This window comes from Leuresthes tenuis, unplaced genomic scaffold, assembly GCF_036924035.1.
Source record: "Leuresthes tenuis unplaced genomic scaffold, fLeuTen1.0.hap1 SCAF_11, whole genome shotgun sequence".
NCBI classification, from domain to species: domain Eukaryota; kingdom Metazoa; phylum Chordata; class Actinopteri; order Atheriniformes; family Atherinopsidae; genus Leuresthes; species Leuresthes tenuis.
The window spans coordinates 8,564,294-8,786,148 of NW_027325365.1; the positions used below are offsets into that span (position 1 = coordinate 8,564,294).

The 221,855-nt window shown below is 38.7% G+C and overlaps 9 protein-coding genes across 15 annotated transcripts; 4 read left to right on the top strand and 5 right to left on the bottom strand.

The window, feature by feature from the left end:
• Positions 1-915: 915 nt before the first annotated feature.
• On the bottom strand, positions 916-15,312 carry klhl3 (kelch-like family member 3). 3 transcript variants are annotated; one of them, XM_072395273.1, is made up of 15 exons: positions 15,235-15,312; positions 13,026-13,184; positions 12,696-12,802; positions 12,492-12,613; positions 9,057-9,219; positions 8,784-8,893; positions 5,928-6,044; positions 5,570-5,719; positions 5,341-5,458; positions 4,990-5,187; positions 4,156-4,257; positions 3,944-4,072; positions 3,235-3,375; positions 2,525-2,668; positions 916-2,404 (listed from the first exon to the last, which is right to left on the bottom strand). In XM_072395273.1, the coding sequence occupies exons 1-15, from the start codon at positions 15,282-15,284 to the stop codon at positions 2,376-2,378; spliced, it is 1,839 nt and encodes a 612-aa protein (XP_072251374.1). In that variant the 5' UTR covers positions 15,285-15,312; the 3' UTR covers positions 916-2,375. The 3 variants fall into 3 exon arrangements, with proteins under 3 accessions (XP_072251374.1, XP_072251372.1, XP_072251373.1); XM_072395271.1 differs by having other exon boundaries at positions 916-2,668; XM_072395272.1 differs by having other exon boundaries at positions 916-2,668; positions 13,026-13,160; positions 15,235-15,307.
• Positions 15,313-16,919: 1,607 nt separating this feature from the next.
• On the bottom strand, positions 16,920-21,517 carry LOC140317810 (heterogeneous nuclear ribonucleoprotein A0-like). The gene is made up of 2 exons (XM_072395318.1): positions 21,428-21,517; positions 16,920-18,688 (listed from the first exon to the last, which is right to left on the bottom strand). Exon 2 carries the CDS (start codon positions 18,478-18,480, stop codon positions 17,575-17,577), a length of 906 nt encoding a protein of 301 aa, XP_072251419.1. The 5' UTR covers positions 18,481-18,688; positions 21,428-21,517; the 3' UTR covers positions 16,920-17,574.
• Positions 20,094-24,119, bottom strand: LOC140317809 (heterogeneous nuclear ribonucleoprotein A0-like). Of its 2 annotated transcripts, XM_072395317.1 has the most exons (4): positions 22,955-24,119; positions 21,848-21,998; positions 21,428-21,530; positions 20,094-20,205 (listed from the first exon to the last, which is right to left on the bottom strand). In XM_072395317.1, the coding sequence occupies exon 1, from the start codon at positions 24,039-24,041 to the stop codon at positions 23,133-23,135; it is 909 nt and encodes a 302-aa protein (XP_072251418.1). In that variant the 5' UTR covers positions 24,042-24,119; the 3' UTR covers positions 20,094-20,205; positions 21,428-21,530; positions 21,848-21,998; positions 22,955-23,132. The 2 variants fall into 2 exon arrangements, with proteins under 2 accessions (XP_072251418.1, XP_072251417.1); XM_072395316.1 differs by lacking the exon at positions 21,848-21,998.
• A 1,007-nt stretch (positions 24,120-25,126) lies between these two features.
• On the bottom strand, positions 25,127-36,570 carry maea (macrophage erythroblast attacher, E3 ubiquitin ligase). The gene is made up of 9 exons (XM_072395320.1): positions 36,467-36,570; positions 32,250-32,432; positions 29,902-30,105; positions 29,596-29,718; positions 28,690-28,766; positions 28,438-28,546; positions 27,305-27,438; positions 26,997-27,192; positions 25,127-26,870 (listed from the first exon to the last, which is right to left on the bottom strand). Exons 1-9 carry the CDS (start codon positions 36,533-36,535, stop codon positions 26,775-26,777), a joined length of 1,191 nt encoding a protein of 396 aa, XP_072251421.1. The 5' UTR covers positions 36,536-36,570; the 3' UTR covers positions 25,127-26,774.
• Positions 35,616-69,790, top strand: LOC140317808 (C-terminal-binding protein 1). Of its 2 annotated transcripts, none has more exons than XM_072395315.1 (11): positions 35,616-35,760; positions 60,219-60,373; positions 62,298-62,442; positions 64,185-64,288; positions 64,704-64,806; positions 65,248-65,372; positions 66,139-66,228; positions 66,704-66,834; positions 66,954-67,081; positions 67,379-67,493; positions 68,927-69,790. In XM_072395315.1, the coding sequence occupies exons 2-11, from the start codon at positions 60,236-60,238 to the stop codon at positions 69,120-69,122; spliced, it is 1,275 nt and encodes a 424-aa protein (XP_072251416.1). In that variant the 5' UTR covers positions 35,616-35,760; positions 60,219-60,235; the 3' UTR covers positions 69,123-69,790. The 2 variants fall into 2 exon arrangements, with proteins under 2 accessions (XP_072251416.1, XP_072251415.1); XM_072395314.1 differs by lacking the exon at positions 35,616-35,760 and adding an exon at positions 50,152-50,384.
• On the bottom strand, positions 64,092-200,350 carry fgfrl1a (fibroblast growth factor receptor like 1a). Of its 3 annotated transcripts, XR_011917793.1 has the most exons (9): positions 199,807-200,350; positions 198,719-198,817; positions 172,503-172,775; positions 140,863-140,940; positions 136,053-136,346; positions 133,154-133,326; positions 132,887-133,067; positions 131,097-132,589; positions 64,092-64,111 (listed from the first exon to the last, which is right to left on the bottom strand). XR_011917793.1 is itself a non-coding variant. In XM_072395312.1 (8 exons), the coding sequence occupies exons 2-8, from the start codon at positions 198,777-198,779 to the stop codon at positions 132,162-132,164; spliced, it is 1,488 nt and encodes a 495-aa protein (XP_072251413.1). In that variant the 5' UTR covers positions 198,780-198,817; positions 199,807-200,350; the 3' UTR covers positions 128,385-132,161. The 3 variants fall into 3 exon arrangements, 2 of the variants coding, with proteins under 2 accessions (XP_072251413.1, XP_072251414.1); XM_072395312.1 differs by lacking the exon at positions 64,092-64,111 and having other exon boundaries at positions 128,385-132,589; XM_072395313.1 differs by lacking the exons at positions 64,092-64,111; positions 172,503-172,775 and having other exon boundaries at positions 128,385-132,589.
• Positions 97,080-104,046, top strand: spon2b (spondin 2b, extracellular matrix protein). The gene is made up of 6 exons (XM_072395274.1): positions 97,080-97,261; positions 98,679-98,944; positions 99,375-99,598; positions 100,983-101,174; positions 101,466-101,652; positions 103,779-104,046. The coding sequence occupies exons 2-6, from the start codon at positions 98,710-98,712 to the stop codon at positions 103,955-103,957; spliced, it is 1,017 nt and encodes a 338-aa protein (XP_072251375.1). The 5' UTR covers positions 97,080-97,261; positions 98,679-98,709; the 3' UTR covers positions 103,958-104,046.
• LOC140318506 (transmembrane emp24 domain-containing protein 11) lies at positions 106,331-109,000 on the top strand. Its single transcript, XM_072396337.1, has 5 exons — positions 106,331-106,615; positions 107,495-107,589; positions 108,017-108,142; positions 108,221-108,367; positions 108,630-109,000. Exons 1-5 carry the CDS (start codon positions 106,486-106,488, stop codon positions 108,777-108,779), a joined length of 648 nt encoding a protein of 215 aa, XP_072252438.1. The 5' UTR covers positions 106,331-106,485; the 3' UTR covers positions 108,780-109,000.
• On the top strand, positions 111,081-118,989 carry rnf212 (ring finger protein 212). Its single transcript, XM_072395319.1, has 12 exons — positions 111,081-111,189; positions 111,768-111,829; positions 111,948-112,022; positions 112,243-112,299; positions 113,477-113,535; positions 113,635-113,694; positions 114,754-114,818; positions 115,263-115,323; positions 116,295-116,337; positions 116,492-116,546; positions 118,024-118,093; positions 118,648-118,989. The coding sequence occupies exons 1-12, from the start codon at positions 111,081-111,083 to the stop codon at positions 118,775-118,777; spliced, it is 846 nt and encodes a 281-aa protein (XP_072251420.1). The 3' UTR covers positions 118,778-118,989.
• Positions 200,351-221,855: the final 21,505 nt, after the last annotated feature.

Here is a 221,855-nt window from a genome sequence, read left to right on the forward strand (position 1 = left end):
CCAGTGAATGAAATGCGTCCACATCTATGCATGTGCTTGAGATAAACTTTTATTTGCTTCAAATTGCATAGATTTCCCTTCCCGTTTTAATCGCACATTGTGCCATCTACGCTCCACGTAGCTTCCTCAAAACCCGCTAAAAATCACTCGTTACATTTCAGAAGCAACACAGCACTGTGTTATCCTTAATCATCGAGTTTCAGGGCCTCTTTTCCACCAGATGCAGTGCAGGTACCTTTTATAGGACCAAAGAAACCATCTGAAGAAGCTCAATTCCATCTGTCAGCGCTCCGAAACCCAGAACCCATATACATGTATGTATTTGAGTTATGACCACAAGCAGTTCTTTAAAGAGGACGACTGCGCCAGCACAAGTGGAACGGATTGATATCCGATTCTGTTACGATAGGTATGCCCTTTTAGCTGGTTAGTAATGGGTCTTTTATCAACTGACCCATTCTGTCACAGACCAAAACAATTGACTAATGAGGTGCCCACTATCTCCTTGTGGCAGTTCTGTTACTGCGTGTCTTCTGGGTCAAAGCCCGGGGAAAGAACTGAGCACCTAGTCCAGTAAGACTGGACTAAGTCTTACTGGACTAAGTCTTACTGGACTAAGAAGGACTCGTATCGCACCAGTGCCACTGTGATGGAAAAGAAGCCAACAACGTAGAAGACGTTTCAGACGCCTTGTAGAGATAAAACTGTGGAACATGTGACAATGGATTACAGGATTAGGTTTTTAAAGAATTTAAATGAGGTCTGGAGTAACTCTGTCAGAATGTTTCACCCACTGTTAAAAAGCAGTAAAGACTCCTGTGATAACCGTTCTCCACACGAAGGTCATCAACAGTATGTCGAGCAAGTTTCAAGTTAGAGATCGTGACAACTCAAACAAACAGACGACTAAGTTCATCATTTTTTAGTAGAAAGTTTAGTCAAAAATCCTCTATAAACAGCCTCTATGATTCTCTTTTCTTAAAGCTATGGCACCACTATACACGCTCCTCCATATGGAAGCGAGGAGGCCACAGCTGTGACATTATTAGGCTGAGAATCCCACTTTATACAAATAAATGCTATGCAATCAGTTGAGTCAAAACAATAAATAAAAAATCTCAACCATGCATCTTTGACATGATGGTTTTACAGCTGAATTTCTACAGTGCTTTATGACACACTCTCAGTTAAACGTCTCGGTTCAGTTACTCAGCAATAAAAATAAAAAAAAACATCTTTACTGGCACGTTTTTTCTGTCCTTACAATTTCTGATTAAATTATTGGCCTTTAAGGGTGGGGGTTTGATCAGTGATGGAGACAGATGAGCGGCCGTCTGACTGACAGCAGGTCAGAGATCCAGTTTGTTGGTCAGACAGACGCTCCAGCGGCCAATCGGTGAATCCTGCTGGTCTGTAGCGGTCAGTGCAAAAGATCAGAGCATCAGTAGTGTTTCCACAACAAAGAAGTCCCAAGAAGTGGTTCTAAACTTATTCGAAAACAGTCTAAAAAATATTAAATATGATACTTAATTTGCATACAAGACGTTTTGTACATTCTTTCTATCAACTCTCCAGGTCCCACTGATGCGAATCTCTGGCCACACGACAACTCTGTCCCACGTCTGGAGCACGACGGACACAGAAATCAAACAGCCCGATTCCTCTCTCCAAAATCAAACTGAGCCGCTTTCATTCTCATTTCAGAAAGAAGTCAGTTTTCTTTTTTAAAATGCTGCCAGTGCGCACTGAAAAAAAAAGCTCCAGCAACAGCGAGTACAAGGCCGGCACTGTTGATTATTGCAGCAACATCCTCAGCCAGTCATCATTTGTGGGGTCAGTTGATTGAGTCCATGTTTGTGTTGGCTGGTGTTTTTAAAGTGTTCAGTTGCTAAGTTTTGATACTGTCCATCACATAAACATGACCATTAATGCACCATCGTGCACCAAAACCATCCCCCTCCATTTGGTCCATCTCCTTTTACATCAGTTCTATCTTGGCAAAAACTGTCAAACATCCACATCTGAGTCACATCATGACAGCTGATACAGCTGCTCGTTATGTGCTTGGCATTGGAACATTTCTACAAGAAGCTCTTATAAGCCCACGGTCCAGCGGCCGCTGCTTCTTACGCAGTGCAGCGTCCTCCAGAGTCACAGAAACAGTTTGAAGACAGCTCCAAAGTCAACTAACAGACCAAAAATCAAGATGGATAGATTCATCTGTGATTGATTGTTAGCGGAGGACTGAGGGCGTCTCGTCTGTTTTGGACTGCTTATTTCAGTCGTTACTCCTCCGTTGGTTTGCTTCAGAAGTCTGTTTGAGTATCTGTGAAACTGGCTGCTGATGAGGAGCCGGTGCTGACGGAGGCCTCGGGTCATAGCGGCTTGTCGATCACTGCAACTCCTGTGGTGTGGAGAACATGACGGCCCGAAAGGAACAAACGGGTACAATTAGTCCATTATTATTCTGATTTCTCTGCGAGACACAGAAACGATGCCTGAAGCGAGCTCAGATGAGACCTACCAGCATAGCTGCGTCCGTTGCTCATGTTGGTGGGAATAAGGCTCCACTTGTCTGTGGCCGGGTTGTAATACTCTACAGAGGAAAGGTTACAGGACCCGTCGTCTCCTCCGATCACGTACAGCAGCCCATTGATGGCACAGACACCTGGAAGATTCAAACAGCCTGCCTTGTTGATTCAAATTCACAGAAAAATAAAATGGTGAAAGAAGGCAACAAAACAAAAGTCGAGTGTACATCATTTGATTTCTTTTTAAACATGCATTTTATTTCATGGACTGGGATTTCTCCTGAAAATATGGTCTTCTTTCTTTCAGTTTTCCTGCCTTCCAGTTAATAATCAATAAAGATCTACCAGATGCTGAAAACTTTCAATGCATTTGATTGCATCAGTACAATTTCTAAAGTTTGCCCGTTTGAGAATATGGCATCCTGCTGTGCCTCATATGCATCTTTCTCCTTTTTAACTACAACTAATCTCCTCTGAGGTTTTTCTTCCTGTATACATCGATTCTTCAGCTCAGAATGTGAAGTTTCCTATTCAAACAGGAAGGTTCTGTTTCCACAAAATGAAGCTGCTCACTGAATGTTAATTAGTAGTCAAACAATCCATTTAAAGCCCTGCGAACCCACGTTATTTTAAATCTAAATTATAACTGAACCTGACGGAGCTGGCTGATGGATGCTGAGTGTGTGTGTGGTCGCTGTCTGACCTGCGTTTCGTCGACACATGTTCATGTCGCAGACCAATCTCCACGTGTTGCTCTGTGGGTCGTACACCTCAACGCTCTTCCTCACCAGCGGACCGTCGTGTCCTCCCGCCGCGTACAGCAGACCGCCCAACACGCCCACGCCTGTGTGAAAAACATCCAAGACTCATTTTCTACCCAACACTTATTTACAATATCAATAAATCTGACCATTTTTCAGGACCGGTCGATTCATCACTTTGTCCATAAAAATGTACAAAAAGCCTCAGAAGAACAACTAAAACTGCCTTTTAAGAGAAAAAACTAAACGTTTACAGCTTAAGCTGCAAATTTTGACCTAAAAAAACTGAGCGAATATTAAAATAAACCGTTAAAGCCTCAAACAACTCTTGTTCCCTTAAAAAGATCATTTCTGTTTTATCTATTTTTAAACACTGGAAGTTTCTTTTTGTTGCTAAGATAAACACAGCCCATAATGACATGACCTATCTCATGTTTTCTTGTGGAACTGTTGCATCAGTTGTCCACAGGGAGGCGCTGTTAGTTCATATGAGACTGTGCCTCATTTAAAATTAGGAAGCGTTATTTAGCATTTAAGGCTGGGATGATTGTGCTGGTATATAGTGTGAGTGTAATTTGGGGAAAGTCGCTTGTTTGGATAAAAGCTGCTCGTGTAGATTTGTAGAGGAGGCAGAACGTAGTGTGCATGTACCTGCTCCACTTCTCCTTGTGCTCATGTCAGCTACGTAGCACCACTGATCCGACACTGGGTCGTACTCCTCCACCGTACTGAGACACTGACGTGACGCTCCATCATAACCGCCCACTGCATACAACTTACCTGCACACGAACACATTACTGCCGACTCATGTTTTCATTCAAATTGCACACAGAAAACTCGGTCAAGTAGTTGTTTTTCTCACCATCAACCACTCCTACACCAACACTGCTTCTCCGTGTGTTCATGGAGGCTACATACAGCCACTCGTTGTTTTTATGATTGTACACCTCCACGGTGGATAAACCTGAAACAGAGTCACAAAGAAAGAAAAACAGACAAATGAGAAAGACTGAAAGTTAGAGCAGAAAAGCAAGCAAACTGTGTTTGAGATGGTAGGTTTTTTTTTTACATCAAAGCTGATATGAAGAGGCTTTGTGCCTGCTGTGTTTCTTGTGTTCAGTGCAGCAGACAGTTGGGCTGTTATATGCAAATGTACCTTTCCAACATGGTAATGAGGGAGAGGGTGAGCAGAAGGATAATGATGCAATGTTTCATGGGAAAAACCGCATTGAAAACAGCAAAGATGTGACCCACATTAAGGCAATTTGGGATGCTGGAAACTCATCTTGTGTCTGACTTTGTATTGTGTGATTACAGTTAAATGCTTAAAATGTTGCAGGAGAGAAAAAAAAAGGGCAGTGAATCTGAGAAACGTTTTCAAATTAAACATCAGCTTTAATTGTGGTTATGCTACTACGTCACCCTGGAAATAAAAGCAGTTTGTACTTTTGGTCATTTAAAGACTGCCTTGGTTACTACTGATGCAACGTTTTTTTTTTCGTTTTTTTTCCCCAATGCTAGCTCTCTTTTACAACCCGTGGATTAAGCTACAAACTGGAGACTAATAAAAAACATCCTCCATGATTAAAAACTCTTTTCAGCCTAACTGAGCATTTCCATGTATGACCCAAACTGCAGAGATTGCACTTATTATTTCTCTTATGATCAGGATGAAAGGATTATGAAAAATGTGTACCTATGCTTCCATTGAAGCCTCCCACAGCGTACAGCAAATCCCCCAACACTGCAGCCCCCAGCGTGCTGCGTCTCTCCTGCATGCTCGCCACAGCACTCCACTGATCCCGTGCGCCGTCGTACACATCCACCGTCCGTTCCCGCAACGAACTGTTGAACCCTCCAACCGCGTACACTCGGCCCGCCATGGAAACCACACCTGGGAGCAAGAAACAGAATTTATATTGAAATGGATTTGGAGACAACCAACATTGTTGTGCCACACTGTAAAGTCAATACATGACGTCTCACTGTGTGCAGGAGCTTCTTGTTTTCATGTGCTATTAAACACACATTTTGAAAGCAAACTAACCTGCCCGGCAGCGTCGTGAAGGCAGGTCGGCTACTTGATACCAGCGATCCTCCTGGAAGTCGTAACACTCCACACTGCGGATAGCTTTAGGAGCCTGGCCACCCACCACAATCATCACCTGTTGACAGAGTCCAGGAAATGAACAGCAGCCCAGCAGAAAGTGCTCACATCAATCTTGTATCAAGAGCAACAGCTTGTGACTTGTCGAGCGACGAGTTCGTTTGCGTACCTTCGGGATGCTGACAGGAGTTCGTGGCCGTGTTCGGTCGGTCTTGATGAGGTGCCGCTGGTCAGCAGGCAGCAGGTGATACTTCATTGCTTCTATGAGAAAATCTTTGCAGGTGTTGTTGTTCTTTATCAAAGCCTCTTCTTCAACTATCTGCAAAGTTCAATAAAATTTCACCTTTATTTCTTAACAACGTAAGGATACAAACCTGAACACAGAGCAGTTTCATGTACTTGAGTTATTAGACCCATGAAGGTTTCTACTTTAGTTGAAATCATTTCAGAAAAAGCTAATGCTAATATTTCTATAGCTAAGGCTAAAGATGAATATTCAACAGAGAACAAATTCATTTGTGTATCACCTGAACCAGGTAATCCCTGGACAGAAGTGGAAGTCTGACATGCTCCATAAGTTTGGGCATGTACTCCAGACGAGCTGGTTCATCACTTTTAATCCAAGCGATCATTGCCTCAAACACCTAGGAGAGGGATGAAGAGCAGAGTCAGACAGAAGCTGAAGACTCAAAGGAAAGAAGGATGCAAAGAAACAAAAAGCAAATACAAAGACAAAAAGAAAGGAAGAAGTGGCTCGAGACACCTCTGGTGAGAGGTGCAACATTTCAGCCTTAGAGATTGCTCCTTTTAGAGTAAAATGCCAACACCAAATGCTCCCAGCAGCAAATCAACATAACAAAGGTGGCAGACCTCTGCTCTACCCTGAAGCTCGTCAGCAATCTACTGTTCTACGCTCGCTGATTTACACACACACCCAGCCGATGATCTCTTCACAGCCTGCAGAGCAACTCCAGTGGTGCTAACAAGGGTCTAACTACACCTCCTGCTGTGCACAAAGGACAACAGCTGCTTGTTTTTGCTTCAAAACTAAAACTGGAAGCACTCTAATTTGTTCCAGAAAAACTTTCACTTTAGATAAACTCGGGCCTCAAAAATAAATTTGAATAGATCTATTATTATAAAGACAGAGAAGCATCATTTCAGTCATATATGTAACATGATGCACCTAGGAGAGGTGCATCATGTTACATGTTTCTCATTCTCCACCTGTACACTGAGGATGAACCACATGTAGACTAATACAGCCATCCATCCATTCCTTCCAATCCAACCCCTTCCCTTTGCTGCCCAGAGGTTAGATAACCCCTGCCAGCACACGGAGATCATTATATTATTGACAATTATTGACACAACGTGAATGCTAAAACATACACCATCAAAGTTATGGAACCAAGAGTGTCCATAGAAGGTGTACACATGAAGAAAAGATCATATAAAAGAGTAAACAAGTGAATGATACAAACATAGGATGAAGAATTTGCCACCAACAATCATAATGTAACACAGATTAGCATTGACCTAAAGAGGTTTTTGGGATAATCTAATCAAACAAAACAAAACACCAGATGTCAAGTAAACAGAGCAGTTCACCAACAGACAGAATATGTGGTGATTTCCAACAAAAAGCTACCAACCTTTCAGTGGCATCATTAGTAATCATCTTACAGTGTAGCTTGATAAAAGTACTGCCTCCAGTTTGCTGCTCAGGCTCATGAAATCACTCACTGTGGTTGGTGTTGAACAAGTGTAGCCTTATTTCACGAGTTGGCTGCACTTTACCACCGCAAAAATACGTCCTTATCAAGTCGCGGCTGTACCAATCAGTCAGCTCAGTGCAGCATCAGCGTGTGCTTATACACATACATGTGTGAGAAGCCTTTAACAGACAGTAAATCAAAGCAGGTTCAATCATCCAAAACACGAGTCGGTGTTAGTAATGACATATCCAGCAGAGGTGCAAGCACAGTTGAGTTGAGCAACGGTTACAGCTCGATTTGACCATTTTACTGAACCACCGTACACATGAACAAGAGCTGAATCTAGTTTCTGCCTGACGTTTGTCAGACGCCACAACACAGTGGACTGTACGAAAACATTAAAGACATTCAGCCGTTTTTAATTATATCGGAGATCACAGCTGAATTCCCTGCACAGATGTTGCCTTAAGCGATCTGAATGATGACTTTGTCAGATGCTGTGGTAACGAAATTAACCTTTTTTTTTGGGCATTCTGTAAATACTTTAAGTGACCATGAGTCGTCTTAATAGGCTGTTTTAACTGACATTTTCTAACAGGTTCAAACGTCTGACAAATGAAAAAGAAAAATGTGTGAATGAGAGCAGCTTTACTGGGAATTCAGCTGAATAAATAAACATTTGCACTTGATCTTTGTTGCATATATGCAACGGTTTCAATCCCCAACCGCAATATCTTGATGTATTAGAGCAGTTTTGAGAAGGTAGATTTTTTACGACTCCAGGTAGACTAACATGTTAACATAGATTTTAAAAGGTTGGTTGTGGTCCAATTAACACAATAATTTAAACATAAAATAGTCCCGATTCAGTTTAATATTTTCAACATTTAGTCAATCCACCGTTGGACTTTTAAATTTAACCAAAATAAAATCATTTTAACCACAAATCTGTGTTGAATGGGCAACATCAGCAGATTAGTATGGAACTTTTCATGGCTATGTAAACTCAGGTTTAGAGGCATGAAGGTAATGTTGACAACAAATGTAGCAATGTGAGTATCTTAACCATGTGTTAAAGCTCAAGATAAAAGTTTAGTTATTTTCCCACTATTACAAAAGCACAAAACTTAAAACAGCAAATGCACTCAATTTAACTCACTCAACAATAAACTGGCAGATAATCTAATGGGAGCTCATTATGTCCTCAGGCTATTTACTAGTTCAGGTAGACACAGAAAGTTTTCAAATGTCAAAAACACTGCAGTCACCTTGAATGCTGCTGCTCTGACAGCTAGATGACACGCAGCTGCTTCATCAGACGCATCATGCTGACAGGCTAACCACAGACAGATAACCTCTGTAAAATGTCTGCCGCCAGGTTCAATTAATCCAACACAATCGGTGTGATAAGGACACTGAGGGGCTTAAGTGCAAACATGCAATGGGACTTCTGAAATGTTCCAGAGGTGTTCTGGAGTGGTGGCATTTGAGAATGCAAATATCCACAAAATTGCTATATTTACACAAACTTAGTAGATTCCCACAAAACCTGAAATGCCCTATTCTTCTTTCAAGGTAGTCTGATTTTGTGATAAATGCAGTCATCACATATCTTGTGAGTCACACGCTGTCATACGATCTGCCTTGATTCAAATGTTCCTTTACCTTTTCCTCAGTGGAGACGGTGAGCTTGTCACTGGAGATGAGGCTGCACACCTGCTGCAGAGAAAGGCCCAGAAACTCCTCCCCTTGTACCACCTCTGTGAAATGCTGCTCTGAGAGGCACGAACAGACAGGGTTACACACACACACACACACAACACAAACTACATGTTATAGCTAATGAGCCCAAAGTCACACAAATACCAAAAACAAAGGTTTCTCTGTTCTCATTCCACGCAGGAACATGGCTGATGGTGTGAACAGAACAACGCTTACCAGCGTATGCGTGGGCCTGGTTGAGGAGCTGTGTGCATGTGTGCAGGTCAGCAAACGCTCTGATGCCCAGACAGTTGGTGGGGTGAAGCTGAGACTGCAGGAATTCACAACAAACCTGACGAACATCATTCAGCTGAAGGAGACTGGCTGCTGGCAGCAGAACCTGAAAATAAAGAGAAAAAGACATGTGAAAAACCAGAAAAGATATTTAAAATAAGAGCTTGTACAGCTAGCAAACTAATCTTATGAATCTGTCTCATAAGCATTTAGTGTTCAGTTTATTCATTAATTTCATCAAATGTAATGACATTCCCTCTGATAGATGGCATTGAGCTGTCACAATGACTACATTAAAATCTAATTCAAATAAATTAAGCCAACAGTTGTCATTTTGCATAACTGTCATCATATTATTTTACCATATAAAACAGCAGCTGGATTAAACGAACAGAATGATGTTCTCATGTTTTATCCAGTCTCCTCCCTCTGTATCTCCACTTAACTTCAACTTCATATGACGCTGCATTCGCTGTACCTCGGTAATCGGAAATTACATCACTTGGTCTTGCTTTGCTCTTAATATCAAATCTTACCATCAGTTATGCTTATTTCACTGAAGAAATCCTTTCTTATTGAGACAAGAGAATCTGACTTCTAATTATCCCAAATCAGAAGGGGAATTTCCAATTTCCCATTTGTCTCTGAATGCACCATCGGTACCAAAGTTTTGAGCCATTACAAAAAACAAACATTGGTTAAATACTGGCCATACAAGCAGAAGATAAACTTCAGAGGAATGGAGCGACAGCGAAGTCCAGAGTTTATGGAGCCGATATGAGATGGAGAAGTTATAAATATTGTGATTAACCATGCAGCAGTCGCTATGTTCGCTTCAGTCAGTTTAACACATGACTTGTGAGAAGACAGTGGGATAAGGAACTTATCAGCTGTTCACGGTCCAAATGAGGCAAGTGTAAGTATGTCAGCATGAAATTATTAGTGAAGTGTTTTTCAGGCTGTTCACTATTCGCTCTCTCTTACCATAAGAACATGCTTCAAGGGATATCAAACGCTACAGATCTGAAAGTAGGCAGACTGAGGAAGAGAGGGGCGAAGTGGAGTCAAGTGGGTCACATCATGTCCTTACTACGATACACTCGAACAGAAGTCTAAATTAATGGATGAAAAGGGAGCTGCTGTACTGTTGAGGTGTTATTATGATCAAAGCACGTCACAGACATTTCATTTTAGACTCAGACTGTCATTCTGCTCGAATGAAACACGGATTTTACAACCGCAGGGTCGTCTGATGAAATCACCATTCGAGTAACTTAAAACACGTGAATTCAGCTATACTTGCATGTACGACGGGGCCGAGCAGAGAAAGTTAGAAGTGGCGGAACAAATGTTTTCTCATCCTTCAGTCAATAACTCGATTCCTTTCTTGTGCACGTATGCTGGGACAAGGTAGTTTTGATGTTCAACATAAAAAGCTGCAGCACTGTTGTGAGAACATTTCAGTTTTAATCCAAAAAGAGAAACTAACAACTTGTAGATTTCCCACTGGATCTGATGCAAAAAAGGTGGCTTTTAAAAGTATACCACTGACTTAAAAAAAGATGTCAACAGATTCAATTTGTAAAACTTGTAAGAAGCTTCAAGTTATTCTCATTTCACCATTTCTGCCAAGGCTAACAGACCATTAGAAACATTCAATTCATATATCCTCATGTTAAATGTCAATCAAAGGTTCTTCATTAGGTGTATCACTCAACAACAAAAGCCATAAATATAATAGAAAAAGATAATCATAAATTACAAACACTGAAGATTTTGCCCAAAAAACCCTCAAAACATCAGAAATTTGCAGCCGCATGCATTGATCGACAAATAAATCATAATAAGCAATACGAAAGGTGCTGTACAGATGGAGTTAAATATTTTATCGACTGAAGATTTGCAAGATTAAACCTTTGTCTGACAACACGTGTCTTTTTTGTTGGTTTGACTCACACAGGTGGGTGGACAGCATGATGCTAACAGACAGCGTCTCTTTGAAACATCTCTGCACATTAGCTTGTCTGGGTCAGTCAGTCAGTCTCTGCTAGCCTCTACACCTCTCTGTCGAACCACACACTCACTAATCCTCTGCATGAGCATCGTTTCTGTCTGGTCTGTTTCCTGTGTACAGCTGCTCTGAAGAGGCAGCACTAAACCCTCTGAAACTATCACACTGCTGCTGTGACACACACACACACGGAGAGGACATAATTCAAAAGAACACTCAGTTCAAAGTAAGAAGTCTTTAACTGAATATCAGCAACTTGTCAAAATGCACACTAGTTACACAATCACAAGAGAGCCAATCAGACAGGCATGCCGCGAACAGTGGGAGGATTTCCTGTCTCTCTCCATGCACACTTCCTGTGCTAATAATCAGAGGAAGTATCCCGGCTGTAGCTGGATCGAGCTGAGCTTTGAGCAGAGCCATGCATTGCTCAGAACCATTACCTGCTCTTACATCCCTTTAAGTAAATATCTGCTCCACTAGCAGCTTCACTGTGACCTGAATCTAGGGGGGGGGGGGGGGGGGGGGTGTCTAAACTGAAAGTGATCAGGCTTTAAAGACCTCATTTAATCTCTAATACAGCAATTTCCCCCAACGTAGTTAAACCTTTCGAGCGTTTATCTCAAACTTTAGTGAAGCAGAAGTCTCTCTTTAAGTGGCGGTAAACACATCAAAGAACTGATAAGCACTGTCACAAATTAGATATTCAAGGTCATCTATTCATCTATTCTTACTGTAAATGTCTCTGTAAATGACAATACTAGATGGTAGAAGAAAAACATGTTCTGAATTGTGGCTTAGGAAAGCTGGGTTTATCCACTGCACACAGAAGTCTGCTGGCCAATTTACTTGCATGAATCTGGGAACTTTTTGAAAGCCGCTTGTTATTTTCTGACTCTGGCATGTTTTGCTTCAACTGCTGAGCAAAAACAAAGGTCCACACAAAAGAGAAAGGTCAAGGCAGCCATTTCAAGTTTCCCCCCTCAACAACAAGGAAGTTTTGACTAATGCAGTGGTATTTTTCTTGGGAGCAGCAGCTTTCTCAATTATCAAAACAGTAAATAAGAAATAAGGAATGTAAGAAAAGATGAACAGAAAGAGCGTTGATCCCCCGGCAGCTACATGTTTTACTTCTTCGCTGTTATTCCTCTAACATGGGAGAGGAAGAACTCAAAAGGACTATATGAATGGGAAACACACTGTAACTGGAAACAAGATCAAAGCCACCAGAAAAATAAAAGATGAGATGAGTATATAAATACAGGGCAAGTAAATAAAGGAAGACACTGATTTGCCCCGTCACTAACTATGTAATCCTTAATAATCATAATCATAATATAAACGCTAAACTACAGACACAGCCTCACCTGGACATTGTCTTCTGTAACCTCTATCTCAGCTGTGTAAATGTAGTCGACCAGTTTTCTCAGAGTCTGACCATCCACTTCTCTGATCTCCACCTGCTGGGCTTTGCTCTCACTCATGTCACCTGCACACAGACAATTTCAGCTCAGCATAAAGGTAAAGGTGCACCTCGGACACAATCGAATACGCATTCGCCACCAGTGTACCTGTGAACATGGCACAGAAGTAGGGGCTACAGGACGCCAAGACCACCCTGTGAGCTGGCACCTCCACGCTGCCCGCCACCAACTGGACGTCACACAGCATTTTTTTACTGAATGGCGAGTGGGAGAGAGAAATAGATCGGATTATTTGTAGGACTTCACGTGCACTTGGTTTAAACGGCTTCAAGACTCAGGACTGGAAAAACAAAAAAAAAAAAAAGTGGGACAATACTTTATTAGAAGTTCTGCTTGTACGTGAAAAATGCAACAAGCAAACAAAGGCAAAAGATAAGGGACGACTTTGAAGTAAAGAATGGACAATACGGAACACACCTCCTCAGGTCGTTCATCAGCTGGAAGGCTTTTCTCATGTGCGTCTGGTTGAAGGTGTGCATCCCCCCATTCACCGTGTCCTCCTCCGAGTCGGTGGTGCAGGTTGGGCGCAGCGAGGCTGGTGTGGCCACCAGACTGGTGAGACACGAGAGGCAGTGTCTGGATCATTGGAGATAGACCCAATCAGTTTGATACGTTCAAAGCACTGAAGACTTAGATAAAAACATCCCCTTTGATTAAATGTTTTCCCTTCACTGTTGAGTCTGTTTGCAAAATGTTCAATCTCTTTAGTAACATTACTTCATGGTTCAGTGTTAGCCGATATTAGACATTTCTATTTTCCTTTAAAAGTGATCAGTTCTTCCCTTGCTTTGCACCTCAATAACTTTACTTTTATTTATGCGGGAGCATCAACCTGCCCAAGGAACAGAAAAAAAAAAAGCCTTTGGCTACAATCTTGTATATTTACATTTTTAATGTTACAATGTTCACTAACTTTGTAATATGCACATCTAGCACAGTCGCAAAGAAGGTGGATCAACTGAAACGGTTCCTATTTTTGATGAATAACCTACAAGATTTCCATCTGATGCTCACATTAGTGGAAAAAAAAAGGAGCCTCAGTTATATAGAAAGGTTTCTGCTTCAAAAAGGATGCTGTTAACCAAACAGCAGTATCTTGCCGTTGTTGTAACAACATGATTAATCATTTAAAACGGCACCACAAACCGTTCTTTGACATTTACAAGCCAGATCTGAGTATTGTAAGTCCCCTGATATGCAAGCTTGTTGATTTTACCATTAAAAATAACATTTAAAAGATATTGTCTGAGTTAAATTTATTACAAATATATCTATCTATAATTTCTTTGGGTGTGTTTTATTCTCTTCGCCCCCAAAAGTCATCCAGACGCACTTATTTCTATTTCCACAGGGATGTATCAAACTTGGCATAAATCTCGATCCATCATTTGTAACCTGACTGTTTCTTATTAATTGATTGACTGGTGGTGGCTTTTATTTTCACCCTTAGTTATTGTCTTTTAGATCAGTTGAAACTATTTCATTGATCTATTTTGTTGCTGTATCCATTTACTATTCTACAACATCATGATTTTCACATTATGTTTCATAAATACCATTCATCTTTTCATATATCTGGTTTTAGTTCTTTAATTGGCTCTGAATGGAAAACATTTTGGGTCAACTAATGTCTTAAATGTGCTATATGAACAAAGAAGAGCACAACTTGACTATATAACGTTATCAGACACTTCTTAAACATCTGCAAGTAGTACTTTTGGGAGTTTTGGTCTTTTATTAGGACTTAATTAAACTTCATCTTACTACTTACTGGTTTTAAAAAACCTTCTAAAAAAGATGAATATTTTTCTGATAAAATACACCTGGCATTTTACCAAAACATATCGAAGTCTGACTTTGGAGAATAGTCTTGACAAATAAAAGCTTTAAATTCTAATGTTTGCACATTGTGACCTGCTCCAAGCTGAGAGCACAACTTATTCTGTGTTTATAAATGGTCGTCTCCATCCTTGATGTGATGTACCGTCTATGGTGCCTCTCTTAACGACACTTTTACCACAGAAAACTCTAAATCAATTTTAAGGAATACTGACACTTATCAAATGATGTCCATTCAGTACACAACAGCACAACTATTTGAACTCATCGGTCTATGGTCTTAGCTCCTGTCGCTCACAGATAGCTTGTCAATTTGGGTCCAAAATCCTTAAATCAAACTGAAATCGTCTGTTTCCAATTTTCTGCCAGATTGGCTAGCCTCTAGCATCGCTAATCATTCAACTTCATAGCTAACATCAGCTCACGATAGCAGCCGTCAAGTGCCATAAACCGTCGCCCCAGTTATACAATTAACGATTTTTACGTTACCAGCTCACATTTATTTCACTGTGTGTTTGCAATGACCAGGTGACATTCACCCACCGTCAACGTGTTAACTTTGGTTAACTTAACTGCATCACCTGAGCTGCCAGCGACGGTGGCTAACTAACCGAAGCTAACTAGTCAACACGGCTAGCTTGAGTTCGTGTGCTAGGAACGAGCTTTTGAACTGTCTGTGCTGGATTTGTGGCCAGTGGGTCATGTGAGCTAAAATGTTATCCAGCAGATGTAGAAGCAGCGTGAATCAAAGCTTTGCAAAATAATCCCTTCAGTTGAGCCAACTCACCCCAACGACACACCGTCCATCCTAACGGAGTCAGACACCACAGCAGGCATGAGAGCGCCGTCCGTGCATCCACGCAGCACAGATGATGTATTTGCAAGATGGATCACTCCTTCTGAAAAAAAAAGAAAGGGAAAAAACCCGCGCCGACATGTGCGGTCTTTGTACATTAGGTACAAATAAACGTGCTATTTTGATGGGATGTGTTTGCGTTTTAGAGGCCTAAAATGTTTAAGAATCAACTTTATACAAAACAGAATACATTCCTAACACTAACAAACCAACCCAAACAAGGTTAATAAAAGGTATAACTTATTTATCTTATTTTCCGCTCCCCTTTCTATGTGCCTACTGAAATATTGAACATAACTAATTTCTCCCCTCGTAAATTAACAGCTCATTCACTTTTTAATATACAAGACTGACACCTAATTGTTATTCATAATTCAGCTAACTGACTGGTTATATTTAAGATGAATTAGTCAATAGGTACGGAATCCCCGTAAATGTTGAGAATACTGTCCTGAATCCCAAAACTCAAAATCTAAACAAAGCAAAACCAGATAGTTGTTCAATTTCTAACATAAAAAGAAAGTTGTACGAGTATAATATCTGGGACATTTCTAGTACATTAACATATGTAAGAGGTGAATGATCTTTCCTCACTTTAAATGCATGTTTACATCAGCTAAATATGCAACAAGACCCCCAACTTACGTCTCTTTTAGTGATGCGCGTTTCACCTCCCGGCGGCAGCGGATGGTCAGCTCTCCACTGCAGCTGCGCACGGACACAGCTGGCCTAAAAACCTTTTTTTGCACCACTAAAGCGCATTTATTCTCCAGTCCCACATATCTGTAACACCGTGTTTTACCTAAAACTCAGTTTTTATGCATATTTTAAATATAATCTTTTAATGAGCATATCTTAATTGCTAAATTTCAGGTATTTTGAAAACGCTTTGTTTAATAATAGAGCAGCGCTTAAAGTAGTACGAGGCAGATAATGAAAATACCTCCGTATCTGCTACTTACACTGGACGTTTTAGCGCGCAGGAATAGATCAGAGTGAGACCTCTTCTTATTTTCCTTTTAAAATCCCCTCTCCGTACGCCTTCTTCTCCCAGAAAAACTTAATTTTTGAGGAATCATCATTTCAGTATAGTAGCAGATAGTTTCAGCAAAAACACTCATAACACGCTCTTATAGATTAAAAAAAACTCACATCCGGGATATCAAATTAAACCTTGTTTTTGACCAGCAAACATCAATTTGCAACTGGCCATCTCCATGTGGGTCTATGGAAGAAGGTAAACAAAACCGGATCTTCCAAATTTTAGGAAATACTACAAAATAAGTCGTTTATATACACCTTTGGAAAGCGCTGTGCTGCACATTTCAGCTTGCAAGTATAGGGGGGGGGGGGGGGGGGTAAATATTAACTATCCCGCCCAAAACCTGAGGTCTACAGACCAAATGCTGCATGCAGTGATGCATTCATCTTGCTTCATCTCCACAACAAGACTACCAGTATAAAATGGCCGATGGAATGAATAACCGGGCTTTTCCAGGAAACACTACCTCCTTGTGGAGACTTTATGAAGTCAACACGAGTTTCAGATGGCATAAAAAGACAAATGATAAAAACAAAAAGCCCCACTAGATTTGAATTAACACGGCGAGATTAGATGGATGTTCAAAACATTAAAAACTTTAATAAAAGCAGAATAAAACATAGGGGTGAACTGAACACATCGATTTCAAAACAGTTTTTTTTAATCTAAACAAAAAGAAAGCCTGTAATGGGACGGCAAGGTGGAAGAAAAAAAAATATATAAGCCATTTACAATGAAAAAAAGACCGTGACATTTCTTGAAAATACTTTATCACGTTTTAAGATCAAGAAACTCAAGCAATCGAGTCCCGCGCTGCCCGACACTGCCCCCAACCTCACTTAAAAACCCTGAGTTCATGATGCAAAAATAACAGACACATCTGACAGGTTTGCAAGACAAACAAACTCAATTTTTCGAGTTGCGAAGCAGTGACTGACATAGTTTACGGCTTTACAAATGGTTCAGAACAAGTCCTTCTCAAACATAACAAAATACAGTTCAATAATTCACAATTTTTAGTAGTAAAGTCCATAATGTGTGGAACAAGAGGGGGTCCGGGTGGGGGAGGCGGATCCAGGTCAGTCTCATTCATTGTGTGGGTGATGGGCACAGCTCATTTCAATAAAACTCAACAAAGACCGTTCCACCCCACCTGGGTTTGTGTGATGTGTGTGTAAATTCAAGTTCGTTTCAAATTTCCCCATATTTCTCATAATTATCAGGGGCCACTAATAGCCACCGCTAAACCCACCACCTCGGCCGTAGCTCCCGCCTCCACCTCCACCTCCTCTGTAAGGAGCTCCGCTCCTGTAGGAATAGTTGCCCCCCTTCATCGCTCCATAATTTGACTGCTGCTGTCCGTAGCCATCCCCAAAGTCACCGTTACTGTAGCCGCCCCCCATTTGGCTGTCATATTCGTCGTATCCTCCGTAACTCCCATAGCCTCCACCGCCGTTGTAGCCCCCACCGTAACCGTAGCCACCTCCATAATTGCTGCCGTAGCCACCGCTGTAGCCTCCTCCGTAGCCACCACCTCCTCTCCCGCCGCCATAGTTCTGCATCCCTCTTCCCCGACCTCTTCCTCCGCGGCCGCCTGTGGACATCTCCTGCTTAGTGAGAGCTTTCTTCACCTCAACCTTGTTCCCGTTGATGGTGTGGTATTTGGTCAGCGCCGCTTTGGTGGCAGAGTCGGTGTCCTCAAAGAAGACAAAGCCGAAGCCTCTCTTCCTGCCGGTCTGCTTGTCGGAGATGATCTCGGCCTTCTCCACTGCGCCGAACTGCGAGAAGTACTCGGTCAGGTTCTCAGCCTCGATGTGGTCTTTCACGCCTCCGACAAAAATTTTCTTGACGTTTGCGAGGATGTCTGGGTTGTTTGCATCTTCTCGCGCTATGGCCCTTTTCAGTTCCACGTTGTTGCCTTCGACGACATGTGGCTTAGCCGCCATTGCTGCGTCGGCCTCCTCCGGCGTCGAGTAGGTGATGAAGCCGAAGCAGCGGGACCGTCCGAGTTGCTGGTTCATAACCACAACACAGTCGGTGAGCACCCCATACTGCTCGAAATATTTACGGAGGCCTTCGTCTGTGGTCTCCACGTTCAGTCCTCCTACAAAAAGCTTGCAGAGTTTCGCCGCCATGATTGACTTTCTTCAGAGGAGGATGGTAGAAAGAAGCTGTCCTTCTCCTTCTTCATTGAACAACGTCAGGGAGGGCCGTTTAACTGCCCTGCCTCCATAAGACGTGGCGGTCTCTGATTGGCCACCTTGAAAAAAATCACCACCCCCGTTAAAAGCGCGAGCCATTCGTTTTGAAGCTGCTTTCAAGCGCGTCGAAAATCTTCCATCCCTGGGAAAAAAAAAAAGAAAGGGTGGATCTCTACCTTTGCGGTCATTAGTTCGGCTGTATTATTTCTGTACAAATACGTTAGGCTCCATTTCGGTTACACCTTGACTCCCACATCACAGGCACAGCACAATCACATGTATAACTACTGTTTACACAAAACACCTCTTCAAACACAACAGCAACATTGCTCCAGTTTCCTTCAAGATTTTTTAATTAAAGAGATGGACTAATTTGGAATAGTAATTTTAGAAACATAAGATCTTGGTTAATAATAGTTCTAATTTTGCTCACCGACAATGCAAAATATTCTAAGTACTTCAATCTTCACACAACTTTTGATATTTCAATACTTAAAGGAATGAAAATATATAAAGTGGTACTACCATACCACAAACTACAAATTGAGCTTTACAGTTTTGTTTCTTTCCCGATCAGTGTTGACACAGTTGCTTCTGATTAGCTTTTACAGCAGGTCAGTATTTGGCACCACTGCATAACAAACCCCTTCAGATACTGTTGTGAGCTGATATCAGCACTCCTAATTTAAGGTGCTTTCAAAGCTGCGAATTATAGCCATTTTACAACACAAATTTAGAATTATCTTGATCAGATCCTTGTAAACTGCCTACATTTTTATAGTTGGGTGAACTGAAATAGTCTTTTCAAGGTAATTGGAAACTGTCTCGGCTCCCTCCCCTCACGGACTCTTCAACAAAAGACAGCACGCACATGTGTTGCGAGATGTTTGCGCCTTGGGCTAATACTTGTTGAAAAAATTCCAACTAGTTGGTGTTTAAAGTGTTGTTAGCACTACCTTGTAATGAGGTATCTGATCGTACTCTTTCAATTTTAACAAATTCAAAAATCTGCTCAATTTCACACGTGCCTCATGTGAAGCTTTCACTCAATAATCCTCCTATGAAATTGTCCAGAGGCAGTTTGTTAATTAGTCACCTACTTATTTTATCTGTTAAGGAAAAAAAATAAATACAGAATTCAAGTTGTGACAAGTCTATTCTTTTCCAGATCTGTGGTTCCTGAGTGATGGCAAAACATCACTCCGTTTAAAGTTAAAAAGAATAGTATTGCCACTATAGGTCGGCAACCTGTGCCGAGATGAGCGGCCATTTTCCAGGAAAAGATGGAACACTACACCTGAAATGGAATTCTGCAGAAGTTTGAATTCACTGCATTTCTTTGAATAATTGAGACTCCAGAGGGAACATCCAAAATATGAAGTGAAATTGTAGGATTTATAAGATTCCCCACTTGGCTGAAGGAAGTGAGTACATCTATCAGCTCTAGAGCTCTGACTTCACCACCCCTCGATCAAAGTGAACCCTTTGTCACAGGCACCTGTGTAGAAATAAACCAAACTATCCCCAGTGTAATAATATAACAAGTCTTTTGGTATATAAAAATATGTAGATTTATTGTGCATTCAGAACAAAGCATAATCAATATAACAGGAGTTTCTTTTCCTATGGGTGATCAGATATCCGTCAAGCATCATTAACCTATAAAAAGGTAAGAGAACAAAAGTAAAATTTCCACTCATGTTAAGAAAATAAATAAATTCACTTCAACAGCAGTTTTGTCAGATAAATTGAGCCAAACTGAGTCCAATATGATTGAAGCACCTAGTGTTACAGATTTTAAATGGAACTGGTTTGGATTTTCACTTTTACTCAAAATCTCAGCTATTAAATTTATCCTCAAGTCCACTTTAGCACAGGTGTCAACAACAAATTGGATGTTTAGCTGAACTTATTAACAGAAAAAAAAAAACATTTTACTTTGTACTTCAAATCACAAGATAAAAGCACTGGTTATTTGAAAATTTAGTCAATGACCGCCAAAATTGGAATAAAGTAAAACTTTTCATGAACATTTTGCCATTTTACCTTTAAATACTCATCTGTACCACTTGTTTTAGGTGTTGTAAATGGCTTATACAACTACTTTACCAAAATCCTCTTATGTCTTAATCTTGACAGTAACAAAGACACATTCTATAAAGATTTGTTTTTAGTGAGAAATAATTTCTCTAGATGAGTCTAGCAAGCACATTTGGTTACAGCTGCTCTATGATATTCCAGCATCTGGATAATTTTGACCATATTCTAATAAGGGATGGATATTTGAGGAAAATTAAAAAGGCATAGGAAAGAGCTTGTCAATTCTTTTTCTTCTTGAGTCCATGTCTCGAACACGTGAAGACAAATGTTGATTGATGGCAAAACAAATCCAAGACTAACCAGAATTACCGAGACAATACGTTTAAGTTAAGTCTGTTTATTAATCTAAAAGCTCCTCTCTCTCCTTTTATTGAACCTGTGGACCATAAGTAGAAAAAGGTTAATTGCATTTTACTATGAAAATGCAAATTTCTCCATCCATATAAGGTTCAGGGGTGCCCAATCTAAAAGAAAATATCAAAGTTATACATTACCCAGTAAATCAAGAACGAAGCCCACCTTACTTAAAACTTGGTGAAGCTTTTGACGTCAAGCATATAGGCTGCATAATGACATCTACATACTTAGGCATTTATTCAATAATGCTACAGAGAAGGTCTCAGTGTCCTGAGTGAAAAGGACTCGGTCCAATTATTAACAGTCAGTGCTGGTTATTGCGTGAAAAGGAACATTATAGCATTGGTGCACTTGTCAAATTTTCCCCCAGAACAAACCATTCGCTTAACCACAGTAGGGAATCCGTTGTGAAAACAGACTTCACCTGAGAGGGAGAAGGCACGACCAATCTCTGGTGCCCAGTCAGCATGGTGACACACCCCAACGCTTTCAGGGTGATGTCCTGGTGCCCAGGTTACCATTGCAACCTGGAGGAAATGGGAGAAAAACAAGCATGAGAAACTGAGGACTGAGAGGGATTGTTCTAGGAGACGCCACTTCTACTTGTTCCACCATTTCATTTAATTGTGGAGCAAAAAGGCATCCCCTTCCACCCACTTACAGTTCATCATAGACCAAATGAAGTAACTCCCCCACCCCCGTTCCCATTTTATTATAAGATTAGCTATATAAATATTCGTATTGAGCTGTTTGATATAAGATTAAATAATGGCACACTTGTGCACCACCAAGATATTCCATACATGTTGACCAACACAGAGTGAAGACAGGTTGATTTACATACCTAGTTGGCTGGATGTGGATATCCTAAAGAGATATTTCAGACTCCTATCACAATCGACCCCAGGTAATCAACAGGGTCCTGATGTAGCCTACAAACAAACTGCTACGGCTATTTTGGCTGGGATAGCCTACTGGAATACAAGTAAGAACACCTAAATATAGGAATAATCAAAGATAAATATCAGAGCCCTCATGTCCACAAATGGTTGTATTCAGAAATGTAATAAAAATAAAAAGTCATGAGCAATATCTAAAAAAATAAAATAAAAAAACCACATGTTTAAAAATCAAAAAAGGTCACACCCTACAAAGCCTACATGCTTTGGCTGTGGGTAGACTAGAACCAATCTGTAACCATTTCACCCACCTGAGCATATGGGAATAAACTGTGGAAATGATGCCATGTAACTAAAGAGCAACAAGATGATGTCCTATAAACCTGTGGATAAACTTGAGGAAGCCTGGTTAAATAAGTAAGATAACTAAGCTAAGTGGTATAATGTTTTATTTAAAATGAACATACATAAGCATACCAAAGTGTTTCAACAATGTTTTGTTCTCCAGACATGAAAGTATACAATATACATTAGATATTGCTACAAGTAATGGAAATTGAACAATATTTAGACTGAAGCTATTTACTATACGTGAGGAATTGAAATACAGTATGGGGGAAGGAAACAAGGAAACTAGACTCTGCGGTATCACGTTTCGCCTTTGCTGAATGTCCAAAGTAAATTGTACAAATTTATGAGCAGTGTAACATATCTATGAAAAACATAACATGCTTTCTCAACCTCGTACATTGAAAAGTCACACTAAATGTGCTCCAGAAAACAAAATCGAACCCATCTGCTTAAAAATTCAAATATTAAAATAATCAGAACTTATCAGCAAAACAATCCTACATCGAAAGTTTCAAAAACAACGAATGAACGCAAATAAAAAATAATTCAACTCTAAACGACAACTGCACACCGGCGGCGTGGGTACATAATAAAAAAGGGATCACTGTACGTTTAAATCTTCATTTTTTTTGTGTGTCCTAGATGAACGGCAACAACCGCTGCTCGTTATTATCAGGTGTTCTGGGAAGTGACCTTCCTACCTGTTTGGGCTTTTGAGGTCTTCGTTTTGATTAGGGGGGGTCTCTGTGTCCGTATCTCTGCCATGGTTGGATTTCACGGCAGACGCCTCGTTACTGACTTAGTTTTGCGTCCAAATCCTGGCTGGGAGTAGTTTGTGGCAGGTAGTGGGGGTTGTCGCTTTCCATTGTGCAGTCTCATTTAGTAGCCGCCGCCACCACCGTAGCCCCCCCTGGGGTAGCCGCCACCGCCACCACCGCCGCCCCTGGTGTAGGGAGCAGCGCTCCTCTGGCCACCGAAAGGCCCTTTCATGGGACCATAACCTGAAGAATGCTGACCATAGCCGCTGCCAAAGTCACTGTAGCCATTACCGCCACCATAACCACTGCCCTGGTCGCCATAGCCACCCCCATAGGGTCCGCCATATCCTCCGTAGCCACCACAATTGTAGCCTCCGCCATTTCCGTAGCTTCCGTAGTTTCCGCCATAATCCCTGCTGCCGTAGCCATTTTGATTTCCCCTCATGCCTCTGCCTGGTCTGCCCCGCGGCGCCATTCCGGTTCTGTTGGCTGCCTGCATCTCTTGCTTGGTCAGGGCTTTCTTCACCTCAACTTTGTGTCCGTTGACGGTGTGAAACTTCACCACGACCGCCTTGTCGGCCGCGTCGTGATCGGTGAAGTACACAAAGCCGAACCCCCTTTTCTTTCCAGTCTCCTTCTCCGAGATGACTTCGGCCTTCTCGACTTGGCCATACTGGGAAAAGTAGTCGGAAAGATGTTCTTCTTCGATGTCGTCTTTTAAACCGCCAACGAATATCTTCTTTACTTTAGCAAGAGCCTCTGGCTTGTTGGCATCCTCCCTCGCCACGGCGCGCTTCACCTCGACCGCGTTGCCGTCGACGGTGTGCGGCCTAGCTGCCATGGCTGCGTCGGCCTCCTCCGGTGAGGAGTAGGTCACAAAGCCGAAACAGCGAGACCGCTGAAGCTGCTTGTTGACGACAACGACACAGTCAGTGAGGGTGCCGTACTGCTCGAAATGTTTGCGCAGGCCATCGTCGTCGGTGTCCACATTCAGTCCACCGACGAAAAGTTTGCAGAGCTGGTCACTCATTTTCAAAAAAAAAATGGCGAGCTTACGAACGTTGTCTAACTTCGACAAAGCACTGTCCTCAAGATGGCGGAGGAGCAAGAACGCAGCAGTATTTATACGAGACGCGCTGACGACAGACTAGCTTGACGACGATCGTTAACGCCTTTTCCGGCTTACAGCTCTTTCTTAGCGGGAGGTGCAGGCAATCGCTATCATCGTTGGAGATAAAAACAAAAAATTACACCCTAAAATAACTGCAAAGCTTTTGTTATTACATGTGTTTTTAAATAAATAAAAATAGCAGTTTTTAGTTGCAATGTGTAACCCATTTTAAAATATGTTTTTAATAGGGTGATTATCAAATGGTGCCATTCTGAATAAATTAAAGTCTACAGCAGTTCCCTGACTTTCATATTTCAAGTTCAGTATAATTTACCCTCAAGTCATTTAGGCTAGTTCTTGTATTCTTCGTTTCCTCTCTGCCATTAAATCTCTTTCACAGTTAAATTATCAACCATACAGTACATGGCTGAAACAAGTATAGGTTCCGCCACCCAGAATGCTGATCTCCTTAGAAGATTACACAATTCCTTGTCGGTAAACCTGTTAATCGAAGTAAACTACAATATATTGTTTTGTATTTGTAACAAAAACTCACTGCTTGACACAAAGATAAATCACCAAATGAATCCATGAGGTGGCCAGCTTTAGTTTCTATATGAACTTGGTGGCTGATCTATTGCCTATGGAGTAAATGTTGTGAGAAAAGGTTTAACGGGTCTTGTCTTTTGCATGGAGACATTAAAAGTTCTGCCCATTCAAACATAGCTGTTTTTTTTTTCTTTTTAATCTTCTGATTCTTCTCTGCCATGAAATCTACTTTACATGAAAATAAACAACCAACCACACACTACACCCCTGAACAAATTAACCCACTCAGTCTCTGCCCTACACAGATTATGTTAATTTAGTTTCAGGTGACCAACATTTCCATGTGAATACAGTATGACTCGTTCACTTCATCACACCCACCAGAGTTTGTGATAATGCTGATGATTTGGGACCACGTGAGCAAAGCAGACACCGCAAATAAAGAAAGACTAAAATCAAAGTTTCACTGAAATTTTTATGAGGCATATTGCTCAAGAAACAATCCCCATTTCTATTCTACCTACACAAACACACGACAGTCTGTGTCTTCACAGATACAGTTTCAAATCACTTTTGGACAGAAATGAGTTTGCTTTTGGTGTCAATAAACAACAGATGGAAGAAATGACCACAGAATTGATCAGAATGAACTTGCATCAAATCTGCATTTTTTTTTATTTTGGGTTGCTTTGTACGGAATTATGTGTTAATATCTAAATGATTTGTGCATTTATTGACACTTAAGTAACAACTCTTGCTCCATTAATCCACATTACAGTACTTTTTAAAGTCATAAAGGATTGTTTTCAGATGACCCAAAAACTGTTCCCTCTTGACTCTTAAAAGGAAAGGCAAAGCCGTCACATCAACAGCGTTGTGTTGGTTGTTATCCGTGTCTCAAACAAAGGCATCTGCATGGAACTACATGAAATACTGATGAAGAGAGTTTACTTTAATGCTACATAAGCCTTGTAGTATTGGAGCAAAGAGGAGCTACAGCATAAAGTGCGAAAACCAACAAAAAAAAAGAAATCTCAGCCTCTGTCTTAATTATGTTGTTCTTTGTTTAGAGATAATTCCTGATAAATATCAAGTATTAACTGTTTGTTCATATGAGGACAAAAAGGGTAGGAAAAAAAAACTCAGATGGTAGTTTTCTCTGAAAACTGAGTTCATTTCACCTTATTTGAAGCTACCCAGTAATTTATATTCCCAGCTATGGTACCCAAACCTCTTAAAAAAAACTACAAACTACACTGAACAATCTGTTTATCTGAGGATACTGCAGCTTATGCCAAGTCCCGTCCATCCTACACACCAAATTATAATCAATTTTGCTGCCATTACTTGTCCCTAAAAAGAAATCCCTTATTTCATACAAACAGATGATCAATTCTGACCAAATATTTGGAATTTCTGTAAAAAGGGGATGAAATTAAAAAACTTTGGCAGTTTTAAAAAAAAAAAAAAGCATGTCACTACAAAAAAACCACCAAACAAACAACAAACCCAAGAGCTGCCAAAATAGGATGGCTAAAGACAGATGATGTCAACCGCATGTATCAAATGAGATGCGACCAAGCAACCATGTTTGTTTCGCGCAGAAGCCCCAGATACCATGTCTTGGTCTGGTTAATGCAGTGATGCCATGTTATATGTAAAAAAGGAAAAACACTTGTAATAAAAAAAAAAAAAAGTCAAAGTAACCTCATCAAGATTTTTATTAGTTGTAGTAAAATCACACATCTACCTAGCAGGTTTTCATCCCATCAGTCCTTTTATCTAGACTAACTATAAGAGTGAAGGCCTTTAAGATACTGAAAATGTTGATAGTCCATGTGCTTGAATGAATCAGATCAAAGAACTTCTAGCCACATCTAAAACAGTCTGAAAGAAGAAAAGCCCAGTTTCTGTGAGATAAAAATGGGAGGGTGCACTTGGTCATCTAGTTGAATGGGGAGTGTTGAAGGGCCTCTCAGGTCTCTCAGAGGGGGGGGGTACTGGATCACAGCTCCACTGGTGCTCTGAGCTGGCCTGGTCACAGATGATTGGACGATGGGCCATATTTGATCTTGTTAATACTAAGAAAGGCCATCCGACTGATCACATGATGTAGACCTTCTCCGCCTGAGAGAAGTCGAAAACTTCTTTGGTTCTGGGACACACCACTTTGTCGTCTTGGCGAATGGAAAGAAGAGACTATTGGGCAGAAAATCAGCAGAACAAACATGAGTTTTATATGATTTTGTCTAACCTCCATACTGCACTTCAAATATTGACAGAGACAGCTTTTCTCTATGGCTGACCCTCTCCCAGTGTACTTACATTATAGCCGTAGACATATCCATTCGGCAGCATCATGGGAGGGTTGTTTTCATTCATGACCTCCCCAGAGATCTTACAGACTAGTCTGGAATTGGCACAATGGGCCATAGGTAGTGGCTGAGCCAATTTGTTAAGAGATTTACTGCACACTGGGCAGTCTGGGTTTTTGGAGGTTCCATCCTCCTTGTAGCATTGACTAAGATGGGCGTTAAGGACCACAATTAATGTCTTTTTGTAAAACATCTTCTGTAAAATAATCCATATTTTGGAAGTTTAAAAACTGATCTGCTAGTAGGAACAAAGGATACGGTGTCTTGATGGCAGATAGGCCAGCCTGTAGGGTGATGGTGAAGACGGAGTTGTTTCCCAGCTGGTGCAGTCTGTAGTTGTCATATCGAAACTGCTGGATCAGCATCTTCCAACGGGCTGGATCCAAAAGATCCTGATGCAACAGAAAGAACGCAAGACAAAGGGGAGAACTTTACATTCTGACAAATCAAGTCAGTTCACCACAGGGGAGTTCCCAACATCCAGAGCAACGATTCATACTGAGGTATGAAAAAAAGTGCTTGAGCACATTTAAGATAGAATATGACATGTGTTTAACATGTTGATACACTTTTGTGTGTGAGCCACAACAAGCTCTGCAAGATAAAAGGCACATTTAATGTAGTTACAATAAAGATCACAATGTTGGCCTTGAGTATCAATTAAAAGAAATTTAAAATTGAACAATTCTACGAGGTGCTTCTTTTGTAAAACAAAAAAACTGATTAATAGCTTCCTGCTTCCCAAATACAACTGGGGTTTAAGGAAAGAGTCTTTAAAAGTGTCATGCAGATTAACTCTTATTCAAGTTACAACTACAGCTTTTAATTAGCAGTAACGGATGGTGGGAACTTAACTTATTAGGCCTGATTGTATTAACATGTAGCTTAATATTTTCAATCGAGTCACTGAGGAGAAAAACAGGTCAGTCTTCTATGAAGATGGACTAGTAGGATTTTAGTACTACATATGAAAAAAATGATTAATCTTCCATCTGAGCAGAAAAAATAAAATAAAATAAATATTCGTACGTAGAAAGAAACACTGATGGTACAATCCTACAGGTCAGAGATGACTTAAAGAGGGAAATGAGTTTATCTCAATTTTAAGGCAACACAGGCCCTCTGGTGGCCCATCTGCTGCTACAACACATTGTCTCTCCGCTTAATCATCGTTACTTGTTTGCATCAAACAAATATAATACTGATAATCATAACACAGAAATGTTACTCATAACCACGATGAACACAGAATGTAAATGCAGTTCCTTTAAATAACGTGGTATTTCAGAGAGGTCCGTTAACAGCTCTGCCTAAAATGTTACTGAAAATCCCATGTGTTCAACAGAAGTCTCACACAGTAACATTTAATCAGTACAAGCAGCGGGTGTTACCTTATATGGTGAGATGTGTGTATCTGATGGGAAGGCCAGCATGCCCATCACCTGCCGGACCTCATCCAACTGTCCTCCTTCTGCTTGGCTGAAGTGCTTCCTTGCATGTCTGGTACACACAGGGACCCAAAAACTCAGTGACAGACAGTCTGAAATAAGAAGCTGAAATATATTGACCACAATAATGGTGAAAAGAAAAAGTGGTGAAGTAAGTGTAAGGTGTGTGTGTGTGCTGTGGTTCTTGTCAAGTACCGGACTGCATCCATGCGCTTGTTTTGTCTGATGAGCTCTATGAACTCCTGGATTCTCAAACTGAACTCAAGACAGCTCTGACAAAGAAAGAGACAAAAGTTGCCGTTAAGTTTCAACAACTGAACAAGCTGCTGGGTTCATCTTTTCCTCTTCATGGAGTGGAAAAAGAGCAGATAGGGAACAGATTCATTTCATGCAAATCCTGCCGTTCTGGTGAGTTCTAAACTTTTGAGGAAAAAAAACCCAAACATTTATCTGATCACTATACCACTTTACGTGGAGTCGTTCAGTCTCACGTCCCTGTAGGGCATGGGTCCAAGTGTCTTTGCTCACAAAAATTAACCCACAAATTACACTCCTTGTGTCAGTAAAAGTGTATTTCAGTACATGTGGCTTGTAGTAGAAAAAGCTTTGAATTTCACAGAAGAGAAAAGAGCCATTAAACTGCAGCCCATTTAGTGTGGCTGGTAGAAATAAAAAAAATAGTTTTTCTAAGCATTATTCTGAACTCTACTGTTTGCATTCTTGTTTAAAAGCATAATCCCAAGATCTGTGTGTCTATTTGTTTCCACTCAGTTTTAATCCTTCTGGGGCTGAATATGCAAGTACAGATTGTTAAAAGAGTAGAAATATATAATGAAGGCTTTCTGAAGGGCTCATGTATCTCATTTCTTCACTGTAGCGTTTTAGCTGTATATGATAATAACTCCAAACAGTATTAAAATGCTTCATGACACATCATCTGGAACAGGATGACTTAAGTAGTTAAAAAGCAAACAACGTCCCCAACAGGGATTTGAGGTAAAATCCCTGATAAAAATGTTTTTAAGTGACGGGCATCAGGCCTACTCTTTAGGAAACACAAATGAATGATTTCTAAAACCCAATTGAATTCATATGAACTACCTTCATCTTGCGGAGGCGAGACTTGTTGTCATGGCACCAGGCCAAGCAAGTGGCTGTCTCCTGTCTCTCCAGAGACTCCTCCACCTCCTTTGCTGTGAGAAACATCTCAATGTTCACAAGATCCTAAGAACACAACATAAGTGACACAGACAAATAGGGAATAAGAAGAAAAGAACTAAGCTTTTGCTAAAAGTGAACCAAAAGTCACAGAAGCACAAACACACTTGTTTTATTTGAACTCTGAGAATACTTAATTACTCATAATGACTTTATGAAGATATTGGACATTCACATGGAAATAGTTACCTCTATACCGCTCTGTCTGGCCAGTTTGACCGCTGTGTTGTAGTAGCCACAGCGCAGCAGATGCTCCACCATCATGCGGTCCATGCGTTTCTTCTTCCACAAGTTGACTGAAGCCGGCTGGTCGCTGCTGTGCTCCTTTAGGTGCTCGATGCGCCGCTTACACAGCTTGGCGCTCTCATCTTCTGCTTGAATTGACTCTGCAGCCTGCAGGAAACAGAAACAGAAGTTACAAAAATGCAGCCTGTAAAAATACATTCAGTGGATCTTGTACTGCTACATTTCCTGCATGAGACTTTAGACAAAGATAACTATGCAGAAATCACCTAAGATAACAGTTTTATGACACGCAGAGTGTACTAGAGTTGGTATTAGAACTGGAGCAAATTTTGAACACAAAAGCCAACCAATGTGAAACCCTGAAAACAATTCCAGCCTGACTTTAGTAAAGATCTTAATAATCACTGACTTTCTGTGGAACAGAAAGAGGACTATTCTGTATTGGTGTATAGTGGAAAGTCAATATATACTGCTTTCATTATTCTACAAAAAAAAAAAAAAGAGGAAGTTTAAGCCAAGTCTTGCCTTGATCCTAATGAGGAATGCAAGATTGCCATCAAATAAAACGCACAAGCTTTGAGCACTCACGAGGACACAATTGGAATAATAAGAGTGAAATATTATGTCTTATGCCTTATTCTAGGAGCTGTTAACATCTCACCTGGCTCTGCTGCCGAAACAATCGGCAACTCAGCCGTTGTCAGGCTGCAAACACATCCCAGTGTATTCATGTGTTCATTTCCTCCTCTGACACAATTTCAACTTTCCAACAGTTTGTAAACTGTTCCACCAAAGAAAATAAAAAGTTGGATTCATTCTATGCAAATGTAAGAAATGCACACAGGTCCTCTGCCTGTCCTCCAACTGAAATATTAGACCACAATCTGGTTCTCCTCACCTCCAACTGTACACACATTGTTCAGCAGCAACCAGTGACCATACGGACTTCAAGAGAAGTAATATCAGGAAGCTGAACTGCACTCCAGTTTTGTGGAGGTGCTGAGAAGCTGAATTGTGGGTGGGGCTCATTAGCATATAAATAGATCTCAGCTCGCTGCATAGTAGGAGAGTCATACAATAGCGAATACCTAAAATCATACACTTTTAAGAAAAAAAAACAAAAAACAATGTTTTGTTCAGGGATCAGGAACAGCTGTAAAGGGATTTATACACTGAAATGATAATAGATATACTATAATAATGAGGTCCAGCTGGATAACATGTTCTGACAGAGTGGAAAAGTGAACAAGTTGTGTTTTGATTGCATGCTTTGTGTCATTTTTGAAACAGTTGCTAAAACAACTTGCCAGACAAACAAGCCACAGAGCCCCCCGGTTTTACCATGATAAAGGACCTGCGGTCACACTGAGGCGCTTCTGTTACACAGTGGCTTTAAAGCCACAACCGAAGCGAGATCCTCTTTGAAGATACAGCTGATGATGTATGTCGGTCTATAACTTTTCTGACATTTTAGCTGATGATTAATCTCCTCACCAGTAACTGTGATTACCTATTAAATTGTCCTTTTTTGATTTCATGCCACTGTTTGGTAGTAAATACTGGGCTCTCGTGTCTCATTTGGCTCAAAACCAAAATGGGTGCACAATGATGCTGTTGTAGAGTTTGCTGCTGTAACTAAATACATGATTATAAAGTAAACAGATGATCAAATAAAATGCTGTCGGTCACATATCAACCTGTTAGACACCTCGAGAGAAACAACTAGAGACATTAAACCAGAGGAGAAAAAGGATGGGTAAAAAGTGCCAAACAATGACTCAAGACTGAATGAGGTAGGGATTTTACTTTTTATATATCATAATCAGCTTATGAATAAATCAAAAGTCCTTGTTCTTTAAAGAGCTGTGCAGTGCGATGACATATGAAGCTAGGCCAGAAAATACCCTCAAATTCAAGTATAGCATCTGCATTTCTGCATCAGAAATGCTAAAATATCACTTTGACAACAACGTCACTGTGTGAGTAATTCTGAGTACAAAACAAGCAACCGCAGTCGAGGGGAACAGAGCTGAATATGTATCCACTCCACTCCCAAATAAAGAGTGGTGCTTGAGCTCCATTTTCATTAAAAACAAAATAAAGACTACATTTAAAAAAGAAAATAAACAAACAGGTGCTTTTTCATTCAATTGTCCATTTGAGGGGATAAAAATACAGTTTCAAATTTCAATCTATAATTTTACATAAAGAAGGATGTTCCTGATAATGTGGATGGGCCCCAACAATGAGCTTAAAATGGCTGCATGTGTTTGCACATTTGTGTGCCTCACCTTCCTCTTCAGGGCGCTGAGTTTCTCCACCACTCCGTCCAGCAGTGACACCACAGAGTCGACCACTGGGAAGCTGCTCAGCGTCTTCTCCAGCTCTGCAACCACCATGGTGACGTGACTCGTCTCCCGGTCGATATTCTTCTGAGCTGCTCTGAAACGCTTGTTCAGTGTCTCGTATGGCACCTGTAAAGACAATTTCACACAATATGAGCCCCCGTGACAGAAGGAGAAAGTATGTGTGTAGTTTGATACATCTGTAATATCATTACAGCTTAACAATGTGGAGACCAGTTTGTCCTGATAAATTAGTTTAGAAAGTGGAGCCGTAATGAGTCATTCATATATTCTCTTTAAAGCTTGCTAATGATTTATACAGAATTGAAGCATTACTACCTTTATTTACACACTTATAACATATCAGCCTTAATCTACACAATCCCCATTCAAATCATTTCTAATATTTTTCTCTTTCAATTTCAGCGCAGTAATCGCTCACAATAGTTTAGCGCTGGAGTCAGTACTCTTCTGAGGTTACAAAGCATAATTCATGATAAGCAGCATTCATAATCACAGTATTTCTACAGAATATATATATATATATATGTATTATTTTATCTGTATTATTCATATTATAAGATTTTAAGCTTACAAGATCAAAGACCGTTATCCAAAAAAACTGACCAAACACAGAGCTTCTCCCTCTAGTCGGGCCAGAGGATTAGTTTGGACATAACTGAACCAGCTCCATGTGACCTTTAAGTTAAGACCAATAGTAAAGCAAGCTTTGATCCACTGAGAGGATTCTTCACTCTCAACTTAGCGCGCCAAGTTAATTTCACAGATCGCTAAGACTGAAGAGCAACATTATGTAAATCTGCCTCCATGACTGAATAAATAAATCTCACTGGGGTTCGGGGCATCCATCCTTAAACTGAACAGCACATTGGGACCATATGTCTCATATTTATCTGTGATCCATAAAATATGTGTATGGCTACTGTAAAAGAGGAAAAGAGGTAAAGGAATCAGCTTTACTACAGCTTCTCTGGGATATTCTTTTTATTTTCATGGCTACATTTAGATTATGATTTGCTACTGACATATTTTGATTGGTAAGAAAATATTGATTTAGTTTTTGTATGAATATTTCTCATAAAAAGAGGTATGTGAAGGGCACACCTTGTGGGTTTAAACTGTACCAAGACATCGTGTTTGATGAACCACTGAGTGCACACTGTACCCTACATGTACACATAACATTTCATCTTTGGACTTGTGGCTTCATGCAGCATGACCAGTACCCAACTGTTCTACTTACTGGTGGAGATTTAGCTTTTCCTTCTCTACCAAAGCCAAACATCTCAATGATTTCAGAGCAGGACGCAATCAATGAATACATATACATGGATACCAAAGCTCTGTACACACAAACACAAAGTATTTTGATGACTGCAGATTTTTCTATCATCCACACGCAAAGATGTTTTGGGCACTGAAATCGAACATTATTGAGAACATTTTCACTGACTACTATTGTAATGTGGACCCAGATATGCACCGCTTCACCCTTTGCTTCCTCTGCAGCAGTAAACTAAACTAGCCAACCTCAACAATGTGCAGTTAAAAGTCGACTATATTAAGGAACAGAGGCGTCAGGATGCATTATGGAGTACACAAAACAACGCTAATATGATGCAGAACCCAACAGTTTAGGTGAACACAAATGTTCACACCATCTCCATCCAGCCTCTTGGTAAAATCATCAGCACATCAGCAACTGAGACAATATGAAAGTGTAGTAGGAAATATCCCAGAGGATTTACTGCTTGTGTAAAAGTTAGCAAGAGTATGAGCTGGTAAGAGCTACTGCTTTATTTCCTCTCTGTTGGTCTGCATGTTGCCACAAATACATGCAGCACTGACATAGACACAACAAGGAGCCTCATCCGCTGTATTCTTAAAGAATACACAGCGATGTCCAGTTTAACTTCTGCATCATGTCTCGCCTTAAGTGATCTACAGACAATGACATCTTTGTACACTCACTCTCAAATTTCTAGCCGTAAAGCGCATCTCCAGCTGAAAGTTACCCGCTGGGAAACATATGAACAACGAATGCAGAGCAAGTCTGGACCAAAATATCCACACTTTCACATGAAGAACAGCTTCTCTCTGAATAAAGCGGTTATTCAGTCAGCGATGCTGGTTAACATGCACTCTTATTGGGACACTTTTCATTAACTATTTCACACTCATTCTGTTGATTGTTAACAGAAAACAGAAACAGCCTTTTAAAACAAAAATTATCACTATGCAATGACATAATGTTGGCAAGTATACAATTAAAAAATTGTGCCCAAACCTACAAAAACGTATACAGCATGTATAGCAAAGGGCATTTTAAGATGAGTTCAAAACTCCTAATTTCTTTAAAACATGACTGGCTGCTATATTTGGTGGATCATCCTTTCACCTTTATCTAAATGAGAGGAACCATGACCACACTTCAAATCTTTCTGAAGGCACTAGACTGGCATTGTAGGAGTATTGCCTTTTATGATTTGTTGAGAAGGGAATCAGCTTGCTAACAAAAGAGATGTTGAGAGGCCCAATCCAAATGGTCACCCTTATTCATTAACAATAATTAGATAATAACAATCATCACATAGCTCTGGTAATTAATAGCAAGTCTGAACAGTTTAAAAAAAGCAGTTTAAGGGGCCAACATTTAGGTTAATACTTAAGAAACCAAAGGCCAAAACAGATTATTAGTCATTTTCAGAAAGCCTAGCCCTTTCTGGATGTAAATATATAGTTACTAACGTTACTTTCCTTTAAGAATGCACTGATCTCACAACCACAAGGACATAATATCCACTGTATATTGTATTTTCTTGGTAAGGCGGATTTCTCAGTGTCTGTGTCAGACATCTCTGGGACATTATTATTCTGCTCAACATACCCTTGCATGTAATCACCACAGCTCTCTACATATGTAGACTCCCATTTGATGCCAATTACAACCATCACTCCCATCTTAAAATGGTGCCCATCATTTTACTGCAGCAGACACATCCCCAGACCACGACCATGCGTTTCTCCACAGACATATCTGAACACAGCCAATAAACGTTTCTTTAAATTAATCACGGTAACATTACGCCATGAGCTGCAACCCAAAAGCTGTCAATACATTAGTACTCACAATCGTGATTAAAACGACGGCGCTGTCTTGCTGAACATGAGGCAGCCCGGACTTGTTTGAGCTCGTCTTTTAGCAGTGGTGTCGCAGTAACGTTATGTGGAATGGAGGAGCTGTACGTGTGTGCGGCAGCACACTATGATTTCTCTCACTGGCCATTTTGAAGTGCAGGGAGGCAGCAGCAATGTGATGACACTGCGCTAACTCACAGGGCTGCTTCCCAGCCTCACAGCGCCGGCATCCTGTCTCTCGCCACTGCGATATAACCTCCAATCAACTACAATTTACAGACTCGACCCTCCGGATCGGGTAGGCTATTCAAGTTTTTCACATACGAAGGTGGCTAACACTAATTTAACCCCAGCACAGCGAGCTAACGTTAGCAGGCCAATCACGTCTGCATGTCATTTCTTTGACGTCCTGCCTGGTTTCAGAACGGATGAGCAACCATGTTGTTTAGGCTCTGTCTGGGACGTTATTCACCATACAGTTAACACCATCATTTAAAAGAATCGTTCTCCCTTTTTGAAACAAAGTAAATTAGCATAGCTGCTAAATCCGTTCACACCAATCTGTGTACGGACAGATAATTAGAGACCGTTAAGATGATGTAGCGTTAGGAGAGGTATTCATCAATAACCGACATGCTGCAGTTAACTCTGTAAGGTCCATCTTGTCAAAAACAGGGTAAAACTTAAGGTAACAGCAGTGGGGAATTTGAAGAACTCAAAGCAAAACAAACAAATTAAACCGGGGGACAGAGAGCTAACTAACCACCAGCTATTGTCATGTATCAAACTTCTAGATATTTTCTTTACAAATTCCGGTAGTTACTGGACGCTAGCTAACCGGCTAGGCTAACTGAGCTAACGTTAGCCTCCCTGTCAAGCTCGCTGTCCTCGCCATCTAATGAACAACACATTCATATTCTTCAAACAGCAAGCTAAACATCGTGCATTCTGTAAACATCCCAATCATTAGACTATCAATATATATCGGTCTCTTTATCATTTACCTTGAGGGTGGGATATTCTTGGACTTTGAGAGCCATGGACAGTTGAGATGCTGTCTCCTGCACCGCCATCTTGGTTTTGTGGTTTTCTTGTGGTTGTTTGTGTTTTTTTTCTATCGACTCAGAATGGCCTCGGTGCTCACTACCGCCATCTGGTGACATGGTGTCAGTACTGACCTTTGAGAGCGTGGGCTGCTTTGTTTCTAATATAAATTCATTTGACCATCAAACTGATTACACGATCAATCTAGTGTGGATAAGAAAACAAGTCCCGGTCTGTGGCTCTTTGCTGCATGTCACCCCTCTTTAAGTACTTTCCTGTCCTCTCTCCACTGTAAATAAAGACCACTAGAGCCAACAAAACCTTTCGAAAATAAAGACTTTAAATATAAATATAATATGTTAAATATAAACCAGTTTTCAAAAGAGGAAGGAGAAAAATAACAGAAGAAATAGTCCATAGTTGAGACACTGCATATAACTGTATTGGAGCTTTGAAATTCTATTGCTCTATTTTCAAATATCTGCTCATTTTGGCTTTAATGCCAGCAAATTGCATCACCTTTCATTTTAAAATAACATGCTATAAGCTTTTGGGAGCTGAGGAAATCAACTGCTGTATTGCTTGATATAGGATTTCACAGTTTCCATATCATGAGACCTTCTTTGTTGCATTTTGCAATTCACAATGCGGCAAATGCTTTTAGTGTATGACGGGTCCCGACTGCAGGCAGTTTCGCATCAGGACCCTTATAGTACGAAGTCATGCTGTTGTAATATGTGCAGAATGTGCTTTGGTACTCTCTTGTTGACCTAAGAAAGATCTTCTCTGAATAAGATCTTATCTATATGGCAATATGTAGCTCCAAAACCTGTATTCAGAATTCTAATAAGGCCTTTGGGCTTTGCCTACTATGAAATATTATATAATAATCATATGTAAAATATATTATGAAATCTCCATAGTCATTATAATTTTACATTGAGAAAATTAAACGTTTTGCTAACACTGACGTTTACAGAGAGATGAGCTCCTCCCCATTTTTACTTCTCAAAGACTTAGCGTTTCTCTGGGATGCTCTTTTTTTGTCCAGTCCTCTTACTAACACATATTTGATTAACTTAATTAGTTATGAGGTGTTTCAATGAGTGTGTTGTCAGGCATTAAAGTCCAAATAAGTAGTTGCTTTACAAAAAAAAATACAGGGTACAGAAAATGGATAGATGGTATCCAAACGTTTTTTTTTCCCCACACAAATCAAAAGTAGCTGTCGTTCCAAAATCTGTGAACATCAACGGCAAAAAGTTAAACCAGAAGCATCAAAATTTACTTTGAGATATTTCTGTAATCAAATAACTGATTGCATCAAACAAACAGTGACCTAATCTGCCCGTACATTAAACTGTGTTGTTTCTCCTCAGTTAGATGCATTTGATCATCCGTATCATGCAGAGGTGAGTTTCAGCCCAGTTTGACTTATTCTATTTACATACAGTAGAAAGGAAATCAGACCAGACCAGAGAAGACAAGATTTCAACCACAAATAATCGACAGAGCAGATAACAGCGGCTTGTGATGCTAAAACGTGTTATTCTACTGGTTATCTGACCAAACAACTGAGTCAATGTTTCAAAACAGAAAGGACATTTTCAAGAAAAACATTATAAATCAGATTACACTTTTAATCCAAGGGAACTTCTGCCATTCAAACATTAAATCTTCAGTCAAAATCAATCAAATTATTTATATCAGAATCAGCCGTTACATTCATATTCCTCAGTAGTGTCCATTCATTTAGAATTCAATCTGAGATTTCAGGGACATCCACCTATGATAAAAGCTATGTAGAAAATAAATTATTTTTAATTGAATAAAAACTGATAACCTTTAAATGCATCATGTTTTTATGTAATAACAGCCAACAATACAGAAGTAGTGCAGTCTTCAATTTAATTAAATTCAATTCAGTTTATTTAGCGCCAAATTACAACAAATTTAATCTCAAGGCACTTAAATAATATAGTCCAATTCAAGCCAATTGGAATTCAATTCATTGTAATCATAATCCAATGAAATCCAATTAATTACTTTCAATATAGAGTCAATTCAAAAACAATATCCTAGCTAAGGAAACCAACAGATTGCACTGAAACTTGTCTTCAGTCCAATCTCCCTTCCTGAGCGTGCTTGTGGCGACTGTGGAAAGGAACGACTTTCTTTTAACAGGAAGAAACCTCTGGCAGAACCAGACTCAGGAAGGGTGGCCATCCGCCTCGACCAGCTGGGGTTTGAGAAGACCAAAAAGAGGGGGAAAAAACACCATAACACCATTCAAAGGATACCTGTTGGAACAGGGAAACACAAGTTAATAACCACAAAAATGTCACATGTACATAATATCATTTTAGAAATTAAACAGGGGGAAAAAGAGAGCAAAGTGAGGAAAGGTGTGACAGATGAGGTCCCCCAGCAGTCTAAGCCTATAGCAGCATAACTATGGGATGTTTCAGGATCACCTGAGCCATCCCTAACTATAAGCTTTATCAAAAAGGAAAGCTTTAAGCCTAATCTTTAAAGTGGAAAGGGTGTCTGCTTCCTGGACATTTACTGGCAGCTTATTCCACAAGAGAGGGGCCTGATAACTGAAGGTTCTGCCTCCCATTCTACTTTTAGAAACTCTGGGAACCACAAGTAAACCTGCAGTTTGGGAGCGAAGTGTTCTGTTGGGGAAATATCTTACAATGAGATCTTTAAGATATGATGGAGCTCGGTCATTAAGAGCTTTATATGTGAGGAGAAGAATCTTAAATTCTGTTCTGAATTTAACAGGGAGCCAATGAAGAGAAGCTAAAACTGGTGAAACATGATCTGTTTAATTTCTCAAATGATATTATGTACATGTGACATTATTGTGGTTATTAACTTGTGTTTCCCTGTTCCAACAGGTATCCTTTGAATGGTGTTATGGTGTTTTTCCCCCCTCTTTCCCCTCTTTTCTGTCTTCTCAAACCCCAGCTGGTCGAGGCGGATGGCCACCCTTCCTGAGTCTGGTTCTGCCAGAGGTTTCTTCCTGTTAAAAGGGAGTCGTTCCTTTCCACAGTCGCCACATGCATGCTCAGGACGGGAGATTGGACTGAAGACAAGTTTCGGTGCAATCTGTTGGTTTCCTTAGCTACGATATTATTTTTTCAATTGGCTTTATATGAATTAATTGGATTATGATTACAATGAATTGAATTCCAATTGGCTTGAATTGGACTATATTATTTAAAGTGCCTTGAGATGACAATTGTTGTAATTTGGTGCTATATAAATAAAACTGAATTGAATTGAATCTCTCCTGTTAGTTCTGATCAGAACTCTGGCTATGATGGCCGCATTTATCTTCCTCTAAGCTGCTGTCAACATACTGCCATTGGCCACCGTCCAGTACCAGGTTGTGTTGATTGGCTGGAAACAACTGTGGTCACATACAACTGGCCCATTATCTGCTATACGCCACTCCCCCCTCACACACACCCACACTCACACAGCTTTGGAACAGTGGGCCTAGACAGGAAAGTGATGCAAGGTTTGCCATATTTTTTTTGCTCCATATCGAGTACTTCCTGTATGTAATCTGTGTGTGTGGCTATGTTTACGCCTTGCCTCTACAGTGTGTTAAATATCTGATGAGATTGCTCATTGCAAAGCCAAATAAGGGGAAAATAGCTGTGTGTGTTTATAGTAGTTAATTTATTTAAGTGTGTGCAGTGTTTGCTGTCAGTTCATGAAATTTCTAGAAACTATTATAAATGTTTCTCTAAAAGGATTTTGACCAGAGACATTTTGAATTTTGGTGCAAATAAACTAGAAAGAAGTCATTTGAACTTAATTCTGATCATCATTTGTCAAAAAAAAAGGACTTTATGAAAGATGAGGAAAAATATCCAACCATGATCAGGAAATTAGGGCCATAAAGCTGAACAGAGGCTCTTTTTGTGTCTCAAAACATATTTCATCATAGCATACGTGACAAATTGGAAAATCTTAACTCCACCTTTGCAGCTCTTTTTTCATTTGAAGACTTTGCCAACAGTGCATTTACAAGGTTTCAGAGCACATGGTTTCTGTTTTTTCCTATTTAGAACTGGATTTAAAAGTTTCTCATTAGAAATAGCAGACAGATGCAATCAAAGTTGAACTACTCTGAGACGTTACTTTCAGTATTCAATCTTTGCAACTCTCTTATATTAGAGATTAACTGGTAAGCAGATTTACTGAATAATTAAAAGAAAAAATGGACAATTAAAAAAACTGGAGAGCACAAAATAATTTATACTCATGCAAACTCTTTTTCCTATCGAATTTCAACTGCTGGCTTGCTGGTCTGATGCCTGCTGCATGTTACATAAGCATGTGACAAAAGTGACAGTTTTTACCTCCTTTTTTAAAAAATGTATCCATCATCGCACCAATCGAGCGGTTCTTCTGATTGCAAACGCATTTTTTCTGCTAAAACAATCTCAGTCTTCAGACCAAACAGTTTTAGAGGCTTGCTGAGGAAACTGGATGTTTGCTATATGTTTACATTATTTATTTGCTTTTATAATGTAAGTTTTTGGTGCTGCATTAACTCGCTGAACAAATCACTGTCTGTCATGCAAGGTTCCCTTCATGCTGCAGGATAAACTCCTCTGTGGTTGGAGGTCAAAATAACAAAATAACACTGCAAATGAAGACGGGGATTACTTCATCAAATAATAACAAGAACTATGAAAAAGTCACATTGAAGTTGAAATGCTTCCTTACCACCAGTATTGTCATCAGTTCTCTTTACAGATTCTGGCTGGACCACACCAAAATGTTAAGATTATTCTGTTAACCATTTGCAAAATCTTATTGTACTCCTCTTTTGTTGTGATCTCATTTACTTTGACAACGTCTCCTGGCCCATAGAACTGATTGCTGACCAAAAGCTTCTTTCTTTGTCTAAGGCCAGTTGTGTAAGCTTTTATATGTCCATCTTGGTGAAGTGCCTGATGCAGTGTCTGCTGGAGTATTTGTCTTAAGACGCTGATACCAGATTTGCTCCAACTCACCACAACGGCTTTGTTGGTGTTCCTTGGACCTTGGAATGTTACTTGAAAAAGGGACAACATGAAAATTCTGGAAGAAAACATCAAGTTGTCTAATGAAAAACTTGCTCTTGAGCAGCACTGGACCTTCCAACAAGAGAATGATCCAATAAATCCAGCAAAAGCAGTCAATCTTTATTTGTTTATTAATCTGGAGCCACTGATATACAAGATATTTTCTTCCAGACATAAAGATATATAGGCCATACAAAATCAATTACACAAACATTTCACCTCCGGTTAATCTCTGAATCAGCAACGAGGACAGTCTGTAAGACCCTCAAAGATAAGAAAAGAGGAGACTGTCTGTAGGCTGGTAGGACTGATGAAATATGAATGCACCTAATGAACATTTAAAGAATTAACAGGGAAAAATAACATTATTTTGGTAGCAAGAGTCCAGATTCATGGCATTGAAACTTTTTTAACCTCAAAGACCTGGAGATTGTTACAGATAAGAAAAGTCATCCTAAATCTTGGTGATTTGGCAAAGGTATGAACAATTTTGTCCTATATATTCTTGATGGTAGCGTCCTAGAGCCCTATTATACATTTAAAAAACAAAACAGATAAGCATAAAGATAGCAGGCATCCTTCAAACTATGTGGTTCATGGTTAGCATCCAAACTTAAAATCCAGAGGAACATCCTAACTGAATTTATTACTTTTAATTTGATGAGCTCAACTGGCCAACATAACCTCATTCCAGCATTTGAAATGTCAGGAATTGCTACCTTATTTGTCTGATAGTAAACTGAATCTTTGAGTTTTGTAATGTTGGTCAGAAAAGTGAAAACAACACTTTGTGGGTTAGACAGGAATTCCAAAATTCCTAAATTCAGATCTGGATCCAAAAATTTGACCACTTTTAAGATTTCTAAGTGTGATTAGATTGATTCAAAGCCTTTTACAGTACAGTCACCAGAGCAGGACCAATCAAAATAAAAATCACAACATGGAGGCAACTTACCCAAAAAGCCTCCCATTAATCAACTTATTAATATTAATAATCTGTCTTTGTCACTGATAAGGGTCCTGACAAAACTTTTAGCTCAATAAAACTGTTTCTTTAATATATTCTCATAGATTAAAAAGCCTACAAAAATTCCTGGAGGGTGTCTGGACAAATCTGAACAAGGGTGAGCTTAGACATCAGATTGTGGTCTGATTGTGTTTTCTAAGAGGTCACAACCATCTACAAGCATCTGGCTACAAAAAAATGTAGATGGGTGTAGATAATATATTTTGGTGTGTGTGTAACTCAGTCACACTAACACTTAGAGTGAGTTTAGAGTGCAGCTTTTAAAGAGACCATAATCAACCTTTATTCCAATGCGGTTGCCGAATATTTACTTTGAGTATGCCATGAACAGGCATTTTAAGCAAATCTTTGCTGAATGGAAAATTGTTAAGCCAGCATCCATCATCCTAAGACTGTATCTTATTTTTTTGAAGAGTCAGACAGCAAACAAGGGCCATAACAAAACCAGTTTGTGGTTATGTGGTATATTCATCACACCTGTCACCATGAACAGTTCTGCATGCTTTACTTCTTATCCTTTTCCTCTTACCTTATTCACCCTTATCCCTCCGCTCAGCTCTTCTGTTCTCCTCATCTACCCCTCCATCGGCTATCTGCTCATCTCTCCTGTTGGTGCCACCTATTCTACCTCCTTTCCCTCTTTTATCCTCCCTGCCTTCCACACGCTTCACGCCTGCAGGAAACATCTCCGCCTACAGGAGATAAGACAGTGACGTTCTTTCTTCTCTGTAATGGCACCAGCAATGTTCTGCAGTTTACTGTCAGCATCCACAAATTCAATATCTGCCTGCATGTTTGTGTTTGCTGCCTTTGTGATGGCTGTGTTTGTAGCACCAGCATATTTTGTTGTGTGTGTGTTGCCAACACGTCAGCAGCATTATTTCACATCATGTGTATCTGCATTTGATTGTGTACCACAATACATTTGTTTTGCCTGCAACTGCTTGTGGGAACGTGATTGTATTGTGCTTGAACTGCTGTGCATGTGCAGGCGTGTATCCTTGTAATTACTTGTGTGTGCGCGTGTTGGTGATAGCTCCAGGTCTAGTTGGCTGTCAGTCTTGATAAGTCCAGCGGTTGGGAGGCGTTGGTCAGGGCTGCTGCTTGTCTGGCCTCCGCGAGGTGGATCTGCTGAGAAGGAGTAGAGCCATTAGACACGCTGCAGTGACTACAGAGAGAAGATTTAGAGTGTGGGAGGGGGTGGATGGAGATGTATGATGAGAAAGCCTGAGATGGATAAAGAGAGTGAAAGAGATGCGGGAATGAGGAGAGGGGGTGAGGTTGGGTGGGGTTGATGGAGTGTGAACAAGACTGAGGGAGAAATGGGGAGGGAGAGCAGACAGAGAGCAAGATGGTAAGGTAAAAGAGTTGCAGGTAAAGACAGAAGGGAGGAGGCAAAGGGGAGGTGACAATTGATGAGGGGTGAGGTAGAGAATATGTGAATATGTGATGAAGAAGAGCAAGAAACGGTGTGTCGGGAGTGATAAGCAGAGGACAGGGTGTAACTACTCAATATTCACCCTCACTCCAAAGGCTTGTAATTATCAGTGAACACAAGAAAGACTGAAGTGTGAAATGAAATAAACACATCTCTCCTTCAGAACTCTTTTCCTGTGGTGTTAAAACAGTCCAGATGCTGCGTCTCTAAACTGCCTTCTCTCTCTTCCCTCATTTAGAACCAAACATGCTTCACATTTCCTCTATCTCCCGGGAACATTTGGCTCTTGGGCATGAGCTAGTTCGAGTGGAGTTGCCTATGTCAAGAAAAATGTGTCTGTATCGTCCCACAAATCTGACACCAGGTTGTCAGTTTGAATTTGGTCAAAGAACCAAAGCACCTGTAACACATTACTTTTAGTATTTGCAGCTTGAATGGTCATAAATAATGCTTTAGGATGCTAGTTTCTGGGTATTATTATCCGCATATCATGTGATGACAGGTTTAGTATAACAGAGATATTTATCAGTTAAGAGCCTAAGCAGTGTAGCTACTAAACAGGCAAAGATAGCTATGTCATTATTTTCTATTTGATGTAACATGGTTACTGAAGCAAGATATTAAACCTGCTTTAGTGCTTCTTCTTCACACTTCCAAGGAGTTTATATACACTGAAAATTTCAATATATCATCCCATATAAATCTCCAAATCCTATAGCAAATTACTAAAGTAGCTATTGGGAGCTAGCCATAATTTATTCTTTAGTACACAGGGTTGTTCTATCTTTAAATAGAATATTTTTGGACTAGCTATAGTGCAGGGGTGAAAAAGAAAATCTACAAAATATAAAAGTATGGAGAGGTTCAAGTCTGTTCAAGCTTTACAGTACAAAATAAATCAAAGCAACAGTTATTAGTCATTTGTCAGTGTAAAAAAGTGACTGTGTAGAATTAATGCTCTGGGCAGGAATGACCCCCTGGATTTTTTTTTTTTTTGCTATAGCAGAGCTGAAGAAGCCTCTGACTGAACACACTGTGTTTGGTCACTGTTTTATGTAGAGGGTGAGTTGTGTTGCCCATCATGTTGAGCTGCAACTCTTGGTTGCAAGATGGTGCAGTAGTTAGGGCTGTCACCTCATAGCAAGAAGGATCTCTGCTGGAGTCTTTCTGAGTTTGCATGTTCTCTCTTGGTATTCCAGCTTCCACCCACCACCCCAAAACACGCATGTTAGGTGATTCTAAATTAACCCTGGGAGTGAGTGTGAAAGTGCCTGGTTGCCTTGTGATAAACTGGCGATTTGGCCATTTGCACCCCCCTCCCCCCAAAAAATGCAATTCAATTGTTCTTTAGTCTTTCAGAAAAGAATGAGACTGTCATGATTTCTCCATCTGCTGTGAACACTGTTAGGCAAAGACATGCCTTTCTACACATCTCTGTGTCTGAATGGTCTAGGTGCACCCATTATTATTTATAGTTACGGAAAAAACAATCGTATTTAAGTGGCACTAAATTCAGGATAAAGCAACAGTGCTCATGTAAGTGTGTCTTAAGGGAATGCCTTTACGTGGAAACAGCTGGAAAAACATGCCAGCACATCCCTCTCAGATAGAAAATGTTGTGAACTTACCTTACAGAGCTACAACTATTCCCAGACAGTATCACGCATGCTTACTTTGTTACATGACCCAAACGTTCATTTAAACCTGCCATTTTTTGTATCCAAGTTGCAGTTTCCAACAGAGAAGGATATTTGAATAACATGCAGATAGAGGAAATTAAAGAGAATTCTGCTTGAAAAAAGCGGTCACATGGGAGTCATATGACATACAGTATATATATGATATTTAATAGAGGTGGCTGTAACTCAAGAGGTAGAGTGGTCATTCTGAAATCAGATGGAGGTGCAGGTTGACTCACATACCAACACACATATATGTAAGGAGGCATTAGGCCAATATTACTCTTGCTTTTTAACAACAAGCTCATATAGGCAACTTGTACCGAGTTGTGTGTAATTCTTACTTTATTCTTAATTTCCAAGGACATGCAAAAACGACACCCTGGTCTATATCTATTGGGTATAAACCCTTATACTCCAAACCAACATCAAGCACTAAACAGTAAAAGGTCCCTGCTGTGTCTCCTCGTGCTGCCAGTGTTTGGGCAAAATAAATACCACCTGAAGACCACATCCAACTGCCAGCTGGGTTGTAAAATCCACACCTGAGCAAGAGGCCATATTTCTGAAGTGCAAAAGGGTGCGGTCTATGTACATTAATCCGCAGAAAAAACTGTTATACTGTGTAGATTGAAAACAAACAAAGCAGTGTTTGGCTTCTGAGCTGGTCGCTAAAAATGACGCTTATCAGTTGACACTCAGTTGTGTCACCGTGGAGTGCCATGTTGCTGTGAAAAGTGTTGCTTGTTTTGCAGAGGCAAAGATGACAATGAGAGAAGCCTGTGTTTGACATATTGAGCCGGTTGTTTGCTTTCTGTCATCACTTCTGCTGTCCTTCTTGTGCATTTGTTTAAAACACTGAAAAGTAAATCTGAAAAATCTCTCTTTCTAAAACCATTTTACCATGTTAAAATTCAGTCAATTCAACATGTTGCCCTTCACTGATGCTCCCTATAGCCCAATATTTTCCTGGTGTAAGGACATTTATGATAGAACTAACAGCAGGAGAGAAGAGGCTGAAAAGGGCCAGTTGAATAAACAGAAGCAAAGAACTACAATTCCTTGTATAGTCTTGTTCCACAGTCTAAATAAGGCAAAAAAGCAGGGAACACAGTGCTTATTTTCTTTACGAGATGAAGAGTTATCTTGTGGCTAAAAGTTGCCTTTGTTACATAGTTTAAGGGTAACCCTGCAGAGAGGTGGCAGATGTATCATAAAGGTCCACTATGAGCCTGTCTGTGGTGTTGGAAACAACAGTTTCTCTAACCCTCTGCCTCTTTTTGGAGTTGAACAACTCGCCCACTGGCTGTTGGTGACATTTACCAATAGTGAGGATGTGATGTAACTATCATTACTGTTAAACTAGGTTAGGCCCTGGCAGTTGGGAGGGTGTCCAAGCACGCTTATATCACTTTGATTATCATGTGGGCATGTGTGTATGGTGAAGCTGTAACATCATCACTGTAGAAACAAAGAGCCTGGTTAGGTACTATATAGTAGATGCTAATCAGACCAAAGCAATGAGGTGAAAAGTTTGATTGAATAATGTGATTACATACTGGAACACAAGAGAAAAAAAGCATCTAAATAAAAACAAAATCCATTGCCTGGATGAAAACATACACATCAAAAGTACAATTACATGACAACACAGTCATAAAGACTGTTCTGCTAGCAGATCACAGAGGAAATGATCCTGTTTATAAATGTTTGTGCTTTAGTGTTCATGTGCTACATTTATCTGTAAATATTTCTATGAAAGATCAGATGAGAATAAAAGCAACAATGAACTCTCAAATCAAAATGAGAAAGTAATATCTTCTTTCAATGTCAAAATGGTGAGAAGTCACCACAAGCTTAGTTAATTCGACCTTTATGAAATGAAATGAGTTGTAATGCAAAAAAGAAAAAAACACTTATAATTAATTTAGGATAAAACTGATCCAGCTCTGAACATTCCTAAAATCTTACATTCATACAAAGACAAATGACTGGATAAACAAATGAAGAAAAGCTATTATAAAAGCAAGAAACCTTTCATGAATTTGATGCCATTTATTTGTTTTATGAAGGCAAAATAACACGTGAGTTCCTACACAGCCTCTGCTTTTTTTTTAAGTTGGTCTTTTACATACACTCCTATAAACAAACATTTATATATCTACCACCCAAAATTATATGTTGAATATTTGAACCCCGAATTTTCTTCTGTTAAACCGTGAAAACTATCCGATGAAACCTGTCCAGAACTACGATAATTGATGCTCAATATAGATTCGCTTCCTCTTCAGTTTGATGCCAAAAGGCATTAGAAATAGTTGCAAAGCTGAAACTAATCAGAGGCAGATTTAACCCCTGTTGATTGATGCTAGTGTAAAAAAAAAAAAACAGAAAAAAACATCACCATGCAATATAATTACCTGTCAGATTATTCATAATTGTATTACATCTCAATAATTCAATCATTAACTAAGTTTAAAGGTATTTATAATGCAAAATTAATTCTGTCGTGATTCACATCAAACATACAGACCCAATATGAGTCTGAAAGGTGTATCTTGATTTCATGTGACTGAAGAATATCCCCCCAGCTTTTCACCCTCGTTCACAAAGTTTAGTCTTAAATATTTGCTCTTTGCAGAAATTTAACACCCATGGCAGGTCTGAAGTTTTTTTCAAAGCAACACCGTGCAAACGGCTCACTTCGCACTCCGAACTAATGAGTTGGAGGCTGCTGCAACTACTGCAAATGTCTGACTGATTTTAAGTTGGTCTCCAGCAGGTTTATCATGTTGGTGACATGACACTATGGTGTCACAGACAAACATGGGTAACACGGGTGCACAGACAAAATATAGCATTTCAATACACTGGCCTACATTAGAGAGGAAAATTACTTATATATCATAGAATCTGCTCTGAATGTGGCACAGCACTAAGCTACCAGCTGAAATTCAATTAAGTAGCCTTGTATCTTGTTAAACAGGATCTAGTAAAAACTGACTAACAGCTTTCGTGCAACTTTTTTTAAAGAAACATTTGACTTATTCTTAAACTGTGCTCAGCTAAAGGCAACTGAGTGACAACATGAAAGAATGACTGTGCCAGGTTTTCCACCTGGTTACCAATCTTCTGTGTCCTCTCCCATCTTTGTCAAGGCAAACAATTTACTTCACAACATAATGGACAACTCTACACACACTCTACACAACACACCAATTAAACAATGCAGTCTCTTCAAAGGCATCTCCACCACAATAACCATACATAATGACGTCCTACAATGACCTGTTCTAATATATAATTAAACAATCAGATTTTTCCTCTGGGGGTTAATAAAGTATTATTTAATTGACTTTTTGTAATTCCTTTGGGCACTCACTCAGAATCTGGAGCCGTGACGCATTTCATGAGACATTTCAAAACCATATAGTTAAACTAATTGGCAATCAAATGTGCAGTCAATTCTTCTTTTTGAGGCACAAGTGGCCTTTATTTGACAGCAGGTGGGCAGGAAAGCGAGTAGAGAGAGTGAGGGCAAGACATGCAGCAAAGGCCAGCTGCTTTGAGGAAATATAGCCTCTGTACATGCTACAAGGCACTCCAATTCTAATTCTAACTAACGTGTTAAATGTTTACTTTTACTGTGTTGAGTTTCTACATAGGAGCTTGTTTTCAATATAGTCTTTCAAAAATCTCTGTTTTTGCTCATGAGAGGAAGTATTCAACCTTCTTTTAAGCTAGAAATATGAATTCACACTGTCACTAATTCAAATAAATTAAATATTAAATATTCTAAACAAAATCTGTGTAGCTGTAAATTCACTCAGGTGATACATGGATGTTGTGACAGTGGCTGGAAAAACACTATCCAAGAGAATGAGATGAAAAGAAAGCTTATTGAGTATAATAAGCTGTACATTTGGGGTTTATTATTATTTATAGGCACAAACTGATTTAGATATAGTTTTATCGTCTTTACAGTCATTTTCCTGTTATCTGAAGGAACTAGTTTTTCCTCTTAGAGCCTTGTAATTGCATAACTCTTCTTTTTTGTCCCTCCCTGCCGTCTTTCAGGAAACAAAAGATGAATTTTGGCCCGCGTTAGCTCCTCCCCATTCCTGCTCTCTTTCACACACTCTTTCACACACATACACTCTGTGTCCCGACTTCCCTCAACATCTCTTTTACTCTGTATTACCCTCTCGTTCTCATAAATGCAGAAGTTCCTGCATTCTCTGCATGTGCATGTTTATTTTTTTGGGTGACAGAAACACTGCAAGAAACGGAAAGTAAGAGAGAATTTGTGTAATAGAAAGTGAGAAAGGAAGGGGAGGGAGGAAGCTAGAGAGGCAGGAGGGAAGGAGGGAGGGAGGGAGGGTTAAGATAGAGAGAGAGCAGGCGAGTGAAGGGGACGGAAGGGAGGGGAGTGAGAGAAAAGAGGGGGAGCACATGTGTATGCTTGTCACTAAGGGGCTGGGAGAAGGACTAAGGGAAACGAGGTAGCTGGCCACAGCCGCCATATGCTGACTGGATTCCTGTTCATGTCTGCTGTGTGAAGACTGTAGGTTTCTGTTGTGTGCTGGCCGGCTGGGGAACACACCATGGGAAGCTCACATCTCCTCAACAAAGGCATGCCTCTAGGTAAACAGCTAGCTCACTGCTTTTATGTGTGTGTCTATGTGTGAGAGTGTAAGAGTGTGTGTGTGTGTGTGTGTGTGTGTGTGTGCGTGTACTAATATCTGTGAACTCAGTGTACATTATTCTACCTTCATTCTCCCCTCCCCCTTCCTCTCCCTTTTTCCGTCTCCTCCTCCTTCTCCTCTTAATTCTTTCTCACATTATTATCTTTTTTTTTAATCGCTCAGCCTCTCGTCACACAGGAACGGTTAGCCTTTTCTCTGAAGCTCTCAGTGTGTGTTTGTGAGTGTGTGTGAAGAGAAAATCTCTGTTATTGAAGGCTGCTTGAGAACCTCCATTTGTGGCGACAGAAATAGATCTCTCTCCTTCGAGGGCTAGCAAGGACATGACATATATTTCCCTTTCATTGTGTTTCTTTTATGTATAGTGGTTCCCAGAAGTACACACACACACACCCACACACACACATGATTTACATGCATGCACACATACATGCACATAAAAGAAACTCAGCTGAGACACATTTTCAAGTATAAAGATGCACACACAGAGCCACATTTGCTCACAGGTGATAGATACACCTTGTGATTATGGCTGTAAAAGACTATTCTAGAAAATGGGATCAAGGTAGGGCTGCTAGGAACAAGAAAACGGTGGCGGTGGGGGTCGGGTGTGAAGCAGGAGGAGGAGGGTATTTGAGGATAAATGATTATCCACCCAAAAAAGCCAAATCGTTCTATTTGTATTCACTTAAATCTACATTTGTGAGGCAATTTCTCCTAACAGATACCTCAGATTTGAATATGTGATGTCATCAACAGGCTGCAGGCTCTATCTCTTGATGACATCAAAGAGTTGGACTTCTGATCTTTTATACCCCCCCCCCCTTCTTGCTTTGGGGGAAATCTTCTCCATATCCACATGAACAGCTTGTGAGACCAAGGTCACGGGAATGAAGACTAATGAATAATAACAATAGAAGAAGGTTTCTACTTTTAAGACGCTTTTGAAAAAAAATAAAAATTCTGCAAGTCAGTAATCGTAACAGTGATGTTCTGGTCATCTGAACTGTTGGTGAGGATTGCTTTATGGGTGATATAATTAGTTGTTATCGGGACTGGCTGATAGAGGTCTTGATTCATGTTTTGAAAGGCAGGCAGAGGTCTTCTGATCTGTGTGCTGGGTCATGTCTGATCTCACTATAAAGGCCCGGATCAGCCACACAGACAGATGTCCGTGTCCTCCTGAATACATGGGAAAATGAGATTTGCATAGTAAAATACTGAAATCTAATCTTGTTTATTTGAAGAGCAATTTGTTTGGTGTATTTCACAAATGACCTTTATAGCACAACAACAAGGCAGAGAGCAGTGTGATTGTGCTTAATTGCTCCAGGCTGTTTCCCTCCAGGATGCTCATGTTGACACTTTATTATATCAAAGGACCAGATTTAAGGAAATTGCTCATGTGGTAACGTGCTGTCAACACTGTTAAGTACTATTACATGTCAGTGCAGATCTCATAAGTAAATACAGTTATAAAAATATGCATACACATTGGATTTTTACACTGTAAAATAGGGGAGGTATAAATTCACAGCACTTTGAATTGTATAAATTGTAAATAAACAAAGAAATGCCATTGGACTAACAACTACAAAAGAAGGGTTGGTGTACTGTGTGTAATGCTGATTAGAAAATGCTTGAGCTTAAAAGGGAAGCAATAATGACAGACCTATAGGCCATTATCTGAATATCTGATCATTATTCGATATCACTGCTGTATCCTCAATAAAAATAAAGAAATAATAATAAAAAAATAAAATAATTAAAGCTATTCAGACATGATTCTTAAAAAGGCTAAAACGCTTTTTGGTCTAGACAGGTGGCTAAATAACAACACCATGATGTAAATGAAATAACAGGTCTACAAGGTAAAATCCAAAACCAATAATTAGTAAGTAAGGTATCATTTTAGTGTGAGGATTCTAGCAAAGCACTGATTACCTGACTCCATGCTTTGTTGTTATCAATTTACATGTCATAAATATAGTCGTGTCAGTCTGTTAAACCTGCAGATGAAATGATTATTCAGCTGGAAGCTGTTACAGCTTTTTTCACAGCAAACAGAACAGGTTTTTTTGTTGTTCTCTCTAGAATTGAGCAAACTAAACGCTACCTGGCTCTGGATCTTTAAAGATGGCAGTCCCAACACTTTAGCTGGTCTCGATGACACAGACCTGAAACCTCAACAAAAGCGCTTCTTTGCCCATGTCAAGTAAAGGGTTTTTTGGGGCTGGAGCAAGAGCTTTGAAAGAAAAAAAACTGGTTTTAAGTTATGCTCTGGCGTCGAACCAATACTGGAACTTACTTTGGTGGAAAAAACACTTTGGAGAACCCTTCATCTAAATAAAATGAATGCTTCAAAGGCTTAATAACCCATTAAGAGGGCTCATTTACTCAAGAGTATCTAAACAGACACCAATCCAGTTATAACTTCAAAGTGATTGTGACTTTATTTCTGCATATTAACAGTTAATTCAATAGAGCGGGCTGGACATCATGCTATAATCCAGTTACAGCTTGTATATAAATGTAGAATTTCCTGTAGTGCAAGTATTGTTTAAGCCTGTTTATGGTTTATGGCAGTTGCATATAAGCATTACTTACTGCTGTTGACATTCACTGCAGTCTGGACATAGAATGATGAAAAGTAATTCCCTTTGCTTTTCACCACTATTGTTTAATTAGCTTCCTCCAAAGACACATAGCGACTGGAAGTATTTTATTTCACAATGAAAAACTGTTGCAATGCTATACCTTTTTCTTTTATCCTCTATTTAGGGATGCTACTGTGCCACAGCTTTATTGATCTATTGAGTTACAGTCTAGCTCAGTAGATCAATAAGCTGCTAAACCTATGCAGTATTTTTTCTATACGGGGCCGGAAATTATGCTTTCAAACCATTACTTATCTTGATATGCTTCCTATTTCTACACAGTGCTGAGTCCAAAAATATTCAGCCACTTTATCTCTAAACTGGGCGCCAAAACTATCCTGATGCCAAATGTCATCGTCAGTTTTGCCGTTGGTGTCTTTTGTAATGGGAACAAAAAGCTGACAAACCTGAAGAGCCTCTCCAACGCTATCTGCAAATGTGTGTCTTCGTGTGCAGGATTGTATGCATTTGTGTGTGTGAAAGAGACCTGCATGGTGATCGTGTAAGCACTTGTAAATATCCAATATATCACTGCAGAGCAGTTGTGTCAACCACCATAAACTGGTGTGCTGAGTACGCACCTGTATGTCTGTGTATGTGGGTGGGATAGATGGAGAAAGGAGTGGTTGTGGGGGATATTTCTTCTTTTTCCTCTGAACTGAGGTGTGTGGAGGCAGGAATGGAGGGAAAAGGGCAAATGATAAGAGACAGCAAACACATCAAGCTTTGCACCTGAAAATTCAGACATTTTTATGCACAAAAACAATCATGATACAATGTATGTTTTAATCTTTTTTTTTCAATTTCTTATTTCTTTCAACTGCAAGGGAGAGGGACGCGACAGGAGAAAAGCGGAAATGGAAAGGGAGATAAAGAAAGCCTGAGGAAGCCAAACTGAAATGAGAAATGGTTATCTAAAAATGAGGCAGCAATAGATGAGAGGGTAGTGATATCAACACTGAGGGGGTGAAAGATGAGTATACAGGAGCTTTTAAACCACACCATGTCGCTGCATGCCACAAGAGCCAGTAACATTATATTTCAGGCTTGCAATGGTTGTTTCCTATGGTCGCAGACGGCTGACTGATCACAGGTGTCAACCTCGCTTTTCGTCTCTTCCCTGCGCAGTGAAACATATAAACACTGCAGCTTAAATGTAAATGGGACATCTGCTGGGGCCCACTTTCAGTTCAGATGGAAAAGAGACTGAAAAGAGAATGAAATAAGGTTTTTCGAAATTCGAAATATAATCAAAAAAGAAATTGAAAATCAATCCTGCAACCTATGGGGCTCTATCTGACTATGGCACAGAATTACAGAGCCAGGCACATTATTGTGCTGCCACAGATCATAAAAAGCACCAATGAAAGTGTCCATTTCTCTGGGTGATGTCATAAAACTACACTGATTTAGCAACATAAGTTTCTTCTCAAAGCACCTTCTCAGACCAGGAGTCCATCAAAAGAACTTTTTAACAGCTTCGGTTATGTGTTAATTGAATAACGAGGCTTGGTATTTAGCTTGTTCTGACAATGTCTTCTTCTGGCAGTCCAAATAAATAAAAGTATCATTTGTACAGCACTTAACAATGTTAAAAAGCGCTTTACAAGAAGCAATACGCTGAGTTAGGTTGGATGGATGTTCACATAAAAACATAAAAATCTATGATATATTCATGTCAGATATTGCCAAAAGCTTTCTCAAAGAGGAGAGTTTAAAGGAGGGATGTGAAGGTAGCTGCAGATTTGGTGAGCCTGACTTCAGAGAGCAAAACGTTCCCTAAGATGGGGGCACTGATGTTGAAGGCCCGATCTCCATTTGTCACAAACTGTGATCTGGGAACAGTTAGAAGGACAGAAACCGTGTGATCCAAATGGAACATACCAGGCCAATAAGATGTGAGCAATAAGATAAGAAATCAATATGAAACATATCAGAGATGCAAGCACAGGGATGATGTGTTCTTGCTCTTTTTGTCACAGTAATGAGTCTAAATGCAAGATTTTCAATCAAATGGAGATGAAAGAGAGCTTATAACAGAATATAGTGAATTACAGTAGTCATGGCGAGAATCAGAAGTTGAAAGATATTACTTGCTTTTTTAAAAATTGTCTTAAGATGAGGAAAACAAAACTAAACAACATGTTTGACTTGAGCTTCAAAACTAAGATTAGAATCAAATATTACTCCTAGATTCTTAGCACCTTGGGTAACGTATTTGCATTCATTAAATTAAAGGAAATTGTGGAAATTTAGACAAGCTATGAGATTCCCCAACGCTGCTGCTTTTATTGGCATGTACAACTGAGAGTCATCAGTGTAAAAGTGGTAATATATATTATGGTCTTGAATAAGTTTACCAACTGGTAACATATAAATAGAGAAGAGAAGGGGGCCAAGGACCAAGCCTTGTGGTAGGCCACAAATCAGCTGAGCCTTTTGGAAATTTAAGGTATTCAAAGGGACCAAAACGGTGCGATTAGATATATATATATATATATATATATATATATATATATATATATATATATATATATATATATATATATATATATATATAATAAGCTAAGTGCCACATTCTTAATTTCAACCCAGGACTGTAAATGATCCAGGAGGATGTTCTGTTTGAAATCAAAGGAGGCATTTAAGTAAAAGAGCTAAATTTGTCTCCATTCAGCAGTAGATTATTGGTCACCTTAACTAGAACTGTCTCTGTGTAAGATGTTAAAAACGCTGTTCTCATTCCAAATTATATTAAACCGTGGAGAGATTACTTTCTATTAGATAAAAAGGACAGTTTGAAGACCGGTCTGTAGTCACCTAAAGATAAGGGGTCCAAATTAGGTTTCTTTAGCAGGTGATGAACAAAGCATCTTTAAAACTGAAGTAAACATCTTAGATTTCTAATCAACGGTATTAAATCTATTAAAATGTTAGAAAATTATAAAAATGTCTAACACATATTCTTGCCTCACTTTGACCTGCCAACAGTCAAAAAGCCCAATTTATTTATTTAACAATTAAACAAAAAAACTAAAAATCTCACAAGTGGTTTTGATTCATCCAGAAAAGCACATCACTTACCATTTATCAAGCTGCTACAGGCTCCATGGATTATTCACTTTTAAGTACTTAGTAGTTACATGCCTGTTATGCAGAAGGACCGACAGGCTAACTGAAAAAGTAACTCCGTCCTGTCAGAGTTCGTGTGGAGACCCACTGTTATTGTGGTGAAGACCTGAGCCATGCAGCTGGTTTTCACTTGCCATCATGACTAGCGCACTTCTCGTTGTCCTGCACATTTAAAGAGCATAAACATGGCTGATCTTTGTCACTGTCTTTGCTGACAGACCATCTGAAAACAATGTGTCCTTCTTTGGGGACAAAATCCAGATGTTCCTATGAGCTGGTCAATGACAGCTGGAAATAGGCAAGCTGCAAGGCTCTCCCACTGGCTCTCACGCTACAGTCCCAGCAGTCCCTAACAGATGCTTTTCCCATTTTCAAAATGTCAGTCAGATTTATTATCATAATTTCTGGTTACAATTTTTGGCTGGGGATGCTATTTTCATGTCTTGGATGTCTCTTAATCAGACACTTTAATCAAAAACTAAACATGCTCTATTGTTTTGTTGCAGTTGGTTCTTGCTTTTAAAACTCAAAACCTCTATTTAAACCCCAATTCTAATGTTTTATTATCAGCGAATCACCACCTCTGTATTGCTGCATTACCTCCACATATGTAAAAATAAGAAGGAATCTGATAAACTGTAGCTGCAGAGAAATGCTGGCTGGAAAGCAAGAGCAGAGCTGAAGCTATGGCTTGCAGAGGCTGTTGAGAGGCCAGTTTGCCCTGTGAAAGCTCCCCACAGTCACCCCAGCCCCGGGCTACAGGGGGTAGAGAACTGGAGAATTAAAAATAATGAGAGAGGGAGAAAAGAGATTAAGGAGACGGAAAAGGGTTTAGGAACTGGGAGGATTGAGTGAACAGTCTGGGCAATTATTTAATATAAAGAAGAACTTAATGAGTGTTTAATGTGATGGGAAAGCAGGCAAATAAATTTAATGAGAGAGACCAAGACCTAATGGGCATTTGAGTTTGTTCAGTGTAACAATTCAAAGAGAGAAATGATTAATATCTATAGTGCAACGTGATCATGTGTGTGTATGGGGGTGAGACAGAAAGTGTTCACAGGACAGGGTTTTATTACGCAGTACGACTCAGCAGTTAGTAGTACTGGTCCTCCCAAGGTCATGCATGGTGCTGGAATGAGAGTTATTTCCTCCCTCAGTCTGACCAAGTGTGAGCAAGAGAAATGTCTGGAATCTGTGTTGCTTTCCAAAAACGCCACTTTACTGCACAACTGACTACACTGAAGAGATTTAATGACTTTATGAGGTGAAAATCATGTCTATTTATTTACATGCAGCGTTTTTGAGTCATACTGCATCCCCAAGTGTTTCCACTCATATTAAATCTCGTCAAAGATTTGTGGTCCATTGGACAAAAATAACTGAGCAGTGCAGCACCCACTGAACAGGCAAGCATGAGCCTGTGAAGTATTACTATCATATATGCGCCATATACTTTAGATTCATGCAACTGCCTCCAGGCAAATCCTGTTAGGTAAAGCTAATGTTTTACCAGTCCACATAAGGCAACTGTGAATAGGATTTAGGCTTCATCGTATAGGTGCAGGGCTGTTTCATCAGATCAAGTTTCATGCTGTAATCTGACAACACAGATAAGAAGACAATATAGAAAACTGACTGCCTGACCGTACTAAGTTGTGATCTGTATTTTTTTTTTGCAACAATCCTATCTTTTACACTTCAGTTCTGTTTTATAAGTGAAAAATTAGGAAGTTTAATTACCCTCAAAAAGGTGAGTTATCAAACCATCATTAATAAAACATGCTGTAAAACTATGGCGGAAGCCAGGGTTTTAGTTTTTAAGTTGCTAAAGGGAGTCGTTTTCTGTCCTTGAGAATATGACGCAGTCTTAAGCCACTTTTGAACAAAACCAAAACAAGACATGGCCGGACACAAACATTGCTTTTTGTGTTAAATTCTTGAGCCCAAATGTAAGCACCCATTCTCTGGACACAGTAAGACAGCTCTGTGTACTCTGGTGATAAATGAAATATGGACATGCTCGTTTGAAAATAACAAATTTAAAAAGGGAAGTGGAGGAATGCTTTTCCTCTTCCAAATTCTCAAATTTTGAAAAAGAACTTCAGCTACTGCTATTTCATTAATAAATACTCTCAACAGAAACCCTACATTTCCGACTTCTTTTCCTTTTTTATAACAGCACGTCTCTAAACACTGCTGCAGCGTTCGAAGTGATTATCTATATTGTGGAGTTCACTGCAACGTTTGAATGTTTTTGTATCCCTGCTTTTTAATCATATATTCACTGTTAGACTTGCAAGCTTACAAGCTTTAGTAATAGCTAAATGTCGGTGCTAAATGTCGGATGTTGGATCCAAATATTTAACCAACCACTAAACAAATTGGATGAGCAAATGTTTTCCAAAAATTCTCATTTCATGTCTTTCTTTTCACAATATATATATTCAGCTTTGATATTCTCAGATTTTCTTAACAAATTTCTGTTATTTGACAAACTTCTGCCTACTAACATAGTTTTCAGGGATGCTGAACATTCAGAATATTGTATAGACACTATATGTTTTTTTTCTTGTTGTTTTTTTCTCGTTTTTTTTTTTCGATGATCATTTTAATGATTTGGCTTCTTTCTCACAAAGTTGGCCTTCGCAAATGGAAAAGGAGGTTCAAACTGGGGTAATATCTACTGTGCATCCATCTGGAGTCACAAAAGTTTCAGGAGGAAAGATTTGATTGAAATGACAGCGAAGTTTGCTTATTTGAGATGTCAGCCTGCACATCCCACATGGGAATAAGTCAGGAATGAGTGATAGGTAGAGCTAGCAGAATCAGCAGAAACAGACATAACTTTGCACTTATTTCAGAGTCCACCCTTTCGATGTCTTGGCTCTTAGTCACTGCAGCTGCCAGTGATCTGAAATGATTAATTTGTCAGTTATGTAGAAAAAAAAAACAAGATAACAAAGGAAATTGCGGTGGGTGTGACTCATAAATGCAACTCGCGTAAGCCACTGTTCTTTTATAGCTGAACAAAGACTCACTAGAGGAGTTGTCTGACACATCTGCCTTGATAAATACCACTTACCCTCCTGTAGGGCCGAGCAGCACTCTCGGGTAACGGTTTCATCTGAAGTAATGATTAAATAAAACACCCCATGGACAGGTTTCAGGATTGGCTTACTCTCACTAAGTTATTGACAGATTTCCGTCACTGACTGTTTCTCATCACACACGTCTTATTTCCTTTGATGTTTCCATGCACCCTTCCTGCCTATTTATAAAAAATATACTCAATACAACTAAGGCATGATGTCTCAAATACAATACAGAGCTTCAGACTCAATGCTCAGTTGTTTCCTGGTAAAGACTGGACCATTACGTCACTCTCAGCTGCCAGTGGACACCAGGATGAACATTCACCATTAATGTATAAGAGATTAAAATACATTTTTGTGAGCAAGCTAAAAAAAAAAGGGTATTTCAAATTATCATAGAGGTGGTCTGTCTCTCATCTGAAGCTTTTCTAGACCAACTCTCTCTTTATAATTATTTTGTGCCACCCTACCTCCTATATTATCCTCATCCATCTACTTAATTACAGCCTGTTTCAGAGTGTTGGCAAATTGAATAAAAAGCATTGTTGGCAGAAACACTATGGGATGAAGCAGACTCTCGTGTTTGTGGAAGAAACCACACATTTCATAAATGACAAAAAAGGGACAATTTCTAAGCACACACACAATGAAGACAGACTGAAAGATGTGGTGAAGCAAATTTAATGCACAGCTACAAGGAAGATACTTTTTAGCAGATGGTACTTATACAGTCCTTATATTTCTGAAGAAACTTCACTTGTGTATTTCATCATGAGTTTAAAACGGTGCTGATTCCACACAATTGTGGCCATGCTCCTCTTTAACTTTTTAACCCCCCTTTCTTTTCTCTATCACCCATTTGATGTTTTCTTTCTTTTCTTTCATGGTCAGGCATCAGGCCACCCATCATGAATGGGCCCATGCACCCGCGCCCCCTGGTGGCGCTCCTGGACGGGCGCGACTGCACGGTGGAGATGCCCATCCTGAAAGATGTAGCAACTGTGGCCTTTTGTGATGCTCAGTCAACGCAGGAGATCCACGAGAAGGTAATCCACGTAAATGAGGATTTTACGTGTTTTACATGTAGAAATATTTAGTGCTAATTGAAATCTAAACCAGGAAAATCAGCAGGGCTTCACAACATTTTTTTTTTTAGATAAACTGTCTGGTATTTAAGAATATAAAACAAGTTCAATTTTAGCCTTTGCTGTTTCTGAAACAGAAAATGAATCGGGTAGTTGACATGTGCCCTTGTCGTTTCCACAGATGAACAAACAGGGACAGTTGTCTCAATCTCTTAAATTTATCTCTGAAAAAGTATGCCGACATTAAAAAGGTCAAATAAAAAGTTTTTTGTGTTTGCCATGTGCTCAATCAACCTGAGATCCAACTAACTCCTAAGTTTGGCCCGCAGCAAATTAAAGGTTTCATTATCAATTTTCTGTTTATTAATAAAATCTCTGCTTTTCTCTGCTTTGTTGAAAAGGTGAACAAGAGACTGAAAGTGATTCTATAAAACTGGATGTTTTGTCAATTCAACAAAACCCAAATACATTTATCTTTTTGAATGGCAGACAAGCATCAAATCTTTACATTTGAAACAATTTTCATCAAATTAATCCAATATTTAAGCATTTTGATAATTCTTATTTACAAATACAGTGATCACGGCAGTCGATCCTGTTACATTAGCACACAGCATTAGACTGCCTTCCATAACTGAAGGAGACAGTAGCCAAACAGAAAATTCCATGAGAGACTCTTCTTTTACATACAAATTAAAAGTGAAAAGAAAAACCAAAATAAAAAAAATGGCACCAGCTTTTATTTGGATATTGGAATATATTTGATATTTTATGCTTCTGAATTATTTAAAGAATCTAACAACAATGGGCATTTTTCAGTTAGGGAATTAATGTATTTCCTGTTTTTGTCAGTATACGGAAATTATCCGAATGCAACATGAGCAGACACCCACAAATAAAGAGAATCCCAGTTAAATAAAACTGAAAACACCTGTTGTCATTAAGGAAGTGCAAAACTATAATAAGTTAATGTTAAAATTAAAAAAGGACACAAGAACAGATATAAAGTAAAAAAGAGACAGAAAAGTAGTTGAGGAAGAATAAAGAATACAAAGAGGACAACTTGAAATGTGGGTCATGTTCGGAGCTTGCCTCAGCCAATATGGACCGTAAATGGGTTTGTATGTCTGGCAGGAATTCGTCCTGTTCTGGGTCTCGGCCAGGCACACTCGCTCTGTGAGCGCGCTCAGTAGGCCACAGTGTGGGAGAAACAGATGGCTCTCGCTCCATCTCATGCCCTCTCTCTCTGGCTCTCCACTAAGCAGCTACCTCACTGTGTAATTTAAAGGATATTCTTTACTGTAATTGAACCGCATGTCATTTTCACCCTCTCACACAAACACAAAGACGAGGGCTGGCAACATTAGAAAAGGATCATACAATTAACAGGGAACCGATTAAAAACAGATGGCTGAACTGCTTTAAGGCGCAACATATAATACTATTCTGTATGAAAATCTAATTATATGCCTCTGAGTAATTATACTTTAGTGTCAACTAAGACAATAAGATGTCAGCATTAGTAGAACTCTTTGAGAATACCATGTGAATGAGAATTATGCTGATATCTGACAGTGTTGCAAGATCCCGAGACGGTATATCTATGGTTAGGCAATACTCCTAACTTTAGAGTTATTTAATTTTCTGAAAAAATTAAATAAAATAAAAGCATACTGAGCCTCTACAACCAATAAACTTTTTTTTAATAATCATTCTTAGTCCAATCAGGTTTGGAACAATCACAACGCTTTCTTTCCACACACTTAAACATGTCTACTATATTTCTGAGGCAGTTAAGGCTGCCTTTCATGTAGATACACTCACAAAAGAAAACAGGAAACCCCTTCATCGGTGAACTTATTCTGTGCATGTGTTTTGTGCCCAGGTCCTGAATGAAGCTGTGGGAGCTCTGATGTACCACACCATCACTCTGATGAGAGAAGACCTGGAGAAGTTTAAAGCTCTTCGTATTATCGTCCGCATCGGTAGCGGTTATGACAACATAGACATTAAATCTGCTGGAGAACTCGGTATGAACGAGTGCACACTCAAACATACAAATAAATATAGATAGAAACATGAAACATGTTTGCATGTTGCCTGCAAAGTGCTTTGTTTGGCACACTTTACAAAAAGAATGAGCGACTAACTTGAGTTACAACTTTTTTTCTTTTTAAGTGTGTGAAGTATGACTGCTCAGCGTCTTAAATCCACTAGAAAGCAGTCGGAGCGCTCTCAGTTTGGAGAATCAGGAGGGAATTTTGACAAGGATGCCAAATGATAAGCTACCTACAAAGGGGCAACAGAGGAGCGAGTTTTCGCCATTTTAAACAACTCTATCCTCAAACGTTTTAAAGTGGTTTGAGCATACGCTGTAGGGATTTTTACACCGCATTAAACTGTGATTTTAACTCATTTTGTGGATGATCTCTAGGAGGTGCTGGCTAGCTGAATGCTGGACGTTGCCTTTGCAAAGATTCCAAAGGCAATAACAGCATGCGCTTGCTATGCTTTTCATTAATTTTTACTGTCTTATTGTTAGTATTTTGGGATTAGATGATGCACAGCAACACAGATTTTCTTCAGTTGATAAAACAGAGAGAACGTACATTTTCTGATGCAAAAGCGAAGTGGTATAAAAGTCACTAAATTTGGCAATGTTTGAGGTTTTGAGTTGTTCTTAAAATTCACCTTACTGTGACGACCTTGTGATGGGCTCCTAGCTCAGTTCCTTCGTCACAATTCCTCCCTGATTCTCCAAACTGAAGACACCCTGACTGGTTGCTAGGTAGCTAAGACACTGACGGTGTAATACGCCACTTAAAAAAACCTGAGGCATCCACATTTCAGGGAGAAGGTGGCAAAAATTGTTGCAGCAGTAAACAACATGACACCAAATTGGTTGTTTGAATATTTATGCATGTAAACCAGTACTAGGAGAATTGTGAACTTGTAAACCAGCATAACAGAGGCTCTTTAACACATTAATCTTTGCTAGGTTTTTCTTTTGTTATGGCAAAGCCAAGGTGGAGGTACTGTATGTTGTAGTTGATATTTGTGTGTTTATTAACAAGATTAAGCAAAAACTATCAAGCTGTGTCTCTTGACGGCAAAGTTAACACAATCTCCCAGAAACGTTCACTTGCATTTATTTGACTCTTTGTGGCTTTGTGTTGCTACAAAAAAGTTTAAGGTTGTTGCTGCTTAAGTATAAAATAGTTACTTACTGGACTTCTTTACTGCCAATAAATTTAAAGGTGAAAATGTATTGTCTATATATTCAGTTACTTAAATACTGATTTAGCTTATTTTGAAGATTAAATAATAACAACATAATAATATTTAAAATGAAACGATTTCTTAGTTATATAATGTTTAAGTGTAACAGAGGCACTAAAAGCTATGAAGCAAAAGTTTTCAATCCATGCTCTTCTTTTAAAACATCACCAACCAACTACTGAAATGTCAATTTTCTTTGCTACAATGGGTGCTGCCGTCTTTACAAGTCAATAAAGTTTGTAGTTAAAAAAGCTAAAATATCTGTCTTCACTTTGGAGCAGCAGTCTGAGCTTTACAATCTTTCCCTATCTTCTTATACCAAGAGGCTCTGATGTTTGAAAGTGTAATTTTATCTTCTGTGTTGAAAAATGCTGACACCACACTTTCAGCTTGCACTTCTCTCCACTAAAATCGCTCTCACTAAAGTTAATACTTCTCCAAAAAATGGCCAAAAAAGCTACTACTAATCCTTATCTGCTGTCTGGTCCAACAGGCATAGCTGTTTGTAATATGCCAGCTGCCTCAGTGGAGGAGACGGCGGACTCCACGCTCTGTCACATCCTCACCTTGTACCGACGCACCACCTGGCTACACCAGGTTTGTAGCCTTGTGTGGCTGATAGAAGAAAAGACTCATATGAACTGGATTTAAATTAATTAATTCTAAATGTGCTGGTTATAGCTGGGCATTCGGTTATGTCAATTTCAGTATGGACGATAAATAATCCTTGTCCAGTGACATATCAGCAAAATTGAAACATTTCATTTTCTTTAGAATGTGGCTGTATTTGAAAGACGTTGATGTAAAGTGTAGAAGGTACAGTAAAATGATTTGTTCCTCAAATCATTATTTAGACTTTATTACAACCATGATCACAGTATCTCAAATGATTCAGCTTCTGGTCATTAAGTGCACAGTCCTGACATCAATTATAGCTCGATCATGTGAAGCTGTTATGTTTTTGTTGTTCGTTTCATATTTGGAAGTGATCATTAAATGCTATTCGTGTCAGGCTCTGCGAGAGGGCACACGAGTTCAGAGCGTGGAGCAGATCCGAGAGGTGGCGTCGGGCGCGGCAAGGATCAGAGGAGAGACCCTGGGACTCATAGGGCTCGGTGGGTAACAACATCAATGTGACTTCATGGCTCGCCAGTGAGGCAACACAAGCAGCATGTGTGCACTAGTGTTTGGTGAGAATGTTACACTACCGACAGAGTTTCTGCTAAGGAAACACATTTTCCACTTTTTATTTTGGGAAGTTTGGCTCTCAGCTAAGCTAAATTGGTTTCCTAACAAGTTACTGCCAAGAAAATATAAGCCGATTAAACACAAGAAAAATGCAAATCTTTTCCCTGTACAGCTTTAGAGGCTTTTCAAAAAATGACGAGCAAATTTGTGATTAGAGAATTATGAAATTCTGGAAAACATTTTCATGTAATACACAGAGGAAACTATGTTCTTTTTTTATGTTACTCTGAAATGTATCTTTAGTTTAATGACTGATATACATGCAACTGTGTGTGACTCCGTGCATGTGGGTATTCATGCATTTCTAGGTCGGGTGGGGCAGGCTGTAGCCCTGCGAGCCAAGGCCTTTGGCTTCAATGTGATTTTCTATGACCCTTATTTGGCTGATGGTGTAGAAAGATCCCTGGGACTACAAAGGGTCACCACACTACAGGTAAGCACACAGATGAAGAAGTATGAATATCACCACGTTCAACACACACTGGCTTCACAACCTTTTCATATACAAAACAGTTTTTTTTTAAACCAATCAGCCTTTCAACACCTGACACTAAATGGTCTGGCGAACCTGAGAATTTAAAGCTAATCACTTTCCAAAGCAATCTTTCTCAATAAATTACATTACAGTAACATTTGACTCCAGCTAGACTGGCATTAACCACAACATCCAATTATGTTGATTCATGGGATTGTGAGTTTGTTTTCTAAGGTGATTAGAATAAAACAGAAATATGATCCAAGTATTGGTCACATGGGATTTCAATAATTCATTAAAACCACAACCATTCAACTCACACTTAAAGAGAATGCTCAAATTACTGTGTTAGTCAAATTAAGACCAACCTTTAAAAAACAAGTACACGTGAATTTTGAAAAGTCGGACTAACACATGGAAATAATTCTGTTGGGTGTCAAATTGCTCCTTCATGTATACGTTCAATGGGACTCGACAACAAAGAAGAAGAAGAAGCAGGTAACGACAGTGAATAAGCACAAGAGATCATGTTCTCCTCATCTATTAACAGAAAAAAAGACGTAAATCCTACAGCCTGTATGAAATGACAAAGAATGGATTCAAAACTACACTAAAAGTAAAACAGATCCTTCAAATACCTCGTCTCTCTGAGAAATGACCAGCAGCAACAAGTGATAAAAGACAACTTTGATTTATGGGCACCTCTGTATCTTTTCCTGCTCAGGATCTGCTCTTCCACTCCGACTGCGTCTCTCTCCACTGCAGCCTCAATGAACACAACCACCACCTGATCAACGACTTCACTATCAAACAGGTGCACTGAGACGGCCGTGCACAAACACACACGCACACTTAAATGATTTATTTATCCGCACATCAAATACCACATCCCGGAGCTATAAATATTAAAAAGGCGGATAACAAGGGAAGCCCATCACTGACATAGATTAATGAGGTTGTGGACTTGCACATGATAATATATAATGAAGGAATATCTGTCGATGTCAGCTCTTCTTTACCCCAAAGCATTTTAGCTCTTAAACTCCTATGACCTTGCTGGAGGAAGGAAATTTGAGCATTATGTGGTTCAATAAAATATATCAAACAGTTGTTGCCATTCTCAGGTTTCCCTTGGAATTTTTGTCCTTGAAACATAATTTGATCCTCAAGTTAAGTTAGATATTTGTAATCACTATGGCTTTAAATCTCCTTTGACCAAGTTCCATCAGTCATAAATGTGAACAGTTTTAACTGTGTGGTATATCAGTGACTCTTTGTATGTGTTAAAGATGCGTCAGGGGGCGTTCCTGGTGAACACAGCCAGGGGGGGTCTGGTGGATGAGAAGGCCCTGGCTCAGGCCCTGAAGGAGGGGAGGATACGCGGTGCTGCTCTGGATGTCCATGAGACAGAGCCTTTCAGGTAACACATTCAGTCTTTTAGACATGCTGCTTTATAGCTCTAAAAGTGTGAATATATAATTCTGTGACGTTTGAAATCATTCACTTCAGCTCGCACTGACTGTGCTGTGCTTGTACCAGTTTCAGTCAGGGTCCGCTGAAGGATGCCCCTAATCTGATCTGCACACCACATGCTGCCTGGTACAGTGAGCAGGCATCCCTGGAGATGAGAGAGGAGGCAGCCAGGGAGATCCGAAGGGCTGTGACAGGTTGGTACACACAGCCATGGAAACACATGTATTGACTGAAAAATACTGGAAAATGTAAACCCATGTCAAAAAAGGACATTTTTAGGTCCTGCTGCAGTCGAGTATAACTGCAGTATAACCCTGAGTATAACAGTATAACTGAGTATTTCTCCTTAGAAGCTCTATCTCTAATGACATTTTTTAATCATGTCCAACTTTTGTTAAAAGTGGGTCAGTTTGACGCATGCTCTGTCATGTAGCCCTTAGACGCCAACTGTGGTCTTGCTTGTTCTTGAGCTACGTCTCTCTGTTTTTTAGGTCGTATCCCAGACAGTCTGAAGAACTGTGTGAATAAAGAGTTCCTCACCCAGAACAACCACTGGACAGGAGTTGACCCTGCAGCAGTCCACCCTGAGCTTAACGGGGCATACAGGTGACATCCCAATCAGTGACCTGCAGAGGGAGTCTTATCAATTTAAATTAATCCACAAATTCTCATCAGAACTACAAAAGACAGAATGTGCTTGTGTTTGTTTTTACAACAAAGTTGTCAGAGCATGTCGCCACCTCTTGGATTTACAGTCTGTTAGATATGCGATGACAGCACCAACTACACTTAAGAGAGGAAGCATGTCTATAATTAAACTGATGGGTAGACATAGGAATTCAATTGGGCAATGACAACAAGTAACATACCAAACACAACACACTGGCTGCTGAGGAATGATTTGGGAGTGTTTGCAGAGATTAAACCAACACAGTTCAGAGGTTCACAACTTCTAATTCCTGCCCAAACAACACCACACCCGTGGGGGAAAACAGTTTTTGGATCTTTAATAAAATTGGGTCTCTATTTTAACCTTACACTGCATTCACAAATATGACGCAAATTGTACCCCAGGATGTTTTTTTCCTAGAACAAATGCATCGGATCAACTCACTGAACATTAGACCTGAACGATGAACAAATAAACTTTTCTGGGGTGAATACAATGATTTATCAACTCTTCAGCTCACTTATTTGTTCCTCATTTTTAACAAATGTGCCACACACACAGAACCACAACTGAAAAGCCTTTTTGCCCTTTAAAAATGAGTCACAGACCAATGTAACCCATTGTTTTTTAAATGACTGCCATGGAGTCTGTCAGTTTCTGATAAGGTCACAATTAACTTCCACAGAAGCAGCAACCACAGCCTCCTAAATGCTGTTTGAAGAGGTGCATTGTCCTCCTTCACTGTAAAATCTCAGAAGAAGAGCTCACAAGCTGTCAGTGGGACTTAAGTCAGATAAGAAAGGGGGCTGGGTTATTACTCTGATACCTCAAAGGGCTTTTGCATCAAATTTATATGATCAAGCATTGTTCAATATCAGTATCATGGCCTTCATGAATAATTCTGCAGAGGTCTTCCAGTTGCACTGCTAGAAGAACCCATCTTGAAGAACGGGTTTAGGAGTTAAATCTCAGGGTATTATCAACTGGCAAAGGTTTAATAAACTCCATCTTTAATGACAGCAGCCCTTTCCTCCACCCTACAGGTGTCCGACTTTAAATGGCACCCCTGTGCGTTAGTGATTGAGCCGGAGGCACAAACATCTGCTCCACCAAGAGTCACTGTCTGTAAAATACTGTGCTAAGATGTGCCTTGGTCCGGTCCCTACCCTTCAAGTTGTAAATCTTACTCAGTGGATGTTGTGTTCGGTCCTGTTTTATTTGGCCATGTGTTTGAGCACTGACACCTTGTAGTTCTGGACAATCTGGACCAGCTCTGGTTCTGGAATATATCAGTAGTGAGTGAATGTGGAGATGCTGCATTCTGGATGACTCTGTTGCATCCGTTCTTTAATCAGTCTCTCTTGTTAAGGTATCCCCAAGGAGTGGTGAGCTTACCAGCTGGTGGCCTCCCTCCGCCAGTTGAGGGCATTGTGCCAAGCGCCGTGCCGATGGCGCACACCCTCCCGCCCGCAGTCGTACATCCTCCTCATGCACCGTCTCCCGGACAAAATACAGTGAAGCCACCAGAGGGCGACAGAGAGCAGCACCCAAACGAGCAACTGTAGCCCTCTTGCACACTCAATCATACGCGTGTTGTCTGGTGACTGGAGGATATTGACACAGCAACGGGTGTCATATTGATAAGTTTCCAAATGAAAAGCTGTTATCAGACAGGTTCAGACTGGATTCTCAACTCTTTGGCGATTGCTTCCCAACAGCCTGGTCACACTCCAAAGAAGAGGAAGGTAATGATGAAGAGAAGTGGATAACTGTTATCAAAGAAAAAAAGAGTAGTTATCTACCCCAACCAGAGGCTGATCTGCTGATTGCAAGTTGATCTTCACATTCTCTACCAGAGGTAAAAACAAACAAACAAAAAAAACAAAAAAAAAAACAAAACAAAACAAAAAACTATCAGTTGATTTGGGAAGAAAATACTGGATCAAATTCCACTGTCTTAGACTGTAGTGTGTCCAAAGTTAGAGGGGCAGGTTTCATGTTGTTCTTTATTTTCTGTCCCCTTAGTCTGATGTACATGCAAAGTTAGTAGGTTATGCAATGAATGTAACCTGTCTGTGTACAGTTTCTAGACTTGCAGCAAGTGGATACTGATATTTGTATTCCAGTTTTAAAAATGTGATCCTTCTATGTAGCCAAACTGGTTTGAGAATACAATATCTATTTTCTTTGTCCCTCTCATGTGTCCCCAAATTAGCAAGTCCCCCCCCCCCCCCTTCCAAAAAAAAAGAGGCAGCTTTTTGCACACCATCTCAGGAAATTAACTTTCCGCAGTTGGTTTATTGATTTTTTTAAATTTCTTTTTTACAATTTTGTTTTATAGAATTTATTTTAATGCCACCTAGTGCTTTTGTTTTTCTACCTGCATGCCTTTTTGTGTCCCACTACATTATGAAAACAACTTTAACAAGAGACAAGGTTGTTCTCATGTTTGCTTTCGCTGGATTCGTTTAAGGGAGCACGCAATTTTGCTCTTGGGACATCTGTAAATGTTAGACCCAAATTGAGGGGATTGTGGGAAGAAAGGCTCTGAGGCGTAGTGAAATGGTATGCTTGGCTGGGACGACTTACCCTCTTGTAGTGACTTTAATTTATGATGCACTGAGAGTTAGTTGCAGCCTTTAGAAAAGGGATTTTATTATGTCCTCTTAGTGATGAACCAATTATTCCCCTGTCACACACACAGTAATCGTGCAGATGCATGAACAGTTCAAAGGATCATTATGCTGCCACATGCTGCTAAGTCAGTATTATTTAAGCTGCCCTTCACACTGGATATGTCTAATCACCTAACAGATCTACAAAAAAAAAACTTTCTTTCCAATCTAAGTTTTTAAATTCATTGTACAGATCCAGTGAAGAAAAGTTACTGGTTCCTGACAGATGAAAAACAGTTGTGTGCCTGAAGTTAGTTCAAATCAATTTATATTTCTGAACTTCTCCCTGAATGAACTGTTTCAGACTTTTTGAAAAGACCACATGGCTTGTAAGTTTGATCATGTTCCTAAAAAAGGAACTATGCTTTGAGAATAACAGCATTACCTTTTCAGCAAACTATAGACATCTTTCACACATACACAGAGAAGCAAAACCATTTCATAACAGCATATTAGGACATATTGATTCCTCCAGACAAGTATCCCTTTAACATTTCAAGCTGGTCCTTTCCGAGTATACCATTTAATCACCCTCTGTGGCCTGTGTCTATGTGTACATATGGTGTTCTGCCTGCCTGTGTCAATGTGACTTGGTTGTATCTGTGTCTAAAAAAGCAGCACTGGGAGGAGGGGTGGTAGCCAGTACTCGCCACACAGCATTATCACAAAGACTGATACCTAAAATCACAACACGAACTTGACCTCAAGCTTAAAGTAGTAAACTCAGCCAGTATTCTATGTTTAAACTGATTACATTTCTACCAATATAAGGATGCTAATGTCGTCATTTCACAGGTAAGATATCCCAAACTCTTCTTCTCTCTGGAATATTTAGAACTGATTCCAGTTCAGGTGTTAGCAGGCCAGCTGAGTGACAGTACTTTCTGGATCCCCCTCCTACTAGTAGCTGAGTTGTAAAAACAGTAACTGTTGCCTACCTGGTCTTCTTTCTGGTGAGGTAGAAAGCGTGGCAATCAGGGATGGAAATTTCTTCAGCCATTCACGAGCATTTTACAGCCGAGGCCAGTGATGGGTTCTTTCTGGCCAGATTCTGAGTGGGGCTCCAAGAACAGAAGGTACTGTCATGCTGAAGCCCCCCAAAAATCCTGAGATTATTTTCTAAACTTTACCTTCATCTTTCCTCATTAGATGCCTGTGGTGTCGTGGGGCAGAAAAGTCTCCGCTTGTTCTTCCTGATATAAATTGTAAACATTCCTCCTTCAGAACCGACAGGTGCCACAAGTGAAAATGACAGTGTAGCTTTTAAAAAGTTTAGGTGCTCCATGAAATTCCATCCCTGGTAGTAACACACAGTCCACTGTTACCTACCTTGGTCCCCCTTATGGTAAAGTAGTAGGCGTAGCAATATACAGTATACATATTCTATATTCTACAGTAAATATTATTTTTGGTCAAATAATAAAAACCTGAAAAAAGATATGTTTGTGATTGTATGCATTTGTATGAATTATTTTAAAAGGAAATAAACTGTGGAAAGGTGATGTTTGTGCCATCTGCTTCTCTAATGTCTGTTTGTAGTTGAACTTTTAAAGACACAGCCTCGTATATATCTCTGTTTAAAAAAGAAAAATCACAATCCTGCTCAAGAGTTGCAATAAAGTCCTTTCAAATTAATAAATAAATGTGGGTCTTAGCATATCTCTTACTGACAAATATATCTTATTGGGACACAAAGTGTATGAACTATGACACTAACACTACAATGGATTATGAAGATTACTAAAACTTTTTCATACCTGCTTTGGTTTTTCAATGTTTTGCACTTTTACGCTGGTATTGGTCATACAGTGGCCAGTAATAAAAGAAGGCTACATTTGGCCTGGTTGTGGCCAACTTCAGGACTGTCGCTGAAAGTTACAGAAGGATAAATTTCTTTGTGTTGCTAAATGGTATAAAAAGATGAATTTGACATGCTTTAAATGTCAGTTAAGGTTACACCACTAAGGTTAACATTGCAACTGCTTAGGACTGTAGAATAGAATAGAATAGAATAGAAGTACTTTATTCATCCCAAAATGGGAAATTACTTTAATAGGTACTCCTAAGGTACTAAAGTAATAGTAATTAGTAATAGTAATAGTAAAGTAAGTAATAAATACAAAGTAATAAATTACTTTTTAGGTACTCCTTACTTAAAAAGTGCCTTTCAGACATGTTTTGAGGTTCCTCTCTTATAGTAGGTATTAAAGGGGAACTCCGGTATAACCTAGACCTTATTTCTGGCATGAAATATGTTTATCTACTCACTGAGAACAGTTTGGCGAAAGTCGGCGTCCCTCAGAAGCTATTTAGATAACTCGCGATCCATATAACAGAGTGTACGGGGCAAAAAGGATGCAGCCTCTAAACAAGGCATTATCTGTCTTCATTTCACCAATACTTTAAGATGAATGAATGAATGAATGAACAAACGCATACTGTAGCTCTGTTAGTTCATAGGTGCTGTTATGTGGCTAATTGTGGCTATAGGAGAGCTAACGGAGGGATTTCTACACAGGCACTCTACTGGGACTACTTCATCCACACGCCCCCCTGGAGCACAGTTTATTCACTCCGTGCTCTGTCACAGTCGGCTAACTTCACACGGAGTTTGCTACTGCTAGTTTTGTGCAACATGGCAGGATGTTTATCAGATTTTGACAATGTGAACGACGACTTTGAGTAAGATGGACGTTCTTACCAGAGTGAATGAGCTGTGCTGCAGCCATGCATGTCGATTAAGTGGTCCTAGTAGAGGTGTGTGTAGAATTCCCTCCGGTAGCTCTCCTATAGCTGCAAGTAGCCACATAACAGTAGCTATGTGCTAACAGAGCAATAGTACGCGTTCGTTCATTCATTCTTCTTAAAGTATTGGTGAAATAAAGACAGAAAATGCCTTATTTAGAGGCTGCATCGTCCCTGCCCCGTTCACTCCGTTATATGGATATACGCTGATCGCGAGTTATCCAAATAGCTTCCGAAGAATGCCGACCTTTGCCAAACTGTTCTCGGTGAGTAGATAAACGTATTTCTTAAAAATACCAGAGTTCCCCTTTAACAATAACAATGCAGTGTTTTTTTTTTACAGAGGCTATATGATAAGTGGAGTGCAGCTTCCCAATCAACTCTAAATAAGTTACTATATGACTCCACTAGATGTCACTAGCACAGCTCCCAACAGTCTGTAGTGGCCCTGCAACCTGCATGTGTTTCAACCCTTTTTAATGCAACATATGAAGCATTTTAGTTAAGTAATACTGTAATAACATGATACTGTGCATCTGTGTCCCATTAAATCTTTTTGTGGAAGCATGCAGTCTCACAAAAAAACTCACAGTAAACAAAGTTAGGAGTTTAGTCATCTCATCAGGCCAGTAATAATATGTATCAACATGGAAATATGTGAAACGTCTTCTAACACTGTACATGAGTGAGCTCTGTGCTGTAGAGGTCAGCTCAGAATTAATTTAAAATATATAAAGGAGAATCAAAGTAATTGCAAAAAAGGAATTTCATAGTTACTTGACGCTGTCACAAACAGAAAGGTCTCTTCTAATGTAGAACAGTTTTAGTTATTTGATATTAGCAGTGGTGAAGACACTTGAATACAATGATTCTAGATTAGAAAAAAGCTAATTTTTTTGTGGTAGGAAAATGACCGTTTGCTCAAGTCACATAAAGAAATTGGAACAAATGAACAACAGAAACAGCTTAAAGTTCAAAATTCAAGAGAAAGGGGCCAAGTCTGTTATTTCACTGCAGGGATAGATGTTTTTATTCCAATAACCTTATGGTGAACGGACATTTGCTGACTGCTCACTTGGGACATGGACAGACTTCTACTTCCTCTCTTTGTCTTTGCATACCCTCAAATATCTCCAAAATGCTCTTATTTTCTCTGTGTGCTCTCCTTCTCTGGTTCATCCATTCAGAGTTAGAGCCCCTGGAACAGGTTTTCCAGCAGCTGGAAACTCAGGATGGTTAAATCTAAACCTCAGGAAGCAGGATGGGAAACAGATGCAGTGTAAAAAACAGGCAGAGGGCATGTTTAACTCCGCTAACATGGGGATTTCTAAAGGGCACAAAGGGGAAGAGAAGGTCTCATGAGGCTGCTGAGACCTTTCGGCGGGACATAAGTGGAAGCTTAAACCTCAAGACCATCACCAGAATTTAATTCAATAGCTAGACATACCTCACAAAACCAAAGTATGTTCTAATTCACATCTTCCAATGTGAATACTAACTAAGCTTGTAGATGTAAGATGCTGGCTTGTTTGAAGACAAGGAAAATTTGGGGCTTAAAATACACGACTGACTAACGGTCTCCACTCTTTCAGGAACTATCATTAAGCTACCCTTGGGCAAGGCATGTTGTAGCATTATCCTACTTTACAGGGTTCAAGTGGGAAAGTGGGATTTTTTCCTTGTTAAATCCTTAGATATTGGACAACACTGTAAGAACTGAAAGGCACAAAACCCTCATTGATTAAATGAAATGACACATAAATGGAAACAGTCCTAAACGTAACTAAATTTATCTTTCCCAAGTGCTTAAACTGGATAGCATCTACTGTGTGTCTGTCTTCATCTTGGAAGTGGGGTCCCTGTTGCTCCTCCAGAGATTTCTTCCATTTTTTCCATCATTTTCCTTATTTATCTATTTTCATTTTTCATATGAAAACAAACATCTGGTCCTTATCAGGTCTTAAAATGAGGTAAATGCAACCTCAGATTAACAACAACCTGACATATAACACAGTGTGGTCATGACAAAATCAGTGGATAAAAAACAAAGACCACCACATGATTTAATACTAGAATAACCTTTAACATCATTAACCTGAAGCAATAGTTTTCTGTATGACGTTATCAGTCTCTCACATCATTGTGGAGGAATTTTGGCCCTTTCCAACACTGCCACAGTTAAAGGCACAACTCTCACCACGGCATTTCAGTCAGGTTGAGGTCTGGACTTTAACTGAGCCATTGAAACAACTTGATTTTTTTTTATTATTCTGACATTCTGTTGTAGATTTGCTGCTGTGTTAGGGATCATTGTCCTAGTGATTACCCGCTTTCAGCCAGGCTTTAGCTGATGGATGGACAAGTTCATGGTGGATTCAATGACTACAAGGTGCCCAGATCCTGTGGCTGCAAAACAAGTCCAAATCATCATCCCTCCACCACCGTGCTTGACAGTTGGTATGAGGTGTTTGTGCTGCTATGCTGTCTGGTTTTCTTCAGACGCGCTGCTGTGCATTATTGCCAAACATCTCGACTTTGGTTCTGTCCTGAGCTGTGCTGCCATGTTCTTTTTAGAGAGAAGAGGCTTTCTCCTGCAACCCTTCCAAACAAGCCATACTTGTTCAGTCTTTTTAAAATTGGACTGTCATGAACTTTAACATTTAACATGCTAACTGAGGCCTGTAGATTTAGTTTCTTCAGTTTCTCGAAGCATTGTCTAAACTTGAATTGAATTGAATATGTCCACTCCTGGGAAGTCCCATGGCTTTATAACCCTCCTCAGATTCATGGACAGCATCACTTGCTTTTCTAAGTTTACTGCTGATGTCTTTCACCCTGGGCATTGTGTTAACACACACCTGAATGCTTCAAAGCAGAAAACTGCCAAAAAGTTTGCTCTTATAGAGGTGCTCGCACTTGATGATGATCAACTAATCAAGTTAATTTGATTAACAGCACATGGCTGATACCTAATGTCTTAATTCTGATGAAAGCAGGAAGGCCTACCAGGTTTTCACACACTATTCCTTTGTTTTGGAGCAGTGTCTTCAGGTTTGTTTCAGTAAATAATCATACAGTACACTGTGTCACATGGTGAGCTGTTCATCCTAAGTTATAATCAATCATTTTAGGATCTGTTAAGGACCAAATGCTTTTGTTATAACATCCTGATTGATAAAGCCTTAGAAGAGAGTGTACTACCCCTCCCCACATGCATGTAAGTGTAGTGGATTTCATGACAAAATGCCTAATTTAATGAATTAAAGAGATTTTTGAGAATCTTTTAAGCATCTTTAACCAGCTCAGTCACATTGTGTTATACAATAAAAAAGCAGCTGTGATTGCCCCCCAGTTTGACCCCTATATAAAAGGTCAGTTCCTTGTTGGAACAAATTTGCACACTCTGGAGAAAGTACTGCATATAACAGAGGTAGAAGTGTGTGTGCCCGTGAGACTGTGCAACACTATTGAAAGATTAGCTGGCGAAGGATGGACTTGAAGAAAAAGGTGGATTTTCACACTTCATCTTTGCATCTCTTCTTTCTCTCTCAGCTCTTCTCACATATCATCTCACCTTTCTGTGGTTTCCTTCCCTGACATTTTCTCTCAGCTGCTTTTTTATTCTGCTCTCCCCATGATTGGGCCCAATCCTAACAAAGCCTGGCAGAAAATTATTATTCAACATGGATGTGATGGAATACAGTGGCTGCCTTAACACTGAGAACGTGAAGCATCCAGCCGAGAACCCCACTAAATGCAAGATTTCCATTAGCATTTATTTCAGTGGTAGGTTTTAGTCTGCAAAGAGTCCACATGTAGTTTTACGGGCCGCTCAGCCCTGCCAAGAAAAATGTCTGGTGGTTAATAAACACCAGACACATGGTTGTAAATGCCGGCTGCTACCTGAAAGATGCCAGCTTCATCGGCTGCTTTGGCAGGATACTCTTATTTTGTTGTCAGAAAGGAAGAAATTGAGTAATCTTAAAATGTCTGATATTTTGTCGCACTTAAATCCATTTTTAACTGGCCTTCATAACAAACATAGAGGAGTTTGTTATTTGCTTCTGAAAGCCTCATTCAATATCTGGGGTTTTTAACAAGGCAAAAGGACTGGCTCTTATTCCTCAAGTGGGTCTGTTAAAGTAGACTGTTATCTTTGGCCTAATGGGTTTTGTAAGACCCATACAATGTTGGAAGACACTGTGCAGTGGTTTATATGAAAAATAAATAGACTGCTGGATGAAAGTTGCACTGCTGGAGAAACCACTGGAATTAAATGAGAGGGCAAAGATACGTGATACAAGTAAAAAGTCAGTAGAGAAATATAATACGAAATAAGGAAAAATATGCTCTTTAAGCTGTATTTCTACACTTTAAAAAAAACCTTTTTCCAATCATGCGTTTACAAATTTTTGGTCACGTATTCACATTTTCTCTTAATGTGTTGTATCTGTGTTTTCCAAGAAAGCCTGTGAAGGTGGTGACCCAGTTTATACAGCCAAGTCTCTGGGGTTTTCTGAGTTTTTTTTTCACTACCCACATGTGTCTGGGGTGGGAGGAGCTGATACATGACAGATGCCATGTGGTTCACATAAATGCACACATGGAAAAAACACACAGGTGGGGCGACATTCACACACACCTAAGGATGTGTAGGGGCAAGACAAACCACAAAAAACTGTGTTAATTACTATAAGATTCTCTTGGTGCCTCAAAGTCTGTGCTGCTTTTTTAAATTCATAAATAGTATTTTTTGTTTACTTAAAAAATACAATCAACTATACAGAAAAAATTGTAAGCAAACTAAGCTGCTGCTTCAGGTAGATATCGTGTAGTCTCCTAAAATATGTGGGCTCATCTAGATACTTTCCCTTATAAGAAAAGAAATAACAGACTACCTGACAGATTAAAATTGGAGCTGTTGAAACGTCTTCAATCTATCGTGGACTGCGAATTACACTGATACATAGCATTCAACAACAATAAAAATCCAAGGACATTTCATTTCTCATTTTGCTCTCTATTAAAAATATCTAATGCAACAATGCCATGCTAACATTACTGAAATATGTTCGGTAATGAACAAGTTTAAATCAGTATCTATGACAGTATGTTTCAAACAAAATAGTTTTTTGTTTTCCAGACTTCAAGAACAATTCCTTTTTTGCGAGTACCCTGAAAAGTCACATGATTCATAGTCTCAGAAGACAGAGAGCATCCACCTCCACCTTTCACAAAACATTGTTGCAACATGCATTTAAGCTACGTCTAATAGCAACCACCTTGCCTCAGATCTTGAGGTTTTATAACATTTTGGATACTCATTTTTCTTATTTGCAACTCAACCCACACCTCAAAAGAGTCTGTTTATATTAAATCTTTTGTGGTCTTTCCAAAGTGAAAACCACACTAGCCATGATGTTAATCCCAAACCAGAAAGTTTCCAAGAAACATTTAGGCATTTGCAGAAGTCCCCAGTATTGTGTTTAAACAAATAAGGAGTTCCCTTCAGCTTTCTTTTAGGAATAAGTAAAGAATAAATCTCGATCATGTGGCAGTTCTTCACTGAGTCACAGTTCAATGACAACCATTTTTCCAAATGTTGATCCAGGAAGCTGTTTGTCTCCTTCACATAGTCTAAAGAGTAAAGGCCAATGCAGATGACTATCCATACTGTACATTATTCAACACAGTTACATTAAGAATAAATATCATCTTAAATAAAGGGGCTGCTTCTCATCCACTCTGAATGGGGTTATGATGTTCGTTGCCAAATTGAACTGTGGGTCTATTATGTAGCTTTGCAAGCTTTGCTGTTTGAAAGCCTTTGGTAATACAATAAGTATTAGGTCATGCAGAAATCTGGGCTCATCTAGAACTTAATCCCTAATTGTATAATAATCTGCCTGCATACATTCTCAGTTGAACTGCTGTTTAGTCTCACCAAACAAACAACTACTTTATGACCAGGTTACCCAAAATACAACCACTTAAAGGAAGAGGCTAACCATGCATTTGTAATAAAAAGACTGTATTTGCATTAAAAATCTTTTATTTGGATAATAGTTTAAGCAGATGTGGGGTGTTTAGCTCTGCCACTCACAGCAAGAGGGTTCCTGGGTTGAATTCTGAGTTTGCATGTTCTCCCTGTGCATGCTTGGGTTCTCTCTGGGTACTTTGTTAGGTTAACTGGATTAGGTGAGTATGTAAAGTGGATGGATGTATTTAAACAGATGGCAAAATTTAATTTAATTTAGTAATTAACCGCAGTTAACAACATGTGATTTATCCCCCCAAAAATTTAAATCCTTAACAGCACTAATCTTAAGGTTATTGTCACAGATGATAACACAACGACTGTTTCAATTTGAAGGAAAAATAATTTCTTGGAAAGTGAAGCTGATAATAAAGTTCTGCTTTTATTGCAGATACTCCAGACGGATGGTTTCCTCTACCTTTCCATATGGGTTAGACTTCTGGCTAGTTATTATACCCCAATATTAATACAATCAATCCAATGAAAGAGATGCTATTTTAAAAACCAAAGTAAGGACATATATTTGAACACACTCTGGATTTGGTCAGAGTTATTCAAAGTTAGAAGTCATGCTCTCAGTATAGACTTACAGACTAATGTAGTGATGCTGGAAAAGATACTGTTCATAAAATGAGACGGTAAGTACCCCACTGAAATGTGATAATGTACACAGTGTTTCCAAGTGTGTGTATGAATAACAAAACATATCAAGTTTATTTAAACAGACTATGAGGAATATATGTTGTCATTACACTTCAAGATTCTTTGAAAGAGTTTCTCATTGTACAGATGACAGAAGCTCTTGGAAAGAGATCTAAATTAGTCTTTGTAATTGCTGTTTCACGTTCAGATAAAGTCTAATGAAGAAGCGGTTTCTACGAAATCAACAGTTAGATATCTCGGATCCAGATACAAACCAAAATTAAACATATTTTAGCGAATAGCTGAGGTTTAGAGATCGTGGTGGTGTAAAATTTCTTGGTCCCCATTATCTTTCCAGCTTAGCTAACACAATTAAAGAAAAAAGAGACAGTTGAGTAAGGCTACCCCCCCACTAAAATTTCCCATACATCATCATTATTAAATTAAAACAGAAATCTGAGAGACATTGGCTGGCAAAGCCATTAAAACAGAATATTGTGCAGTAACTACTCACACCTATGAAAACAAAGTACAGATTTTGTTACACTTTCAAGACGTCACAGGAAGCAAATGGCAAATGGTAGGAAGAAAGAGATTATAGTGTGACAGCAATGTCCTAAAACATAATAATACAGTTTTATCTTTATAATTAATTCCTGACACATACTGAAATTTTTTTTTCTTACAATAATTTGCCAATTCAAATTCTTGTCTGCGGTATTTGTACAGGACATTACATATAATATTGTTTTAATTATCTGAATGAATCATTATTGTAATCATATATGGAATAATAGTATGACGATTGTGGACTAACCATTAGCATGATAAACACAGGGAGATATAGAGAGTGGTAATAAAGGTCACAGCTGTGTCAGTTGATCAGTGTAAAATACAACAAAATAAGGATTTAATGATAATATTGCACTGCACATGCTTTGTAGCATTTCATGTATGATGTGTTTCAAGGCTCAGAGATCCTCCAACTTTTCAAATCCAATGGCATGTGGCTTTTTATTGGGTAACTTGAGTGAAGGATCGGAGGTTTCACCTGGGTGCATTGGGTCAACTCGGTAAAAAAACCTGATCGTTTTTCAGCATTCACCATATCTGTGTTCTTAAAAATCATAGGATGTCTGGTCAGTGAAGCAGCTGTTATTCTCTGAACACAGAGGAACACTTAACTTTTTGAAAACTAAGAAGGTAATTGAGTTTGGGTAAAGGTAAAAGTGATCTGGCAATAATTTTGGTGTGTGCGCGTATTTGTTTTGTGTTTTGCCTTTTGTGTGTCTTCTTCTGCACAAGTTTGTGTGAATATTCCGTTGCTTTCTGCAAAGCACTTTGACACAAAATAACAAAAGCAGAAAGTCAATAAATCCCTATTTCTGCAGACATCTGGTCTAATATCAACCTAAATCTTAAATACAGGCTTCTGAATGTGCTCTTGCATTTTTATTCATCCTCTTCTATATTCATAGGGCCATTCCTTTCACTGTGTGTGCTTGAAAAGTCAGCGACATCCATTGTTCTGCAGACCTAGCACTTTGCACAATATCATTACAGCATGTCGATGTGGGTTTGATTTTACACAATTAAATATCCAAGTTTCATAAGGCACCAGGGGATTTAGGACATCGCTGTCCAAGAGCTGTTATGCAACTCATCGGTTGTGTGGAAAAACTGCGATATTCACTTCTATTTTTTGCTTCATTTTCACTTTTGCACCACATTATAAAGCTGACATCATCCCCCAACAAGCTGAGGGAGGGATGTGACCTTTATGTCTGCAGAAATAATTTAAAACCTCCCGTTGAATAAAAAAAAAACAATCAGCATTGGAAATCAGCATTGGTTTTCTCTTTCTCTTGCACTGCAAAAGCTATCTGTCTTGACAAGTAATTTTGGGTAGTGTTGAGTCCTAAAATCTTATTTTGCTAAAAAGCACAATCTGCCAATGGGTGAGGTAAGTTTGAAAAAGCAAAAGGGTGTATTTTCAATCACTGTGACAACCCTGTTTCCAAAAGAACTTAGGACACTTGTAAATGAAAATAGTTTTAAACCTGCTTTGAAAATAGTCTGAGTCATCCTGAGGAATCTTACCACTTAAGTTCTGTCTCAACCTTTCACCCTTTTCAAAAGACAAACAACATTGTAAGAGAGATGTTATTCTTACAGGGTTTCTCTTGCTGTTACTGAACAAAAACTGGTAGCTATCACGGTTTATCTGAATGGCCTGATATAATTTTTCTTTGTGTTCTACTTTCAGATACAACAAAAGTGAGTAGACTTCATGCTCCACTACCCAATTCTGTTGAAAGATTTCAGCTTATGAATGGCCATATTCAACTAGCAATATCTTTGTCACATATGTCAGTCTTTTTTATATGTGGAAAAATTACATTTAAACTCGTTGAATAATTTAATGTCTGCCAGAATCACTGTAAAATAATACAGTGTTGAAAAAATGTGGTTAAAGAGTGTATAAGTTGTTCATGAGCAGGGTTTGGTCAAAAACTTGCTGTGTGTAATAATATGTTTTACATAATAGTTAGATGAACAAATAAAAATCATAAAAATAATGTTATATAACAGAGCCACGCGTGATGACTGTGTTTGACCAACCAGTTTGATCACTGATGTTGACAGCGAACCGCTGTGTCTCAGGCTAGTGTTCTATAAGTAAATAGAAGGTAAGATCTGCAAAAGCTTTCACCGGTAACCTCTGATGGTTTTACAATGCAGGTACATGACCACGTGACAGCCTAATAACTTTTCATCCTACTATAGGATGGAAAAACAGAGTGATCTACCATCACTCTGTGCGGGCGCATCCTCACAGACCAGTGAGCCTTTTCCAAAATCCTGTCAGAACTGGTGTTATACTTACACATAATGCGTGTTGTCGTATGAAGCATGTGTTTTAAAAATTGAAAAGTGATGCCGTTGGAAGGTAAGTACAAAATACACTGCAGAAACGCTGACTGACTTAATAAAACTTGTAACTACTGGTGTTTAGAAGTAGTTTATCTGGTAAAATTGGAACTACATATCTGCATGTTTTATTATATTTTTTTGTAAGATGCAATAATTCTTTATTTGTTTACTGTGAAAAAATCTTACTCATTTTATTGCTATTAGCTCTATTCATCCATGGAAGTGCAGGTAACTTTGTCCAGACCCCTGAGTACACAAGCACACGAGGGGAATCAGTTTATTATGTTTATGTTTATGCATTTAGCAGACGCTTTTAACCAAAGCGACTTACAAATGAAGATATAACAAGCTATATAAAAAGCTAACAATAAACTACATAGAAGGAACTCTCTAGTCTGACAGAGTAGAGATAGAGTGCAGGCATAGAGGGAAGTGCAGAAAGATAAAGTGCAGAGATAGAGGGGGTAGGGAAGTACCCAAACCTTTGACCAAACCACCCGACTTATGCCACAAAAAGTGGCATAATGCTGGCTTTTAGCTTGTCCATATTGCTCTTTTTTGCGGATGATCTATTATATCACAGACCAAAACAACTGCTTTACAGCTCTGTACATTTTTTTCCTCACTGTACTCTTTTTTATTTCTACAAATTAGATGCACAATAGTTCTTGTGGTCATTCTCTGTTATTACCCGCTTCTTCTTCTGCATTTTCTGCTCTATCTGGGTAAATAACTCAGACAGAAACTGTGAAACATGCAGGCCAGTTCCAGGGCACAAACTGTGAATGTAAACATGCATTAGTGATGCAACTCATTGCGTTACAATGCAATGCCGGTTTTAGTTTGATTAACACAAAATTTTTATTTTTTCGAATGTCATCTAGACCTGCTCAGTGACTCAGTCTGATCACTAACATCACAACTTGACTGAATCTCACATGAATCATTTCTACTCTCGTTAATCATCTCTAGTCTCTGGTCTAGCTTTAATAGCTCAAAGAGCAAACATTGCAAAAATTCACAGTATCATGACATGACTGGTAACCTGTCCAGGGTGTACCCCGCCTCTTGCCTGATGACCTCTGGGATAGGCTCCAGCACCCCCCAACTGACGGATTAAGCGGGTATAGAAAATGGATGAATGGGCAATAAAACATTAACTTTTTTAAAAACACCTTATTTAGTCCCTTAGTTAGCCACTCAGCACTACGAACCTTTTGCATTACAGATTTGTTCAGGACTTGATGTTAATAATTAGCCTCAATCCTCAAACCAGCCTTAAATCTTCATGTAGAGGTAAACTCTCAGACTTCTGTGTACAGTACATACATACCGTGATTGTTTAACCATATTGCATTCAAAGAAAGCCATCAGTTTGCTGGAGCTGTAAGCATTTGATTACATAACTAGAATTTATGAACAAGGAACAGGGACATTTCTTAGACTATGTTGTAAAACTATTAAAACAGCAGGAAAGAAACATGTTCTGATTATCTACAGGGTAGTACAGATATTAAGTCTGTTCATTGCTTACTGTAAGCATGTTAACATAACATGTAATTTGGTTAGCTTTTTTTTACATTTTAAAAGTATATGCACTTAAACTCTTTTAAAAAATGAAATAGTGTATGAGTTATTATTAGAAGTAAGGAATGATGCCCAACAGGATGTGTGTTATCAGGAATTAAAAAACAACACAGTCCATTAAATCCTAGTTATGGACACACTTGGCAAAAAAAAGTCGACACTTGGCAAAAAAAAAAAAAAAGTAGTTGAGGGCATTTATTTACTTGCGTGTGTTTTTTTAATCAAAATCTCAAAGTTTTCTGAAGGGTTCAACTTGAATTTCCTGGTAAAACCTGGGGGGATTGACTAATAGCGGGAACAGTCACTGATATTTTATAATTACAGAGGTAACAGTAAAAATAATCTGGGAGGGTGATTAGAAACAGGTCTAGCTAGTTATCCAGCTGTATCACGGTCCTGAAATATTAATCAAGAATTGCACTGTATATAACAGATTGTGTACAGCTGCAGATTAATGTTACGAGGTGATTTCTGTAGCAAACTAACCAGGAGCTAAGTGCTCAAACAAATTATAAGTAAGGTCAGAAGAGCAATTTACCTTTCCCTGCTTCTGAGCTCACCATCATGTGGTGTTCAGAAACGAAGGCGCGGAAGAAGGGCAACACTCAGTTTTGTAAATGAGACATTCATTCTTTTAAAATTTCTTGCTAAAGTCTATGTGTCTGCAGCCAGCTGATATTAATGATTCAGACTGGGCCAGTGCATTGATGCAGAATGCCACATTTTCCCTTTGAACAAGTTCAAGCCCTTGCACTGAAATAATGGACACTCTACAGCCAAAAAGTATCCACCTCCGAGCATGGTGTAGAACCCGATAAGTGATTCAATAAATACATACATAAATAACAAAGGGCACGAATTTCAGAAAGTGTAGGATAAAACTTGGGAAAAGCTGGGGTGGGACAGTGTGGGAGCAGTATAAGTTTGATTCAGAACCCTACATCTGCTTGTTGGTCTCTGTACAGACAGTTAATGCGTCATGCTGTTGCAGTCCAAAACACATCTGTCACTGATGTGAGAAACTTTCTTGATTCCAAGATTCGTGAAGATGCAGACATCAACAACTCTGCATCAGTTCTGTGAAATAATACATTAGAGTTTGCAGCTTACCCAAAATAAAGTAAATGGAAGTCAAACAGCAATTTTCCAGCCTCAGCGGAACGACAGAGTTGCTTTGTCGAGTTACATTCAACTCCTGTAAAACGTAAAAGAGAGCAGAAGAGGTGTAATGTAATGTTCCTTCGACAGTATTTAAAATGTACTCTGAAGGGTTGTGTGACTGAGGATGTCAGGGCTCAACAGTGAGAGGAGGAAAATCACAGTAGACTCTCTTGAAAGCACAAACTAGAGAAGATGCACACAGTTTACAAAATCTGCCTCACAAAAATGAAGTACTTTGGCAACACAACTTATATGAGGAAAGCAGATTGACAGTTTTCAGACTGAGAAGACTGAGTTTGCAACCTCAAGGAAGACAGCCAGCCTGACTATCCAAGAAAAAAGTTAATGAATTTTGCCAACTTTGACCTCCAACTGTGAAGAGGGAAGGAGATCAACAGAAATGTTTGGTTATTTTCATAGCTAAGGATCTTTGAACTTATTCTGTGGTGGAGAACCACAGGTTTTATCAGCTGTTGTAAACCTTGGAGCTGCAGTAAAGACTCTAATGAAAACTCAAACCCTAATCAAAAACTTCACTTTAAACAAACAGCTTTCTCTGAATCGGTCAAACTAAGACCACAAGTGAAAGGCTCTGTGACTCTGAGTAACTACTACATGTGATTAATAAAGCATGCTCAATAGTGAGGTGGACCACTCGGACACTAATACTCGACAAGATGCAGCTTTTCATATTAAAAACAGTTGTCTGATTTTGGAAAGGACTAAACATAAAGAGGATTTCAGGTTGATCAAACTGCTTGTAATTTTTAAAAATGTATCTATATGTAGTGCTATAGGAACTTGACGATGCAAGACAACTGAGATCCATCATATTATTAACAGGTGGATTGTGAGGTCAGATTAAAATCTGCAGTCAGTCAGCTATTCGCAGTTTCATCCCATCCAGTCTGATTCACACAGCTGCTGGTTTCTGCAGCTGCAGCAGCTGCTGCAGATGAAGACATTTAGTCATGTTAAATTAAAGATGATTAAAGGATTAAATAGTGGCAGCATTGTATCAAAATGTTCATCCCTGTACCCGTCTCTGCCCAAAAGATTTCCACCTATGTTTAAAAATGACCTCCATAAAAAGATGGTAACGCAAACTCCTTTGAATAAAAGAAAAAAAAGGAAAATATTTGGACCTGCTGCATGAATCCAAACATTTTCTCATGAGACTTCTTTAACACAGGAAAAATTCTGTTTAAATTTCGCATTTAATTTTTGTTTTAATATTTTCTAAAACACATTTTCCGCCTACTGTACATTAGCTTTCTCTTTGTTGTGGTTATGTAAGTATAATAAACTTTACGGCTGTTTGGGGTTTGTTTTGACACTGAGGCACAGATATAATGGTGTGTATCCAGCAGGGAAGTTTATGGGCCAAGCCTGGATGATGTCTGACAGTGTTTTGGTCCAGCAAAGAGTGCCTGTTTGTCTGGGCAGAGCTGTTTTCGAATACCAGAGGAGGGGAGATGTTGAAAAAGACTCCATGTGTTTCTGATTATGTTGCAGGATAGTTACCTACCTGATCGGCAGAAAAACAGGTTGCATGCCTGACTCGCCAACAAATAAATCCCTAAACATGAGTCTGTATCTACAAAAACACCTTCAACATTATAACCACCTTCTTTATCTGATGCCCATTTGAGTTGTTTGCAAAAGAAAACATTTCATGTTCGTATAACAAGGATGGGAAGTCTTTGTGAAAATGTTTGCAAAGTCTTTATAAGGAAGATCAAACCATCCCATGATTTTAAACGTCAAAGATCACAACATTGACTTTAAAAGTACCCACCGCATCTGCAGCCCAAACAGAAGAGGTGTTTGGTTTCCATGACACTAACATCAATGTGATGCGCAGCCTAAATCAAATATATACAACAATATAATTACAATTACGCTCAAATGCCAGATTTGAGTCTGGGAAAGGTAAGTTTTCAGGGACAACCTGCTTCATAATTCTACAAATTTACACTTGGGATTTTTCCAGCATGAACAGTCTTCTAATATTGACCATGGATCTCCTCCAATAGTCTAATTAGGGCTAAAATGCTTCAGTTGCTTTGGGAGTGGAAAATCTTTTTCTTCATTCTTAACTCTGCCCAGGATGTAAATTGGTGTCTTTCCAGCCACAAACCTCAAGCTCTAATTTCCAAGTTACTAAGCTTTGTTATGCTCAACAGAATCAGTAAAAAATATTTTCAGACCAGCCATATAGTCTATTTGAGAAACTGGGTCAGAGGCATGGAAGTACACTTCCCATAAAAAAAACCTCACGTGTGGAGACATGAAGCAGATTCTTTTCTGAAAACCAGAACTATTTTACTGTTCAAATATTCATTGGTGTCTCAATTTAGTAACTCTAAATACTTTTGATTGAAACCACCACTTTATAATACTTTTTATTAAATCATCCACCTGTGGCAGCGTATCACAGTGAGTCCAGTTAAGTTTATTTTGAGAAATGCCGATGAGCCTATCAGACCTGTTATAAACAGATACGCCCAAAATATACTGGCTCTGGAAGAAAAGATTTAGCTCATTGGTTTCTGCCTACCAAGATGCAAAAGCCAGTCTTCATTTAACTGGGGCTTTAGATCCCCTGGTTCCTCTTAAAGTAGAGCATTTTAATGTGTCAATACCACAGCCTTGGGCTTTAACTGTTGCTCCCACCTCCTCCCTCATTTGGATCTCCCTGTTACTTCATCCAGACATATCAACAGAACACATATGGAGAAAACCAAAACCAGCTTTATCACTGTTTTCCTCTCCTCTGGAAATACATTCTGGCACTTTTGCAACCTGACAAAATTGGACCACACTGTATAGAGACTGGAGCAATATATTCAATGCAAGGTTTTGTAGAGTGATACCTGCAGTGAAGCAAAGGGCCACTGTGCTGGAAAACTGATCTCTCATTTAAGTTTTTTTTTTTCTTTTTGTTGCAAAGGGGCCCTGTAAATCATGTCCTTTATACCTCCGGCCGGGGGTTCACCGCCTCACCACAGGGTGGGAGGAGAGCATGATGGGAAAAACATGATGGGATCTCACTTTAGTGGGTCAGAGAAAGACTGAGAGGAAGAAAAGATGCAAAAGAGAACAAGAAGGAGGTAAAGGGAGATATCCACAGTGGATGAGAAAGTGACAGTAGGGCATAAAGTACTGAAATATAATCAGAGAGAGAAAGTGATATGAAGACGGAGGAGTATCAAAATGTAAATGTGTAATAAATAGAGCAATAAAGATTTGACACCATATATCAAATTTTTTTACGTAACAGCAAGGTAACTCCATATGATCCAAAAAGCAGCAAAAATAACAACAATACATAACAAAGCAGTCAGAACTTCCTGGCAGAAAGATGGGGAAGAAAAGTAAGTGTGGTGTTCAAAGTTTGGATATTATATTCAGAAAAAGTTTTACTCAAAATCAAGACGATGATTTTTGTTTTCTTAGTTTTTTACATGCTCTGAACACCAGGAAATAATGAATTTACAGGTGGAAGTTTAGTGTACAAATGACAGAATCAGTTAAAACACTTTAAACTCCTCTTACACTGCCTGTTCTCTCTTTTCCATTTTCTCAGTGTCGGAAAATTATTTTTGTTTTAGCTTTTTGTGACAGTAAAACGTGATTTTGAAAACTTTTTGAGGGTCGTTCTGACTGTAACAACAACCTGAGCGCTGGAAAATGGTGCTCTACATCTTTATCTATTTTCTTATATTTCGTTACTCAAAGAGAGAATCAATTAATCAAGACAATATTCAGTCAGCCAAAAAGCATTTTTACTCTGCATCTTCATTTGAAACAATCAGTAACCTGACTCTTCTCCACTCTCATAAAACATTTACTTCCAAAGATCAAATCATTTAAGTGGTCAAACAAAAGGTACTTATCATGAAATAACTTTTTTCTGTGCTTGAGATCATATATTTGTGTTTGAAGTCACATACCAACCCTAAAATATCTCACATAAAAAGAAGTTCAGATTTTCAGTGCAAACTTACGTCACTCCTTTCGTTCACTCCGCTTTCTCTGCTAAACCTCGACCTCTGAGGTCGCCCACTTGCATCCGACTTGCCAGACCGATGAAGCCAGCTGTGCTTAGAAATGTTCTGCTGTCAACTGTACTGAGAGGCATGCCTCTTACATCTACTACCAGCCTCAGAGGATATAAGAGCCCAGTGGATAAACTATATTTGAGGTAATGAAGAAACTCAACAGAGTGATGTGGGAGGTGGGGATTCTGCTCTATTGATGCTCAACCCTTCACCAATCATTATCTGTCAATATCTGTTTAAAAATTTCATAGGTGTTCACTATTATCCCCTATTCCTAATCAGAAGAGCGAATCTGATTTTATACAGAATGAGAACTGCACTACTTTCTACTCATCATTTTACGTTTTATCTCCAAAATCAAGTTAGATTGCACACTCGTGAGTAAAGCTCAAAAGCAAGAAACTGTGTACAACACAACAAGCACAGGGTAGATGTGACGCCATCAGTTTAATCTGTCTAAAACGAGTGACTAAGCTCTTTTTTTCCCTACACCAAAGTCTAGGGTGCAGCATCAACTAAAGTTTGTAACTTTCCCATCTTTTAATTTTAAGACTTAACATAAACTTCTATTAAGAACAGTTAAATCATTAAATAATATTACATGTAAAATCAAACTATCTTGTGAATAGTGTTTCAATAAAACCTTAAAAGCCCTTAAAAAACTTGCACCCCAAGGCGCAAATGTCAGAGAATCGGCCAACAATTAGCATTCCTGCTGAAGTTGTTAATTTGCCAAAAGTGAAAGCTTGTTAAAGTCTGTCTCAAAATGTCTTGCTCCTCTACAGTGAAACCTCGCTGCCAAATTTCTCTTGGGGTAATCCGCTTTGTAGTGCGTTTAAATAAATTCAAGGTGCCAACTTCTCAGCAGATTAAGATAAGGGTGCAATGATTCAAAAACCAAGACTGAAACTATGACACAAATGTCCACAGCCTTAGTACCTTCTTCTCATTTCACTACAGCTTCCCACCATTCTCATTATGTTACGAATACGGGTACTGGTTGGACACAAAATGAAGTCAGGCGAAGTGTAGCAGCCATCAAGAAATAATGCAGGGATTGCTTTTTAATATAGTTATCTGCAATGTAAGCTAGCAAGGCTTTGATTTAATTTCCCTGAGTATCTGTTTATCCATTTCTTTAAGAGCACATTATGTGTAAACATAATGGACTGTATCTTCCAAGTGCCTTGAGATTACATTTGTTGTGATTTGGCACTATAGAAATAAAACTGAATTGGACTGGACTGAATTCAATATACCAGACACACTGAAAGTTGCACTGTTTAATCATTCAGGTGAGTTTCAAATACTTCGAAGTGAGGAGATTTATTTTTGCTCTTTACACAGAGATTTCATTCGCAGTACAAAAGTATCGCCCCACCCGAAAGAGCAATGACGTCGCTTAAAGTTTGAGGTCTGAAAAAAATTGTGGATTTGGAGAATCATCACACTCCTAGAGTATGAGACAGAAGGAACGGCAGACTCAGCAACTTTGTTTTTCTAATAGTGAATTTATATGTGCTGTGTTTTAATACTCTGCTGTCACGTTATACCCTGGAAAAGAGCCGATCCACGATTCTCAGATATAAACTGCTTTGGCTACGACATCTAATATTTGCTTGTCTGACTGTGGTGGGTTTTGATGATTGATGGCACAAATATCCTACAAAGTCAGTTATAATACCACCAGTCTGTTGCTCTGGGGTCAAACAATAAGCCTCTCATAACGATTTATCACAGAGTTCAGGCATGTCAGAAAGTTAATGGGATTAATTTATTGTTAAAAACAATTTAATAAGAAGCCAAAACAAAGACCCGATTAGTTTAATTCAAACCAGATTAATAAACTGATGGACATATGCATTTGGCTCTGACTTTATGTGTAGTTGTTTCAGGTTCAGGTCAGGTTGTTGAATGATTTCGGGACTCATCAGCTGTTACTTTGAAGGTACTGTGTGATGGAAAGGGTTCTAAAGTATTACAGAGAACTACAAATGCTCGATAAAATATTTATTTAACATTAAACAAAGTGAGTAAAAAAACACAGACACCTTTTATTAACTTTAAACACTCTTAAAGCTTCCGCCAGATCACCTCCAACCATCCGTCTCTGGTTTCTACCCTAACATGCAGCAGCCATTTGAAGGAACACACACAGTGTATTAAAAAAATGCAAATGAATGCACAAGCACACAAATTGCTCCCACACAGCAGAGGAAATTGCTCCTGGAAATCAGGGGTGATTACTGCTGTAACAAGGCCCCCTGGGATTTCTCTGAATAGGGCTAGTAGCAAGAACAGCGTAAAAAGACTGCATGGTAAGACCAGGTGTTGGAAAGAGAGAAGACATGTCGTGCGTTTGTGCGTTTAAAAAAACCCCAAAAAACTGAACTCTCTGGACTGATTCACACTAAACGAATGACGTGCCTTTTATTTTACTTACTGTGAGCGACGTTTCACGTGAAGCCCTGCACGTTTTGTTTGTGTGGGCATCCGTTTGTGTCCACGTGAGCATTTCTGTTTATCAGCATTTCCAAATTCACTGTGATCAGCCATGAAATTATCTTAAAACTATTTGATGCTAGAGTCAAAACAATGATCTCACATCTTATCACCATAACAACACCAATAATTGACTTAACAACAGCATGCTTTGCTATTTTGTTTACAGGCTGTCGAGTGCATTGAGCTGACATATGGTGACCCCTAAGTGGCCTCCAGCGCCTTGATATTCACCCAGTAACTGAAATAAATGTGTTCAGTCCTGTTTCCTGCTTTCTGCTGGAAAGTTCAATGAAGGTTCTTGGCAGCAAAGTCAAGTCCAGGTTGTAAACCTGTTTTGGATAATATTTCTAGGCAATGAAAGTTTGCTGCCTGATTAAAATATTGAACCCGTTTCAGACTTTTCACTGATATGAGGGATTGGAGAGGCTATTGGGTGCAGACAGGGGCATGTACTTCACTTGCCAATGTAATATTTTCACTGTATTTAATGGAAATACACCAGATCCTAATCATATTCATTTGACATACGCCCACACTGGAGCAACCAGTGTTATTCTATCCTTCCAGAATTGGACACTTGGATCGGTTAATATTATCCCTTGTCCTTCCAGCGACTGACAGAGGAAGAATCACTGACAGGGATTATTCAGAACTTCATGATTATTCAGTATATTTGTTTCTATTTAGTAAATGCAAGGTTCAAACTATGATCTAAATGTGTAAAAAAAGTTCCAACCATCATCTAGATTGAAAATATGGGATGCAAATAAATAAAAAAATTAAAATGACTTTGGCAAAGTTTTGTTATAAACAACACGTTTAGCATCGAGCAGCTGCTGGATTGCTTATATGCCACAACCTAAATTCCCAAAAAAGTAAAATAAATAAAAACAGAATGCAACTTTACAAATTTCAAAACACAAACATAGAAAACCTATCAAATGTTGAAAAAGAGACATTTATTATTTCATGAAAGATATTAGTTCATCTTGAATTTGATGGCAGCGACATGTCTCCAAAGACTTGGGACAGGCTCAACAAAAGCCTTTAAAAGTATGAGGTATAAAACTGAAGCAGCTGGAGGGACATGTTGAAAGTAAGAGGTAAGAGGTTCATTTGCCATAGATCTGTTACATGACTGAGTATAAAAAGAGCACCTTAAAGAGGTAGAGTCGCTCAGAAATAATGAGGTTCAGTAATCTGTAAATAAAGTGCTCGGCAAATTCTGAGGCAATTTCAGAATATTGCTCCTCAACATAAAATTACAAAGACTAGCTTCTGAACCTAATATTAGTAATTGAATCTGAGAATCTGGAAACATTTCTGAACAGAAGGGATATGGCTAAAAATCAGTGCTGGATTTCTGTGATCTTCTGGCCCTCAGGTGGCCCACTCATTCACATTCATTCCTCTCCCAAAGGTCCAACAGCTGGTCTCCTCAGTTTACAGATGTAAAACATCCCAGATGTTTACCGACTGTTGTTAAAAGAAGAGGGGATGCTACGCAGTGCGGAATGTGGACCTGTCAGTTAATAAGATTTCCAAATGATTTAATTCCGTTTTCATTTACATATCGTGTCAGCTTTTTTGGAACTAGGGATGTATTTCCTGTGTAATGCAATGAAAGCTGATGAAGATGGACAGTGGAAATCATCATGTGTTTTTACTGGAAAGGAAAATACAATCTTAATTCATGCTGGGTACACAAAATGAACCACCTCATCGCAACGCAATGAAAACAAATGCTGTTGTTTATCTTGACAGAAACTTACTAAACTTCACACTCATATCCAAACACACACATAGCCCTTTAGCTGAGGATGTCTGTCTTTTCTGACCTTTACTCTCAATTACTTTTCTTCTCTTTAGGGATTTAAAACTCCCTCTCATATAATAAAAGACTGGTCCTTGTCCTTCATATCAAGTAAGACAGAAATGCTTCTAAATCACCGGTTTGTTCATCAGTTTGTTTTCTTGTCATATGCTGGGAGCAAAGAAAGAACCAGAAACATAATGACATATACTGAAGCAGTGCTACGTGTTCTCTCATCTGAAAAGGCTCTATATACTGTATACTTTAAATTTTTGAGGACTAATCCTATAAAAAGACATGCCTCTGACTACTGGTTTGCAGATATTATACCCCTTGCCAATTGCTTAGTGTAGAAAACATAAATCTTAACAAGCTATGTACACTTTGTTATAATAAAAAGGGCTTTGAGATAACAAAGAAAGTGAATAGTGAGATGGTTTTAATCAACAGAAGAGTTATAAAATTCAAGAAAATCTATTTATCCACCTAGAGACTGCTTCTCATATCTAATCCTTTATTAATCCCCGAAGGAGAAATGCATTCTCTGAGAAGGGAAGGGATGAGAGATTTTCAACAAAGAAACAGGTGAGGAGTTGGTTTTGAATTCGGTGTTCAGACAGTTCAGTAGTGTGGAAAAAAACATTCTGCTGAGTCTGGCAGCCTGCAGATTTTTAGGGGAGTGGCACAACATGTTAAAGTGTGTTGTATGTGTATATGATCATACTAAAAAGTACACCCTCTAACAATTCTAAGGTTTTAAATATCAGGACATAAATAAAATCATCTGGTCCTCACCAGGTCTTAAATAAGGTAAATACAACCTCGGATACAGAAGAACACATGACATAGCACCATGTGTCATTATTCATTTAAAAACTGAGCCAAAATACAAAAGCAATTTGTAAGAAACGAAGCACATCCTTACTGCAGCCAGGTGCTGCTGATCAGATGCATTAACTGACAATCATTTCCACCTCTTTATAAGCAGAAGTTTTGTCAGTTGTGAGTTAACACAATGCCAAGGAGGAAAGACATCAACAATTATCTTAGAGAAGTAATTCTGATGCTGCCCATCAATCTGGGAAGGGTTATGGGGGTATTTCCTAACACTTTGGAGTCATCATTCTGCCGCGTTAGAAATTATCTAACTGGAAAAACAATCAAACAGCTGCTCATCTTCCCAGGAGTTGATGTTCCACCAAGGGCAGTCCAAGGTCAGAAAAGCTTGAGACAGCTACAGTTACATCCTAGTAGATACATTTCAGACACTATAGGCCTCAGAAAGCCTCCTTTCTAAAAAGAACGTGGTAACACAGCTTAGGTCTTCAAAGTTACTTCTGAATAAACCACAAGACTTCTGGAACAATGTCCTTTGGACAGACCAGACCAAAGTGGAGATGTTTGGTCATAATGCACAGCAGCATGTTTGGAGAAAACCAAACACAGCATATCAGCACAAACACCTCACATCATCTGTCAAGCACAGTGGTGAAAGCGTGATGATTTGGGCTTGTTTTGCAAGCCACAGGACCTGGGCAGCTTTCAGTCGATCATGGAGTCCTAGGTATACCAAAGTCTTCTAGAGTCGAGTGTGAGGAAATCTGTCTGACAGCTCAAGCCAAACTGAAATGGTTGTACGACAGAATACCTGAAAAAGAAAATGATTAAGGTGTTACAGGGGCCCAGTTAAAGTCTGGACCTCAAGCTGATTGAAATGCTGTGCAGGACCATAACAGAGCCATGCATAAGCGAATGCCAGCAAACCTCGAACTGGAGCAGCACTGTGAAGAAGAGTGGGCCAAAATTCCTCCACAACGATGGGAGAGACTGACAACATCATCCAGAAACTATTTCAGCTAAAGCTGGTTCTAAAAAGTTTTTAATCAGGTTTTACTGATTTAAAACGTAGGTTAATGTTTCAGCTCAATAAATGATGAAAGTGTAAAATGTCAAGTTGTATTCAAGGTTGTATTTCAGTAACTTTAAGATCTGGTTAAGATCAGATTTTTTTATCTTTTATCATGTTGTGATACATAAAACATTAGAATAGAAAGAAGGTATATATTTTCCAAAACTGTATCTGGGAATCCATTTAATGAATTAAGTCTGCACTGTTGTGTGTCCCACAAACCAGGACTTCAGCCACACGGATTTATTAGCCTCGATAAATGTGAACACAGCGCCACTGTTCAATGTGCATGAGTTATGGGAAGGGTGATGAGTTTACTTTTCCTTTTCAAATGTCGCTGACTCAAAACAGACAAAACTCTACAGTTCAAACAATTCATTTTGGAAATTTAGGGAAGTTGATACGCGGTCCGAGTGTGTGTAGGTGTTTTAGTTTGTTTTTGTAGGAAACGTGACCATGTGGAAATCATTATATGTAGGTGGATTCAGCATGCTGCCATATTTGTGTTTGCACGTGACTGTGTGGGTCTGTAACCCCCAGGTTCAGGAAGTTATGCACAACAATCCTCGCCTCCCCCTGCAGATACACACTTATATCGTGATGTCCCTACAATAAACAAATCTCCTCATAAACAATGTTTTAGAACAGAAGAAATGGTTGTTCATGTCACTTATTTTACAGTTATAATTTTATCATTTTACAGGTAGAAAATGAGTGGTGAGTGGTAAAAATGACACCTTAAAACTCAATAAACTGATGATGTGGTGATAATTAAATGTAATATGGCACCGCTGGGGCAGATAGAGGGAAGCAAATGAGGTGAAGAGGTGTTTTTCACGAAATGGAACATTATGATACCACAAAGGTTTGCAACTAGCAGGAAATATGTGTCCACAGGTAACAATTCAAAGTTTAAAAGGGGTTACGGTAAATGTCCTTAATTAGCACAAAATCCTCACTCTGTTCATAGAAACTGAAGCCAGCACCTTTTTAATATCTTCCATCAGCAGTTAAAATGGCAAAGTAACTTCCTACATGAGTTAAAAAGCAGCGTTGAGACTGGATGCAGTAACTCATCTGAAATTGAGAAACCTGACCATGAGGCATGTATGAAATTCAAGAAATAAATCAAAATCCTTATTAGCCATCTCTGTTGGTATAGAGACCTACAGTATCACACTGTGAAAAGACACTCTACCCACAGAGCTGCACAGCACCGCTGGTTTGCAGCAGAGCTGCTGAAAACATTAGTCAGTTAAAGGGCCACTTATAAAGAGTAAGTGGAGGGGAGTGCAGGAGGGAGAGCCAGAGTTGAAGGGCATAAAGGGGGCAGGGAAGTCACTGTTGAGCAGATAGAGAGGCTGACAGAAGAGTGGCGCAAGCTGAAGAGGGGAGTGGAGTGTGAGGTGGAAGGAGGGGGGTGACAAATAAGAAAGGAGGGGGAGAAGGGGAGGAAAGAGGGGGTGAACCTCCTAATAATACATAAATAGGCGAAAGAGGACTTGGAGCCTTGCAGTCACTCCTCCCGACAGCCACATCAACTGCTCTCCTCTCCCCCTCTCCTCACCTCCAGCCTTCCTCTCCACTCATCTGCTGCAAACCTTCATTCATCTGGAATCCTGAGAAAAACCAGTGAGTAATTTCCACACCACACTGTTACCCTGAGTCTGACTGTACAGAGACCCTTACAGTCAGAAGACTTCATGTGTTACTCTGCACAAACTGATGGAGCATCCTTTTTACAGGCTGCTGGGAATTTTATGCAATCATACTGTAAATGACAATATATTCTAGGTAAGCAGGAGTGACAAAGAAATGTGAATGCAACAAAATTTTGCACTGGAACAGCATTAAGATTCAATCCATATCCAACATCAGATAAAAAGCAGGAGCGTTTGTGAGAATGCCAAGCCTACGCATGTATCTTTCATGTACTTAACAATTCTTTTTGACCTAATTGGTAAGGCAAAATACTAAAACTGTGTAAAACCCTGCGAGCATGCTGTTCAGGGCATGTAATGGAATTAAAGTCATACCACTGAGCCATGAAATCCACACCAGATGAATTACTGATAGAGTTCAGATTAGTTCCAGTCTGGAAATCAAAATGATGTTCCATCACTGATGGAAGATATGATGAAATGTAAAGAGTCACTGGGCTGCAAGAGCAATACTACTCTTGCAACAGGCATCTTAATAAATGTCAGCTCTCCTGCTCTCTTCTTATTACAGTAGGGAAAAAAGCAGAGAAGGCTGAAGTGAAAAAAATCTAACTTTGACTCACACGCTCCACTTTTTATTTGTCTTGGTAAGCCTTGTCAGACACAGAAGCATTTACAGATGTAAGAAAGAATAATAATAGCTAATTCACAAAAGCTGTTTCCATCCGTGTTGCAAAGAGGATTTGAGGCAAACTTGTTGTATCACAGGAAATATACATCAAGCTTGTTTCCATTAACTGGTTCCGAGTTAACAAAGGAGCCAAAGAGCCATCAACAGGTGGTTAAGTTTTGCACGGTGGTACAGTTAAGTAGTTGCAATCCAGGAACAAAAGTTTGAGGAGGAGGTCACAAATGAAACCAGTCGTCTTGGTCATATACGTGGGAAACACTGGGAGTTCTTTGGGAATTAGGTTGTGATTATACTGTCATGTAACAGAAGATAGACCATGTTTATTCTCTAGAAGCAGAAACATCTGCTCGTTTATGTGATCAGAGATTAGGGTAGCACATCTGCTGCATGAGAATTGATTTACATTTTTATCTCCCCTGTGTACAAAAAATAAATACATAAATAATCAAGAAAGACTAATTAAGACTAGTTTGCAAAGTTCCATCAATATTTTTTATCATATGCAACTTACAAAAAACATGGCAAGGAAGTGAATCTGTACAAAAAAGTGATGATAAGAAGTGCTGAGCATCAAAAGAAGGCAGAAAATAGTGTGTAGTGTGGAGAATGTATACAACCAGTGTACATTTACAGCTGAGTGACTTAACTTGATAACTTTTCTCCTTTCTTTCCCCTCACTTTTATATGTGTCCCTCAGATCCTCCATCCTTCCATAATCTGCCCCTATCATGGACATCACAAAGAAAGCCCTCTCCATCTTTGAGGCCCTCTATCACCTGCTTGTCTTGATGCTGACACTGGGCCGTGGCATTAATTCAATGCCTGTTCCTACTGATGTTCCCATGTGCACTGCCTCAGAAACAGCTCAGTATCGCCTAGCGTTTACTGGAAAATGGACACAGGCAGCTTTCCCTAAGCAGTATCCTGTCTATCGCCCCCCTGCACAGTGGTCCAACCTTATAGGTAAGAGCACCAAGGGCTTTCTTGCTGTTCCTTCTTTTTTTAAAGAAAATGTGGATCAGTATTCTGATGTTACAAAAAGCTAACATAAAAGTGTTGTCTCCTGGCTCATTGTTAAATCCTTAAATAGGATGGTGGAATACATACAAAGCCAGAGGAAAAATAATGATCTGATTGGTAAACTGATAAGAAAATTCCTACTTTTTAAAAAGTAGAGAGGATATTCTTGATTATTTGTAAGAAATAGATAATATAAGAAATAGTCATATTTCTGCGGGAATATTCATTCTGAATAATAGATTATTTTAAAAGTCTGTCGTCACACAACTCATTTAACGTCCCTCTGAACAGATGTATATAAACTGAATATTACAGACTAATACCTGCTGGACCATTTATTTCAATACTCTCCTTTCCTCCCTCTCTTCTCTAGGGGTAACCCACAGCTCTGATTACCACATGTGGCAACGTAATGAGTTTGCCAGCAATGGAGTGAGGGAGTTTGCAGAAAAAGGCGAGGCCTGGACGCTCATGAAGGAAGTCGAGATGGCCGGCGAACGCATCCAAAGCGTTTATGGGATCCTCTCCGCTCCTGCTGTTGTGGGAGGCACAGGCCAGATGAACACTGAGTTTGAGGTCTTCGCCAGGCACTCCTATGTAAGTCTTTCAACAACTGGCTTCCTTCAGTCTAGGTCAGGGCACTGAGTACATGAGAAGAGTTTTACTGACAGGCCAGCAGACATAACAAGATAGTGTGATGCTTTCTTTAGCCAGCATCAAAGGCTTAAAACATTTCTCAACAAATCTTGAAAACCACAGGACTTGTTTGGTCCAAAGATAATGTTTTTCTTTGAACCTTCTTATGTCGTTTTAAGCTTCAACACTACTAATGAAAACGTAATACACAAATGGCCTGACAAACAGGTACATACATCACACAGGTTCCAATCTGAACAAATAACAAGCTAAGAGTTTGAAAGGAAAGATGAAGGACAAATGGAAAAAACTACCACTCACTTGCAACACTTCTTACATGTTGAACATTGAGCAAACTTACTCTGGTTGAGGAGTGAAACCTTTTCAGCCATAGCATAAAGGAACATATTCTAAGCACATTTACTAATGTTTAAAGTCTAAATAAGGGTTTTATAAGCTTGTTTTCAAGTAGATTAGGGTGAACTGAGCCCTCAAAAACTCCTATGTGAACTTATGTTCTTTAAGGCTGTTTTGTAGCCATGTCCCAGCAATGTCATAGTTACAGAAATAAAACCAGGAATTTAAAACTAAACAAATTAAATACATGTGGCAAGCCTGAGGGATGCCTCTTAAAACTATGTAAAACTCAGCAGCAGTTTACTAGAGAAGTTTCTTCTAATGAGTCTCTGGATAGGATATATTAGGGACATATTCTACATTTAATTTCAAAGTCCATTACTGTGCAAACCAAGGACGATATTATCATGTACACTCACACCTTCAGTCAATTTAGAATGACCAACTATCCTAACATACATGTTTGTGGATTGTGGGGGAAACTAAAGCTCTGCAGGCGATCCATCCAAGAAAACTCCACACATAAAGAACCCAGCCAATCCACCAACATTCAGACCAACAACATTGTGGTTTTGAGAAGAGACAGAGGATGTCACAGTAAACTAATGCACTATATATCACTTAAAGGTGCCTGAAATGAGTGTTTGGGGATGAAGACTAGAGGGTTGGAAATGGACAAATCGGGGGGGTGGAGTTAAAGTGAGGATACCTGTTTTTACTCGAATGGAATCAAATTCATGTTCTTTGCTATTTATCTATCTATCTTGAATTGAATTAATCTGTTTAAATTCCTGATGAATGCGAATGTCCACTGAAAAAACTTAAATCATACTGCAGCTTCTATGAAAATGAAAACCAGATCAACAAATCAACCCCTCAATTTAGGCTTTAACTCATAGTTATGATTAATTTGTTAATCTCTCTTCTTATTCTCCTTTTTCTCTCTACCTCAACCTCCTTCCCTAATCTATATTTCCTCCCTCTGCAGCTGTCATTTATTGTGCGGCTTGTTCCAAGCCCAGACTGGTTTGTGGGTGTGGACAATATTGACCTTTGTGATGGAGACCACTGGAAAGACAGTGTGACGCTGGAGCTTTTCCCATATGATGCAGGAACTGACAGCGGGTTCACCTTCTCTTCTCCCAACTTTGAAACCATTCCGCAAGACAGAATCACACAGGTGAGCCAAAAGAAACACTGCTTCAGTCCAAAGTATAAATCACATCCCGTTCAAGTGCAGACGCAACTTAAAATTTGTTGGTTTGATCGTTTTTGCTTTGCTGCTTTGACAAAATAGTATTATGAATATTGAGATTTGCAATATCGGCCTCTTTTTAAAACATTATCACTTCCTAGAGTATCTGAGCTTAATCTATAAATAGTGTACAAAACATAACTTATCATCGGCTAAAACTGGTAAACTTCTCACCACAATGACACGTTATTCCTTGTTCACTGTTCCCTTCCATAGATCACCTCCTCCTTCCCAAGCCATCCTGCCAATTCCTTCTTCTACCCCCGCCTGAAGCACCTACCACCCATTGCCAAGGTCACACTGACAAAAGTAAAGAAGACAAATCAGATCATCAGCCTGCCAGTGGAGCCCACCCAGTCCAACCTTCTGCCGACGGGAAACGAGATTGAGGACAAGCTCATAAGTAAGTCTGCTAAAGAAAAATATGCAGAATTACCAGTACTCTCTTCATACCAAATACGAAAAAAGTAAAAGCATAACCTAAAAAGTGGTGAACTGATGAGTATGAGGCACAAACGTATGATGCAAAGTGGTAACACCAAAGTACATCTTAATACATTGATGAGTCTGATAAATCAGCACTGTAATAAAACAGTAAAAGGGCTGCTTGTGTGTGTGTGTGTGTGTGTGTGGTGGGGGGGGGGGTTACTACATAAAGTGCAGGCAGGACTTTACAAGTGCAGGAAAGTTGGATGAAGTTCAAAATAATGATTCAAAATCACGATTAAAACATGACCTTCAAATGTATCACTATGTTTAAACAAAGTAATAAGATTTTTAAAAAAGCATTTCAGCATACAATAACGCGCAATAAAGACTAAGATATATTTCACGCTTTGCTAAACTCAGAGTTTAACACGAGGCTAGGAATCTGTCTGCTGAACTTACTCATACAAGCATTTGGGAAAAATTACAGGCCACACACCAACTCCATTACTTCCAGCCAGAAACCAGTGAGGCCAACTGGGTGCAGGGCATCAGAAAATGCCAGGGGCACATCTGGCATCCAGCAAAACTGGCAAAATATAAAAGATTGATTACTTAAAGGACAGCTTTATGAAAACTATATAAAATTATGTACAGCAGCATTCAGGTGCTGACATGAAATGGGAAACAGAGATTTCAATCCATAAGGTTGAGCTGGAATGAATTAATGTTGATTTTCAGACTATTTCACACCCTGTCTTGCTGATTAGTGGCAATAATAAAAAGTCAGACAACAAGCACAACAAGATAGTAAAGGAAAAATACAAAGGGCATCTCAAGCTCCAACTTAGGCCAATAACACAGCAGTCAAGACAGTCTTTCTGTATGACTTTTGTTGACAGAAAGAGAAAAATGACATTTTCTAAAAGCACCACAAAACTCTAAACAGACGACTTGACTAGGAAAGTTTTTTTTAAGGAAAAAGGACCAGACACCATGTCAACCTGGCAAAGGAGCAAACAGTGCGGTAATCAGATTCAGAGATGAGTGTAACCATAAAGCTTTGAGTCAGCGTCACAAAATACAAGCCCGTTTCCTTGACTACCCATCAACAAACAACACAGAGTGGCCAACAATCTGTTGGGGTTTCCTGCCCTGCTCCCAATGCTCCATCCTGCCCCTCCATCTGTTTACCCTTTTAATTCATATCTTCTATGTCCTCTCCCCAGAGCCACTGTAAAAGCTTTCCTCAAAGATTAGCAATTGCTCACTGTTAATTTTATATATGAAACACAGCCCTGGTAAAGAACAGCTTTGCTTCTTACAACATTTTACCAACTCAACACTCCTGTTGAGTGTCTGTTGGACATACAGAATGAAGGAAGATGTCAAAATCAGCCTTGACTTGATTCGTACTCAATCCCTCCATCCATGCAGCTTCCGTACCACCTCTGATCCTTCTGCTTTTCTACTTTTTGTCCCACAACTGTGATTCATATCAGCTGTACTCACAGCTCAGTTTCCTAATGTAGTTGAACAAGTTCATGATGTAGGTGAAAGGGAGAGTGAAAGCATAAAAAAAGAGCTAAAGACTCAAATTATTATAACTGTAATTAAGATAACTGAAAGAAATGGCAAAGAAACCTGCACTTTTCCATTCACTGCAATTTAAGTAGAGGATAAAACCCTTACTTATTGTTCTGTGAGGCAGAGTTTTCCTGACAAACAGCAAGCACAGTCAGCAGAAACTCACAGAATTAATGAAGGTTAAATAAAATCTGAAGTAACTCCAGAAGCCCAACCACTGCCAAGAATTTAGAACAAGAGGCTTTACTGCACAACCCAAAATTTACTGTAAGTCCCTATAATTTTTTTATTTGCTTCTTTTAAAGACAAATAACTGGTGCAGGAGCAATGGTTCCCCCTATCATAACATGTGCCGTTTCTGTATATCTAAAGTCATAAAAGGAAACAAAAACCTGATCACAAATTTCCCAATCACAAACACAGTATGTTGTATTTAGAAAGGGAGATAACAGAAAGTAACATTCCAGACTTAAATGTTATGTGATTATCATGATTCTCAAACTCTTCTGTTTGCAGATACTCCTCTGGATTGTGAAGTGTCAGCATGGTCTCCATGGGGCTTGTGCAAAGGCAAGTGTGGAGACTCAGGTGTGCAGCACCGCACACGCTACGTCATAATGCACCCTGCCAACAATGGAGTGGCCTGCCCCCTGCTGGAGGAAGACAGGAAGTGCTTCCCAGACAACTGTTTATGACTAAGCCAGAATAGGAGGAAGAATAAAGAGAGAAAGGAGAGGAGAAAGAAGAAAGAGAAGAAATGCAAAAAAGGGAGGAAGGGACGAAGACGGACAAGCAACAATAAAAGATCTGCTAGATATTTACCTGAAGTATAGGCGTAAAACTAGATTCCTTTTCCCTGGCAAAGCCTGTTTCGGTGGAAATGTGTAGTATACCGATTATTTGTTAATTAGGGAGAGAGTGACTGCAGAAAATCCTCCTCAAATCACTTTGATAGATGTGATAGTGCTAAAAAGGTGTAGTTTGACAAAAAAAAAAAAGCTATTAGACATCTCTTTAGTTTTGGCATCTTACCAAAAGGACTGGGGATATGACAATGTGGTTTTAAACAAACAAATCCCATTATTGCACTCAAATTGGGTTTGATTTGACACTTTAAAGATCACAGATTTAATGTGAAATTATACATTTAAAGTCCAATAATTTCAGATTGGGGGTAAGAACATAATTACCCAACAGTTTGATGGGAAAATATTTCCAACAGAAAGGTTTCCTAAACAATGTTGCATATAAAAGATGTTTACAGACATATTGTGGTTGTTTTCCTGAAGAAAAAGAATATATTTATTGACAGGATTTTAACCTGTGATGTACAGTATATATGAAATCTGAAAGTAATAACTAGTATTCCTACATGTTATATAGATATATGTCTAAGAAGTGAAAATACAGTTTTGTAAAAACAAAAAAACAAAACAAAAAAATTAAAAATGTATGTTTTCTGTACAGGTCAAATAAAATGTGAATATATATAACATGGGATTGTGAGTTTATTGAGTATAGTTTCTTCAGTATGATTTAGCTCTACGACAGTCAAAGTTAGCGTCCCTCTGCTCAATGCTATGTGTCACTTTTAAATCTGGGTTACTTACATTTGACCTGACAACATAACATCAAACATCAGGGCTGCAGGACCAAACCGAGAGAGAAGAGAACAAATATGAACCGAATGACCTGAAATCATGTTGCAGACAGGATTCACCCTGAGGAAGTGTTGGTTACAAAAAAGGTAAATGTGCTTCCCTGCTATTTAAATGTGAAATTCAATTCAAACTGAAAGAGCTGACTTGATGCTGTGAAATCCATTGCAGCACACGCAGGCAGTAAAGCATAAATCCTATATACTGATCAAAACCGCTACTAAAGACTATCTAGTTTTCAGAATAGATTTTGGGGCAAATTGAAGACAACAATAATCTTTTAAAGCAACACTGGATAAGTTTTTGAGCCTTAAAACTGAGCGCTTCTGACTCGTTCTGAGGTGAACTGACCTGTGTTTTGCACATTTCCGGGCCTGAAACTGAACTGGAGCGCTCAGGTGCTTAGATACCGCAGTTTGTGACTTTGGTTTCCAGCTCTGCACCACACCTTTTCACTCGATGGTGTCTTTTTAGCCTCCTAAACATGGCAAAAAATTCATGAGTATGTCTGTATTTGCTGGGCTCACACTGAGACAGTGGTGTGGCATCCCCCAACTGCAGGTAAAGCCAAAGAGCAAATACACTGCCAAATATTCTAGTGTTATTTTAACAGGGAAATACACACACACACACATATATATATGTTTATTGCAAAAATGTTCGCAATGGCAGAATAGAATGTATTGACTGAGAAAAACACTAAGTTAAGTTATTCTAGAATAAATAATTTATTTCTGACACAATATCAATTCATAGTCATTAAAAACTTTATCAACTGTGTGAATGATAGATTAAACATGGTATTAATTTACTGTTGATATTTCTGTTACACAACTGAAGTGTGGGTGGAGACGGAAAGCAGGCTCACTTCAGACTTTTGCAGATGCTGAACATAAGAAGGGTTCATTGTGTGCGGAGGAGTTTACATTTTCAGCAGCTACTTCTTTGGTGAACATGTGGCAGCTATGATGTGCGATGCTTTAGATAACATTTCCCACTCAAATTCCACTAATATGAGGACACTTTTTGCATACAGTCCAGCTCAAGCACCAGCCAACAACCATAAAGACAATGAAAACATTGCTGGCTTTGCTGCTTCACTTTAGTTAAGTTTAGCAGAGCAGGCATTTGATGGGATCATGTCGATCCCAGGGACATACTCAATATCTGTGCCGATAAATATTTGTGTAAAGAGGGTCTTGATGCTTATTCCGAACTCAATAATAGCCCCCAAAATAAAATACAACATCAACTTTGGAAAGGAGCAGCTGGATGTTTACTCATTGGTGCAGTGTCTCTTTAACACCTTTGTTATTGGCCCACAGGTCAACCAGTCACAAAACAACCAGAATGTCTCGTCCCATAAAGAAGCATCTGTGAGTTTCTCACACTCCAACTGTCCCCCTTACAGCCTCCCACTTTAAATACATGCTACGGGGCATGGATGTTTTCTGATGAAAGACATCTGAAACGCGAGTTAGAATTTGCAGATCTACAAAAATCTACTGAAACTAAAGGCCAAACATTTGGTGTATTACAATCTAATCGTTCGTAGTTGACCTAAAATGGGTTTGCAAGGCACTGGCTTTTTTCTCCAGTGTTACCTAATGTTGGCAGCAGCTATGTATTTTGATCTTGGAGAGCAAGAAGAAAAATGCATCATTGAGGAGATTCCTGAGAACACACTGGTGACAGGTGAGTTGGTGACATGGAAGAGTCCTCCAGAGTGTCGTTTATGTTCTCAACTGCAGCAAAAAATGAGTCAGATTTCAAATGTGTATGCAAATTGTCATTTATTGTGAATTGCCATGTAAGGTAGATTAACTTTTGGGACAGAATTGTATTACATGGAAAGCTTGGCTTGTAAAAAATTATTTGTTCTGCCCTTCAACAATAACCAATTACCAAAGAAATGCAAAGAACCCTCCATGCACTGTATGATCTGCTTACTGTACTCACACACGTTTCCGGAAACTCGATCCAAATGTATATCAAGTTATCTAATTTATTCTAAGCATATTATCATAGTATCTTTACCACGCCAAGATGCTACTTGCAAATGTGTCAAGCTAATGGTTTATACCACAGCTGTGTATGTTATAGTATATTCATTCAATTACAAATCAAATATGATGTAATCTTCTGAAATGCAGCAAAACAGAAACATGAGTCATATGAGGCATATTTCCATTAACTGTTTAAGAATAAAAAAGCAAGGCTGTGTGGCAATACAGGTTACGGTGCTAGAGGTTAAAACTTAATAAAAGTAGTTGTGAAAATAACCCTGCCGAGGTAAAAACACAAAAAAAAAAACATTGCAGACATCCATCACAGGGCAATGGAGAGAGCTCTTCTTCAGGAATTATTGTATCATATTTTACAGGACATCAGAAGTGCGTTTAAAGCTCAGTTATTATTTTCATTGCCTCAAATCAGCATCAAGTCTTCTCCATAACCTGCAAAAACCACCGCAAGTAGGTGTACAAGCTTTTTTGCTAGTTAGTGGAGAATTTTTCCATTTTAAACCTTGCAAAGGGAACCCGGCTAATGTCTGCACGTGTCTCTTACCTTCAGCTAACTTCCTGTTGGAGCCTTGGAACCTGAAGACAAAAGTCAGCAACTCTCCTCACCTTGGTGTCACTGCGACAGTCAGAGATCCAATGCAGGAGGTACTGCACTCATAGGCGAGGTTTATCACCACACAAAGGATCACTCAAACGTGTTTGATGCTAAATTAAATCAGAAGCCAGCTTGTTGAAGAATCCAAACCAAAAACTTGGCATAATAAATTCAACAGTGTTACTAATTAACCACTTTGATTCACATAAACATCATCAATCTACAGTAAGCTTAGATTTCTGTCTCAGTTTATTCTTTCGTGTTGCAATATTGTCCCAGACAGCCAGCTTTTTGTCCACTGATGTGGTCAAATTAAATCAGAAAAGCCTATAACTAAATGGAAACCAATGGACACAACCAACATAATAAATAAGCAGATACCAAGGATTGGTTTATTATTTTCGCTTCCACTTCTGAGGTATTAGTCAATGAGAAAAAACAAACAAAAAAAAAAAAACTGTCTTTTCTTCTCTACAGATAGTGATGTCCAAACGTTTTGGAAAATTTGCTAAATTCACCTTCACATCTCATGCCTCTGGTCAGCACTACCTGTGTTTCCAAACAAACTCCACAAGGTTTTCTGTCTTTGCTGGAGAAAAGCTGGTAAGACACGCAGAAAAACAATCCATACATATACAACATTGATAATGTTTGCTAAATTTCCTCCAATTTGTTTTACAGAAGCTACATTTGGACGTTCAAATGGGAGAGCATGCAACTGGTTCCAATGCTGACAAGACCAAAGACCACTTGAAGACTCTTGAGGACAGTCTCAGTCACCTCATAGGTCAGATGTTGCACATCATCAGGCAGCAGGAGTACCAGAGGGTAAATTTTGCAGCCTCGTCTAAACTTGACTTAACAATCACATCATTTGACAGACAGCAGTGCATCACAGAACATCAAAAAAGGATGGATGCTGCCAGCCTTAGTTTTAGCATGCCACAGCTAAAGCAGAACACCATTCATTACAGGTCAAATTCAATCTTACAACATGAGACTTTGTCTAACGTTACCGAACTGTGAATTTACAGTGCATCACCTTTCAACAACTTCATGTCTCTTTCCTCTGTTACATGCCGTCATTCAGGAGAAGGAGGACGTGTTTCGTCAGATCAGTGAAGAGACCAACAACAAGGTGTTGTGGTGGGCTGTGGTACAGACCTCCATACTGCTCTCTGTTGGTTTCTGGCAGATGAAACGACTCAAAGACTTCTTCATCGCCAAAAAACTGGTGTGAATCTGAGCTCTCATCTGTCAAAGGCGTAACTCATAGTTTATTCTTAGCACGTCCTGTCCACACCTGTGCAAAAGCCAACCTTTTTGTAAACTGCAATGAAAATGTCATATAGCCAAATGAAAACACCTGTTTTTGCCAAACAATAAATGAGGTGGTAGAATGATGAAGTCTGAAAAATATATGCAAAGGTTTGACAAACTAACAGCTGTTTCTGAATATTGTGGACAGTGTTGCCAAAACTACATTTGATTACTCCGCTGTCTTTCTTCGTTGTTGTTATATAAAAAAAAAAAAGTTAATACCGATATGTCAATAAGAAAGTACACCCTTTTTTAATTCTAAGATTGACAAACTTTTACCGGGTTTTCAAATTAAGTAAATACAGTGTCAGATGAACAACATCACATGCTATATTGCACTGTGTCAAAAGCCAGGCCAAAAAGTGTGTGAAAAACTAAGTACACCCCATGATTCATTGCATGAATTCTATTTAGTTAAAAGCACTAATTTCCTGTATGACATCAGTTCATTATCACTGTGGAGGGATTTTGGCCCACTCTTTTTTCCGACAATTTCTCTTAAGTTAGCAGGCATTGGCTAATCCACCACTCTGATTGGCTAATCAACCACAACATTTCAATCAGTTAGAGGTCTATACTTTGACTCAGTTTCAGCCTGGCTTCAGCTGTCAGACAGATGGCCTCACATTTGACTCTGGAATACTTTGGTATCCAGAGGAGTTCATGGTCAACTCAATGACTGCAAGCTGCCCAGGTTCTATGGTTGCAAAACAAGCTCAAATCATCAAACCTCCACAACTTTGCCTGGCATTTGGTATGAGGCGTTTGTGTTGATAATGATGTCTTTGGTTTTTCTCCAAACATGGTGACATCCTTTACAGTTAATATATTTCAACTTTGCTCTTGTTTGTTTACAGGACATTGTTCCATACGTTTTGTGTGACACATTCCTTTGAGAAAAGAGGCTTTTTACTGGGAACCCTTCCAAACAAGCCTTACTTGTTTAGTCTTTTTCTAATTGTACTGTCATGAATTTTAACATTTAACATGCTAACCGTGGCCTGTAGAGTCTGAGATGCAGCTCCTGGGTGTTTTGCGGTGTCTCTGGGCTGTGTACAAGTCTAACCTTGAGGTGAACTTGCTGGGACACCCATTCCTTGGATGACTGTCAACTGCCCCAGATGATTTCCATTGGTGAATAATCATTCTCACTGAAGAATGATTAAAAATTATTTGGCCTTATATGACCATATAACCCTTCACAGCATGACTGCCAGTAACAATTGTTTCCCACTGCTGATGTCTCTCCTCCTTATCTTAAAATACATCTGAATCCACCAGACCAGCAAACTGAAAAGACGTCTGTTTTCACACTTATCCATGATCAAGTAATCAAGAGCATCTGATTAGCAGCAGCTGGCTGACACTTACCCTCTTAATTCCTACGTGTTTTTAATGTTTCTAATGTATAATTTCTTTTTCACCTGACCATATGTTGTTTTTGTATAATACAGCCTCATAACGCCATTACTATTAAATCAAATATGCTAATTACTGCAAAACCCCAAATTGTACTATACAACTACGGTAACAGAAAACAAAACTACATAGAAATATATATATTTTTTTGTTGTTACTTTCTATTATGCGTGGTATCACTTCATTTATTACCGTACTTACCTGGCATGAAGCTGGTTGCTTGAAGAGCACGTTTGTACCCTACTTTAATCTGGCAGATCCAATGTCATAGCTGCACATGCTTGTATTAAGCTAATTGCTTTAAATGTTAGCATCTATCAGTACGTAACATTCTGACGTCGCTACGTGTTAGTTTAAAATGAATTCGCAACAGGAAGTCTGTAATAGCTGATATGACGGTTTCAGCAACACTTTAGATCATAAACTAATAATCATCTAAAGATTGAAGTTAAGATAAGGTTATCTATTTAAAAACATCGCTAAATCTACACGTAACCACCTCGGATACCTCGGTGGTTTAAACGAGTTTATGCTAAGTTAGCATTTAGCTTCGCCAACAACGGGAAACCACAGGTAATGCGATCGTTGCCACTTCATTGTAAACAACGGTTTCCCGTATATTAAAAACTACTGCAAACACTAAATGAAAAGAATAATATTGGCAAATATTTTAAGCACCACGGTGTATAGAAGTGGCGACTGAAATATCCCTTCCTTAAATTTATGACCACAACAAAACGTAGTATTATTGGTAATTAGCTAGTAAACTTAATGCTAATTTTATCTACTTGCAGGTCTTCCAATGTCTTACTGGGTCTGCTGCAATTCCTGCTTTGTTTCCCCCAGCACTGACCGCAAACTGGCTGTGACCACCTGTGGCCACGTCATATGTAGTGTCTGTTATCAGAAAGGTAGAAAACTGTCTTTATAGAGACGCAATCAACCCACTAACTAGTGTACGCATATATTTATGAACACCATCTGCAACACTGCTGTGCTCCAGCAGCGCTATCAAACAGGGACATCTGTTGGGCAAACAGTGATATTGCAAACCTGATTGCTCAGTTGTACCTTCAGTAGCTCTGAAACTGCCATATTTACATGTCACAGGGGAGTTAAATTGAAAGTCAGTTTTACTATGTGGCTCATGTTATGGCCTCAAATTAAATATGAATGAAATTACAACATTCAATACTGGTCAAGGGGGGAATAGAAATACTCCTAATGGTCCCTTGGTCCCACTTTGGGAACCACTGATCATATTCGTAAGTCACAGGTCAGCTCCTGATGGGTCCCCTCTCATTTAAAGTCCACTTGCTGTGGGTTACAAGGCGAAGCGGGTTAATAATTAATGTTGGCTCTCAGACAGAAACGCTTTTGGAAGTACTTTTTTCAGTTAATGTATTGGAATCAGCCTAAGCATTTCTTCCACTTAGAAGACAAAATTACTTTTTGTCAGTATATACAGTACTTGCAATCTGTCCTTCAGGCAACCAAGACGAATGTTTGATATGCAGCTCCCGATGTCAAGTATCCCCACTCTCTGACAAAGTAAGCACCTTTTTTTCCCACGTCAGATTTCTCATGAAACAACTTTACATATAATAACGTAAAAGAGCAGGCCATTGTCATTTCAAAATCCTGCTTTTTTGCAATGTCTTTGTTTCAGAGCAGCTCTGATGTGAAGGCCTTGTTCTCTGACATCAACGTTGTTGCAACAAAACACTTAGCAGAAATCAGCAAAGTTAGTTCACCTTCTTCACTCGCATCTATAAGAATTGATAATAGTCATTCGATAGCTCTGAAAATAGCTGTCGCATCTTACAACGCCATATTGTTCTCTGTTATCAGTATTTGAATTTGTTGTTCTGAGTCTCAGTAGCGATGCTCAGTATCAGCTGTCTGTTTTGCAGCACAGACTTTACATACGAGCACGGTGTCACCTCTCTTCTACCTCTCTGCAGGTTATAATGTTCCAGGCAAGACATCAAAAGAGGCTGTTGACGCACTATCAGCAAAGGGTTAGGGGCATTTATTTTGAATGAAACGGATGCTTTTTTAGTGTTTGTGATATTCTTTTGAATTTTAGTGTTGTTATAAAGTATATTTTGTCATTTTAAAACCTGAAAGACCCGATCCACCAACTTCTCTTATAGTATGTTTTAATCGTTGATGAAGATTCTCAGTCATCCAGGTCATGGTAATCATAAGAGCCAGTGACTCAAACGACACGTTGGTCAGGGTGTTCAGTGACACGTGTGACTGTTGCAACCCTCTCTGCTTATAAGCTGATTCTAGTTCAGAACTGGAGAAGCCTTTCGGATGAAAAGTGAAACGTCTACAAGATCCAAGATCTAAGTCAAAGTCAAAATGATTTGTATAGCACATTTCATGTACAAAACAATTCAAAGTGCTTTACATAAAAATAAAGGTATTGCAGAGGGGAGTAGAAAAAGCATTAAAAATATGTAAAAGAATATAAATTGAAAGAAATAAAATAATTTTAATTAATTAAAGCAAGCAACAGTCTAGATAAGTTAAAATATACTGTGCAGATTTCATGCATAGACACATGAGAAAATAAATGTTTTTAACCTGGATTTAAAAATGTCTACATTTTAATCTCCACTGGCAGTTTGTTCCACTTGTTTGCAGCATAACAGCTAAATGCTGCTTCTCCATGTTTAGTCTGGACTCTGGACTGGACCAGCTGACCTGAGTCCTTGCATCTAAGAGCTCTGCTGGGTTTATATTCTCTGAACATATCACAGATGTATTTTGGGCCTAAACCTTTCTAGGATTTGTAAACCAACCATCTGTAAACTTTTAGAATCTATTCTGTGACTGTCTGGAAGTGTAAAGATTTTAAAACTGGTGTGATGTGTTCAGATCTCTTAGTCCTGGTTAAAACTCTACCAGCAGCGTTCTGGATGAGCTGCAGATGTTTAATGCTCTTTTTGGGAAGTCCAGTTGAAAGACCATTACAGTAATCGAGTCTACTGGAGATCAATGCATGGATGAGTTTCTCCTGGTCTTTTTGTAGAGAAAACCTTGAATTCAATTAGAGAAGAAGTCCAGTTGCCCTTATTCAAGCTCTCATGATTATGTTTTAATTACTCTTCGCCTCTACAAAAATACACATTAATGTTTCTGATGCTACGTTAAAGTCAGCCTTAGTACATTTTTTCTTTATTACAGAATGATAAACTAGAAGACATATTAGTCAAGATGAAGCAAGAAATGCAGCAGATGAAGAGGTGAGTGAAATCCATGCGTTTAGAACACATTCACACGCAGTACATCTTTCTAAACTGGAGCTCATAACAAGTTGGGTCCATTTTTTTTCTCCTTAAAAGGAACCTGAGTGAACAGGGCGCCTACATAAGTCAGCTGGAAAACTCTCTTCAGCATCAGAGGTGCATCACTGAGTATTTATTTATTACTGTGATTGAATATGTAGCCATGATGCATGCTGATATTTACCCTCCCTGTCAGACTTTCACAAATTAAACTAGCCTGAGAAATCTTTTTATCATTATTTTCCTTGCTCTTGGCCAACAAATGTTTGGGTATGTGTCGGGTTTTTTTTCCTTTTGTATTTTGTCATAAATACAGTATAAAGGCGTATTTGAACAGTATGGCTGTTTTATCTTCAACTCTCACTAGATGTCACTCCTGACACATTATGCCTGGCCTGTTACAGTCAGAGCTGAATTCATTAAGGGGGCTAAAATAACACAACAGTTATATTTACACAAGACTTTTTATAGTCCCGTTTCAGCTCTGGATTGAAGGGAAAAAACGACTCATCATCATCTTAAGAAGCATTTAGATAGATGTTATGGTTTACATGTAGGTTGCTTCATCAACCTCCACATCATTACCCCAAAATACTGAAGCAGCTGTCTTTGAAATACAAAATAGGAAAGTAGAACGTAGAACCTGGGCACCTCGATCAAAATTTCTTTAAACATGAACAGTTTAGCGAGCAAAAGAAACAAATTAGTGCTTTGGACACTGATTAAGCCACTAAAAACAAATCTCTGTTTTTTTTTCATAAAACAGTTCCTTTAATGCTTTAAAATGCCGCAGATGTAACTAGATTTCACAAACATCGGTCAATACTTAGAATCTCCTCTCCTTTTGGCTACTTTAATCAAGTTCTGAGAACTTAATATCTTTTAGAGTGTTCTCGTTTCCTTTCTTTTATACTCTTACATTTTTTATACAAAGATACTTCAAAAGATCAGCTTCAAATGTTGTTAAAATGCTACATTTTCAACTTTTTACCTTTGAAACTTAACTCATCTCCTCCTCACTTGGCTTGATCAAGTGACATCACTTTTTTAACATTTGCATGCTTTATTTAGAGTAGCCTCTACCAGTGTCCCTTTGTTGGATTTAAGAGAGGAACTGTATGGCTGTGAACACTGTTTTGTTGGAACTGTTTAATCTTACTTATTACTCTCACACAGTGCCAAGGCGTCAACTGTGTCTCAGATCAGCCGCAATTCCCATACTCCACATGGGCATAAACCTGGTAAACAGTCTCAAACACAGCTGATTTTTATTGCATCCAAATAATTTGAACTATCTTAAAATGCCATTCACAAGAAATTGTACGGTTTGAATGCTATACTGTGCAAGCAAATTATAGTTAATGTATCATATACATTGTCTGTTCATTACATGTTTCTTAGATTTAATTCATCAGTGCAATTATCCAGTCATAATGATGAAACAAGAATGTTCACGCTATTATTAGAATACATTGTTATGACTGACTTACTTAAATGGGGGTTGGGTGACTTTCAGAAAAGAAGGGAAAGCTAACATCCACCCTCGGAAAACATAAACCCTGATGTCTTTTGGCCTGACTCCATGTTTTTTTAAGATGTATACATCTACTTCATAACCATTTATCTCTTGTCAGTAATGGTTTATGGTATATTTTAATGTGTTGCTGTATGGTGTTTGCCTGTAGTCCTACAGATTCCGTATAACTCCCCAGTTTCCTTCTCACGACACTCCTCAGTCACCTGTATGTGAGTATCATCTGTCTTCCTCTTCTTGTCATTAATCCCCCCTCTCTGTCTGTCTTTGCACTCTCTTCAGCCCTCTCTTCTCTGAGAAAATAGGGGCTATTTCACTATGAAAAAAGGAAAAACAAGACATTTTTATTCCATCAACAATGTTTAATGTTAGCTTTAGCTGTTGTTTAGATTTGCCCTGCCCTGTGGCTGTCCACACAGACGCACAGCTGAAAAAGCTTTTATTTGCTTGGGTTTTGGTAAGAATCCCTGTTGAGTTTCTTATCCACTGACTGAGGATTGATTGGGAACCTGAATTAAATAGTCTAGATGTTGTTTTATTCAATGAGACTTTAAATGCTTACACTGAGAAAAAGCAGAAAAAAATGATGGATATCAGTTGCAAACCCCAATTGCTGCAGGGCCAATTCAGCTTTTATTTGAAAAGGGAAAAAAGGGGCCTTAACTGTTAATTTAGTCACTAATAAATGGTTACTGCCAGTCAAATCAGACTGAAGAGGCCTATCTGTATCAGGAAGTTGGTATCACTACATTTCTCGTTTATTTGGGTGCACTAGAATTTATGATTATTTTGAAAAGATCCAACAGCTGTTTGTTTTATCTCAAATTTTAGACAAAATTATGTTTTCCAATCAAAGTAAAGCTATAATATACATATAGGGTCACAATCTTTGTGGAAAACATAAACGAATGAAACATTTGAACATTTCTCTGTACAGATTATCTGGCTTCATGATTTTTTTTTAGAATTTATAATTTACATATCATGTCATTTAGCGCTTCATGTGACATCAAATTATATGGGGAGTTTCAGTAATCAAAGTTCAAGTTTCAGGATTTCACTTTAAAAAGAATAAATGTTGCTGTTGAGTAGACGTTGTGGAAAAAAAGGAAACTGTTCAGGCACCTCTGTTCAGCCAGCTGAACCCAACAGAGCTAATGAAGTGTGCCTTCCTGTCTGGCAGCCCTGAAAACATGGACGTGGAAGAAAGGAGTCTTTTCAGGAAAGTGAGTGCCATTCTTTCACCCACTTTTTGTTTTGAAAGAGATCTGTTAAGGATTTACAACATCCTGATATTTGCTTTAAGAATTCGGTGCACGAGGAATTAAAAGTATTGAGGTAAGAAGCTTTTTTTTTGTCCTGTGTGTTGTTGTGTTTCAGCCTAGCTCTGCACCTAGACTGTCAATTCTCAAGCCTCCACAAGACGGACGAATGGGTAAATGCTCTGCTCCTTTTCTTTTTTGGTTTTAAGAAATGAGTGTTGTCTGAGTCAGATGCTACCAGCAACAATAGACGTGTGTTTTGTTGAAACATGAAACTCACAATAAATGTTGATAGATACATGGTTACAGACTAGAATCACATTGTCTCAGTGCTGCCATATACTGTATAAAACAACAAGCTGTTGGGATCCATGGTCAAAGAGAAGGAGGTGGACCCAAATGCAGAAAAGCAAAGCGCTAAGAGGTTGAGACAACAACAAACTGGCAAACACTAAGAGAACCAGAGAGCTATATATACTGGGAGGGATGATGAGTTGAGTGACAGCAGGTGAGTGAAACACTGAAAACAACTAGAAACTAAACAGGTGTTTCGGACATGAACACAGATACAAACAGTTAAACCCATGAGACACTAAACTCGGGAGCAAGAAACAAAAGGTAAACCGTACACAAACAGAATCCAAACTCTAAGGACTGAAACCTAAGGCGGAATTCACATAGAATAAAGCTCAAACAAAATACCAGAACTGAACCAAGGTGCTAAGAATAACTAAACCAGAGCATTGAACAAAAACCAAAGCACTGGTAATCAGAAAATTTTAGTTAACATGTGAAACCAAGAGACTAAAAGGCAAGAAAAAACATGTAAACCAAAGCCCACAAACCCTAAGACAAACATTGTGACCATCTGGGTTTTTATGGTGACTCTTTCGATGCTTTGGACATGTGGACAAACCTACATGTTACACATTTTTGTGTAGACTGGGCTGCAGATTCAGACACCAACTCTGTTGAATGAACGCGAGCACCAAATGTTCTTCGGAAAATCACCTGTTTTAATCTTTGTTGACAGTTTGAGGATTACACAGGCAGTAGTTCACCATCACCATCAATAGTTATTAAACCATTACAAAAGTTGTCTTTTGATAAGCTTAAGAGTTAAGCTTCTCAGTCCCATGTTGTGAGGAACAAATGAGGCGTGTGACAACACTAGAGGTGCTCTGTCTGTCGGGCGGTGTAGATATTATTATTATCTGTGTTACTGTATGTAAATATGTGTTCGTTGCAAATGAAAATATTTGACCAGCATTAGACTGTTGGCTATTTTAGATGCTTTACATCTATCTGAAGGTTACTCCGAAAAATGATGATATATGCCATTTACACTGGAGCTAACAGCAGCAGAGCTGTGTGCACAGGCTGTAGGTGTTTTGCCATGTTTGGTAGCAACCTCTGCGTAAGTTTGGAGAGAGGATGACTCAACCATTTGTCTTGTTCTCCTGGAGAGTTTTCCAAACGACACTGACATTAAGCTCATGTCGGGGCAGAACAAACACATAAGCCTATAATGTTGCAAATGTCTATCATACATGTTGAAACCATTTTAAGCTGTGTTATTGCTGTGAAGCATTGACCGTGCTTTCATTTCGTGTTTTCATTTGTTTAATTCATTTTTCTCCTTCTTTCCAGGCATAATGGCTCACAGGTCGTCCAACCAAAACATGCCAGCTGCCCACTCTGCACGCTCAGCCAGAGTCAGGTTGATAAATTACTGTCATTGCAGATGGATTCTTAATTATACGTCTCTTATTTGTTTATTTCAACTCCACCATATTTTCTGGGAGCAACGTCTTTCATCATGGGCTGACAAGATGCAAGCATGCTTTTATGTAGTTGTGAGCTTCTTCTTTTTTTTTTTACTCGTAGCTCAGCTACATTTAAAGGATAACTCACAATTCCATAGTTTATTCTTCTCAAAATTGGAATATTAGAATAACTGATAAAAGTAAAGCTATTTGTGAGGGTTATCAACATCAGCCGTAAATTTTGATAACTTTTATTTCGTTGGGCTCTTGAAGTAGTTACTAGTAACTAGATTATGTTAGTCATTTATGGTTCTGTTTCCTAAGAAACATGTACAGAGAAAAAAAGGAATTGATTTCTTGTTGATTTTTGCACATGGCTTCCTTGTCATGGACTATATTTAGACACATGTCTGACTCTCTTCTTTTTTTTTTGGAGGCTTCAGTTAAAAGACATCCTCAAACATGTTGCTTATTTGAATATTGTAACTGTTTTCCTCTCCTGTTTTAGTCGTTTTCAAGGAGCACCTTTGACCCCGGAGGCATCATTCAACCAGAGTTCTGTATGGACTTCTCCCATCTTCAAACCTCAATCCTCCTTCAGACACTCCATGTCTTCCCTGGTCTTCCCTCCTCCTTAACACATGCAAACACTCTCATTGATTGCATGAAGCCTCTATAGGAAGTACACCTTGTCACTGACATTTCTGTAGATGTCTCTATAGATTCTCTTAATCTAAAACAAGTCACCAGCCAGTTTGTGTGTTGGTTTTAACAACCTTTTATCTACATGTACAATTAAATGTATCCAGCTTGACTCAAATATGTCCTGTTACATACTGTATATTGATGATTTAACAAATTTTGTTAAATATACGGATCAAATAAACTGATTCTAAAGAAATTATTTAAGTCTTTCTTTTTATCAGAAAAGTCAGACCCACATGGCCATAAACAGTTAGTGTTGTCTTTCTGTTTCTGCAGACATCCTACTGAAATTCTGCTACATTGAGTTCTATGTTGGTGGCTGTTATGTAGTGAAAGGTTAGGTTATCCATAAGAATTGTTTTCAGTTATCCAGCGGAGAAACATTGTAAGGCTTTGAAACCACAAAGCCTTCTAGGGTTTTAGCCAAAGGCTCATTCTGACGTGACGCTCACTGTGCTGAACCAGCACCTGTCCAATTTACAAAGATAAACTGGGATTATGTTGTACACAAAAGAATACCTCCGTTTGCTGGCTTTTACAAGACTAGGCTTAAAGGCTGACAGGCAAAGGCTGCCATAACACTAACAAGTCCTGTTTGAAGCTATGCATTTAACTTCCCTTAGCAGTGGTTTCCACATTTTTGCCCTGCCGGATATAACTTCAGTATATATATGTAATGACTTGTTATTTCACCCTTAAAAACAGTTACAAAACAGCTGCAAGTGCAGACAAAGAGAAGTGTATCCATATAGAAACATGATATCACCTGAAGTCATCCCAGAAAGGAAAAGCTCATGCGATGAAGCGGGTGGCAAGGACACCTGATGTGTTCAGACAGGTTGATTCTTTCTTTGTAGACCTACGTTTTTACCTCTATTGTCACTGGTTGTCAGGGTGTTGAATAATGTCCATTGAAGAGGGCTCAGGTGTGACTGTGTGTGTGTTCTGGGCCTGTGCACGCAATATTCAGGCACTTAGTTGAGTGTGTGTGTTAGGTTTTTAGTGGGCCTGATCCTCTTCTTTGCTCCAGTGGGACTTGAAGTCGTTTCCTGTTTTTTAAGGTCCACTTAGAGCAAAAGGGCTCCCTGGGGCAGCCAAAGCTGTCATGGTGTCACACGTTGACAGGGAGAAGACTAAATCAAAATAATCTCTACCTTATGCACAAACACAGACACACACTGGGTGATCTGTCTTGGCATCCCCTCAGAACAGTATGTGTTTTGTGTGTCCGTTTTGTAATACTTTAGATATCACAGAAGTCTAGATACAAACATTTTATGTTTCTTTTTCATCCTCCTCTCTGTGTTACTCTCTCTTTAAATCAAACATACTCACACACACTTCTGCTTGGCTTCAGGCTGTACAAATGAGCTCTGCCACTTCAGAGAGCAAAAGAAAACTATTGTGATGTCAGCGGTAATTATTCAGCAGCATGTTCCCACAGATTGTCCACCCCTCCCTCGATCTCTCAGCCTCTCCATCCACATCTTACTTGTGAGTGTGTGTTCGTGTGTGTATGAGAGACAGCAAAGCTTCTCTTCTCTGTTAATCTGATCCAGACTTCACACTTTGTCACTCAGTATTTCAGTCTTATACCTTCAGTGTTGTAATTGTAATCCCCTCTAGGCAAGACATGACATGAAGTAAATGATTTCACACAAGAGCTATTTGTCTTTCTGAGGTGCACCAAAAGTGTTCCTCTTTAAGCCTCCAAGGCATAATCTATGATCCCAATCGCTTTTACTGTTTAATATTTTGCTAGTATTTTTTAAATTTCATTACTTGTACACTGACCCCAGACCATGATTGTAATCTGAGTTTTATAAACTAATTATCCATAGATTCTGTGTTTTTACTGTTACATTTAGTCATTTTTAAAATTTAGCACAAGACGAAAGATTAGCACCTAATTTAAATTTGTTCATTTTAGTGATTCAGAGCAGGGCGAGCCCTGATTTGTGACCCGCAACAATTACTAGATTGGTCATGAGTGGAGCCACAAGAGGAAAAGAAGACAGACATTTATGTTGCACTAAATGTATGTTTTACCTTTCCAAATCTCAAAAGATAAAGACAACCTGCTGACAGTTCACACATACAAGCTGTCTGTGATGATACACACATCTTGGCTTTAACACAGTCCAAAATGGTTTAGAACCAAGATGGACTATCATACGTAGCCCACAAAAATATCTCCATTTCTGACCCACGGATGTAAAACAAGTAATACTTTTTAATTAATAACTTTAAATTTGTACAATAGAAATATGGTATTAAATGCATTTTTCTAACATAAAATACAACAGTGCAATAGAAGTAATTTCTGAGCCATGAATTTATCCATGCATAAACATATTCTAAGTATTCTCCGAACTCTACTTTCAGTAAGACACGCCTAAAATACCTCATCTGAGAGACACCTGGGAGACATCCTGAAGAGATGCCTGAACCCCCTGAACTAGCTCCTCCTTCTGCAGAAAGGATTCAGCCCTCTAAATACTAAGCTCATCACCCTATATCTAAGGTTGAACTCAGACACAGACTAGAAAAAGATCATTTTTGATAATTTCTGTCCAGGATGTTAATATTTCAGTCAGTGCATATAATTTTAGGAGCTTTCTCCCAAACAAGTTATGGAAGAGTAGTGAGTCCAGCATTGACTCTAATACCTCTATGATACTGGGTAGGGGTGAGGTCGGGAGGCTGCAGCAATGTACAATATTCACACTCTAATGGTGCAGTTTGAGACATTCAAACTGCACCATTAGAGGTAACAACTCAGTCTCAAACTGAAGGGCACAATCCACCCATTACCAGTCAAAAACCATGGTGTCTGACTCAGTTGTACTGGCTCTCAGTCAAGCCGCTCCTTAATCAGCTGCAAACCACAGAGAGCAACGCGCACCTGCATTGAGTCTGACTTACAACAGCAAATAAAACAAGCATCTGTTCTGGTTAACAAGGACTGAGCCCATATTACTCCTAAATAACACACAGGAGACTCCTCTCGATCAGTTGATCAAAGTTAGCATGCTAGAGGGTTAAGGGATGACAAATTAAGTTAATGAATTGTCACCTCATATGGTCAAGACAAGGTTTGTAATAACTTTCCTTTGTTATATTTTTTATTTCTCAGGATGTCTGCAAACCACAGGGTGGCCTGATTGATTCCCACTCCTCTCGTCCATATTTTGAAGTTTTCTCAAGATGGATGTTGAAATTCAAATTTCTACTCAAAGCACAGGGATTTCTATTGTCCTGTTACTGTACATGATTCATTAAATACTGAACTAGACATTTAATTGATCAAACTGTAGATGGCACTATAGTCCATACGAGCATTGTACACTACTTATCCACTGTAGTTATGCATTCTTCTGATGAGTGTGAAGTCTGCGGACCACAGCTGCCACAGATAGAGATCTGCAGGATGTAAAAGGGACTCAAAGGAGGTCACACACACACACATCTTTCAGTGAATTCAGAGGACATTACATCAACATGCATTTGTTAATCAGAGGCATATCATAACCGCTGCTTATTTTCAGACTATCAAATCTTTCTTTTTGTCCCCAAAAGCAACATTACCCCCAAAAAGTGACTCTGTAAATAAACACATGTCCCCAAAGTAAGTGATTCCAGTTAACACACCTGTTCAAATCTGTTGCTTTTGTTGGTGGTGGAAAGAATGAGACTGAGAAGCTGTTGCACATACACAGACTAAAACACTCCTAAAGGCAGTTTAGTAGCATTTTAGCGGAAGAGAGATGAAGGGGGTGTGAGTCAGAAAGGAACAGGTGAGGGTTGGTGACCTGGATATTCTTTAATACACACACAAACACACAGTCATCCCACATGTGAAGGCAGGCAGGCTGTTGCCTTTGAAAAAGGGGCCTCCTCCAACTGTCCCATGTATGGTTGAGTGATGTCAGCACAACTGTGGAAAGATTCCTTTCCTGTCATACACATGCACACGTGCACATCCTTATCATACACAATCTCTTCTCACGCAAACACACACAGTCTCGCCTTGCCATTTTACTATTCTCTCAAACAAATACATGCACTTTTGCTTCTATAGCTCATGCTCACACAGTGAATGTAAGTTCATTCCCCTCTTTTACTTCTTTACACTCACACAGACACAAACTTGGCAGGATGTGTAGGGAGAAAAAGGGGCCGAAAGACAACACCGAGATTAGGAGGCTTTTGTCACGGCTCTGTTGCAGACTTTAAAGGCCTTGGCTCCCTTCCCCTCAGCCAGATTTGTTTCTTTTCTCACCCTGTCTGTCCACATCCCTCTCTTTTCAAGAGGGAAGGTAAACATTTGGCACAAAGCTATGGAGAAAAGGAGGGAAGGTGGAAGGGTGGGAAGGGTGGAAGAAGGATGGAAGCCGCCTGTTGCCCCTTTTTTGTGTTTTTGTTTTCCTAGTTTTAATGGTGGCTTTGTGGCTGTGTGGAGGATGATTAGAGAGGGAGAGGTATGTAAACAGAACAGCTCTTCAGTGCCAGCCAGGTGTCTGTGTTGTTCCCATCTGTGAGTGTTTGTGTGTGTTTAATGCATGCATTTGTGCTTTTGTTGCATGTTACATATGCACTAGATTAAAGTCTTTCTTGTCCAGGTGAGTGTGCGTATGTAGAGTTATCTCTCAGGTTTCTGTGAGCAGATGTGTCTATTTTTTTCCCAGGTGTGTGCATGTGTGTGTGTGTATGTGAGTCCTTTATGGTCACTGACTCCTTTCACCTGAGTGCTCCCTTCACATTGAAAAGGCAGTCGATGGTAAAAGGCTCTTTGGACAGCTTTTTTTCGTCACCAACCACAGCTGCTGTTGACTCAAGCGCCCAGGAATCTCCTCCATGGGTTCACACCCTTTTAAGCAGCCAACTGCGTAGCAGAGCCCTCCGCCAGAAAGCATAAGTCAAGGGCCGAAGGTCCAAACATGTGCCCTGGCAGTGGACAAGTTTATGTCAAAACACAGCCAGGGGCTGGAGGAAGTGGGGCCATGAAAGATGAGACAAAACCATTCACTCATAATTGTGATGACCTTCGTTACTCACAGGTAAAATGTTTCAAAGTAGTTGGAACAGGAAGCAAGCACACCAAGACAAAGCTGAACTTGGGAAACCTACATTTTTTACCTCTTATATGTTTGGTATCCTTTGATGTAAGAGAACAACATATTGTTCATATGCCATTCTTTCTGGTTGTTGAGGAGAAACAATTTAAACAAAATAACAGCAGAAACTGACTTCAAAGGAATAATGTTGGCAATGATTTATGGAACAAACCGAATGTGTTTGATAGCTCCTTTTATGGAATACCATGATCATAAGTGAACAAAGACTCATCCAACATCTCAGCATCATTTCTTTCTGGCAGTCACATAGTAACAATCTAAAAGGTTTCATTTTGTAGGGGCAGCTTTAGCTTAGGAGAAAGAGCGGTTGTCTGGCCTTATTTGAACACAGCACATTTATCATTCTCAGAAAAACTCCCATGAATTGTAGAATTTATTCTTTTCTATTTTTTCCACTCTAATTTTCCTTCCTAAAATCATTGTCTGAGTTCATCAACTTATCACTGAGCAAATGAATATCTTCATACAATCCTCATCCTTGTAAAAGCAAAAGACTGAATTAAGGTAGCAATACAGATGTTCAGATGTCATGGAATGAAAAAAAGCAAATTAACTTTTCATAATGACAACAGAAACCTCAAATCACAATTTTTTTTACCACATTCTTTCAATGACATATGCCAAACACATCTGGATTCTTTAGCAAATTTACAACACGTGAGTCATGGATGTAAAGAGCTTCAAGGATAAGCTGTTTAACTACTGTTGTCATAGAAACATAAACCTGTTATTCATACTCATGGTGAGTCTTCACAAAAGTAAAAGTCCAGTGCTGACAAGTAAATGTTCTCTCTATGATAACTGATTTCTGTTCTTCCTTTCATTTCCGTCTTCTATTACTGTAGATGTTTCGACAAATCTGCCTTTTACACAACTTAACATTTTACATATCTTAAGAGCAGGCTTTTTTTTTTAATGGTCCAAACGACCAACATTCTTGGGTAAAAGCACAAATCACTACAAGATGATTTCAAAATATGCAAGTGAAATGACTTACAAATTTAAAAAAAATGTTACAATTGTGTTGTACATGTTTTTGTTTTTATTCTGAAATGGCACTCTATAAAAAAAGACTGAAATGAATGGAAATACTTGGGCCCGTGATCAGAAGATACTATTTTTCTGAGCTGCTATAGCATGTTAAATATTCTAACAAAACACAGCTCCCAGTCCTTAAAATAGTTGCAAGATACACACTATGGAGTTCTTCTTGTTTCTGTTTCTGATTTGTGACCATAAATCCCAAAAATCTGGAAGATTTGCCATCGTGTGTAATATAAATGTAAACAGAATGCATTGGTTTGCAAATCTTCTAAAACTATATTCTTTTCACATGAGAACATAGCAGACTTATCTGTTTTAAACTTCTCTAACTTCATAAAAAACATTAGCTCATCTAGAATTTGATGGCAGGAACACATCTCAAAAGAATCAGGAACGAGGCAACAAAAGGCTGAAAAAGTACATGGCACTAAAAAGAAACAACTGTTGGAACATGTTCCAACTAATGAGAGTCCCTCAGAATTAAAGATAGAGGTTCAGTAATCTGTAAAACAACACATATTTCGAAATAATGTTTCTCAACTTTGAAATGACAAGGCTCTGAATATTTAATCATGTAGAGTCATCATCAAAAGATTCAGAGAATCTGAAGACAAGTCTGTGGACAAGGGATGCGGACGACTCCAAATGGGATGCCTGTAATTCTAACAGTGCATGGGCTCGAGAACCTTGTTGAAAGAATTATCTGTGAATATTTTTACGTCGATTGTTACTTTTTCTGTTTGTTGAATTCTTTGCCTGATTTCTCCTGGAAAACATTTTAATCACAGTATGTCTATGTGGCTAAACAAATGATGAATGAAAATGCCCAAAGGCTATTTCAGTGTGCGGTACTTGACTCATAAATTATATTGCTCGGCAGATTCTTACACTTTTAGTGGCTTTAAGTAACAAACGTTGAATTTTTGTTTTATTGATTTAAATGACTAATAAAATTGAGACGTACGGGACAGAAGGTTCCTGGCTTCAGTGACAGTTTCTTCATCCTTCTCATTCTCTATTCAACACCGTTCACTGACATCCTCTTAATTTTTTCATCTCCAGGCCAGAGCAGCAGTGAGCTCACCACATCTGTCAGCGGCTCAGCTCTGTCATCCTCCTCCCTGTTTCCCTTTATCTTCCCTCCTCATCCTCTCCACAACTTGTCAGTCAACCAAATTTACAGGCTTACAAGTTTAATACCAAGGATTAAAGCCCAGGATAGTCTCTAATGTATGTAATGCATGTCATTTTTACCTTTTTGCTCTTATACCACACTTCACATATGTGATACATCTTTCATAGTTGCTGTGTATTTATGGGGATCCAGGATGTTTTAAACCTTCTGTAAGATCATACAATAATAATAATCAAAACAGCAAATTTGTTTGAGGTGTTTTCCTTCTCTTTATGTTCTCATTTATCTTTTCTTCCACTTCTTTTTTTCTGTTTTCTATACAACATCCCCTCAACCTATTGCTCAATCTTGAACCAGTTCAGAAAGGAGAAGCAGTACATAACTATCATTAGTCTAACTTCAACTTTACATGTAAGTATGTCCATTTGATGTCTGAGCCAATCTAAATTAGATCAGGAAAATAAACAGAGTGGATATATATTTCAACGGGCAGAATGAAAACGAACTCATAAGGTCAGGAAAATCAAGTATAGAGGCATGTAGACTGAAACAGTATTGTGTCAAAATGCAGATTTAGGGACAGATAAAAGAAAGCATCTTAAAGTGCCCAAGAATTTGATACCCTCCATCATTCTGAAATATAAGAAGTTTGGAACCAATGCATGTCTTGCCCGATCTGATTGCCCACTCAAACTTAGGTCTGATCCCTGTTCCTCCCGTGGCCTGACCAATTGACCCTTAAAGTGTGGTCACCTTGGCATTATGATAGGTCCCTAAAGCCCTGGTTAAAATGCTAGATGGACACTACTCTTTGATCCCTTAAAAAAGGCATATTAACTGTAAAATGGAGAACTGATTCAAGGAGAGGAAATTAAACTGGACACAAGTCATCAAGGGTGAAAGGCCTTGATTTGAAATGAATGTTTAGCCATGAATAAAGTCCATCGATAATTGCCAGTTGATTTTTTAAACTTTTTTCTTTTTGGTGAGAGGAAAATCTGAAAGACAGTTATCAGTGCAGCCCTCCACCAATCTGACCTTTATAGAACAGTAATTTGACAGAAGCCATTCCTCACTAAAAGGGATGTTACAGCCTCCTGGGAACATGCCAAAAATTCCCAGGTTGGTCAGGAGAGAGCCAAAGAGAAAAATATGCAGCAATCCTGGGTGAATACCATCCTCAGAGCTCACTGGAGCTCAGGCTGGGATGAAATTTTACATTTAATACTCCAAAGAAAACAAAAAACTGTCTGAAGCGACCAAGCCAGAGCAGGAACCTAAACTCAGTAAAGCATCTTTAGTGAAACCGTGCACTGTTACTGTGAAAATGACACAAGGCTGAGCTTGAATACTTCTACTTTCTAATGGAAAGGCGTACTCATTCCTGAGTAGACTTGATTCTGCCTTCCTTTGCTGCCAAATAGATGTAAATAGGACATTTCAGTCTTTTATTTTTAATAAATTAACAATAACATTTACAATCTTTCTCCAAGCAATGTCTTTGTAAACTGAAGAGAAAAAGAAATTAACCCATTTTAACATTAGCCTGAAACATAATCAAGTATGGAAAAAGGTTTGACAAAAACCCTCCTAGTGTTTACCACACCTGTCTGCAAGCCATTTATGAAACTTATGACCTTGAAGATGTCACACAACAGTTCATACTGGAAAGTTTTAGGCAGACAATAAGAATATGTCACCAATGACTGTTTTAAGAATATCTTTACTGATATTCAACTTTACCAATGCCAAATAAAACTGTCACATGCAGGATGTTAGAAGCAGAATTATCACCTCAACCCTCTCGCAGTGCCCCGTCCATTCAACGTTGTTTTCTTTCATCATCATCCTCTCCTAAATGAGTCACAGAGGAGAGAGAGAGAGAGAGAGAGAGAGAGAGACTGTGCCTTCACACCCTCCATCTGAATGCAACGCTTGTCTATCTATCATCTCTCCAGACTGACACGATGACAGATGAAACGCTGGCTGCAACTCTTACTACTGAAGAGCTTCGACTATTTTGAGATGGGCTCACTTAAAGAAAGTCCCATGGTACTGTGAGTTACTGAAGTGAACTGTGGAAGAATCTGTCTGTCTCTATGTCACTGTGAATGAATGCAGCCATACGGGCAGATCTGTGACATAAAAGAATCAAAAGAGGAATAAACTCTGTCTTAATATCAGTGTATGATTCTGAGAGCAGGAAGTAAAAAACACCATCACTCTGATTTTTCTTTTTTTAATGGCACCATTACATGATTACAGTGGAAGGGAGACATTTTTTAATCTAAATGACAATAAACTGTACAAGATTGTTGATACCAAGATAATCGATAAAATTTGTATATTTTGTCAGCACATATACAGTATCTTACATGGTATTTGCTACATAGCTTACATTGTGACTCTAACGCAAAATCCATTCATGCAATATAATGCCCAATTATATGGAAAAATAAACATGTCAAAAATATAAATTAGAAACACACCTTATTCAATCTTGATACAATTTTGCATGAACAATGTTTTGTGGGCCAATATGTTGCTGGGGCTTCCGTATGGTCCAAAGCACTCTTGCTAACTTATCTAAAATATTCTATAACTTCAACACTAACGTAATTCTATTTACATATTAGTGGTAAGTGCACATATACACAGTTTGTCTTGTGGCAGTCCATTAGCTTTGATTAAAGAAAAATTTAAAAGGGCCATTTCATAATTTTTTTCATCATTCAACAGGAAGAAGAAAGTCCTTGTGATAAAAAAAATGATGTGAAGTAGACATTGTGGCAGATGTTTTAAATGCTTCTTTCAGTTAAAGAGAGATGTTAAAATGAACTCCTTTAAGCTGTTTTTCTTTCCTCTGCAGATGATTAAAATCACAAGTTTTAAACAAAGCCTAAAGAAGGAGAGTCTGCAAGAAACACAGTCCGGGTTTGGGAAATATGCAGCGAGCATTATTAACTTAACATCTTGCTAAACTGGAGTAAAATAAGAGCTGGAACTTCACAAGTATAAAATCAATTTTATCCTTTAAAAAGAAAGCAAGCGAAGGCTCTACAGTCTGGTATGCTGGCCTACTGTGGCAGATGTTTTAAATGCTTCTTTCAGTTAAAGAGAGATGTTAAAATGAACTCCTTTAAGCTGTTTTTCTTTCCTCTGCAGATGATTAAAATCACAAGTTTTAAACAAAGCCTAAAGAAGGAGAGTCTGCAAGAAACACAGTCCGGGTTTGGGAAATATGCAGCGAGCATTATTAACTTAACATCTTGCTAAACTGGAGTAAAATAAGAGCTGGAACTTCACAAGTATAAAATCAATTTTATCCTTTAAAAAGAAAGCAAGCGAAGGCTCTACAGTCTGGTATGCTGGCCTACTGTCCTGTGTCGCTCCGGATAAAACGCCAGGGAGTAACATGAAAATAAAGAGTAGTATAGGAATTCTTTATAAAAATATAGTTGTACATTGTCCTTCTTTAGTTTAAAGATTTATGTGCAAAAATAAATGGTGTGAAAATAAGTGAACATCTAAACTTGCCAGATGATTTCAGTCTATTATTTCTTGCCACGTGATAATTCAGACTCACTCACTGTTATGTTTCGTAAGCCCAAAGGAAGAATTGCGAAGAGAAACGTTGGCTTGTCAAGTCTATGGTAAGTCCCATATATATTTCACATCAATGCATTTCTACTGTTTTTTACTTTTTAGGTCTAAATGTCACTGGAGAGAGTCACCCCGCTGTTTCAACCACACACCTGGCTTCACAAGCCTTTCAGCAAGTGATATGAAAAACAGCTAAAACCTTAAATCTTGGCATATCATTTTATACCGTTCTTTTTTTACATATAGTGGTCAGATTCGTACGCACACAGAGAAACACCCAGATGAACACCTGAGAAAAAGTGAAGGAGAAGCTGCTGAACTTAGGTCTGTGCTGAGGTTTGTTGCAGCTGGTTTTCTTTGAGGTCGTATTTACTTCGAGCTTCAATGTGTCATCATCTAAATTAATGAAAAAACAAAGTGAAAGAACAAAAGTGGGAAAAACACTTTCACAGGTGATTTTGTGACTTTTGAACTGTAGATGAAGTTGTAAACGGACTTTTGGATATATGGAGCTAATAAAAAGTAATTTCCATTCCCAAAGAATTATTATTATAAAGAAACTATTAAGTTTCTGACCTGGGCTAGAAATGATTTCCAAATTAAGATAACCTGAGATCATTTTGTTCTAGTTACTTTACATTAAACAGCAGCTGACGATACATTCACAGGTTAATTTATAACCTCTGCCCAGGAAGATTCTAGCAAAACCAATGTGTGGAACTATCAAAAACTCCATTCATTAATGAAACTGAATAAGGTTCGAGTTGTCTGACCATAAAATATGGAAGATAGAATACAGTCAGTGTGAGAAATATCAATCAATTAAACGCACGCTGTACAAACCCTCACTTTCCTTAGGAGAGGTCTGTCCAGCCAGAATGAGAGACAATATTTTTTAGGTGCTCCACAGGTGTTTTTGGGGGATTAATTTGATGGCATTCATAACAGACCAAACTACAATGAAATAGAAAAGGAAAAACAAAGTAGATTTAAAATACACTTATGGTTGTTATCATTTGTTGCTAATAGGGGTCAGTAAAAGTAGTGGTAAATGAGCAATTATATCAAAGCCTACAAGACATATTTATAAATGTTTCAAGAAATTGTATTTCACTGGCATTATGCAGCAGTTAATGTGCTTAGTGTTCTCGCCAAATGGTGTTGAAATAGTGAGCAATACAACTTCCTACAAAACATTTCTCTAAATTTCCCCAAAAATGTTGATATTTGATACAGTTTTAAGCTGCTCCCAATCAAAAATTTCTCTATTATTATTCAAAGTTCATTGAGGTCTTTATCCTAAAACCTTTACACTAAAACATGTCACAGCACAGTCTCTTAAAGAAGAGCTGAAGAGTCATAACCTGAAGTTACACATGAACTCCAAAAGTTTTAAGCTCCCTAAATCTGTGACATATCCACCAATGATTCATGAGATCTTCAAATAATGCTGCAAAGCACCGTGATATCCATCGTGCTTATCTTACAGTCAGCGAGCATCAAACAAAGGTGAAAAGGAGACACTGCAAAACATGACATGCAGTCATTTTCTAGGAAGTAAAGGGGCTGCCGATGACAGAAATCTGTCAGTCTTTTTACAACAAGAAAGGATCAAATGGTTACCATTGCAATCCGTTTTAGGAAACCTCACACCAGTGCCTTGATTAAAATCAAAGGAGATACAACTTGGCACTAAATTTACCATCAGCCCTTTTTCACACAGCACCCAGATAGCACCTGGACATTGAGAGGAGTAGCTTTCAGCCCAGTAGAAGCAAACACCAGCACCCTGTATCCTTGCCAAGGTTGTGGATACAGCGGAGTTCATCTTTGCTTGTGTTGTCATGGCTCAGTTAGGCTGACTGAGATGCTCTCTGAAATTAGGCTATTCATTACAGCAAGCTATATCGCTCTTTAAAGATTATCCTAGACAAAATAGGATGATAAATGCTGTATTATTACTCCTATACATTCTACAAGTAGCTATAATAGAAGCATGTAGTGTATGCATGGCGTATCATTTATATCTACTGAGGAGGTTGTGGTTGTGTAAAAATAGCAGAGACAAATGTTATTTGTTTTATGTTATTTGATAAACCCTTGAATAAAAGATATTTGGGGATTTTTCTCTCATAGATCTCTTTTGATTGGCTGAAAATAAAGACCTTCCTTCTTCACATTCTTCATTTCTCATGCCTTGATTAAGTCCATTTGCAAACAACACGTGGCTGCAGCAGAGTTGCGTGATCCCAAGTTTGAGTTTATGAATCCGCGTGGTCTCTTGCATGTTCTTTGCTTTGTTTATCAGCCTTTAAGTGTAATGACTGAGTCAGCATTTACAGGAACATGCTCACAAAAGAGTTATATGTGACACACCACAGCCTGCCTGCCTCGATGCTAACACTGGTAGTGAATGTGCTGATGCTGGTGCACTTTCCCATCCACGTGTGAATGTGTGTGTGTGTGAATGTCCGTGTATATCTTCGGGTAAACCTTGGGAGCCAATCCTGCACCTCCCTGAGCTAGAAGCAGCTGCTGATGAGCAATGTAGTCCTCGTAGGAAAGGCAATCTTTGTCCCCGTTGGCTGTTTGAGGAGGGAGTGTTGGGCAGGCTCGGTCACGATTGGCAACAGGCAGACGCTGAGCAGCAGGGAGAGATGAGGAAGATGAGGGAGATGAAGAGGAGCAGGTGCGTTTTGACTGGCAGAACCAGAGGAGGGCGGTGCCTAAGATGAAGGCGACACCTGCTGGTATTCCAATGATTACAGGCCAGGGGAGGCTTGGGGATGCTGCTGTGGGGACAGAGTTGGGTTGAGGCTTCCATTCTGCAGCAAAGCAAGAAACAAGAAAATGAATAACAAGTTAATACATGTATATATATATATATATATATATATATATATATATATATATATATACATATCACACATTTGCTAGTTGGCTTAAATGCTGTAAAAATTTATATTTTTGGCTGTTTGTGTAAGCTTGTCTGGCCAGTGAGGTCAGACAGCCAAATAGATACAATTCTAGCAGAGGCTGCCTATATTTTCTTTGAATATGACCAAAAAAGGAGTTTTTATGCAAAATGTATGCAATTATTTTTTCCTCCTTGTTTGTATTACCTGGCAACACAGTGAGGTAGGCACTCCTAAAGCTGTAGCCCATAGTATTGGCTCCCAGGCAGATGTACATGCCGGCATCTTCTTCCTTGGCTCTGGTTATTAGCAACTTGTTGAGGTAGGAACCGTCTGGTCGTGACCAAACCTCTCCTGTAGGCAGGACAACGAAGCGATGGTCTCCAACCTTTGAACAAACCCCCACCAATGTTATGAAATCATTCAGTTCCCTCGTGACTAATCTCAGACAATTTTGACAGAGTGTGTCTGTACCTCTATGGTAGAATTGAATTTGTTCTCATCACCAGGTTCAACTCTTTTAAGCCACTGGATGACCGGTTTGACATCGCTGCGGACTTTACACTGAAAAGATGTGGTTCCTCCGTAGTCCACAGTGGTGTTGACTGGGTGAGTACCAGTAAGGATGGGCTTAGAGTTGGTACGCTCTGAGGAATGAGATACAAAATACAGAAAAAACAGGAACAGTTATAAGAGATGGTTTGACAGTATGATTTCATTGCTAATTGGATTCACAAAAAACTTGGTGGAAAAGAAGAACTGAATTACACTGAGGAATTATTTGCTGCATTCATCAACACGTTGTCCCTCTCCACTGAGGGTATCCTCTGTAGCTGTTTTCTTTCATACAGCAGAATGAAGGAACCTGACATTGACGTTCAAGGCTGTTTTAAATTTTGTTAATACAATCACATAAGAAAATGGAGACTATTTCTCCAGACTTAGATTATGTTGCATAGCTGGATAAATTTATAAGCTTGAACAGACTACAGTTTCCACAGTTTTATGGACTTGGTGAGGTGGCCACGTGTTGACATGGTACAGTTACAAGTCAATGTTTTACTTTAGAAATGACACATAAAATGAGTTGCAGTACTAGTATGATTTTCCTGGTTGCTTGTACAGTGTCACATACTTTGCGGCACACAGGTTTTTTCTAATTTCTTTTTTTAATGCTATGCATAGGATGTTCTGAATGCATCTGATAATAACTGCTTAGAATTAAAAGCAACAGAAACACACAATCAGAGCTTATTCAGCTAACATACAAAAACTTTTCAGATAATTTATGCTCCTACTGAACTGCACTGAAACACCTCCACTTGGAGTTTATATATGTTTCTAAAGACCTTTCTGTAGCTGAGTGTGATTGACAGCTGATTGAATCTTGACTGATAGAGAAAATGTCACATTTGACATGAGCAACCAGCAGCTGATTTACTGCCTTTTTATATGTGTGTGAGTGTGTGCACAAACGTGTGAATGTATAACAGTCCTCCAAGAAAGAGTACAGCTGTAGTTTAATGTAGAACAGATGTGGTGAGTGAAGGGAGCGTCAAGAGAGCTGGTTTTAACCTCTCAACAGAGCTGTAACACACAGTTCAGCGCACACACAAATTCAACACCAGCTCTCCACCAAATTCTTCAACATTCATTATGCAGCCTCGCAATAACTTTTGCAGCCTTCCAACATAACCTAATGCATCAATACCCACCCACAACTCATCACAGCTCACATTATGCTCCTGACATTAAAAACTTTTTTAAACTGAAACTGCAACCGACTAACCTATTGAACTGAAAAACCTGCAGAACATTCCTCTCTCACTTGAATGATGTTTACTGACAACACTGATGGTGATCAATAAATACCACTAAAAAGAAGGCTTTTAAAAGCTATTTTAAACTTCTATTCTTGGAACAGCGCACAAGGCAGGACGCTGCAGAAAGTGTACACCTAAGCTTTACTTCGCAAATAACCTTAAATACCTTAAGGACAGGAAATTAATTTATACAAGATTAGCTTATTATTACTACAGATTGAGCTGTTCATCGTACAGCATAGGCAGTGTAACAGAAATCAACTGTCTTTCTTTGTCCTTTCCTTTCTGATCACTCCATGGATGCAGACTTTCAACCAACAAATCATTCAAAGAGCTGAAAAATGAATTATGGTGTTCTTGATCATATCATCTTAGGCGTTCTACATAATCACTGTACTGTGAGTAAGAATGGAAACAAACCCTGTTTCAAACCCAGCTATTTTGTCACAAAGACCTCTCAGTAAAATGGTAATACGCAAACAGTGTACAGCCTCATGTATATTATTGTTTGGGTGAAAAGCATTCTTTTTTTAAAAATACTAGCTGGAAAGCTAAACAACTAACATGACCACAGGCAGCTATATTCTTACATGTGTTAAACATTGTACATGTATTGACTGCATATTAATAGCCACCTGACTGGATAACAAATTAATCAACTAACCACAAAAAAGTAGTTATTTGTAGTAAATGTATGAATACGCTGCATTTCTTTCTTATAAAATTGGAGACTGAATATGTTCAGGTTTTAAATCAATGGTTGCTCACACCAAAATAAATGAATCAATCACAAAATACTATTAGTGTCAGTTGCAGCTATACCTTAAACCAACCTAAAAACTTCTGTATCTGCCACCTGGTCTGAGTATATAGCACGTGTGTAGATACTATTTCCCAGATGATAAGGCAGCTTAGGTAAGGTCAGACAAACATAAAAACCTTCAGGCAGTGTAATTTTTCATAATAAAGTTTGGGGGCCATGCAAAGTATGCATTTCCAGGTAAAAACAACATAACCCGAAGGAGCTGGATGATATAATGTCTTCTTATATCTGGGAAAAACAGGAGTGTTAGCAGATATGATAAAGCGACATTTTCTTTTTCATACAGTGTGTTCTAAATTAAATGTTTTCTTAAAGATTCTTAAAGATCTGATTTGAGCAAAAATTCTCAAAAGTCTGTCCAAGTGTGTACTTTTTTGAAAATATCCATATAAAACAAAGATTAACAGATTTGAGAATTAAATCTCCGAAGTACATATTTTTTTTAAAACCGTTTTATAACAGCACATAACTAAAATAAGAAAAGGACTTGTGGTTAAATATTTCCTTGCCACATCTGTGATAAAATAAGGACTTGTTTGATCCCTGTTTGCAAAGTTTCAGCATAGAAGGATATACGGTACTCATTGAACATCTGGGACAGGCTGTCCTGAACTGGCTGGACTCTTCCTTACATGAAGCTTTATCTAATGGCAGTTAAAGCTTTTGACAACTTCTATCTTGGAGGTGAGTATCCAGTTTTTCTCATTACAAAGAACTGACAACTCACGTATGACTTCCACTTTGTAGGTAGCGTTGATCTCTCCAGCTTTGTTGGACACATGGCAGGTGTACTTCCCACTGTGCTCAGGTGTCAGGTTCTTCAGACTCAGAGTCCACTTCTTCTTCTTGCCGTCTCCTCCTGCTCCACTATCCTCATCTACCAGTGGCCTGCTGTCCTTCAGCCAGACAATGTCTGGGCGAGGGTTACCACTCGCCGTGCACTTCAGGCGCACAGAGCTGCCAACAGGGCGGGCAATGACACGTTTCCTCATCTTTGCTGGCTGGGTGAAACGTGGACGAACTGCAAGTGTAAAGAAGAGGAAGGTTTGAATTAAAACAGCAATTTGATAGAAAATTCATTCTTGGGTCACACAGGATTTTTTTTTTTTAAAGAAGTGGAAAGAGATAGATACCCTTTCTCTCTCAGTTAGCAGCAAGTGGGAAAAAAGAAAGGTGAAAAGGGAACAGACAGTTATTAGTAGAAGTAAATGGTTTATGGAGCGAGTTTATATTTACAAGCAGTCTTTTGTTCCTCAGACCAGCAGAAGCAGAACAGATTGGGAAAAAATAGTGGTATTCACAGAAAATTCCTAAGTGACAGTTTTATTAGACATAAAAGGAATCAAAGCCATGTTATCTGACAAGACTATGTCATGGAAAGGGGGTTCAGAAATGTTTCAGGCCTCTTAAATTACAGTTTAGATTTGCTCTTCATAGTTGTAGCTTCAAAATACCAACTTCCACTTGGGAAAATTCAAATGTCACCATGAAATTTTGTACAGTCTCTAAGAGGCTCTTTTAGGGGTGACAGAAACTCCTTATAATCACACATATTGTATTCATGTATTTCTCCTTTATGAACTGCACATTCTTGCTCTGTTTGGCTGTTTGAACTCTTGTTTATTCATTCTGACACGGGCAGCAATTACTGTGATTGTGAATGAATTTTCTACTCCACAAATAGTCATCACTGGTGTATAACTTTCCATAACGCACCATGAAATCAGTTTCTTTGAAGTTAATTATAATCTGCATTAACACAAGCATACTCGTGGCTGATGTGAAAAGCCTTTAGTTTGTCACAGTTACAACATGCTGACCCGTGGCCCCATGAAGTGCGTAAACAAGAAAAATGGAATAAGGAACAAACTGAATGGTCTAATGACTAAGTATGAGACGTACACATTTTTTGCAGTGTGAGGAGCGTCATACAGGCTGAGGTCATTGCTGCAGGCGGCGCCAGGAATTCACCATTGTACTGTAACAACATATGGCAGCACGCCTCTTGGTATATACAGTCTAATTTGCTGTAATAAACCCTAATTGTTTTGTTTGAAAAAACAATCTTGAATCACTTCCTCTTGTCCTTGACACAAAAGTCTTAGTCACAAGCACCTGTGCAAGACCACGCAACAGATTGCTTAGATTTTTTTACTCATCCAGCATCCCATGCACCGTGTTCTTACTCTTCACCTCATTAACGGCACCAGCTGCATGACTTAACTCTACCCTCGCCCTTCAAAAGTTACATATTCCTCTTTAGCATTAAATAAAATGTCACTCAGCTGAACTCATCTAAAGTCGTGAGTACATCTAAACACAGAAACCCATTTAAAAAACACAACAATCAATGAAAACAGATCAAAGAGGATAAAACTATCCAGTAGGGAGGGAGGAGAGGAAATCATTCACAGGAGCGCTTGATTTTATAGGTCCCATGTTCCAGCCACAGCAGATAGCCATCAGCTGGGGCAATAAATCAGCCTGAAACTACTGCAGTTGCATCTCTTTCTTTAGACACAGTTATTATTCCAGCTCTGGATAAACAAATAGGGAGAAGAGTTATGTGATGGGTTTTGTGTTCTCAAATTGGGAGATTTCACCACAGCTGCATTACTCAGTGGAGCTCTCTGCTCTCTGCCGACAGGCCTGAAGCTGGGCAGGATGACAAAACAAACACACCGGAAAGGCTTTTAAGTCTCGCCTTTGTGCCCTCTGAGTCTGAGGAAAGCTACTGGACTACAGCTGAACTGTGACCAGACAGAATCAATACATCTAGCAGAGAGCGAAGAAAGAGATTCAAAGATTAGTATTCAACTTTGATGATTGCAAATATTCAGCTGATGCAGTGGCTTAGGCTGCAATGAATTGTAAAAAGAAGGAAAAAGTTAAAGCAAAGGGGCTGGATAAAGATAAGATGGCATAGACAATGTGCTGAAAGGTGTTATTGTATAGACCTGATTTATACAAAGCTAAACCATATCAAAAGATGAAAATGGATGGAAAAAGAACAAGCCAAGTTCATATTAGGGTTAGCGCACATGCACAAGACTGACAGATGCTAAAAACAGATGAGAAAAAGTTGAAGTGTTGTCAGAAATATAGAGAACAAAGAGAAATAGACTGAGTTAAAACAATAAAATATGAAGGTAAAACAGAGGGCACATGAAAAAGCAGAAAGAAAGAAAAATACACAGAAGAGAACGGGGAACTGAAAGAGCAGTGATAGAGGGAGGGAAGAGGGGAAGAGGGGAGAAGGTGAGAGCCAGAGCGAGCGAAAGGGCAGGCTTGTTCTGGGTCTCAGGGGCCACTTCAACGCCACACTTCACAGTGTAAAAATACTGCTGACCCTCTGACTGACGCCTTTGATCAGACAGTGTGCCAGGGAGGGAGTGTGAGGGGAAGAGTATGTGTTACAGAAAAAACCTTGTGAATCCAGCATATATTCTAGACACTAACACAGTTTTAACATCAAAAGTAGCCTGTTTTTTTTAAACACCAGCTAAAACAGGCTGATTAAAGCCTTTCACGTTGCCTGTAGTAGAGGGTTTATTGTCATTGCTCAAAGATAGCTTCACTTCTTAGAGTACAGGAATATCACTATAACAGTATGAAGGGATGTCATTACACTGTATCATACAGGTGTGTTGGACCACTGTCTGAGATTACTCAGGCTACTTTACTGTTTTTGATTGAACTGTTGATGTCAGCCTCACACATTGGAATAGAGAAAAGTTTCCAGCTATCTTGACAGGTAAAAAGGAACAAAAATATATGATCAATCTCATCTCCTTTTGTCTGCAAGTTGTTGCGCCAGTTTTAGAGTTTCCATAAGTCTGGAAATGTGTTCATGTAAAAAAATATATGAGCAGTGCCCTTTTTTGTCGCTCTGAAGTGTACACCTGAGTGCCGATTAAAACCCATGTCTACTGCAGAGTGATTACAATTATATATTTTCATATTGTACTGCACTCAAGAGCCAAATGTTAGCTGGTGTTAGTGGCTTTTTTGACCAATGTGGAGACGGCTGAAAATTAGAGGGATTTTTTACCACTGAGCTAATTTAATTCAATTTATTGAGGAGTTCTGGTGATAATTGTGAATTCAGCATTTACGGTTTTCATGTCTATCAACTAATAGTGAAAGATGCCGCCTTTAAATACTTTAAATACTGGCTCAAACCAACACCTAATAATAATAATAATAATAATAATTTAAAAAAAACAAAGCCCTATGATGGCCTGGCAACCTGTCCAGGGTGTACCATGCCTCTCGCCCAATGACAGTTGGGATAGGCTCCAGCACCCCCACGATCCTGAGTTTGATTAAGTGGGTATAGAAAATGGATGGATAAATAAACAAAGAAAGTAATGCAAAAATACATTATGATTCCAACTGTACAATTCCGTTCTGATTACTTTCAGTCTTCCTTTTTTTTTAGAAAAAGTTTTTGCTCTGATAATAAGATTTGAGTCATTGTTCTTCAATGTGGTTGGTGACTGACAGTTGGCTCTGTGTATTCATTTAAAGCTCAGTTACACTAACATCCTTCATAGGATGGTGGAATATGAAATTTCATAAGTTTAATTATGTGTTTGGTGTTTCTAGTGAGCTCATCTTGGTCTGAGTCAACAGGGTTTTTCCAGAGTGTGAAACATGATATAATATTCTTTTTTATCTGTTATGTTTCATTAATTTGCTGCTTTACATCAACTTAAAGCAGCATCATATGAACATTGGAAAGCAATGGATGATAAGGAATCCCTAAAAGGAAGCATTCAGGACCTAACATGAAGCCTTCAAGCAGCTGTCAGTTTTCTCATTGAGTACACCAGTACAACACCAGTGCAACCAACTGTTTCCCCCTTCTTTGAGTTTTTATACTCAGTTAGGCAAACTGCCTGCTGACACTTACTATATGTGACGGACTCACTTGTGAGAGATGTTAAAATCTGACTGCAGAAATTTTGTAAATGCATGATAAAAATGTCTGAGAAGGTAAAATGAATAGCAGTACAAATGTCATCTAGTTTAGATTAACAAGTAATTTGGAAGGAGAAGCATCTGTTTGAAATCAGAGGAGTTTAATTTATATGTAAAAAAAAATCTTCACTGACATTTATGACAGAGAAGAAAAAGAAAAAAGGAAAGAGACAGCGTTCAATACAAGGATATCAACAAGCAACGACAGAAGGGTTAAGTAATGTGACAAGTGGGTCCAGGGAGACTTAGGAAGGGGGAAAAGAAGGAATGTCTCCCACCAAATCGCACCTCACACAAATAGTCTACTCTCCACTCTGTCAGAGCCAATTACTTACACAAACAGCCACCCTTATGTGTGTCTGTGCATATTTGTGTCTCTGTGCATGATCATACATCCTCACCTTCTCTCTGACAGTTTCTTTTGTTTAATGTACAATCTCCTACTGTACTTTTTAAAACATTATATTTGTCATTTCAAGTGTCACATGTATGTTTATATGCAGATCAGGATTAGATCCAGATCCGGACAGTAAGAAGAAGTTGTGAGTCGTTACCTAGTTTCCCAGCAAGCTCTGGGGTAAGTTCAGAGTCACCATTGGCTTCACCTGCTCCAATTCTTGAACTGGAGTCATCTGTTCAGAGAAACACATAATGCATCATTACTGAACTGACGACTATCACAAAAAACAAATGATCATGCTTTGATGAGGTCATTATTTCTACATCAACTTGTTGTTGCTTGATTAAAATGAACACTGGTTGCATGCAGAAAGTAGAGGAAGATTCATTTGCTAATAACTAAAACAAAATAGCAAGACGTTTCTTCAGTGGGAAGCTAAAAAAGCTCTTATTTGTGTTTTCCATCAGCATGTGAAGGTCTTTTTAATTGAGGCAGTTGGTTCAGCACGGAGCCGTAAGATTTGATGGTTTATTCAACACAAAGTCAAGAAGTCTGATTCATTTTTCTGACCTACAAGTGGTCAGGTAAAAACTCTGCAAGCATTATCACAGGAAAACAGGTGTATCAGTTTGTAAAGAAGCAGGCTTATGGGCAGAGAGATGACAGGTTAGTACAACTCAAAGATACACCAATATGTCACAGCTCAAAAGTTTAAAAGCTGTGAGAGCCAGTTCCTACTTCTCTCAACAACCTGACACTCAATTTTAAAACCAATACCACATTAATAGTTAAATCCAAAAAGCAAATACACAGTAAGACAACACAGTAAGTGTGTCACTTTGTGCAACTGTATGAGCGGCTTGTTGCTGCTGCAAATCTGTGGTGACAAGAGGGTTATAAGGTAACCACCCACTACTATTCCTCCACTCTTTACCCCTAAATCATGAATTCCAGGCTCAGGCCTTTGAAAAGAAATATATATTTTTTCTAATGATCTGATGATAAATAAAGTAGTTTTTTATTTAATTTAATTTAATTTCATATGAAACACACTGCACTGTGTGAAATTGCTTTCATCTGGTGTTTCAGGTTCTCTCCTTCAGCATGTCCTCCCTAATTGATTATCAAAAAAAGATTCACATTTGTGGAACTTTGTATCAAGAAACACTTCCATAAGGAACCAATATATCCAAGGGGCCCTTTATAAAGGATAGTGGGGAGTAGGGAGGGCAGATACAGCCTAGCATAAAATCTGACAGTAGCTATGGAAGGAAAGAGAAAAATATAAATCAAACAGCCTTGGACCACCTGCATAAAGTATGGGTGTGTCTGTGTGTGTGTGTGTGTCTGTTGATCTGTTTACTGTGCATACTGCACACACAAAAATGATCTTTTGGCGATTTTAGAGGACCACTGAAAAAAGAGGGTTTAATACAGCTCAAAATGTCTTTGAAGGATCACAGAATGACAGATGACGGAATAAAAGACGCATCTGAAATGCAAATACTAGGCATGACCAGCATCCTGAGGACTGGTATTAATAGCATCCTGGCAGGTCACATGGTGCAAGCCCTGTGTATGAGTGATATGAATTCCTACATGGGTGTGTCACTGCATGTGTCTTGGCATTATTCAGCTAAATGGTAACTTGAGGTGCCAGTATTCCGATCAAACCGCACTCCTCATCCACTCTGTCGGACTCCCCCTTTATCCCTCCCTCCTGACACATGCACGGCGAGTTCTGAGAAACGGCAGCACGTTTGAAGCCAAGCGGCATGGGGGACTAATCTGAAGGGGGAACATGGTTTAGTACTCTTTGCAGAAAGCAAATCCTTTCCCCTGCCTAATGTAAGACTTGTATACTTTACTTGCCAGACCCCCTGCAGACAAACTCACCAATAGGGGCTGAACTGATTCCACTGTCCATGCAGTGCAGCCCTATAGTGTATCTTAAGTATCAAAGTATTTCCTCAAATCAATTAAATGCATATATTGCATGATTAATAAGGATATATAAATAATTAGTTAACACAACTTTTGAGAGGGAAAGACAATACTATTTATGATATACATTCACCTTACTTTGACTATATTTACATGCACAATAGCATTGGATTTATGGAGTCTCCTGCTTATGTGTTGCCAGTGTTGTGCATTAACGCATTGAAATAAGCCAATTCATAAGTGGTGTTCACACTTTCCAGGAATTTTGAGCTGAACAAGTGTTTTTAAACAAGGAACGTTCAGAAAATGCAGCTCTTTCTCACGGCATTGAACAATATTCTTGTCTAAAGTGATCATCACACATCCTACGGGTGTGTGCTCCGGCAGACTCACTTTGCAATGATTTCTGCACCAGTTGATGTGTAGTGATAAACATGTGTAGAACTGCATTACCAAAGCAAAGACCACAACAGAAACTGACCAAAAGTGACATATCAAAACAAAACAAGGTTTCAGAGGATAGCTATTGAAGATGGAAGAGTAAGACTTGCCAGTTGAATCTGAAGGACGTAATAAACGGCTTTGCACAGCAGATATCTAGATATCTAGGTGAACCGTTGTAACGCAAGATCTGAACACAAACGTCTACACTGCACACCTATCTGTCCTCACCTGTGTCCTGCACTGTCACTTAGTATGATTTTACATGTTCAGACAACAAACAACTGCTTCAAACAGAAAATATTTGAATTCTAGAGCAAGAATTAAACCATCCAAACATATCAACTTACATAACTTTAATCATTGTGTAGTGTGTGCTGCATTAAAAAAATGTATCACAAACCAAAACTACATTGCAGATGTTGCTGTTAGTGCAAATCAAAATAAAAAATACAAGTCAAGTGCAAGTATGCTGTATAAATGAGTTATCCAAAGAGAAAAAGGCAACACGGCATGTGTAAATATCAAACAGTTAGAAAAAACTAATACAGACAGCAAAGAAACTGCCAAGCTATTTTAGGGGAACCAAAAGGGGAACACTTCATATTCAGGGTTGAAGAGTTGAATGAAGAGTAACATTTTCTTCTGAAACAATGTACACTAAGAAATGCATGTTGGTCAAGCAAAAGAATTCCTCAAAGTTAACTGTTGAGTGATATTGAGGAATAAGGGTTTTAATATGTACTACAGAGGTCCCAGCGACATACTCCGACAGAAGCAGCTGATAGTATCACCAGATATTGAATTAAATCAGACTTCTAGTTGGCGGGACAACTTTGAGGCTGCAGAATGATGAGAGAATTTTCACGGTTGCTTTGGAGGGAACTGCTTTGCTGCACATGGAGAGGAAGATAACTGTGATGGCATCAACAAACAGTGCTGTCAAAAGAACTGCATGCACACGGAAGTATTTAACGAATGAGAGGAGCCAACGCATGACTGCACCGCTGGACTGGTAAAAAAAGTGGTTTGGAAAATAATCTGACAAATATGTACTGCTTGTACTCTGTCTATAGGAACTTCTGTTGTTCTGGGTGAGTTTTGTTTCTGTACGGGGGTAGTTTTTTTTGTAAAGAATGGGATGGGATCATTGCCTTACTCTGTACTTTTGGCCATGTTTGAGCACTGCATGTTGAGGAGTCTTTAAAATGTGCCTCGATCGCTGTATTCACTTGTGTTTTTGCTCTCTATGTCCCTGATAAATAATTCTGCTTCTCTCCGGTGAATAAGGCGACTATTGACAACACAGAGTGTGACCCACTCTTATCATCCTGGCATGCAAACAACAGTGTCTGTCCCACAGCTGTTCTTTATATAGAGAAGATATATTTAAGTTGTTATTGTTTTTTTTTGTTTTTTTTTTACAAACAATGGTCTGACAATTAGCTGACAAATGTCCTTGTATCATTTAGCTGACCAAAGTAGAATCAAGGGTGTTTTCAAAACTACTTAAAGGAAGAGTGCAACAAAAAAGCAGTGACAACGCTCATTTCAAGCAAAATCAGTAAATATCTATTATTTTGTAATTAAATGCTTTGAGGTCTTCTATCAGAAGTTGCTTCTTTAGATTTTCAAAGAAGTCAAAAAGAAACAAAATTTCTCCCAAACCCTTTTTCTAGATTTTCGAAATGTTCACTGACTGCACTGCGACAAAAGTGTGAAGCTGTCGAAGTGGGACATCCCTTTGAAATGCCTAAAACAAGAACCCATCTTTGATCCAAAAATAAGTGCATTACTTCCAGACTTAGCTCAGCTGTGAAGACCACAGTTAATCTCTGGATATAAACAAACATTGTTGTTCAGATGACCATCTGACTCCTCCATTATCACTTCGCTCCTGGCTGGAGGAAGAGGCTTTTGCCTCAAGAGGTTCAGAGATCACAAAGAGCTATGGTATGGCTGGTGGTAATAATAATAGAGAACTATAACACCGTATGCTTGAATGCTTTTTGCACGCTCAAATCTGATTGCTTTACATACCGTTATATGTTATTCTACAACTTTCAGATGTGAAATTTCTAAACCTATTTGTCATAAATTGAGTAAAGCTGTAAATATACTTTGCTTCACAGCGTGTTCGACATCCAGACTCCAGAAAAGTTGTCAGCAGGGCCAGATTTGCACCTTTCTTCAGCTCTGACATAGAATTAACATTTCGCTTTTTGTTTTAGGTTCCACACATCCATTTTAGAGAACATATTCCCTTCTTCTTTCAGCTGTCTTTAATAAACGAAATATTTTCTTCTGATCTTGTTCCACCTGTTAATGTTCATGCAAATACTTCACACACGATCACATACATACAGACGCACACAAACAAGCTCCTAATGAAGATAAGCACACACAGTCATGCATACATGCTTCTGCCCGTTTACTGCGTAGTTCAAAATTCTGGCACCATTATTCACATATGGCAAATACTGTCAATAAATGTGGATGCTGTTGATACTCTGAGGAATGGACATTGCAGGCCTTTGGCTCTGGAGCTTTTAAATCTAAAGTAGCCAATGTGTTGTTGCATCCCTCAACTCAAAACACACAAAACTAATCAATCAATGTAAAACCTGATGTTGCACACATTGAGGAGATTGTGCGCCTATTTGTACATTGAATCTCAAGTATCTGCTTCTTTCTTTCCTTCCCTTTGCCACCATTTGTCTGGCTTAACAGTGTGCTACATTTCACACATTTACTGCCTGGGTACCCCTGTGTGAGTGAGTGTGTTTGTGTAACCTCCTCTTGTATTTACTTTCAGGTCTGTAGAGAAAAGGCAGCAATTGGACATGAGAACACTCAGTCCCAACAGTCCAGTGTGTGTGTGTTTGTATCTAAGAGTGTGTCCAGGGGCCAGTGTTTTCCTAAAGGGTCATGTCCTCCCAAGTTTTAATATAGAGACATTGGATATGTAGACAGAACCTCAGACTGTGCATGCTTTAAAGCCTATGTGGGTGCACATGAAGTTTCTGTGTCAGCTTCTGCTGACCGCCATTTGTTGCAACATTGGGACCAAAACCAACAATACTGATGTTGAGTTTGTGTATCTGATAAACCTCATAAACCACTGTTAGTCCCCTTAAATTGGCCACGGTCACAGTTTCAGGCTTTGCACAGGCACAGCTTCCCTCACACACTGGATTTAACAATTCAGACGTGAGCAACCACAAGTTTTACATGACAATGAATGAGGAGGCATTGTTTAGGTGGAGGCAATCCTTATGCCAGGAAGATACTACTATAATTTCAATGATAATTTAACCACAGTGAATGTTGCATAAATGATCAGAAATGCCACAACATAATATTCAAATATTATACTGAATGCTTTCTGGTTCTAATTTTAATTTGATAAATGGTGTGAGCAAAACAAATTCAAGCAGATTATTGGAAGATAAAGATGATTTTTCTACATGGGAAGCATTATCGTACAAAAGAGTTTGACTTTAACATCTATCTAATAGCAGTTGTTTTCTCTCCTGTCTGCATGCTTAGCAAATATAGCTCCTTGTGGTAATTAATAAGACTATTGATTCAAGCAACTAGTTACATTTAAAAATGTAAATGTACCGTACTATATGTTTTTAATTCTGAACAAAAGCAGCCATTACAACAAGAGAGGGTTTTCCATCACAAATATGACAGTTAATCTGTCTATAGACATTCTAAATAATAACGATCAAATATTTTGAGAGACATACTTCTGAGAGATCTTTAGCTGCATCACTTTGTCACGACGACCGTGATGAGGATGATGCAGTTTTACCCTTCAGGAAGTGAAGCACATACGATGAAAAGCTTCATAAAATTCAAGCATCAAGTCAGTGAAGTTCTGAGTCTAGTTTCCTTTTCAAGAGAATGTGGATAAAAGAGGCAAATTCAAAAGATTAACTTTAGAAGATGAACTTTAAAAAAAAAACCTCCCAAAAACAGTTCTACTGGGCTTTATCCTCCTTTAAACCCATCAAGTGTAACAACCAGCCGAATAAACACGATTTGTCCTTCAGCAGTTGTCTGGCCAGTCACTACACCGACCCCCTACCAAAACACACACTGTCATTATAAGTCCATCAGCTCCATGATACTCTGGAAACAATGAAACCAAATGTTGTTTTTTTCTCTTGTGTTTGAAGCCTATTATTGTGGCAGATAGAATAACAGAAGAGATCACAAGTTTTTGAATAAAGAGAGAGAACCAAAATTTCCCTCCCTCTTTTGAGTCGTACTTTAACAAAATATTATAATGTTAAAATATTATATTACACCACAGTTCTCCTACATTGTTACCGCACATTCAAAATGTAATTGCTCTCTCTAGCAAAGGTCATTTTAAGAATCTGTACATATATTTTTTTGCAACACGTCGCAACTTTACACCCAGTGTCACTATAATAAGTGGTTAGATTTATAGGTTGTAGCTCCAGATACAAAATGTGTTATGGCAGTTTGTGGAAACCTTCTGTCTGCAGTACGGATTGCGTTTCATCTGTAATTAGCAGCTCATATTATTCTCCACGGACAGAAAGTGTAATAGTACAACACATACTACAGCCAAATAACTTGCCGCAGACATGGATTCCAAGAAAAAAAATTCAACTGTCATTAATATTTACCAAAAAGGGATATTTCAGGAAAGCCTAAGATTTCACAGCCATTAATAAAAATAAATAAATTTAAAAAAGCTCTTATGACAGTTATGACGTAAACGACTTAACGTACATCTGCCTTATTTGATTTATCTTCTCCAAAATGGCAAAACGGAAATATTATCAACTGAAAATTCAGAACAAAAGCAATAAATGGAAATGTTTTTTAGAATACGGTTTCCATGATTAGGAGTTAGTTCTGTGCTTAAATGAGAACTTGGTTACAGGAGAGTTACATTTGTTGCTCTCTTTCTGCTGTGCTTCAACTCTGCCTTCTAATCCTGACAGGAGCCTTATACTGGTTTTTACTGGTTGGCTTGGTCATGTCTGTGCGGACGTACTCGCACAAAAGCTTCAAGTGTGACATTTCATTTTGGTTAAATATCTCTTTGAGTTTTTTAATGGAATGATTTGAACAGCAATGCTTATCCACAAACGAATTGTTGATCATTTTGTTAACATTCCCTTCCTTAATATCTGATGTTTATGGCTGTTTAACTCATTAACTGTTTCAGGTTTGAAATTATTGCAAATCGGAGGAGGAAGGGAGGGCAACCTTCTCTCTTGTGATACCTTTGTTTGAATCCCTTTGAATTTTAGATTCTTTCCAAATACCACTGCACTTATTCAAAGTACCTTGGACATTAAAAATGTACACATTTCACTGTTCTGACACAACCCACAGGGAAAAACTATTTTCCTTTTTCCTTAAAGTTGTCTTTAAAGTTGCCTTAAAGTTGTCAAACACAATGTGTGTTACTGCACACGAGTGTCTGCACACGTGTACCTACTCCACAGACTCACCTACACACACACACACACACACACGTCACTGTAATTTACATTCTTGCCCGTGGAGAGGCTGTGTAGCCTTATGGAAATCATTATAACTTGCACTGCTACATAGACCTCCATTAACAATATGAGAGAGAGATGTCGAAAGGGGCAGCGACAGAGAAAAGGAGTGAACAAGACGGGATCTGACTGACTTTTTGAAGAGGTCAAGAGGCAGCGGGAAGGTGATAAAAAGAGAATTTGATTGAAAAACGCAACAGTACAGGGAGAGATTTACTAACTGAAACCACAGAGCAGACAGTAACACACAAAAGTTAGCTGGTGCTCTAGGTGAGTGACAACAACATCTTATACAATAGATTAACTGCTTACGTGTGTATTTAGGGGCCAGTGAATTTGAGGTAATGACATTTTCCAAGATTAATCAAATCTTTTAATCCCGTCCGGACACAAACATTGACTATTTCTAAGATACAAATCCTCATCCTCATTTTGGGGAACATGTGAGCTCATTACCATTTCTCATCATACCATGAAAGCACACACACATACACACACACGCACACGCACACACACACACACACACACACACACACACACACACACACACACACACACACACACACACACACACACACACACACACACACACACACACACACACACACACACACACACACCTGATGGCGTTCAGTTCCAGCAACGACCACCCGCTGGCCTCCTTGGAGCAAGCCAAGAAAACAACAAGTTTTTACGAGCCCAACTTTACGATGCTATTTACAAATGTGATTACACGATGTGCCATTCTGGGCTCAAACTCTCTACAACATGATGAACACACGTTAATGTTCCTGCAGGAATTGCTTCCAGCTTTCTGACTTATTTGGTACAAACTGAAACAAGTGAGCAACTCACACACACGCTCACACACACACACACACACACACAAAATCATTGCATACAGTGATGTGGGCATGTGATTGATTATTGGGCGTTCCTTGCTGGGAAGAGTTTCAGAGAAAAAGCATATTCAAGGAGGCTCAGGGTGTTTAAGTGTGTGTGTGTGTGTGTGTGTGTGGGTGTGGTGACATCCTGGCAATAAGTTATCCAACAGTTCTCCTAATGATTAAAGACCTGACTATGTTTTGAAAGATCAATCTGCAACTATGACTGATGACTGTGAAGGAGAGTAGTTGACAGCAGCTTCTGTTTAATTTTCCAAAGTTAACAAGATAAAAAAAGAACTGTCACCATGGTTCATATCAGTTAATAAGGTATCTTAATGGAACAAAATGTGCAACATTTTATTTACTTTTAGGTTTAGTTTAAGCTCTAACAACTGAAACTGGTTTGCATTAGAAACATTTAAATTACATTTTCCTGATGTTTTGGTGCCAATTGGTCAGTTGGTAGAAGTGCCAGAAAGCCCTGGACACACTTTCTACTATATTTTGCGCTCTAATTTTCAGTTTGCGTCATTTTTTTTTCTTCTAACTATTGTGACAACATTGATAAAAACAGATTACAAGACAAACAAAAAACATTAATGCTTCAAAGAATTACGATCTACAGTTGTGTGTCAATCATAAGACAATAAATGAATGATGTGCCAAGTTAAAATAGACTAAGCAGTGGTGTGAAACCTCAAAAAACTATTCTATGTTTATGATTTCATGACTTCATAAAGTACGTCAACTGGGTAAAAGAAAGTCAAATGTCCAAGGGGCAGGGAGAGGATGTAGGTAATGTACAGTCATGTAAAAAAGTTTTATACACAAGGACAGTAAAAATAATCTGGTTCTTACCAGGTCTAAAAATAAGCAAAATATCACCTCTGATGAGTACAGGACATATTGCTACATGTCATTTATTCAACAAAACAAAGCCAAAATCCTAAAGCAGTGTGGGAGAAAATTAAGTACACCCTCATTACATCCACATAAATTATAAGAGGTTATTGCAGCCAGGTGCTGCAAGATCATCAGCAAGTGGGAGTACATCTATGACAGCAGAAGTTTAGTCACTTTGCTGGTTTGGAGCATTCAAGTATGTGCCAACAAAATGCCAAGGAGGAAAGACATCAATAGTGAGAAGCTATTGTTGCACCCACCAATCTGTGGAGGGTTATAAGGCCATTTCAACTATTTGGAGTCCATTGTTCTACAGTGACAAAAAAACTACAAGAATCTACAGCTACAGGACTCAGTTAGCATGTTAAATGTTAAAGTTCATGACAGTACAATTAGACAAAGACTGAACAAGTATGACTTGTGTGGAGGCGTTGCATGAAAGAGCCTCTTCTCTCTAAACAGAATATGGCAGCACAGCTTAGGTCAGCAATGTTGCATCTGAAAAAACCCACAAGACTTCTGGAACAGTGTCCTCTGGACAGACCAGACCAAAACATAGTGTGAAGATGTTGAACCATAGTGCACAGCACACAAACACAATTGTAAGTTATGTGTTTTGTTCATCTGATATCTATTTAACTCATTTTAAGACCACACACAGAATGAATGATCCAGCAAAACCAACAAAAACCTCCTTAAACTATTTTATACAGGTGGTTACACTGCTGATGATAGACTAATCCGGTGCATTTGACTAGCAGCACCAGATGCTACCTGTTCTTTAAACTCCAATGACAGCAGTGTAGTGGATTTTTTTAAAATAAACTCCATCTGCATTGGCTTCAAGTGGCTTAATTTTGGTTGAATAAATCACACAGTTATATGTCATATGCTCTTGTTAATCTGATGTTGTATTTAGCTCATTTCAAGACCCAGTAAGGACCCGATGATTACTTTTTAAATTTATTTAACTTTATTTTTTTCATTTTGTCCTTTCACATAAGACCATAGAAATGAAGTGGGGAAAACTAGTCGCATTGATGACTTTTTCAATCATGTGGTAAATCCATAGATTTTTACTATATCACAATGTTATCTAATTTGTTTTTCAGTACTTCAAGTCATATCTGAATATGTAACAAAGTGAAAAAGGTCAGGAGGAACTAACTGTGAAACCTGCCTGATCATCAATATGAAAATCTGACTGCTTGCAGCTTAAAGCTTTTCCCTCAGCAGCATTATTCCTGCTTTTATAACCTTGTGCCCAGCTGGTCCAACTGTGTAAGATCTGCACACAGCTCCTGAAAAAGCCTACTGTGTTTATTCTTAAGGCTGATTGGAGATACTGAACATTGCAGTCTTATCTAACCCATAATCCCATGCTCTCCACCTTCTCTGTCTGTATTTTCTCCGCCAGCAGAAGTAAACACTGACTGTGCAAGTGTATGTTCATTTCTCCAGGGAAGTCAAACAGACCTTTTTTTCACTTGCAGACGAAACAAAAACTGTTTACAGGTTAACTTTTTGATACACGTATCAGAAACAGAGCAAGAGAAATAAAGACTAAAGGCACATGTAGCAACAAATGTGTTTAAGTGTGTGTCTAACTCTCAGCAGAGCTCTGTATTTCCTGAAGCTGAGCGGCACCAGGGTTTGATCTTGTGCCATGAATGGGCTCTATACACTAATTACAGCCACCTGTATGTGTGTTTGTGTTTACATATATGTGTGTGTGTGTGAGGCATGAGGGAGGAGGGTGACTGTATGGTCATGAATAAAAGCAACCTGCTGTTTACACTCTATGCACGCAGACACACACACACACTTATGTGTGCATTTTTAGGAAAGAAATTATGTAGTCATACTTTGAGGAGGCAGAGGAGCTGTTTTCCGCTCTTAGGTTAACTATCCTACTCTGTGTATGTGCGTGTGTGTGTGTGTGTGTGTCTGTTCTTTGTCAGATCTGTTACTTTCATTTGGGCTGCATCACACAGGCAAAACTAAGCAGCAGCTTGTCTCGGTCTGTTTGTCCAGCTGTCCGTCAATCACCAAAGCAAGGCATATACTAGAAGATGTTTCAGATCCAAAGCTGCATGAAAACTCACATTTATTGTGCAGAAAGACAAAGAGAGAGGCAAACACATGTTCTGTGTTCCAATAAATACTCTAAATCTTTCAACAGCACCTTTCTTTGGAGGTATATTATTGTTTCCATTTGTGCAACCAATATGATGATCATAAACTTTGGTCACAAACTGAGCTGTTGAAAAATATGCAATGCACAGAATGATCTCAATAATAAGGTAAAGTGAGCATTTTACTTCATCTAGCAAAAATTGTGTATTTTTTGTTTTTTATTTTTGCGTCTGTTTAATCGTTTCTCTTTATTGCTCCTTAAAATGTCTCTTTAAACTGTCCTTACCCTGTACATGTAATTGAAGATGGCTGTGTTTTATGATAAGAACAGCAGGCAACCACTTGTGTCTTCAATAAGAATTTGCAGACTGTCCTCGCTGTCAGAACAGGAAGCTTTATGGCCAGCGTATTTAATGGTGGCATGGTCACAGCTCAAAACATGTGTTGTTCTTGTGTTCCATCCCTCTACGATGTAACTGTAAACTATTTTCTTGACAGTACAACTGTCTAGGGATGAAGGTCAGGCAGTAGTCTGGTTGTTGAGTGACAGAAAAAATGAGCCTGGGAACAACAACAAAAAAGAGTATTTCTAGTACCCCTTGATAAAATTCCCAATAAACTAATGATAACTAATTCAAGCCAGAGAACAGAATTTGGATTAAACTGCTTAGCAATAAAACTCTGTTCCTGGAATTAAAACCTACCACCCTACAGGCTGAAAATAGTTTCAGATTGCTCTCCACTGCAGTTTTTATAGAACCACTACATACCACTACACAACTATAAAGCTATGCTTTCTCCGTTCTCAGCTTACACTGTCCTCTATCTAAAGTAATTCAGACTAAATTTATAAAATTTCAGACTACGTCACAAGAATCAGTCATGTGTACATCTGAAACAAAAATGGCAATTATTTAAAAATTCAAAGATCAACAGTTCACTTTTGACTGAGCCTTTGGATTTTCACTGATAACCAATATTTTGCATTGTTAAAAACTGGATTTTACATCCAAAATCTACAGCATATTTTTTCTGAATTTTCAGTAAAAAAGGCAAATGCACACCTCCTTCTACTTCTAGTTAACAGTTAGTTAAAGAAGCAGAAGCTTGCAAGATTCCTCTGCTAAGCACAATCTTTTTTTCTTTTTCAATTATGCCATTGAAATTGAAAATGAGCACATAATGTTAATCAATAAAACAGCGCTTTAAGGTCTGTGTAGTGGTTCACTGTGTGCGGGATGATAGGCAATACAACATGATGATATATTAATTACATTTCAAGAGAGACTTGACCGCGTCTGTAACTGGGTAGAAAAAAACTTGTTTAGTGAGTGACTTCTGCAGTCAGTTTAAGTAAGTTAGACAGCATCAAGCATCCCTAGTTCACTGTATACTCACAAACTTTCATTGTGAGCAAAGATGATACAGGTGCAGTGAATGTATGTTGCAGACATAAAATCAAGTTAAATGTCATCCAAACCAAAAGATAATTTTATCACACATGTATTAAATGTATTTATAAAGGCTTTAAGATGTTGCTTTCTCACAAGATGTAACTGGAATGCCAGAGTCAGTTTTCTGTGATCTGTTGCTGATTTGGTTAGCAGGAAGATGAAAAATCAAGCTGGTTCTAAATCAGCATTTAACCACCCCAAATTAAAGCATGTTAAAATGACCAGATTAAGTTATTGATTGAACATCACACAAAGAGATATTTTAAGATGCTACATCAGCTTAATCAGCATAATGGGGTAAAGTACACTCAGTCACCTGTAATTTTTTCTTTTCTCTTTGTATTTTATATCTATTTTTAAATATATGTATGTGTAAGACAGCTAATGAATAAGAAACTAAATCTCTAACTGCTGACTGTTGCCCGTGACTTTCCTGAAGGATGGAAAACAAATAGTTTTTCCACTGTGGATGAATAAAGCATTCCCTTATTCAGTGAGTCTAACTGCTGCCTCACTGCACATTCTCATAGAGGACAAATCTGGCCTCATTCAATCTCCATCTGATATTATCCAAATACATAATATGTGATTAGCATACCAAATTATATGGTATAAACTTGTATAGTATAAACTCCATAAGAACTCAGATCCACTTTCAAGCAGCATTATTGTAGCTTCAGCTCCAGTATATTTTCAGACACTTGGGCCAGGCACAGGCCATTTACCCTTGGTGGTCAGGTTTAGGTTAACAGTGAGTCTTGGGTTTGGTTAGGAAATGAAAATGTTTAAAGTATAAAATAAATTGGTCTTCATGTTTTTCTATTTTCACCTACTTTTCCACACACATTTGTGTATGTGGCTGCAAATGTGTATTATTCGCTTACTCGTGTAGCTGTTTTACATCATCGTTCACACTTCACTGATAGAGCAGCAGGGTCAAGCATTGGACACGCACTGAGATTAGCCTAAAAAGGAGACATATGGAATCTGGCAAGCATACAGCTGCAGCCTAAAGCCTTGGACGTGATGGAGGTGATCGAGTCAAGGTCAGAAATGATTCATTGGAATTAGTGAATTACTTCATGTCCGCTGCTCACAGTTATGAGGGGGCTCTGAGATCACAGAAGTGGAAACAAAGTGTGTCAGAGTGCTATATACGCAGGTTATAGGTAACATATAGTCACACATATGTCTGTGAAGAGCTGCATGTGGCAACATGTGAAACGTAAACCTCTAAATAAAAGGGCAAAAGAGACACACTTTTAAAGGAGAATTTCACAAAAAGATCAAGGGAAATGGCAGTAATACGTACTGCACACTAATAGCACAAAATTAGTAATTAATATTGTTAAGACAAGTAATACACACCAGGATCTGCACCTTAAACCAGCGCTTGAACTCACAAAAATCCTGTGCATGACTGAAACCTTGCCTTTCCATAATCTTGACAACGTGTAAAAAATCCAAACTTTCTTTAGCGTGACCCAACCGCCTGTCATTCCCAGGGTGTTATTTTATATAAACCACAGGCATCTCTGAGAAATGCACAAGGTTGTCTTTTTGTTTCTGCCTGACCAGTGAAGCAGGAAGGGTGCTGGTGGGATAGGCTGTATGATTTTAAACCTGGAGACCCAGTTCTGAATACTCCTTAAATGTTATAGTGTTTTTCTCCCACTTGGCACAGTTTCAGAAATATGTTGAACTATTTGAGCAGATGGTTGCTCTCGGTCGATTAGTTTTACCCTACTCTGAAAAAGGCAGAAGTTAAAGTACACAAAGATCTGGTCTGTGATCACGTGAAATGAAGAGTTAAGTAAAAAAGTATTAAAACAATGAAACTTAGCTTGTGGAGAAGTTTTTGCTTTTTACCTGTTTTTCTTTGCCATTTATTGTTTTTGGAACTTCATTTGTTGTGATGCTGTTGTTGTTGGCGCCTCCTGGCTCAAAATGACTTCCAACCAATCAGCTTTCAATCTAAGTGCAGCATCATCTCCTAGGTCTACGTGCTGTTAGCATTTTGAAGGACTGTATGCAAGTCCGTCTGTGTTGATTAAGTACCCCAGTGGGCTGGGAGCAACACAGACATTTCCATGCAACCATAAATGGGTCCTAAAACTGTATCAGTGTGAAAATCCCTTTTTCAGTTGTGTTCGTTTTTATTTATTTATTTAAATATGACTCTGAATTGCTGTTTGGATGGACTTTGGCTTCAACCCCCCTTTGCATAGGGATAGTTAAAGCTCATGGTTAAAAACCTTTTCACAATATTAAGCTTACTTGTTGAAAATAACTCTAAACACTAAAATGTATCTCAAGTGTTTCAAAGTGATGCAGGCTTTTGTAATTAAAATTAAAACAATCTTCTTCTAATGTACTGTAGATGTCTGCCACTAGATACAAAGAGTTACAGGTAGTTGTTGCTTTGTTTTACAGAAAGGTCTAGAAAACTCCTCTACCAGAAGTCAGTGATTTTATTAGATGGTGAGAAATAGGACACAGAGGATGCATTAGCTTTTAAACTTGCAGATATATTTTGTAATGCACCAGCCTTAAATCATCATTATCCTGCCGTATAAAAACTACTGTCATCTCCCAAAAATAGATGTCCCCCATCGGTAAAGTACTGCTTCTCAATGTAGCAACCTGCTGCTCAGCAGCGGGCAGAAATGTTAAGTATTTCCCTTCAGAATGATACTGAAACAACTTTTTATGTGCCTGTAACCTCTGTGTATCATAAAACTGTTCAGATGTTTCAAAAAGCAGAGAAGTTTGGTTAAAAATCAAGACAATCAATCTATGTAAAGGCTGTAAATTAATCACTTTTACAATTCTTTTTATTGTGTACTTGTAACAAAACATGTGCATAGGGCTTCCACATTCATCTATATGTCTGCCTAAAGGTGAGGGTATGTGTATGCTATCTTTTGCGCTAAAATGCATTTGTACCTGCATATGCGTGTGCATGCGCCCATCCAGCTGCTTCCTGTGTAACTCTAGTAAACATCAAGGCAGTGCTCTGCTTTGCTGAATTAACAAATCTCTCGCATCCATCGCCACGCGCCGCCTTTGAAATACACTCTGCCGGCCTCAGCTCAGCACTTTGAGCTCTCGGTCATTCTCTCACACGCCCACCCAGCTCTTCCCTGTATCAAATTATACTCCAGTTAAATACCAGCTCATTAGTACCTGATCAGCCCCCATTTAACCTTTTCCTCATCTTACATGGCTTGATTCATTTCATTGTGTAATCAGAAAATGTCACCTCTACTTTGGTTTTCTTTATAACCACCTCCTGCACATTAGCACTGGCTATTCATTCATTTCTGACTGTACTTCTTGTAGAGTGACTGTATTTAATTGCGTCTCCCTTTCTGCACTAATATCCTAAACCACCGGATAATAAGCCCTGAAACAACAAAATATCTGGTAAACCTCTTCACAGGTATGGGTTAGTTAAACTGTTAACAAATGTTCTGCAGTTTTACATATCAGGGCATACTTATCACCCGATCCTTCTCAGGTCTTAAAATGAAGTATATAAAACCACATGACATATTACACTGTGTAATCATTTATTCGCTAATAACAAAGTGTAAGTGTGAGCACCTATATGAAAAAAGAAGTTTTGTCAGTATGATGGTTTGGAGCATTCAGGTGTGCGTTGACAAAATGTCAAGTATGAAGACATGAGCAATGATCTTACAGAAGAAACTGTTGCTCCACATCTGCCTGGGAAAGGTTGTAAGGCCATTTCCAAACAATCTGGTCTGATTATTCACAAGTGGAAAACATTCATGACAGCTGACAATCACACACGGATTGGATATCCTAACAAGTTCAATTCAAGGTCAGACTGTGTAATGTTCAGAGAAACAGCAAAAACCCCCCAACTATATCTCAGACTCCACAGGCCTCAGTTACCATGTTAAAGGTTAAGGTTCATGACAGTACAATCAGAAGAAGACTGAACAAGTATGGCTTGTTTGGAGGAGTTGCAGCAGAAAGCCTCTTCTCTCTAAAAAGAACATGGCAGCACAGCTTAGGTTTGTAAAGTTACATCTGAACAAGCCACAAAACTTCTGGAACAATGTCCTTTTGACAGATGAGACCAAAGTCTAGATGTTTGGTCATAATGCACAGCAGCACGTTTGGAGAAAAGCAAACACAGCATATCAGCACAAACACCTCACACCAACTGTCAAGCACGCATGTGGAGGGCTGATGATTTGAGTTTGTTTTTTGGGGCCACAGAACCAGAGCATCTTGCAGTCATTGAGTTAACCATGAACTCCTCTCTATACCAAAGAATTCTGGAGTAAATGTGCACACAGAAGCAAATCTAAAATAGAATAATTGGTTCTGAGAACCAAGTCATCAGAAAGACCTGAAAGTCAGAAAGACAACACACAAAGAATTATTAGTCACTAACATCCTAACAAGCTCACAGCTCTATCTACTGCAGCTCTCTCAGTGCTGAGCCCTGAACTGCACTGGTATCCTTGCTGGAATGTAAAAGAGGCCTTAAAACCAGCCACACATCAAAGGCTACACTAAATCTGTTAAGTGTGAGTATGTCATGATCTTGTTTGTTTTGCACATGCTTGCATGCATGACTGTTTCTGCATACATCTGCATGTGCGCTCATTAAATGTGCAATTGTGTGTAAGTGTTTAAGTGTGTGTGTTGGGAAGGTGCGGCTGTCTTGTTGAACTTCAAAGATGCTGGCATGCTCTACCGTGTGAGGCTTCATGCTGACAGGCACTCTTTGATGAACAACAATTTACAACAATGTAAAACTAACCCGCTCATCATGATGCGCCGCCGGGACCACATTTCAACATGACTCACCTCAGTGCCTGCTTTGTTTAACACTCATACATGTTACTCAGAGCTGTTTGTGGGTTACAAATAATACAACAGTTTATTCCTCTCTTGCTGCTTGCTTGCCTCCATTCGTCAGGTTAGATGGCAGGACAGAGAATTCTATATGTTTGCACATGTCTTATCCAAGAAATAAATGTACCCCAATCCCTATTTGCTGGATAATTACATTGAAATGTCAGCACGCAATAAATCAAGTGAAATTCACTCCCAAAAGCAGCAGTAAACCAGCAGTATGGGTAGAAGGGTATGATGGACTAATAAGGGCTTCACTTTTTGGCTTGTTCTCATTGTTTAATGACATGGATGACAGCAACACATCCTCTGCTCTTCCTTCCTTTCTTACTTGTGTTTCCTTTTGCTGTCAGAAGATTGGTCCTTTGGGCCAAGAGGAGTCACAGCAGCTTAAACTGAACGAATGCTGGCATGAAGCACTTCATCAAAGCAGCGCTCGCCAGCACAGAAATTGTCTAAAGATGTTGGCATGACTGAGAGCATGGACAATCTTGTAATCGCTCAGTTTCTGGATCTGAGATGAATTTTAAAAGGCGCTGAATTAAGTGTGCTCAATATATTAAGAACCACAAAATAATGAGCGCAGAATGAAATTTAGACCTCAGACACAAACATAGTGTCAGAACAGATGGCCGTAGAGAGGAGAACTTAAGGTGGCGGGTGCAGAGTGTTCGTGTTTTTTTGTGAGTGTATCAGTTTTCAGCATGCTGTCAACCTGATCAAACTTCAGACTGATAGCAGCGGCGCCGCAGAACCATTGCTGTGTTTGCATAAGCACCATGGGGAAAAAGTGCACACAGACACAAACACACACACACACATCTTATCCAGAAAAGACAGCAAAAACATACTGTGCATGCATTTATGTGAAATGTAATGCGGTGGAATGCAGCAACATTGTGCAAGTAAGTACATGCAGACACACACACCTGATAGCTCACATCAAAACCAGCCTGTTAGAACTTATTTCTTCTTTTGAATTACACATAATTCTCTGCAGTCATTATCTCTGATCATACTTTTGTTTGTCTGCTTATTCTACCTCTAAATACAGGTGATAATGCATCTTATCAAAGTTCCTGGAGATGAGATATGGCACAGTGGCAGTTTTAAAAAAAGTTTTGTCTACCTTCTATGATCACAACAAAAAAATACTGAATAAGAAACAAGGATTTATCTAATCCAGATAAAACGCTGGCTTTGGGATGTATAGTTGAAACCGTGATAAAACTCTTGATAGGCAGAGCAAGTTTTTGCACGCTTGCTGCATTTCCCTGCTTAAATCGTCCCTCTCTCTGTTGCATCCCACCTGCTTGTTGTCGGTGATGTGAGATTGGAAAAGACAGATGCAACTGCAGGAATTTGGAGAGAAACTGCAGGGGAATGAGAGGGGAATCTCTGAGAATAATTCGCTCCTCACGTTGTCATTAAGACATCAAAGCTGCAGCACAAGATACAGGGCTTTTCAGCACTCACACAAATACATTCTCGGAGAGAAGAGTAACGAATGAGAGCGAAACAGAAGAGAAAAGAAAGGATGGTGATGGGGAGGAGGAGGAGGGATGTTGTGTGCCTAAGAACCAGTCTTTGGCTTTGATGATAGCACAAGAGTGAAGCAGCAAACAGCGGACAATAGTTTCTAAAACTTCAAAAGAAAGCTTTTTGTAGCACAGGTCTGCTCTCTCTTTCTCCCTGATTCTTCCACTCTTTCCCCTCCCTGTTCTCTTCAAACATGTCTTTGCTAATTGCCAGACCCTGCTCTGCCCTCCATAGGCTCTTCACTCCTCTCAAGTCTATTCAGCAGAGGGGTTGTTACACAGGGAAGGCCTAATAACTGGCTTGGAGTGGGACAATGGTGCTTGCAGGGCCAGTGACAAAATCCCAGCCCTAATGAGAAAAGACTCCTTCAGTGAACAAGCAGGTCTGCCAATAGACTAGCCTATTATGGAATTACAGGGTAGGGGGTGGGGAGGTGTGGGTTGCGGGTCGAGGGGGGTTACTGGGAGCAAAGTGTTTGTGGTTTTTTTTATAGTTATGGGTGAATCTTTGTACATAACAATATCACAGCCACATAACGATATATAAATAAAAACTAGAGTATGAAATAGAAAAAAATCAAATAAAGAAAGAGAAGGTCTAAGTGTGTATGCCTGCATGCGTGTGCGTGCTGCTACTTCCTGAGGGTAACAACAGTGAACAGGACTAATCCTCCAGACCGTATAATGGCCACTAAGCTGTCTATTCAGAAGTATATAGCTCCCCTGCTAACTCCTGTGATCAGACAACACTCACCCACTCCTGTTCCTGTCCTTTCTCCCTACTCTTTTGCATAATTCTTGGTCCTTTTGTTGTCATTAATACATTATTTGTGTGTATTACAGTTTTTCTATATTGACATATGACAACATAGAAGTATGATGCGATTTTTAACTGTTATTATCCTGTTACCTTGGTCTCATACCTTAATCTCCATGCCTACTGAAAGTTTTGCTCCTGTTGTGTGTTCAGGTTATTAAAAATGCCAGGTTATATATGATTAAATAGATAATACATTACTTTCAGACATTAGTATTCCTGTTAGTTGCACTTTATTTCATTCTGTTCAATCTGTTGTGCTCCTTGTCTCCTTATCTTCTCTTTTAATCCCTTTTCTACTTTTTCTTTTTCTATTCTCCTCATTCCTCCCCTACCAACCTCCAAGTAATCTTTGCTCTGTGTGTGTGTTTGCTCAAATGAGATTCTAGAGAATTCAAAGAATGTAAAGTTGTTGCTGCTTGTGAGGGACTAGGAGCCAAACAGAGAAGGATGCTAAAGCACCTTGCTTCCTTTTAATGGAAAGTTCTGAGTGAGAGTGGGTGGCTGTTAAGTGAAGAGTTTGCAGGAGACATCTTTTGAAGCACCCACTCTTGAAACAGTGAGTGTCTCCTTGGGGGAATTTGTCAGTGCCCTTCATTTATCCCTGCTTGATTATCTGCTCACATTTAAACTGGTCGGTTCTCTAACTTTATCAGTCAGTGGGGTTACATGAGTGCCATCAGATCGGATTAATTAAATTACAAAAATTACAATAAGACTGAATTATTCAGTTCATGTAGACACCTTAATCCGACAAGAAAACGGATCGGATCGGGTTACTCGCGATCGGATTAAGACCCCGAGATAACTCGATCCAAATGTACACTGAATGTGCATGTAGACAGCAGTGGATCGGATCAAGCGTTCTGCGCATGCTCAAGATTTCTTTCCCGGGATCGTCACCTAGAAGTCGAAGGAGACAATATTACCGTTGTTGTCGCCACCGTCGGAAAGAAATAAACAACGCAATGGAGAATGCGCCTTTGTGCAGATCTTCACAACCATTCAACAAAACCGTAGCAAGTCTGAATGACTACATGATTAAACTCAGCATAATAAACTGGATGGTAGATTTCAGCTAAATGTTGCTGTTGCTCATAGAAAAAGAAAAATCTGGCGTGTCAAATGATCCTTCCTCTGGTCACCCAACTTTTTTTTTTCTTTATGGGTTGTGAGAAATGTTTTGGACGTCTTCGCTGTTTTTGCACCATAAGCTCCGCCACATTCAGGTGTTGTCGCCAAATGTCTATCTAGTTACTGTTGATCTCCCATTCAATTCTGGTAAACCAGTTACTGCAGTCTGGCATCAAGCCAGCAGAAAACACAATCACAGACACAAGATTTTAACTATAAAACCAAGGCACTTACCTGCTGCTTGCTAAATCAACCCTGTAAGAGCTTGTCTGGCATTGATTTTCATGTAACCTATGTACATTTACATGTCTAGGTTCTGCAATGGAAGTTTACTGTAAAATATAAGCCAAAGTTTGCAATTGATAAGTAAATGATCAACTCAAGAAGTTATGCAAAAACTTGGTATTGGATACATCCTTTTAGCTGACCTCCTAGTTCATAAATTTACTTCTTCTTTTACTTTGCTGACTAAAAGCATCTCTTTTTTTCCACATAATTATCAACATATTAGTTAGTTCTAGTCTTACTTAAATCTTTGACTCATCAAATCTGAATCTCTTTTCTTTCCCCTCTTGCTTGCACACTTTAATTAATCAGTCATAATTCTCTTTGCCATTTTCTACTCAGCCCCTTCTGCTTCTGCCTCTCCCTTTCTCCCACTTTGTTTTTGTTAATGTTGGACTCACAGGGCATGGGTCGATTTTGATTGTGTTAAACATACTGAGAAACTGATATATTTCATAACATCCTCATTCTCATTTCTTGCTCACACTTAGGTGCACTTTATGATGAGTAACAAGGCACCAAACGATAGATTCAAAGTCCGGCTACATTTGTTACCCATTGTACTTTTATTTTTCATTCACACTTTTATAATGGACGCTGCTATGCCAAAACACACAGAGAAGTAAAGTTATACCTCATATTAGCTATGGGAGAGTTGCTGTGGAAACACGTTTTGCTCTTGATTTTGTGGACAGCTGGCAAATTAAGTTAGAGCCAAATTCCACCCTGAAACTGAGTTTAGAAAGGATGGAAGATCACAAAACAACATTACTTGAATTTACGGGAATCATTATACTGCTTAACTCAAAAATAACAACTTCCAGTAGTTCACAGATTAAGAGTTTATAAAGCAAACATGATGAAAAGGTTGTTCTACCTGAATCACATACACCAATAAAAGGCTTCTTTACTGCATCAGGAGCATAATTCCAACAATAAAAAAATAGTATTTCACTCCAAATTGACATTTTTTAATTGATTTTTTATAATCAATTTCTTATGCTTAATGTGCATTTTTAACAATAGTTGTATACTTTTCTTGTGATGAATTCATTTACTTTGTAGTGTTGCTACTTTTATTAAATACATATATTTATGCAAAGGACAAAAAAAGAAGCAAGAATATCATGATACATAAAATTTTCATCAAAATGCTGCTTCATTGAACTCACTGATGCATTGATTTAAAAACAGAGACTATAGCAGTAATAACAAGTGTAACAAACTAGACCTAAAAGTCAGTTTTCCATTGTGTCTGAATCTGACCATCGTCACTTGGAGGATTTCATATTTAGTAGAACTCAAGGAATTTCAAACTTATATGAGAGGCAATATCAATTAATTTCTGGATAATTGTGTGAATTCTGTGCCTCACTTCTGTTTTTGGGTGGATTTCCTTTTCAGAATGAGTCACTACTTGGGCCTCTAGAAAATTACTTGTTGACTGACCGATGGCATCTAGTACGGAGAATTGAAAAGTCAAAGCTTGCACAGGGTATTTAAGACCCATTAGGGGTATGTGAGAGCTTGACTTGGCACACAATGTGTAAAAAGAAAAGCTAAACTCACCCACACACAGACACATGCACATACACGGCTTCAAATGAAGCATGAAGGCAAACAGGAGGGGAAAGAACAAGGAGGTGAAAGGCGCTCTAGGGAAAAGACGTCTCCTCTTGACTGGTAATATAGAAGGACATAACAGCTGGAGGGTTGTGACAGAAAGAGAGAGGAAAGAGAAAGGACAAAAAAACCACAAATATTTTGGTTGCAATGCTATGAAAATAAATGTTCCAAAGACCACCTCAGCGCCAGGTAAGAGATAGTGTTTTGTTTTGCTGAATAACTTTTATTCACTGGATACAGAATATGCAACTCTCTGCAACACCTCAACTTGTTAGGACACAGATTTCCTTTATTCTCTGGACCTGTTGGTGTCTGTAGACTGAATCCAGGAAAAATAAAAGCTTTGTTACCTCTTTTTTTTGCCATCTCTCTGTCATGTCCATCTTCTTTCCATCTCTTTGCTGTAAGGGAAACGAGGCAGAACGGGAGGATGTGGGACAGACGGCCATGAAATGGAGGCCAGGACCCTTGACGAATGTTTCATTGTGGATGTGTGTGCAGTGTAGTGTCTACATAAGTAAATGGACAAATATTTTTCTGTGCCCTCTTGTTGATATGTGTATGCAAAAAGATATGATAAATATATCTTTGTGCATCTGCGTGTTTATCTGTACTGCACAACAAGGCGGAAAAAAGCTTTTGAAACTTGACTCCATTCTTTCTCCCCCATCTGGACCTCCACAATCCCGCTGTGTTCTTTCATACGTGCACTGACACATGCACATACACACCAGCATGTTTACACGTCCCGTCTCCACAGTGCCACCCTGATTTCCGCAGCACCAGCTTTGTCTACCTCACTGTAAGGGCGGCATGTTTTTACAAAGAGAACGAAAGAAACCTGATGCAGAACAGCAAGAAATGGTTGTGACGGGGAACAATGATGCATGTACTCTCTCACCGCTGACTTAACTTCTAAATGAATAAATCAAATTCTGTTAAGTCAAACCACAGACATGTCTTTCAAGGGGACATTTTTAAAAGTTGGTCTAATTTCTGCTGGAGTCTGTGTGGTTCCTAACTGCTCCAAATAAGTCAAATTTTTTTTTTTTCTTCTGGACCTCTCATGCAAGGAAAACACTTGCGCAGCTGTTGCTTTATCAAATGCTTGAAAAGTCTTTTGTGATCATTGGAACCTACATCATTTCAAAAAGTTACATGATTTGATGGTATAAATGCTTAACAGATATTTTACACATTTTCATGTTGTTTCATTCAATGTACACGACGTGAAGGAAGTAATGTAACTGTGAAAGTGCTGCAATGAAAAACTTTTAGAAGCAAATCTGTTTCTAAGCTCATGCTTTATTAAATTCACAGTTATAAGGGAAAGAATGGAGAGGCAAAATCTGGAAAGTTTTTGTCTCTCTAGGAGGGGAGCTAAACCACTTGATCATTTCTGGGCTGCATTGTACAACAATATCTTTTTCATGTACTTTAAATTATGACTGAAACCCTCTTTCCAAAATATTCCCTATGAGACTTCAAACAATCTGACAAACAAGCTCCAAATTTCTTGTAGCAAACTGCAGCTCCAGGTTCTCTCCATGCATTTTTCTACGATTAGTGAGACAGTGCTGAGTGTAACCTGAGCAGAAGTCGTATGTTTGCAAGTAGATGGGTGAGGCTGTGTGTGACTGACACTGGGTTATTTGAGATTCATTTCAGGCTCTGCAATCACACACACTGGCACATTTCTGCGTGCGTGCGTAAGACTCCAATTAGACTGCAAACTTTGGCCACCTCTACATCCTCTCCAGATGAGGCACCAGATAGCTCAATTAAAACCACAGAAACCTGAGAACGCAAACACAGAGCAGGAATCAGGATGGAAGGACTGATGGATAGAGAGATGATGTTGGTCTGCAACCTGATCTGATGTGTTAGCTTTTGGCAGGAAGACAGCTGCAGTCTCACACATGCATAATGAACCTGGGATAAGGAAGAGTGTGGTTTGCTTTCAAAGTCTACACATGCTGGGAAACAAAAGATGTCAGAGGAAACAATTTGATATCTTTTAGTCAGCATGCAATATTCCAATCAATTGTCATGATTCAGTAAACTGAGCTGTGTGTAGTCAGGATGTCAGTGTCGATAAGACAATAACTGATTATAGTTGTGTTCAGCAGTGTTAGTGGACTAATCCAGGTACAAAACCACATAATTTATGTTGAGAAGCTGTAGAAACTGAACAGCAAAATCATTTTCCAAATCCTGTTTTAGTTTGTGATACCATTTCGTTCCACTCAGATATCATATTTGTCACATAACAAACACAAATTCCCCACCACGCTCCTTCATTCAAACATACATCTACATTAGATATGTTTCTCTGTGTTTCCTTTCTTTTTGTTCTCCGGTTATGACCAGACGTCAGCTGCTGTGCCTGAGCTCTTAAATCACTTCAAATCGTCACAACAGTCCCTTATGAATGAACCTGCATACAAGCTCAGACAGTGTGCCTTGATGAGCGAGCTCATTCAAACCCAAAGCTGCATTTATATGCTCACACGACTCCGAACTTCTTTCTTCCTTCCATTTTATGCACTGCCGTCCATCTCTGCTACTGACACACTTCCACTGTCATCACATCTGGTTTGAACAATAAATCTTCTATCATTCACTTCACTGTGAAGAGGGGTAAAATTCTGAAGTTCATACAAATGATTTGGAAAGATAGATTCAAAGAGTGAAAAAGAGCAGAAAAGGAACAAAAGATCTAGTCTGTTAGAGGAATAACTGAGAACCCATGCTGCATTTTTAGGTTTTGAAGGTCTCTGAGGTTTGTGGACCTGAAAAAAGAAGGTCTTTTTTAGTTTCACTTTACTGGTGGTCCCATAATTCCACTCACACCAACACATATACAAGCCATCAGATAAACAAGCACAAACACGCACACTCAGACTATTTAGTCAAACAAACATTTGTCAACTGACTCACAATAAAAGAACAAACATTTCAAGGAATCTTCTAATTTGCCCCGCCTGCCTTAGTCAAAACGTCTCTACATATCTTCCAACCACTGGGCAGGAGCAAATTTACGGCAATCAAGTGCTGTCACATCTGGGAAAAGTGGGAAACTGTGAAAATATTGATACAAATTAAAATGCAGTCAGGGAAAAATGAGCCAGCACTGAAACAGAGGAGTTAGGGCCAAGCCCGAGTGCTAATAGAAAAAAGGTGTTAAGGATACTTTGGGTTAGGAATTGAGAGGAAGAGACTATAAGATGCAGGTGTGGGCTCATTACTATGAAACGGAGCGGCCATAGAGTAATTACAGTGGGACCACACAGGAGAGGGGTGGAGATGAAAGCAGGGAGCAGGAGGCAAGAGGGAAGAGAGGAAGTGAAGCAAAACAGCAAAGAGAACTCTCAGCAGAGCAGCAGAAAACAAAACAACTTTGTTTTCATCCAGTTATAAGCAGTGGAGACATGCCATCACCTCTTAGACTGAGATAACTGCACCCATACGAACATCCATCCCCCATGCTTTAAACATCATTGGCAATGCAGATTGTTCCAGCTATGAAAACACTTCTTTTCATGCTAACTGGCTCTCCAAGGAGATGCTGAGGCATGATTCCTGGCTTGAATTACAGGGAGGAGTTAACCTTGGAAGTTAACCTTGTGGAGTATATCTGGGTGCCATTTTTGTATTCTCCAATTGGTGACAATTCACATAATTCCAGCTTGCATTGCATATGATGTTGGGACATATTCACGTGCAATTAGTTGATGAACTCTCGAGAATATTTTTCATCTTCAAAATGCAATTTGTAGTGTGTCAAACTTATTTCTTTTAATGCACTCGTGTACTACAGAGCTTTGGTTGACATTAGTGTCAATCAGGCAGAAAAAGAATAACTCCAGCAGTTTGTAAAAGTCCAGCACAATCAAGGAAATGGTGAGTCGAAGTGATTGGGAGTGTTGATACAATTATCGAAGCTTGATGCAGACAACACTCACTGGAATAAAATGCAGGGTCAGCGTGGGACTGATTTTCAGTCTGGAAGTTTCTTGTCCAATACCAATAAATTAAACAGTTAATTTCTTACTATGCTGCATTTTTTATTCATAGGTACTATTTAAGTCTGAACAAGATCTACGGTTTTACTTTATTCTAAAGTAAAGTAATCTAATCTGTCTCATGTCACTGGACACGAGGGCTTCCTTTTCACAATAGATCAGCATGAAGGCATCCATGTTTTTCTGAGTCAGTGAAATATTAAACAGCTTTAACCTATTATTTAGCTTTCAATGACAAAATTTAACTCCACACAACCATTAAACCGATGTGAAACGTATGAATAATCTAATCTTATTCTGATTAACATCCAACAGTAAACCTCAGCTGTCCTTGGAATCTAGTAAACATCGAGTGAACGTTTCATATATAATACTTATTTTTTACTAATCTGGACTAACTTACTCACTGGAAAGCTATTCAGGGGTTTTGCACACACAATAATACTGGTATTTGCATTAACTTCTCATTATCTGTACTTTAAACTGAAATTTATGTGTCTTGGTGATTGAAAACAAATTTAGAGTTCGAGTAACTCAACACAATTGACTTGTTAACAGTTTTTTTTTCACCTTGAGTTCAGGATCTTACTCTTATTCTGACTGTCTGACTCTCTTATTTTCCCTACAGGGAAATAGAAGACTTTTAAAAAGGCCTAGAAGGGGAGTGATAAAAACATATGACCGGTCTAACCCAAGATCTGACCACAAGACAGCAACCGCGCAAAGCTAAAAAATGACTACATGTTTGTTACGGTGTCAAATATGTATAGAATTATAACTTAGTTGTGATGGTATACATGCTTTATAACTATGTACATTTCTTATTTAGATGTATCAGTCTCAAGATTAAAACCACTAAGTGGTGAACTGAATAACAGTGATCACCTTTTAAAATATAATATTGTGTTGGAAAACCTTGAGTCCTGGCTGGTGTCATATACATATCATATACATGGCCACATGGAATGGCCCAAAAAACAAGCAAAGCTCAGAGGATAGTAATCTGATTTCCAAACTGCCCGGATCCAAATATGACACGGTACTGTTACACTCAAATTTGACAACAATTTGATAATTGTTGAACAAGTTGAATTTGAAGTTTTAAGTTATTTTTCATTAATTTGCTGTTTCTGAAAACTTCTGATTTCACTCGCTGTTCGGTTATGTTCAGGAACCAAACCTAGTTGACAGCTGAAAATACACTGCTTCATAACGTGAATTCAGAGTCAGATGATGAGAAATGCACCATTTTCCCTCTGCATACCCATCAGGTTGAAAACTGACAAAAAAAACCTACTTTGGATATTTTCCTTGGCAACTCACTAACAATGTGATATTCCATAGTAAAAATCAGACTCATCATCATCATCACCTCTTTCTTTACCTTGACGATTCACTCTGCTTGTTTGTCCTCTTGGAAATTAGTTAGTCTGTTAGTTTGACAAATTCGGCTCAATCACCCTCCAACACCTTTTGTTTTTTCACACCTGAGCTTTTCAGCTTTCCTCACATCTTCATACCGTCCATTTTCTCCTTTTCAAAATGCAGTTAACTGCTACATCATGAATGTGCTTTAAAATGAACTGTGTTGTCTCGATCACCATTTGGGAATTTGGGTGGAGCAACTGCTTCAGGTGGTAGCTTCCATCTGTTCTAACGTAAACCTGATCTGTGGCCGATGTTGTAAATAGAATTGTAAGTGTAGATTAAATGGAGAAATGATCGTCAAACAGATTTTTTTTTTCTTTTTCCTGGCTGGAACACCAGCCCTGCTATAAGGCAAAAAGAAGATAACCTGCCTTTTAGATATTATCAGCTTAACATTTTTACTGGTATTAGTCAACATTAAGACTCTGGACGCCTCTAAGAAAAACACAGTTACATCCTGACACAAGGGTTTGTGGTATTTGGGAGGGAAAGGGGTAAGTAGGAACAGATCAAATAAATTATGTAGAAACTAAAACATTTTGTCTTATTTTTTGCAAATATAATTACATTCTTGGTATGGCAGACAGAGCTAAGAATCTAAAAATTGCATTTTGAGTTTTAGCCATTGGTATGGGTATAATTTCAGATGTGGATGGGACCCAACCTCAATCATTTGTCTACATAGTCTCATGTCAATGTGTCTTTAATAGACGTTGTGGAGCTTGTAGTCGTATCAGATTCTTCTCCTCAGCAGCTGGAGGTTGTCCAGATGTAATGGAGGTGAAGAGTTTCCCTCCTCAATGTTGGCTAAAAAGCTAAGCTGAAAAATATGAACTCCAGTATAGAATAGTCAAGAAACAGAATGTCACCATCTAAGTGACACACTCTATATGTTAGTGGATACTGTGTAACGTGACTGATCTGCTCCAGATCTGCACCTCTGTGCACACTCAGATGAGACTGTTTTATCAGATAAAACACTATTGTTGAAGTTTCAGAAAACTATTTACATTTACATTAAATGGACAAGTTTAAATATACATGCTGGTTTGGGTAATATGAATGTTCAGTGGTTTTTTTTGTCGAAAAAATTGAAGCATTAATGGTGATTATTTCAATCATTTGATGCTTTAAGTCATAGTAGTAGCTCCGCCTGGGCAGTCACAGACAAATGATTCGTTCTTGCAGATTTTCCCAGTTCATTGTCTTTGCAGCGTGTGTGCGTTGGTGAAGTGAATGAAAAGGGACAGTGGATGAGGGTAGTGGGGGGAGGGTGGGGAGCAGCAGCTGCTTGCCTGGATGACCTCAGCGGCAGCTGTTGCCCCCCACCACCCTCCAAATCTCCCCACCCTCCCATCTTCTGTACGGCAGCTCGTCTTTGAAGTTCAGGTCAAGACCAATGAAGCTTTGAATCGCATACCGATTATGATTACTGGAGAGCATATAAGGATATTATGCACTGGCAACGTGCCAATTCATTGTATTAATGGGTATTAGGAATGTATTGGGGTAACTACACTTGCATTGTAAATCTAAAAAAAAATGTAATTTCAGAAAAAAATAATACTGGGTAAAATCAGTTGCTTCTTTAACATAATTTGAATCTGAATAACATACAAATATTGTAAATACTGCTCCGCCTTTAATAATCTACTTAACTTAGATTTAAATGAAAAAACATCTTATAAATACAAAGATCTATGAGGATACTATGATGTGTATCATCTACCATCAGTAGGACACAGAAGTAGTGGCTGGTTATATCTGTATCGGAGCATTTTACTCAAGCCCGTCTTTGAAGTGCCGACACAGGGCAGAGGGAGATGCTTTAGTCAGATTCTCTGGAACGCTTTGCAGCCCTAATCTCCTCGCTGGCATCCACTGTACTGACTGAAACTTGACACACACACACAGTGGCATGTGCACAAACATCGAAATGATGCACACACCCACATAGGGCTGTGGAGGTACTCCACCACACCAACCCAGTCACACAAGTAGCCAATCAAACAAACTTGTATGTGTAAATGCACACTGACACAATGTCCTTCCAACAGATATTTTGTTTACATGGATAAGAGTCGAAAGAGGTGGCTATTTGAGATTTGTATAGAATAAACACACCTGTGTTTGAGCTGCAAGGTCATTTGCTGGGTCACGGATTACTGCCACCACACGACAACCAACACTTTTAAAAGCTGAGACAAAAGCATGAATATATACGAACCCAGACGTAGCGACAACAGGTACAGCTTCCAGGACGGGAGTTACAGACTCATTGTGTTGAAAAAAGGACCAAGCAACAACAATATCCCTTTTGTAGTGACATTTAAAATTGAGGCGCACGCACAGTCATTACATTCCACACTTACGCCATGTCTCACGCAAACATAGCCAATGCTAAAACAAAGGCTTCTTTTACAGATGTCTCACTCATTATTATACAAGAACACACAACAACTGTGGTCACAAACACAAGCATGAAGACCCAGACAGCAGAAGTGCTTCACTATCTGAGGAACTATACTTAAAGTTAAACTAATTTATAATTGCAAACCAAACTAAACTGGGTAATAATGGCTTAAAAGCTCAAAGACTGAAAATAAAAAAAAGTAGATGTAAGTACATAACACCAAATTGACTGTTGATACAGAAAAAACCCTCAATTCCAATCAGAGGTTTGTATTGGTTTCTCATTTTAGATAAAATTTAAAAAAGTACTTACCAATAACAATCAATGTATAGTTGATGTTCACGCTGCCAAACCCATTGGTTGCCTTACAGATGTATGTCCCTGCATCATCTGTCTCAACTTCCTTAATACGAAGGCCATGCTGTAACACCCTGAATCGTGTCCAACCACTGTGGATGTTGCGGCCATCTTTGGTCCACATGATGAGGGGAGGGGGGTCACCTTCCACAGGGCACGACAGCTTCATAGTGCGACCCAGGCGAACGCTTTGACGATGGGTTACCCTCTCAGACACCCTGGGGGGACCTTATGGGAAGAAGTAGAAAGAGATTTTACTATCAGTAGGAGCAAAATACAGCTGGTTTGACTTGAAAGAGCTGGGAAGAAATACCTGATATGACATCCTGCTGTTTGATCTATGATTGGTGCTGAGTCAACAGCGCATATCAAATTATTTTTTCCTCGATAAGTCATTCTGACTCCTAACTGGCAATGCATGGCAATGCATGTCAAATAATTGTTTCAATTTGTTTGACAAATACAAATTTTCTTTGCATTTGAACCTAAATATAAACACCAGTTCTCAGGTTCTAGTTATTGTGTTACATTTTCATGCTATCATTAACTTTGCATTGAAGGGATAACCTGAAGTAGACTTACAGCATTGCAAAAAAAGGAATTAATTTACAGTTAATGCTACTACCAGAACCAGGCCAAGGACTTTATTGTTGTAAATCTGACAACGTTTGATATGTCAGACCTTGAATATACTGTAAAATCAATAAACCATTTCAGATCAAACCAAAAACCAGCACAAAATATGTGGTTTCCAAATTTGGCATGGTATACACAGGAATTTTCCCTTAATCTTTACTAAGTCTTTGATGGCTTAACTAAAACACAGATAATATAACACAGACAACCATAGCATCCCCTTGGAGCAAACACACCCTGAGCGGTACGCTTAATATAAACGGAGATGCCGTGCCGAAACATAAAATCAGGCATGACCTTGACCGCTCAGTAGCCGCTCGACTGTGAAACTGCATACTAGAAAAACAAAGAGGGTGAAAAAGTAGCCTGATTGAATTGGAAAGGTGGGAGGAAAGGATGGACAGAACAAAAAGTGATATGGGGGAGGAAAAAGAAAGGAAAGAGGGAGAAGAGGGAAGGGGAAAGAGCAAGCAAGGAGGACATAAGGAAACAGTGAGTAGGAATAGGAAGGAATTTTAGGGAGTAAGTCTGTGAGGATAAATGGAATGAAATATGGTGGAGGATAGGCATACAAAGAAAGACAAACAGGAAGATGGAGAGATGGAAGCAGGAGGTGCTGTAGGAGTTAACGAGTTTCAATGCCTGCCGTCCAACTCCGTTTGACCTTTCATTACTCCTTTTAGGTTAAAACAATACTTTGCAAACAGTCCAGTAAAAATAAGTAAGAGGCCACCATGTAGCAAACAATGTTCTGATGAACAACAAAAGGCAACGGGAGGAAAATCCACCATAAAACATCTCACTTCAGGTCATATCCTGCAGGTTAAACATTTCAAAGGAAGGACAAAGCACTGACTAATTTTAACAATGTGCCTGATAGAGGCTTATAAAACAAAATACAGTTGGCCGGACACACTGCAGAAATATCTCTAAACATGGCTCAAAATACACAACAACCTTTTGAGGTTTCTTTAATTAGTCTGATACTTTTTTGCCATTTCGAGGAGATATTGCTTATGGAGAGCATTCATTTATCCAACTAGGCATACTCTGAGTTAGCATGGAAGATTGCTTATGTGGAATGTTGGCAATATCATCCCACGTATACACTTAAATAAGGCAAGTCATCCAGACTTATTGAAGTCTGATGCCTTTAAGCTTTTTAAGGCTGTTTCACAAACACAGATTTATTTGTAGCAGCCTGCAATAGCATTTTATTTTGATGTCATGGTCACTGCTAACCTTCCCCTAACTGGAAGCAAGTGAAGCTGATGTTGTGCACCAGTACACCATCTGATCTGAAACTGCAGAGCAGAGCAAGCACTACTTTTGCCAGCTGAATACACTCTTCAGTTATTCATATATCATCGGGTAATTTGTCATTAAAATATTTGCAGTGTATTTGCTGTGGCCAACATGGGTGAACATAAATGTAAGGATATACCTGTGTCAGATTTCAGAAATTTCAAAGAGGAAAATTTATCCCTGACCAGCAGTGGCCATCCATCAACCATCACTGCAAAAATATACATAGATCTTTATCTTTTTATTTCACACTGCACCTGCAAATGAAAAAAAATTAAATAAAGTAGTAAAGTGTAAGAAGCGGGGACTTATAAAAATGAGAGAACAGTTACAGGAGTTTCTATGTATGGTCGTTGTTTAAACAAGGAAAAAGGAGGTGGGTGCAGTGATGGATGGATAGAAATAAAATGTGTGAAAAAGGCTTTGGTCACGCAGAGGTATTCACAGGAGCCGCCCCTCTTCTTTGCTCACTCTATCCTCCTCATTCCTAAATGGGGAATGTACTCCTTGAGCTAAATGGTTTACTCAGTTCAGTTTCCCTCCCAACTTATACCCGTTTTCTTTTGTGGTTATCAGGTTAGTTATCCATGGCTCCCTTGGCTGTGTTTTCCATATTTTCTTCTTATTATATTCTTATATTTATCTTCTTGAAAATGTAGCTCACCACTTCTCTTTCTCCTTTTAAGCCATTATCCTTTGTTTATCCTTTTTTTACTTTAAGCCATCTAAATTTCCCTCCTCGTTTCTCTTGCATACTTTTACTTTTTTATTTTTTACTTGCAGACTTCTTTAATGTTTTTTTCTATTTTTCTATTCATTTCTAGTTCTTTTCTTTCGCCAACAGATTGAAATCACATTCGACTGAACTCTTACTACTCCCCTGCTACCTCTTTTTTACTTGCCCTTGGCCCCTCTCTTCCTCTTACCACCACCTCCCGTCCTCTCCTTTTCCCTGTCATCACTCTTTTCCTCCTTTCTCTGGCTCTATCCATTTTTCTCTTGCTTGTCCTCTTTCATCACTCTCATTCACACCATCCTCTTCGTCCACAGCGGAATCTTTTCTTTCTCTCAGGGGTGATTTACTGGCCTCCTGCCTTTTTCAGATCTGCACACATACACATAGCTTCCCCAATCTCTTCCTCAAGGGACCACAGGAGCATGACCTCTCACTGAACCTCTCAACTTTCGACAGTTTGCCTCTTCTACATCTTCCTCCTTTACCTCTCCAATATCTCCCATCCAACTTTCTTTCTCCAGTGATGGTGGGAACACATGAGCAGCAGCCTAATTTTCCTCTCCCTCTCCCCCTCCTCCTCCAAGGTCCATGACTGAAGTAAAATCTTTTAAAATGTCTCTCATGGGGGTGAAACTAAAGCAAGTAAAAAATCTAATGTTTTTATGAGACACAGGGTCAGAGTCTGTGTGTTTGTATTTCTAGGTTGAACACTGAATATATACATGTAGCTGAGGGACAGCTTATGTAACCCTTTGGATTCTGCATTCGTAAAGTTGTAGTAAAGTAAAGTGTATAAGTGTGTTGTCTCCGGACAGTCCCGCTTTCTCCCATCGTCCAAAAACATGCATCATAGGTTAAATGGTGACTCTAAATTGGCCTTAGGAGTGAGTTTGAGTGTGGATGGTTGTTTTTCTTGTTTGTCTCTCTGTGGCCCTGTGATGGACTGACGACCTGTCCAGGGTGTACCCCACCTCTCACCCAGTAACAGCTGGGATAGACTCCAGAACCCCCCCCCCCCCCCCCCCCCCCCCACCCCACCCCACCCCAAACCCTGAGATTGATTATGCTTGTATAGAAAATGGATGGATGATTACTGTAGTGTTTGTTCAGAATAGAGACATTAGAGACAAATTTAACCTTAAAAAAATGTGTGAACCCCCATGATACGCTTTTTGAGAAATCAATTCCAATTTCAATCAATGCAGCAAGATTAGAGATTAAAATTCTCTTAATGTACAGAAACCTTTTTTCAGTTTTCAATCACAATAAGCATACACTTAAAGATCTCAAACAACTTATACTTTTTATACTTAGCAATATTTTATTTGCTTGAAGCTGGAAGGCATCATAAAGTAACATCAGAGAGTTCCAGCGATCCATAGTTAGACAGTTTGCCCATAAATTAGAGGATGCAACTCTTTTTGGAAGTGGATGCTCAGCTAAGATGACTCTAAAGGTACCATACAGAATGTACAAGCATGTTTACTGCAAAATAACATTATTGTCATTTGACGTTTTCTTAGGAGTACCGCAAGACATTCCAATGACTGATAAAACTAAGGATGAACCAGAGAAAGTATACCAGCCAAAAAGCACCATCCAAATTAGTATCCATCCAAAGTATGGTGGAGGCACCATCACAATTTGTAGAGGTTTTGCTCCCTTTGCTCCAGTTATAGAATTCAATGGTTCAAGTACAAGTACAAGTACTAAAAAAAGAGGAAAAAAAAACAACACACACAGCAGTACAATTTCTGACCGATTAAGACTGTACACAGTCCAATTTCACTAACAATGTCTTACTATGTGCTTGAGTACCATTGGGTGCTCATCGTTTGTGAATGTGTGAAAGAGCAAAGAATCCTGCTGGGCTTTAAAATGTTTAGTGCATTTGAGTTATGGGTCTCAACACACACACGCACACAACTGACTTCCCACGACAATTCAAAGAACCTTCAAGATAGTTCATCTGCACCTGCATACACACAAACATGCATGCACACATGCCCTCCCTGTTATTCCTCTTATACAGCAGGGAGTGTGTAAATAGATTTAACGTGAACGTCTGGTATTCAGCAGCCTAACGGCAGGAAAGTACAGCCCACTTCAGACACACACTAGTCCTTTAGAGACGGAACCTTCCTGCTCAGAGCAGCACAGCCTCTGCATGGACTGAAGGAGACAATCTTAAGGCCAAATAAAGACGAAATCAGTTCATACATTCTATTCTTTTAACAGTTACTCCCAAAGCAACTTAAAAGGCACTGCACAAGTTCCAAGCTATATGATTAATTAGGTTTTAGTTGGAAGCCTCGTCATTATCAGCTATTATTTTTGCAGATAAAACCAGTTAATCTTTCCTGGATTTCTTTTTTTGCAGTGTGGTGCAGAAGTGTCCAGTAACAACAGAATTCCTGGGTAGATTGGGCTGTGAAAACATTTTTGGCCATTCTTTAGGAAATCCCACCTTATCCTCGTCACAAGAAGATCTAATTTAAATAAAATACATGAAAAAATACTTTTCAGCAAAGTACCACTGTTAAAAAAAACGCAGCAAAACAAACCAAAAAACAGTCTTAATTTGACAATGTTCTATGTAATCATACAGCTATACAACAACACTTATCAGAATACACAGGTCACGATTTTCACACAACCATACAAGTCTGACTTTTGGGAATCACCATAACCATAGTCATCTTAATTTACCTGTGTACAAACAGCTATTTGGTGCATTTTAATATTGTTGTCTTGTTCTGTCTGTGTTTTCTAATGACTGATCTACCATGTAAATCTATCTTCTGGTATTTATTGTCAATAAATGGTTGTTATTCCTCAAAAAGGTATATGAAGAATACAGAAGACACAAGTATGTTCTCACTAAATCTATAGCAGACATACACTATAACAAGAGTCATAAAAAAGAACAGTGATAATTAAATTGTTGCAGTGGAACTATTTTGGAGTAACAAATAAAATGTTACTTTTGACCTTGGAAACAGTAGTTTGACTACTCTTTCTATACTCACTGGATGTCCCAAACCACTTTCAACTACTTTACAGTTATTATGGAAATATATAACATGAAATGTCAAAAGCTTTTCTGATTTTATCTGCTTCAACTTCCATCCACCCATCCATTTTCTATATCCGCTTATTCCGTCGGTTGGGTTGCTAGGGGCTGTAGCCTATCCCAACAGTCATCCATTGAGAGGCAGGGTATACCCTGGACAGGTCGCCAGTCCATCACAGGGCATGTTGACAAGTTGTTATCCATATTGCCTAAAAGGTTATTCAGGTGACTTTCTAAACTCAAAAGCGCTAAGACTTAAACAGCCAAACTTGCACGTCAACAGATCAATCACTATGACAAGTGGCAAACTCCACTAATGAAGAGTAGGGTAAAATATGGTTAAATATGGTAAAATTGGTGGGATATGGTTATACGCCTTGTTTTTTGTTTTGTTTTTAAACTGGGGTTGTGTGAAGTACTACAAGCAATAAGCATTTTACCTGCAGCAGACATCAGAGTGCTCTTTGTTTCAGAATCAGACTTAGTTATTGCTTAGTTTCCTGACTTAGTTCAAGTTAAAGCATAAAGCTACTCAGAAAGGAGCCACAAGAAAAGTAAAATTTTTTACCATCTAAAACAATTGAAATTTTCAAATTTTCATAGCGGTTTGATTGGGAGACAATTAAATGGACTGGGTCGGTGTAACTGGGTCCATACGACCACAGTGTTTTTGAACGCACCAAAGACTGTGTTGCTCCAGGATGTTCTGTAGTTGAGAGAAAATGTAAACAACTGATCCAGATGTGACACGCTGTAAATATTTACAGCATAACTCTTGCCCAAACTGTTATGATTTTTTTTAGATGGTTTTAGATAGTGGCCCTGTTCTGAGAAGCTTTTAGCTTTAGCTTGCCCATCAAAAAAGCTTCTGATTGTCCAAACTAGCAAGGCTTTGAATATTGAATGGTTGAATATACCCGTTGAATATATATCATCTATAGGTCTAGTAGTCCATCACTGAACAGATTCTTTCAATTTACTGTAACACCACTCAGAAGGTTTAGTAGATTTATCAGATTTCATTTAATCAATTTGGAGTCAAAAACCCAAAACATGTAAACTGCAACAGTTATTAAAGTCAAAAGCTGCTTTACTACTCAAAAACATATTTTTTCTTAATGCAAAGAAAATACTTACTCACTGGGTAATTCTTTTTTTGTCTGTTTCGTATTTTGGCAGTGTGTGACAGCCGGGACTGCTCTTTACGTTTTGGATCCAGAGTTTGGCCCCTTAATGCTCTTTACGTTTCATTGCTCCTCGACTCAGATGGGTCTGCAGAGTCCAGCACAACGTTGTTGTTGGCAGAGAAGTGAGACTGGAGCGAGAGGGGAGAGCTGAGGAATGCTTTTGATGGAGAACTCTTAACAGCAGGACATAGCGTTGATGTACTGCACAAGGTAGAGGTGTGTGAGCATGTGTGTACACTGTGAGACTAGTGTGTGTTTCTCAGAAGTGTGGAACAAAGAAAGACAAATCGGTCTGTCAGAGATCTTTGTTACTATCAAATTGTATAAGTAACATTTCCATCTTTATTTCTACTCCTTACTTAAAACAAAGCATGGAGTTTAGGAAAAAGGCATAAAGTTAGTCCTTTTCGATGTTCTCGAATGAGAATATGCGTGTTGCTCAAATTATCCAAATTCTTGGATGTCTGCTATATATATGCAACTCTACAATATCCTAGTTCTTTTTTCATTATCTTGAAGCCTGAATCCTGTTAAAGATTAGTCTCAACTGATTAGTAGCATTAGTATCGCTTGTTGTGTAAGGCCACATTAACAGAACCAGAGCTAAAAAACAGCAGTCTTTCCTCTTCTTGCTTCTGTTTGACTGACATACAAACACAAACTCTGTTGCCTGTCTGTCGCCTCAGGCCACAAAGGTTGAGTGATGGATGCACTTTAAGTTGTCTTCCTCAGGTGTACACACGCATAAATACAAACACTTTCTCGTTCGGACTCATCACTTATCCCCCATCAAGAGGTCAACTGTTGCTTGTTTCTCCATCCTGACAATTTACATTGGGCCTGAGGCTGGTTCAACATTGAAGGCCTGCATTACACACATACATGCACACTTACACACAAAACCTCAGGCCTACACTTGTTTCTCTCTTTTTCAAACACCCACACATACAAAAGAAAAATACACAGCGGCCAGCAAAACTTTGAGGAATCTGCGTGGAATCTGAGTGGTTGGTTTGGCAACCTGATCACCTCAGTGATTCACACACACATCAGCTTTCTGGCAGCACACACACTCAAATGCAGACGTATACATGCAAAAAAGATAAATACTTTTTATTCTCCCTTCTATCCGTAATTAAAATAAAATGAAAAATGTGAATGCTTATTTCCCTTCTTGTTCTTACGCAGTCTTCATCTCTGCATCCTTCTCTTTGAGCTCCTTTCAGAACAGTGAAATTTCTAATAGCAGGTTATATTGTTCCAGCTTTCTTTTCTTCTATGTGCTGCACCTGTCTGTTTTTCCCTCAAAGAAAAACCCTCCACAATAGAGATTAACAATTAAGAATCAAGGCTGTCATTTAGAAAAAAACTTACCAAACAAGTTGCACCGCAACAAAAACCAAGAAAAGCCTAAGTTTAAAGATTTGCTTTGATCTGTGTAGAAATAACTTCTTGCGCATGGTCATATATGTCAGCCAAATTTGACCACTAAAATTGGGAAATTACCACATAATCATGCTAAAAATCTGCATTTAAATTTCCTGCAAATGTCCTGGAAAGCAATTGGGTGAAGTGTGAAATCTACCACACATCTTTTCTTGTTGGATTTACACTCGGAAAGAGCAATACGTTTGTTGGAAGGCCTGGCCTGAAAAAGAAATGAATCATCTTTTTTAATGACACGCTCCACCCAAATGAAAACAGGAAAGATTTATTAAAGCATTTAGCTCACTTAACAGAGATGGAGAGAAAAGGTTAAACAGGAAAATTGTTGTACCTTGAAATCTCGCTTTACATTTACGCAACTGTAGGAAAATGTGAGTAGATTTGCAGTGGTGAAAAATTAAAGACCCTCCCGACTTTAAACACAAGAAAAAGCTCATAAATGAAGCAGCTAAGCACAATATAAAGCTACTGTGTAGCAACCAAACAATATGAGTTCTAATAAAAAATTACTGTATTTTTTTGAGTTGCGGATGGTGATTATTTGTCCAATTCTTGAATAAAAACCTAAATCATGGTAAAACAACAACAATCCTCAATACCACGTTCAGATGTAATATAAAAGTGGCAAATTATTGCCACAAAAATGCATATTAACCAGGAGTGTCTCTGAAAAAAGTAGGACAAAAAAAACCCTCCTTCTTTCTGTCCATCTGAAGGAAGGATGCGCGTGTGTGTGTGTGCTTGTGTGTGTGTGGTGAGGCAGTAGACTCATTATAGAAATATACATTCAGGAAGGCTAGGAGAGTAAAGTAAGGAAGAAAAAAAAAGGAAAAGTAATGAGTAAAAGATGGCAGAAACGAAGTACATTGACCTCAGCAGGAAGGTATAAAGACAGAAGCCAACCCACTTCTACCTGCAGCATACAGGGATTTACAACTTAACTATAGACTGGACAAGAGACTGACATTTTAATGACTACCTTGGATAGAAACCGTAACAGAATTCACTTTGCCTTGTTTAACCTTGAATTTCATTCACATCTGGTGAGACCAAAAAAGAAAAAAAAACTAAAGAAAGGAATGACAAGACAGAGCTGGAGATATCCTAAACGTTCCACTGACAACTTGCCATCAAGAGATGTTGAAAACTGATTGGGTTGGCGCTCCGAAACGAAGACACGAAATATCTCCATTACATTTTATTTAAAGTTTGTATACAAAACATTTGTGTGACCTGGTGAGGTTTGTTTTACACAACAAAAATGATTCATAATGGTTTTCCAGCATTTCAGCCTCGCAGAGTACCATATGCTACATAGAGATTTTTTTTTTACTGAAGCAGTCGCAGTCTGCAAACTTTATTATTATGTTAATCAGATAGTTAATTATCTTCAGCAAACTAGGGATAAGAGCAAAGAGTTTTATACAACTATCTTACAGCTCCTTAATTAAGCAGGAGGGAACAAAAGGAAGAAAAGGTGAGCAGGAAAAATGACAGGTTGTATGAGATAAGAAGGCAAGCTTAGGCTAAAGTGAGTCAAAGTACTATTTCAGTTCTGTATGTGTGTGTGTGTGTGTATGTGTGCATGTGCATCATTCCTTGCCTGGTCAGTGTATGGAAGCTGAGTACCAGGTTACAGTTTAGTCCAAAGTAAGACCTGACACAGACAGGAAGCAGACAGATCAGGAGCCAGTTAGCAAAAAGGACAGACCACAGGAACTGGTCTGCAGTTTTAGGGCTGCTGGTGCTGTGTGTGTGACCACAGGTGTTGCCCCCGTAGGACCACTTTCAGGGCTGTTTTGGGAGTACCTATTCAGAAACAAACACTTTTGAGCATCGCCTAAAGAAATGATGGACAAGATCCAACAAAATCTAGATGAACAGTTGACTCTCCCAAAACATCTCTTTCAGCAATAAAAGGTTTGCTACATGGGCTAAAACAAACAACAAAGCAAGCTTTTCTGTTCCCTCACAGCCAACAGAACTGACATCAGTTATAGGTGTTTGTGGGTGTGATAGATGCAACACTGAAATGTGAACTGAAACGATCACCACCTTGTGCCGTCCCCAAGTTTGCTGTCAATAAGTGAAGCCGCTATGAGAGATAAACTTCATTAAGAAGCATGTTGAGAAGAAATCTTGTTTTTCTAGTTGCAAAAATATTGAAATATGAGAAAATTGTTATCTGAACACTTTAGGGAAACATGATGCAGATTTAACTGTTTCATGTAAGACTGTACTGTAATAAACTTGATGAAAATTTGAAGTATACAAGAATAAAAAAGCAGTATTTCCACAATGGGAAAATACAAACATATTTGAAAATACATTAATCACTTTGCTTCAGCCATCACCATTGACCTCCAACAGACACTCATTAGACTGTAAAGCCTCTTCCTAAAAATGCTGCAGTGGCAGGTGTTGTGGGTGTATGTAGGGAATCTGAGGCTGGAGTCATTTGACTTATTCAGTTACTGTCAGGTCACAACCACCAGCTGTAGACACAAGTTAGCAAGACCCCACTGAACCGACCAGTGAGTGAAAACACAACTTATATGCACACATTTTGGGGTAACAACTACATTTAACAACAATAGTATCTCAAAAACATGACCTATGTAAATGCATCTGTGTGTGTGTGTGTGTGTCTCGTGCCAGACTGATAAGACACTACATAGTTGAAATAAGATAAGAAATGGTTAACACTGCTGTGTGTGTGCGGGTTTGTGTGTAAGTGTCCTCGACCTGACTTTTATCAGCATTCTGGAGGCAGACACTGTTACTCATTAACAGTGATAACGTGCACAGAGCACCAGCACCTGCTATGGTCCATTGCAGTGATAAAGAGGTAAATATCTGCCGTAAAGGAGCCATCCATATTCACATAACATATGAAGAAAGAGACAATGAGTAAGATAGCAACAGAGAAAGATTTAGGATGGGATGCATTTAGGTGAATCTGGGAGGCCACCACTGCCAGTCATTTGTTGGATTCAGTTTAAACCAGATTTCATTAATATCAATTTCAAACAAAAATATTCATTGAAATTTTACTGCAATGGTGTTATTTTTAAGGCAAGTCCATTGTTATAAATTAGACAGGGTTGGAAAATGTGTCAATAAAAGAAAAATCAAGCTGTGCTCTCTGTTCCATCCAAGGGTTCCATGCACTCTTTGCCCACATAGGTGTTTGGTTCATATCACTAATGACTGGATCTAGAGCCGATGAATACCAGCCAATAAACGATCTTTTGACACATGAATGAATGCCAATTGCACCCTTTCCAACTGCAGATAAAAAACAGATTTCAGTGGGATTTAGAAAAGAAAAATACTTTCTCTTTAACCTCACTACCAGGTATAAAACCAGCTCTGTTGGTGGTGTAAATGCTCACATACTTCAGCACTACACCTGTTACCAGAACATTCCACAATGGGCTCCCCTCCAGGCCTGCAGAATATAATGAATTAACACTTCGGCAATAAATGAGTTTAATATTTGTTTGATGTTAAGATCATGGCAGAAAAAGCAACAGTTGTAATATTGTGGATGTTAGCCTAGTTCCCTAAATCAAGAACATAAGACATGTTGTCAAATTTGCTCCCACAATTCCTCTTATCATTCACCTGTATATTGCATCTTGTGTATGTGTGGTGTTGATTTGTGAAGATGTGCACACCCAATGCTCCAGAAAAGACATGATCCATCATAAACACAAGAATGCATAATGAAGAGCAAGCACATTTCTGGTAAAAGGATCTTTAATGAGTTATTACCTGAATTTTCCTGTGTTTATTTTCTTAATGTGAAAAAGTAAAAATAAAACCTAAAATTGTTTCACCCTTGAGCTGTGAGCTAATCCAGAATTCCTCTTTCCTGTCCTTTTTCATCCTACTCCTCTCCCTCACATTTTCTCCACCTCCTCCACCTGTGTGTTTTCTAGTTCAATGGGTGGGGAGTCAAACATTCCAAGCAGGCACATACACACACTCTCGTGCCCCCTCCCACATTCCGCACCCATGTTCAGCCGTAACTAAGTCCATTTGTTCAGCTCTGGTCACTGTCTTAGCCTCGTAGTGTGTGTGTGTGTGTGTGTTTGTCTGATAGAGACTGCTTAACCTGTACCTCCCTTTTCCTTATGTTGTCTGACATCTAAATGTCCCCTAAAACCTTATAGGCAAAAAACTGCAAGAATAAGAAGAAATATGCCCAAATGAAGATGCAACAAACTCTTAACAAAACAAGGGTGATGAGATAATCAAGTAATGCCCTGACTGACATACACATTTGTTTCACAATGACATTTTCTGAGATAATATGAGATTTCATCCTGCTGCTTTCTGCCAGATTTGCACTGTGGTTATAAAGGTGGAGACAACAGCACTGTGCGAACTCTCCTTGAATGACATCAGTGCATTCAGGCTGTGTGAGTGCTTACACACAGGCAAACAGCTGAACTTGGCTCCACTTTTCCATCTGGAAAGATGCTGCTGGGCAAGCTGAAAACCTGCAAAGACTGGTAGATAACTTAACAACCTCCACTGAGTCATTATTTTGACTTTAAAAGCTTTTCTATCACCACTCAACCATGAGAGGAATTAACAATATCCATCACTTTTATAAACAAAATGTGTGTGCATCTGGGTACATACAGTACTTGCTATGACGCATACTTTGAATCAAGAACAGTGTTGATTGATCGGACACATACAACCACACAGGTCCAAATTACTGTCTGAAATCATTCCGTCATCATGTCACCTATACTTGTCAGTATGAACTTATCTCTCCATCTCTCTTTGGCCCACTCATATTTTCTTCCTTTGTTCTTTATTTTCTGTCATCATATCTGTGATGATTAATGAGACTGATGCTACGGATTGTTTTATGATGGCGTTTTGAGGAAAATTCAAATAGCTGGCATATATTAGTAGTGGACAGTCAGGGCCTTTCAGATACATTGCCAGTGTTTCAGTTGAAAACTATACAAACTAAAGGCTGTCAGACTGAGAATACTTATTTAATAAATGTGCTTTCTTAAACGCATCCTAAGATGAGAAAAGCTTTCTTTTGGAATGACATTGAGCTATGCTAATGTCTTCTGTATATCCTCAATGCTGTGCAAATAAACTTTTATCACTGCACACCTCTGTTTTTAAGACATCCTTTGGGTCTCTTGAGTCTCCCGGAGTGGTGTGATAACAAGTATAACATATGCCACATGTAATCCAATGTGGTTTAAGCTACACGTCTACACCCTGAAACCTCCACTGCACTCTGATCTCAGGGTTTTCCTTTCCCCCACTTTCTCTCTTTTTCCACCACATCCTTCTGTCTTTACTAAAGCTCTGTAAACACAACAATTAAATCCCAGAAAATGGGTAATAAGTATCACAGCTGGGTTATCTCCATATTTCTTACTCATGCTTCTTTTTCCCCTTTTAGACAGAACACAACATCACTACTGCTGTGCTCTGAAACTCATTAGTTCCTACAGTTTGTGCCATGCAGTGATGGCTCGTTGGCGTGCAAGAGCAAAGCACACTTTTGGTTAAGCTTACACACAATTTAGTCGACAACTAGCAAGGCCTTGGGAGGAAAGCCCTTTCTTGAAAACAGCTTTGAATTTCAGTTGTGTTTTAACAGCCAGATAGTGTGTGGTATACCGTGAAAAGATGATGTGCCATGTAATGTGGACTTTAAAAATATCTCCCACTGGAGGTTTGTAAAACTGTTTTTTTTTACTCTGCCCTCCACTGCTCACTCAAACTCAAAGCACAAGTTGCTTTAGGTCCGTACAACAAGGTCTGCAGCTGTCTAACGCCACTCATATTTCTGAAAAACTCACTGCAATAATACAGAAAACAAAATACTTGTAATTACTTTCTTTCATCTACAAATAACTACAGTAGAAAGAGTGAACTCAACTTTTCTCTCTATTTGCCGTAGTCTAGCTAAAGCTGCACACCTAAACCCTGAAACTTCTTTTACTGCAGTCTTAGGGTTTTCCTTTTCCCCGCTTTCTCTTTTTTCCACGATATCCTTCTGCCTCCTAAAGCTCAGACGACACAACAGTTAAATCCCAGAAAGCAGCTCATAAGTATCTTTGTTAATTACATGTGGAAGAATAGGCCTGTTGTGTTCTAATGTGATAATGGTGCCGGAGCAACAGAGGGATTACCGTCGGATAATAAGTATACTGAGCTGGTCAGTGTGATGAAGGGCCATGTAGTGGGAAATAATTAACAAAGCTAACTGGTCTGCAGAACTTTCAGCTAAACATCAGCAGTATGTAGTTACTGGCAGAGGATTAATGTCCCTGGTTATTTCCCTGTAGCTGTAACCAATATCTGTTTTTGTACTCTGCATTTGTAATCTTTTACAAAGCTGGTCAATGTTTTGCTTCTTACTTTGGGAAAAATGCAAGAAATGCCAGTCATGCCATACTCTTGCTTTTGAGATTATTAACAACAATCAACTCAGGATTCAGTGTCTACTTTGGCTGCAAGTGAAGTCCTAAAATAGTTGTAACATGCTGTCTCAGCATCTGGGATATGAACTCCTGGATTAACATTATATCTCCTTGTAGATATTTTTTGTATTAATGTAACTTAAAAAACTGTAGTCTCAAACTAACAAAGATTTTTCTGGTTAGGTTCTTCACAGGGGAGCGATGGAAGAAACAACTGTATTCCATGATGGACATGCAAGCAGCAAATGTGCAAAACATCATTATCACAGAAATCACAATATTTAAAACAACCTCTCACTTTAACACTAAACTATTTGCACATATTTCCTAGACTTAAAGCCAAGAGCAGAGGATTTACATACAAAAATTCTAAATCATTGCCTACAAGTTTTTAATCCAAAAAGTATTGCTTTTACAGACAGATTTAATAGCTGAAGGGCAGGCTGCAGATTGAAATCCAGACTGACAGCACTTCAAGTGAAAGCCACTTTAAGTAAAGCTAAATCCCCAAATTATGACGATTAAAACAGACTGAGGGCACCAGTATATTTCATAAAAACTGTTTTCTTTAGAAAACTTTAGAAACTTTAGAAACCAATCCGAATGCCTGATATTAGCATGATGGTGCCATTTTATCTCAACCTTTGTGTGCAGCTATCACAAGCAGCTATAAACAATAGTTGAGGTCAGAAAAAGTGGAGTTATAACTGGTTCTTAACTTATCCGTATCAGCTTTCCACAGATATAAGTTTTAGGTCATAGTTCAAATAATAATATAAGTCAGTGTGTGTGTCAGCCAATACTAAACAATGATATAAGGCAGCAAAGTAAATACAGAGATGTGATTCCTGAATGTTTTAAATTCTGTGACATCACTCTTATTCTAATTGTGAAAATCAGTAAACACATATTGACAGAAACTTATCTGTGTGGTCACAGTCAATATAAGTACCCCTCAAGAGTCCCTGTCCTGCTGAACCCACCCCCACATCTCTCATACTCCTCTCACATTCCCCTTGCAGTATAGATTCCACATGGACAGCTGGCACTGGAAAAAGACCCCTGCATTTGTAAAGTGCTCAATTTTGTATCATGGTTTTGTGTCATTTGTTTTTTTGAAAAGCCAAATTTCGACAGCCATCGGTTAGGTTACCATTTATAGTATGAGTATTAAATAGAGTGTATAATATAGAAGTATTCCCTGCTTTTTTAAAGCACAAAATGTATCTCTTGCAACCTGTAATGTTAGATTAAATGATGCTTTTGGCTGTATGAAAACCTTATAAATGTATACATGATATTAATCTAAAACATAGTTCTGCCTTCTCGAAGGGTTGTGTACTTAAACTGACACGAGGAGCTCAGCAAAGCAGCCTAATGTGACATAGCTTGAAGCTACAAAAACAGCTTTTTCCTAAAGCTGTCTGCCTTAACATCCTGCCCCTGATCAGCCTCCACTTCCTGGAGTCAAAGGTCGTCTGTATGTTTGACAAACAATTAACTGTCCTTAACATGTCAATCACTTTTGACATTAAGGTTTTAATAGTTATGTTTTTGTTCGGGTAACGGGTAAGTTCCTGTTGTTCTGTCTGTCATAGTTAATACATATATATAGACACACAGACGCAAGCACACAACGAACCTAAGAGCTGTACAACCTAATCAACCTGATCTGACAAACTGTAGCCAAAAGACAACAAGTGCGTGTTGTCTCCTATTCTAGCGATCACTTTTCAATGCCTTGTCAGGAATAACAGCTGGAGACTATGCGTGTGTGTGGTAGGTGGGGGTTAAAAGGGGGATGAAAAGGTCTGGCTGAAGGGTAGACAAGGGAGAAAGAAACCAGCAGAGACTAAGAAAATGGCAGAGGATTTAAAATGTCATGGAAAGATAGAAAAAGTGAGAAAGAAAACAGATGGATCACAGAGACACTCAGGTGACATGAACGACGTTCAAAATCCTCATTGACTGTTTTAATCTTGTTTCAGCTTCAATAGAAAACAGTCCCTGATGAAAAGCGTGCAAAGTCTATTGTTAACTTAAAGTAATATGTTATGTTGCTTCATTAGAAAGATGTTTACTGTTTTTCATAATTATATTTTAATACTTGGAAGAGTGAAACCATGTATATTTATGGGTATAAACAGTATAATACATAGTACTCTGTCTGATAATGTCTTTTTGTAAATCTGCTTATGGACACCATCCACAGTCCCTACACTGACAACATAAGAGTACATCAATATCTACAAATCCAATGTGTCAATTGGTTGGTGCTGATCCACATGGACTGTAAGAGAGGTGTGTAAATTGAAGAGGAAGTTAAATTAAATTGGTGTAAACTGAAACTATCCAAATTACGCAGAACCAAAGAACAATTCTAAGAATGTTGTGGAAGAGAGGACAAGTAGAGAAGGTAAAGATAGGAAACTGGATGAAGACTGAGCCTTCTGCGCTATGTGGAGTTTTGGAAAAAGTTGAACTTATTGACATAGCTCAGCCGTTCTACTCGTTCTAAGAGTACATACGTACGGCATTGATTCCCTCTTCAGGCATATATTCCAGTGCAAACTGCTGAGTGTGTGACCAGAGATGACGGAAGTGACCTGATCAGGCACCTTTACAATTACAAAAAGTGAATGGGCATAACCTAAAATGGCGCTGTGAGTGAGAGGCTGACACTGTAGCTGTGGCAAGTCATCAAATGACAGGCTTACAAGGTGCACTATTGCTTGTCATGCAAAAGTCAAGTGCCTGGATATGTTCTGCTGTTGAGACTTTAAAAAAACAAACAAAAAAATGTTTTTCTCCACCTCCTGCCCAGATACAAACCATACAAACAACCTCCCTACTGGTGAATGAAAGGAGTAGGAAGACCAGAAGATGTAGTTAAATGCTAACTGCTAAATAAACAAAACTTGCTGGGGAGCACGCTGGGGACTTCTCTGGGACGCTCGAGCTGACAAAGCTACACATCCTCTACTAAACATTGTGTTTAGACCATTAAGTGTCTTCGCACAGAGGCCTCCTCAGCGCTGCTGCACTAAGGACCGGTAAAGAAGGTTACTCCTTCCCACAGCAATGGCCCTACATAATGACTCTTTACAATAACAATTTGTTTGTGTATCTTTTCTTTATTTATTTCTCTACATATTATTTTATCCATTTATAATATTTAAATCATCAATCATTCATTTGACTAAAAGTCCACATTTTTCCAATTGGGGATTAATAAAGTATTATTTGATTGTATTACAGTTGAAATATTTATCTAAAAAGCCTTTAGATTTATCGCTAGGGACATGTTGAAACCATAGGAGGTTAAAAAGTTGCTCAAATCTTGGTTATCAAAAGTGAGGAACAACAAAACATGACTTTTACTACCCATAGTGAGAGGTCTGTCCACATATTGAACAAAAAATAAAACAATGACACCCATACTGAATATTACTACTCCAGGAACATACTTGAGAGAAATTTACACAACATTTTATTAGAAACACAACGAGGCAGAGAATCTTTATAATAACTTGCATCAGTTTAATCAGAGGAATTTATTTAAGTGTACCAAGACTGGTGGTAAAAAGAGGTGAAAAATGAGTGAAAGCCGAGCGTTTTGTCCTGTGGGGTTCCTGGTGTGTTATTACAGTCTCCTCTGGTGCCAGCATGTGCTTTCTCTGACCCTACCTTACATACACAACGCTAACACACACACACACTAACACTCACAGTGTGTGTGCATAAACTGATGCACACACTCTCCCTGACCCCTCCCTGATGTAGTGGCTGCCCTTTGACCTGCTGTGCTGTAGCTCTGACCAAACATACCCCAACCCCACTGAGACCACAATACAGCACTGTGGCGCCACAACCCACACAATGCTGCAGCATGTTGGAGAAAGACAGAGGAACATGAACGGAAAGGGAGTGCGAGAAAGGACAGGGAGAAAGAGAAACATGCTGAAACACTTAAGATCACGCTCAAAAGATTTTATTTAAGACAACTAGAACTTTTTTTTTGTTGGTTGAAATACTTGTATCTTTGTTTCTTTCTCACTTCTTTTCACAATACTTTTTCTCATACAATCTTATCTTCTCCAGTTGTGTTGCACCCCCTCCACAAACATCACATCTTAACATCTCTGTGACATGCCGTCAACCCTGGCAGAGAACATCCAGACAGCTCCATTTATACCCCACCATTAGCAAAGTCAAAGCAAACATTGACTTTATCTAAATGGTGGCTAATAGTCTTTAACATTAACAGGCCCCGTAAAACTCTGAGCTGCAGGACAGTGGCTGCAAAAAGGGGGGTGCAGGAGGAGACGGCGCTCCTTAAGTTCCCCAGTCTGTTTCCTGCAAATGGTTTCACATCAGTGCCAGATCATTTGTAATTCTGAATTGTACATTGTCTTTTATGACTGGTTGAAGATCATAGAAAACCGGACAACGTTGGACATCTCACAAAAAAAACGAGTGTCATCATGTCTGAAATTGCATTACTTAGCATCTGGAATTCTTTGGCTGCTGCAGCTTTACTTGTCCAAACATTAGGATTTAACAAGAAGAACTTAAAGAGTCAACTGGACTGAAGCTTCTCTTTGTCTATTATTCACAACATAATCAACACAGACACACTTGATGTTTCTTTCCTCTTTCAATTCGAGGACAAAAGCAGATCAAATTTGGAGGAAACCATCTTCAAAATTCCTTAGTTTTTCACACAAACCAAATTTGTCTTTAGCTTCCAACTATAATAATCAGAAAGGTGACAGATAGTAATTATCCCATAGTCAAAGACATGAAAATGCTTTAACCTGGCTGAAAAATATCAAGTGAAAAACACTAAGACTGGCAGGTAATTGCCACCACCAGGCCACTTAATGGTTAACAGCATGTCAAATGGTATTTACGACAATTAGGTGTGACTTAAAACACGCTGCATTCTCAAGTTAGAGGAGATTTACTGATGTGTGTCTATTAGTGTGTTTGTTTACAATGAAGTTAAGTTGCCTGTTTAAAGCATCTGTCTGCGGTATGCAGTAGTTTCAGAAGAAATAAGCTGCTCTCCTCCTCCATCTATTCCCACTAATCTCCACAGACGCAGATTCATAATAGTACTAAAACATTATTTACTACAAGAAAGCACATGAATTAGTTATCATTCATCTGCCATCATGAGGCAAATAAAAGACAAGGTTTAAACATAAAACTGGTCATATTCATTATTGATCATGTTAATTCATGAAATGGGCACAAAATGAGTATGTTTGTCATCTGTGCAGACAGTTTCTTAACACAAACATTGTAGATTTAGTGCCTGAATAGTGTTAAAAGAATGGGTAGGACAGGAAACGAACTGTCTGCTGGTTAACTGGCATATGTGCAATTTCAGTGGCATAGGGTCCAGCCTCCAAACTGATATTTTCATAAAATGCTGTGAGACATGTAATCACTTTTATGTCCCTGTACAAGGAAAACAAATAATAAATAAAGGTGATCAAGAAGAAAAATTATTTTGTTTTGTTTCGAAACTATTGTGCCTACTTTTGCACAGCCAGACGTTGTTGAGTCGACGTCTTGCTTACAATTGATCACAAATAACACAATTTTCTCCTTATTTACACTATTTACTGACTCAACTTTCACTGATGAAAGCTTTTATCTTTACTTGAATGAACAGCTGTCCAAAGCCAAACATTTTTTAATCTGTTTTATGTAAAGACGGGAAAGGAAGCATAATATCACCAAATTAGCCATCATAGAGCACAGTAGAGTTGGGTTACAGTTACAGCTCAACTTGGCTTTTTAACTACACCGTTCATGTAACAGTATAAATGCATAGGAGCAGAATCAAGTTACTGACTGAAGAATGTCCGACACTGTAGCCCAAGACTGGATCGTCATAGATGTTTTCTTTATACTACATGAAAGGTGACTTTGCCAGTTGACGCTGTTGTTATAAAATCAGGATTTTAACAAAGCTGACTGTCTGGATACGCTCGTTGACAGTTGGTTAGTTGACAGGCAGTCTTAATGCACGGCTTTTCTATCACAATTCTGGGGCCTTGTGCGGCTTGACTAAGAAAACAGAAAACTATGTGAAAGAGAGTAGCTTTATTGAGAATTCAGGAACATCTATATACGCTCAGGCTTTTGGGTTTTTACAGAAAGATGCAGAGGGATAGAATTTTGGAACATGTGCAGAGCACAAACTTAATCTGTCCTGATTTGGTTAAAGTCTGGTCTTATGATTACATGCATTTTAAAAGTCTGCTTTTGGTCAGATAAACACTTCTTCTTCTAGTGTCATGTAAACATGCTCAGTTTTGAAAATCTCACCTTGGACAAGAATTTTTCAGTTTGGTGTTATTTTCTTTGCCAGTTTAGCGTTACATTTATAGGCAGGTGAGTAAAATGCAACTGTTAGCTGCAGCCGTGCTTTTTTGTGTCCGTTCCTGCTGCTGTCTAGCTGTCCTTTACTTTCTTTGGCCTGTTATAGTTTCTTGCACTGTATGCACCTCTCCTGACTACGTGCCCTCTTCTCCAGTCCTCTTTACCAAGACCCAATTCTCTCCAGTATATCATTGTTAGTGTTAGTGTGCTAATTACATTCCTCAGGAAGAAGTGTGTGGAACAGAAGGTTGTTGATTGTGGGACGTGTGTGTGTGCCTCTGTGTGTGTGCTTACATGCGTTGAGTCATTAGCATGGGTAGTGTCTTCTATTTGTATACGTTTCCAGCATCTGCGTTTGTGACTGTTTACACTCAGCACTTTCTGTCTGTCATTGTCTGCTGTGATGATGAGACACTTTCTTTCTTTCTTTCCCCATGAGTGTCTGCAATGTTGCTTTTCTGGCAGCTTTCTTGGAATGAAGATGCATTTTTAATGTGTTTAATGTGTTTGAAGCTATTTACACTTAGCCTAACAACAGATGAACCCTCTCATCCCTGTGTCTGTTTTTCCTCCTCCGGCTAGATAATGGGTGGTCTATATGGCACAACCACCTGGAAAACATGACACTGTTTAGAAGGAACAGTAAACCATACAAAGAAATCCAGTCCTCTTATGTAATTTCTGGGTATACTCTTTCTTTTCTGAATCATAATCCTAGTGTATGGAAGAGAACCATTAGTAAGCATGATAATGAAATGCCATTATAATATAAAGTGGGTATAAGTGATGAAAACAAGAAAATCTCAGCTGGATTATTCAATAATCGTATTTTCTGCTCATATTTTCTAATCATAATACAATCTGACATACTATTAGCATTCCATAGCACAGCATTAATGCTTCCACACTGTGTCTGTGCATCTATACAGACACGCATAACCAATAAACAAGAAGGGGATCTGTTCTGTGCCTAATATTTTCCATCCATCCATTATCTACCACTTCTCCGGGAGTCGGGTCGTGGGGGCAGCAGCTTGAGCAGAGAAACCCAGACGTCCCTGTCCCCGGCCACTTCCTCCAGCTCTTCTGGGGGGACCCCAAGGTGTTCCCAGGCTTCTCACCCTATCTCAAAGGGAGAGCCCAGACACCCTGCGGAGGAAGTCCAACTCAGCCGCTTGTATTCGCGATCTCGTTCTTTTGGTCACTACCCATAAGTCATGACCATAGGTGAGCGTAGGAATGTAGATTGACCAGCAAATAGAGAGCTTCGCCTTCTGGCTCAGCTCCTTCTTCACAACGATGGGTCAGTGCAGAGCCCGCAACACTGCGGAGGCTGCACCGATCCACCCATCAATCTCACACTTCATTTGTCCCTCGCTCGTGAACAAGATAGGATCTCATTCCCAACCCAGAGAGAGCATTACACCCTTTCCCGGCTGAGGACCATAGTCTCAGATTTGGAGGTGTTGATTCTCATCCCAGTCGCTTCACACTCGGCTGTGAATCGCTCCAGTGAGAGCTGAAGGTCACGGCCCGACGACGCTAACAGAACCACATCATCCGCAACATCGTCCATATAAATTATGAACAGAATCGGTGACAAAGGGCAGCCCTGACAGAGTCCAACCCTCGAACGTGTCCGACTTACTGCGACTTAATGCGGACCAAACTCTGACACCTGTCATGTAGAGACCGAACAGCCTAAGATTGTGTCAAACACTTCTGAGATACCACTCCTGATGTGTATTGTGATAAATTTGACCCCCAAGTAAGCAGTTGAGCAAACAGTTTTTCTATTAAGGAGACAGTCGAACCCTTTAACAAACTGCAAAATCTGTATATTTTGTGTTATTTTTTATATTGAGGGACCACTAGACTAAAATATGCTGGTAGCTACCGAAAATATATAAATTTAATGCCACATCTGCATTTAGCCATGAGGATAAATGCACTATCAAAGAAAACCAAAGGAATGTATGGCAGTTGTAGCTCTTGAAGTACGTAGTCGTCCTTCACTCGGGAGGCTTCATAATCCATCCCCACCTTTCCCAGTTCACATGTCAAAGTGTCCTTGTCATGATATTAATTTGGCCTTGTCATTAGGCCAAATTAAGCTCTTGCGGTAGCGTCACATTTTGCAAACATTGCTGTCAACATTCTCATAAGTGATAAAAAAGCAAATAAACATGTTCCCTGAAATACCAAGTTTTTGCTTTAGCATTATAAAAGTTATTTTAAGATTAAATACATTTTTCACTTTCTCTCTGAGCTGCAGGTAGCTGTGAATGCATTCTCTTTTTTAACCCTGCTCTCAAGCTCAGTGCTGTTCATCTAACAAGGAGGGGATGCTAATCCTCTAATGTAAGTTTCTGGAGTATTTATGTGACATAATGGCATAATGGCTTATCTGTTCGTCTCTGTATCTCTCATTCAGTCTTTCTGTCTTATTGCCATCTCATTATTTTTCTCTTTCTCTCATCATCTAGCAAAGCCCTCATCTTTAATGCTATCTGATGCTCAGCTCCCATCAACTCACAAACATTTATATCATTCCTCTCTTTTGTCATGTGATAATTTCAGCAGATATGAAGGCACTATTCAAAATAACTTCCTGGATTTATAAAATAGCTTATATTTACTGTAACCATAGCCTTTCTGCAGGAAACTATCCCGACGAGTCAGTATAAATGTTTCAGTTTTAAATTGGCCTGTTGTGCTCTGTGACAAATTGCTTATAACTGCTCATTGTTCCTACTGTTTCCCAAAGATCGGTATGCATATAATCTTGAATGTATCTGTGGTCACAAATGAAAATGTACCTCTTTATCATTTCTTGGAGTTGCATCAAAAAGATGCATCAAGTCAGCCAGTAAATAAGTTCCTTGAAAATCATTGTTATTACTGAAATTAGAAACAATGTAATCATTTGCTTAATCATGCGTACCCTCTCATTGTACTTCAAAGCCAGGTGTTGATGTTTTTTTTCCCATTGCAGAAAAGGCTTTAGTAAGCTAATAAAAGGTGCCTTTGAATCCCTCAACCCCGGAGCTGCTTAGTGGTAAAAGGTAGATCACAGTTGAAGCCACTCTGCAACTTCCACTACAGCTAAAGGTCATATTGTTCCAAAATGGCTCTTGCTCCTATGAAAATTAAATCAACACACATTTCCAAAACACTGCAATGCAATCACTAGCATGCTATTTTCAAGAAAAAGTATAATCTTTTATGGAGTCCAAAACCTTTGTTTGGTTTGGATGGTCCTGGTCAATCTAATGCCTGCAGATTAGCAGTCCATTAGAAGGTAATGTCAGGAGAAATCCAGTCAACTATTAAAGATACATCTGCACGAAAGTTGGGCTGTTCAAATTGTGAGCCGGTTTTGCTTGACTCTGACTGCAAACAAAAATCTGACCCTTTCAGTATTTCGACTTAAGGAGGCACATATTGCAGTGATTTGCTGGAAATCACAAGAATGTCCAATGCAGGAAGGAAAGATTGTTGATTTTTTTAATCTGATGAAAATATGCACTTTCTTGCATCCAAATCTTTATATATTTTTATATCATTCAATTGATGCTTTAGTCCATTACAGAATACCTCAATTACAGAACTTTGCACTTCCAGCCACCAGGTGACCAAATCCAAGGATCCCCTTACTGTACAGATACCTTTCAGCTGTGTCAGAACTGCACTTAAGTGTTATGAATGCATCAACATAATTAAACAGTGTGAAACAACATAGAAATACTTATATACCACGGGAAAACAAATTGTTTTCACTAAATCACTTCAAAGTTTCAGTTTTGCCAGTTTCAGTCACAACAGTCTGGTAACCCAAGTTTATGCAATCTGAAGAAAATCTTGAGTGTTACTTTCTATGGGCTACCTAAAAGCAATTTGTTTCTTCTGCCCCCTTTATGCTTTTTTCTAAAACCCATTTCTGTAATATACTTCCTTCCTTCATTCATTTTTTTCTTTGCCACTTTTTTCTTTGCCACTTACTCTTTAGTCACTCTTTCTTTTAGTCTCCTTTCCCCGATTCCCTTCTGTCATTTTATAGTCCATTCTTCATTTCATCTACCAGTCTCCCTGTGTACTGCCCTTCTGTTTCTTTTTCTCGCCCTCCTTTCCTCCTTTCTTTCCATCTCTTTCTTCTGACTTCCCTCACTCTTGCCTTCTGTCCCCGCTGCCTGTCTTGGTTTCATTGACATACTGCAGACTTTGAGGGGGAGGAAATGCTGTGGCACTGTACAGCAAACATCACAAATAGGCTAATCTAATCTCATCTCTTTGCGGTCTATGGCCCTGTGTTTACTTTCGGCCCCGTGTCTGCACGCTGGCTCGGCCTCGCCTCACTGAATGAAGCTTTGTTCCCACTGAAAACTCATCATCGGTGTGATCTTGGGAATGGGCGCCAACTCTACAACTGTCTGCTCATAAAGCCTGCCGGCAGGGGATTGCTCTCTTCTATACATCACTTGTGCAGCTGTGGTTATTTGCCTTTATCATGATTAGTTTCATGAAAAAGGAAAAAAAATACACAGTGGCAGGCAAAGTAGTGAGGGCGCTGCTTTGTAGCTGACCCTGGTGGCTGACCTCAAGCGGGGATGTACAATTTACTTTTTGGAGTTGAAATTTTACTCTGCTGCATAGAGTATAGAGTCTGAATGTCCTAAGTGTGTGTGGGAATAGCTACCTGGAACTAAATAATCAGTTAAAGATTCACAGACAGATTCACAGTTTCCAGATCATTTCTGAAGTGATGTTCACCCAAGGACAAGAGCAAGAAAACATCAATTCTTTCGAAGCACAAACTTAAGATGAAGCACTGCTGGACTGTGATCTCAGTTGCAGTGATTTATCCTGCTTCTGACATCTTTAACCCTATGTCTGCTGTAGTCAGTGCATCGGTTACTCACCCCTGGCAGCTATGCACATCAAGAGCATCTCCAGCAAAATACAGATCCAGAGAAGCTCCATTTTCTTTTAACAGGAGAGAAATGCTTGGTTGATCTGACCTGAGAGAAAATCAGATGGGGGGGATACTGTAAGCTGTTATTTCACACAGTGAAGGTACTTTTGTTTTAACATCTCTGTACATCAATCGTCACCCTATTAAAATTGCTATATCGTCCCGGCTCCAAGCCACATTCATTATTGAATAGTTTTAGCCAAAACAACAGATTTAACACTGCTTTGAATTTCTGAACGGAAAAAGGATGAAATATTTGACCATACCGTCCTTAGTGCAGCAGTTAACTTTCTATTTCTTAGATCATAGCAAAGCCAAAGTGTAGGATGGTTAAATAAAAACATCAGGTTTCAAAAGGTAGAAGACAAGTGGTGAAAGGATGCAAGCACTCACTTCCAAAAGTTTGACCTAAATCAGTTATTTTTGCAGTATTGCATTCTGAACAGTTTCTAAATGTGGTCCATGGCAGTCAGAACAAAGTGAGGTGTTTATCACTGACCAGACACGACTGTAAATCTGTCTTAAGATTTTTTGGAAGTCAAACTACTTTCCCCTGTAGATTTATTTTCTCCACCTGTCCACATGTCTCTCCTTACAGTGGTTTTAATCTTTCTGCCACATAAATTCTTCCCCAAACCTTATGAGATCTTATTTCAATACCTCACATGTTGCATCTTTGATCAGTCTGTGCCAACCTCAGTGTCTCAGCATTCTTTAAAGTTCAGGACAACTAATTTGGCAGCAAGTGATTATCAGTGGTCAGCAGTAGTCCATTTTATGTACATGAAATAGTTAATTACATCTTGCAGCCTGTTGTAACGGTCATTCAAAACAGAAATTATTTACAGTAAAATAACGTCAGTACCTTGAAGATTTTAGATGAAAATAACTAAATTGTCAAACTTGGTAACACTCTGAGATAGATATGAAATGAAAAAAGAAATACAGTGGTAAATAGAAGTTTACAATGAAGTCATTGTAAAGCACAACAAACATTAATACTCCATATTAATACTCCATCAACGTCGGACTTACTGTATGTCCCAGAAATAGTGAAATATCCTCAGTATGTTACCCGCTGGTTATCAGCACGCATGTCATGTCCGTTATTGCTAAATAGAAGAGTTCTTCACCTTTCCAGTGCCTTTAGGATTTCTACACACTTTATACAAATGCAAGCCGAATAATTGACTGATGTACAGACGCGCGTCCGTTACCACAACGCCAACTTGAGGCAAATTAACTGGACAAACAACTCACGACGGCTATAACTGTGGCAAAAATATGACAAAGAAAACTTAGAAAGTGTAAAATACGCGAGCTCGGTCAAACACGTGAGAGCTCAAAGCGTATCTGTAGTATTTCTGAATGACAGTCCGCATTTAAGCCGCTCGAATGAGACCAGCAACAAGACCTGGTACAGAAAGCAGCAATGCAGTAAAAAAAAAAAAAAAATCTTATCTACATCCTCGCAACTTTACCTAACTATACGGGCACGTATTTATGGAAATAATGAACCCGAATACTACATCCAAACAGCCTTCAGCAGCGGTTTACCGTCTAAATATCTGCCGCAGGCAAGAAAACAAAACTGAGTCGACAGACTATCCCAGCCCGTAACTTTCAGCCTATCAAGGGGCAGGCCAATCAGGGCTCGGACCAATCAGAGAGAAGGATGTGCAGGACAAATTTGGAGCGGTTTAGGACGATGAAAGGGAGTGTAACATTAAATTAAGCCATTATTATTCATAATTTGCAAGTATCTGCAGTGGTGCAAAAAATAATTAGCACTTTACCTCATAAAAGTTGAAGACAAAAGGAGTCTTTAAAGAAGCTTCTGTTACTGGTCATCATCACCATTGTAATAGACTAGAACAGTAGACTAGTAATAGGACTGTTTTGTATTTTGACTGCTTTCTTCTATTCAATTCTATTCTATTCTATTCCTAAATTCATAAATAAAAGTACGACAGCACTACACTACCACCACGTGGCGCTTAGGGGTCATTACAGCCCTATACATGATCTCAGTCTGCTGTTTTCACAAAAGTGATGGTCTTTGATGTCCTACTGGATTGATAATAAAGAAAGAAATATTTTTTCAGATATGAACATCTATTTGGAAATGTTTCCATTACGTAGTGGTTGTCAGTGATTATCAGGGTGGTGAATCGGCTCTGCAGACTTTTCATCTGCCTCCTGTGACTGGAGCTTCTGAGAGTTGAGACTATCCCACTTCATAGTTGAAAAATATTTTTGCGATGTCAGCTGTTGTTGATGCCAGGGAGGGAGTATTGAAAATAGAAATAGAATAATTATCACCTCGGTATAATTAAACAATAACTAAACTATTAACCAAAAGCTCTTATATCCTGGTGTGCCTTTTGTAAAACGCCAACAGATATTGGCGACTGTGGCAAAACTTAATCCAGACATGGTTTTCCAGGTCATAACCCCCTGTCTTTGTCTTTTTGGAACACCATGAGGGGACACTGCACCTCTACAAGCCTCCACAGTGGGAGTGTTTTTCTATTTTTGATCCAGACACTGACAGCAAGCAGGATTCAAACCAATTGGATGTGACACAGATAAATTGCAACTTCAAAGCAGTTTACCAACCTCCTGAGCTATCTTGCCACACTTTTGCCTTGCTTTCTGATAACATGTGATCCTTCCCTTTGGATGTTATGCTTTAGAATATATATTCAGTCATCAGTTTAAATCTCCAGTCTTCCAATGTCAACCATGCCCTTAATGCTATATCTGGAAGAATTCTAATCCTTTTGAGTGGATTTCTTTCCCAATGGTGTGCTATTGAGCTTTAAAATGATTTCAGCTGATTGATCCCAATGCATCAAAACATCTGAGAAGCAATAGAACACCTGGAGATAAAACGGTCAGATACCATAACTCCTTAAGTTTCCCAAAGTTCATAAAAGCTTCCAAGGTTCAAACCATTGCCCTCACAGACTTCAGAGAAACACTGGCTCCTTAAGTCACAGACCCAGAGATACTGAAGGAGATATTCAAAGATCTTTTTTTTTATTAACAAGGTGCTGGTCTTTAAAGTTTATTGAGCTGTACATGGATTGAACTGAATAGTTTAGTTTTATACAACTTCTTTGGGTGTTTGATTTCTTAAAGACTCCCATTCAAAATTCTATTTCATTTTAGTATTAGTAAATTTTTTAGTCATCCAAAAACATGACAGGGTTGAGACCAGATCACCCAACCTTAATAAATTAGTAAACAGAAGAGGAGTAAAATTTGGAAAACCTCGAAAAAATGAAGACAAAGAATTTAACTGAACAAAAACACAAGAATATTAAATGTGGTTTTCTGAATATTAGATCTCTACTTTCTAAGTCTCTGTTAGTAAATGATTGGTGATCGTCATATTGATATATTTAGTGTGTATCACAGATAGAGGAGGAGGGGTGACAACTATCTTCAAATGAGGGTTACTAATCAGTCCTGGACCCAATATTACTTTGAACTCAGTTTTTCCCACCCAAAGTGTAAATCATACAGACGTCTTCTATTTGTTGCTGTGTATCACACACCTGGCCCTTATTCTGAGTTTGTGTCTGAATTCTCAGATTTTTCATCTCAGTTAGTGCCTTGTACAGATACAGTCATTGTAGTGGGTGACTTTAATATTCATGTGAATGTTGAAAATGATTAACTTTGATTTTATATTTGATTCAACTGGATTTTCTCAAAGTGTACACAGACTCATCAATCTCAGGTGACCCTGAAACATCCCATAGTTATGTTGTTATAGGCCTAGATTGCTCAGTGACCTCCCATGATACATCTTTACTCACTCTGTTCTCTATTTTCTCTTTGTACATTTACTATCAAAATTTTAGAATTTATGTGACATAAGGTAATAATTCAGAAGTAGGAGCTTGATGGATGTATAAACCGGCCATCCATCTAAACACGGAGGAAACAATATTTGATGGTTGATTTCCCTGCCATCAGGGTATTTTCCCCCTGCGATAATTTAGAAATCAAGACATAGCTAGATGGATATTTCATGATTAATAACTGGAGAGGTAGGAAGTCATACGTATGAATTCAATAGATAAGTGAACCTCGTGTCCATCTGAACACAGGGGAATGGAATCTGAGAGTGAATTTCCCAGCCATCCGGATGTGTTCCCCCTGCTGTAATGGACAAATTAGGCCATAGTAGATGTACATTTCAGGACTGATAACTGGTGAGGTATCGAGTCATCTGTATGAATTTGATAGATGTGAGAATATGGTGTCAATCTAAATACAAGGGGAAATGGACAAAAAGGATTAAAATGCACTTGTTTATTGTAAGGGAGAAAGTGATATTTTAGGACAAAAAATAAGATAATTAAGATAAGATCCTGTAGTGGTTAAACATATTAAACATTGTTTAACACTTTTTATCATGCTTTATTTACTCAAATCAAGTCGGGTATTTTGTAAGGTTATTTCATGGATGCAAACTGATTCTTCTTGTTTAAACTTAAATGATGGCTGTGTAGCTGCAATCCTTTTAGGCTACAACAAATATTTTTCTATCATATACTGATCCATAAAGTTAAACTGTTATTGATGACTTGTTAGTTTTTTTCTTTTCACAATCAATCAGACTAATCTACTCAGTGTGGTGGTTGTTTCTTACATAATTTTAGAAGATAAGATGATGTAAAAAAGATGTAAAATACAACTAATTTACATGACACAATTCAATGTCATGACCACTGTTTTATCAACATTTTGGTTGAGAAATCATCTGCAGTCTGGGTCTGAATGTGATTGAATTTAACCGCTTACATGATCTAATGGCCGCTGTGCATCACTCAATATTGGACAAGAAGTGACACTGTACTGTATATCCCTTTGCTGACTTATGTATCCAAAGTAAATAAATGCTCTTTATCTGGATGTGCATGTTTGATAGATTGTGAAGTCACAGTAAGCATGCTTGTTAAGAATAATGTAATCTGAAATTCTTTTTTTTACCTGCAGCTGGATCTGACAGAACACACAAGCACTCAGTAAATTGCCAATAGGGAGCTTTTGTTGTAGATTTTGGTTTAATAACTTAATAGAGTAATCACAAAAAAAATCTGACCCAGTCGCCTGGTCACTCCTGTGTATCCTCTCAAAAAGAGAAAGGGTTGGTTAAACTCACCACTATCTTTTTATTTCTTAGGTGCAAACTTTAAACTCTTGAAGACTTTTAAATCTTGTATAGAAAAACTTCAAAGGTGAGACTGATTCAGAACCCCCAGAAAAGACATAAAGTAGGTTAATCTTTCTGTTTCAGATTAGTTCTACTGTAACTGCTTATGATAGTTTATGAATATAACATCATATTGTAACTAAATCATGATTAAAGATGAAAAAGAAGAACTGACTTTATGAGGGAAAACAAGAGTAGGTGTGATTTATAAAGGTAAAGAATCTGCTTTAAAGGCTAATTGAGTAAAATTGCACCAGCTTCACAGTGAGCAATGCAAGAGAGTTAGGCTCTCTAAACCTTTTTTAATAAAGTATCTTATCTGTAATTGTGTAATGTTTTTTCTACATCCTCAATATTGCAATTCATTATTGTTTTTAAGTCAAAAGGAGCTATTTGGGGCCAAATGAAAATAATAAACAAATGATTTCTTCAGCACACAAGTTATTTCTTTGGTAAATGAGCTCAGAATTTTCTAATCAGATGGCAGTGACTTTTCCATGTACAAGTTAATAAGATTCATAAAGATGAACAAATAAACTCTCAAACAGTTCATGAGACACAGATTGATGAGACCTTTATTAAAGATTCTGTTAAAGAATATCTGATTACTTACCAAAATGTTTGTAGTTTTAAATCTGAACTAAGACTTTATTTACTACAAATTGTAGCGTCTCTGAATTAAAGTTGAGCAAAAAGCCCTCCCAGCATGCACAGTTGTGGATAAAATGGATAAGAAATGCCAACAGCCTAATCTACATGACATCCAGGAGAATTAAATGTCACAAATCCTGCTGTTTTCACAATGCATATACATGCATTATCATCGAAGGGCTTCTGTGAAGTTTAGCACAGTTTTTACCACTAGATGGAAGCAGATGATTATACTGAGGGGACACCAAATTATACTGGGGGAACAATGGTATCAAAATATCTCACAGTTTTAATATTTATTTTTGTGGGGGCCTGTCTATGACATTTTACAGTTTGTTTCCCTTTCCCATCAAAACAGAAAGCTTGTCCCTAACCTTCAAGCAAACTTGTGGGCTCCAGCATTTTGTTCCCTTCAGGCATAGAGGGCTCCAAGGTTATTTTTTTACCGGACATTGTAGAAAATGTTTACAGTTCTTTCTCTCTATTTCAAACAAAGCTTTTATTACATTTCTTCTTAAATCCTGAAATTTTCTTCATAAAACCCGAAATGCATGGTGCTGAATGTTTAGTTAACATACAACTGTATGTCAGCAAACAGATATGCAGAGTTAAATCATTTTCATTCCATGCAACTGTCTATGAGCAGGGATTTGTATATATCATTTACCTCAGCTATAGGTTCTGTGCCTCCCTGCTTCATACAAACTCACCAAAAGCCATAAGTCTTTTAGTTTTCATTAAGCAGTGACCAAGAGAAGTGGTCTGCCAGCAATTATGGTAGTTGCCAGTTTGCTTGAGAGAAGAATCATGTGCAGAACATCAGCTGTTGGTAGCAGATTATGTACTAATATTCCTGCTTGCACCATCTATCACTAAAACACCTCTCAGAGAGCTGCTTGGAATCAGTCACTTTGAATTATGGTATGTTTTGTTGGATGTTGTTTGGAATGGAGAAGGGTTTGAACTGGAAAATGGCTATTTTTTTTCTCATTTACTCACTCTTCACATTATTTACCAATATGCAAATTTTGCTGCAGTCTTTGTAATACATGCACTCAGATTTTTGAGGAACAGGTATAGGGATGATTAGGATTTACAGAATTACAGAATTTATATATGAATCGTGTACATGAAAGACCCAAAATGTTGACAAAAACAGTGGGTTAGTGTCTGATGGAATACTGTAGAATTATATGAATAGATTTCATTTTGGCTAATTTTGATGCCAAATCTTCCTCTGCTGATTGACAGCATCTTTTTTAGGTTGGGGTTGATTATCCTTTAAATGTGTTTGTTTGGCAGCATGTTGTAGACTGAATCCTTACAAATCATCTGAAATTCAACGACAGCAAATAATCCAAATGTGACCGTGCAAGCAGTATTCTATTCTGTTGGTCAGCAAGAAGAAACCAGCAAATGCAGGCTTCCAATTGAGTTAGAGTAGTAGTTAGGACATGGTTGTTTTCATTATTAGGTTTTACTGGGCTTCAGCCAGTGCAAGAGGGCATTTATATTCTGCAGGCACAGCAAAATGTCACCTTCAATCTGTACACTTTGTTTTCAAAAGGTCATAATTAGCTAGCAGTTTTGAAACAATTATGGGCAAAGTGCACCAATTTCCATCTAAAGCAAAACACAGAATTATTCATGGAGAGCAAAACTGAGCTGTGTGTATGTGTGAAACGCTTGTGGTTTGGTGTCAGTCCACTTGCTGCTTTGGTCCAGTATCAGATGCTTTGTCGGTGGATCAAAATCTAAATGTAGCATAGAGAGAGTGGCATGAACTATTTTTCATTAAAGCAATTCAAACCTTCTACATGTAGGAGCAGCTGAGAGTGATTACAAATGACTTGCCAGGTTGGCAAGGGATTGGCGATAGATAGGCATACAAGCGCTTACTTGTGGGAAATTAAACAGCAGCTGCTAAGAATCAAGAAAGTGTAATTGAGTCATTGTCAATGTCACAATATCAGCATAGTCAAAGATTTGGAGGAGCAGTGCACCGAGGCAAGGTGTGCCGCAGGTACTAAAGGTAAGTTACCTTTTAGATCTGATTTTTAGCTTACAGAAAACTTTAATGGCTCCTAGAAGCATGACCGGTTACTTTGTCAAAGTAAAAAAGGTTTAGGTTTAAGTGCTGCAAAGTAGATAGAAAGTTTGAAAACACTCCAAACAAACACAAAATGTGCACAATAAAACGGTGAATTGAATGTTAGTAAAATAATGTTGTTGCTACGGTAGCCAGACCAGTTGCTATGCAGCAGTCTCAGCTGTCAAAGGAAATGGTTCTGGTTGAAAATTGAGAGAAGGGAGGGAAGAAGAGGCTTTCAGTGTATCATTTGCCTGATATATGATTTTTCTTAAGCTAAATGTGTGCATGTGCTGAAGCTTGAATAGTGTTTTATGTTTATTATTTACAACATTGTACATATTTTGAGTGCATGTACCTCTGGCTGTTTATATTCAGTTTGTGCGGGTGTGCATGCACGCATGTGTGTCTCACCTCAAGCCTGAACCCGATGTAGCGGCTGGGAGGGTTGGGCATTCATGAAGGAATTCTGTAATTTTCAAAACTGTGGGTTAAGTTTCACTCTTTTTAACAAGCTGGTTTGGGCGCTGATAATGGAAAACGGCTGCAGTGGGAGAGATGGGGAGAGATTGAGCAGGAGAGAGACTTTTGGCAGACTTTGGGTTCACTTCCCATTTTGAAAGAAATGAAGCTAAGTCACTAGCCCATACCTTCATTTGAACGTTTTTATCATTGCAGTTGTTATAGAAGTTACATGGAACTCAGAATGGTTTAAGGATACAAGTTTTCACTGCAGATAAACCAAAGTCAGATGATCTCTCATGGAGCTAAGACTCTAGCCCTGGTTTGTTCCTGCCAAAGCAGCTAAGAGACCATAACTGACTGAAATACTGCTTTTAACAGTGCTGTTAAAGCACTCCATTATCTTGAAGAGAAAAAACATTTTAGATTATAGCTTTTAATGTAATGATGCTGAAATAATACACAATGTATAAAAGCACCACAATAAGATGGTTTCCTGTGTTTTTTGTATCAAATGTTGATTTCTGCTAAGTACTTAGTTTTGTCCTTTACAATTTGAAGTGATAACCGTTTAAGAAATTTGAATATAACTCAACCCTGTCAGTTTGTTTAGCCCCCTATAGGTGAAAAATGAAAAATCAGATTTACAGCCTGCTCAGACGTTACACCGCAACTCAGATCAGAATTCTCCCCACTCCTCATCTTTATGTCAAGCCACAGCTTGACAGTACATTGCAATTTGTCTTGGAAGTGAGACTTCAGAATTCTAACTCATGTCTTTTTAAAAGGGTTAATTGAAATGTTCAATTCAGTTTCAGTTCCAAACAACCAGCAATAAAGTTGTCCTTTAAACCATGCCCAGAAAAAACTAGGTGTTTTATCACTGGAGATCTGCAATATTAGGATTTGCAGAGAGGTGTGAAGTGACTGCATAAATGGAAATTTTAAATAAAACTCCCTGCTTAATAAGGACTTTTATACAGGATGTTGTAGAGTTTAATGGTGCAATCTGTGAAATTAATTTAACAGCTTAAACATTCAGAAAGGAGCAAACATTTCTGACAGCTCCTCTTTCTTCACATTTAGTGTTGCATACCAACTATAAATGAAGCTCCTTTGCACACTACCTGCAAGGGCTCCAGTCAACCTCTACCATCTGGCAACTGGGGGACCTGGGTCCCATTGTTAATGGAAATTGTATAGCTTCTCCAGAACGTCATCATGCAGGTTTGGTTTTTTGATACATTTGATGGAAAGCTATCTGATAATGTCTTGCATGATTTAAGTAGTTTTGGGTCAGTGTTTACACATAAATGTGTCAATCATAATAAAAGAAGCTTCAATTTCTCAGGCCTGTTGAATAAAAGTACCCCTTCTACAACACATTACTGCATGCATTTTCAACAAACACTGCATCTTTAAAGGTACCGAGGCACCTTACCTGTTGTAAAAATGTACCAATTATGACTTTGGAATATAACAAAAAGATGTCAGAATAAGACATGCATTTATGATTAGTCATCTAACATGCTTGCTAGTACACAGATTTTCCTAAAATCTAAAATGAGATTTACTTGAAGGTAAATGAAAATTTAAGTACTAGAAGTAGCAGTGTTATCACAGGTATACCACTGAGTCTGTGTATACTTCTATTACTAATGCTGCCTTGCAAACTGCCATTGGAAATGTCACTTTATATTTCTTGCTTTCTCTGACAATAAACAAATAATAATGACTGCTATGATGATAGCTGTATTAAAAGGAATTCCTGCAGTTTGTTGGAAACAATGGCTATGTTTCAAGAAAAGCCTCTATTTCCACATCTGGATGCCAGGTAGTCCAACTTAAGCACACTGCCACACATTCACACACACAAATGTACACACTGGTCCAAGCGACCAAGGGGGCCTGTTAAGCTAACGGGCGATATTTAGCTCCCAGACTGGGAAAATAAAAAGTCTAATGTAATGGAGCCAGCTGTAAAAGCACAGAATGGTGAAAAGTAGAATACAACACGACATTGCCTCACTTATTGTGAGTGTAACTTGACCTGAAACTGGACAGATTCAGGGTTGGCACTGGCCACAGCTTTGCCAATGACGACATCAGCTGTAGGATGAAATTAGGAGTATATGGGAATCTCCAATGAAAGTGACATAAAGAGTTGTTCTTGTTGTCAAGAAGGAGCTTGGACCATTCCAAACCTGTCTTGTTTAAAAAGAAAAAATTCTGTGATTTCTCAACAACGTAGTTTCTTTCATTAGGCTTTTCTTTAAGAAGCATGATTTTATGTCTGGCTCAGGGATGACTAGAGAGTTGATAGAGTCTGTACAGCAAGATTTAAAAAGGGGGCTCTCTTATTAACCTAAAAGGCATACATTTTGGAGAGCATGAAAAGTCCACATGTAAGGTTCCATCTTGCCAGACCAAAAAAAGAAGCAACGGTGCCTACTAATGTCGGTCTGGGCCACTCAATATGACTATGAAATTGTTTAATACACATAGACATCTGAATATTTTGAATTTATAGCTGACCCAGTTCATCATGAGTAAGTAGAAAAACAGTTCAGTGCCGAGATAGAGAGAATAAAAAGATAATCTGCTGAGCATTTTATATTTAACTTCCTTAAAACTAACTGAAAGAGTGACTTTGCTATGTTTATGATCACTTTGGGGGGTTGCTAAATACAGCATGTAGAGGATGACAAGCAGCTCTGACTGCATGTAGAGTTGAGCATTTTACATGCAAGTTGTGCCTGTGTGGGCCACTCAAACTGCAGCTCATGGTTCTATTTCCAGTGCTGCTGTAAATAGTTTGTGTGTGTGTCGGTGCAGTGCTGGTGGCTTTCTGACTCTGGCTCTTTGCTCCACTTTGTTTTGACACTTTTTCTTAAATAAAAAGTATGCATAACAGCTATATTATTAAGTCCATTTCTCATTCCCCACACTCTGAGGTAATGTGAAGCATTGACACGTTTTATGAGCAGGTAACACTAATGTTAGACTGCTTCTGCAGTCATGAGCTCATGTTCTGAACCACCACCACCACCACCTTTCAAATGCAGACCATATATTTCTCTTTCTTACCTCACTCCCTCTGCACTCTTAAAGCTGTTGAACTTTGTTACAACTATTGCTTGTATGATTTCATCGCCATGGCATACTGTTACTTGTTGATTGTTTGGTTTTGTTATTTATTACTGTTTATTTTCTGTACCCTCATTAATTTTATTGGCTCATGTTATGTACTGTATGTTTAAATTGTATTAATTTTAGGTAAAAAGTTTTATATGTCATTTTAGGAAGTTTCAATCATATTCATGTTCCATTTCCATTTCTTCCTTCCCTTTTTCATTTTCCGAATCCCCAGTTACAAAATATGGTTTAAAACTTAATATAGTACCCTCTGTCACCACCAGGACATATCATAGACACCATACTGCCTTACTTCCTTTTATTCATTTAATTTTCATCACTCTATCCTGATTCCAAGACTATAGTGGGAAAAGAAGTCCAAAAGCAGTGTTGGCATAAACATCAAAATCTGGCAACAGTGCTACACAGAAACCTGGGAATGTTCTTATTCTCTTCTATCAATGATGAATAGTAATCAGTTCTAGCTTTCCGAAGGGCTTTCTGATATGTTATTAGACTATCTTTCCAGACTATTAGATTAGTTTTAGTTAGTTTTGAATTATACCAAGGAAGTGTTATAATTGGCTTTGTTCTTAGACATTATGTATTCATATTCTGTATTTTTCTAAACAACCTATGTTCCTATATTCCTGTGAGAGCTCTGTCACAACTCTGCCATACTCTGTCCAGCACTGCCATACTTTACCTGTGACCAGTAATAAATACTTTGTTTAATTTAAGATTTCTCCGGCTTGTTCTGGGCTTCCAATGAAAGAATTTGGGCTAACAGAACGATGTATGCAAAAACATGGATCTGGCCAAAGCAATAATGCAATAAAGTCAATGATGTTTTATTGAACTGTGCATTATGTAATTTTAGAAATGCTGACCACTCCCAATTTACTTTAAAACTTTTATCACAAAAACTTCTGCTAATTCTAGAAGTAAACATTTACTTTCAGTGTGTGAGCCCTAACACTAAAGGCTTTCCATAATGTTTGATTCCTCCACATAAAACACAATGTTTTATAACTTGACATGTGGCACCATGTCGTCTCTCTGAATGAAGTCAGCTCTGTAAAGAAGTGTTGCAACAGACAATAACTAATGCCTGTCATTGCTTTATTAAAAGACACAATTCAGCAGCCTATTGGCTGTGTTCTCAGTTTCTCACTCTCATGAAAAGCCTTTTATGAAGGTCAACACCTTGCTTCCTTCCTTTCTTTTATTAAAAACTTTTATGATCACTGTGAGGATGTTTTGTTCAGTGTTTTGTAACTTGCACTTCAGAAATGATAAAATAGTTTTGATATTTTAAGATGTGAAATAGAAAACATGTAAAGAATGTTCAGAAAAGTTAATTCTTGTTTTTTGTGATGGCATTTTTTTTTAATTAGGCATTTAGTGTAAAAGACATTTTTTGCAATTAGGACAGCTTAGGGGCTGTAAAACTATGACATGCCTTTCACGCTGGTCTTAAAGCTCACCAACACCCTGTAACAGCCGTCTTTTTCCTTCAATGGGAACAGGTACAGTTGATATTCAGTCCAGGTCAAATGACTTCGCAGTAGTTTAGGCAATTTATCAGCTCAAGCTCTGATAGCCAGCAACTGACACATGACTGTTGGTTGAGCCATGTTTAGGGCTGTAAGTTGGAGTTGAGCCTCTTAATGTTTTCAAATCAAATTATAACCATTGCATGCAATGGTTTTTGCATTCAGATTTTCCATGAATTTCTAACTGAACAGGAATATTTCTGACTATGGAATTTGAAGTGAGCACACTCTGGCACTCATACCTTACAATAACTTCTGCACCACACACAGGCATAAGTACTGTAAATACAACTACTGCAAGGACAACTACTGACACTATGTCATTAAAGACGTTTAGAATTGCACAGAAACATTCCCTCAGCAGACAGCAAGACTAAGCCAAATGGGGTGAGAAAAGAGCTATAAAGAGTTAATGAGGCCTGCTAGCTCTATCTGAAGGATTTCAGAGAACTTTGCAAAAGTCAGAGGAGAGCATCTGAAATCCAAGTTGAACTTTTGTTTTGGCCTTTGTGCAGACAGCTGTGCATTCATTATCTCTGCTCTCATCTGTGTCCTCCAGTATGATTTTTATCTGCTTTCATGCTCCCATGTTAGATTTTGTCATAGAGCTGCTGGTTGATTTGTTTCTTTCTTTTGGTATTATTTGAAGTTGCATTTTTTTCACTCATTGCTTAAATTACCCTAATATATATATATGTGATGCTAATTTTGAGAGAAATGTTGAGGTGCAGCTGGTATTACAAGCGGCAAGAGGAAGGCCGGTTGCATACTAATAGTAGGCTCAATATTTGGAAGCTTTGGATCATTATTTGGATCATTTGACAATCTTGCTTTGGCTCACTGTGCTTAGTTGTTACTGCACTGTTCCCAGAGTAATTTTTTAAAGAGATTATAACGTACGATAAATTTAAACTGATTTGAGCTCCACATTTTATGTATGTTTTATTTGTAGTGGTAGAGGCAGATTTCCACGATAAGAATGGTATTCAGAATGGCAAATTTCTAGTACTTAAACCCACAGAAATCTGACTGTCGGGTCTTAAATGCACCATTTTTAAAATCTTGTTTTAATCACAGTTTTAAGCATCTGCTCAGATTATTGCATTATTGCGAGACCAGTTCTTCTAAGTTGTCCACTTTCCTGTACAATATCCTTCTGAGGTCTATGTTCACACCGGCGTGATCAGATCCCATGACGTTGAAAACAAACTACAATTAATTTTGATATTACAAACTAGAAAAAGATACAAAGCATGGGTATGAGAAAACATTTTTTGTGGTATATAAAGGCAAAATCAAAAGTATTCAAAAATGACCAAAATGGGCTCAGACCTCAGAGAGATATACTCTTGTGATATACTCTAACTCGTGTGTACCATGTGAAGTGATAATACATAATGTTTTCAGAGTTTATTGTGGACTACGTTCACTGTTCGAGACAGAGCCTGTATGTCAATCAAATTCATTTAAATTGGGATCCAATGACAAGCAAGTTTGGAGCCAATCTCAGCATCAGTACTGAACCTCTCTGCTGTCTTTGAGCCGGAAAGATAACTAATCTCTGCAGCCAGCTTCCCACATTTGGTGGAAATACTTTCTAAACTTCAGGGGGCTGTTGGAATGAAATGTTAAATAGACTACACACTTTGACTATGTGCTGTGTTAGTTACTGGCTGTTTATAGTCACAGCATCAAGGAAAAAAGTAGAGGCAATCAATTCTCACTTTAAAACTATGTTTGTTTTCTTCTTATCTTCTGCGTATGAAAGCCTCCTTTGTACCGGTAACTGGGAAAACAAGAGGAAATCCGTGTATGATATGCTGCATGTCCCTGATCTCTTTCTCCACCCCTGCCTCTCATCTTTGCACAATCACATACACAAACAAACATACTGATGGGAAACAAAAAGTCAACAAAGACTTGCTCACGTTCTCCCGTCTCTCTCACTTGCACATTGACCCTGTTCTGCAGTAAGATGAACATCTCTTGTCTGATGTAATCCTTATTTCTTAGAGATCAGCTTCCTTAACGCCACACCTTTAACAATAGAGCTCCTGTCTTTGCCCATCAGAGGCCATCACTATCGTGATAGTTTCCCAGCAACAAAAGTGAAAACATTCTTTTTATCCTCAGCTCACAAAGTGTAGTTACCTCTGACATAGAGTAGCAGGAATCTGTACAATCTGTATATAGTAATTTAAAGATGAAAAAAGCAATGATTCATAAATGCTCTCAATGTGAATGTATTTGATTTTTGAAGCCAAAGAAGAAGGGTCATTGGTGAAGACAAAAAACAGCTACATGAGTGAGAGATAAAGTGTCGTTATTTTAGCTGTTAAGTGCAAAGACAACAAGTTTTCTATGTTATTTTCTTTCTTCTTTTTATTAATTCTATTCATTCCTAGTAAGTGTAAAATGAAACCAACTGGATAGTATTAGGCTAAGATGAAAAAAAAAGTGAGGTGAATGCATGTTGTTAGGCACAAGCATCCCAGCAGACTTGAAAAAATTCTGATTGTGTTAGCCTAATCAAAATAGGACCTTTGAAATGGATGGAAATAATGTAGTTTGATGGAAATCTTGCAAAATCAAAGCCCTCGATGCCAGATTCTGATAACACACCTGGTGTAATGCAGTTGAATCACTCCTGCATGTATGCACTCAACTAATTTAAAATAGGCCTAGATACAGTGCACAAGTTTGTAAGGGCCATCCTCAGTAAAGTAAAGTAAACAGTAAAGTGTTAGCGTACATTTATATAGCCAAATTCCCAACAAAGGTGATCTCATTCATATATTCTTTTTTGTTTCAGATTCCTTGATGGTCAGAAATTGTGATTGAAAATCAGTCTTTTAAGACTCGGTGTTAAGTCTCAGTCACTTAAAACATTTTCAGACTGTTGTTCTGTTTTAATAAAAAGTTTACATAGTTTACAACTGCATTGTCATTCGACAAAATCCCCATTCACGTAACCTAAAGACAGACAGTTAGAAAACGAGAAAGTTAGAAGCTGCAGAATGTCAAAAATGTTTTGTCAAACAGTCCATTGATGCAACTTCAGACTCACTTAAGCCAGTAACTCGATTTACCTTCTACTTTTATACTGGGACAAGCATGGTGGTCTAAATAAGAGGCCTTTTCCTTTCTGTCAAGTATAACACGATACAGTAAACATGAATGCACGATGTATCATAAAGTGAGAAAAAAAATTAACTTCCTTGTGCACTCTACATGTGACGAAGTGCAAACAAGACAGATGGAAACCAACAGTTCTAGTGACCCCGCACTTGGCATGGCATGTGAAGCTTTATTGACCTCCCACTGTGAGAGACATGACACGTTCCTGTTCACCTCAAATGCTGTCTTTTCCTTGTTTAGTGTTATTGTCGACTGACATGCAATACTTGAATTGTCTGAGTGAGTCACTGTACTGCAAGGTGTTCTCACGGAAGTAATGTCTGTTGGGTGATTTGTCTCAAATATCGGAGAAAACTGTTTGAAGCCTCACAGTAGGTAAAAAAAATGTAGGGATCGGTAAACATTTGCCTTTAGATTGACACCAGCTGGCTTATGACCCGTGTGCTCTTGAAGAGTAATAACAGATAATTCTGAAGAAAAAAATGGCAATTTTTTTCTGATTTTTGGTCTGGATTAAACAAAGTGAATAATGAGGCCCTTAGAACAATGAATGTAAACTGGGACTATATCCTGTCTCTGAGGTAAATTTATCTCTGGCAGGGTTTCCACATACTTCCTTCTGAATGTGTGACAAATGTTTTGACCGCTTAAAAGACTGCAAAATCATACTAAAGCATTAGTCAATAGATTTATAGTTAATGTGTTGATGAAAACATCTTTGCACAAAAGTTTCAGAAAACATGATTAACATTTTTTCCATTTTTGTGACTTTATTCACCAACCTGTGGAATGCTTTCTTTAATTTTCATTCCTCACATCTTTTCATCACTCTTTTCCCCTGGTGACAATTGTCAGTACACCTCTTAAACTATATGTGTCTAATTTATTCTGGATAGTCTTTTTTTGAGGTAGCCTCTCTAAGCCATTATCTATTAGGTTTTGTATGGTTGGAATTATCACCATCTATCATTATCAGCATTACAGCCTATCTTGTCCATAAACCAGTATTCAAACAAAAACTATTTGGCAACTATACTTCCCAATTCATTACAACAATCCAGTGTTCTACCAGTGTACTATCCCATCTTATAACAAGATGTGAAATTCTCACATTGGTCTACAGCACAAAATGTTCAAAAATTACGAGGTTACCTAATGTTTGTTTCTCTATATCCTACACTGATCCATCTTAATTTTTGATTTGTCAGAACATAAATCTCCTCAGTCTTCATATGAGTTCTGACGTAATGATGTGTGGTGATTATGGTTTTCCTTTTATTTATGTATTTATTTCTATTGATCCTGGGTGCTGGCTGGTTTACTTTCTGTTTGTTTCAGGCTGGGCAGCTTGGAGGAGCACTCTCACACCATTTGGACCTGTGGCTCATCACCAATCGAGCGCCGGTTAAAGCCTGCTCTCTCGTGTGATTACCTCTCTTCAGTGTGTAACATATGCTTGCTCTAGCGTCCAGCCTGACTTCAGTTTTCCGCTCAACCTTCCACCGAAACCAGCCAGCAGCTCCCCTTCCTCACGAGCACCTGCTCGGAATCCACTGGACACAGCACCCACAGCACCCGGATCACAGACCCGGACACGGAACCTCCTTCCCCACCAACCCAGACCCTGAATCCATTCCAAGCTTCCTGGTATTCCAACTCCCCCCTCCCTAAATAAACCCATTTTATGACATCTACTTTTCATTCTCCTGTTCACTTCTGGGTCCAGTCTACTCCAGCCCGAACATTATGTCCACTTTGCACATCTTGCTCCTGTTGAATTGGCCATAATTCTTTAAAGTTAATGTTACTTTGAACACTGTTATACAAGAGATCTGTTGCTTAGCACTCGTCCCGTGCAACTTTTATTACATTCATTGCCATTTCCTCCACTCCTTCAACAATGGTTAGTTGTAGAAGATAAAAATAAACATTCATGGTTAGAATTTATGTACATGGTAAGGTCTACTTGTTACAACATGCATGGCCCCCTGTTATGTCATGAGATCTCTTCACTACACTTGTTGCACAAATGTAAAAAATCTGTTACTTGTCTATTGTCTGGTGAGATTAGTTTGGTTCTAATAGACTTAACAGAGTCCTGGACATAAGGGACACCTTATATTTATGTTTCATATACTTTATATGCTTATCAAGAACTATTATCTGGTTCATGCCTCGAGAGAAACACTGTAAAACATCTTTTTAAAATGTCTTTAATCCATTGTCCATGTAATTTAGGTTGAATAGAAGCTGTCATACAGCACAACCAGGGGAAGGTATTTATTTTAATTATCTTTTCCCATGTGTTAAGCTCCTCTTATTTTTAATGTTTCAACTCATACAGTGACTGTGTGGTTTTGATATTGTATACATTTATGTGGTTACCTTATTCATCCATCATTATTGTCATTACATCATTCCCTTTTTACAATTGCAATATTTCACACTCATTAAGTTGCTTTGATCATGCTGTCATGATGTTTTATGTTCTTTAATAAATTCATTTATTCTTTTTCACGAACTTGTTCACTTTTGCTGCTTCATTAGACTTCGGAGTAACTGTTGTTGTAGCAATGCTGGCAGCTGTGCAATTAAACTAGTTCATAATGTGAATTTTAATGGAGAATTACTTCATGAACCATTTGTTTATCTTACCTCAACTCAGACAAAGCATGAACTTGGCCTGAAAGAGTCCTTTAACTAATTAGACCAAATGTTACTCTCGGTGATACATTTTTGGATCCAAGGGAAAACTATGACATGTGCTTGGATTAATGTTATTCCTCTTTTTCAAACTGTGTGTAAGTCCAGTCGAAATCTTTAAACGTGTATCCACCCAGCCTCTTGAACACTGAGTGATTACATCTGGGTGTAATCTGTTATTTTTTCTTTGATGGTGATAATTAGTGGAAAGCAATGAGAGGGAGCAGAAAAAAAAACATACAGAGAGGCCAAATGAGGGAAAACAACCATTTGAAAATGTATTTAGAGAAAAAAAATGGATTCAAAAGCTCTCAAAAGAATCTTTTCAAGTTTTAAAAAAGCTCCTCAACTTTTAATTTGTCTCTGTGTGGGTGATACTGATTTGTATTCTTTACTTCTGTTCTGTTGAGTAAAAAACATCATGCTCTTAGGCAAAATTGTCTGCATGCAGATGGGTGGATAAAACAAGAAAAAGGAAAGTGAGCTCAAATGTTACTCTAATCCCTGTGCTGCTACATCAGATAAGTAACTGTATCTGTAAAAAGTCTTAGTCTTTCTTTGATGGCAGGGATCTATTGCACATGACAAAAATACATGGAAAATGGAACAGGAAAAGAGAAAGAAAACTTAAAAAGAACTGCTGATTAAAGATGCAATTTGAATATACAACATATGGTGCACAAGCAGGTCTCATTTTTATGCATCAGCAGCTGCTCATACATTTAATCATTTAATGTTTCTCTTGCAGTTTCATGTTGAATTATACATATTTTGTTATGCATTCACTTGATTTTTACCCCTAAGAACCTACTGATGGGTGGGAGCCTCTGAGTGTGGACTTCTCCTCTCTGTGCCTTCACAGGTTTTTCTTCACACATGAAAACTTGAGTGATTGGCGATTCTTCTGTAGTGGTTCAGGTTTTAGTGTAACATGATTAGTGCGTGGCTAATTAGTATCTTGATACAGACACACATGTTTCTAAACCATTCTATCAACCCCTGTAGCTGTAGATGTCATCATCATAACATTTCAGCTGTTTTTGATAATGTACACACAGCACATATTGTTCCTTGCTTGAAACCATTGCAACTCACAAGTCTGTGGGAGCCCAGACCTTATTTTTCTGTAGCTAGTCAGGCAGTTTGAGAGATAATGGGAAACCACAGGCGACAGTAGCCCGGTTAAGGACAATCCAGTGGTCTTGTGCCAAATCCCAGCTATCTTTACAATATTTAAGATATGTCTCTGCTCTCCATGTCCACACAATTCCAGTGAGGAAGGCTGTACCAAGAGAGAAATTACCAAACAATACGAGTTAGGGGCTATATGCTTCTTCAAAGTATTTTTTGTCCATCCACAAATACCCAATAACAAATACTTTGTTGTCAGTGCCAGTTGTACTATTTCAGTACTCTGCACACGCTCATTTCCGATATCAAAAGCAAACTCTTCTCTACCTCATACCCCCACACCCCTATATGTAACCCTACACCTTTCACATAGTATCTAAAAAATGGAAAGTTTCAGAGCAAGACACATTGTGGATCCTAATTCACAAACAAAATCCACATAGTGGAAAACCAATCACTTTCTCACATGGTGCAAAGCACAACTAACAATGAGTGATTATGACCAACCAATTGAAGCAAAGAGGAAAAAATTCTCAGGCTGTTTCATGAAAGTTACCTGTCTTATGGTTTCAGTTGGACGCTGTATCCGTTGGGAAAACTTGCCTAATGCTAAGGTGGTGGCAAGTAAGCGAAATCTGACATTGATTCCATAGTGTGGGGAAAAAAGTAGCTTGAACCCAGAGACAGCAATATTTTATATATTGTTTATTGGATTGTGTAAAAATGTGTGATAAAGTGATGCAGGATGCTTACATGCTAGTTAATTTAACTGCAAAGTACAAAAAAATCACAGTAATGGACACAAGACTGGTAGGGACACCCAGTGTTGAATCATACCTGAGCTTAAGCTTCACGAGCCTCCTGTCATTATTTGTTCTGCAACATTAGAGACAAACGCAGATTAGATAATCAAATATAAATTGATCCAGGAAATTGAATTACACCAAAGAGCGGGTTTGTTAGATACAGTAGCTTCAGTGAAACTGGTTACCATTATTTCAACTCTGTATGTCTGCTTCTGACTCAGTTTAAAACTGTGGCAGCAATTGTCTGTATGACTGCTTTATAAAACAAAAATACTGCAAGCAAAAGCTTTACACCCTACTCAAACAGTTTTTGATTTTTAGATACACGTTCTCTCAGATTGATTACTATTATAGCTATTCAACCGTGAAATTAACCCTCTTTTTTTTATTTTTTAGGCTGACAAGATGGTTATTTTAGATCGCTTGTCCTCCTTACCTCTTGGAGTGTAAGGAGAAACTACAGAGCACTTCTCTTAGATTGTACTGGTTGTGTGGTCTCTGTTAATGTTTCATCCAGACCTCCCACAAACAAACAAATTCTGCTATTACAGTATGATTCTGTCATGTGAAGAGTTACTGGAATTTTAAATGTCAACAAGTTCTCCATGATCTGATCCTTAGAAGAAGATGTCAGGCAGATGTATCTTCTACATACGTGTTGGCTGTCAAATGAAGATTCTGATCAGTGTTTTGAGAGAACAGATAGTTTCTGCGATACTGACGTAAATAAACTCTGAAATATATGTGACTGATACGGGTAAACTATTAACTGGGTGGTCAGGAAATTCCCAGTTTAAGATTTTTTAAAAGTGAGGAAGAAGCCTTTTTACTGTGTCAGGTTATTTAATCTCACCTCCTACTTTTATTCAGGATTATTTTTTTTGCAGACTTTTCCTTGATGTGTCTCTTTTTCTACTCTCACTGTTAGTGTACAGGCCTATTTGATAGTTACAGTTCCTTTTCTACACCTGAATCGGCCTCCTATGAAGGTTCTTTGCTGATTGATTTTGTCTTATTGCTGTTGTTACTCGCTTGTTATCATGCTCTTGCTGTGATGAAACTGTTTCCCTTGTTGAGTTAAATAATTTATTATTTGTTTTTCAGTCTATCAGAGCATTTAGCATATTCAATGGATATAATCGTATCTCCATGCCTTTTGCTGTACCGACCTGACTGCCTCTCTTAGCTTGTGCAAATTACATTTGAAAGTTTGTGACTTTAATGACTCTACGTGGTAATATAAAACACTACAGCGTGACAGACCAATTGGAACATTAAATAAATAATTCTAGTACAAAATTGCAAGCTATAAAAGTACACTAATATGAATGCTAATATCTTACCAAAGCACCAAAATGAAGCAAGCAGAACATTTAGTAATATCAGGAAACACATCATATAAAAGAAATGTGTTGTGTGTTTTATAATAAGAACCATACCTTAGTGTGTTAGCTCATAATATGTGTGTGCTTTTAGCTTTTACTATTCAGTTGGTATGTAAAGCAGAAACATTCCTCTCCTATGTGGTCTGTATCACTCAACACACAGAACTAGACTTGATATGTATGACGTGTGTGTGTGTGTGTGTGTGTCGGCTTAATATGTTTTTTGCCTCCTTGTTCTCATTTTGGTGAGCTTATTTGTGAATATGCATTGCAGCATTCTTTAACTCATCTGTGTATGTTTTTGCATGAAAGCCTTCCTTTTACATATTCAGTGATACATTGTGTTGATATGCTTTGAAATCAAGCAAAAAATGGAGAGAGAAAAATAAGCTTTCGAATAGTTTTAGTTATGAGGAAAACATCATTAGTCATTCAGACATAAGGTTATATCTTATTCTGAAGGAGGAGGGTAGAGGAGCCATCATTTTTGAAAAATATTTTCTCGTGCAAATGTTATGACAGCCGTGTCATTTTCTAAAATATATTTTCATACTACAAGAGGTCTTCAATATTCTATCCCAGGGTAGATAATCACTTTGTCTGAGTTGTTGCACAAGCATTTACAAGCGCTTTAACCTTTATTGCTGCAGTACCTCCCTCTAGCTTGCCTGTCACCTTTCCTCCTCACTCTTACCTTCTAAATTCCTCAGCTCTATCTCATGATACCCTACTTTCTAACTTAGCTCATCTTGTAACCGCTTTTTTACAAACATGCCTATACTTTTTCTATTTTCTTTA

Bases quoted from the DNA above. Each gene is read 5' to 3' on its own strand.
- LOC140317808 (XM_072395314.1), top strand. From the start codon at position 50,345: ATGGGAAGCTCACATCTCCTCAACAAAGGCATGCCTCTAG. The intron at 50,385-60,218 runs GTAAACAGCTAG...TTTCATGGTCAG, and splicing joins CAACAAAGGCATGCCTCTAG to GCATCAGGCCACCCATCATG. The intron at 67,082-67,378 runs GTTGGTACACAC...TCTGTTTTTTAG, and splicing joins GATCCGAAGGGCTGTGACAG to GTCGTATCCCAGACAGTCTG.
- spon2b (XM_072395274.1), top strand. From the start codon at position 98,710: ATGGACATCACAAAGAAAGCCCTCTCCATCTTTGAGGCCCTCTATCAC. The intron at 98,945-99,374 runs GTAAGAGCACCA...TCTCTTCTCTAG, and splicing joins ACAGTGGTCCAACCTTATAG to GGGTAACCCACAGCTCTGAT. The intron at 101,175-101,465 runs GTGAGCCAAAAG...TCCCTTCCATAG, and splicing joins CGCAAGACAGAATCACACAG to ATCACCTCCTCCTTCCCAAG.
- rnf212 (XM_072395319.1), top strand. From the start codon at position 111,081: ATGTCTTACTGGGTCTGCTGCAATTCCTGCTTTGTTTCCCCCAGCACT. The intron at 113,536-113,634 runs GTGAGTGAAATC...TCTCCTTAAAAG, and splicing joins GAAATGCAGCAGATGAAGAG to GAACCTGAGTGAACAGGGCG. The intron at 113,695-114,753 runs GTGCATCACTGA...ACTCTCACACAG, and splicing joins AACTCTCTTCAGCATCAGAG to TGCCAAGGCGTCAACTGTGT.
- klhl3 (XM_072395271.1), bottom strand. From the start codon at position 15,284: ATGCCTGCTGTGGTGTCTGACTCCGTTAGGATGGACGGTGTGTCGTTG. The intron at 13,185-15,234 runs GTGAGTTGGCTC...CCAATGATCCAG, and splicing joins ATGGACGGTGTGTCGTTGGG to ACACTGCCTCTCGTGTCTCA. The intron at 9,220-12,491 runs GTGAGGCTGTGT...CTTTATTTTCAG, and splicing joins TTACAGAAGACAATGTCCAG to GTTCTGCTGCCAGCAGCCAG.
- fgfrl1a (XM_072395312.1), bottom strand. From the start codon at position 198,779: ATGGAGCTTCTCTGGATCTGTATTTTGCTGGAGATGCTCTTGATGTGC. The intron at 172,776-198,718 runs GTGAGTAACCGA...TCTTCCCATAAG, and splicing joins GATGTGCATAGCTGCCAGGG to GTCCCCCCAGGGTGTCTGAG. The intron at 140,941-172,502 runs GTAAGTACTTTT...TTCTCTGAACAG, and splicing joins CTATACATTGATTGTTATTG to ATGACTCCAGTTCAAGAATT.
- LOC140317809 (XM_072395316.1), bottom strand. From the start codon at position 24,041: ATGAGTGACCAGCTCTGCAAACTTTTCGTCGGTGGACTGAATGTGGAC.
- maea (XM_072395320.1), bottom strand. From the start codon at position 36,535: ATGGCGGTGCAGGAGACAGCATCTCAACTGTCCATGGCTCTCAAAGTC. The intron at 30,106-32,249 runs GTGAGGCACACA...TGTTTCCTGCAG, and splicing joins TCAGCGCCCTGAAGAGGAAG to GCTGCAGAGTCAATTCAAGC. The intron at 27,193-27,304 runs GTATCCTTTGTT...CGCCCATCTTAG, and splicing joins CTATCTGCCATCAAGACACC to TCAATGCTACAAGGAGGATG.
- LOC140318506 (XM_072396337.1), top strand. From the start codon at position 106,486: ATGGGTTTGCAAGGCACTGGCTTTTTTCTCCAGTGTTACCTAATGTTG. The intron at 106,616-107,494 runs GTGAGTTGGTGA...TCTTACCTTCAG, and splicing joins TGAGAACACACTGGTGACAG to CTAACTTCCTGTTGGAGCCT. The intron at 108,368-108,629 runs GTAAATTTTGCA...GCCGTCATTCAG, and splicing joins GGCAGCAGGAGTACCAGAGG to GAGAAGGAGGACGTGTTTCG.
- LOC140317810 (XM_072395318.1), bottom strand. From the start codon at position 18,480: ATGGCGGCGAAACTCTGCAAGCTTTTTGTAGGAGGACTGAACGTGGAG.